Source organism: Mustelus asterias, unplaced genomic scaffold (genome assembly GCF_964213995.1).
Source record: "Mustelus asterias unplaced genomic scaffold, sMusAst1.hap1.1 HAP1_SCAFFOLD_446, whole genome shotgun sequence".
NCBI classification, from domain to species: Eukaryota; Metazoa; Chordata; class Chondrichthyes; order Carcharhiniformes; family Triakidae; genus Mustelus; species Mustelus asterias.
In genome coordinates, this window is record NW_027590399.1 from 107,562 (window position 1) to 374,069 (window position 266,508).

General features: G+C 49.8%; 1 protein-coding gene and 1 non-coding gene across 2 annotated transcripts; one reads left to right on the top strand and one right to left on the bottom strand.

Annotated features, from left to right (window-relative positions):
* Nucleotides 1-85,951: 85,951 nt before the first annotated feature.
* LOC144486748 (ubl carboxyl-terminal hydrolase 18-like) lies at nt 85,952-217,522 on the bottom strand. Its single transcript, XM_078204775.1, has 11 exons — nt 217,508-217,522; nt 217,284-217,455; nt 209,213-209,309; nt 207,026-207,168; nt 191,637-191,716; nt 159,639-159,782; nt 143,654-143,749; nt 142,878-143,054; nt 138,477-138,608; nt 93,903-93,952; nt 85,952-88,863 (listed from the first exon to the last, which is right to left on the bottom strand). The coding sequence occupies exons 1-11, from the start codon at nt 217,520-217,522 to the stop codon at nt 88,785-88,787; spliced, it is 1,185 nt and encodes a 394-aa protein (XP_078060901.1). The 3' UTR covers nt 85,952-88,784.
* LOC144486750 (U6 spliceosomal RNA) lies at nt 199,573-199,674 on the top strand. Its single transcript, XR_013496336.1, has one exon. It is a non-coding gene; the product is annotated as a U6 spliceosomal RNA (small nuclear RNA).
* Nucleotides 217,523-266,508: the final 48,986 nt, after the last annotated feature.

A 266,508-nucleotide genomic window follows, 5' to 3' on the forward strand; every position in this document is an offset into this window, starting at 1 on the left:
CCCCCCACCCCTTACCCCCCCTCTCCCCCCCACCCCCTTACCCCCCCCACCCCCTCTCCCCCCACCCCCCCCTTACCCCCCCTCTCCCCCCCACCCCTTACCCCCCCTCTCCCCCCACCCCCTTACCCCCCTCTCCCCCCCACCCCCTTACCCCCCACCCCCCTTACCCCCCCTCTCCCCCCACCCCCTTACCCCCCCTCTCCCCCCACCCCCTTACCCCCCCTCTCCCCCCACCCCCTTACCCCCCTCTCCCCCCACCCCCTTACCCCCCTCTCCCGTACCCCCCCGTCTCCCCTCCCCCCGTGTGAGAGGATGTGCTGTGTATCTGAATGGTATCCCGACTTCCAGAAATCTGGAAAATACTTTCCGGCCCAGGCTGGGAAGAACTGGAAGTCCGGCCCAGACACGGAGGCCGGGAAGTCAATCCCGATTCCCTCTCACTGTCCATCCTCCATTGTGATCACAGCTACAAATGTGACAACAATGTATTTAAATTCACAACAATGTAGCGCAAGTCGGAGAAGCTCCCACGCTCTGCGCTGACTAGAATAAGGAAGTGATCAAAAGTCGGACAAATTTCAACTTCTCTCTCTCCAAAGAGTTGCTTCAAACTTTCTTTTTACCTTAATGTGTCGCTGGCTGAAAGCTTCAGACATGTCTGGGAAGTCAGGAGATTGCAGATCCACTTCTCCCTCTCCTCCTGTCTGTCTCTCTCTCTTCTCCCTCCCACTCTCTCACTTTCCTCTCTTTGGGAAGGGAGGCAGCCCCTGTCTCTTGCTGCGGGTTCCGGGAAGGATTACTGGAGAACCAGGGGAAACAGTGATCTGGCAGCTCGCTGTGAATCACATCCCTGAGCTGCTCTCTTTCTTCCGGGAAGAGAAAGCGAAAGGCTGCTTGATCTCATTGTTGGTCAGAAATCTCCAGCCAACCTTTGACGCGAATTCCCAGCAGCAACAAGCGGGTAGGAAAAGGACAGCAGCCTCTTAAAGGGGAGCAGTAACCCGGAAACAGTGTTACAGTATCGAGTGAGCACACAGACTGCACAGCTTTAAAACAGGCACAGACACCCAGAGGAGGAAGCGTCTGAGCCACACGCAGGCCTCCCCGACACAGGAAGGCCTCGACTTCACTCGGAAAGGCTTCGTTTCCACACTCATAAAACTCACAATAGTACACAGACTAAAATATATTATTTTTATTATACACAGAGAGGCGACAAAGATGCTTATACAGAGTTAGATCAGATTAAAGTGACATCAGAGAATGGAAATGTATACAGACCCACCCGCCCCCTCCCCCCCCCCAAACACTCACCCTGAACCCCATCTCCCCAACACATTAACCTTGAACACCATCTCCCAACACACTAAACCCGAACCCCATCTCCAAACACTTTAATCCTGAACCCTATCTCCTCCACACATTAACCTGAACCCCATCTCTGAAACACATAATCTCTGAACCCCATCTCCTCAACACACTAACCCTGAATCCCATCTCCCCAACACTTCAACCCTGAACCCCATCTCCCCAATATTAATCCTGAACCCCATCTCCCCAATATTAATCCTGAACCCCATCTCCCAACACGCTTACCCTGAACACATCTCCCCAAAACATTAACCCTGAACATAATCTACACAACATTAACCCTGAACACATTAACCCCGAATCCCATTTACAAACACATTAACCTTGAACCCCATCTCCTCAACACATTAACCCTAAACCCCATCTCCCAACAATTAATCTGAACCCAATCTCTGAAACACTACAACTCTGAAACCCATCTCCCCAACAGATTCACCCTGAACCCCATCTCCCCAACACACTGAACTTGAACCCTATCTCCCATCACATTAACCCTGAACCTCATCTCCCAACACACTAACCCTGAACCCTATCCCCCCCATACTAACTTTGAACCCCATCTCCCCAACACATTAACCCTGAACCCCATCTCCGAAACACATCAACTCTGAACCCCATGTCCCAACACATTCACCCTGAACCCCATCACCAAACACACTAACCCTGACCCCATCTCCCCAACACATCAACCCTGAACCCCATCTCCCCAAGACATTGACGCTGACCCCCATCTCACCAACACACTAACCCTGAACCCCATTTCCCTAACACATTCACCCTGAACCCCATCTCCCAACACACTAACCCGAACCCCATCTCCAAACACTTTAATCCTGAACCCCATCTCCTCAACACATTAACCTGAACCCCATCTCTGAAACACATAATCTCTGAACCCCATCTCCTCAATACACTAACCCTGAATCCCATCTCCCCAACACTTCAACCCTGAACCCCATCTCCCCAATATTAATCCTGAATCCCATCTCCCAACATGTTTACCCTGAACCCATCTCCCCAAAACGTTAACCCTGAACATAATCTACACAACATTATCCCTGAACCCCATCTCAACACACTAACCCTGAACCCCATCTCCTAACACACTAACCCTGAACCCCATCTCCCAACACACTAACCCTGAACCCCATCTCCCAACACACTAACCCTGCACCCCATCTCAACACACTAACCCTGAACCCCATCTCCTAACACACTAACTCTGAACCCCATCTCCCAACACACTAACCCTGCACCCCATCTCCCAACACACTTACCATGAACCCATCTCCCCAAAACATTAACCCTAAAAATAATCTACACAACATTAACCCTGAACCCCATCACCAACACATTAACCCCGAATCCCATTTACAAAGACTTTGACCCTGAACCCCATCTCCTCAACACATTAACCCTAAATCCCATCTCCCCAACACACTAACCCTGAACCCCATCTCCCAAACAATTAACCTGAAACCGATCTCTGAAACACTACAACTCTGAAACCCATCTCCCCAACAGATTCACCCTGAACCCCATCTCCCGAAACACACTGAACTTGAACCCTATCTCCCATCACATTAACCCTGAACCCTATCTCCCATCACATTAACCCTGAACCCTATCTCCCATCACATTAACCCTGAACCTCATCTCCCAACACACTAACCCTGAACCCCATTTCCCCAACACATTATCCCTGAACCCCATCTCCTCAACATACTAACCCTGAATCCCATCATCCCAACACTTTAACCCAGAACCCCATTTCCCCAATATTAATCCTGAACCCCATCTTCCAACACATTAACCAGGGACCCCATCACCCAACACTTTTTAACACTGAACCCCATCTCCTCAACACACTAACCCTGAACCCCATCTCCTCAACAAGCTAACCTGGAACTCTATCTCCCTAACATACTAATCTTGAAACCCACTTCCGCAACACACTAACCCTGAACCCCATCTTCCGAACATTAACCCTGAACCCCATCTCCCCAACACATTAACCCTGAACCCCATCTCCCCAACACACTAACCCCGAACCCCATCTCCTCAACACGCTAACCCGGAACTCCATCTCCCCAACACACTAATCCTGAAACCCACCTCTGCAACACACTAACCCTGAACCCCATCTTCTGGACATTAACCCTGAATCCCATCCCCCTAACACATTAATGCTGAACCCCATCTCCCCAACACACTAACCCTGAACCCCATCTCCCCAACACACTAACCGTGAACCCCATCTCCCCAACACACTAACCGTGAACCCCATCTCCCCAACACATTAACCCTGAACCCTGTTTCGCCAACACACTAACCCTGAACACCATCACCCCAACATTAACCCTGAACACCATCACCCCAACATTAACCCTGAACTCGATCTCCCCAACGATAACCATGAACCCCATCTCGCCAACACACTAACGCTGAACACCATCTCCCCAAAACATTAACTCTGAACCCCATCTTCTCAACATGCTAACCTGGAACTCCATCTCCCCAACACACTAACCCTGAACCCCATCTTCTGGACATTTACCCTGAACCCTATCTCCCTAACACATTAACCCTGAACCCCATCTCCCCAACACACTAACCCTGAACCCCATCTTCTGGACATTTACCCTGAACCCTATCTCCTTAACACATTAACCCTGAACCCCATCTCCCCAACACACTAACCCTGAACACCATCTCCTCAACATGCTAACCCTGAACTCCATCTCCTCAACAGATTAATCCTGTACCCCATTTCCCCAACACACTAACCGTGAACAGCATCTCCCCAACACACTAACCCTGAACTTCATCTCCCCAACACAGTAATCCTGAACGCCATCTCCCAACACATTAGCCTTGAACCCCATCTCCCGAACACATTAACCCTGAACCCCATCTCCCCAACACACTAACCCTGAACACCATCTCCTCAACATGCTAACCCTGAACTCCATCTCCTCAACAGATTAATCCTGCACCCCATTTCCCCAACACACTAACCGTGAACAGCATCTCCCCAACACACTAACCCTGAACTTCATCTCCCCAACACAGTAATCCTGAACGCCATCTCCCAACACATTAGCCTTGAACCCCATCTCCCGAACACACTAACCGTGAACCCCATCTCCCCAACACATTAACCCTGAACCCTGTTTCGCCAACACACTAACCCTGAACACCATCACCCCAACATTAACCCTGAACACCATCACCCCAACATTAACCCTGAACTCGATCTCCCCAACGATAACCATGAACCCCATCTCGCCAACACACTAACGCTGAACACCATCTCCCCAAAACATTAACTCTGAACCCCATCTTCTCAACATGCTAACCTGGAACTCCATCTCCCCAACACACTAACCCTGAACCCCATCTTCTGGACATTTACCCTGAACCCTATCTCCCTAACACATTAACCCTGAACCCCATCTCCCCAACACACTAACCCTGAACCCCATCTTCTGGACATTTACCCTGAACCCTATCTCCTTAACACATTAACCCTGAACCCCATCTCCCCAACACACTAACCCTGAACACCATCTCCTCAACATGCTAACCCTGAACTCCATCTCCTCAACAGATTAATCCTGCACCCCATTTCCCCAACACACTAACCGTGAACAGCATCTCCCCAACACACTAACCCTGAACTTCATCTCCCCAACACAGTAATCCTGAACGCCATCTCCCAACACATTAGCCTTGAACCCCATCTCCCGAACACATTAACCCTGAACCCCATCTCCCCAACACACTAACCCTGAACACCATCTCCTCAACATGCTAACCCTGAACTCCATCTCCTCAACAGATTAATCCTGCACCCCATTTCCCCAACACACTAACCGTGAACAGCATCTCCCCAACACACTAACCCTGAACTTCATCTCCCCAACACAGTAATCCTGAACGCCATCTCCCAACACATTAGCCTTGAACCCCATCTCCCGAACACACTAACCCTGAACCCCATCTCCCGAACACATTAACCCTGAACCCCATCTCCCCAACACATTAACTCTGAACCCCATCTCCCCAACACATTAACCCTAAACCCCATCTCCCCAACACATTAACCCTGATCTCTGTCTCACCAACACACTAATGGTGAACCCCACCTTCCAAAACACACTAACCCTGACATCCATTTCCCCAACACATTAACCTTGAACCCCATCTCCCCAACACTAATGCTGAACCCCATCTCACAACACTTTAACCCTGAACCCCATCTCCTCAACACATTGTCCCTGAACCCCATCTCCCCAACACACTAAACTTGAACCCCATCTCCGAACACATTAACCTGAACCACATCTCCAAAACACATCAACTCTAAACCCCATCTCCCCAACACATTCAAATTGAACCCCATCACCAAATACACTAACCCTGACGTCATCTCCCCAACATATTAACCCTGAACCCCATCTCCCCAAACACACTAACCCTGAAACCCATCTCTCATCACACTAACCCTGAACCCCATCTCCCCAACACACTAACCCTGAACCCCATCACCCCAACACATTAACCCTTAAGTCCAGCTCCCCAACAAATTAACCCTTAACCCCAAGTCCAAAACCCATTAACCGTGAACCCCATCTCCCCAACACACTAACCCTGAACACCATCACCCCAACATTAACCCTGAACCTGATCTCCCCATCGATAACCCTGAACCCCATCTCCCCAACAGATTAACCCTTAACCGCAGCTCTCCAACACATTAAACCTTAACCCCATCTCCCCAACATATTAACCTGAACCCCATCTCCACAACACATTAACCCTGAACCCCATCTCACCAATGCACTAACGCTGAACCCCATCACCCCAACACATCAACCCGATCTCCCCAACACACTGACCCTGAACCCCAACTCCCCAACACACTAACCCTGAACCCCATCTCTCAACACATTAACACTGAACCCCAACTTCCCAACACACATACCGTGAGCCCCATCTCTCAACACATTAACCCTGAACCCCTTCTCAACACATTAACCCTGGACCCGATCTCCCCAACACATTAACCCTGAAGACCATCTCCGCAACACGTTAACCCTGAACACCATCTCAACTGATTAATCCTGCACCCCACTTCCCCAACACACTAACCCTGAACAACATCTCCCCAACACATTAACCTGAACCACATCTCCAAAACACATCAACTCTAAACCCCATCTCCCCAACACATTCAAACTGAACCCCACCACCAAATACACTAACCCTGACGTCATCTCCCCAACGTATTAACCCTGAACCCCATCTCCCCAAACACACTAACCCTGAAACCCATCCTCATCACACTAACCCTGAACCCCATCTCCCCCACACACTAACCCTGAACCCCATCTCCCCCACACACTAACCCTGAACCCCATCGCCCCAACACATTAACCCTTAAATCCAGCTCCCCAACAAATTAACCCTTAACCCCAAGTCCAAAACCCATTAACCGTGAACCCCATCTCCCCAACACACTAACCCTTAACCCCAGCTCTCCAACACATTAAACCTTAACCCCATCTCCCCAACATATTAACCTGAACCCCATCTCCACAACACATTAACCCTGAACCCCATCTCACCAACGCACTAACGCTGAACCCCATCACCCCAACACATCAACCCGATCTCCCCAACACACTGACCCTGAACCCCATCTCCCTCACACACTAACCCTGAACCCCATTGCCCCAACACATTAACCCTTAAATCCAGCTCCCCAACAAATTAACCCTTAAGCCCATCTCGCCAACACATTAACACTGAACCCCAAGTCCAAAACACATTAACAGTGAACCCCATCTCCCCAACACACTAACCCTGAACACCATCACCCCAACATTAACCCTGAACCTGATCTCCCCATCGATAACCCTGAACCCCATCTCCCCAACAGATTAACCCTTAACCGCAGCTCTCCAACACATTAAACCTTAACCCCATCTCCCCAACAAATTAACCTGAACCCCATCTCCACAACACATTAACCCTGAACCCCATCTCACCAACACACTAATCCTGAAACCCACCTCCGCAACACACTAACCCTGAACCCCATCTCCCCAACACAGTAACCCTGAACCCCATCTCCCCAACACATTAATCCTGAACCCCATCTCCCCAATACACTAACCCTGAACACCATCTCCGCAACACATTAACCCTGAACCTCATCTCTTCAACAGGTGAATTCTGCGCCCCATTTCCCCAACACACCAACCCTGAACCCCATCCCCCAGCACACTAACCCTGAACCCCATCTCCCAACACACTAACCCTGAACCCCATCCCCCAACACACTAACCTTGAACTTCAACTCCACAACACCATAACCCTGATCCCCATCTCCCCAACACATTAACCCTCTCCGCCATCTCCCAACACATTACCCTTTAACCCCATCCCCCCAACACATTAACCCTGAACCCCACCTCCCCAACACCCTAACCCTGAACCCCACCTCCCCAACGCATTAACCCTGAACCCCATCTCCTCAACACACTAACCCCGAACCCCATCTCCCCAACACAGTAACCCTGAACCCCATCCCCCAACACACTAACCTTGAACTTCAACTCCACAACACCATAACCCTGATCCCCATCTCCCCAACACATTAACCCTCTCCGCCATCTCCCAACACATTACCCTTTAACCCCATCCCCCCAACACATTAACCCTGAACCCCACCTCCCCAACACCCTAACCCTGAACCCCACCTCCCCAACGCATTAACCCTGAACCCCACCTCCCCAACGCATTAACCCTGAACCCCATCTCAACACACTAACCCCGAACCCCATCTCCCCAACACACTAACCCTGAACCCCATCTCCCCAACGCACTAATCTTGAACACCATCTCCGCAACACATTAATCCTGAACCTCATCTCCTCAACGGATTAACCCTGCACCCCATTTCCCCAACACACTAACCCTGAACCCCATCTCCCCAACACAGTAACCTTGAACTTCATCTCCCCAACACAGTAACCCTGAACCCCATGTCCGCAACACATGAACCCTGAACTCCAACTCCCCAACACACTAAACCTGAACCCCATCACCCCAACACATTAACCCTGAACCCCACCTCCCCAACGCATTAACCCTGAACCCCATCTCACCAACACACTAATCCTGAAACCCACCTCCGCAACACACTAACCCCGAACCCCATCTCCCCAACACAGTAACCCTGAACCCCATGTCCCCAACACATTAACCCTGAACCCCAACTCCCCAACGCACCACACCTGAACCCCATCACCCCAACACATTAACACTGAACCTCATCTCCCCAACATATTAACACTGAACCCCATCTCCCCAACACACTGACCCTGAACCCCATCTCCCCAACATATTAACCCTTATCCCAATCTCCCTACACATTAATCTGAACCCCATCTCCAAAACACATCAACTCTGAACCCCATTTCCCCAACACATTAACCCTGAACCCCATCTCCCGTCACACTAACCCTGAACCCCATCTCCCATCACATTAACCCTGAACCCCAACTCCCAACACACTAACCCTGAACCCCATCTCCCATCACATTAACCCTGAACCCCATCTCCCAACACACTAACCCTGAACCCCATCTCCCCCACACACTAGAGTCATAGAATCATAGGGGTTTACAGCATGGAAACAGGCCCTTCGGCCCAACTTGTCCATGCCGCCCTTTTTTTAAAACCCCTAAGCTAGTCCCCATTGCCCACATTTGGCCCATATCCCTCTATACCCATCATACCCATGTAACTATCTAAATGCTTTTTGAAAGACAAAATTGCACCCGCCTCTACTACTATCTCTGGCAGCTGGTTCCAGACACTCACCACTCTGTGTGAAAAAACTGCCCCTCTGGACACTTTTGTATCTCTCCCCTCTCACCTTAAACCTATGCCCTCTATTTTTAGACTCCCCTACCTTTGGAAAAAGATATTGACTATCTCGCTGATCTGTACCCGTCATTATTTTATAGACCTCTATAAGGTCACCCCTCAGCCTCCTACGCTCCAGAGAAAAAAGTCCCAGTCTATCCAGCCTCTCCTTATAACTCAATCCATCAAGTCCCGGTACCATCCTAGCAAATTTTTTCTGCACTCTTTCTAGTTTAATAATATCCTTTCTATAATAGGGTGACCGGAATTGCACACAGTATTCCAAGTGTGGCCTTATCAATGTCTTGTACAACTTCAACACGACGTTCCAACTCCTGTATTCAATGTCCTGACCCATGAAACCAAGCATGCTGAATGCCTTCTTCACCATTCTGTCCACCTGTGACTCCATTTTCAAGGAGCTATGAACATGTACCCCTTGATCTCTTTGTCCTGTAACTCTCCCCAATGCCCTACCATTAATTGAGTAAGTCCTGCCCTGATTCAATCTACCAAAATGCATCACCTCGCATTTGTGTAAATTAAACTCCATCTGCCATTCGACAGCCCATTGGCCCAATTGATCAAGATCCCGTTGCAATTGGAGATAACTTTCTTCACTGTCCACTATGCCACCAATCTTGGTGTCATGTGCAAACTTACTAACCATGCCTCCTATATTCTCATCCAAATCATTAGTATAAAAGACAAATAACAGTGGACCCGGCACTGATCCCTGAGGCACACCGCTGGTCACGCCCTCCAGTTTGAAAAACAACTCTACAACCATCCTCTGGCTTCTGTCAAGAAGTGGAAATGCCGGCGTTGGACTGGGGTAAACACAGTAAGAAGTTTAACAACACCAGGTTAAAGTCCAACAGGTTTATTTGGTAGCAAACGCCACTAACTTTCGGAGCGCTGCTCCTTCGTCAGATGGAGTGGAAATCTGCTCTCAAACAGGGCACAGACACAAAATCAAGTTACAGAATACTGATTAGAATGTGAATCCCTACAGCCAACCAGGTCTTAAAGATACAGACAATGTGAGTGGAGGGAGCATTAAGCACAGGTTAAAGAGATGTGTATTGTCTCCAGACAGGACAGCCAGTGAGATTCTGCAAGTCCAGGAGGCAAGTGGTGGGGGTTACTGATGGTGTGACATAAACCCAACATCCCGGTTTAGGCCGTCCTCATGTGTGCGGAACTTGGCTATCAGTTTCTGCTCAGCGACTCTGCGCTGTCGTGTGTCGTGAAGGCCGCCTTGGAGAACGCTTACCCTAAACACGTTAAAGAAGCCATTCCCTACGGACAAGCCCTCCATATACCCAGAATCTGCTCGTATGAGGAGGATCGCAACAGACACCTCCAGACGCTGAAAGATGCCCTCATAAGAACAGGATATGGCGCCCGACTCATCGAGTGACAGTTCCGACATGCCACAGCGAAAAACCGCACCAACCTCCTCAGAAGACAAACACGGTGGACAGAGTACCCTTCGTCGTCCAGTACTTCCCCAGAGCGGAGAAGCTATGGCATCTCCTCCGGAGCCTTCAACATGTCTTTGATGAAGACGAACATCTCGCCAAGGCCATCCCCACACCCCCACTTCTTGCCTTCAAACAACTGCACAATCTCAAACAGACCATTGTCCGCAGCAAACTACCCAGCCTTCAAGAGAACAGTGACCATGACACCACACAACCCTGCCACAGCAACCTCTGCAAGACATGCCGGATCATCGACACGGATGCCATCATCTCACGTGAGAACACCATCTACCAGGTACACGGTACCTACTCTTGTAACTCGGCCAACGTTGTCTACCTGATACGCTGCAGGAAAGGATGTCCCGAGGCATGGTACATTGGGGAAACCATGCAGACGCTACGACAACGGATGAATGAAAACCGCTCGACAATCACCAGGCAAGACTGTTCTCTTCCTGTGGGGGAGCACTTCAGCGGTCACGGGCATTCAGCCTCTGATCTTCGGGTAAGCGTTCTCCAAGGCGGCCTTCACTGCACATGACAGCGCAGAGTCGCTGAGCAGAAACTGATAGCCAAGTTCCGCACACATGAGGAGGGCCTAAACCGGGATGTTGGGTTTTTGTCACACCATCAGTAACCCCCACAGCTTGCCTGCTGGACTTGCAGAATCTCACTGGCTGTCCTGTCTGGAGACAATACACATTTCTTTAACCTGTGCTTAATGCTCCCTCCACTCACATTGTATCTTTAAGACCTGGTTGGCTGTAGAGATTCGCATTCTAATCAGTATTCTGTAATTTGATTTTGTGTCTCTGTGCCCTGTTTGAGAGCAGATTTCCACTCCATCTGACGAAGGAGCAGCGCTCCGAAAGCTAGTGGCGTTTGCTACCAAATAAACCTGTTGGACTTTAACCTGGTGTTGTTAGACTCCTTTCTGTCAAGAAGCCAATTTTGTATCAATATAGATATAGATACCCTGAGTCCTGTGAGATTTAACCTTATGCAACAACCTACCATGCGGTACCTTGTCAAAGGCCTTGCTAAAGTCCATGTAGACAACATCAACTGCGCTGCCCTCATCTACCTTCTTGGTTACCCCTTCAAAAACTCAATCAAATTTGTGAGACATGATTTTCCACTCACAAAGCCATGCTGACTGTCCCTAATTAGTCCTTGCGTCTATAAATGCCTGTAGATCCTGTCTCTCAAAATACCTTACCCACCACAGATGTGAGGCTCACTGGCCTGTAGTTACCAGTTTTTTCCCTGCAGCCTTTTTTAAACAAAGGCACAACATTTGCCACTCTCCAATCTTCAGGCACCTCACCCGTGACTTTCCCTGAACCCCTTCTCCCCAACACACTAACCTTGAACCCCATCTCCCCAACACATTCACCCTTAACCCCAGAGTTCCCCAACACATTAACCCAATACCCCATCTCTCCAATACATTAACCCTGAACCCCATCTCCACAACACATTAACCCTGAACCCCATCTCCACAACACACTAACCCTGAACCCCATCTCCACAACACACTAACCCTGAACACATCTCCCCAACATTAACCTTGAACCCCATCTCCCCAACGATAACCCTGAACCTCATCTCGCCAACACACTAAGGCTGAACCTCACCTTCCCAACATGTTAAACCTGACCCCCATCTCACCAACACACTAACCCTGAACCCCATTTCCCCAACACACTAACCCTGAATCCCATCTACCCAACACACTAAACCAGACCCCATCTCCCCAACACATTAATCCTGAACCCCATCTTCCCAACATTAATGCTGAACCCCATCTCCCCAACACACTAACCCTGAACACTATATCCGCAACCCATTAACCATGAAGCCCATCTCCTCAACAGATTAACCCTGCACCACATTTCGCCAACACACTCACCCTGAACCCCATCTTCCCAACACATTAACCCTGAACCCCATCTTCCCAACACATTAAACCTGAACCCCATCTTCCCAACACACTAACCCTGAACCTCATCTCCCAAAAAAACAAACTAACCCTTACCCCATCTCCCCAACACATTAAACCTGAACGCCATCTCCCAACATATTAACCTTGAACCCCATCTCCCCAACACACTAACCCTGAACCCCATCTCCCCAACACACTAACCTGAACCCCATCTCCCCAACACACTAACCTTGCACCTCATCTCCCTAACACGTTAACACTGAACCCCATCTCCCAACGCATTAACCCTGAACCCCAACTTCCCACACATTAACCCGAATCCCATCTCAACTCATTAACCCTGAACCCCATGTCCCCAACACAATAACTCTGAACCCCTTCTCCCCAACCCACTAACCCTGAACCCCATCTCCCCAACGCATTCACCCTGAACACCATCTCCACACATTAACCCTGAACCCCATCTCCCCAACACAATAACACTGAACCCCATCTCCGAATGCATTCACACTGCAACTCATCTCCCAAGACATTGGTCCTGAACCCCATCTCCCCAACACACTAACCCTGAGCCCCATCTCCCCATCACATCTGGGGAAGGTGGGACCTGTACCATCAGGACGGGGTGCACCTGAACCAGAGGGGCACCAATATCCTGGGAGGGAAATTTGCTACAGCTCTTCGGGGGGGTTTAAACTAATTTGTCAGAGGGATGGGAAAAGGAGTTGTAGTCCGGAGGTCAGTGAGTGTAGTGAGGTACTGGGAAGGGTATCGTGGTCAAAGGTGGGTACCAGCAGACAAGAAGGTGAGTTGAAGTGTGTCTACTTCAATGCAAGGAGCATCCGGAATAAGGTAGGTGAACTTGGGGCGTGGATTGGCACTTGGGACTACGATGTTGTGGCCATTACGGAGACATGGGTAGAACAAGGACAGGAATGGTTGTTGGACGTTCCGGGGTATAGATGTAGGGTATAGATGTAAGTGGAGGGTAGCTGGTAAAAGAGGTGGAGGAGTGGCACTGTTAATCAAGGAGAGTGTAACGGCTGCAGAAAGGCATTTTGAAGGGGATCTGCCTACAGAGGTAATATGGGCTGAGGTTAGGAATAGGAAAGGAGCAGTCACGTTGTTAGGAGTTTACTATAGGCCCCCAAATAGTAATAGAGATGTGGAGCAAGAAATTGCTAAGCAGATTATGGATAGGTGTGGGGGTCACAGGGTAGTTGTCATGGGGGACTTTAACTTTGCAAGTATTGATTGGAGCCTTTATAGGTCGAATAGTTCGGATGGGGCAGTTTTTGTGCAGTGTGTGCAGGAGGGGTTCCTGACACAATATGTGGATAAGCCGACAAGAGGTGGGGCCACATTGGATTTGGTACTGGGAAATGAACCGGGCCAAGTGTTGGATTTGGTTGTGGGAGAGCACTTTGGAGATAGTGACCACAATTCGGTGTCTTTTGTTATTGCAATGGAGAGGGAGAGGGCCATGCGGCAGGGCAAGGTTTACAATTGGGGGAGAGGTAATTATGATGCAATCAGGCGGGAATTAGGAAGCATAGGATGGGAACAAAAATTGTCAGGGAAAGGCACTAATGAAAAGTGGAACTTTTTCAAGGAACAAATACTGCATGTCCTTGATAGGTATGTCCCTGCCAGGCAGAGAGGAAATGGCCGAGTGAGGGAACCATGGTTCACAAAAGAGGTGAAATGTCTTGTCAAGAGGAAGAAGGAAGCGTATGTAAGGTTGAGAAAACAAGGTTCAGTTGGCTCGATGGAGGGTTACAAGTTAGCAAGAAATGAGCTGAAAAAGGTGCTTAGGAGAGCTAGGAGGGGGCATGAGAAGTCCTTGGCGGGTCGGATCAAGGAAAACCCCAAGGCTTTTTACCCTGAGGAATAAAAGAATGACCAGGGTGAGGTTGGGGCCGGTCAAGGACGGCAGTCGGAATTTGTGCATGGAGTCAGAAGAGATAGGAGAGGTGATGAATGAATACTTTTCTTTGGTGTTCACCAAGGAGAGGGGCCATGTTTTTGAGGAAGAGAGGGTGTCACAGGCTGATAGGCTGGAGGAAGTAGATGTTCGGAGGGAAGATGTACCAGCAATTTTGAATAAACTGAAAGTTGATAAGTCCCCTGGGCCTGATGAAATATATCCTAGGAGTCTTTGGGAGGCAAGGGATGAGATAGCAGGGCCTTTGGCATTGATCTTTGCGTCCTCACTGTCCACGGGGGTGGTGCCAGAGGACTGGAGAGTGGCGAATGTGGTTCCTCTGTTGAAGAAAGGGAATAGAAATGACCCTGGTAATTATAGGCCGGTTAGTCTTACTTTGGTGGTCGGTAAGTTGATGGAAAAGGTCCTCAGGGATAGGATTTACGACCATTTAGAAAGATGCAGCTTAATCCAGGATAGTCAGCACGGATTTGTGAAGGGCAAGTCTTGCCTCACAAATTTGATAGAATTTTTTGAGGAGGTAACTAAGTATGTAGATGAAGGTAGTGCAGTTGATGTCATATACATGGATTTTAGTAAGGCGTTTGATAAAGTCCCCCATGGTTGGCTTATGAAGAAAGTAAGGATGTGTGGGATAGAGGGAAGTTTGGCCGATTGGATAGGTAACTGGCTATCTAACAGAATGTGGAGATGCCGGCGTTGGACTGGGGTAAACACAGTAAGAAGTTTAACAACACCAGGTTAAAGTCCAACAGGTTTATTTGGTAGCAAAAGCCAGACTTGCCCTTCACAAATCCGTGCTGACTATCCCGGATTAAGCTGCATCTTTCTAAATGGTCGTAAATCCTATCCCTGAGGACCTTTTCCATCAACTTACCGTGTGGCTTTTGCTACCAAATAAACCTGTTGGACTTTAACCTGGTGTTGTTAAACTTCTTACTGTATCTAACAGAAGACAGAGGGTGGTGGTGGATGGAAAATTTTCGGACTGGAAACCGGTTACAGGGGTCAGTGCTTGGTCCTCTGCTATTTGTCATTTGTCATTTTTATAAATGACTTGGAGGAGGGGGCTGAAGGGTGGATCAATAAATTTGCTGATGACACCAAGATTGGTGGAGTAGTGGATGAGGTGGAGGGCTGTTGTAGGCTGCAAAGAGATATAGATAGGATACAGAGCTGGGCTGAAAAATGGCAAATGGAGTTTCACCCTGACAAATGCGAGGTGATTCATTTTGGTAGGACAAATTTAAATGTGGATTACAGGGTCAATGGTAGGGTTCTGAAGAATGTGGAGGAACAGAGAGATCTTGGGGTTCATATCCATAGATCTCTGAAGGTTGCCACTCAAGTGGATAGAGCCGTGAAGAAGGTGTTGTAGGGAAAAATCCCTTGTACCAGTGCATTCAAGAGGTCGAGTCGCAAGGCAAGGTTCAAAGCGTTTTTCTTTCATGTACAATTACTGGGAACCCAGGGAGACCCCTGTAGCCAGCTTAGAAACAGTGCTTGGCCACGTTGATCTCAATAGTTACACATTTGCTCTGGATATTTATAGGAATCCAAATTTGAGCAGGAACATTTGCTCATACATTTTTACAATACCTAAAAAGTGGCCTGTCTGGTCAGGAAGTCCCCTGAGAGACTTGTCAATTTGCATCTGTATGGTGTGTGTCCGTATTAATGGGACTGCCTGTTCTTGCCCCGGTGTTTTAATGTGTTTCCCATTATCCTCTCGATGTGTCCCCTTATCTAAATCGACCTCTGATGTTTTGTGTCTGTATTCTATGCTTGCGAGATTAGGTGTTAATGTCATTTTGTCCTGTGTGTAGGGGGATTTAATCTAATCTTTTATTCTTTTTATCCTGGTTTATTAAGTTTCTTTGCCTGCCTTGGCCATTTTATTCCCGTAATATTTTATTGACAGTCCAGTTATGCCATATATCCCACTGCCAGGTCTTGACTCGCAGATATCCCGATCTTCTGGCCAAGGGCCGGTTTAAAATGCAGCTTTGTGCTGTTGCTGGGCAGAATAAGGATCTTTTGTCGGCTTTGAAATTAAAGGTCTCTCAGCTGTGCAGAGGGGGATTTAAACGAATGTCCATTCGGGAGTTCCCCTCTGCATTGTGGGCACGTTATGAATGGTGCCAATCAGTCCAATAAATGAATATGTTTAATGAGGTGAATATTGATGAGATAATAAAAATATGGCTTTGGAAAATGGCCTACTTCAGTCCCTCCTCTCGTCCAGGGGGTCCCATTCATGGCTGACCCCCCATGGACGATCTTCAGAGGTACAGTGACTTGTACAGATGTCGTCCTTGCCGTTGTTCCTCGTCCTCTGTGGTGTGGTTAAATTCTTGCATCTGGATACTGGCAGTGGGTAGCATTCTTGATGTAATATTTGCACATATCACTTTAATACAGGTTAGGCGCAGGCAGAGTGTGAACAGGATGGCTACTACTAAAATTAATCCCTTCATAATGTATGCTCCCCAAACTGTGTTAAACAACCACCCTAACCACCCATCAGTCCCTGTAAATCCCTGTTTAAAGCTATCCAATTGCTTTTGTATCCCGGACATGGCTGCTGTTATGTTTAATGTCTCGTCGCGTACATATGTGATGCATTTTCCTTTGATGATGGTGCATACCCCTCCTTGTCTGGCTAGCTGATAGTCTACTGCATATCTCGTTTGTTGTGTGTATAGTCTGAGTTCTGCGAGTTCTTGGTCAATTGCGCCTAATGCTTGTAGGGTGTTGTTTCCTAAGATGGTCAGTCCGCATATGAAGAAATTCCTATTACTGGCACTGATCACCCCTGCGGCGCCTCCTAGGGATAGTGTCCCCAGAAATCCATATCCCAAAGAAGACCCTAATGTGACAGGGGCCTGCCAGTCGGCGCAGAATTCTGCGCTGATGGCCCTGGTCACTATGCGTTTCTGGACATGCCCTTCGCTTGGGCACGGAACCGTGAGAGGTCTGATTGTCCCTACGGAAAAGAACCTTGGAGGCCTGTCTGTGGCCGTCACGTATACATTTTTGAATAAAAACACATAACCTTCTTTAACCCGATAACATGCAAAACCCCGGGGTCGTTTGACCACATGGTCCCATGTTGTGGAACCTTCCCTCCCCCGGGACTGTCCACTTGATTGTACCCCTTGGTGAGAATCAAATGGATATGTCCCCGAGGCTGAGCTTACGTGGGTGCCGTTGCACTTGCCACACATAAGCTGCCTACCCGCGGTGACTGCAATGCATTTTTGTTGCTTGCAGTCACAAGTGAAGTGTCCTTCCCGGACCCGGCACTCCTGGAGAGCCTCAGCGCACGAATCATTTTTAGGGACAAAGGCATCCCTCTCCCTTAAAACATTGTGGGTAGTTCCCATGTGTCTCCTCCTGTTGGGGTCCCATCCCCCCTAGAATTCCCGGCTCAGTGAGCTCTACACACCTTCCTTGTATCCCTTATTTAAAGTACCCAATATGTTCCTTGCAGGGTGCCCCCGATGTGTCAATAGTGAATAACTCTTGTGGGAGCCACCCTGGTGTTGCGATGAATAGGGAGTTTACTGATCGCGCTGAAGGGTAACAAGCGGTCCTATTCCCATAGATCTGGATGTGTGTTTTCAGGAATAGGTTTTCTTCCGTGATTGGTGGTTCTGCTCCCCTAACCCCCATATGTTGGGGTGTATTTACAATGGTCAGGGTTATTATCAAATATGTCCCTGTTCCCATATCGTTTTTTTTTCAACAGTATTTTTACAGTTATAGTATATACAGAAAATAAACAGGCAATCAAATTAAAAGTAGTTTGTTCCGACGTCTTGATAGTAGATCTGGTCCTGGTTCCTGTGGAATTTGAATGAATGAAAACGGTATTCTTTAGTTCATTTGTCTTCATACAGCTTTAATTGGGTCCAATGTTTCCAGACCCCCTGTCCCCTTATATCTATACAGGCACAGGTATCTCCGCTAATAATGACCTCGTAAGGTCCGTGCCATCTTGGGGCAAATCCTGGTTTTGCTGGAAGCACTTTTGTTAATACCCGGCTCCCGGCTTTTGGGACCTCTGGTAATATTTCTGAGTCCTCCTCTGTATCGACCTGTGCCTGATTAAAAATTACGGACCGGCACATCCCCTTCAATTGGGTGCTAAGGTCTCGGATGTATTGACGGATCTTATCCTTTATCGGACCCACATCTGTCCAGCCTGTAATAATGTTTTCGGGTAAGTGCATTGCTCGCCCGGTCATCAGCTCGTATGGAGTCAAGCCGGTAGTTCGATTTGTGGTCGCCCTAAGCCTCATCAGAACTGCAGGTAGGACTTCTGTCCAATTTCTACCTGAGGATTGCATTGCTTTTGCCATGGTTATTTTTAGAGTCCGATTCATCCTCTCCACCATCCCGGAACTTTGTGGGTGAGAGGGGATGTGAAATTTCTGTTTTATTCCTAATAGTTGGCAACTGTTTTTCATAACCTTTCCTGTGAAATGTGTTCCCTGGTCCGAATCAACTTGAATTGGCATCCCCCATCGGGGAATGACTTCTGCTGCCAATATCCTGGCTACCGTTAGGGCTGTACAATTGGTTGTGGGGAAGGCTTCTACCCACCTGGTGAATTGATCTACTATTACCAGGCGGTATGTTTTCCCGTGAGAGGGGGGCAATGGTCCTATGAAGTCCATTTGTATCTGTTCCCGGGGTCCCTTTGGTCTGGGTTGGTGTCCCATCTTTACCTTTATGGGCTTCCCGGGGTTGTGCTGTGCACATATAGTGCATCTGCGGCAGTATGCGGCCACATCCCGTCCCAATCCTTTCCACCACCACTCTCTCCCCAGGCTCTGTATCATTGCATCCCTGCCAGTATGGGGAAGTCCGTGGTGTAGTTCCAGTCATGTGTTCTGGATACATCCTGGTGCCAATACCCGGTTATCTTTTCTCCACATCCCGTCAGTCCCTTTAACTGCGCCCAGCTCCTCCCATCTATCTCGTTCTTGCTGTGTAATGTCCCCATGTAATTTCTGTATGTCAATTCCTTCCGGTTCTACCACTATCGCTGCAAGGGGCAGGCTTTTAATGTCGCTGTTTTCTAGTGCTTGCTGTGCCGCTGTGTCTGCGGCTTGATTCCCTTTGAAATGAATCCACCCCGGGGTGTCCCTTCCGGGTTCCCGCTGGTGGGCTTTTATTTTAATTACTGTGGCCTCTGTAGGCTGTTCACTAGCTGCTAGCAGCGCCCTTATCTGCTGTTGGTGTTTAATGGGGGTACCACCTCCTGTAGTAATGAACCCCCTTCTCCCCCATGCGGACATGTAATCATGGATCACACCAAACGCGTATTGGCTGTCTGTATACACATTTACTGTTTTCCCTGCTGCTAATCTTAAGGCTTGGGTGAGGGCAACTAATTCTGCTACCTGAGCGGACTGACCCCCGTCGATCCTTCCTGATTCTAGGGTTTCCAGGTTCTGGTCTACTACTGCCCACCCTGTCCTTGGTGATCCGGATACATATTTGCGGGACCCATCCACATAGAAGGTCTTATTTGCTGTTGGAAGGGGTTCGTCTCTAATCTTTCCTTCCTTGCTATCTTCGTCAATTTCTCCACAGCTGTGCACTTCCCCAATATCTAAAATCCCTTCCGCGGGGTTTTCTCCCGTGTCCCTAATGATGGTGACTGACTTGTTAGGTGGTAGGAGTGTGGTCTCCCACCTTGCCCTCCTTATATTTGAGACTGTTTTGAGTTTGCCCGTGTTTAGCGTTTCTACCAATGTATGTTTTGTGTGTAGCACAATATCTCCTGTCATGACAATGGGCTCACTTATCCTCACAGCCCATGCTGCACAATCCAGGGCGGCTATGCACCTGGGCATTCCGGTGACTACTGGTCCCTCAGCCGTTGAATAATACCCTACGGGTCTCTTTCTATCTCCATGAGTCTGTGCCACTACGGCAGAATAGAAGCCGTCCTGGTTGTCACAGAAGATGTGGAACTCCTTGCTTCCATCTGGCAGTCCCAGCCCTGGGGCTGAAACTAACCTAGCTTTCAACTCTGTATATGCTGTCTCTTGCTCTTGTCCCCACTCTATACTTTCCAAGGCTGGCTTTCCTCCCTTCACTAGTCTCTGAATTGGCTCCGCGGTTCTTGCGAAGTCAGGGATAAAACTCCTACTGTAATTGAATAGTCCTAAAACTTTTCGGACCCCTCTTACTGTAACTGGTCGCGGCATTTCTTTAATCGCGGTTATGCGATCTGCGGGCATTTCTTTAATTCCCTGGGAAATTAGGTGTCCTAAGTACAGGACCTGGGGTTTTGCAATTTGTGCCTTATGTGGGCTGACTTTCAGCCCGGCTTTTGCCAATCCTTCTAGTACTGCATACAGGGCTGCCTTGTGCCCTTCTTCTGTGGGGCGGCACGGTAGCACAGTGGTTAGCACTGCTGCTTCACAGCTCCAGAGACCTGGGTTCGATTCCCGGCTTGGGTCACTGTCTGTGTGGAGTTTGCACATTCTCCTCGTGTCTGCGTGGGTTTCCTCCGGGTGCTCCGGTTTCCTCCCACAGTCCAAAGATGTGCGGGTTAAGTTGATTGGCCATGCTAAAAAAAAAAAATTGCCCTTAGTGTCCTGAGATGTGTAGGTTAGAGGGATTAGTGGATAAATCTGTCGGGATATGGGGGGAGGGCCTGGGTGGGATTGTGGTCGGTGCAGACTCGATGGGCCGAATGGCCTCTTTCTGTACTGTAGGGTTTCTATGATTTCTATGTTTTGGACGCTATTAACACATTGTCCACATACTGGAGGACCGTATTGTCCTCATGCAATTTCACCCTACTCAGGATATCGCTCATTGTTCCGTGAAATATGGCAGGACTGTAAGAAATCCCTGTGGGAGGCGAGTCCATGCATACTGTTTCTCTCCCACAGTGAAGGCGAATTTGTTTTGGGATTCTGAGTCCAGTGGGAGGGACCAGAACCCATTTGCTATATCTAGCACCGTGAAAATTTTGTGGTCTTGTGCCAATCCGTTTAAAATAGTCGAGGGGTTTGCCACAATGGGGTGTAATTTAGGTGTTACCTTGTTCAAACCTGTGTAATCGATGGTGAGCCGGTAGCTCCCGTCAGGTTTTATAACTGGCCATGTGGGGGAATTGGTGGTACTGGTGGTTTCCCTGAGGATTCCCTTTTCTATTAAACCCTTGACTATTTCTACCACTGCCCCTTGTGCTTCTCTCTTGATAGGGTATTGTCGGTGGGGCTTGTGTTCCGGTCCTGGGACTTTTATCGGTTCTGTGTCGGTTAGTCCGGTATCTAATTTCGTCCTAGCCCAGGCTTCGGGAATGGAAGCGCAGATGGCTCCGAACCCTTCTTTTTCCTGATCCCAATCTCGGGCCACGATGGTGGCTACCCCAACTGTCCCCAGGTGGCTAGCTAATGTCCCATTCCGGTCTTCCAACCGTCAGGTTGTGGCCAAATTAGTTTCCCTTTCCCACAATCTATCAGCACCTGGTATTCCCTCATTAAATCGTTCCCCATGATTGTGCCCTCATTATTCTGACAAACGTAAAATTGCATTGGAATGTACTTGTGGTTGATTTCTACTAGTGTGGTTTCACTAAGATAGGCGGGTATTCTCTCTCCCCCTACCCCGGTTATGTGTATTCTTTTGTTGGTCAGTGGCAGGGGTAGGTTTGTAATTGATATGGCTGCTCCCGTATCTACTAACATGTGGCATTCCCTACCCCCTACCAAGGCTTCTACATATATTCTCTCCCCCTCTTTCCTGTTTTGGATGGGAGCTACGGGTTGTGAGATTTCGACCAGTGTTGGTCGATAAGTGGGGTGGACGGACACCAGCTTTTGTCGGGATTCACTGTCTTCTGTGGGCGTGGCTACATTAATCCTCTCTTGTCTCCCATCTCCCTGGTTTGGGGTCTCTTCTAGTCACCCTAGTGGATTCCGGGAATGTGGTGCCCCCGGGGTTGGTCAATAGTTGTCTTGGGGTCTCCCATGTTTCCCCCAACACGTTGCCTCGGTGTGCCCTGCCCTGTGGCAGTGGTCACAGCGGGGCCCGCCATTCTCTGAATGGTGCTCCCCTGCAGAATCTAGCCATATGCCCTGGCTGGCCACATGTGTAGCAGCTGAGCCCAGTTCTCCCCTTATCTCCGTTATGGGGGGTTCCAGTTCTCTCTCGTCTGGGCTTTGCCTGGGCAACCTTCCCTTCGTTTATCCCGCTAGCCCACTCGACTAGCTCGTCATAGTCTTGGGATGCTATCACCCCCATCTTAAGGATTTCTTGGTGTACATCTGATAGCCCGTCCTTGAATGCCTGGATAAAAGAGACAGCAGTGTGTCAGATATCAGTGTGAGTGAGAGAGACAGCAGTGTGTCAGATATCAGTGTGTTTGAGAGAGGCAGCAGTGTGTCAGATATCAGTGTGAGTGAGAGAGACAGCAGTGTGTCAGATATCAGTGTGTTTGAGACAGCAGTGTGTCAGATATCAGTGTGAGTGAGAGAGACAGCAGTGTGTCAGATATCAGTGTGAGTGAGAGAGACAGCAGTGTGTCAGATATCAGTGTGAGTGAGAGAGACAGCAGTGTGTCAGATATCAGTGTGAGTGAGAGAGACAGCAGTGTGTCAGATATCAGTGTGTTTGAGAGAGGCAGCAGTGTGTCAGATATCAGTGTGTTTGAGAGAGACAGCAGTGTGTCAGATATCAGTGTGTTTGAGAGAGGCAGCAGTGTGTCAGATATCAGTGTGTTTGAGAGAGACAGCAGTGTGTCAGATATCAATTGACTGGCAGAGATAGCAGTGTGTCAGATATCAGTTTGAGAGAGACAGTAGTGAGTTCGATATCAGTGTGAGTGAAACAGGAGTGTCAGATATCAGTGCGTGTAAGCAAGACATCAGTGTGTCAGATATCAGTGTGACTGGGAGAGACAGCAGTGTGTCAGATATCAGTGTGAGTGGGAGAGACAGCAGTGTGTCAGATATCAGTGTGACTGGGAGAGACAGCAGTGTGTTAGATATTAGTGTGAGTGAGAGAGAAAGCAGTGTGTCAGATATCAGTGTGACTGGGAGAGACAGCAGTGTGTTAGATATTAGTGTGAGTGAGAGAGAAAGCAGTGTGTCAGATATCAGTGTGACTGGGAGAGACAGCAGTGTGTTAGATATTAGTGTGAGTGAGAGAGAAAGCAGTGTGTCAGATATTAGTGTGACTGGGAGAGAGAGCATCGTGTCAGATATCAGTGTGAGTGAGAGAGAAAGCAGTGTGTCAGATATTAGTGTGACTGCGAGAGGGAGCAGTGTGTCAGATATCAGTGTGAATCAGAGTGACAGCACTGTGTCAGATATCAGTGTGACTGGGAGAGAGAGCATCGTGTCGGATATCAGTGTGAGTGAGAGAGACCGCAATGTGTCAAATATCAGTGGGATTAAGAGGCAGCAGTTTGTCAGATATCAGTGTGACTGGGAGAGACGGCAGTGTGTCAGATATCTGTGATGAAGAGACAGCAGTGTGTTGAATATCAGTGTGAGTGAGAGAGAGAGCAGTGTGTCAGAGATCAGTGTGTGAGAGCAGTGTGTCAGATATCAGTGTGGCTGGGAGAAAGAGCAGTTTGTCAGAAATCAGTGTGAGTGAGAGAGAGAGCAGTGTGTCAGATATCAGTGTTATTAATGAGAGCAGTGTGTCAGATATCAGTGTGAATTAGAGACAGCATTGTGTCAGATAGCTGTGTGAGTGAGAGATGCAGCATAGTGTCATAGAACATAGAACAGTACAGCACAGAACAGGCCCTTCGGCCCACGATGTTGTGCCGAGCTTTATCTGAAACCAAGATCAAGCTATCCCACTCCCTATCATCCTGGTGTGCTCCATGTGCCTATCCAATAACCGCTTAAATGTTTCTAAAGTGTCTGACTCCACTATCACTGCAGGCAGTCCATTCCACACCCCAACCACTCTCTGCGTAAAGAACCTACCTCTGATATCCGTCCTGTATCTCCCACCACGAACCCTATAGTTATGCCCCCTTGTAATAGCTCCATCCACCCGAGGAAATAGTCTTTGAACGTTCACTCTATCTATCCCCTTCATCATTTTATACACCTCTATTAAGTCTCCCCTCAGCCTCCTCCGCTCCAGAGAGAACAGCCCTAGCTCCTTCAACCTTTCCTCATATGACCTACCCTCCAAACCAGGCAGCATCCTGGTAAATCTCCTCTGCACTCTTTCCAGCGCTTCCACATCCTTCTTATAGTGAGGTGACCAGAACTGCACACAATATTCCAAATGTGGTCTCACCAAGGTCCTGTACAGTTGCAGCATAACCCCACGGCTCTTAAACTCCAACCCCCTGCTAATAAAAGCTAACACACTATAGGCCTTCTTCACAGCTCTATCCACTTGACTGGCAACCTTTAGAGATCTGTGGATATGGACCCCAAGATCTCTCTGTTCCTCCACAGTCTTCAGAACCCTACCTTTGACCCTGTAATCCACATTTAAATTAGTCCTACCAAAATGAATCACCTCACATTTATCAGGGTTAAACTCCATTTGCCATTTTTCAGCCCAGCTTTGCATCCTATCTATGTCTCTTTGCAGCCTACAACAGCCCTCCACCTCATCCACTACTCCACCAATCTTGGTGTCATCAGCAAATTTACTGATCCACCCTTCAGCCCCCTCCTCTAAGTCATTAATAAAAATCACAAAGAGCAGAGGACCAAGCACTGATCCCTGCGGCACACCGCTAGCAACCTGCCTCCAATCCGAAAATTTTCCATCGACCACCACCCTCTGTCTTCGGTCAGACAGCCAGTTACCTATCCAATCGGCCAACTTTCCCTCTATCCCACACCTCCTCACTTTCATCATAAGCCGACCATGGGGGACCTTATCAAACGCCTTACTAAAATCCATGTATATGACATCAACTGCCCTACCTTCATCAACACACTTAGTTACCTCCTCAAAAAATTCTATCAAATTTGTGAGGCACGACTTGCCCTTCACGAATCCGTGCTGACTATCCCGGATTAATCCGCATCTTTCTAAATGGTCGTAAATCCCATCCCTAAGGACCCTTTCCATCAATTTACCAACCACCGAAGTAAGACTAACCGGTCTATAATTACCAGGGTCATTTCTATATGAGGTCAATATGAGGAAGTGAGACAGCAGTGTGTCAGATATCAGTGTGAGAGAGACAGCATTGTGTCAGAAATCAGTGTGACTGGGAGAGAGCATCGTGTCAGATACCAGTGTGAGTCAGAGACACAGCAATATGTCTGAAATCTGTGTGACTGACAGAGACAGCTGTGTCAGATATCAGTGTTAGTGAGAAAGACAGCAATGTGTTATATATCAGTGTGAGTGAAACAGCAGTGTCAGATATCAGTGCGTGTGAACCAGACAGCAGTGTGTCACATATCAGTGTGAGAGGCAGCAGTGAGTCAGATATCAATGTGACTGGGAGAGACAGCAGTGTGTCAGATATCAGTGTGAGTGGGAGAGACAGCAGTGTGTCAGATATCAGTGTGAGTGAGAGAGACATCAGTGTGTCAGATATCAGTGTGAGTGGGAGAGACAGCAGTGTGTCAGATATCAGTGTGAGTGGGAGAGACATCAGTGTGTCAGATATCAGTGTGAGTGGGAGAGACATCAGTGTGTCAGATATCAGTGTGAGTGAGAGAGACATCAGTGTGTCAGATATCAATGTGACTGGGAGAGACAGCAGTGTGTCAGATATCAGTGTGAGTGGGAGAGACAGCAGTGTGTCAGATATCAGTGTGAGTGGGAGAGACAGCAGTGTGTCAGATATCAGTGTGAGTGGGAGAGACATCAGTGTGTCAGATATCAGTGTGAGTGAGAGAGACAGCAGTGTGTCAGAAATCAGTGTGAGTGAGAGAGACAGCAGTGTGTCAGATATCAGTGTGAGTGAGAGAGACAGCAGTGTGTCAGATATCAGTGTGAGTGGGAGAGACAGCAGTGTGTCAGATATCAGTGTGAGTGGGAGAGACAGCAGTGTGTCAGATATCAGTGTGAGTGGGAGAGACATCAGTGTGTCAGATATCAGTGTGAGTGAGAGGGACATCAGTGTGTCAGATATCAGTGTGAGTGAGATCGCAGTGTGTCAGATATCAGTGTGAGTGAGAGACACAGCAGTGTGTCAGATATCAGTGTGAGTGGGAGAGACATCAGTGTGTCAGACATCAGTGTGAGTGAGAGGTGCAGCATAGTGTCAGGTCAATGTGAGGAAGTGAGACAGCAGTGTGTCAGATATTAGTGTGAGAGAACAGTATTGTGTCAGATATCTGTGTGACTGGGAGAGACAGCTGTGTGTCAGGTATCAGTTTGAGTGAGAAAGACAGCAGTGTGTCAGATATCAGTGTGAGAGGCAGCAGTGAGTCAGATATCAGTGTGACTGGGAGAGATAGCAGTGTGTCAGATATCAGTGTGACTGGCAGAGACAGAAGTGTGTCAGATATCATTGTGAGTGTGAGACAGCAGTATGTCAGGTATCAGTGTGAGTGAGATTGACAGCACCTGTCAGATATCAGTGTGACTGGGAGAGACAGCAGTGTGTCAGGTATCAGTGTGAGTGGGAGAGACAGCAGTGTGTCAGGTATCAGTGTGAGTGGGAGAGACAGCAGTGTGTGAGATATTAGTGTGACTGGGAGAGACAGCAATGTGTTAGATATTAGTGTGATTGGGAGAGACAGCAATGTGTTAGATATTAGTGTGATTGGGAGAGACAGCAGTGTGTCAGATATCAGTGTGATTGGGAGAGACAGCATTGTGTTAGATATCAGTGTGATTGGGAGAGACAGCAGTGTGTCAGATATCAGTGTGATTGGGAGAGACAGCAGTGTGTCAGATATCAGTGTGATTGGGAGAGACAGCAGTGTGTTAGATATTAGTGTGAGTGAGAGAGAAAGCAGTGTGTCAGATATTAGTGTGACTGCGAGAGGGAGCAGTGTGTCAGTACCAGTGTGAATCAGAGTGACAGCAGTGTGTCAGATATCAGTGTGACTGGGAGAGAGAGCATCGTGTCAGATATCAGTGTGAGTGAGAGAGACAGCAATGTGTCAAATATCAGTGGGATTAAGAGGCAGCAGTTTGTCAGATATCAGTGTGACTGGGAGAGACGGCAGTGTGTCAGATATCTGTGATGAAGAGACAGCAGTGTGTTGAATATCAGTGTGAGTGAGAGAGAGAGCAGTGTGTCAGAGATCAGTGTGTGAGAGCAGTGTGTCAGATATCAGTGTGGCTGGGAGAAAGAGCAGTTTGTCAGAAATCAGTGTGAGTGAGAGAGAGAGCAGTGTGTCAGATATCAGTGTTATTAATGAGAGCAGTGTGTCAGATATCAGTGTGATTTAGAGACAGCATTGTGTCAGATAGCTGTGTGAGTGAGAGATGCAGAATAGTGTCAGGTCAATATGAGGAAGTGAGACAGCAGTGTGTCAGATATCAGTGTGAGAGAGACAGCATTGTGTCAGATACCAGTGTGAGTCAGAGAGACAGCAATGTGTCTGAAATCTGTGTGACTGACAGAGACAGCTGTGTCAGATATCAGTGTTAGTGAGAAAGACAGCAATGTGTTATATATCAGTGTGAGTGAAACAGCAGTGTCAGATATCAGTGCGTGTGAACCAGACAGCAGTGTGTCACATATCAGTATGAGAGGCAGCAGTGAGTCAGATATCAATGTGACTGGGAGAGACAGCAGTGTGTCAGATATCAGTGTGACTGGGAGAGGCAGCAGTGAGTCAGATATCAATGTGACTGGGAGAGACAGCAGTGTGTCAGATATCAGTGTGACTGGGAGAGACAGCAGTGTGTCAGATATCAGTGTGAGTGGGAGAGACAGCAGTGTGTCAGATATCAGTGTGACTGGGAGAGACAGCAGTGTGTCAGATATCAGTGTGACTGGGAGAGACAGCAGTGTGTCAGATATCTGTGTGACTGGGAGAGACAGCAGTGTGTCAGATATCAGTGTGAGTGGGAGAGACAGCAATGTGTCAGATATCAGTGTGAGTGGGAGAGACAGCAGTGTGTCAGATATCTGTGTGTGTGTGAGACAGCAGTGTGTCAGATATCTGTGTGACTGGGAGAGACAGCAGTGTGTCAGATATCTGTGTGACTGGGAGAGACAGCAGTGTGTCAGATATCAGTGTGACTGGGAGAGACAGCAGTGTGTCAGATATCAGTGTGAGTGGGAGAGACAGCAATGTGTCAGATATCAGTGTGAGTGGGAGAGACAGCAGTGTGTCAGATATCTGTGTGAGTGAGAGAGACAGCAGTGTGTCAGATATCAGTGTGAGTGGGAGAGACAGCAGTGTGTCAGATATCAGTATGACTGGGAGAGACAGCAGTGTGTCAGATATCTGTGTGACTGGGAGAGACAGCAGTGTGTCAGATATCTGTGTGAGTGAGAGAGACAGCAGTGTGTCAGATATCAGTGTGAGTGGGAGAGACATCAGTGTGTCAGATATCAGTGTGAGTGAGAGGTGCAGCATAGTGTCAGGTCAATGTGAGGAAGTGAGACAGCAGTGTGTCAGATATTAGTGTGAGAGAACAGTATTGTGTCAGATATCTGTGTGACTGGGAGAGACAGCTGTGTGTCAGGTATCAGTTTGAGTGAGAAACACAGCAGTGTGTCAGATATCAGTGTGAGAGGCAGCAGTGAGTCAGATATCAATGTGACTGGGAGAGACAGAAGTGTGTCAGATATCATTGTGAGTGTGAGACAGCAGTATGTCAGGTATCAGTGTGAGTGAGATTGACAGCACCTGTCAGATATCAGTGTGACTGGGAGAGACAGCAGTGTGTCAGGTATCAGTGTGAGTGTGAGAGAGACAGCAGTGTGTCAGATATGAGAGTGAGTGAGACAGCACTGTGTCAGATATCAGTGTGTGTGTGAGAGAGACAGCAGTGTGTCAGATATGAGAGTGAGTGAGATAGCAATGTGTCAGATATCAGTGTGACTGCGAGAGACAGCAGTGTGTTAGATATTAGTGCGAGTGAGAGAGAAAGCAGTGTATCAGATATTAGTGTGAGTGAGAGAGAAAGCAGTGTATCAGATATTAGTGTGAGTGAGAGAGAAAGCAGTGTGTCAGATATTAGTGTGACTGCGAGAGGCAGCAGTGTGTCAGTACCAGTGTGAATCAGAGCGACAGCAGTGTGTCAGAATCAGTGTGACTGGGAGAGAGAGCATCGTGTCGGATATCAGTGTGAGTGAGAGAGACAGCAATGTGTCAAATATCAGTGGGATTAAGAGGCAGCAGTTTGTCAGATATCAGTGTGACTGGGAGAGACAGCAGTGTGTCAGATATCTGTGATTAAGAGACAGCAGTGTGTCGAATATCAGTGTGAGCGAGAGAGAGAGAGAGCAGTGTGTCAGATATCAGTGTTATTAATGAGAGCAGTGTGTCAGATATCAGTATGAGTGAGAGAGAGAGCAGTGTGTCAGATATCAGTATGAGTGAGAGAGAAAGCAGTGTGTCAGATATCAGTATGAGTGAGAGAGACAGCAGTGTGTCAGATATCAGTGTTATTAATGAGAGCAGTGTGTCAGATATCAGTATGAGTGAGAGAGAGAGCAGTGTGTCAGATATCAGTATGAGTGAGAGAGAAAGCAGTGTGTCAGATATCAGTATGAGTGAGAGAGACAGCAGTGTGTCACATATCAGTGTTATTAATGAGAGCAGTGTGTCAGATATCAGTATTATTAATGAGAGCAGTGTGTCAGATATCAGTGTTATTAATGAGAGCAGTGTGTCAGATATCAGTATTATTAATGAGAGCAGTGTGTCAGATATCAGTGTTATTAATGAGAGCAGTGTGTCAGATATCAGTATTATTAATGAGAGCAGTGTGTCAGATATCAGTGTTATTAATGAGAGCAGTGTGTCAGATATCAGTATTATTAATGAGAGCAGTGTGTCAGATATCAGTGTTATTAATGAGAGCAGTGTGTCAGATATCAGTGTTATTAATGGGAGCTGTGTGTCAGATATCAGTGTTATTAATGAGAGCAGTGTGTCAGATATCAGTGTTATTAATGGGAGCAGTGTGTCAGATATCAGTATTATTAATGAGAGCAGTGTGTCAGATATCAGTGTTATTAATGAGAGCAGTGTGTCAGATATCAGTATTATTAATGAGAGCAGTGTGTCAGATATCAGTGTTATTAATGAGAGCAGTGTGTCAGATATCAGTGTTATTAATGAGAGCAGTGTGTCAGATATCAGTATTATTAATGAGAGCAGTGTGTCAGATATCAGTGTTATTAATGAGAGCAGTGTGTCAGATATCAGTATTATTAATGAGAGCAGTGTGTCAGATATCAGTATTATTAATGAGAGCAGTGTGTCAGATATCAGTGTTATTAATGAGAGCAGTGTGTCAGATATCAGTATTATTAATGAGAGCAGTGTGTCAGATATCAGTGTTATTAATGAGAGCAGTGTGTCAGATATCAGTATTATTAATGAGAGCAGTGTGTCAGATATCAGTGTTATTAATGAGAGCAGTGTGTCAGATATCAGTATTATTAATGAGAGCAGTGTGTCAGATATCAGTGTTATTAATGAGAGCAGTGTGTCAGATATCAGTGTTATTAATGGGAGCAGTGTGTCAGATATCAGTATTATTAATGAGAGCAGTGTGTCAGATATCAGTGTTATTAATGAGAGCAGTGTGTCAGATATCAGTGTTATTAATGAGAGCAGTGTGTCAGATATCAGTATTATTGAGAGCAGTGTGTCAGATATCAGTATTATTAATGAGAGCAGTGTGTCAGATGTCAGTGTTATTAATGAGAGCAGTGTGTCAGATATCAGTATTATTAATGAGAGCAGTGTGTCAGATATCAGTATTATTAATGAGAGCAGTGTGTCAGATGTCAGTGTTATTAATGAGAGCAGTGTGTCAGATATCAGTATGAGTGAGAGTGACAGCTGTTTGTCAGATATCAGTGTGATTTAGAGACAGCAGTATGTCAGATATCAGTGTGAGTGAGAGATGCAGCAACATGTTAGATATCAGTGTGACCTGAAGAGACAGCATTGTGTCAGAAATCAGTGTGAGTGGGAGAGAGCATCGTGTCAGATACCAGTGTGAGTCAGAGAGACAGCAATGTGTCTGAAATCTGTGTGACTGACAGAGACAGCTGTGTGTCAGATATCAGTGTTAGTGAGAAAGACAGCAATGTGTTATCATAGAATCATAGAAACCCTACAGTGCAGAAGGAGGCCATTTGGCCCATCGAGTCTGCACCGACCACAATCCCACCCAGGCCCTACCCCCACATATTTAGCCGCTAATCCCTCTAACCTACACATCTCAGGATTCTAAGGGGCAATTTTTAACCTGGCCAATCAACCTAACCCGCACATCTTTGGACTGTTATATATCAGTGTGGTGAACCATCGTTGGTTCCCACTGGGGGGTTGTTCTAATGTTGTTGTTGGGCTAGGGTGGGATTGATACACCTGTGGTTGTTACTGTTGTGGCACATCCCAGTCGGGCTCCGCCTCCTGGGAGAGGTATAAGACCCCCTGCTCGGGCGGGACCTCGTCAGTCTGGGATGGTGTACTTACGTTCTAGTAGTTCCATTGTTAGGCAATAAAAGCCTTCAGTTACCGAAGCCTCGTGTCTTGAGTTCAATTGACGTGCATCAATTTTATTGCCTAACACTAAGCTCTCGACGGAAAGGAGAGTATGGAACAAATCTTAAAGCCAGAGCGTCTGACGCTGGATCCACGTGCGGTGGGCGCCTCTAACACCTTCGACCACTGGCTGAAGTGTTTTGAGGACTACTAGCAGCCTCCGCAGCGGTCATCACAGATGATGACAGACTCCGGGTCCTCCATGCGAGGGTAAGCGACACTGTCTACCTCGCGATCCGTGCGGCCACCACTTACCCGAGGGCCCTCGAGCTTTTAAAAAAGCGCTACACGAAACCTCCCAATGAGATCCACGCTCGTTACCTCCTCGCTACACGACGTCGGCAGTCGGGCGAAACCATGGAGGACTACGCCAATGAGCTCTTGCAGCTTGCCAGGGGCTGTGACTGCAAAGCTGTGTCGGCTGAGCAGTATATGTATGACCTCGCCCGAGATGCGTTTGTGGCAGGGGTAGGATCTTCGTACATCCGTCTCAAGCTGCTAGAAAAGGGGAATCTCAACCTGACCCAAGCTATGGAAATGGCTGAAATGCTTGAGGCGGCTTCGAAGAGCTTGGTCCTGTATCCGGAGGACCACGTGGAGACAATGTGGCAGGAGCAGTCACAAATCCCTCCTCGCCCCACGGGCTCGAAGTGCAGTGTTATGGCGTGCTCCCATGTAGACCCGACGACGGCGGCAGCCCCATGCGGCCCGCGGTGCTACTTCTGCGGAATGGCCAAGCATCCACGACAAAAGTGTCCTGCTAAAGCGGTGGTCTGTAATCAATGCGGTAAAAAGGGGCACTACGCGAAGGTGTGCAGATCAAAGCCCAAGAACGGCAGTGCAGCCTGTGACCCTTCAGAACGGGGATCATCACCATCGACGTCGAAGTACCCACGGGGTTCGTCCACGTGCGAGTCCAGGACGACGCCATTGTGGTCGACGGAGTCGGAGGAGGATGACCACCGGGAGTCGCTACGCTTGGCGCCCTCAACCATGTGCGATTCATGGGGGCGGCCATTTTGGTCGACGACGACCAGGAGCGACCAACAGGGGTCCTCAGCATCGACCTCAGCTGCCTGCAGTGACGTTCAAGGGCCAACGGTGGCGTCGATCACCCTGAACCAGGCTAAGCACCACAGGCTTGACTGTTCAATGATGGACATAGAGGTAAATGGTCGTGCAATTTATTGTCTGTTTGACAGCGGGAGCACTGAGAGCTTTATTCACCCTGACACTGTAAAGAGGTGTGGACTCCAGATTCAACCTGCCAAACAGACAATCTCTATGGCATCACAGTCCCGGTCTGTCCCTGTTCAAGGACGTTGTGTGGTAACTCTGAAAGTGCAGGGCACAATTTACGAGCGATTCAGGCTCCTTGTGTTGCCGCATCTTTGCGCACCAATTCTCCTCGGACTAAACTTTATGGTCCACATGAAGAGTGTGATCCTACAGTACGGTGGGCCACTCCCTTCGCTGACAGTAGGGGAACAGCTGCAGTCTCCAAATTGTCCAAAGCGCCCCGCATGCAATCTTTCTACATTAAAGATCACCACACCCTCTTTATTCAAGAATCTGGTACCAGGCTGCAAGCCCATCGCTACTAAAAGTAGGCGTTACAGCGCTGAAGATCGGATCTTCTGAGGTTCAGCGGCTCCTCAAAGAAGGGATCATACAGCCGAGTGTTAGTCCGTGGAGAGCACAGGTTGTGGTGGTTAAGAGCGGGAACAAACCCCGGATGGTCATTGATTACAGTCAGACCATTAATCGATATACGCAGCTGGATGCGTATCCTCTCCCGCGCATATCTGATATGGTCAATCAGATTGCGCAGTACCAGGTGTTCTCCACCATAGACCTTAAGTCCGCCTACCACCAACTCCCCATCCGCCCAGAGGACCGACACTACACGGCTTTTGAGGCGGATGGTCGTCTGTATCAGTTTCTTAGGGTTCCATTTGGTGTCACCAATGGGGTCTCGGTCTTCCAGCGTGCTATGGACCGAATGGTGGACCAGAACGGGCTGCGGGCTACCTTCCCGTACCTGGATAATGTCACCATCTGCGGCCGTGATCAGCAGGACCATGACACAAATCTCCAGAACTTTTTACGCACTGCATCTCGCCTGAATTTGACCTACAACAGGGAGAAGTGTGTATTCCGTACGCGCCGGTTAGCCATCCTGGGATACGTAGTGGAAAACGGGGTCATTGGCCCTGATCCCGACCGTATGCGCCCCCTTGCTGAACTTCCTTTGCCCGCTAGCGCAAAAGCACTGAGGAGATGCCTAGGCTTCTTCTCCTATTATGCGCAGTGGGTCCCCAACTACGCGGACAAAGCCCGTCTGCTTATTAAGTCCACGACTTTTCCACTCACGCCAGAGGCCCAATTGGCCTTCAAGGCATTGAAACACGACATTGCGAAAGCCACGATGCACGCGGTGGATGAATCCATCCCTTTTCAGGTGGAAAGTGATGCATCTGATTTCGCCCTGGCCGCCACACTAAACCAGGCAGGCAGGCCCATCGCGTTTTTTCCCCGCACCCTCCAAGGTCCCGAAATTCGGCATTCAGCGGTGGAAAAGGAGGCCCAGGCCATTGTGGAGGCCGTCAGACACTGGCGCCATTACCTGGCGGGGAAGCGGTTCACCCTGATCACGGACCAGGGGTCCGTGGCGTTCATGTTCAATAACACGCAGAGGGGCAAGATCAAGAATGACAAGATCTTGCGGTGGAGAATTGAGCTCTCCACCTATAACTACGATATTATGTATTGTCCAGGGAAACTCAATGAGCCCTCGGATGCCCTCTCGCGCGGAACATGCGCTACTATGCAGGAGGATCGCTTGAACGCCCTCCATAATGACCTGTGCCATCCTGGGGTCACTCGGCTCTACCACTTTATCAAAGCCCGCAACCTGCCTTACTCGGTGGAGGACGTCAGGTCAGTGACAAGGAGCTGTCGGATTTGCGCGGAATGCAAACCGCACTTTTACCGACCTGACCGGGCACATTTGGTCAAGGCCACTCGCCCCTTCGAGAGGCTGAGTGTGGATTTTAAGGGCCCCCTTCCCTCAACAGATCGGAACGTGTATTTTCTGAACATCATAGACGAGTACTCCCGGTTCCCGTTTGTTGTCCCCTGCGCGGACACGTCGACTGCCACGGTGATCAAGGCATTCCGTGATCTTTTTACCCTGTTCGGGTACCCCTGCTATATACATAGCGACAGGGGCTCGTCGTTCATGAGTAATGACTTGAGGCAATTCCTGCTCTCATACGGGATTGCCTCTAGTAGGACCACGAGTTACAACCCTAGGGGTAATGGACAGGTGGAAAGAGAGAATGCTACAGTCTGGAAGGCTGTCCTATTGGCGCTGAAGTCCAAAGGCCTTCCGGTCTCCCATTGGCAGGAGGTCCTCCCAAATGCGCTTCACTCCATTCGCTCCCTCCTGTGTACGGCAACCAATGCTACTCCCCACGAGAGGATGTTCTCATTCCCTCGGAAGTCGTCCTCGGGGATATCTTTACCAGCCTGGTTGACGTACCCAGGACCCGTCCTTCTGCGGTGACATGTAAGGGCCCGCAAGTCCGACCCCTTGGTCGAACAGGTCCACCTCCTCCACGCCAACCCTCAGTATGCCTATGTGGCATATCCTGACGGGCGAGAGGACACAGTCTCGATCCGAGACCTGGCGCCCGCAGGGGACGTAGCAACTCCTGTCGCTCCCATACCCCCAGTCACGAATCCCTTATCCCTTATTTCTTCCCCGGACATGGCGCGGTCAGCACCGGGACCAGTGCTTAACAGTTATACTCCACTGTACAGCTTGCCTGAGACCCGGAGATCGGCGCCATCGCAGAATGTACCGGGATCCCCTGCACTACCGCTTCATCAGGGTCAACCGGCCTGTGAGCCCGCGAGAGGACAGCCGGACGCTGTTTTGGAGAGAACGCCACCGCAAGCACCTACTCCGGTGTCACCGCCGGTATTGGGGAGGTCACAACGACGGTGCGGTCCTCCAGACCGTCTGGACTTATAATCTGTTGACTTTTTTTTTTTAGTCTGTTTTCGCACCCCGCCGGCCTTTGTTCTCAAAGGAGGGGTGAATGTGGTGAACCATCGTTGGTTCCCACTGTGGGATTGTTCTAATGTTGTTGTTGGGCTAGGGTGTTCACACTGTGGGATTGTTCTAATGTTGTTGTTGGGCTAGGGTGGGATTAATACACCTGTGGTTGTTACTGTTGTGGCACATCGCAGTCGGGCTCTGCCTCCTGGGAGAGGTATAAGACCCCCTGCTCGGGCGGGACCTCGTCAGTCTGGGATGGTGTACTTACGTTCTAGTAGTTCCATTGTTAGGCAATAAAAGCCTTCAGTTACCGAAGCCTCGTGTCTTGAGTTCAATTGACGTGCATCAATCAGTGTGAGTGAAACAGCAGTGTCAGATATCAGTGCGTGTGAACCAGACAGCAGTGTGTCACATATCAGTATGAGAGGCATCAGTGAGTCAGATATCAGTGTGACTGGGAGAGACAGCAGTGTGTCAGGTATCAGTGTGACTGGGAGAGACAGCAGTGTGTCAGGTATCAGTGTGACTGGGAGAGACAGCAGTGTGTCAGATATCAGTGTGACTGGGAGAGACAGCAGTGCAGCAATTATCAGTGTGAGTGGGAGAGATAGCAGTGTGTCAGATATCAATGTGAATGAGAGAGACTGCAGTGCAGCAGTTATCAGTGTGAGTGGGAGAGACAGCAGTGTGTCAGATATCAGTGTGGGTGAGAGAGACAGCAGTGTGTCAGATATCAGTGTGAGTGAGAGAGACAGCAGTGTGTCAGATATCAGTGTGGGTGAGAGAGACAGCAGTGTGTCAGATATCAGTGTGAGTGAGAGAGGCAGCAGTGTGTCAGCTATCAGTGTGTTTGAGAGAGACAGCAGTGTGTCAGCTATCATTGTGTTTGAAAGAATCAGCAGTGTGTCAGATATCAGTGTGTTTGAGAGAGACAGCAGTGTGTCAGCTATCAGTGTGTTTGAAAGAATCAGCAGTGTGTCAGATATCAGTGTGTTTGAGAGAGACAGCAGTGTGTCAGCTATCAGTGTGTTTGAAAGAATCAGCAGTGTGTCAGATATCAGTGTGTTTGAGAGAGACAGCAGTGTGTCAGATATCAGTGTGTTTGAGAGAGACAGCAGTGTGTCAGATATCAGTGTGTTTGAGAGAGACAGCAGTGTGTCAGCTATCAGTGTGTTTGAAAGAATCAGCAGTGTGTCAGATATCAGTGTGTTTGAGAGAGACAGCAGTGTGTCAGATATCAGTGTGAGTGAGAGAGACAGCAGTGTGTCAGATATCAGTGTGTTTGAGAGAGACAGCAGTGTGTCAGATATCAGTGTGTTTGAGAGAGACAGCAGTGTGTCAGCTATCAGTGTGTTTGAAAGAATCAGCAGTGTGTCAGATATCAGTGTGTTTGAGAGAGACAGCAGTGTGTCAGCTATCAGTGTGTTTGAAAGAATCAGCAGTGTGTCAGATATCAGAGTGAGAGAGACAGGATTGTGTCAGATATCAGAGTGAGAGAGACAGCAGTGTGTCAGATATCAGTGTGTTTGAGAGAGACAGCAATCTGTCAGGTATCAGAGTGAGAGAGACAGCATTGTGTCAGATATCAAGATGGCACGGTAGCACAGTGATTAGCACTGCTGTGTCACAGCGCCAGGGTACTGGGTTCAATTCCAGCCTCGCGTCACTGTCTGTGTGGAGTTTGCACATTCTCCCAGTGTCAAGGGGAATATCAGAGTGAAAATGTGGGGTGAGAGCGCTAGGACCTGGGTGAGATTATTGTTAGTGCAGGCTCAATCTGCTGAATGGCCTCCTTTTGCACTGTAGGGATTCTATGATTGTTTGATCTGTGTGAGTGGGAGAGACAGCAGTGTGTCAGATATTAGTGTGACTGGGAGAGACAGCAGTGTGTCAGATATCAGAGTGAGAGAGACAGCAATGTGTCAGATATCAGTGAGTGAATAAGAAAGCAGTGTGTGTCAGATATTATGACTGGCAGAGACAGAACTGTGTCAGATATCAGTGTGAGTGAGGGAGACAGCAGTGTGTCAAATATCAGTGTGAGTGAGAGAGACAGCAGTGTGTCAGATATCAGTGTGAGAGAGTCAGCAATGTGTCAGAAATCAGTCTGACCGGGGGAATGCAGCGTGTCAGATATCAGTTTGAGCGAGACAGACAGCAGTGTGTCAGATATCAGTGTGACTGGGAGAGACAGCAGTGTGTTAGATATTAGTGTGAGTGAGAGAGAAAGCAGTGTGTCAGATATTAGTGTGACTGCGAGAGGGAGCAGTGTGTCAGTACCAGTGTGAATCAGAGTGACAGCAGTGTGTCAGATATCAGTGTGACTGGGAGAGAGAGCATCATGTCAGATATCAGTGTGAGTGAGAGAGACAGCAATGTGTCAAATATCAGTGGGATTAAGAGGCAGCAGTTTGTCAGATATCAGTGTGACTGGGAGAGACGGCAGTGTGTCAGATATCTGTGTTATTAATGAGAGCAGTGTGTCAGATATCAGTGTTATTAATGAGAGCAGTGTGTCAGATATCAGTATTATTAATGAGAGCAGTGTGTCAGATATCAGTATTATTAATGAGAGCAGTGTGTCAGATATCTGTGTTATTAATGAGAGCAGTGTGTCAGATATCAGTGTTATTAATGAGAGCAGTGTGTCAGATATCAGTATTATTAATGAGAGCAGTGTGTCACATATCAGTATGAGAGGCAGCAGTGTGTCAGATATCAGTGTGACTGGGAGAGCTAGCAGTGTGTCAGATATCAGTGTGTGTGAGTGAGACAGCAGTGTGTCAGATATCAGTGTGAGTGAGAGAGACAGCAGTGTGTCAGATATCAGTGTGAGTGAGAGAGAAAGCAGTGTGTCAGATATTAGTGTGACTGCGAGAGGGAGCAGTGTGTCAGTACCAGTGTGAATCAGAGTGACAGCAGTGTGTCAGATATCAGTGTGACTGGGAGAGAGAGCATCATGTCAGATATCAGTGTGAGTGAGAGAGACAGCAATGTGTCAAATATCAGTGGGATTAAGAGGCAGCAGTTTGTCAGATATCAGTGTGACTGGGAGAGACGGCAGTGTGTCAGATATCTGTGTTATTAATGAGAGCAGTGTGTCAGATATCAGTGTTATTAATGAGAGCAGTGTGTCAGATATCAGTATTATTAATGAGAGCAGTGTGTCAGATATCAGTATTATTAATGAGAGCAGTGTGTCAGATATCTGTGTTATTAATGAGAGCAGTGTGTCAGATATCAGTGTTATTAATGAGAGCAGTGTGTCAGATATCAGTATTATTAATGAGAGCAGTGTGTCACATATCAGTATGAGAGGCAGCAGTGTGTCAGATATCAGTGTGACTGGGAGAGCTAGCAGTGTGTCAGATATCAGTGTGTGTGAGTGAGACAGCAGTGTGTCAGATATCAGTGTGAGTGAGAGAGACAGCAGTGTGTCAGATATCAGTGTGAGTGAGAGGGACAGCAGTGTGTCAGATATCAGTGTGAGTGAGAGGGACAGCAGTGTGTCAGATATCAGTGTGAGTGAGAGAGACAGCAGTGTGTCAGATATCAGTGTGTTTGAGAGAGACAGCAGTGTGTCAGATATCAGTGTGTTTGAGAGAGGCAGCAGTGTGTCAGCTATCAGTGTGTTTGAAAGAATCAGCAGTGTGTCAGATATCAGTGTGTTTGAGAGAGACAGCAGTGTGTCAGCTATCAGTGTGTTTGAAAGAATCAGCAGTGTGTCAGATATCAGTGTGTTTGAGAGAGACAGCAGTGTGTCAGCTATCAGTGTGTTTGAAAGAATCAGCAGTGTGTCAGATATCAGAGTGAGAGAGACAGCAGTGTGTCAGATATCAGTGTGAGTGAGAGAGACAGCAGTGTGTCAGATATCAGTGTGTTTGAGAGAGACAGCAATCTGTCAGGTATCAGAGTGAGAGAGACAGCATTGTGTCAGATATCAAGATGGCACGGTAGCACAGTGATTAGCACTGCTGTGTCACAGCGCCAGGGTACTGGGTTCAATTCCAGCCTCGCGTCACTGTCTGTGTGGAGTTTGCACATTCTCCCAGTGTCAAGGGGAATATCAGAGTGAAAATGTGGGGTGAGAGCGCTAGGACCTGGGTGAGATTATTGTTAGTGCAGGCTCAATCTGCTGAATGGCCTCCTTTTGCACTATAGGGATTCTATGATTGTTTGATCTGTGTGAGTGGGAGAGACAGCAGTGTGTCAGATATTAGTGTGACTGGGAGAGACAGCAGTGTGTCAGATATCAGAGTGAGAGAGACAGCAATGTGTCAGATATCAGTGAGTGAATAAGAAAGCAGTGTGTGTCAGATATTATGACTGGCAGAGACAGAACTGTGTCAGATATCAGTGTGAGTGAGGGAGACAGCAGTGTGTCAAATATCAGTGTGAGTGAGAGAGACAGCAGTGTGTCAGATATCAGTGTGAGAGAGTCAGCAATGTGTCAGATATCAGTGTGAGTGGGAGAGACAGCAATGTGTCAGATCTCAGTGTGAATGAGAGAGACAGCATTGTGTTAAATATCAGTGTGAGTGAGAGAGACAGCAATGTGTCAGATATCAGTGTGACCGGGAGAGTCAGTAGTGTGTCAGAAATCAGTGTGATTAAGAGACAGCAGTATGTCAACTATCAGTGTGAGTAAGAGAGAGAGAGAGCAGTGTGCCAGGTATCAGTGTGATTAAGAGAAAACAGTGTGTCAGATATCAGTGTGAGTCAAAGAGCAGTGTGCCAGGTATCAGTGTGATTAAGAGAAAACAGTGTGTCAGATATCAGTGTGAGTCAAAGAGCAGTGTGCCAGGTATCAGTGTGATTAAGAGAAAACAGTGTGTCAGATATCAGTGTGAGTCAAAGAGCAGTGTGCCAGGTATCAGTGTGATTAAAACAGTGTGTCAGATATCAGTGTGAGTCAAAGAGCAGTGTGCCAGGTATCAGTGTGATTAAGAGAAAACAGTGTGTCAGATATCAGTGTGAGTCAAAGAGCAGTGTGCCAGGTATCAGTGTGATTAAGAGAAAACAGTGTGTCAGATATCAGTGTGAGTCAAAGAGCAGTGTGCCAGATATCAGTCTAAGGGAGAGAGACAGCAGTGTGTCAGATATCAGTTTGACTGGCAGAGAAAGCAGTGTGTCAGAGATCAAGTTAGATAAAAAAGCATCAAGATAGATAAATCGCTGGGACCGGATGGGATGTTCCCCAGGTTACTGCGGGAGGCGAGGGAAGAAATTGCTGAGCCTCTGGTGATGATCTTTGCGTCATCAATGGAGACGGGAGAGGTTCCGGAGGATTGGAGGATTGCGGATGTGGTTCCGTTATTCAAGAAAGGGAGAAGAGATATTCAGAGGTTTGCAGTGTGAAACAAGCCCTTCGGCCCAACTTGTCCATGCCGCCCTCTTTTTTAAAACCCTAAGCTAATCCCAATTGCTCGCATTTGGCCCATATCCCGCTATACCCATCTTATGCATGTAACTATCTAAATGCTTTTTAAAAGACAAAATTGTACCCGCCTCTACTACTACTACCTCTGGCAGCTTGTTCCAGACACTCACCACCCTCTGTGAAAAAACTGCCCCCTGGACACTTGTATCTCTCCCCTCTGCCTTTATCAACATTATCAACAATCCTATGCCCTCTAGTTTTAGACTCTGCTACCTTTGGGAAAAGATATTGACTATCTTTTCCCGGGATATCTAGATAGCCCGGGAAATTATAGACCAGTGAGTCTAACCTCAGTGGTTGGTAAGTTGATGATGATCCTGAGAGGCAGGATTTATGAACATCAGGAGAGGAATAGTATGATCAGAAATAGCCAGCACGGCTTTGTCCAAGGCAGATCATGCCTTACGAGCCTAATTGAATTTTTTGAAGAGATAACTAGACACATAGACGAGGGAAGAGCGGTAGATGTAGTTTATATGGATTTCAGCAAGGCGTTTGATAAGGTGCCCCATGCAAGGCTTATTGAGAAAGTGAAGGGGCATGGGATACAAGGGAACATTGCTTTGTGGATCGAGAACTGGCTTGCCCACAGAAGGCAAAGAGTGGTTGTAGATGGGTCTTTTTCAGCATGGAGGTGGGTCACCAGTGAAGTGCCCCAGGGATCTGTTCTGGGACCCTTGCTCTTTGTGATTTTTATAAATGACCTAGATGAGGAAGTGGAAGGATGGGTTGGCAAGTTTGCTGATGACACAAAGGTTGGTGGTGTTGTGGATAGTGTAGAGGGATGTCAGCAGTTGCAACGAGACATAGATAAGATGCAAGACTGGGCGGAGAAGTGGCAGATGGACTTCAACCCAGATAAGTGTGTGGTGGTTCATTTTGGCAGGTCGAATAGGATGAAAGAATATAATATTAAGGGTAAGATGCTTGGCAGTGTGGAAGATCAGAAGGAACTTGGGGTCCGGGTTCATTGGACGTTCAAAGCAGCGTCGCAGGTAGAGGCTGTGGTTAAGAAGGCGTATGGAATGCTGGCCTTCATCAATAGAGGAATTGAGTTTAGAAATCGGGAGATAATGCTGCAGCTGTATAGGACCCTGGTCAGACCCCACCTGGAGTACTGTGCCCAGTTCTGGTCACCTCATTACAGAAAGGATGTGGAAGCCATAGAAAGGGTGCAGAGGAGATTTACAAGGATGTTGTCTGGATTAGGTGGCATGCCTTATGAGGATAGGTTGAGAGAGCTCGGTCTTTTCTCCTTGGAGAGGTGAAGGATGAGAGGTGACCTAAGAGAGGTGTATAAGATGTTGAGAGTTATTGATAGAGTGGATTCTCAGAGACTTTTACTCAGGGCTGGAAGGGTCACAGGTTTAGGGTGCTGGGGAGTAGGTACAGAGGAGATGTTAGGGGTAAGGTTTTCACTCAGAGGGTGGTGGGTGCGTGGAATCAGCTGCCGGTAGTGGTGGTGGAGGCGGATTCGCTGGGGTCTTTTAATAGACTTTTGGATAAGAACAAAGAACAATACAGCACAGGAACAGGCCCTTTGGCCCTCCAAGCCCGTGCCGCTCCCTGGTCCAAACTAGACCATTCTTTTGTATCCCTCCATTCCCACTCCGTTCATGTCTTAAACGTTCCCAGCGTGTCCGCCTCCACCGCCTTGCCTGGCAGCGCATTCCAGGCCCCCACCACCCTCTGTGTAAAATATGTCCCTCTGATATCTGTGTTAAACCTCCTCCCCTTCACCTTGAACCTATGACCCCTTGTGAACGTCACCACCGACCTGGGGAAAAGCTTCCCACCGTTCACCCTATCCATGCCTTTCATAATTTTATACACTTCTATTAAGTCTCCCCTCATCCTCCGTCTTTCCAGGGAGAACAACCCCAGTTTACCCAATCTCTCCTCATAACTAAGCCCCTCCATACCAGGCAACATCCTGGTAAACCTCCTCTGTACTCTCTCCAAAGCCTCCACGTCCTTCTGGTAGTGTGGCGACCAGAACTGGACGCAGTATTCCAAATGCGGCCGAACCAACGTTCTATACATCTGCAACATCAGACCCCAACTTTTATACTCTATGCCCCGTCCTATAAAGGCAAGCATGCCATATGCCTTCTTCACCACCTTCTCCACCTGTGACATCACCTTCAAGGATCTGTGGACTTGCACACCCAGGTCCCTCTGCGTATCTACACTCTTTATGGTTCTGCCATTTATCGTATAGCTCCTCCCTACATTAGTTCTACCAAAATGCATCACTTCGCATTTATCAGGATTGAACTCCATCTGCCATTTCTTTGCCCAAATTTCCAGCCTATCTATATCCTTCTGTAGCCTCTGACAATGCTCCTCACTATCTGCAAGTCCTGCCAATTTTGTGTCGTCCGCAAACTTACTGACCACCCCAGTTACACCTTCTTCCAGATCGTTTATATAAATCACAAACAGCAGAGGTCCCAATACAGAGCCCTGCGGAACACCACTAGTCACAGGCCTCCAGCCGGAAAAAGACCCCTCCACTACCACCCTCTGTCTTCTGTGACCAAGCCAGTTCTCCACCCATCTAGCCACCTCCCCCTTTATCCCATGAGATCCAACCTTTTGCACCAGCCTACCATGAGGGACTTTGTCAAACGCTTTACTAAAGTCCATATAGACGACATCCACGTCCCTTCCCTCGTCAACCATTCTAGTCACTTCTTCAAAATACTCCACCAGGTTAGTGAGGCATGACCTCCCTCTCACAAAACCATGCTGACTATCGTTAATGAGTTTATTCCTTTCTAAATGCGCATACATCCTATCTCTAAGAATCTTCTCCAACAACTTCCCCACCACGGACGTCAAGCTCACCGGCCTATAATTACCCGGGTTATCCTTCCTACCCTTCTTAAATAACGGGACCACATGAGCTATCCTCCAATCCTCTGGGACCTCACCTGTGTCCAGTGACGAGACAAAGATTTGCGTCAGAGGCCCAGCTATTTCATCTCTCGTCTCCCTGAGCAGCCTTGGATAGATTCCATCAGGCCCTGGGGATTTGTCAGTCTTTATATTCTCTAACAAACCTAACACTTCCTCCCTTGTCATGGAGATTTTCTCCAACGGTTCAACACTTCCCTCCGAGACACTCCCAGTCAACACATCCCTCTCCTTTGTGAATACCGACGCAAAGTATTCATTTAGGATCTCCCCTACTTCTTTGAGCTCTAAGCATAATTCCCCACTTTTGTCCCTGAGAGGTCCGATTTTTTCCCTGTTCATGGAAGTTAGTAAGATAGAGGGTTATAGGTAAGCCTAGTAGGTAGGGACATGTTCGGTGCAACGTGTGGGCCGAAGGGCCTGTTTGTGCTGTAGCTTTTCTATGTTCTATGTTTTATATCAGTGTGAATCAGAGTGACAGCCGTATGTCTGATATCAGTCTGAGTGAGAGAGACAGCAGTGTGTCAGGTATTAGTGTGACAGAGACAGCAGTTTGTCAGATATCAGTGTGAGTGAGAGAGACAGCATTGTGTTAAATATCAGTGTGACTGGGAGAGACAGCAGTGTGTCAGATATCAGTGTGAGTGAGAGAGACAGCATTGTGTTAAATATCAGTGTGACTGGGAGAGACAGCAGTGTGTCAGATATCAGTGTGACCGGGAGAGACAGCAGTGTGTCAGATATCAGTGTGAGTGAGAGAGACAGCATTGTGTTAAATATCAGTGTGACTGGGAGAGACAGCATTGTGTTAAATATCAGTGTGACCGGGAGAGACAGCAGTGTGTCAGATATCAGTTTGACTGGCAGAGAAAGCAGTGTGTCAGAAATCAGTTTGACTGGCAGAGAAAGCAGTGTGTCAGAGATCAGTTTGAGTGAGTGAGACAGCAGTGTGTCAGATAACAGTGTGAGTGAGAGATGCAGCATAGCATCAAGTCAGTGTGTGGAAGTGAGACAGCAGTGTGTCAGATATCAGCGTAAGTGGGAGAGACAGCAACATGTTAGATATCTGTGTGACTGGGAAAGATAGCAGTGTATCAGATGTCAGTGTGAGAGAGACAGCAGTGTGTCAGGTATGAGTGTGGCAGAGAGACAGCAGATGGTCAGATATCAGTGTGAATAAGAGGCAGCAGTTTGTCAGATATCAGTGTGACTGGGAGAGACAGCAATGTGTCAGATATCAGTGTGAGTGAAAGGGACAGAAATGTGTCAGATATCAGTGTGATTTGGAGACAGCAGTGTGACAGATATAGAACATAGAAAAAATACAGCACAAACAGGCCCTTCGGCCCACAAGTTGCGCCGGTCATGTCCCTACCTACCTAGGCTTATATATAGGCTTACCTAAACCCTCAATCCTATTAAGTCCCATGTACACGTCTCTTAAAAGACCCTATCGAGTTTGCCTCCACCACCATTGACGGCAGCCGATTCCACTCACCCACCACCCTCTGAGTGAAAAACGTACCCGACATCTCCTCTGTACCTACCCCCCAGCACCTTAAACCTGTGTCCTCTCGTAGCAGCCATTTCAGCCCTGGGAAAAAGCCTCTGCGAATCCACCCGATCTATACCTCTCAACATCTTGTACACCTCTATCAGGTCACCTCTCGTCCTTCGTCTCTCCAAGGAGAAAAGACCGAGCTCCCTCAACCTATCCTCATAAGGCATGCCACCCAATCTAAGCAACATCCTTGTAAATCTTCTCTGCACCCTTTCAATAATTTCTACATCCTTCCTGTAATGAGGTGACCAGAACTGAGCACAGTACTCTAAGTGGGGTCTGACGAGGGTCTTATAAAGCTGCATCATTATTCTCCCGACTCCTAAACTCAATCCCTTGATTGATGAAGGCCAGCACACCATACGCCTTCTTAACCACCTCCTCTACCTGCGAGGTCGATTTAAGAATCCTATGGACCCGGATCCCAAGGTCCTTCTGATCCTCTACCCTGCTAAGAGTCTTACCCTTGATATTATACTCCTTCATCCCATTTGACCTGCCAAAATGTACCATTACACATTAATCCGTGTTGAAGTCCATCTGCCACTTCTCCGCCCAGTCTTGCATCCTATCTATGTCATGCTGCAGCTTCTGACATCCCTCCAAACTATCCACAACACCACCAACCTTTGTGTCGTCGGCAAACTTACCAACCCATCCCTCCACTTCCTCATCCAGGTCATTTATGAAAATGACAAACAGCAAGGGTCCCATGACACATCCCTGGGGCACTCCACTGGTGACCGACCTCCATTCAGAAAAAGACCCATCTACAACCACTCTCTGCCTTCTGCAGGCAAGCCAGTTCTGGATCCACAAGGCAACAGCCCCTTGGATCCCATGCCCTCTCAATATCTCGAGAAGTCTTGCATGGGGGACCTTATCGAACGCCTTGCTGAAGTCCATGTAAACCACATCTACCGCTTTTCCTTCGTCAATGTGTTTAGTCACATTGTCAAAGAACTCCACCAGGCTCGTAAGGCACGATTTGCCTTTGACAAAGCCGTGCTGACTACTTTTGAGCATACTAAACTTGTCTAAATGTTCATAAATCCTGTCCCTCAGGATCTTCTCCATCAACTTACCAACCACTGAGGTTAGACTCACCAGTCGGTAATTTCCTGGGCTATCCCTATTCCCTTTCTTGAATATAGGAACCACATCCGCAATCCTCCGGAAGCTCTCCTGTCTCCATCGACGACGCAAAGATCATCGCCAGAGGCTCTGCAATCTCTTCCCTCGCCTCCCACAGTAACCTGCGATATGTGTGTGTGATATGTAATATGTAATATTAAGGGCGGCACGGTAGCACAGTGGTTAGCACTGCTGCTTCACAGCTCCAGGGTCCCAGGCTCGATTCCCGGCTCGGGTCACTGTCTGTGTGGAGTTTCCACATTCTCCTCGTGTCTGCGTGGGTTTCCTCCGGGTGCTCCGGTTTCCTCCCACAGTCCAAAGATGTGCGGGTTAGGTTGATTGGCCAGGTTAAAATAAAAAAATTGCCCCTTAGAGTCCTGGGATGCATAGGTTAGAGGGATTAGCGGGTAAAATATGTGGGGGTAGGGCCTGGGTGGGATTGTGGTCAGTGCAGACTCGATGGGCCGAATGGCCTCCTTCTGCATTGTAGGGTTTCTATGATTCTATGATGTGTGTGACGAGCAGAGACAGCAGTGTGTCAGATATTGGTTTAAGTGAGAGAGGCAGCAGTGTGTCAGTTATTGTGAGTGAGAGAGAGACAGCATAGTGTCAGCCAGTGTGAGGATGTGTGACAGCAGTGTGTTAGTGATCAGTGTGTTTGAGAGAGACAGCAGTGTGTCAGATATCAGTGTGACAGAGACAGCAGTTTGTCAGATATCAGTGTGAGTGAGAGAGACAGCATTGTGTTAAATATCAGTGTGACTGGGAGAGACAGCAGTGTGTCAGATATCAGTTTGACTGGCAGAGAAAGCAGTGTGTCAGAGATCAGTTTGAGTGAGTGAGACAGCAATGTGTCAGATATCAGTGTGAGTGAGAGATGCAGCATAGCATCAAGTCAGTGTGTGGAAGTGAGACAGCAGTGTGTCAGATATCAGTGTAAGTGGGAGAGACAGCAACATGTTAGATATCTGTGTGACTGGGAAAGATAGCAGTGATTCAGATGTCAGTGTGAGAGAGACAGCGGTGTGTCACATATTAGTGTGACAGAGAGACAGCAGTGTGTCAGATATCAGTGTGATTAAGAACATAGAACATTACAGCGCAGTACAGGCCCTTCGGCCCTCAATGTTGCGCCAACCTGTGAAACCAATCTAAAGCCCATCTAACCTACACTATTCCAATATCATCCATATGTTTATCCAATGAACCTTTAAATGCCCTTAATGTTGACGAGTCCACTACTGCTGCAGGCAGGGCATTCCACGCCCTTACTACTCTCTGAGTAAAGAACCTACCTCTAACATCTGTCCTATATCTATCACCCCTCAATTTAAAGCTATGTCCCCTCGTGCTAGCCATCACCATCCGAGGAAAAAGGCTCTCACTATCCACCCTATCTAATCCTCTGATCACTTTATATGCCTCTATTAAGTCACCTCTTAACATAGAAACATCGAAAAACTACAGCACAAAACAGGCCCTTCGGCCCCACAAGTTGTGCCGAACATATCCCTACATTTTAGGCCTACCGATAACCCTCCATCCTATTAAGTCCCATGTACTGATCCAGGAGTCTCTTAAAAGACCCTATAGAGTTTGCCTCCACCACCACTGACGACAGCCGATTCCACTCGCCCACCACCCTCTGTGTGAAAAACTTCCCCCTAACATTTCCCCTGTGCCTACCCCCCAGCACTTTAATAGAAACATAGAAAAACTACAGCACAAAACCTTCTTCTCTCTAACGAAAACAGCCTCAAGTCACTCAGCCTTTCCTCATAAGACCTTCCCACCATACCAGGCAACATCCTGGTAAATCTCCTCTGCACCCTTTCCAATGCTTCCACATCCTTTCTATAATGCGGCGACCAGAACTGTACGCAATACTCCAAGTGCAGCCGGAGTTTTGTACAGCTGCAACATGACATCATGGCTCCGAAACTCAATCCCTCTACCAATAAAAGCTAACACACTGTGCACCTTCTTAACAACCCTATCAACCTGGGTGCCAACTTTCAGGGATCTATGCACATGGACACCAAGATCCCTCTGTTCATCCACACTACCAAGTATCTTACCATTAGCCCAGTACTCTGTATTCCTGTTACTCCTTCCAAAGTGAATCACCTCACACTTTTCCGCATTGAACTCCATTTGCCACCTCTCAGCCCAGCTCTGCAGCTTATCTATGTCCCTCTGTAACCTGCAACATCCTTCCGCACTGTCCGCAACTCCACCGACTTTAGTATCATCCGCAAATTTACTAACCCAGCCTTCTACGCACTCATCCAGGTAATTTATAAAAATGACAAACAGCAGTGGCCCCAAAACAGATCCTTGCGGTACACCACTAGTAACTGAACTCCAGGATGAACATTTCCCATCAACCACCACCAGTCTTCTTACAGCTAGCCAATTTCTGATCCAAACCGCTAAATCACCTTCAATCCCATGCCTCCGTATTTTCTGCAATAGCCTACCATGGGGAACCTTATCAAACGCTTTACTGAAATCCATATACACCACATCAACTGCTTTACCCTCATCCACCTCTTTGGTCACCTTCTCAAAGAACTCAATAAGGTTTGTGAGGCACGACCTACCCTTCACAAAACCGTGTTGACTATCCCTAATCAAATTGTTCCTTTCTAGATGATTATAAATCCTATCTCTTATAATCCTTTCCAAAACTTTGCCCACAACAGAAGTAAGGCTCACTGGTCTATAATTACCAGGGTTGTCTCTACTCCCCTTCTTGAACAAGGGGACAACATTTGCTATCCTCCAGTCTTCTGGCAGTATTCCTGTAGACAATGACGACATAAAGATCAAAGCCAAAGGCTCTGCAATCTCATCCCTAGCTTCCCAGAGAATCCTAGGATAAATCCCATCCGGCCCAGGGGACTTATCTATTTTTACCCTTTCCAGAATTGCTAACACCTCCTTATGTACCTCAATCCCGTCTAGTCTAACAGCCTGTATCTCAGTATTCTCTTGTCTTTGTCTTTTTCCTGTGTGAATACGGACGAAAAATATTCATTTAGCGCCGCTCCTATCTCTTCGGACTCCACGCACAACTTCCCACTACTGTCCTTGACTGGTCCTAATCTTACCCCAGTCATTCTTTTATTCCTGACATACCTGTAGAAAGCTTTAGGGTTTTCCTTGATCCTACCTGCCAAAGACTTCTCATGTCCCCTCCTGGCTCTTCTTAGCTCTCTCTTCAGGTCCTTCCTGGCTAACTTGTAACTCTCAAGCGCCCTAACTGAGCCTTCATGTCTCATCTTCACATAAGTCTCCTTCTTTCTCTTCACAAGAGATTCAACTTCTTTAGTAAACCACGGTTCCCTCGCTCGACCACTTCCTCCCTGCCTGACAGGTACATACTTATCAAGGACACGCAGTAGCTGTTCCTTGAACAAGCTCCACATTTCAATTGTGCCCATCCCCTGCAGATTTCTTCCCCATCCTATGCGTCCTAAATCTCGCCTAATCGCATCATAATTTCCTTTCCCCCAGCTATAACACTTGCCCTGCGGTACATACCTATCCCTTTCCATCGCTAAAGTAAACGTAACCGAATTGTGGTCACTATCTCCAAAGTGCTCACCTACCTCCAAATCTAACACCTGGCCTGGTTCATTACCCAGTGCCAAATCCAATGTGGCCTCGCCTCTTGTTGGTCTATCTACATACTGTGTCAGGAAATCCTCCTGCACACATTGGACAAAAACTGACCCCTCTAAAGTACTCGAACTATAGCGTTTCCAGTCAATATTTGTCAAGTTAAAGTCCCCCATAACAACTACCCTGTTACTTTCGCTCCTATCCAGAATCATCTTTGCAATCCTTTCCTCTACATCTCTGGAACTTTTCGGAGACCTATAGAAAACTCCCAACAGGGTGACCTCTCCTTTCCTGTTTCCAACCTCAGCCCATACTACCTCAGTAGACGAGTCCTCATCAAATGTCCTTTCTGCCACCGTAATACTGTCCTTGACTAACAATGCCACATCTCCCCCTCTTTTACCACCTTCCCTGCACTTACTGAAACATCTAAACCCCGGAACCTGCAACAACCATTCCTGTCCCTGCTCTATCCATGTCTCCGAGATGGCCACAACATCGAAGTCCCAGGTACCAACCCATGCTTGCACGTTCACCCACCTTATTCCGGATGCTTCTGGCGTTGAAGTATACACACTTCAAACCACCTTCCTGCCTGCCGGTACACTCCTGTGACCTTGAAACCTTATTCATGACCTCACTACTCACATCCTCCTGTACACTGGAGCAACAATTCAGGTTCATATTTCCCTGCCAAATTAGTTTAAACCCTCCTGAAGAGCATTCGCAAATTTCCCCCCCAGAATATTGATACCCCTCTGGTCCAGGTGAAGACCATCCCGTTTGTAGAGGTCCCACCTACCCCAGAATGACCCCCAATTATCCAGGTATCTGAATCCCTCCCTCCTGCACCATCCCTGTAGCCACGTGTTCAACTGTTCTCCCTATTCCTCTCCTCGCTAGCACATGGCACCGGTAACAAACCAGAGATAACAACTCTATTTGTTCTCGCTCTAAGCTTCCACCCTAACTCCCTGAATTTCTGCCTTACATCCCCATCCCTTTTCCTACCTATGTCTTTGGTGCCTATGTGAACCACAACTTGGGGCTGGTCCCCCTCCCCTTTAAGGATCTCCAAAACACGATCCGAGACATCACGGACTCTGGCACCTGGGAGGCAACACACCAACCGCGAGTCTCTCTCGTTCCCACAGAATCTCCTATCTGTCCCCCTCACTATGGAGTCCCCAATGACTATTGCTCTACTCCTCTCCCCGCTTCCCTTCTGAGCAACAGGGGCAGACTCTGTGCCAGAGACCTGTACCTCATGGCTTACCCCTGGTAAGTCGTCCTCCCCAACAGTATCCAAAATGGTATACTTGTTATACAGAGGAACGGCCACAGGGGATCGCTGCACTGACTGCTTCTTACCCTTTCTAACAGTCACCCAAGCATACTCATTCCTAGGAATATGAACCTCCCTGTAGCTTTTATCTATAACTGTCTCTGCCTCCCGAATGATCCTGAGTTCATCCAGCTCCAGATCCCTCACACGGTCTTCAAGGAGCTGGAATTGGGTGCACTTCCTACAGGTGTACTCAGCTGGGACACTACTGGTGTCCCTGACCTCAAACATCCCACAGGAGGAACATTGCACTGCCTGCACTGACATCCTTGCTAACTTCCCTAAGAAACGAAAGAGAAAAGAAAATGAAAAGAAAAGCTTACCTGCTCTCACACATAGTCTTTTTATAGGTTAGAGGAGATAACAGCACTGTGTCAAATATCAGTGTAAGAGAGAGCAGTGTGTCAGATATCAGTCGGATTAAGAGGCAGCAGTTTGTCAGATATCAGTGTGATTGGGAGAGACAGCAATGTGTCAGATATGTGAGTGAGAGAGACAGCAGTGTGTCAGATAACAGTGTGAGTGAGAGAGACAGCAGTGTGTCAGATAACAGTGTGAGTGAGAGAGACAGCAGTGTGTTAGTTATCAGTGTGAGTGAGAGAGACAGCTGTGTGTCAGATAACAGTGTGAGTGAGAGAGACAGCAGTGTGTCAGATATCAGTGTGAGTGAGAGAGACAGCAGTGTGTTAGTTATCAGTGTGAGTGAGAGAGACAGTAATGTGTCAGATATCAGTGTGATTTAGAGACAGCAGTGTGTCAGATATCAGTGTGAGTGAGAGAGACAGCAGTGTGTTAGTTATCAGTGTGAGAGAGACAGTAATGTGTCAGATATCAGTGTGATGGCAGAGAGCAGTGTGTCAGGTATCAGTGTGAGTGAGACAGCAGTGTGTTAGATGTCAGTGTAAGGGAGAGAGACAGCAGTGTGTCAGATATGTGAGTGAGTGAGACAGCAGTGTGTCAGATATGTGAGTGAGTGAGACAGCAGTGTGTCAGACAACAATGTGAATGAGAGATACAGCATAGTGTCATGTCAGTGTGAGGATGTGAGACAGCACATATAAGAACATAAGAAATAGGAGCAGGAGTAGGCCATCTAGCCCCTCGAGCCTGCCCCGCCATTCAATAAGATCATGGCTGATCTGACGTGGATCAGTACCACTTACCCGCCTGATCCCCATAACCCTTAATTCCCTTACCGATCAGGAATCCATCCATCCGCGCTTTAAACATATTCAGCGAGGTAGCCTCCACCACCTCAGTGGGCAGAGAATTCCAGAGATTCACCACCCTCTGGGAGAAGAGGTTCCTCCTCAACTCTGTCTTAAACCGACCCCCCTTTATTTTGAGGCTGTGTCCTCTAGTTTTATCTTCCTTACTAAGTGGAAAGAATCTCTCCGCCTCCACCCTATCCAGCCCCCGCATTATCTTATAAGTCTCCATAAGATCCCCCCTCATCCTTCTAAACTCCAACGAGTACAAACCCAATCTCCTCAGCCTCTCCTCATAATCCAAACCCCTCATCTCCGGTATCAACCTGGTGAACCTTCTCTGCACTCCCTCCAATGCCAATATATCCTTCCTCATATAAGGGGACCAATACTGCACACAGTATTCCAGCTGCGGCCTCACCAATGCCCTGTACAGGTGCATCAAGACATCCCTGCTTTTATATTCTATCCCCCTCGCAATATAGGCCAACATCCCATTTGCCTTCTTGATCACCTGTTGTACCTGCAGACTGGGCTTTTGCGTCTCATGCACAAGGACCCCCAGGTCCCTTTGCACGGTAGCATGTTTTAATTTGTTTCCATTGAGACAGTAATCCCATTTGTTATTATTTCCTCCAAAGTGTATAACCTCGCATTTATCAACGTTATACTCCATTTGCCATATCCTCGCCCACTCACTCAGCCTGTCCAAATCTCTCTGCAGATCTTCTCCGTCCTCCACACGATTCACTTTTCCACTTATTCATGATTTGGATGAGAATATATGAGGCATGGTTAGTAAATTTGCAGATGACACCAAGATTGGTGGCATCATGAATAGTGATGAAGGTTATCTCAGATTGCAATGGGATCTCGATCAATTGGGCCAATGGGCTGACAAATGGCAGCGGGAATTTAATTTAGATAAATGCGAGGGTGATGCATTTTGGTTGATTAAACCATTAGTTAATGGTAGGGCATTGGGGAGAGTTATAGAACAAAGAGCTCTAGGGGTACAGGTTCATAACTCCTTGAAAGTGGTGTCACAGGTGGACAGAGTGGTGAAGAAGGCATTCAGCCTGCTTGGTTTCATCGGTCAGAACATTGAATACAGGAGTTGGGACGTCTTGTTGAAGTTGTACAAGACATTGGTAAGGCCACACTTGGAATACTGTGTGCAATTCTGGTCACCCTATTATAGAAAATATATTATTAAACTAGAAAGAATGCAGAAGAGATTTACTCGGATGCTACGGGAATTGATGGTTTGAGTTATAAGGAGAGGCTTTATAGACTGGGACCTTTTTTCTCTGCAGCGTAGAAGGCTGCGGGGTGATCTTACAGAGGGTCTGTAAAATAATGAGGGGCAGCGATCAGCTAGTCAATATCTTTTCCCAAAGGTAGGGGAGTCTAAAACTAGAGGTCATCGGTTTAAGGTGAGAGGGGAGAGATACAAAAGGGTCCAGAGGGGCAATTGTTTCACACAGAGGGTGGTGAGTGTCTGGAACAAGCTGCTAGAGGTAGTAGTAGAGGCGGGTAAAATTTTGTCATTTAAAACGATTAGGCAGTTACATGGATAAGATGGGTATAGAGGGCTATGGGCCAAATGCGGGCAATTGGGACTTGCTTAGGAGTTTTTTAAAAATGGGCGGCATGGACAAGTTCTGCCGAAGGGCCTGTATCCATGCTGTAAACCTCCGTGACCCTATGACTCTATGTGCTAGTTATCAGCGTGAGAGAGACAGCAGTGTGTCAGGTCAGTGTGAGGATGTGAAACAGCAATGTGTTAGTTATGAATGTGAGTGAGAGAGACAGTAATGTGTCAGCTATCCGTGTGAGTGAGAGAGACGGCAGTGTGTCAGCTATCCGTGTGAGTGAGAGAGACAGCAGTGTGTCAGATATGCATGCAAGACTTCTTGAGAAAGTGAGAGGGCATGGGATCCAAGGGGCTGTTGCCTTGTGGATCCAGAACTGGCTTGCCTGCAGAAGGCAGAGAGTGGCTGTGGAGGGGTCTTTCTCTGCATGGAGGTCAGTGACCAGTGGAGTGCCCCAGGGATCTGTTCTGGGACCCTTGCTGTTTGTCATTTTCATAAATGACCTGGATGAGGAAGTGGAGGGATGGGTTGGTAAGTTTGCTGACGACACCAAGGTAGGTGGTGTTGTGGATAGTTTGGAGGGATGTCAGAAGTTGCAGCGAGACATAGATAGAATGCAAGACTGGGCGGAGAAGTGGCAGATGGACTTCAACCCGGATAAGTGTGTGGTGATCCATTTTGGCAGATCCAATGGGATGAAGCAGCAGTATAATATGAAGGGTACCATTCTTAGCAGTGTAGAGGATCAGAAGGACCTTGGGGTCCGGGTCCATAGGACTCTTAAATCGGCCTCGCAGGTGGAGGATGCGGTCAAGAAGGCGTACGGCGTACTGGCCTTCATTAATCGAGGGATTGAGTTTAGGAGTCGGGAGATAATGCTGCAGCTTTATAGGACCCTGATTAGACCCCACTTGGAGTACTGCGCGCAGTTCTGGTCACCTCATTACAGGAAAGATGTTGAAGCCATTGAAAGGGTGCAGAGGAGATTTACAAGGATGTTGCCTGGATTGGGGGGCATGCCTTATGAGGATAGGTTGAGGGAGCTTGGTCTCTTCTCCCTGGAGAGACGAAGGATGAGAGGTGACCTGATAGAGGTTTACAAGATGTTGAGAGGTCTGGATAGGGTAGACTCTCAGAGGCTATTTCCAAGGGCTGAAATGGTTGCTACGAGAGGACACAGGTTTAAGGTGCTGGGGGGTAGGTACAGAGGAGATGTCAGGGGTAAGTTTTTCACTCAGAGGGTGGTGGGTGAGTGGAATCGGCTGACGTCGGTGGTGGTGGAGGCAAACTCGTTGGGGTCTTTTAAGAGACTTCTGGATGAGTACATGGGATTTAATGGGATTGAGGGCTATAGATAGGCCTAGAGGTGGGGATGTGATCGGCGCAACTTGTGGGCCGAAGGGCCTGTTTGTGCTGTGGCTTTCTATGTTCTATGTTCTATATCAGTGTGAGTGGGAGAGACAGCAGTGTGTCAGATATCCGTGTGAGTGAGAGAGACGGCAGTGTGTCAGCTATCCGTGTGAGTGAGAGAGACAGCATTGTGTCAGATATCAGTGTGGGTGAGAGAGACGGCATTGTGTCAGATATCAGTGTGAGTGAGAGAGACAGCAGTGTGTCAGATATCAGTGTGAGTGAGAGAGACAGCATTGTGTCAGATATCAGTGTGGGTGAGAGAGACAGCAGTGTGTCAGATATCAGTGTGGGTGAGAGAGACAGTAATGTGTCAGATATCAGTGTGGGTGAGAGAGACGGCAGTGTGTCAGATATCAGTGTGGGTGAGAGAGACAGCAGTGTGTCAGATATCAGTGTGGGTGAGAGAGACAGCAGTGTGTCAGATATCAGTGTGGGTGAGAGAGACAGTAATGTGTCAGATATCAGTGTGGGTGAGAGAGACGGCAGTGTGTCAGATATCAGTGTGGGTGAGAGAGACAGTAATGTGTCAGCTATCCGTGTGAGTGAGAGAGACAGCAGTGTGTCAGATATCAGTGTGGGTGAGAGAGATGGCAGTGTGTCAGATATCAGTGTGGGTGAGAGAGACAGCATTGTGTCAGATATCCGTGTGAGTGAGAGAGACAGCAGTGTGTCAGCTATCCGTGTGAGTGAGAGAGACGGCATTGTGTCAGCTATCCGTGTGAGTGAGAGAGACGGCATTGTGTCAGATATCAGTGTGGGTGAGAGAGACGGCAGTGTGTCAGATATCAGTGTGGGTGAGAGAGACAGCATTGTGTCAGATATCAGTGTGGGTGAGAGAGACAGCATTGTGTCAGATATCAGTGTGGGTGAGAGAGACAGCATTGTGTCAGATATCAGTGTGGGTGAGAGAGACAGCAGTGTGTCAGATATCAGTGTGGGTGAGAGAGACGGCAGTGTGTCAGATATCAGTGTGAGTGAGAGAGACAGCAGTGTGTCAGATATCAGTGTGGGTGAGAGAGACAGCATTGTGTCAGATATCAGTGTGGGTGAGAGAGACAGCATTGTGTCAGATATCAGTGTGGGTGAGAGAGATGGCATTGTGTCAGATATCAGTGTGGGTGAGAGAGACAGCATTGTGTCAGATATCAGTGTGGGTGAGAGAGACGGCATTGTGTCAGATATCAGTGTGGGTGAGAGAGACAGCATTGTGTCAGATATCAGTGTGGGTGAGAGAGACGGCGTTGTGTCAGATATCAGTGTGGGTGAGAGAGACAGCAGTGTGTCAGATATCAGGGCGGCACAGTGATTAGCACTGCTCGGTCACTGTACCTTTAAGACTTGATTACCTGTAAAGACTCGCATTCCAACCATTATTTTGTAAATTGAGTCTGTGTCTTTATATGCCCTGTTTGTGAACAGAACTCCCACTCACCTGATGAAGGGGCAGCGCTCCGAAAGCTAGTGCTACCAAATAAACCTGTTGGACTTTAACCTGGTTTTGTGAGATTTCTTACTGTGTCATAGCGCCAGGGAGCTGGGTTCAATTCCGGCCTCGGGTCACTGTCTGTGTGGAGTTTGCACATTCTCCCAGTGTCTGCGTGGATTTCCTCCGGGTGCTACGGGGTTTCCTCCCACATGTGCGGGTTAGGTGGACTGGTCAAGGCAAATTGCCCCTTAGTGTCAGGAGGATTATCAGAGTGAAAATGTGGGGTGAGAGCGCTAGGACCTGGGTGAGATTATTGTCAGTGCAGGCTCGATTAGCTGAATGGCCTCCTTCTGTACTGTAGGGATTCTATGATTGTTTGGTCTGTGTGAGTGGGAGAGACAGCAATGTGTCAGATATCAGTGTGAGTGGGAGAGACAGCAATGTGTCAGATGTCAGTGTGAGAGAGACAGCAATGTGTCACGTATTAGTGTGACAGAGAGACAGCAGTGTGTCAGATATCAGTGCGATTAAGAGGCAGCAGTTTGTCAGATATCAGTGTGAGTGAGAGAGACAGCAGTGTGTCAGATATCAGTCTGAGTGAGAGAGACAGCAGTGTGTCAGATATCAGTGTGAGTGAGAGAGACAGCAGTGTGTCAGATATCAGTCTGAGTGAGAGAGACAGCAGTGTGTCAAATATCAGTGTGAATGAGAGAGACAGAAACGTGTCAGATATCAGTGTGATTTGGAGACAGCAGTGTGTCAGATATGTGTGTGACAAGCAGACACAGCAGTGTGTCAGATATTGGTTTGAGTGAGAGAGACAGCAGTGTGTCAGTTATCAGTGTGAGTGAGAGAGAGAGCAGTGTGTCAGGTATCGGTGTGATTAAGAGACAGCTGTGTGTCAGATATCAGTGTGATTAAGAGAATGCAGTGTGTCAGATATCAGTGTGAGTGGGAGAGACAGCAGTGTGTCAGATATCAGAGTGAGTGTGATAGCAGTGTGTCAGATAACAGTGCGAGTGAGAGATGCAGCATAGTGTCAAGTCAGTGTGCAGATGTGAGACAGCAGTATGTCAGATATCAGTGTAACTGAGAGAGACCGCAATGTGTTAGATATCAGTGTGAGTGGGAGAGACAGCAGTGTGTCAGATATCAGTGTGAGAGGCAGCAGTGAGTCAGATATCAATGTGACTGGCAGAGACAGAAAAGTGTCAGATATCAGTGTGAGTGTGAGACAAGTGTGTCAGATAACAGTGTGAGTGTGAGACAGAAGTGTGTCAGATATCGGAGTGAGTGTGAGACAGAAGTGTGTCAGATATCGGAGTGAGTGTTAGACAGAAGTGTGTCAGATATCGGTGTGAGTGAGAGAGATAGCAGTGTGTCAGATATCAGTGTGACTGGGAGAGACAGCAGTGTGTCAGATATCAGTGTGAGTGAGAGAGACAGCAGTGTGTCAGATATCGGAGTGAGTGTGAGACAGAAGTGTGTCAGATATCGGTGTGAGTGAGAGAGATAGCAGTGTGTCAGATATCAGTGTGACTGGGAGAGACAGCAGTGTGTCAGATATCAGTGTGAGTGAGAGAGACAGCAGTGTGTCAGATATCAGAAGGAGTGGGAGAGACATCAGTGTGTCAGATATAAGAGTGAGTGTGAGACAGAAGTGTGTCAGATATCGGAGTGAGTGAGAGGGCAGCGTGCCAGATATCAGTGTAAGGGAGAGAGATAGCAATGTGCCAGATATCAGTGTGACTGGGAGATAGCAGTGTGTCAGATATCAGAGTGAGTGAGAGATAGCAATGTGTCAGATATCGGAGTGAATGAGATAGCAGTGTGTCAGATATCAGAGTGAGTGAGATAGCAGTGTGTCAGATATCAGTGTGAGTGAAAGATGCAGCATAGTGTCAAGTCAGTGTGTGGAAGTGAGACAGCAGTGTATCAGATATCAGTGTAAGTGGGAGAGACAGCAACATGTTAGATATCAGTTTGAGTGAGAAGGACAGCAGTGTGTCATGTATCAGTGTGAGAGGCAGCAGTGAGTCAGATATCAATGTGACTGGCAGAGACAGAAAAGTGTCATAGAACATAGAACAGTACAGCACAGAACAGGCCCTTCGGCCCACGATGTTGTGCCGAGCTTTATCTGAAACCAAGATCAAGCTATCCCACTCCCTATCATCCTGGTGTGCTCCATGTGCCTATCCAATAACCGCTTAAATGTTCCTAAAGTGTCTGACTGCACTATCACTGCAGGTAGTCCATTCCACACCCCAACCACTCTCTGCGTAAAGAACCTACCTCTGATATCCTTCCTGTATCTCCCACTACAAATCCTATAGTTATGCCCCCTTGTAATAGCTCCATCCACCCGAGGAAATAGTCTTTGAACGTTCACTCTATCTATACCCTTCATCATTTTATACACCTCTATTAAGTCTCCCCTCAGCCTCCTCCGCTCCAGAGAGAACAGCCCTAGCTCCCTCAACCTTTCCTCATAAGACCTACCCTCCAAACCAGGCAGCATCCTGGTAAATCTCCTCTGCACTCTTTCCAGCGCTTCCACATCCTTCTTATAGTGAGGTGACCAGAACTGCACACAATATTCCAAATGTGGTCTCACCAAGGTCCTGTACAGTTGCAGCATAACCCCACGGCTCTTAAACTCCAACCCCCTGTTAATAAAAGCTAACACACTGTCGGCCTTCTTCACAGCTCTATCCACTTGAATGGCAACCTTTAGAGATCTGTGGATATGGACCCCAAGATCTCTCTGTTCCTCCACAGTCTTCAGAACCCTACCTTTGACCCTGTAATCCACATTTAAATTAGTCCTACCAAAATGAATCACCTCACATTTATCAGGGTTAAACTCCATTTGCCATTTTTCAGCCCAGCTTTGCATCCTATCTATGTCTCTTTGCAGCCTACAACAGCCCTCCACCTCATCCACTACTCCACCAATCTTGGTGTCATCAGCAAATTTACTGATCCACCCTTCAGCCCCCTCCTCTAAGTCATTAATAAAAATCACAAAGAGCAGAGGACCAAGCACTGATCCCTGCGGCACTCCGCTAGCAACCTGCCTCCAATCCAAAAATTTTCCATCGACCACCACCCTCTGTCTTCGATCAGACAGCCAGTTACCTATCCAATCGGCCAACTTTCCCTCTATCCCACACCTCCTCACTTTCATCATAAGCCGACCATGGGGGACCTTATCAAACGCCTTACTAAAGTCCATGTATATGACATCAACTGCCCTACCTTCATCAACACACTTAGTTACCTACTCAAAAAATTCTATCAAATTTGTGAGGCACGACTTGCCCTTCACGAATCCGTGCTGACTATCCCGGATTAATCCGCATCTTTCTAAATGGTCGTAAATCCCATTCCTAAGGACCTTTTCCATCAATTTACCAACCACCGAAGTAAGACTAACCGGTCTATAATTACCAGGGTCATTTCTATTCCCTTTCTTAAACAGAGGAACAACATTCGCCATTCTCCAGTCCTCTGGCACCATCCCCGTGGACAGTGAGGACCCAAAGATCAAAGCCAAAGGCTCTGCAATCTCATCCCTTGCCGCCCAAAGAATCCTAGGATACATTTCATCAGGCCCAGGGGACTTATCGACCTTCAGTTTATTCAAAACTGCCAGGACATCCTCCCTCTGAACATCTATTTCTTCCAGCCTATTAGCCTGTAACACCTTCTCTTCCTCAAAAACATGGTCCCTCTCCTTGGTGAACACTGAAGAAAAGTATTCATTCATCACCTCGCCTATCTCTACTGACTCCATACACAAGTTCCCACTACTGTCCTTGACCGGCCCTAACCTCTTTTATTCCTCACATAAGAGTAAAAAGCCTTGGGGTTTTCCTTGATCCGACCCGCCAAGGACTTCTCGTGTCCCCTCCTAACTCTCCTAAGCCCCTTTTTCAGCTCATTCCTTGCTAACTTGTAACCCTCAATCGAGCCATCTGAACCTTGTTTCCTCATCCCTACATAAGCTTCCCTCTTCCTTTTCACAAGACATTCCACCTCTTTTGTGAACCATGGTTCCCTCACTCGGCCATTTCCTCCCTGCCTGACAGGGACATACCTATCAAGGACATCCAGTATTTGTTCCTTGAAAAAGTTCCACTTTTCATTAGTTCCTTTCTCTGACAGTTTCTGTTCCCAACTTATGCCCCCTAATTCTTGCCTAATCGCATCATAATTACCTCTCCCCCAATTGTAAACTATGCCCTGCCGTACGGCCCTATCCCTCTCCATTGCAATAACAAAAGACACCGAATTGTGGTCACTATCTCCAAAGTGCTCTCCCACAACCAAATCTAACACTTGGCCCGGTTCATTTCCCAGTACCAAATCCAATGTGACCTCACCTCTTGTCGGCCTATCCACATATTGTGTCAGGAAACCCTCCTGCACACACTGCACAAAAACTGCCCCATCCGAACTATTTGACCTACAAAGGTTCCAATCAATATTTGCAAAGTTAAAGTCCCCCATGACAACTACCCTGTCAGATATCATTGTGAGTGAGAGAGACAGCAGTGTGTTAGTATCAGTGTGACTGGGAGCGATAGCAGTGTATCAGATGTCACTGTTAGAGAGACAGCAGTGTGTCACTTGTTAGTGGGATTAAGAGGCAGCAGTTTGTCTGATATCAGTGACCGAGAGAAACAGCAATGTGACAGGTATCAGTGTGAGCGGGAGAGACAGCAGTGTTTCAGATATAACTGACTGGGAGAGACAGCAGTGTGTCAGATATCAGTGTGAGTGTGATAGCAGTGTGTCAGATATCAGTGTGACTGGGAGAGACAGCAGTGTGTCAGATATTAGTGTGAGTGAGAGAGACAGCAGTGTGTCAGATATCAGTGTGACTGGGAGAGACAGAAGTGTGTCAGATATAACTGACTGGGAGAGACAGCAGTGTGTCAGATATCAGTGTGAGTGTGATAGCAGTGTGTCAGATATCAGTGTGACTGGGAGAGACAGCAGTGTGTCAGATATCAGTGTGAGTGAGAGAGACAGCAGTGTGTCAGATATAACTGACTGGGAGAGACAGCAGTGTGTCAGATATCAGTGTGAGTGTGATAGCAGTGTGTCAGATATCAGTGTGACTGGGAGAGACAGCAGTGTGTCAGATATCAGTGTGAGTGAGAGAGACAGCAGTGTGTCAGATATCAGTGTGAGTGTGATAGCAGTGTGTCAGATATCAGTGTGACTGGGAGAGACAGCAGTGTGTCAGATATCAGTGTGAGTGAGAGAGACAGCAGTGTGTCAGATATCAGTGTGAGTGTGATAGCAGTGTGTCAGATATCAGTGTGACTGGGAGAGACAGCAGTGTGTCAGATATCAGTGTGAGTGTGATAGCAGTGTGTCAGATATCAGTGTGACTGGGAGAGACAGCAGTGTGTCAGATATCAGTGTGAGTGTGATAGCAGTGTGTCAGATATCAGTGTGACTGGGAGAGACAGCAGTGTGTCAGATATCAGTGTGAGTGAGAGAGACAGCAGTGTGTCAGATATCAGTGTGAGTGTGATAGCAGTGTGTCAGATATCAGTGTGACTGGGAGAGACAGCAGTGTGTCAGATATCAGTGTGAGTGAGAGAGACAGCAGTGTGTCAGATATCAGTGTGAGTGTGATAGCAGTGTGTCAGATATCAGTGTGACTGGGAGAGACAGCAGTGTGTCAGATATCAGTGTGAGTGAGAGAGACAGCAGTGTGTCAGATATCAGTGTGAGTGTGATAGCAGTGTGTCAGATATCAGTGTGAGTGGGAGAGACAGCAGTGTGTCAGATATCAGTGTGAGTGGGAGAGACAGCAGTGTGTCAGATATCAGTGTGACTGGGAGAGACAGCTGTGTGTCAGATATCAGTGTGAGTGTGATAGCAGTGTGTCAGATATCAGTGTGAGTGGGAGAGACAGCAGTGTGTCAGATATCAGTGTGAGTGGGAGAGACAGCAGTGTGTCAGATATCAGAGGGAGTGGGAGAGACAGCAGTGTGTCAGATATCAGTGTGAGTGGGAGAGACAGCAGTGTGTCAGATATCAGTGTGAGTGAGAGAGGCAGCAGTGTGTCAGGTATCAGTGTGAGTGAGAGAGGCAGCAGTGTGTTAGGTTGGGATAGGTTGAATAGGTTGGGACTTTATTCCCTGGAGCGTAGAAGATTGAGGGGAGATTTGATAGAGGTGTATAAGATTTTGATGGGTATAGATAGAGTGAATGCAAGCAGGCTTTTTCCGCTGAGGCGAGGGGAGAAAAAAACCAGAGGGCATGGGTTAAGGGTGAAAGGAGAAAAGTTTAAAGGGAATATTAGGGGGGGCTTCTTCACGCAGAGAGTGGTGGGAGTGTGGAATGAGCTGCCGGATAAAGTGGTAAATGGTGGGAGTGAGTGCAGTGTGAGTGGGAGAGATAGCAGTGTGTCAGATATCAGTGTGAGTGGGAGAGACAGCAGTGGGTCAGATATCTGTGTGACTGGGAGAGACAGCAGTGTGTCAGATATCAGAGTGAGTGAGAGAGACAGCAGTGTGTCAGATATCTGTGTGACTGGGAGAGACAGCAGTGTGTCAGATATCTGTGTGACTGGGAGAGACAGCAGTGTGTCAGATATCAGTGTGAGTGAGAGAGACAGCAGTGTGTCAGATATCTGAGTGAGTGAGAGAGACAGCAGTGTGTCAGATATCAGTGTGTGTGAGACAGCAGTGTGTCAGATATCAGTGTGAGTGGGAGAGACAGCAGTGTGCCAAAATCAGAGTGAGTGTGAGTGAGAGATGCAGCATAGTGTCAGGTCAGTGTGTGGAAGTGCGACAGCATTGTGTCAGATATCAGTGTAAGTGAGAGAGACAGCAGTGTGTCAGATATCAGTGTGAGTGAGAGAGACAGCAGTGTGTCAGATATCAGTTTGAGTGAGAAGGACAGCATTGTGTCACAAAACAGTATGAGTGGCAGCAGTGTGTCAGATATCAGTGTGAGTGAGAGGGCAGCGTGCCAGATATCAGTGTGTCTGGGAGAGACAGCAGTGTGTCAGATATCAGTGTGACTGGGAGAGACAGCAGTGTGTCAGATATCAGTGTGACTGGGAGAGACAGCAGTGTGTCAGATATCAGTGTGACTGGGAGAGACAGCAGTGTGTCAGATATCAGTGTGACTGGGAGAGACAGCAGTGTGTCAGATATCAGTGTGACTGGGAGAGACAGCAGTGTGTCAGATATCAGTGTGACTGGGAGAGACAGCAGTGTGTCAGATATCAGTGTGACTGGGAGAGACAGCAGTGTGTCAGATATCAGTGTGACTGGGAGAGACAGCAGTGTGTCAGATATCAGTGTGACTGGGAGAGATAGCAGTGTGTCAGATAATAGAGTGAGTGGGAGAGACAGCAATGTGTCAGATATCAGTGTAAGTGAGAGAGACAGCAGTGTGTCAGATATCAGTGTGACTGGGAGAGACAGCAGTGTGTCAGATATCAGAGTGAGTGAGAGAGACAGCAGTGTGTCAGATATCAGTGTGAGTGGGAGAGACAGCAGTGTGTCAGATATCAGTGTGAGTGGGAGAGACAGCAGTGTGTCAGATATCAGTGTGAGTGAGAGAGACAGCAGTGTGCCAGATATCAGAGTGAGTGAGAGAGACAGCAGTGTGCCAGATATCAGAGTGAGTGTGCTAGCAGTGTGTCACATAACAGTGTGAGTGAGAGATGCAGCATAGTGTCAGGTCAGTGTGTGGAAGTGCGACAGCATTGTGTCAGATATCAGTGTGTGTGTGAGAGACAGCGGTGTGTCAGATATCAGTGTGAGTGAGAGAGACAGCAGTGTGTCAGATATCAGTGTGAGTGGGAGAGACAGCAGTGTGTCAGATATCAGTGTGAGTGGGAGAGACAGCAGTGTGTCAGATATCAGTGTGAGTGGGAGAGACAGCAGTGTGTCAGATATCAGTGTGAGTGGGAGAGACAGCAGTGTGTCAGATATCAGAGTGAGTGAGAGAGACAGCAGTGTGTCAGATATCAGTGTGTTTGAGAGAGACAGCAGCGTGTCAGATATCAGTGTGTTTGAGAGAGACAGCAGTGTGTCAGATATCAGTGTGTTTGAGAGAGACAGCAGTGTGTCAGATATCAGTGTGAGTGGGAGAGACAGCAGTGTGTCAGATATCTGTGTGACTGGCAGAGACAGCAGTGTGTCAGATATCAGTGTGTTTGAGAGAGACAGCAGTGTGTCAGATATCAGTGTGACTGGGAGAGACAGCAGTGTGTCAGATATCAGTGTGACTGGGAGAGACAGCAATGTGTCAGATATCAGTGTGAGTGGGAGAGACAGCAGTGTGTCAGATATCAGTTTGAGTGAGAGAGACAGCAGTGTGTCAGATATCAGTGTGAGTGGGAGAGACAGCAGTGTGTCAGATATCAGTGTGTGTGTGAGAGACAGCAGTGTGTCAGATATCAGTGTGAGTGGGAGAGACAGCAGTGTGTCAGATATCAGTGTGTGTGTGAGAGACAGCAGTGTGTCAGATATCAGTGTGAGTGGGAGAGACAGCAGTGTGTCAGATATCAGTGTGAGTGGGAGAGACGGCAGTGTGTCAGATATCAGTTTGAGTGAGAGAGACAGCAGTGTGTCAGATATCAGTTTGAGTGAGAGAGACAGCAGTGTGTCAGATATCAGTTTGAGTGAGAGAGACAGCAGTGTGTCAGATATCAGTGTGTGTGTGAGAGACAGCAGTGTGTCAGATATCAGTGTGAGTGGGAGAGACAGCAGTGTGTCAGATATCAGTGTGAGTGGGAGAGACAGCAGTGTGTCAGATATCAGTTTGAGTGAGAAGGACAGCATTGTGTCACAAAACAGTATGAGAGGCAACAGTGAGTCAGATATCAGTGTGAGTGAGAGGGCAGCGTGCCAGATATCAGTGTAAGGGAGAGAGATAGCAGTGTGTCAGATATCCGTGTGACTGGGAGAGACAGCAGTGTGTCAGGTATCTGTGTGTGTGTGAGACAGCAGTGTGTCAGATATCAGAGTGAGTGGGAGAGACAGCAGTGTGTCAGAAATCAGTGTGAGTGAGACAGCAGTGTGTCAGATATCAGTGTGAGTGAGAGAGACAGCAGTGTGTCAGATATCAGTGTGTGTGTGAGACAGCAGTGTGTCAGATATCAGTGTGAGTGGGAGAGACAGCAGTGTGTCAGATATCAGAGTGAGTGGGAGAGACAGCAGTGTGTCAGATATCAGTGTGAGTGAGAGGGACAGCAGTGTGTCAGATATCAGTGTGAGTGGGAGAGACAGCAGTGTGTCAGATATCAGTGTGAGTGAGAGGGACAGCAGTGTGTCAGATATCAGAGTGAGTGGGAGAGACAGCAGTGTGTCAGATATCAGTGTGAGTGAGAGGGACAGCAGTGTGTCAGATATCAGTGTGAGTGAGAGGGACAGCAGTGTGTCAGATATCAGTGTGAGTGAGAGAGACAGCAGTGTGTCAGATATCAGTGTGTGTGTGAGACAGCAGTGTGTCAGATATCAGTGTGAGTGGGAGAGACAGCATTGTGTCAGATATCAGTGTGAGTGAGAGAGACAGCATTGTGTCAGATATCAGTGTGAGTGGGAGAGACAGCAGTGTGTCAGATATCAGTGTGAGTGAGAGGGACAGCAGTGTGTCAGATATCAGTGTGGGTGAGAGAGACGGCAGTGTGTCAGATATCAGTGTGAGTGGGAGAGACAGCAGTGTGTCAGATATCAGTGTGTGTGTGAGAGACAGCAGTGTGTCAGATATCAGTGTGAGTGGGAGAGACAGCAGTGTGTCAGATATCAGAGTGAGTGGGAGAGACAGCAGTGTGTCAGAAATCAGTGTGAGTGAGACAGCAGTGTGTCAGATATCAGTGTGAGTGAGAGAGACAGCAGTGTGTCAGATATCAGTGTGTGTGTGAGACAGCAGTGTGTCAGATATCAGAGTGAGTGGGAGAGACAGCAGTGTGTTAGATATCAGTGTGAGTGAGAGAGACAGCAGTGTGTCAGATATCAGTGTGTGTGTGAGACAGCAGTGTGTCAGATATCAGTGTGAGTGAGAGAGACAGCAGTGTGTCAGATATCAGTGTGAGTGAGAGAGACAGCAGTGTGTTAGATATCAGTGTGAGTGAGAGGGACAGCAGTGTGTCAGATATCAGTGTGAGTGAGAGAGATAGCAGTGTGTCCGATATCAGTGTGAGTGAGAGAGACAGCAGTGTGTCAGATATCAGAGTGAGTGAGAGAGACAGCAGTGTGTCAGATATCAGAGTGAGTGGGAGAGACAGCAGTGTGTCAGATATCAGTGTGAGTGAGAGAGACAGCAGTGTGTCAGATATCAGAGTGAGTGGGAGAGACAGCAGTGTGTTAGATATCAGTGTGAGTGAGAGAGACAGCAGTGTGTCAGATATCAGTGTGGGTGAGAGAGACAGCAGTGTGTTAGATATCAGTGTGAGTGAGAGGGACAGCAGTGTGTCAGATATCAGTGTGAGTGAGAGGGACAGCAGTGTGTCCGATATCAGTGTGAGTGAGAGAGACGGCATTGTGTCAGATATCAGTGTGAGTGAGAGAGACGGCATTGTGTCAGATATCAGTGTGAGTGAGAGAGACAGCAGTGTGTCAGATATCAGTGTGAGTGAGAGGGACAGCAGTGTGTCAGATATCAGTGTGAGTGAGAGAGACAGCAGTGTGTCAGATATCAGTGTGAGTGAGAGGGACAGCAGTGTGTCAGATATCAGTGTGAGTGAGAGGGACAGCAGTGTGTCAGATATCAGTGCATCTGGGAGGGACAGCAATGTGTCAGATATTTGTGGGTGAGTGAGAGTGCAGTGTGTCAGATATCAGTGTAACTGGGAGAGACAGCAGTCAGACATCAGAGTGAGCGAGACAGCAGTGTGTCTGATATCAGTGAGGGAGACAGCAGTGTGTCTGATATCAGTGTGTGAGTGAGTGAGACTGCAGTGTGTCACACTTGTTGGATTTTTATGAAGATGTGACTAGTGCGGTTGACGGAGGGGAACTGGTGGATGCGGTGTTTTTGGATTTCCAAAAGGCGTTTGATAAGGTGCCTCACAAAAGGTTGCTGAAGAAGATTGGGTCACACGGAGTTGGGGGTAGGGTGTTAGCGTGGATTGGGGATTGGGTATCCGACAGGAAGCAGAGAGTCGGGTGCTTTTCTGGTTGGCAGATGGTAACTAGTGGCGTGCCGCAGGGATCGGTACTGGGGCCTCAACTATTTACCATTTATATAGACGATCTGGAGGAGGGGACTGAGTGTAGGGTAACCAAGTTTGCAGACGACACAAAGATAAGTGGAAAAGTGAATTATGTGGAGGGCGTAGAAGGTCTGCAGGGAGATTTGGACAGGCTGAGTGAGTGGGCGAGGATCTGGCAGATGGAGTATAACATTGACAAATGCGAGGTTATTCACTTTGGAGGAAATAATAGCAAATTGGATTATTATCTAAATGGAAAAAAATTACAACATGCCACTGTGCAAAGGGACCTGGGGGCCCTTGTGCATGAGACGCAAAAACCCAGTCTGCAGGTACAACAGGTGATCAAGTAGGCATATGGGATGTTGGCCTATATCGCAAGGGGGATAGAATATAAAAGCAGAGATGTCTTGCTGCATCTGTATAGGGCATTGGTGAGGCCGCAGCTGGAATACTGTGTGCAGTATTGGTCCCCTTATTTGCGGAAGGATATATTGGCCTTGGAGGGAGTGCAGAGAAGGTTCACCAGGTTGATACTAGAGATGAGGGGTGTTGATTATGAGGAGAGACTGAGCAGATTGGGTTTGTACTTGTTGGAATGTAGAAGGCTGAGGGGGGATCTTATAGAGACCTATAAGATAATGAAGAGGCTGGATGGGATAGAGGTGGAGAGATTCTTTCCACTTAGAAAGGAAGCGAGAACTAGAGGGCACAGCCTCAAAATAAAGGGGGGTCAGTTTAGGACAGAGTTGAGGAGGAACTTCTTCTCTCAGAGGGTGGTGAATCTCTGGAATTCTCTGCCCACTGAAGTGGTGGAGGCTACCTCGTTGAATATGTTTAAATCACGGATAGATGGATTCCTGATCGGTAAGGGAATTAGGGGTTATGGGGATCAGGCGGGTAAGTGGAACTGATCCACTTCAGATCAGCCATGATCTTATTGAATGGCGGGGCAGGCTCGAGGGGCTAGATGGCCTACTCCTGCTCCTATTTCTTATGTTCTTATATCAGAATGAGTGGGAGAGACAGCAGTGTGTCGCATATCAGTATGACCGGGAGAGACAGCAGTGTGTCAGATATCAGTGTGACTGGGAGAGACAGCAGTGTGTCAGATATCAGTGTGACTGGGAGAGACAGCAGTGCAGCAATTATCAGTGTGAGTGGGAGAGATAGCAGTGTGTCAGATATCAATGTGAATGAGAGAGACTGCAGTGCAGCAGTTATCAGTGTGAGTGGGAGAGACAGCAGTGTGTCAGATATCAGTGTGAATGAGAGAGACTGCAGTGCAGCAGTTATCAGTGTGAGTGGGAGAGACAGCAGTGTGTCAGATATCAGTGTGAGTGGGAGAGACAGCAGTGTGTCAGATATCAGTGACAGAGATAGTGCATTGTGTCAAGAAGTGGAATAGGGATAGCCCAGGTAATTACCGACCGGTGAGTCTAACCTCAGTGGTTGGTAAACCGATGGAGAAGATCCTGAGGGACAGGATATATGAGCATTTAGAGAGGTTTAGTATGCTCAAGAATACTCAGCATGGCTTTGTCAAAGGCAGATCGTGCCTTACGAGCCTGGTGGAGTTCTTCGAAAATGTGACTAAACACATTGACGAAGGGAAGGCGGTAGATGTGGTTTATATGGACTTTAGCACGGCGTTCGATAAGGTCCCCCATGCAAGGCTTCTCGAAAAAGTAAGAGGGCATGGGATCCAAGGGGCTGCTGCCCGGTGGATCCAGAACTGGCTTGCCCAAAGGAGGCAGAGAGTGGGAATAGATGGGTCTTTTTCTAAATGGAGGTCGGTCACCAGTGGTGTGCCCCAGGGATCTGTTCTGGGACCCTTGCTGTTTGTCATTTTCATAAATGACCTGGATGAGGAAGCGGAGGGATGGGTTGGTAAGTTTGCCGACGACACGAAGGTTAGTGGGGTTGTGGATAGTCTGGAGGGATGTCAGAAGTTACAGAGGGACATAGATAGGATGTAAGACTGGGCGGAGAAGCGGCAGATGGACTTCAACCCAGATAAATGCGTCGTGGTCCATTTTGGTTGGACAAATGGGATGAAGGAGTACAATATAAAGGGAAAGACTCTTAGTACGGTCGAGGATCAGAAGGACCTTGGGTCTGGGTCCATAGGACTCTAAAATCGGCCCCGCAGGTGGAGGAGGTGGTTAAGAAGGCGTATGGTGTGTTGGCCTTTATCAATCGAGGGATTGAGTTTCGGAGTCCGGGGATAATGATGCAGCTATATAAGACCCTCGTCAGACCCCACTTGGAGTACTGTGCTCAGTTCTGGTCGCCTCACTATAGGAAGGATGTGGAAAAGATTGAAAGGGTGCAGAGGAGATTTACAAGGATGTTGCCTGGATTGAGTGGCATGCCTTATGAGGATAGGCTGAGGGAGCTCGGTCTTTTCTCCTTGGAGAGACGAAGAATGAGAGGAGACCTAATAGAGGTGTATAAGATGTTGAGAGGCATAGATCGGATGGACTCTCAGAGGCTTTTTCCCAGGGTGGAAATGTCTGCTACGAGAGGACACCAGTTTAAGGTGCTGGGGGGTAGGTACAGGGGAGATGTTCAGGGGAAGTTTTTCACACAGAGGGTGGTGGGCGAGTGGAATCGGCTGCCGTCAGTTGTGGTGGAGGCGAACTCAATAGGGACTTTTAAGAGACTCCTGGATGAGTACATGGAGCGTAATAGGATGGAGGGTTATAGGTAGGTCTAGAAGGTAGGGATGTGTTCGGCACAACTTGTGGGCCGAAGGGCCTGTTTGTGCTGTAGCTTTTCTATGTTTCTATATCTGTGTGATTGAGACAGCAGTGTGTCAGATATCAGTGTGAGTGAGAGAGACAGCAGTGTGTCCGATATCAGTGTGAGTGAGAGAGACAGCAGTGTGTCCGATATTAGTATGAGTGACAGAGTACCTCTGGCCCATTAGTTCTTTAGCTGACCAGCTGATTTGTGATGCAGAGTGATCCCAACAGTGTGGGCTCAATTTCTGCACTGGCTGAGGTTATTCATGGAAGCCCCACTTGCTCCACCTTTCCTGATGTGTGGTGATCCTCAGGTACAATCAGCACCAGTCAGCTTTCCTTCTCAAAGGGGAGAGCAGCGTTTTGGATGTTCTATTTCCAGTACAAGTTCACCGACCTGAAACTTTGGGCCGAATTTTCCGACCTCTCCTGTCAACTGTATCTTCCACTCCTGTTGAAGCTGATGGAGTTTTAACACTGACAACATTTACGGCTTTTCTCCTGCTCTGACAGGACTGTACTATTCCGCTCGTTAACTCTCACACTCTAATTTTGTCTGAGCTTCTCCTGCTCTGACAGGACTGTACTGTTCCACCCGTTAACTTTCTCTCTCTCTATTTCTGCCTGAGCTGCTGAACATCTCTCGGTTTTGCATTCAGATTTCCAGCAGCTGCATATTTTACATAGAAACATAGAAAACTACAGCACAAAACAGGCCCTTCGCCCCACAAGTTGTGCCGAACATATCCCTACCTTTTAGGCCTACCTATAACCCTCCATCCTATTAAGTGCCATGTACTCATCCAGGAGTCTCTTAAAAGACCCTATTGAGTTTGCCTCCACCACCACTGACGGCAGCCGATTCCACTCGCCCACCACCCTCTGTGTGAAAAACTTCCCCCTAACATTTCCCCTGTACCTACCCCCCAGCACCTTAAACCTGTGTCCTCTCATAGCAGCCATTTCCACTCTGGGAAAAAGCCTCTGAGAGTCCACCCGATCTATGCCTCTCAACATCTTATATACCTCTATTAGGTCTCCTCTCATCCTACGTCTCTCCAAGGAGAAAAGACCGAGCTCCCTCAGCCTATCCTCATAAGGCATGCCACTCAATCCAGGCAACATCCGTGTAAATCTCCTCTGCACCCTGCTTTTTGATTGGGAATTCTGGGATGTTTCTGTATGAGATTCTTTTTAAATACATGACAATCAGTGCAGGGACTGTGTTTAAAACTAGTGTTCAGCCCTTTAGGGCAAAACCTGCCAAAAAATGGCAGTGTTGGTTCTGGTGAGAAAATCGGCGTTTTTCTCTCCTGATCTCACCACATTCAGAAAAACAGCTGGGTGAGTTTCACACCTTCATGTAGATGGCCGGGGCCTCAACATGTCAGCAGAGCTCAGTTGCACTGATTTTCTCCCCACCCCACCACAGAGGTCTCAGAGGCTACTCCCATCCCCCCCCCCATTGGAGTCGGCACCTCTGCCCCCCCCCCGCTACATATAGTAAATGACGGCACCCCTGTCTCATCAGACCCTTCCCTCCCCCACTCACACACAGTCAGTGCTGGCAATCCCCCCACTTTGCCCCCGAACATCGGCCTCTTTTCACCCTAACCTCCCACCCACAGCCATTGCTGGCATCCCCAGCTCCCAAGTCCGCTCCTGCCCATCACCTCATATAAATGAATCCGCCCTCCCCCATGGGGCTCTCACTGGGATCCACCCTGGGACTGTCCCCAGACACGATTTGGCATTGCCATGTTGGCATGGGCATGGTGTCAACCTGTGTCAAGGGAGAGTACCGGGGCATTGCCTGGCTATGTCCCTCTCCCCCGAGGGCTATACACAGCTTTACCGCCCGGGGTTCTCCACTGCAGGATCTGGGTGAATCTATTGTAAACTATGCTGACGTGAAGTTTCGGGTGTGATATCCAGCGAGGAGGTGGGTAATATGTTAATCTATGGAAATGTATTTAAATCAGGTTCACGCCTATTGTGGGGTGAACCTGATTTCGTCACTGGTGAAGGGCGGCAGAATTCAGTCGTGCGATCTCTCTGCCGAGATTCGTGACTTCCAGTTTTGTCGCATCTTGAGAACCCTGCTGCCATTCCTGCGAACAGAGAGCATGGTCTCAAGATTGCCCCATTTGTGTTTGTTCAATAAGGGCTCTAACATTTTACTCTTATGTGAGAAATAAAAGAATGACCAGGGCCGGTCAAGGATAGTAGTGGGAACTTGTGCATGGAGTCAGAAGAGATAGGAGAGGCGATGAATGAATACTTTTCTTCAGTGTTCACCAAGGAGAGGGACCATGTTTTTGAGGATGAGAGTGGGATACAGGCTGATAGGCTGGAGGAGGTAGATGTTCTGAGGGAAGGTGTATTAGCAATTTTGAAAAACCTGAGGGTCGATAAGTCCCCTGGGCCAGATGGGATATATCCATGGATTCTTTGGGAGGCAAGGGATGAGATTGCAGAGCCTTTGGCTTTGATCTTTGTGTCCTCACTGTCCACGGGGATAGTGCCAGAGGACTGGAGAGTGGCGAATGTTGTTCCTCTGTTCAAGAAAGGTAATAGGAATGACCCTGGTAATTATTGGCCGGTTAGTCTTACTTCGGTGGTCGGTAAGTTAATGGAAAAGGTCCTGAGGGATAGGATTTATGACCATTTGGAAAGATGCAGCTTAATCCGGGATAGTCAACACGGATTCGTGAAGGATAAGTCTTGCCTCACAAATTTGATTGAATTCTTTGAGAAGGTAACTAAGTGTGTAGATGAAGGTAGAGCAGTTGATGAGGTATACAAGGATTTTACTAAGGCGTTTGATAAGGTCCCCCATGGTCGGCTCATGAAGAAAGTAAAGAGGTGTGGGATCGAGGGAAATTTGGCCGATTGGATAAGTAACTGGCTATCTCATAGAAGTGATGTGGAGATGCCGGCGTTGGACTGGGGTAAACACAGTAAGAAGTTTAACAACACCAGGTTAAAGTCCAACAGGTTTATTTGGTAGCAAAAGCCACACAAGCTTCAGAGCTTCGAAAGCTTGTGTGGCTTTTGCTACCAAATAAACCTGTTGGACTTTAACCTGGTGTTGTTAAACTTCTTACTGTATCTCATAGAAGACAGAGGGTGGTGGTGGATGGAAAGTTTTCAGACTGGAGACCAGTTACCAGCGATGTACCACAAGGATCAGTGTTGGGTCCTCTGCTATTTGTGATTTTTATCAATGACTTGGAGGAGAGGGTCGAAGGGTGGGTCAGTAAATTTGCTGATGACACCAAGATTGGTGGAGTAGTGGATGAGGTGGAGGGCTGTTGTAGGCTGCAAAGAGACATTGATTGGATGCAGAGCTGGCCGAAAAATTGCAGATGGAGTTTAACCCTGATAAGTGCGCGGTGATTCATTTTGGTAGGACAAATATGAATGTGGATTACAGGGTCAAGGGCAGGGTTCTGAGGAATGTGGAGGAACAGAGAGATCTTGGGGTTTGTATCCACAGATCTCTGAAGGTTGCCACTCAAGTGGATAGAGCCGTGAAGAAGGCCTATAGTGTGTTAGCGTTTATTAACATGGGGTTTGATTTTAAGAGCCGTCGGGTTATGCTGCAACTATACAGGACCTTGGTGAGACCACATTTGGAATATTGTGTGCAGTTCTGGTCACCTCACTATAAGAAGGACGTGGAAGCGCTGGAAAGAGTGCAAAGGAGATTTACCAGGATGCTGCCTGGTTTGGAGGGTAGGTCTTATGAGGAAAGGTTGAGGGAGCGAGGGCTAGGGCTTTTCTCTTTAGAGCGGAGGAGGATGAGAGGTGACTTAATAGAGGTTTATAAGATGATGAGGGGGATAGATAGAGTGTTACTAGGGGACATAAATAAAAGGTTCAAGGTGGGAGATATAGGAAGGCTGTCCGAGGTAGGTTCTTTACTCAGAGAGTGGTTGGGGTGTGGAATGGACTGCCTGCTGTGATAGTGGAGTCGGATACTTTAGGAACTTTCAAGCAGTTATTGGATAGGCACATGGAGCACACCAGGATGATAGGGAGTGGGATAGCTTGATCTTGGTTTCGGACAAAGCTCGGCACAACATCGAGGGCCGAAGTGAGAATGTGCAAAAGGTAGATTGAGAAAAGGAAAGGGTTAAAATTGGGATGCGTAACTAGGAATCATAGAACATAGAACAGTACAGCACAGAACAGGCCCTTCGGCCCACGATGTTGTGCCGAGCTTTGTCTGAAACCCAAATCAAGCTATTTCCTCCCTATCATCCCGAAGTACTCCATGTGCCTATCCAATAGCTTCTTAAATGTTCCTAAAGGTTCTGACTCCACTATCCCTGCAGGCAGTCCATTCCACACCCCAACCACTCTCTGAGTAAAAAACCTACCTCGGACATCCTTCCTATATCTCCCACCATGAACCCTATAGTTATGCCCCCGAGTTACCACTCCATTCACCCGAGGAAATAGTCTTTGAACGTTCACTCTATCTATCCCCTTCATCATCTTATAAACCTCTATCAAGTCTCCTCTCAACCTCCTCCGCTCCAAAGAGAAAAGCCCAAGTTCCCTCAACCTTTCCTCATAAGACCTACCCTCCAAACCAGGCAGCATCCTGGTAAATCTCCTTTGCACTCTTTCCAGTGTCTCCACATCCTTCTTATAGTGAGGTGACCAGAACTGCACATGATATTCCAAATGTGGTCTCACCAAGGTCCTGTACAGTTGCAGCATAACCCCACGGCTCTTAAACTCAAACCCCCTGTTAATGAACGCCAACACACTATAGGCCTTCTTCACGGCTCTATCCACTTGAGTGGCAACCTTCAGAGATCTATGGATATGAACCCCAAGATCTCTCTGTTCCTCCACATTCTTCAGAACCCTACCTTTGACCCTGTAATCCACATTTAAATTTGTCCTACCAAAATGAATCACCTTGCATTTGTCAGGGTTAAACTCCATTTGCCATTTTTCAGCCCAGCTCTGCGTCCTATGTATATCTCTTTGCAGCCTACAACAGCCCTCCACCTCATCCACTACTCCACCAATCTTGGTGTCTTCAGCCCCCTCCTCCAAGTCAGTTATAAAAATGACAAATAGCAGAGGACCAAGCACTGATCCCTGTGGCACTCCGCTGGTAACCGGTTTCCAGTCCGAAAATTTTCCATCCACCACCACCCTCTGTCTTCTGTTAGATAGCCAGTTACCTATCCAATCGGCCAAACTTCCCTCTATCCCACACATCCTTACTTTCTTCATAAGCCGACCATGGGGGACTTTATCAAACGCCTTACTAAAATCCATGTATATGACATCAACTGCACTACCTTCATCTACATACTTAGTTACCTCCTCAAAAAATTCTATCAAATTTGTGAGGCAAGACTTGCCCTTCACAAATCCGTGCTGACTATCCCAGATTAAGCTGCATCTTTCTAAATGGTCGTAAATCCTATCCCCGAGGACCTTTTCCATCAACTTACCGACCACCGAAGTAAGACTAACCGGCCTATAATTACCAGGGTCATTTCTATTCCCTTTCTTCAACAGAGGAACCACATTCGCCACTCTCCAGTCCTCTGGCACCACGCCCGTGGACGGTGAGGATGCAAAGATCAATGCCAAAGGCTCTGCAACCTCATCCCTTGCCTCCCAAAGACTCCTAGGATATATTTCATCAGGCCCAGGGGACTTATCAACTTTCAGTTTATTCAAAATTGCTAGTACATCTTCCCTCCGAACATCTACTTCCTCCAGACTATCAGCCTGTGACACCCTCTCTTCCTCAAAAACATGGCCCCTCTCCTTGGTGAACACCGAAGAAAAGTATTCATTCATCACCTCTCCTATCTCTTCTGACTGATGCACAAATTCCGACTGCCGTCCTTGACCGGCCCCAACCTGACCCTGGTCATTCTTTTATTCCTCACATAAGAGTAAAAAGCCTTGGGGTTTTCCTTGATCCGACCCGCCAAGGACTTCTCATGCCCCCTCCTCGCTCTCCTAAGCCCCTTTTTCAGCTCATTTCTTGCTAACTTGTAACCCTCCATCGAGCCAACTGAACCTTGTTTTCTCAACCTTACATACGCTTCCTTCTTCCTCTTGACAAGACATTCCACCTCTTTTGTGAACCATGGTTCCCTCACTCGGCCATTTCCTCTCTGCCTGGCAGGGACATACCTATCAAGGACATGCAGTATTTGTTCCTTGAAAAAGTTCCAATTTTCATTAGTGCCTTTCCCTGACAATGTTTGTTCCCATCCTCTGCTTCCTAATTCCCGCCTGATTGCATCATAATTACCTCTCCTCCAATTGTAAACCTTGCCCTGCCGTACGGCCCTATCCCTCTCCATTGCAATAACAAAAGACACCGAATTGTGGTCACTATCTCCAAAGTGCTCTCCCACAACCAAATCCAACACTTGGCCCGGTTCATTTCCCATTACCAAATCCAATGTGGCCCCACCTCTTGTCGGCTTATCTACATATTGTGTCAGGAACCCCTCCTGCACACACTGCACAAAAACTGCCCCATCCGAACTATTCGACCTATAAAGGCTCCAATCAATATTTGGAAAGTTAAAGTCCCCCATGACAACTACCCTGTGACCTCCACACCTATCCATAATCTGCTGAGCAATTTCTTGCTCCACATCTCTATTACTATTTAGGGGCCTATAGTAAACTCCTAACAACGTGACCGCTCCTTTCCTATTCCTAACCTCAGCCCATATTACCTCTGTAGGCAGATCCCCTTCAAAATGCCTTTCTGCAGCCGTTACACTCTCCTTGATTAACAGTGCCACTCCTCCACCTCTTTTACCAGCTGCCCTACACTTACTGAAACATCTATACCCCGGAACTTCCAACAACCATTCCTGTCCTTGTTCTACCCATGTCTCCGTAATGGCCACAACATCGTAGTCCCAAGTGCCAATCCACGCCCCAAGTTCACCTACCTTATTTCGGATGCTCCTTGCATTGAAGTAGACACACTTCAACCCACCTTCTTGTCTGCTGGTACCCACCTTTGACCATGATACCCTTCCCAGTACCTCACTACACTCACTGACCTCCGGACTACAACTCCTTTTCCCATCCCCCTGACAAATTAGTTTAAACCCCCCTGAAGAGCTGTAGCAAATTTCCCTCCCAGGATATTGGTGCCCCTCTGGTTCAGGTGCACCCCGTCCTGTTGGTACAGGTCCCACCTTCCCCAGAAAGTGTTCCAATTATCCACATAGCTGAAACCCTCCCTCCTACACCATCCCTGCATCCATGTGTTTAACTGCACTCTCTCCCTGTTCCTCAACTCGCTATCCCGTGGCACCGGCAACATACCAGAGATGACAACCTGTTTTGTCCTGGCTCTCAGCTTCCACCCTAGCTCCCTGAATTCCTGTTTTAAATCCCCGTCCCCTCTCTTACCTATGTCTTTGGTGCCGACGTGCACCACGACTTGTGACTGTTCCCCCTCCCCTTTTAGAATCCTGAAGACACGGTCAGAGATGTCACGGACCCTGGCATCCGGGAGGCAACATACCATCCGTGAGTCTCTCTTGTTGCCACAGAGCCTCCTATCTATCCCTCTCACAAACGAGTCCCCAATAACTATAGCTCTACCGCCCTCCCCCTTTCCCTTCTGAGCCACAGGGACGGACTCAGCGCTGGCGATCTGGTCACTGCGGCTTACCACTGGTAGGTCGCCCCCCCTCACGTGTATCCAAAGTGGAATACTTGTTGCTAAGGGGAACGACCACAGGGGATCCCCGCACCGACTGCTTCCTCCCAGCCCCTCTCACTGTCACCCATCTATTTTCATTCCCTGGAGCAACTATATCCCTGAAGCTTGTGTCTATGGCCCTCTCTGCCTCCCTGATGACCCTAAGCTCATCCAACTCCAACTCCAGCTCCCTAACGCGGTCTTGGAGGAGCTGCAGATGGGTGCACCTCCCACAGGTGTAATCAGCAGGGACACTGACGGTGTCCCTCACCTCAAACATTCTGCAGGAGGTACATTGCACTGCCTTCACTTCCATCCCCTCCATATAACTTACTGCTACAAAGAAAAAGAATTGCTCCAATGGAACACTGAACCCTTTTTCCCCTTCCTCAGAGTGCACTGGGAAAGAAGTTTAAAAAGCAGGAACACAGAGCAGTGAGAGTTTAAAGAGTGGGACCACAGAGCGGTGACAGTTTAAAGAGCAGGAACACAGAGCGGTGACAGTTTAAAGAGCGGGAACACAGAGCGGTGACAGTTTAAAGAGTGGGAACACAGAGCGGTGACAGTTTAAAAAGCAGGAACACAGAGCGGTGACAGTTTAAAAAGCAGGAACACAGAGCGGTGACAGTTTAAAAAGCAGGAACACAGAGCGGTGACAGTTTAAAAAGCAGGAACACAGAGCGGTGACAGTTTAAAAAGCAGGAACACAGAGCGGTGACAGTTTAAAGAGCGGGAACACAGAGCGGTAACAGTTTAAAAAGCAGGAACACAGAGCGGCGACAGTTTAAAAAGCAGGAACACAGAGCGGTGACAGTTTAAAGAGTGGGAACACAGAGCGGTGAGAGTTTAAAGAGTGGGACCACAGAGCGGTGACAGTTTAAAGAGCGGGAACACAGAGCGGCGACAGTTTAAAGAGCGGGAACACAGAGCGGCGACAGTTTAAAGAGCGGGAACACAGAGCGGTGACAGTTTAAAGAGCGGGAACACAGCGGTGACAGTTTAAAGAGCGGGAACACAGAGCGGCGACAGTTTAAAGAGCGGGAACACAGAGCGGCGACAGTTTAAAAAGCAGGAACACAGAGCGGTGACAGTTTAAAAAGCAGGAACACAGAGCGGTGACAGTTTAAAAAGCAGGAACACAGAGCGGTGACAGTTTAAAGAGCAGGAACACAGAGCGGTGACAGTTTAAAAAGCAGGAACACAGAGCGGTGACAGTTTAAAAAGCAGGAACACAGAGCGGTGACAGTTTAAAGAGTGGGAACACAGAGCGGTGACAGTTTTGACAGAATCAGTTGAGGGATAAACTGGTTATGGAAAGGGCCTGAGGCGAGGGCGACAAGGCTGACCGAAACTAATGATCACGTTAAAGAAACTGCTAATAGGTAATTGTGGTTCTGGCTTCGGAGGGCAGGGCCTTATCGATTGGCCTTTTGCTCTTGAAAGTAATCTAATCAGAAACTTTAATAGCCATGTCCTTACGTGGCTATCGCCTTTTGTTCTTGAAAGTAATCTAATCATAATACAGCTATGCCCTTATTGGCTAACAGAAGTATGTGGATGTATCTCCGTCGTGTATAACTGAAACTGTTTTGTAAGCCAGAGACTCACGAACCCATGCTTGATGCGCATGGTCTTGCGATCTCTCCTCCGATGCAATAAAGAAGGTTTGCGGAGAATTCTGTGTCTCATCAGTTTTTGATCCGACTTCCGAAAGCGAATTCCACAATTGGCGAGCCAGCCAGGAGCCCAAACGCATAGTACTGGTCGACCGGCGTCAGCGATTGAGACGGGGCGAGGAAGGACAGAGACGGACGGCGCCACAAGGTAAGATTAACCTTGGTCCCTCTCTACCATCCTGTGCTTCTATCTTAATCCCTTCGGCGAACTAGTAACTATCCTCCAGGCTCCTCGAACCTGGACATAAGACAGTCGGAGAGACACAGGTAACAAGAAAGTGGAGGGTTCGAGTCCCCCACATGTGCCTGGAGGTTAGAGTCCACAGGTTTATTCAGTACAATTGGCAAGCCAATACCAAAGGGTTCGAGTCCCTAGTAAGAAATAAGTGGGTTAACAAGAAAGAGGTTCGAGTCCTCAGAGAATTAGGCAGTTAACTTCGCGATCGTGGAGGTTTGAGTCCCTGTAACAATTAAAATCTAATAGAACTGCACGTACGAAACTACGTCCTGCCTTAGACTGGTTGTTAAGTGGAGAAATCTTGTGGGTCAAACTTTAGATAAGGCGGGTCCATCCACTCCGCTGGGGAAATTATGCAAGGAAAATCCACAGGATGATCAGAAGTATCGGAGATTAAGTGCGCGCTGAAATAAGAAATTGGGTAACGAATTATGGCCATTGGGAGGTACTTGGGATTTAGAGAAATGTAAAAAGGCAGAGGAAGAGGTATGGAAATCAAATGCCTCTCAAAAGTGGGAAAACCTTATGTCTGGATGGACTAAGGTAGCTACTGGATTATATGAGAAATCAAAACAAAATTCATGGCAGGTTAATGTGAAAACGAGAAACATACCCTCGACGGATGATACCGGCAATGTTAGACATTGGCAAGTGTTAAAAGCTTCATGTGAAATCCATGATCACAATATAAAGGTTAATGCGAGGCCTCTTGTCGCGACTGATTTTGAAAAACAAATGGGGCCCATGGATATGTCTGGGTTGCAGGCCCTCTTTAATAACAGGGCCTGAGGACTACATCATGTCCCAGCTGCATCCTACCGTGCCCCAAGTCCACCATCCTCAGACCTCCACCCAAAATTTATATCCCTCATCTCCTTCCATGGAGGTATCACTCCCTTCCCCTTACCCTCCAATCAATAATCCCACAACCCCCCCCTCCTCTGGAGGGCCTGGACCCGGTACATCGGGAGTACTCACCGATCCGATAGCCGGACGTACCATCAGCCAGACTAAAGTTAATGCTGATAAGACACCCGGCCCTGCCCCAAAGACTTAAAACACCTCGCGCTCGACCAGAAAGAAACAGAAAGGCCATAGAAGAAGATTACATAATATGTGGGAGACTCAAACCAGACTGGGCGGCACGGTAGCACAGTGGTTAGCACTGCTGCTTCACAGCTCCAGGGTCCCGGGTTCGATTCCCGGCTTGGGTCACTGTCTGTGTGGAGTTTGCACATTCTCCTCGTGTCTGCGTGGGTTTCCTCTGGGTGCTCCGGTTTCCTCCCACAGTCCAAAAATGTGCGGGTTAGATTGATTGGCCAAGTTAAAAATTGCCCCTTAGTGTCCTGGGATGCGTAGGTTCGAGGGATTAGCGGGTAAAATATGTGGGGATAGGGCCTGGGTGGGATTGTGGTCGGTGCAGACTCGATGGGCCGAATGGCCTCCTTCTGCACTGTCGGGTTTCTATGATTTCTATGACTAATTCCTCCTCCGTCTCGCCTGCCGGTGACCGCCTCTCCGGTTATGCAGTAGTTTCTGACTCCTCCACTCTCGTAGCGGCGGCATTAGTGCCCGCTGTTTCAGCTCAGAAAGTGGAACGTTTTGCGCTCACACGTGCCTGTATACTGTCCACTAATAGAGTGGTCAACATATATACGGACTCCCGATATGCATTTGGGTCGCACACGATTTTGGAGCCTTATGGGCTACCCGGGGCTTCCAAACTTCATCTGGCTCCCCCCTCTCTAACTCTGTGTATATCGACAACCTCCTCCAGGCCATTCTTCTGCCCAAACAACTGTCTATTATCAAATGCGCTGCCCATCGCACTGACAACTCCCCTGTCTCCCGCGGGAACTCCGCGGCTGATGCAGCGACTCGACAGACCTCGGTTTCACAGCTACTTATTGTTTCCACGGGCACACGAGTCTTAACTGTGCAAACTGGCAAAGGTAATCCAGACATGTCCATCCTTCTTATTCTACAGGGGGACGCCCCTGCCTCAGAACGGGACACCTGGCGGCAGCACCACTGCCGTCTGGATCCTGATACCGCCCTTTGGTGTACACCTATTGGTCAAGTCTGCATTCCGGATACCCTCCTGCCTTTGCTAATTGATCAGTTACATACGGACACTCACCTTGGAAAGGAGGGAATGTGTAGACTCCTTCTAAGGACATGGTGGAGTCCGCAACTCAATGAGGCAGCAGAGTAACGAGCAAAGAACTGTCTCATGTGCCAGAAAGTCAACCCCGGCAAATCTATTGGCTGCAACAAAGGGAGTGCACCGATTCCAGCCAGTCCCTTTGATACTTTGCAGATGGACTTTATCGAACTACCCAGAGTGCATTGTTATAAGTATTGCCTGGTAATTGTTGATGTGTTTAGCAAATGGATCGAAGCATTCCCAACATCGAACAACAAGGCTTCCACAGTAGTGCAGATCCCACTAAAGGAAATAATCCCTAGGTTTGGGATACCACGAAGAGTTTCTTCCAATAATGGGCCACACTTTATTGGAAAGATCAACCAAGAACTATGCTTAAAATTAACCAACAATTCCACTGCTCCCATTACCCAATGGTAGAACGCGCAAATGGATTCCTTAAGGATAAGCTAACCAAACTCACCCTTGAGACAGGACTGAATTGGCTAAAGGTCCTCCCATTGGCACGCTATCATATGCGCATTACCCCCCGTACCGGTACTGGTTTAGATGCCGCTGATGTAATTTATGGGCGCCCACTTAGAACCCCATGGGATGGCGCTACACCTCCTCCTCCCCAGATAGATCTACACGTCATGTCTGACCAACTCCAGCAATATTTTAAACAATTGACTATGTCTCTTAAGTTTTTACACACTCAGGTGAAGGAATCTACCAGGCCTCCACCCGACAAGGACGGAGATTGGGAAGGAGTCGAAACCGGGGACTGGGTGCTGATTCGTGACTGGGAACGACCCAAACTAGGACCTCGCTGGAGAGGACCCTTCCAAGTTCTGCTACAGACCCCAACCACGGTGAGGGTGAAAGGGCAGGAAAGATGGATACATCTGAGTGACTGTAAGCGTTGGACAGCTTGATCACATCTAATCCAGAACGACTAATGAAGAAAGACCTGTCAACTTCAAAAACCAGGATCTCAGACTTTTTCTGGACTTTCTAACTGTTCCTCCCCAACGCTTTTTGATTGTTATAAAGTGGGATCTTATCATTGCTCTCACCCTCGCTGCAGGATCTGTTACCTGGAAAACAGGCCTTGTTCATCAACATAACCGAATGCGATCCCCTAACCCCTGCCCTTGACCCATTCATGGACACTGAGGACTGTCATGAAATGACAAAAGGAGGGAATGAGAATGTGTATAAGGTAGATTGAGAAGAGGAAAGGGTTAAAATTGGGATGCGTAACTAGGAATCAGTTGAGGGATAAACTGGTTATGGAAAGGGCCTGAGGCGAGGGCGACAAGGCTGACCGAAACTAATGATCACATTAAAGAAACTGCTAATAGGTAATTGTGGTTCTGGCTTCGGAGGGCAGGGCCCTTATTGATTGGCCTTTTGTTCTTGAAAGTAATCTAATCAGAAACTTTAATAGCCATGTCCTTACGTGGCTATCACCTTTTGTTCTTGAAAGTAATCTAATCAAAATGTAACAATACAGCTATGCCCTTATTGGCCAACAGAAGTATGTGGATGTATCTCCGTTGTGTATAACTGAAACTGTTTTGTAAGCCAGACAGAGATTCACGAACCCATGCTTGATGCGCATGGTCTAGCGATCTCTCCTCCGATGCAATAAAGAAGGTTTGCGGAGAATTCTGTGTCTCATCAGTTTTTGATCCGACTTCCGAAAGCAAATTCCACAGAAGGGCCTGTACTGTGCTGTACTGTTCTATGTTCTATGTTAACATCTGTGTGAGGCATGGTGTGAACAATTGGGCAAACCCTGAACAGCTGGAGTCAGGTACACTGTGCATGAGGATCCAACCAGCCTTCCCAAAAAGAGGGACATCACCAAAACGTGTTTTTGAAAAAATACTTGTCTGAACATAAAAGTGTCACTCCCAACACACACTAAGAGCTCATCTGGTCATCTCTTACCCTCGCTAAAATCTCAGCTGTAAGCTGCTACTGGGATTTGAAGTTGCAGAGGGAATGGACAGGATACTCAAAAAACCAATGAGGATTAGAGTGTTCATCATTTCAATGAAATATTGTGAGTTTTGCATGTTGAATGGTAGAAACGTTATAATAGGATTTCGCATCTACTGTGTGTTTTATATGGAAAAATGTACATTTATTTGAAATATTTACTTCTATTCAACACATGGAATATGATGGCAATGATATAGAAGATAGGGAGAATAAACAAAATTTGCTCTCAGAAATCACCTCTCGTTCCCAGAAAGTTCCAAAGTGCTTCACAGCCAATGAATTGTTTCAAAGTGGTAACACTTTCTACAGAGCAAGATCCCAAAAAGGACAGACAACAGGTGTATTCTTTTTGATGATGGAATGTTTTTCAGGACAAAGGGAGAACAAATAACAGCATGGGCTGCTGCACATCCTGTCAGTGAATGCATGGTTCCAGTTTATTGTCTCATTCAAAAGATAGTCCCTTCCACAGTGCAACACTGTTCAGTACCTCACCAGAAAGTCATTGCTCTGGACTTTAGGGTGTGGCGGAAACCCATAACCTTCTGACTGAGACAAAAGAGTAAAGATACAGAGTAAATCTCAGTCTACACTGTCCCCGTCAAAATTCCCAGCACAGGTCGGCATAGTAGCACAGTGGTTAGCACTGCTGCTTCACAGCTCCAGGGACCTGGGTTGGAATCCCGGCTCGGGTCGCTGTCTGTGTGGAGTTTGCACATTCTCCCTGTGTCTGCGTGGGTTTCCTCCGGGTGCTCCGGTTTCCTCCCACAGTCCAAAGATGTGCGGGCTAGGTTGATTGGCCATTCTAAATTGCCCCTTAGTGTCCCGGGATGCATAGGTTTGAGGGGTTAGTGGGTAAATACGTAGGGATATGTGGATAGGGCCTGGGTGGGATTGTGGTTGGTGCAGACTCGATGGGCCGAATGGCCTCTTTCTGCACTGTAGGATCTATGATTCAAATAACAAGGTATAGCATGGTTAGATACAGAGTAAAGCCCCCTCTACACTGTTCACATCAAACACTCCCAGGACAGGTTTGGCATGGGGTTCGATACAGAGTAAATCTCCCTTTAAACTGTCCCTATCAAACACTCCCAGGACAGGTACAGCAGCGGTTAGATACAGAGTCAAACTCACTCTACACTGACGCCATCAATAACACTCCCAAAACAGGTACAGCACAGTGTTTGATTACAGAGTAAATCTCCATATTCCACAGCAGTGGAGCAAGTTTTGTTTTACTAATCAGCTGCGTGTTGTGGTTAAAGTGGGTCCATCTGTCCTGTCGAGAGTTCTGGAACCCATACCAACTGAAAATTTGTTTCAGACAGTCCGAAATGGCTAATATAGAGATCCTAGACATCAATGTTAACTTCGCTTAAATCTGGATCCCATGCCCAGCAAACTGCACCATCCAATTTATTAATGTCACAACTAAAATGTGAAAATGTTTGGTTTCCTCCCTCACTGCAGCTCTGACCGAGTCCTGGCCAGCTCCTGATCACAGACAAAAAGAAACTCTAAATTCTTTCTTTTCAACAGATAATCTGAAATGGCAGAACCACAAAATCTGAAACCAGAAACAGCTACAAAGAACAATACAGCACAGGAACAGGCCCTTCGGCCCTCCAAGCCTGCGCCGCTCATGTGCCCAACTAGACCATTCTTTTGTATCCCTCTATTCCCAGTCTGTTCATGTGGCTATCTAGATAAGTCTTAAACGATCCCAGCGTGTCCGCTACATCCCAGCAAAGTGAGATTCAGTAATATCGAGTAGGCCTCACCCAGAACCTTGTTACCTCTAGATTCTGAGAGTTTACTGCTCTCCTGATCTTTATTCTACTTTCCACCGCATTCAATTCATCCAAACTCCTCTACACACATTCTAGCTCACTCCAAGTCCATTCACCCCTGGAGTTGCTGGGTTCAACAATGCCTTAATTTGAACAAATCTCCCCCAGCCCTCCAAACCTGTGAGATATCTGCACACTCCCATCGGAGTAAACCTCATTTTAATCCATGCGCCATTGGAGGCCTTACCTTCAGCTGCTAAGGTGAATTCATTCTCTAAGCTCCACTGCCTCTCTAGTTAGGGACCAGATCAGAAATCCAAAGTATATTAAAAAGTTAGATTAGACTCAAACAATTTTTTATTTTGGCATTAGTGTGCAGAGGATGAGATGGTTCACTCCAGGTATGATTCTATTGGCACACTAGGAAGCTTTTATCAAAACAAACATGAAAAGTAACAATTCTTAACTGTTGCCTATCTCCATTAGTTCCAATTTAAGCAATATTCATCATAGATTAAAACTCCTCTTCAAAATCAGTTAGCAAACAACACAGGCTTACAAGTGATTTTACTTTTTAGCAGTTCCAGAGCCTGTGAACACCCCTGAAGAGAGATAGAGAGAGAGACACCTGTCCTCTGACACATAAACAACAGCTTCCAGAGAGTGAGAGAGAGCTTAGCTCCATCCATTCACATGACCGTCTCTTGTCAATAAACCTAATTCAACCCTATACTGAAACCCCAGTGGAAAACCAGTAATAAACAAAAATGCATTAGCTCAGATTAAAACAAGCACCCCATTATCTAGGATCAATTATTCTCCTGCATTCTTAACATGGAGCTGCCTAGTTTGCAGACAGATCAGCACCAGGCAAACCGGAGCTGAATTTTAAACATACCCCTTACAAGAAACATGATATAAATATATTTTTTAAGAGTACAGTATCATCACACTCCTTCCATCTTTAAGACACTCCTTCATGTCTCTTTGACTTTTTAGTCACTTTTCCTCGCATCATCTCATAACACGATGACAAATTTTGTTTGAGAATGTTCCTGGGACTATATTAAATGTATTGTGTTGTTGACAGCTGTTGACAGAAATGCCAGATCTTGGTACAAATTTTGTTCGTTGCAATCTTTCAGCTGGAGAGAGGCACTGCCTTTTACTGTCTGCTCGCAGAGGAGACTTTTCTCCCCTCCTGCTTCACTCTCTTGTACAACAGCATGTAGGCAGTCTCACCCCTGCGGGAAGAAAACATTCATAACCATTATAGTGGAGCAGTTTTTAAAAACTCACACAGTAGCTACCCCATGGGCAGGAGCAGCACATGGACCAATACTGCAAAGTGAAGAATGACAGCTGGCTCACTTAGTACACTCCCTATAACTTTGAAACTGGATCTAAAATATATGAGAGAGTGTAAAGGGGTTGGGAGGAGAGTGGGCAGAGTGACATTTTCATAGTTAGGAACAAGACCTGGCCATTCAGCCCCTTAATTCTGTTCTATCATTCAATAACAAAAGCTGTTTGAGATACTGAGAAGCTCAAATCCAGTAAAATAGGAGGGAGTGAGCTTAGTCTATGAGGGTTGTATCTGAGTGAGGATAATGATTGGAGGAGGGTACTTTCGCTTCCTGTTTCAGGGAGCCGCTTCCCACAGAACAGCTCAATGGAAGACCAGAAAGGAGCAGCGAGAGAGATTGACAAGTCACAGCTCACTTGTGCTACCGTGCCGCCCTGACTCTTCAGGACAGCACGGTAGCACAGTGGTTAGCACTGCTGCTTCACAGCTCCAGGGACCTGGGTTCGATTCCCTGCTTGGGTCACTGTCTGTGTAGAGTTTGCACATTCTCCTCGTGTCTGCGTGGGTTTCCTCTGGGTGCTCTGGTTTCCTCCCACATTCCAAAGATGTGCGGGTTAGGTTGATTGGCCATGCTAAAATTGCCCCTTAGTGTCCTGAGATGCTTAGGTTAGAGGGATTAGTGGGTAAAATATGTCGGGATATGGGGGTAGGACCTGGGTGGGATTGTGGTCGGTGCAGACTCGATGGGCTGAATGGCCTCTTTCTGTACTGTCGGGTTTCTATGATGATTTCTGACCATTACTGCCAGAGCCAGCATGGTGGTGGCTGCCATCTGCTGACGTCCTTGCAGTTTGTGGCAGAGCTTGGTCCCTGGCTCTTTGGATCCTGAACCTTGGGGAGTCAATTATGCAGTCAGTCAGGTGGATACAATCTTCCACTGTGTGTCAGTCAGGCGGGTACAGTCTTCCACTGTGCATTAGTCAGGTGGGTACAGTCTGCCACTGTGTCAGGCAGCTTGGTAGAATGTACCATAGAATGTCAGACAGTCTGCTACTGTACATCAGTCAGGTTGGTACAGTCGGCACACTGATTGTCAGTCAGGTGCATATAGTCTGCCACTGTGCTTTATTTAGGTGGGTACAGTATCCCAATGTGTGTCAGTAAAGTGTTGTAATATCTGCCATTGTGTGCCATCTGCTGCATACTCCTGCAGTGTGTGTCAGTCAGGTGGGTATAGTCTGCCACTGTCAGTCAGATGGGTACAGTATGCCACTCTGTCTGTCAGGTTGGTGCAGCCTGCCATTGTGCCTCAGTCAGGTGGGTACAATATGCCACTGTGTCAAGTCAGATGGGTACAGTCTGCTACTGTGTGTCAATCAGGTTGGTACAATATGCCACTGTGTGTCAAGTCAGATGGGTACAGTCTGCTACTGTGTGTCAATCAGGTTGGTACAATATGCCACTGTGTGTCAAGTCAGATGGGTACAGTCTGCTACTGTGTGTCAATCAGGTTGGTACAATATGCCATTGTGTCAATCGGGTGGGTACATTTTGCCACTGTGCATCAGTCAGGTTGGTACAATATGCCATTGTGTCAATCAGGTGGGTTCAGTCTGCCACTGTGCATCAGTCAGGTGGGTACAGTCTGCCACTGTGTGTCAGTCAGGTTGATACAGTCTGCCACTGTGTGTCAGTCAGGTGGGTACAGTCTGCCACTGTGTGTCAGTCAGGTGGGTACAGTCTGCCACTGTGTGTCAGTCAGGTTGGTACAGTCTGCCACTGTGTGTCAGTCAGGTGGGTACAGTCTGCCACTGTGTGTCAGTCAGGTGGGTACAGTCTGCCACTGTGTGTCAGTCAGGTTGGTACAATATGCCATTGTGTCAATCAGGTGGATACATTTTGCCACTGTGCGTCAGTCAGGTGGGTTCAGCAAGTGATTAGGAAGGCAAATAGAATGTTGGTGTTTGTTGCCAGGGGAATGGAATCTCAATGTAGATTGAAGATGGAGATGAGGAGAGTTTGTTTCTCTCAGAGTGTTGTAAATCTTTGGAATTCTCTTCCTCAGAGAGTGGTGGAGGCTGCGGCAGTTAATATTTTTCAGACAGAGATAGATCAATTCTTGACTAACAAGGGAATCAAAGGTTATTGGGGGTTCAGTAGAATGTGGAGTTGAGGCTACAATGAGTTCAGCCGTGATCTTGTCAAATGGTTTGAGGGGCCAACTGGCCTACTGCTGCTCCTAATTCCTATGCTCATTATTATGTATTGACCCAGGAGCTTGTATCAACCGAAACAGTCAGAATGCTGGACTCACTCTCCTGATCAGCTCGACTTGTGAATGGTCTCATGGCCTAGATTGGTTGGAAATCTGTCTGGAGGCTTTGGCGATGCACTTTCTATGGGTTGCAAGACAACTGGTGACTACACCAGTTACACCAGCACTGCTAACTGTAAATGGAAACTGCTGAACTTTGCACGAGTCTGTGCAAAGCCATTCAGTAAAATTGCTGGAACACTGAGTGAAAACGTGGAAGGCCTCTGCCACACATTCATCTGATCAACTACATTCAGAAAATGGATGACAGGAGCATGGTGAATAAATTGGGAAAAAAATTCTGATTAACATCAAAGCTTTGTGGGAGAGCACTTTGGAGATAGTGACCATAATTCAGTGTCTTTCATTATTGCAATGGAGAGGGATAGGGCCGTACGGCAGGGCAAGGTTTACAATTAGGGGTAATTATGATGCAATTAGGCAAGAATTAGGGAGCATAAGATGGGAACAGAAACTATCAGGGAAAGGCACAAATGAAAAGTGGAGCTTGTTCAAGGAACAAATACTGCGTGTCCTTGATAGGCATGTCCCTGTCAGGCAGGGAGGAAATGGCCGAGTGAGGGAACCATGGTTCACAAAAGAGGTTGAATGTCTTGTCAAGAGGAAAAAGGAAGCGTATCTAAGGATGAGAAAACAAGGTTCAGTTGGGTCGCTTGAGGGTTACAAGGTAGCAAGGAATGAGCTAAAAATAGGGCTTAGGAGAGCTAGGAGGGGGCATGAGAAGTCCTTGGCGGGTCGGATCAAGGAAAACCCCAAGGCTTTTTACTCCTATGTGAGAAATAAAAGAATGACCAGGGTGAGGTTAGGTTCGGTCAAAGATAGTGGTGGGAGCTTGTGCATGGAGTCAGAAGAGATAGGAGAGGCGATGAATGAATACTTTTCTTCAGTGTTCACCAAGGAGAGGGACCATGTTTTTGAGGATGAGAATGGGATACAGACTGATAGGCTGGAGGAGGTAGATGTTCTGAGGGAAGGTGTATTAGCAATTTTGAAAAGCCTGAGGGTCGATAAGTCCCCTGGGCCAGATGGGATATATCCTAGGATTCTTTGGGAGGCAAGGGATGAGATTGCAGAGCCTTTGGCTTTGATCTTTGGGTCCTCACTGTCCACGGGGATTGTGCCAGAGGACTGGAGAGTGGCGAATGTTGTTCCTCTGTTCGAGAAAGGAAATAGGAATGACCCTGGTAAATATAGGCCGGTTAGTCTTACTTCGGTGGTCGGTAAGTTAATGGAAAAGGTCCTGAGGGATAGGATTTATGACCATTTGGAAAGATGCAGCTTAATCCATGATAGTCAGCACGGATTCATGAAGGGTAAGTCTTGCCTCACAAATTTGATTGAATTCTTTGAGGAGGTAACTAAGTGTGTAGATGAAGGTAGAGCAGTTGATGTCGTATACATGGATTTTAGTAAGGCGTTTGATAAGGTTCCCCATGGTAGGCTCATGAAGAAAGTAAGGAGGTGTGGGATAGAGGGAAATTTGGCCGATTGGATAAGTAACTGGCTATCTCATAGAAGACAGAGGGTGGTGGTGGATGGAAAATTTTCAGACTGGAGACCAGTTACCAACGGTGCACCACAGGGATCAGTGCTGGGTCCTCTGCTCTTTGTGATTTGTATCAATGATTTGGAGGAGGGGGCTGAAGGGTGGGTCAGTAAATTTGCTGATGACACCAAGATTGGCGGAGTAGTGGATGAGGTGGAGGGCTGTTGTAGGCTGCAAAGAGACATTGATAGGATGCAGAGCTGGGCCGAAAAATGGCAGATGGAGTTTTACACTGATAAATGCAAGGTGATTCATTTTGGTAGGACAAATTTGAATGCGGATTACAGGGTCAACGGTAGGGTTCTGAGGAATGTGGAGGAACAGAGAGATCTTGGGTTCATATCCACAGATCTCTGAAGGTTGCCACTCAAATGGATAGAGCCGTGAAGAAGGCCTATAGTGTGTTCGCCTTTATTAACAGGGGGTTTGAGTTTAAGAGCCGTTGGGTTATGCTGCAACTGTACAGTACCTTGGTGAGGCCACATTTGGAATATTGTGTGCAGTTCTGGTCACCTCACTATAAGAAGGATGTGGAAGCATTGGAGAGAGTGCAGAGGACATTTACCAGGATGCTGCCTGGTTTGGAGGGTAGGTCTTATGAGGAAAGGTTGAGGGAGCGGAGGAGGATGAGAGGTGACTTAATAGAGGTTTATAACATGATGAGGGGGATAGATAGAGTGCACTTTCAGAGACTATTTCCTCGGGGGCATAACTATAAGGTTCATGGTGGGAGATATAGGAGGGATGTCCGAGGTAGGTTCTTTACTCAGAGAGTGGTTGGGGTGTGGGATGGACTGCCTGCTGTGATCGTGGAGTCGGACACTTTAAGAACTTTCAAGCGGTTATTGGATAGGCACATGGAGCACATTAGAATGATAGGGAGTGGGATAGCTTGATCTTGGTTTCGGACAAAGCTCGGCACAACATTGAGGGCGAAGGGCCTGTACTGTGCTGTACTGTTCTATGTTCTATGTTCTGTACCTGGGCCAATACTGAGCACCCAGCTTATTCCCATGTGGAATCCACTCTGATTACTGTTCAGCATCAGCAGAAACCATGAATTGAGGCTTTCAGTTCAGTTCAATAAAATACTCACCATGACGAGTCTCGACACCCAAAGGTCTGCTTGACATCATCCCAATTCACCTGTCAATGAAACATAGACACATAGAAACTAGAAGAAGGAGTAGGCCATTTGGCCCTTCGAGCCTGCCCAACCATTCATTTTGATCATGGCTGATCATCAAATTCAATATCCTGATCCCCCCTTCCTCCCACATCCCTTTAGCCCCAAGAGCTATATCTAATTTCTTCTTGAAATCAGACAACGTTTTGGCCTCAACTGCTTTCTGTGGTAGAGAATTCCACACACTCACCACCCTCTGGGTGAAGAAATTTCTCCTCACCTCAGTTCTAAAAGGTTTACCGCTTATCCTCAAACTATGACTCCTCGTTCTGGACACCCCCACTATTGGGAACATTCTTTCTGAATCTACCCTGTCTAACCCTGTTAGAATTTTGTAAGTTTCTATGAGATCCCCTCTCACTCTTCTAAACTCAAATGAATATAATGCTAATCGACTTAGTCTCTCCTCACATGACAGACCTGCCATCCCAGGATTCAGCCTAGTAAACCTTCGCTGTACTCCTGTAGAAAGACAGAAAAGAAAAGGGCTTCTATAAGATTGTAAGAGTTTTAACAGGTGTATTTGGTAGCAAATGCCATTACTCTTACTGTGTTTACCCCAGTCCAACGCCGGCATCTCCACATCATTCTATAAGATTGGCAGACTCTGCTCGGGTTTTTGTTTAATCAACTTAGATGCAGAATTCACTTTATCAATGGGCAGCAAGATTGATAGTAATTATAATGAAGTGTTTTAAATACTTTGTAGCTTTAAAGTTACGTGTAATACCTTTAATTAGTCCATATATATAAAGATATATATAAAGATATCTTCTATACGTTTTTAGAAGTTTAACAAAAAAACTTAGATGCAGTTACAGAGTGCCCTTTGATACCAAACACGTTAGATACATTCCTTTAAAGCACCCAACTGTTGGAATCACAAGGCCATAAAGGAGACTTAATTGCCTCACCAGACACCTTATCAGAAACACTGATACAAGAGTGAGTTTTAATGAAGCTGCCTTCACAGTTTCTAATCAAAACAGTCAGAAAGATATTAATGTCTTAGCCAACGCAAAAGTTATGGTAGGGAACTTAGTGGGAACTGACAAGAATTAATGGTAACATAATGATACCCCGTCACACTGTAGGTAGTGATGAAAAGCTCAGTCACTGAATTGATAAGCAATGTATACATGCGTTTCATAATGTTGGCAATAAATAAAATTTATCAGGGCTATAATCGGAGATTATCCTGAAGGCAAGTTGAGTTGACCACATCCCTTAGAGATTCAGTAACTTCACTGACAAGGCCATAAAATACTAATAGAACCATAGAACCATAGAAAATTACAGCTCAGAAACAGGCCTTTTGGCCCTTCTTGTCTGTGCCGAACCATTTTTTGCCTAGTCCCACTGACCTGCACTTGGACCATATCCCTCCACACCCCTCTCATCCATGAACCCGTCCAAGTTTTTCTTAAATGTTAAAAGTGACCCCGCATTTACCACTTTATCCACACTCCCACCGCTCTCTGCGTGAAGAAGCCCCCCATAATATTCCCTTTAAACTTTTCTCCTTTCACCCTTAACCCATGCCCTCTGGTTTTTTTCTCCCCTAGCCTCAGCGGAAAAAGCCTGCTTGCATTCACTCTATCTATACCCATCAAAATCTTATACACCTCTATCAAATCTCCCCTCAATCTTCTACGCTCCAGGGAATAAAGTCCCAACCTATTCAATCTCTCTCTGTAACTCAGCTTCTCAAGTCCCGGCAACATCCTTGTGAACCTTCTCTGCACTCTTTTAACCTTATTTACATCCTTCCTGTAACTAGGTGACCAAAACTGTACACAATACTCCAAATTCGGCCTCACCAATGCCTTATATAACCTTACCATAACACTCCAACTTTTATACTCGATACTCCAATTTATAAAGGCCAATGTACCAAAGGCACTCTTTACGACCCTATCCACCTGTGACGTCACTTTTAGGGAATTCTGTACCTGTATTCCCAGATCCCTCTGTTCAACTGCACTCTTCAGAGTCCTACCATTTACCCTGTACATTCTACTTGGGTTTGTCCTTCTAATGTGCAATATCTCACACTTGTCTGCGTTAAATTCCATTTGCCATTTTTCAGCCCATTTTTCTAGTAGGTCCAAATCCCTCTGCAAGCTTTGAAAACCTTCCTCACTGTCCACTACACCTCCAATCTTTGTATCATCAGCAAACTTGCTGATCCAATTTACCACATTATCATCCAGATCATTGATATAGATGACAAACAACAATGGACCCAACACCGATCCCTGCGGCACACCACTAGTCACAGGCCTCCACTCAGAGAAGCAATCCTCCACAACCACTCTCTGGCTTCTTCCATTGAGCCAGTGTCTTATCCAATTTACTACCTCCCCATGTATACCTAGCGACTGAACCTTCCTAACTAACCTCCCATGAGGGACCTTGTCAAAGGCCTTGCTGAAATCCAGGTAGACAACATCCACCGCCTTCCCTTCATCCACTTTCCTGGTAACCTCCTCGAAAAACTCTAATAGATTGGTCAAACATGACCTACCACGCACAAAGCCATGTTGACTCTCCCTAATAAGTCCCTGTCTATCCAAATATTTGTAGATCCTATCCCTTATCACACCTTCCAACAACTTGCCCACCACCGACGTCAAACTTACTGGCCTATAATTTTCCGGATTTCTTTTGAAACCTTTTTTAAACAACGGAACAACATGAGCCACCCTCCAATCATCCGGCACCTCCCCCGTGAATGCTGACATTTTAAATATGTCTGCCAGGGCCCCTGCAAGTTCAACACTAGCTTCCCTCAAGGTCATAGGCTTTTGGAGGCCACTTTGTATCCTTTATCAATTAAAGGATGCCCATGTGAGACTGTTTTAGTGAAGATGTTTTGTGAGGCTGCTATCAAAAATAGAGACATGATGTCTGACAAAGAGACTAGAGGACAGGCTTAGTGATGATATATTGGGGTATCCCACGAGGTATCATGATCTCATAGATCAGGGTAGTTCAGTATTTTTTCTATTGGATCAATACGTAAAGTATGTCATTTGTAATACTTTTGATTGAATTGTGTCCAACTGACTGTGAGCTGCAGAATTGTATAAACCAGGATGATTTTCTTTGTCCGTTGGAGTGATATCTCTGATCCATTGTGTCGAGAGACGACCCCCCTTGCTAGCAAGTAAAATAAAGACAATCTGTCAGTTAAGTATCTTGTGTTAATGTGTGTTTGTGTTAAAGTCAAACTGGGAAGTCGAGATTTCAACACTCCCTTGATAGCAAGGACATTCTTCCTCAGATAAGGACACCAAAACTGCACACAATACTCCAGGTGTGGCTTCACCAACAATTGCAATAAAACATCCCCATCACTATACTCAAATCCTCTCACTATGAAATCCGACATACCATTTGCCTTCTTTACAGCCTGCTATACTGGCACGCTTACTTTCAGTGACTGATGCATGAGAACTCCAAGGTCTCATTGAGGGTCCGTCTCTCTCAATTTACACATAGTCATTATTATGGCATGTACAGCACAGAGCACGCACCCCTGTCTAGGGAACATGTATCACGGAGTACGCAACTGTGAGTGTGCAAGGGGTGGGTGTGAGTGTGCAAGGGGAGGGTGTGAGTGTGCAAGGGGAGGGTGTGAGTGTGCAAGGGGAGGGTGTGAGTGTGCAAGGGGAGGGGTGAGTGTGCAAGGGGAGGGTGTGAGTGTGCAAGGGGAGGGAATGATTGGGAGAGGGTGATTGGGGGAGGGGAGAGGGTGATTGGGGGAGGGGAGGGGGTGAGTTCTCCTTCTACACTGTCCCAATCAAACACCCCCAGGAGAGGTGCAGTACAGAGTTAGATACAGAATGAAGGTCCCTTTTCACTGTCCCCATCAAATACTCCCACAACGGATACAGCATGGGGTTAGATGCAGAGGAAAACTCCTGCTAAATTGTTCCCATTAGCACTCCCAGGACAGGTACAGCATGGGGTTAGATACAGATAATGCTCCCTCTCCACTGTTTCCATTAAACCCTCCCAGGACACGTACAACACGGGGTTAGATACAGAGCAAAGCTCCCTCTACACTGTCCATATCACATACCCCCAGTAGAAGTACAGCACGTGGTTAGATAAAGAGTAAATTTCCCTCAACACTGTCCCCATCAAATCTTCTTACTGTGTTTACCCCAGTCCAACGCCGGCATCTCCACATCATGACTTCCATCAAACACTCCCAGGACAGGTACAGCATGGGGTTAGATACAGAGTAAAGCTCCCTCGAGACTGTCGCCATCAAATACTCCTAGCACAGGTACAGTATGGGGTTCAATACAGAGCAAAGCTCTCACTACATTGTCCCCATCAAACACTCCCAGGACAGGTACAGCATGGGGTTCGATACAGAGCCAAGCTCCCTCTACATTGTCCCCATCAAGCGCTGTCAGGATAGATACAGCAGGAGATTTGATAAAGATTAAAACTGCCTCGACACAGTCACCATCAAACACTCCCAGGACAGGTACAGCACGGAGTGAGATACAGAGTAAAGCTCCTGCTAAATTGTCCCCATTACACTCCCAGCACAGGTATCATAGAAACCCTACAGTACAGAAAGAGGCCATTCGACCCATCGAGTCTGCACCAACCACAATCCCACCCAGGCCCTATCCCCATATCCCTACATATTTACCCACTAATCCTTCTAACCTACACTAGGGGTTAGATAAAGATAAAGCTCCCTATACACTGTTCCCATCAAACACTCCCAGGATAAGTACAACACGTGGTTAGATAAAGAGTAAATCTCCCTGTACACTGTTCATATCAAACATTCCGAGGACAGGTGCAGCACTGGGTTAGATACAGATAAAGCGCCCTCTACACTGACCCTATCAAACAATCCTGTAAAGACTCGCATTCCAACCATTATTTTGTAAATTGAGTTTGTGTCTTTATATGCCCTGTTTGTGAACAGAACTCCCACTTACCTGACGAAGGAGCAGCGCTCCGAAAGCTAGTGGCTTGTGCTACCAAATAAACCTGTTGGACTTTAACCTGATGTTGTGAGACTTCTTACTGTGTTTACCCCAGTCCAACACCAGCATCTCCACATCATGACTATCAAACACTCCCAGGACAGGTGTAGTATGGGGTTAGATACAGAATAAAGCTCCCTCTAAACATCCCCAACAAACATTCCCAGGGTAGGTACAGCACATTCTTAGATGCAGAGTAAAGTTCCCTCTATACTGTTCCCATCAAACGATCCCAGGACGGTACAGCACGGAGTTCAATAACGAGTAAATCTCCCTCTTCACCGTCCCCATCAAACACTCGCAGGACAAGAGCAGCATGGGGTTTGATACAAAGCAAAGCTCCCTCTACGTTGTCCCCATCTGGCACTACCAGGACAGATACAGCACGGGCTTTGAAAAAGAGTAAAGATCCTCGAAACGGTCACCGTCAAACACTCCCAGGGCAGGTACAGCATGTGGTTAGTTACAGAGTAAATCTCCTTCTATACTGTTCCCATCAAACATACCCAGGGCAAGTACAACAGGTGGTTAGATACAGATAAAGCTCTCTCTACCATGTCCCCATCAAACACTCCTAGGACAGGTGCAATTCGGGGTTAGATATTGAATAAAGCTCCCTCTACACTGTCCCAATCAAACATTCACAAGGCAGGTTCAGATAGAGAATAAAGCTCCCTCTATACATTCCCATCTAACATTTCCAGATAGGTACAGCATGAGGTTAGATACAGAGTAAAATTGCCTCTGCACTGTCCCTATCAAACTCTCCCAGGGCAGGTATGGTACGGGGTTAGATAATGAGTAATGCTCCCTCTACCCTTCCCCATCAAACAATCCCAGCACAGGTACAGTATAGGGTTAGATGCAGAATAAAGCTCCCTCTACACCATCCCCATCTAACACTCCCAGGACAGATAAGCACAGAGTTAGATAAAGAGCAAAGCTCCCTCTTCACTGTCCCCATCAAACACTCCCAGAACAGGTACAGCATGGGATTAGATTGAGGTTTGAGCTCCCACTAAACTTTCCCCCTAAACACTCCAAGGACAGGTACAGCACGGGGTTAGATATAGAGTAATGCTCCCTCTACACTGTCCATATCAAACACTCCGAGGACAGATGCAGTATGTGGTTAGATATTGAATAAAGCTCCCTCTACACTGTCCCAATCAAACATTCACAGGGCAAGTTCAGATAGGGAATGAAGCTCTCTCTATACATTCCCATCAAACATTCCCAGGTAGGTACAGCATGAGGTTAGATACAGAGTAAAACTCCCTCTGCCCTGCCCCCATGAAACTCTCCCAGGCCAGGTACAGTACGGGATTAGATACTGAGTAATACTGAGTTTCTACCAATACACAAAGGCCAAAACAGTAACTAGGGAGAGAGGAGGGCCTCTTAAGGATCAACAAGGTCATCTATGTGCGGATCCACAAGAGATGGGTGAAATCCTAAATGAATATATCTCATCAGTATTTACTGTTGAGAAAAGCATGGATGTTAGGGAACTTGGGGAAATAAATAGTGATGTCTTGAGGAGTGTACATATTACAGAGAAGGAGATGCTGGAAGTCTTAAAGCGCATCAAGGTAGATAAATCCCCGGGACCTGATGAAGTGTATCCCAGGACACTGTGGATGGCCAGGGAGGAAATTGCGGGTCCCCTAGCATAGATATTTGAATCATCGATAGTCACGGGTGAGGTGCCTGAAGATTGGAGGGTGGCAAATGTTGTGCCTTTGTTTAAAAAGGGCTGTGGGGAAAAGCCTGGGAAGTACAGGCTGGTGAGTCTCACATCTGTAGTGGGTAAGTTAGAACATAGAACATAGAACAGTACAGCACAGAACAGGCCCTTCGGCCCACGATGTTGTGCCGAGCTTTATCTGAAACCAAGATCAAGCTATCCCACTCCCTATCATCCTGGTGTGCTCCATGTGCCTATCCAATAACCGCTTAAATGTTCCTAAAGTGTCTGACTCCACTATCACTGCAGGCAGTCAATTCCACACCCCAACCACTCTCTGCGTAAAGAACCTACTTCTGATATCCTTCCTATATCTCCCACCACGAACCCTATAGTTATGCCCCCTTGTAATAGCTCCATCCACCCGAGGAAATAGTCTTTGAACGTTCACTCTATCTATCCCCTTCATCATTTTATAAACCTAGAAATCATAGAAATCATAGAAACCCTACAGTGCAGAAGGAGGCCATTTGGCCCATCGAGTCTGCACCGACCACAATCCCACCCAGGCCCTACCCCCACATATTTTACCCGCTAATCCCTCTAACCGACGCATCCCAGGACTCTAAGGGGCAATTTTTTTTAACCTGGCCAATCAACCTAACCCGCACATCTTTGGACTGTGGGAGGAAACCGGAGCACCCGGAGGAAACCCACGCACACACGAGGAGAATGTGCAAACTCCACACAGACAGTGACCCGAGCCGGGAATCGAACCCGGGACCCTGGAGCTGTGAAGCAGCAGTGCTAACCACTGTGCTACCGTGCCGCCCTCTATTAAGTCTCCCCTCAGCCTCCTCCGCTCCAGAGAGAACAGCCCTAGCTCCCTCAACCTTTGCTCATAAGACCTACAAGACCTACATACAGTAAATGACAGAATGCTTAAGAGTATTGATAGGCAGAGGGATTTGGGTGTACAGGTACACAGGTCACTGAAAGTGGCAACGCAGGTGGAGAAGATAGTCACGAAGGCATACGGCATGCTTGCCTTCAACGGCCGGAGCATTGAGTTTAAAAATTGGCAAGTCATGTTGCAGCTTTATAGAACCTTAGTTAGAACCTCAACCTCCTCCGCTCCAGAGAGAACAGCCCTAGCTCCCTCAACCTTTCCTCATAAGACCTACCCTCCAAACCAGGCAGCATCCTGGTAAATCTCCTCTGCACTCTTTCCAGCGCTTCCACATCCTTCTTATAGTGAGGTGACCAGAACTGCACACAATATTGGATGTGAATATAGGAGGCATGGTTGGTAAGTTTGCAGATGACATCAAGATTGGTGGCATAGTGGATAGTGACGCAGATTATCTAGGATTGCAATGGGATCTTGGTCAATTGGGCCAGTGGACTGAAGAATGGCAGATGAAGTTTACTTTAGATAAATACAGGGTGATTCATTTTGGTAGATTGAATCAGGGCAGGACTTACTCAGTTAATGGTTGGGCATTGGGGAGAGTTACAGAACAAAGAGATCTAGGGGTACATGTTATAGCCCCTTGAAAGTGCAGTCACACGTGGACAGAGTGGTGAAGAAGGCATTCGGCATGCTTGGTTTCATTGGTCAGAACATTGAATACAGGAGTTGGGACGTCTTGTTGAAGTTCTACAAGACATTGGTAAGGCCACACTTGGGATACTGTTTACAATTCTGGTCACCCTATTATAGAAAGGATATTATTAAACTAGAAAGAGTGCAGAAACGATTTACTAGGATGCTACCAGGACTTGATGGTTTGAATTATAAGGAGAGGCTGGATAGACAGGGACTTTTTTCTCTGGAGTGTAGAAGGCTGAGGGGTGATCTTATGGAGGTCTCTAAAATAATGAGGGGCACAGATCAACTAGATTGTCAATATCTTTTCCCAAAGGTAGGGGAATCTAAAACTAGAGGGCATAGGTTTAAGGTGAGAGGGGAGAGATACAAAATGGTCCAGAGGGGCAATATTTTCACACATAGGGTGGTGTCTGGAACAAGCTGCCAGAGGTTGTAGTAGAGGCGAGTACAAGTTTGTCTTTTAAAAAACATTTAGACAGGTACATTGGTACGATGGGTATAGAGGGATATGGGCCTAATGTGGGCAATTGGGACTAGCTTCGGGGTTTAAAAAAAAAAGGCGGCATGGACAAGTTGGGCCAAAGAGCCTGTTTCCATGCTGTAAACTTCTATGACTCCCTCTACACTTCCCCAGCAAACACTCTCAGCACAGGTAAAGATTGGGATTAGATACAAAATAAAGCTCCCACTACATCGTCCCCATCTAACACTCCCAGGACAGATGCAGCATGGGGTTAGATATTGAATAAAGCTTCCTCTACACAGTCCCAACCAAACATTCATAGGGCAGGTTCAGATAGAGAATAAAGCTCCCTCTGTACATTCCCATCAAACATTCCCAGGTAGGTACAGTATGAGGTTAGATACAGAGTAAAACTCCCTCTGCACTGTCCCCATCAAACTTTCCCAGGCCAGGTACGGTACAGGGTTCGATACTGAGTAATGTTCCCTTTACACGGGGCGGCATGGTAGCACAGTGGTTAGCACTGCTGCTTCACAGCTCCAGGGGCCTGGGTTCGATTCCCGGCTTGGGTGGAGCTTGCACATTCTCCTCGTGCCTGCGTGGGTTTCCTCCGGGTGCTCCGGTTTCCTCCCACAGTCCAAAGATATGCGGGTTAGGTTGATTGGCCATGCTAAAAGATTGCCCCTTAGTGTCTTAAGATGCGCAGGTTAGAGGGATTAGTGGGTAAATATGTAGGGATATGTGGGTAGGGCCTGGCTGGGGTTGTGGTCAGTGCAGACTCGATGGGCTGAATGGCCTCTTTCTGTACTATGATTTCTGTGATTGACTTCCCCATCAAACACTCCCAGCACAGGTACAGTATGGGGTTAGATGCAGAATAAAGCTCCCTCTACACCGTCCCCATCTAATACTCCCAAGACAGAAGCTACAGAAGGATATAGATAGGCTGGAAATATGGGCAAAAGTCAGTTAGTTGGGGGGATAGTTGCTTTGGAGAAAGGCAGAGGTGTGACTGGTGACAGGATTTTGGGGGTAAGATTTAATTTAAAGTACTTTTTCGCGGGTGTTATTTATTTAATTAATTAATTTTAAATTTTGGCGCGAAACCGGCAGTGGCCGCGGGGTTTACTGGAAAGGGTCTTTTGAGTTTTTTTTAGTGCACGGGAGGTTTAAAAGGCAGGCCCCACTATCTAACGGGCAGCGTTGGGAGCGGGCAGCGGAGTGAGAGGGAGCTGAGTGAGAACTGAGGGGCTTTGGCTCATCGGGCTTAGGCAGAAAGGGCGAGCAGGGGTGAGTTTCTTATTTTTTTTAATTTGTAATTTACTTTTCTCTGTGTACCTTGGAAGAAAGGGTGAAATATGAGTGTTAAGCCAGTGTGTTGCTCGCAGTGCAGTATGTGGGAGGTCCTGGAGGCACCTGGCCTCCCGGACATCCACATCTGTGAGGGGTGTGTCGAGCTGCGGTTCCTGAGGGCCCGTGTTAGGGAGCTGGAACTGCAGCTTGACGATCTTAGGCGGGTGAGGGAGAATGAGGAGGTGATAGACAAGAGCTATCATCAGGTGGTCACACCAGGGCCACGGGAGGAGGCCAAGTGGGTGACAGCCAGGAAGGGTAAAACACGGGTGATTGAGAGCACCCCGGTGGAAGTGCCCCTACATAACAAGTACTCCTGTCTGAGTACTGTTGGGGGGGACAGCCCATCTGGGGTTGGCAGCAGTGGCCGTGTCTCCGGGGTGGAGTCCGGCCCTGTAACTCAGAGGGCTAAGGAAAGGAGGAGGAAGGCGGTATTAATCGGGGACTCGACAGTCAGGGGGACGGACAGGCCATTTTGCGGAGGCAGGCGGGAGTCTCGCATGGTGGTCTGCCTCCCTGGGGCTGGGATCCAGGATGTCGCTCGGCAAGTCCCAGAAATCCTGAGGTGGGAGGGAGAGGAGCCGGAGGTAGCGGTACATATTGGTACCGCTGATGTGGGTAAGAAGGGGGAAGGGAACATGAAAAAAGAGTATAGGGAATTAGGGAGACAGCTGAGAAGGAGGAAAGCAAAGGTAGTAATCTCGGGATTGCTGCCTGTGCCACGGGAAGGTGAGGAAAGGAATGGAGTGAGGTGGAGGATGAATGTGTGGCTGAGGGAATGGTACAGGCGGCAGGGATTCAGGTTCCTGGACCATTGGGTCCTCTTTAGGGGCAGGTGTGACCTGTATACTAAAAACGGGTGGCACTTGAATCCCAGGGGGACCAATATCCTGGCAGGAAGGTTGGCTAAGGCTACTGGGGAGAGTTTAAACTAGATAGGTTGGGGGGAGGGGATCAAAGTGACGTGACTGAGAGTGAGGAAGGTAGCTCGCAAACAGAGAAGGGTGCAAGAGGGCAGGTGGACTGGGAACAGAGAAGGGGAGAGGTCAGACCATAGGATTGAGATGTGTCTACTCTAATGCCAGGAGTATAGTGAATAAACAACTAGCTAAAGGAGGAGAGGGCTTGGGAGATGTTAGTAGCGCTTCAACAAACCGGGTCCAGATAAAGGCTGGTATAAAGACACTTTGCCTGAATGCACAAAGCATTCGAAACAAAGTAAATGAGTTGATGGCACAAATCCATACAAATGAATATGATCTAGTGTCCATCACAGAAACGTGGTTGCAGGGTGACCGGGACTGGGAACTGAATATACAGGGTTATCAGGCATTTAGGAAGAATAGACAGGTAGAAAAAGGAGGTGGGGTAGCTTTGTTAATAAAGGATAATATCAGGACAGTAGTGAGAGACGACATAGGCTCTAAGGAGCAAAACGTGGAATCGTTGTGGGTGGAGATAAGGAATAGTAGGGGGAGAAAGACACTGGTAGGCGTGGTCTATAGGCCCCCAAATAATAACTTAGAGGTGGGGAGGGCTATAAACAAGCAAATAATGGATGCGTGCAAAAGTGGAACGACAATAATCATGGGGGATTTTAACCTACATATTGATTGGTCGACTCAAATTGGACGTGGAGGGCTTGAGGAAGAGTTCTTGGAATGCTGTCGGGATTGTTTCATTGAACAGTATGTTACAGAACCTACGAGAGAGCGAGCTATCTTGGATCTGGTTCTGTGCAATGAGACAGGTAGGATTAAGGATCTTCTTGTGAAGGATCCTCTTGGGATGAGTGATCATAATATGGTGGAATTTCTGATACAGATGGAGGGTGAGAAAGTAGGGTCCCAAACCAGTGTCCTCTGCTTGAACAGAGGGGAGTACGATAGGATGAGGGTGGAATTGGCTAATGTAGACTGGGCGAGCAGACTGGTAGGTAGGTAGGTAGGAACAGTGGAGGATTTTTAAGGAGATTTTTTTAAGTACTCAGCAAAAATATATTCCGGTGATAAGGAAGGACTGTAAGAAAAAGGATAACCGGACGTGGATAACAAAGGAAATAAAGGAGAGTATTAAAATAAAATCAGATGTGTACAGAGTGGCCAAAAATAGTGGAGAATTAGTGGATTGGGAAAGCTTTAAAGAAAAACAAAGAACGACTAAGAAAGCGATTAAGAAAAGAAGGATAGATTATGAAACTAAACTAGCTCAAAATATAAAAAATGATAGTAAAAGTTTTTACAAGTATATAAAAAGGAATAAAAAGGGGACACGTCGATTGGTCAAGCATTTGGAGGAAGTACGCAATTGTTTCCATACTTTCTCTCATTGGCTTAGGACTCCTTTTCCCCAAGAAGCTGATATAGTGGCAACGTGCGTAGTTTGATAACTGAAGCCTTTCAAACAAATCCACTCCTGTTTCTAAACTAGCTCAAAATATAAAAAATAATAGTAAAAGTTTTTACAAGTATATAAAAAGGAATAGATTGGCTAGAGTGAATGTTGGACCCTTGGAAGATGAGAGGGGGGATTTAATAGTGGAAAACGAGGAAATGGCTGAGACTTTAAATAAGTTCTTTGTGTCGGTCTTCACGGTGGAAGACACAAATAGTTTGCCGAATATTAGAGATCGAGAGTTGGTGGGAGGGGAGGTCCTTAATACAATTACTGTTACTAAGGAGGTGGTGCTTGGTAGACTAATAGGACTGAAGGTAGACAAGTCCCCGGGCCCGGATGGAATGCATCCCAGGGTACTGAAAGAAATGGCTGAGGTAATAGCAGATGCGTTAGTAGTAATTTATCAAAATTCGCTGGACTCTGGGGTAGTGCCGGCTGACTGGAAAACAGCTACTGTTACGCCGCTGTTTAAAAAAGGAAGTAGACAAAAGGCGGGTAACTACAGGCCGGTTAGCTTAACGTCCGTAGTTGGGAAGATGCTAGAGTCCATTATTAAAGAGGAAATAACAGAGCACCTGAATAAGCATGGTTCGATCAAGCAGACGCAGCATGGATTCATGAAGGGAAAGTCGTGTTTGACGAATCTACTGGACTTTTATGAAGATGTCACTAGTGCGGTTGACAGAGGGGAACCGGTGGATGTGGTGTTTTTAGATTTCCAGAAGGCGTTCGATAAGGTGCCTCACAAAAGGTTGCTGCAGAAGATTGGGGTACACGGAGTTAGGGGTAAGGTGTTGGCGTGGATTGGGGATTGGCTATCTAACAGGAAGCAGACAGTTGGGATAAATGGGTGCTTTTCTGGTTGGCAGTTGGTGACCAGTGGCATGCCGCAGGGATCGGTGCTGGGGCCTCAATTGTTTACCATTTACATATCTATCTGGAGGAGGGGACTGAATGTAGGGTATTCAAGTTTGCTGATGACACGAAGGTGAGTGGGAAAGCGAATTGCGTGGAGGACGCGGAAAGTCTGCAGAGAGATTTGGATAGGCTGAGTGAGTGGGCGAGGATCTGGCAGATGGAATATAACGTTAGCAAATGTGAGGTTATCCACTTTGGAAGAAATAATAGTAAATTGGAATATTATTTAAATGGAGAAAAATTACATCGTGCGACTGTGCAGAGGGACCTGGGGGTCCTTGTGCACGAATCGCAAAAACTCAGTCTGCAGGTGCAGCAGGTGATCAAGAAGGCAAATGGAATGTTGGCCTTTATCGCGAGGGGGATAGAATATAAAAGCAGGGAGGTCTTGCTGCAACTGTACAAGGCACTGGTGAGGCCGCAACTGGAGTACTGTGTGCAGTTTTGGTCCCCTTATTTGCGAAAGGATATATTGGCCTTGGAGGGAGTGCAGAGAGGGTTCACCAGGTTGATACCGGAGATGAGGGGTGTAGCTTATGAGGAGAGATTAAACAGATTGGGTCTGTACTCGTTGGAGTTTAGAGGGATGAGGGGTGATCTTATAGAGACATATAGGATAATGAAGGGGCTGGATAGGGTAGAGGTGGAGAGATTCTTTCCACTTAGAAGGGAAACCAGAACTAGAGGGCACAGCCTCAAAATAAGGGGGGGGCCGGTTCAGAACAGAGTTGAGGGGGAACTTCTTCTCTCAGAGGGTGGTGAATCTCTGGAATTCTCTGCCCATTGAAGTGGTGGAGGCTTCCTCGTTGAATATGTCTAAATCACGGGTAGATAGTTTTCTGATCGATAAGGGAATTAGGGGATATGGGGAGCAGGCGAGTAAGTGGAACTGATTCGCTTCAGATCAGCCATGATCTTGTTGAATGGCGGGGCAGGCTCGAAGGGCCAGATGGCCTACTCCTGCTCCTATTTCTTATGTTCTTATGTTTAAAGAAATGGCAGATGGAGTTCAATCCAGATAAATGCGAAGTGATGCATTTTGGTAGAAATAATGTAGGGAGGAGCTATACGATAAATGGCAGAACCATAAAGGGTGTAGATACGCAGAGGGACCTGGGTGTGCAAGTCCACAGATCCTTGAAGGTGACGTCACAGGTGGAGAAGGTGGTGAAGAAGGCATATGGCATGCTTGCCTTTATAGGACGGGGCATAGAGTATAAAAGTTGGGGTCTGATGTTGCAGATGTATAGAACGTTGGTTCGGCCGCATTTGGAATACTGTGTCCAGTTCTGGTCGCCACACTACCAGAAGGACGTGGAGGCTTTGGAGAGAGTACAGAGGAGGTTTACCAGGATGTTGCCTGGTATGGAGGAGCTTAGTTATGAGGAGAGATTGGGTCAACTGGGGTTGTTCTCCCTGGAAAGACGGAGGATGAGGGGAGACTTAATAGAGGCGTATAAAATTATGAAAGGCATTGATAGGGTGAACGGTGGGAAGCTTTTCCCCAGGTCGGTGGTGACATTCACGAGGGGTCATAGGTTCAAGGGGGGGGGGGGGGTTTAACACAGATATCAGAAGGACATATTTTACACAGAGGGTGGTGGGGGCCTGGAATGCGCTGCCAGGCAAGGTGGTGGAGGCGGACACACTGGGAACGTTTAAAACTTATCTAGATAGCCACATGAACGGAGTGGGAATGGAGGGATACAAAAGAATGGTCTCGTTTGGACCAGGGAGCGGCACGGGCTTGGAGGGCCGAAGGGCCTGTTCCTGTGCTGTTTTGGTCTTTGTTCTTTAGGTACAGCATGGGGTTAGATATTGAATAAAGCTCCCTCTACACTGTCCCAACCAAACATTCACAGGGCATTAAATACTCCCAGGCCAAGTTCAGCACGCGGCTGGATAAAGAGTAAACTTCCGTCTACACTGTCCATGACAAACACTCTGAGGACAATACATTACAAAGTTAGATGCAGAATAAAGTTCCCTCTACAGTGTTTCCATCAAACCCTCCCAGGACAGGTACAACACGGGATTAAGTAAAGAACAAAGCTCCTTCTGCACTATCCCCATCAAAGACTCCCAGGATAGGTGCAGCACAGTGTTAGAAACAGAGTTACGCTCCCTCAACACTGTCACCATCAAACACTCCCAGACAGGGGAGGAATTTGTAAAATGCGTACTGGAAGGTTCTTTGGAACAGTATGTAGATAGCCCAACTAGAGAGGGGGCTATACTGGATCTAGATCTGGGAAATGAGCCCGGTCAGGTCGTCAATGTTTCGGTAGGGGAACATGTGGCAAATAGTGACCACAACTCTGTTAACTTTAGGATAGTTATGGACAAGGACGAGTGTTGTCCTAAGGGTAGGGTGCTAAATTGGGGGAAGGCTAACTATAGCCGGATTAGGCAGGAATTGGTGGCCGTTGATTGGGAGAGGTTGTTTGGGGGTAAGTCCACGTCTGGCATGTGGGAGTCTTTTAAGGAACTATTGATAAGGCTGCAGGACAGGCATGTGCCTGTAAAAAGGAAAGATAGGAAAGGTAGGATTCGAGAGCCGTGGATAACCAGGGAAATTGAGGATCTGATTAAAAAGAAAAGGGAGGCGTACGTTAAGTCCAGGCAACTGAAAACAGATGGAGCTCTGGAGGAATACAGAGAGAGTAGGAAAGAACTCAAACGGGGAGTTAGAAAGGCAAAAAGAGGTCACGAAATGTTCTTGGCAGGCAGGATCAAGGAGAATCCTAAGTCATTTTATTCATATGTTAGGAACAAAAGAGTTGCCAGGGAAAAAGTCGGACCTCTCAGGGACAAAGGAGGGGAATTATGCTCAGAACCCAAGAGAATAGGGGAGATCCTAAATGAATACTTTGCATCGGTATTCACGAAGGAGAGGGACTTGTTGACTGGGAGTGACTCAGAGGGAGGTGTTGACCCGTTAGAGAGAATCTCCATTACAAGGGAGGAAGTGTTAGGTTTTTTAGGTAACATTAAAACTGACAAATCCCCAGGGCCTGATGGCATCTATCCTAGACTGCTCAGGGAGACGAGAGATGAAATTGCTGGGCCTCTGATGGAAATCTTTGCCTCTTCATTGGACACAGGTGAGGTCCCTGAGGATTGGAGGATAGCGAATGTGGTACCGTTGTTTAAGAAGGGTAGCAGGGATACTCGGGTAATTATAGGTCAGTGAGCTTGACGTCCGTGGTAGGGAAGTTGTTGGAGAGGATTCTTAGAGACAGGATGTATGCGCATTTAGAACGGAACAATCTCATTCGTGACAGACAGCATGGTTTTGTAAGAAGGAGGTCGTGCCTTACAAATTTGGTGGAGTTTTTTGAGGAAGTGACAAAAACGGTTGACGAAGGAAGGGCCATGGATGTCGTCTATATGGATTTCAGTAAGGCATTTGACAAAGTCCCTCATGGCAGGTTGGTTAAGAAGGTTAAGGCTCATGGGATACAAGGAGAGGTGGCTAGATGGGTAGAAAACTGGCTTGGCCATAGGAGACAGAGGGTAGCAGTCGAAGGGTCTTTTTCCGGCTGGAGGTCTGTGAGCAGTGGTGTTCCGCAGGGCTCTGTACTGGGACCTCTGCTATTTGTGATATATATAAATGATTTGGAAGAAGGTGTAACGGGTCTTATCAGCAAGTTTGCGGATGACACGAAGATGGCTGGACTTGCGGACAGCTATGAACATTGTCGGACAATACAGCAGGATATAGATTGGCTGGAAAATTGGGTGGAGAAATGGCAGATGGAATTTAATCCAGATAAATGCTAAGTGATGCATTTTGGAAGAACTAATGTAGCGGGGAGTTATACAATAAATGGCAGAGCCATCAAGAGTGTAGAAACACAGAGGGACCTAGGTGTGCAAGTCCTCAAATCCTTGAAGGTGGCAGCACAGGTGGAGAAGGTGGTGAAGAAGGCATATGGTATGCTTGCCTTTATAGGACGGGGTATAGAGTCTAAAAGCTGGAGTCTGATGTTGCAGCTGTTTAGAACGCTGGTTAGGCCACATTTGGAGTACTGCGTCCAGTTCTGGTCGCCACACTACCAGAAGGACGTGGAGGCTTTAGAGAGAATGCAGAGAAGGTTTATCAGGATGTTGCCTGGTATGGAGGGTCTTAGCTATGAAGAGAGATTGGGTAAACTGGGCTTGTTCTCCCTGGAAAGACGGAGAATGAGGGGAGACCTAATAGAGGTGTATAAAATTATGAACGGCATAGATAGGGTGAACAGTGGAAAGCTTTTTCCCAGGTCGGAGGTGACGATCACGAGGGGTCACGGGCTCAAGGTGAGAGGGGCGAGGTATAACTCAGATATCAGAGGGACGTTTTTTACACAGAGAGTGGTGGGGGCCTGGAATGCGCTGCCAAGTAGGGTGGTGGAGGCAGACACGCTGGCATCGTTTAAGACTTACCTGGATAGTCACATGAGCAGTCTGGGAATGGAGGGATACAAATGAATGGTCTAGTTGGACCAATGAGCGGCACAGGCTTGGAGGGCCGAAGGGCCTGTTTCCTGTGCTGTACTGTTCTTTGTTCTTTGACAGGTCGATCATGGGGTTCGATACAAAGCAAAGCTCCGTCTATTTTGTCCCAATCATGCAGTACCAGAACAGATACAGCACGGGCTTTGAAAAAGAGTAAAGATCCTCGAGAAGGTCACCATCAAATACTCCCAGGACAGGTACAGGACGGAGTTAGATACAGAGTAAATCTCCTTCCACACTGTCCATATCAAACACTCCTGGGACAGGTACAGCACCGGGTTAGATAAAGGTAAAGCCTCCTCTACACTGTTCCCATCAAATAATGTAAGAAGTCTCACAACACCAGGTTAAAGTCCAACAGGTTTATTTGGTAGCACAAGCCACTAGCTTTCGGAGCACTGCTCCTTCGTCAGGTAAGTGGGAGTTCTGTTCACAAACAGAGCATATAAAGACACAAACTCAATTTACAAAATAATGGTTGGAATGCGAGTCTTTACAGGTAATCAAGTCTGAAAGGTACAGACAATGTGAGTGGAGAGGGGGTTAAGCACAGGTTAAAGAGATGTGTATTGTCTCCAGCCAGGACAGGTAGTGAGATTTTGCAAGCCCAGTCAAGTTGTGGGGGTTACAGATAGGTTGACATGAACCTAAGATCCTGGTTGAGGCCGTCCTCATGTGTGCGGAACTTGGCTATCAGTCTCTACTCAGCAACCCTGCGTTGTCGTGTGTCGTGAAGGCCGCCTTGGAGAACGCTTACCCGAAGATCAGAGGCCGAATGCCCGTGACCGCTGAAGTGTTCCCCAACAGGAAGGGAATACTCTTGCCTGGTGATTGTTGAGTGGTGTTCATTCATCCGTTGTCGTAGCGTCTGCATGGTCTCCTGCATGTACCATGCCTCGGGACATCCTTTCCTGCAGCGTATCAGGTAGACAACGTTGGCCGAGTTGCAAGAGTATGTACCGTGTACCTGGTGGATGGTGTTCTCACGTGAGATGATGGCATCCGTGTCGATGATCCGGCATGTCTTGCAGAGGTTGCTGTGGCAGGGTTGTGTGGTGTCGTGGTCACTGTTCTCCTGAAGGCTGGGTAGTTTGCTGCGGACAATGGTCTGTTTGAGGTTGTGTGGTTGTTTGAAGGCAAGAAGTGGGGGTGTGGGGATAGCCTTGACGAGATGTTCGTCTTCATCAATGACATGTTGAAGGCTCTGGAGAAGATGTCGTAGCTTCTCCGCTCCGGGGAAGTACTGGACGACAAAGGGTACTCTGTCCGCCGTGTCCCGTGTTTGTCTTCTGAGGAGATCGGTGCGGTTTTTCGCTGTGGCGCTTCGGAACTGTCGATCAATGAGTCGAGCGCCATATCCTGTTCTTATGGTTCGATACAGATAAGGCTCCCTCTATACAGTCCCCATCAAACACTCCTAGGACAGGTGCAGTATGGGGTGAGATACAGAATGAAGTTCCCTCTACATTGTCCCAATCAAACATTCTCAGGACTGGTACAGTATGCGATTAGATACAGGATAAAGTTCCCTCTATACATCCCCATCAAACATTCCCAGAGTAGATACAGCAAGAGGTTAGATTCAGACTAAAACCCCCTCTGCACTGTCCACATCAAACTCTCCCAGGGCAGGTACAGTACGGGGTTAGATGCAGAGTAAAGCTCCCTCTACATTGTCCCCACCAAACCCTCACAGGACAGGTACAGCAGGGGTTAGATACAGAGTTAGGCTCCCCCAATACTGTCCCCATCAAACATTCCCAGGGTAGGTACAGCATGATGTTAGATAGAGACTAAAACTTCCTCTGCACTGTCCCCATCAAACTCTCCCAGGACAGATACAGTACGGGGTTAGATGCAAAGTAAAGCTCCCTCTGTACTGTCCCCATCAAACACTCCCAGGATAGGTACAGCATGGGGTCAGATACAGAGTTATGCTCCGTCAACACTGTCACTGTTGTGGGAAATTCTTCCAAGGTGGCCTGATTCATTTAAAAATAATCTTTTCATTAACATTTTACTTTCACAAAGGCAATAAAAAATATACTCAATTCAAGGAAAATCTTCAATTAAACTATCTTTATTAATACTTTGAAATGTCTGAATAACAACTTAATATTAAGAAATGAATACAAACATACAATTAGAACAAGAGAAATCTAATTTTGGTCCAAAATGGGAGATCTATGGTCCCACTAACACAGCTAATGTGTTGGCAGATGTTTTTAGAATAGTTATACTTTGTTTAAAATCAGATTAATCTGGCCAGTGTTTAATTAACAGCAATTTCATTCATTTCCTGATCTGTCAATCTAAAGAAGGCATGTCCTTCAATCAATAAATTTTTTGACACCTTCAAATATAAATATGTCATAAGTCTGTCTGTTTTACGGAAGTTCTCTCCCAAAAAATGACTTCTTATGATTCAGCATTTCTCCAACCAATTTAAACCGGTTCTATTGAAGGCACCTTTATCTATTGGACTTATTTCCCCGGCTTAGATATGCATTGGTAATTTACTTTGTTGCATTATTTGTGCCTGACTTGTGCTGATATCTTTCATGAATACATCTTTCATTTTACTGACATAGAACATAGAACAGTACAGCACAGAACAGGCCCTTCGGCCCATGATGTTGTGCCGAGCTTTGTCCGAAACCAAGATCAAGCTATCCCACTCCCTATCATTCTGGTGTGCTCCATGTGTCTATCCAATAACCGCTTGAATGTTCCTAAAGTGTCCGACTCCACTATCACAGCAGGCAGTCCATTCCACACCCCAACCACTCTCTGCGTAAAGAATCTACCTCGGACATGCTTCCTATATCTCCCGCCATGAACCCTATAATGATGCCCCCTAGTAACAGCTACATCCACCCGAGGAAATAGTCTCTGAACGTCCACTCTATCTATCCCCCTCATCATCTTATAAACCTCTATTAAGTCACCTCTCAACCTCCTCTGCTCTAAAGAGAAAAGCCCTCGCTCCCTCAACCTTATGTTACAACTCCATTTCTTAACAAGACAAATCTCATTTCATAGAGAACATTATTAATATGCTACTTAAATATTTTGTATTATTCTCAAATCACATATTAAAACATTAGCTACTAATTATCCTCAAGTTGGGTATATAGAGTTAATCAGAATTCTTAACTACTAATTCAGTTTTCCTAACTGGTTTTCTAATCTCTGATATTGACCTGCTGTCTGGTTTTTGGCCCAGAATATTTCATACTTTGTTTCCGTTTCTTAATCAAAAAGTCCATTGTGTTTCTACATCTTTCATTTCAGTTCGAATTAATCTTGCACATTGGCCTTGAATGACAATGACATTAATTTTTCATATAAAGTTTGCAACATACAAAACATGTTAATACAATTCAATTATTTATTTAAAGCAGCTGTTTATCTGATGTTGGGTTGATTCCAATAACTAATTCCTAATCTACCTAGTCCCTTCTACTGTTAATTCCCTTCTACAGTCACCATCAAAATCTCCCAGGGCAAGTACAGCATGGGGCTAGATACAGAGTAAAGCTCCACTTCCACTGTCCACATCAATCACTCCCAGGACAGGTAGAGCATGGAGTTCGATACAAAGCAAAGCTCCCTCTACATTGTCCCTATCAAGCACTACCAGGACAGATACAGCAAGGTCACCATCAAACACTCCCAGGACATGAACAGCACGGGATCAGATACAGAGTAATGCTCCCTCTACATTGTCCCCATTAAGCACTACCAGGATAGAGCAGCACACGGTTAGATAAAGCATAAAGCTCCCACTACCCTATCCCTATCAAACACTCCCAGTACAGATAGAGCACATGGTTAGATACAGAATATAGCTCCCTCTACATTGTCCCCATCAAACCCTCACAGGACAGGTACAGCAGGGGTTAGATACAGAGTTAGGCTCCCCCAATACTGTCCCCATCAAACATTCCCAGGGTAGGTACAGCATGATGTTAGATAGAGACGAAAACTTACTCTGCACTGTCCCCATCAAACTCTCCAAGGCCAGATACACTACAGGGTTACATACAGAGTAAAGTTCCCTCTATACTGTCCCCATCAAACACTCCAAGGACAGATACAGCACAGAGTTCGATAAAGAGTAAAGCTCCATCTTCACTGTCCCCATCAAACACTCCCAGGAAAAATAGAGCATGAGGTTCGATATAAAGCAAGCTTCCTCTACATTATCCCCACCATGCACTACCAGGACAGATACAAAGAACAAAGAACGATACAGCGCAGGAACAGGCCCTTCGGCCCTCCAAGCCTGTGCCGCTCATGTGCCCACTAGACCATTCTTTTGTATCCCTCTATTCCCAGTCTGTTCATGTGGTTATCTAGATAAGTCTTAAACGATCCCAGCGTGTCCGCCTCAATCACCTTGCTTGGCAGTGCATTCCAGGCCTCCACCACCCTCTGTGCAAAATACGTCCCCCTGACATCTGTGTTGAACCTTGCCCCCCTCATCTTGAACCCGTGACCCTTTGTGTTCGTCACCTCCGACCTGGGAAAAAGCTTCCCACTGTTCACCCTATCTATGCCCTTCATAATTTTATACACCTCTATTAGGTCGCCCCTCATCCTCCGTCTTTCCAGGGAGAACAACCCCAGTTTACCTAATCTCTCCTCATAGCTAAGACCCTCCATACCAGGCAACATCCTGGTAAACCTTCTCTGTACTCTCTCCAAAGCCTCCACGTCCTTCTGGTAGTGTCTTAGAACTGGATGCAGTATTCCAAATGTGGCCTAACCATCGTTCTATACAGCTGCAACATCATATGCCAACTTTTATATTCTATGTCCCGTCCAATAAAGGCAAGCATGCCATATGCCTTCTTCACCACCCTCTCCACCTGTGCTGCCAGCTTTAAGCATCTGTGGACTTGTACACCCAGGTCCCTCTGTGTGTCTATACTCCTGATGGTTCTGCCATTTATTGTATAGCTCCCCCTTACATTAGGTCTACCGAAATGCATCACTTCGCATTTATCTGGATCAAATTCCATTTGCCATTTCTCCGCCCAATGTTCCAGCCTATCTATATCTTGCTGTATTCTCTGACAATGTTCATCACTATCCGCAACTCCAGCAATCTTCGTGTCGTCCGCAAACTTACTGATCACACCAGTTACATCTTCCTCCAATCATTTATATATATCACAAACAGCAGAGGTCCCAGTACAGAGCCCTGCAGAACACCACTAGTCTCAGACCTCCAACCGGAAAAAGACCCCTCCACTGCTACCCTCTGTCTTCTATGGCTAAGCCAGTTCTCCACCCATCTAGCTAGCTCACCTATTATCCCGTGAGATTTAACCTTTTGCACCAGCCTGCCATGAGGGACCTTGTCAAACGCTTTACTAAAGTCCATAGAGACGACATCCACGGCCCTTCCCTCGTCAATCATTTTTGTCACCTCCTCAAAAAACTCAACCAAATTTGTGAGGCATGGCCTCCCTCGTACAAAACCATGCTGTCTATCGCTAATGAGATTATTCAGTTCTAAATGCGCATATATCCTATCTCTAAGAATCTTCTCCAACAACTTCTCTACCACGGACGTCAAGCTCACCGGCCTATAATTACCCGGGTTATTCTTGCTACCCTTCTTAAATAACGGGACCACATTTGCTATCCTCCAATCCTCTGGGACCTCACCTGTGTCCAGTGAAGAGACAAAGATTTCTGTTAGAGGCCCAGCAATTGCATCTCTCGCCTCCCTGCGGAGTCTAGGATAGATGCCATCTGGCCCTGGGGATTTGTCTGTCTTAATGTTTCCTAAAAAACCTAACACTTCCTCCCTTGTAATTGAGATTTTTTCTAACGGGTCAACACATCTAAGACACTAACAGTCAACATGTCCCTCTCCTTTGTTAATACTGATGCAAAGTATTCGTTTAGGATCTCTCCTGCTTCCTTTGGTTCTAAGCATAATTCCCCTCCTTTGTCCCTGAGAGGTCCGATTCTTTCCCTAACAACCCTCTTGTTCCTAACGTATGTATAAAATGCCTTAGGATTCTCCTTAATCCTGTCTGCCAAGGACATTTCGTGACCCCTTTTTGCCCTTCTAACTCCCTGTTTGAGTTATTTTCTACTTTCTCTGTATTCCTCCAGTGCTCCATCTGTTTTTAGCTGCCTGGACCTCATGTATGCCTCTTTTTTCTTTTTGATTAGACCCACAATTTCACTGGTTATCCATGGCTCTCGAATCCTACCTTCCCTATCCTTCCTCTTTACAGGCACATGCCTGTCCTGCAGTCCTATCAACTGCTCCTTAAAAGACTCCCACATGCCAGATGTGGATTTACCCTCGAACAGCCTCTCCCAATCAACAGCCACCAAATCCTGCCTAATCCGGCTGTAGTTAGCCTTCCCCCAATTCAGTACCTTACCCATAGGACAACACTCATCTTTTTCCATTACTATCCTAAAGTTTATAGAATTGTGGTCACTATTTGCCACATGTTCCCCTACTGCAACTTTGATGACCTGACCAGGCTCATTCCCCAGTACTAGGTCCAGTATAGCCCCCTCTCGAGTTGGACTATCAACATATTGTTCCAAAGAATCTTCCTGTACACATTTTATAAATTCTTCCCCGTCCAGGCCCCCAGCCCTAAGCGATTTCCCTCAATGTGAGGGAAATTAATACAGCATAGGGTTCGAAAAAGAGTAAAGATTCTCGACATGGTCACCATCAAACACTCCCAGGACAGGTAAAGCGTGTGGTTACATACAAAGTAAATCTCCTTCTACACTGTTCCCAAACATTTCCAGGACAAGTATAACACGTCATAGAGGTTTACAACATGGAAACAGGCTCTCCACCCAACTTGTCCATGCCGCCCTTTTTTTTAAAACCCTGAAGCTAGAGCCAATTGCCCGCATTTGGTCCACATCCCTCTACACCCATGTAACAGTCTAAATGCTTTTTAAAAGACAAAATTGTACCCACCTCTACTCCTACCTCTGGCATTTTGTTCCAGACACCACCCTCTGTGTGAAAAAATTGCCCCTCTGGACCCTTTGGTATCTCTCCCCTCTCACCTTAAACCTATGCCCTCTAGTTTTAGACTCCCCTTCCTTTGGGAAAATATATTGACTATCTAGCTGATCTGTGCCCCTCATTATTTTAGAGACCTCTATAAGATCACCCCTCAGCCTTCAACGCTCCAGAGAAAAACGTCCCAGTGTATCCAGCCTCTCCTTATAACTCAAACCATCAAGCCCCGGTAGCATCCTAGTAAGTCTTTTCTGCACTCTTTCCAGTTTAATAATATGCTTTCTATAATAGGGTGACTAGAACTGTACACAATATTCCAAGTGTGGCCTTACCAATGTATTGTACAACTTCACCAAGACAGCCCAACTCCTGCATTCAACATTCTGACCAATGAAACCAAGCATGCTGAATGTCTTCTTCACCACTCTGTCCACCTGTGACTCCACTTTCAAGGAGCTATGAACCTGTACCCCTAGATCTCTTTGTTCTGTAACTCTCTCCAACACCCTAACATTAACTGAGTAAGTCCTGCCCTGGTTCAATCTACCAAAATGCATCACCTCGAATTTATCTAAATTAAACTTCTGCCTGCCATTCGTCAGCCCACGAGCCCAATTGATGAAGGTCCCGTTGCAATCCTAGGTAACCTTCTTCACTGTCCGCTATGCCACTAATCTTGGTGTCATCTGCAAACTTACTAACCATGCCCCCTATATTCTCATCCAAATCATTAATATAAATGACAAATAACAGTGGACCCAGCACTGATCCCTGAGGCACACCGCTGGTCACAGGCCTCCAGTTTGAAAAACAACTCTCTACAACCACCCTCTGGCTTCTGCTATCAAGCCAATTCTGTATCCATTTAGCTACCTCAGCCTGGTTCCCTTGAGATTTAACCTTATGTAACAACCTATCAAAGAACAAAGAACAATACAGCACAGGAACAGGCCCTTCGGCCCTCCGAGCCTGCGCCGCTCATGTCCCACTAGACCATTCTTTTGTATCCCTCTATTCCCAGTCTGTTCATGTGGTTATCTAGATAAGTCTTAAACGATCCCAGCGTGTCCGCCTCAATCACCTTGCTTGGCAGTGCATTCCAGGCCCCCACCACCCTCTGTGTAAAATACCCCCCTGACATCTGTGTTGAACTTGCCCCCCTCACCTTGAACCCGTGACCCTTTGTGTTCGTCACCTCCGACCTGGGAAAAAGCTTCCCACTATTCACTCTATCTATGCCCTTCATAATTTTATACACCTCTATTAGGTAGCCCCTCATCCTCCATCTTTCCAGGGAGAACAACCCCAGTTTACCCAATCTCTCCTCATAGCTAAGACCCTCCATACCAGGCAACATCCTAGTAAACCTTCTCTGTACTCTCTCCAAGGCCTCCGCGTCCTTCTGGTCGTGGGGCGACCAGAACTGGACGCAGTATTCCAAATGTGGCCTAACCATCGTTCTATACAGCTGCAACATCATATGCCAACTTTTATATTCTATGCCCCGTCCAATAAAGGCAAGCATGCCATATGCCTTCTTCACCACCCTCTCCACCTGTGCTGCCACCTTTAAGGATCTGTGGACTTGTACACCCAGGTCCCTCTGTGTGTCCATACTCCTGATGGTTCTGCCATTTATTGTATAGCTCCCCCTTACATTAGATCTACCGAAATGCATCACTTCGCATTTATCTGGATTAAATTCCATCTGCCATTTCTCCGCCCAATGTTCCAGCCTGTCTATATCCTGCTGTATTCTCTGACAATGTTCATCACTATCCGCAACTCCAGCAATCTTCGCGTCGTCCGCAAACTTACTGATCACACCAGTTACATCTTCCTCCAAATCATTTATATTGAAACATAGAAAAACTACAGCACAAAACAGGCCCTTCGGCCCCACAAGTTGTGCCGAACATATCCCTACCTTTTAGGCCTACCTATCACAAACAGCAGAGGTTCCAGTACAGAGCCCTGCGGAACACCACGAGTAAGAGTTTTAACAACACCAGGTTAACACCACTACACCACTAGTCACAGACCTCCATCCGGAAAAAGACCCCTCCACTGCTACCCTCTGTCTTCTATGGCTAAGCCAGTTCTCCACCCATCTAGCGAGCTCTCCTTTTATCCCGTGAGATTTAACCTTTTGCACCAGCCTACCATAAGGGACCTTGTCAAACACTTTACTAAAATCCAGAGAGACGACATCCACAGCCCTTCCTTCGTCAATTGTTTTTGTCACCTCCTCAAAAAACTCAACCAAATTTGTGAGGCATGGCCTCCCTCGTACAAAACTATGCTGTCTATCGCTAATGAGATTTTAAGATATCATGCCATACCTTGTCAAAGGCCTTGCTAATGTCCATGTAGGCAACATCAACTGCACTGCCCTCATCTACCTTCTTGGTTGCCCCCTCAAAAAACTCAATTAAATTTGTGAGATGTGATTTTCCACTCACAAAGCCATGCTGACTGTTCCTAATCAGTTCTTGCGTCTATAAATGCCTGCAGATCCTGTCTCTCAAAATACCTTCCAATAACGTACCCACCACAGATGTGAGGCTCATCGGCCTGTAGTTCCCAGGCTTTTCCCCACAGCCCTTTTTAAACAAAGGCATAACATTTGCCACCCTCCAATCTTCAGGCACCTCACTGTGACAATCGACGATTCAAATATCTCTGCCAGGGGACCCGCAATTTTTTCCCTAACCTCCCACAATATCCTGGGATACACTTCATCAGGTCCCGCGGATTTATCTACCTTGATGCGCTTTAAGACTTCCAGCACCTCCTCTGTAATACGTACACTCCTCAAGATATCATTATTTATTTCCCCAAGTTCTCTAACATCCATGCTTTTCTCAACAGTAAATACTGATGAGATATATTCATTTAGGATTTCACCCATCTCTTGTGGATCTGCACATAGATGACCTTGTTGATCCTTAAGAGGCCCTACTCTCTCTCTCATTATTCTTTTGGCCTCTATGTATTTGTATAAGCTCTTTGGATTCTCCTTTGCCTTATCTGCCAAAACAATCTCGCGTCCCCTTTTTGCCTCCTGATTTCCCTCTCAACTCTACTCCTACACCCCCTACTCCTACACCCTCCAAAGATGTGCGGGTTAGGTTGATTGGCCAGGTCAAAAATTGCCCTTAGAGTCCTGGGATGCATAGGTTAGAGGGATTAGTGGGTAAATATGTGGGGGTAGGGCCTGGGTGGGATTGTGGTCGGTGCAGACTCGATGGGCCGAATGGCCTCCTTCTGCACTGTAGGGTTTCTATGATTCTATACTCGTCAAGGGATTCACTTGATCCTAACGGCATATGCATATCATGTGCCTCTTTCTTCTTCTTGACCAGGGCCTCAATATCCCGAGTCATCTCGGGTTCCCTACTTCTACCAGCCTTGTCCTTCACTCTAAGAGGAATGTGCTTACTCTGAATGCTGGTTAACATACTTTTGAAAGCCTCCCCCTTTGCCTTCCCACAGACTCCCCCAATTAACTTTTGAAAGTTCCTGCCTGATACCATTAAAATTGACCTTGCCCCAATGGTTAGATAAAGAGTAAATCTCCCTCAACACTGTCTATATCAAACATTCCGAGGTCAGGTACAGCACCGGGTTACATACAGATAAAGCTCCCTCTACAGTCCCCATCAAACACTCCCAAACACAAGTGCAGTACGGGGTTAGATATGGAATAAAGCTCCCTCTACACTTTCCACATCAAACAATCCAAGACAGGTGTAGCACGTGGTTAAGATAAAGCTATCTCAACACCGTTCCCATTAAACACTGGACGTTGGACTTTAACCTGGTGTTGTTAGACTTCTTACCCCATTAAACACTTCCAGGACAATTACAGCACATGGTTGGATAAAGAGTAAATTTCCCTCTACACTGTCCACAACAAACATTATGATGTGGAGATGCCAGCGTTGGACTGGGGTAAACACAGTAAGAAGTCTCACAACACCAGGTTAAAGTCCAACAGGTTTATTTGGTCGCACAAGCCACTAGCTTTCGGAGCGCTGCTCCTTCGTCAGGTGAGTGGGAGTTCTGTTCACAAACAGGGCATATAAAGACACAAACTCAATTTACAAAATAATGGTTGGAATGCGAGTCTTTACAGGTAATCAAGTCTTAAAGGTACAGACAATGTGAGTGGAGAAAGGGTTAAGCACAGGCTAAAGAGATGCGTATTGTCTCCAGCCGGGACAGTTAGTGAGATTTTGCAAGCCCAGGCAAGTCGTGGGGGGTTACAGATAGTGTGACATGAACCCAAGACCCCGGTTGAGGCCATCCTCATGTGTGCGGAACTTGGCTATCAGTCTCTGCTCAGCAACTCTGCGTTGTCGTGTGTCGTGCAGGCCGCCTTGGAGAACGCTAACCCGAAGATCAGAGGCCGAATGCCCATGACCGCTGAAGTGTTCCCCAACAGGAAGAGAGCACTCTTGCCTGGTGATTGTTGAGCGGTGTTCATTCATCCGCTGTCGTAGCGTCTGCATGGTCTCCCCAATGTACCATGCAACAAACATGTACAACAAACATTCCCAGGACAGATATATCACGGGGTTAGATGCAGGCTAAAGCTCCCTCTACACTGTTTCCATCAAACCCTTCTGGGACAGGTGCAGCATGGGGTGAGGTAAAGAACAAAGCTCCCTCTTCACTGTCCCCATCAAACACTCCCAGAACAGGTACAGCACCGGGTTAGATAGAGATAAAGCTCCCTCTCCACTGTCCCCATCAAACACTCCCAGGACAGCTGCAGTACGGGATTAAATGTGGAACAAAGCTCCCTCTATACTCTCCCAATCAAATGCTCACAGGACAAGTTCAGATAGAGAATAATGCTCCCTCTATACATTCCCATCAAACATTCCCAGAGGAGGTACAGCATGAGGTTAGATACAGAGTAAAACTCCCTCTGCACTGTCCCCATCAAACCCTCCCAGGGCAGGTACACAATGAGGTAGATACTGAGTAATGCTCCCTCTGTACTTCCCCATCAAACACTCCCAGCACAGGCACAGTATGGGGTTAGATACAGAATAAAGTTCCCTCTACACCGTCCCCATCCAACACTCCCAGGCCAGGTACAGCACGGAGTTAGGTAAAGACTTATGTTCCCAATAAACTTTCCCCATAAACACTCCCAGGACAGGTGCAGTACGGGGTTAGATATGGAATAAAGCTCCCTCTACACTGTCCCAATCAAGCACTCACAGGGCAGGTTCAGATAGAGAATAAATACAGGAGTTGGAATGTCTTGTTAAAATTGTACAAGACATTGATAAGGCCACACTTGGAATACTGTGTACTGTTCTGGTCACCCTATTATAGAAAGGATATTATGAAACTAGAAAGAGTGCAGAAAAGATTTACTAGGATGCTACTGGGACTTGATGGTTTGAGTTATAAGGAGAAGCTGGATAGACTGGGAATTTTTTTCTCTGGAGTGTAGAAGGCTGAGGGGTGATCTTATAGAGGTCCTTAAGTAATGAAGGGCATAGATCAGCTAGACAGTCAATATCTTTTGCCAAAGGGAGAGGAGTCTAAAACTAGAGGGCATAGGTTTAAGGTGAGAGGGGAGAGATACGAAAGGATCCAGAGGGGCAATTTTCTTACACAGAGGGTGGTGAGTGTCTGGAACAAGCTGCCAGAGGTAGTAGTAGAGGCGGGTATAATTTTGTCTTTTAAAAAGCATTTAGACAATTACATGGGTAAGATGGGTATAGAGGAATATGGGCCAAATGCGGGCAATTGGGTGTAGCTTACTAGTAAAAAAAAAGGGCGGCATGGACAAGTTGGGCCGGAGGGCCTATTTCCATACTGTAAACTCCATGACTCTATAAAGCTCCCTCTATACATTCACATCAAACATTCCCAGGGTGGGTACAGCACGGGATTAGATAGAGAGTTAAGCTCCCACTAAACTTTCCCCATAAACATCCCAGGACAAGTACAGCATGGGGTTTGATATAACAAGTACAGCATGGGGTTTGATATAACAAGTACAGCATGGGGTTTGATATAGAGTAATGCTCCCTCTACACTGCCCACATCAAGCAGTCCCAGGACAGGTACATTACGGGGTGAGATGCAGAGTAAAGCTCCCTCGACACTGCTTCCATCAAACCCTCCCATGACAGGTACAACACGGGGTTAGGTAAAGAACAAAGCTCCCTCTACACTATCCCCATCAAACACTCACAGGCTCGGTGCAGCACAGTGTTAGATACAAAGTTACGCTCCCTCAACACTGTCCCCATAAAACACTCCCAGACAGGTAGATCATTGCTTTTGATGCAAAGCAAAGCTCCCTCTACATCATCTGAATCATGCACTCCCAGAACAGATAAAGCATGGGGTTTGAAAAAGAGTAAAGATTCTTGACACGGTCACCATTAAACACTCCCAAGGACAGGTACAGCGTGAGGTTAGATACAGAGTAAATCTCCTTCTACACTGTTCCCATCAAACACTCACAGGACAGGTACAGCACCGGGTTAGATAAAAATAAAGTTCCCTCTACACCGTCCCCATCTAACACTCCCAGGACAAGGACAACATGTGGTTAGATGAAGAGTAAATCTCCCTCTACACTGACTATATCAAACATTCCAAGGACAGGTACAGCACAAGGTTAGATACAGATAAGCTCCCTCTACACAGTCCCCATCAAACACTCCCAGGACAGATGCAGTATGGGGTGTGATAGAGGATAAAACTCCCTCTACATTGTCCCAATCAAACACTCATAAGACAGGTACAGTATGCGGTTAGATGCAAAATAAGGTTCCCTCAATACATCCCCCCCAAAAAACCCAGAGTAAGTACAGCATGAGATTAGATACAGGCTAAAGCTCCATCTCCACACTATCCCCATCAACTCTCCCAGGGCAGGTACAGTATGAGGTTAGATACAGAGTAAAACTTCTTCTGCACTGTCCCCATAAAACTCTCCCAGGCCAGGTACGGTACGGGGTTCGATACTGAGTAATGTTCCCCCTACACTTCCCCATCAAACACTCCCAGCACAGGAGCAGTATGGGGTTAGATGCAGAATAAATCTCCCTCCACACCATCCCCACAAAACACTCCCAAGACAGGTACAGCATGGAGTTAGATAAAGAGTAAAACTCCCTCGTCACAGTCCCCATCAAACAATTCCACAACAGGGTTAGATATAGAGTAAAGTTCCTGCTAAATTGTCCCCATCAAACATTCCCAGGATAGGTACAGCATGGGGTTAGATACAGAGTTATGCTCCCTCAACACTGTTACCATCAAAATCTCCCAGGTCAGATACAGCACAGGTTTAGATAAAGAGTAAAGCTCAATCGACACGGTCACCATCAAACACTCCGAGGACAGGTACAGCAAGGGGTTAGACACAGAGTAATGCTTCCTCTCCATTGTCCCCATTAAGCACTACCAGGACAGAGACAGCACAATGTTAGATAAAGAATAAAGCTCCCCCTACATTATCCCCATCAAATACTCCCGGGACAGGGAGAGCACGTGGTTAGATACAGAATAAAGCTCCCTCTACACCATCCCCATCAAACACTCCCAGGACAGGTACAGCACGGAGTTCGATAAAGGGTAAAGCTCTGTCTTCACCGTCCCCATCAAACACTCCCAGGATAAGTAGAGCATGGGGTTCGATACAAAGCAAAGCTCCCTCTGCATTGTCCCAATCAAACGCTCACAGGACAGGTTCAGATAGAGAATAAAGCTCCCTCTATACGTTCCCATCAAACATTCCAGGGTAGGTACAGCATTAGGTTAGATACAGAGTAAAACTTCCTCATCAAACTCTCCCAAGACAGGCACACAATGAAGTAGATGCTGAGTAATGCTCCCTCTACACTTCCCCATCAAAAACTCCCAGCACAGATACAGTATGGGGTTATATACAGAATAAAGCTACCTCTACACCGTCCCCATCAAACACACCCAGGACAGGTACAGCACATGGTTAGATAGATAAAGCTACCTCAACACTGTTCCCATTAAACATTCCCAGGACAAGTACAGCACATGGTTGGATAAAGAGTAAATTTCCTTCTACACCGTCCAACAACAAACATTCCCAGGTCAGGTACATTACAGGGTTAGATGTAGAATAAAGTTCCCTCTACGCTGTTTCCATCAAAACCTCCCAGGACAGGTACAGCACAGGGTTAAGTAAAGAACAAAGCTCCCTCTGCACTATCCCCATCAAACACTCCCAGGATAAGTGCTGCACAGTGTTAGATACAGAGTTACGCTCCCTCAATACTGTCCCCATCAATCACTCCCAGACAGGTAGAGCATGGGGTTCAATGCAAAGCAAAGCTCCCTCTACATTTGATTTGATTTGATATATTATCACATGTTCTTGAGTCAGTTGGTATGTGACCTCAGATTTTTGATTCTTTTTCCCGAAGGAAGAAGATGGAAGAGAGAATGTCCGGGGTGCATGGGGTCATTAATTATGCTGACTGCTTTGCCGAGGCAGCGGGGAGTGTAGACAAAGTCAATGGATGGGAGGCTGGTTTGTGTGATGGATTGAGCTACATTCATGACCTTTTGAGGTTCCTTGCGGTCTTGGGCAGAGCAGGAGCCATACCAAGCTGTGATATAATCAGAAAGAATGCTTTCTATGGTGCATCTATAAAAGTTGGTGAGAGTCATAGCGGACATGCCAAATTTCCTTAGTCTTCTGAGTAAGTAGAGGTGTTGGTGGGCTTTCTTAACTATAGTGTTGGCATGGAGGGACCAGGACAGGTTGTTGACCTGGACACCTAAAAACCTGAAGCTCTCGACCCTTTCTACTTCATCCCCATTGATGTAGACAGGGGTATGTTCTCCTTTACGCTTCCTGAAGTCGATGACAATTTCCCTCATTTTGTTGACATTGAGGGAGAGATTATTGTTGCCGCACCAGTTCACCAGATTCTCTATCTCATTCCTGTACTGTCTCGTCATTGTTTGAGATCCGACCCACTATGGTGGTGTCGTCAACAAACGTGAAAATTGCATTGGAGGAGAATTTGGCCACACAGTCATAGGTGAATAAAGAGTATGGTAGGGGGCTGAGAACACAGCCTTGTGGGGCATCGATGTTGAGGATGATCGTGGAGGAGGTGTTGTTGCCCCCATCAAGCACTACCAGGACAGATAAAGCACGGGCTTTGAAAAAGAGTAAAGATCCTCGACACAGTCACCATCAAACGCTCCCAGGACAGGTACAGCATGTGGTTCGATACAGAGTAAATCTCCTTCTACACTGTCCACATCAAACACTCCCAGAACAGGTACAGGACGAAGTTAGATACAGAGCCAAGCTCCCTCTACGTTGTCCCCATCAAGCACTGCCAGGACAGATATGGCATGGGATTTGATAAAGAGTAAAACTGCCTCAACACGGTCACCATCAAACACTCCCAGGACAGGTACAGCATGTGGTTAGATACAGAGTAAATCTCCTTCTACACTGTCCCCATCAAACACTCCCAGGACAGGTACAGCACGGAGTGAGATACAGAGTAAATCTCCTTCTACACTGTCCCCATCAAACACTCCCAGGACAGGTACAGCACGGAGTGAGATACAGAGTAAAGCTCCCGCTAAATTGTCCCCATTAGCACTTCATGCACAGGTACAGTACGGGTTAGATAAAGAAAAAGCTCCCTATACACTGTTTCTATCAAACCCTCCCAGGGCAAGTACAACATAGAAACATAGAAAACTACAGCACAAAAACATAGAAACATAGAAACCCTACAGTGCAGAAGGAGGCCATTCGGCCCATCGAGTCTGCACCGACCACAACCCCACCCAGACCCTACCCCCACATATTTACCCGCTAACTACACATCTCAGGGACAATTTTTTTTACCCTGGCCAATCAACCTAACCCGCACATCTTTGGACTGTGGGAGAAAACCGGAGTACCCGGAGGAAACCCACGCAGACACGAGGAGAATGTGCAAACTCCACACAGACAGTGACCCGAGCCGGGAATCGAACCCAGGACCCTGGAGCTGTGAAGCAGCAGTGCTAACCACTGTGCTACCGTGCCGCCCTTCGGCACGGTAGCACAGGCCCTTCGGCCCCACAAGTTGTGCCTAACATATCCCTACCTTTTAGGCCTACCTATAACCCTCCATCCTATTAAGTCCCATGTACTCATCCAGGAGTCTCTTAAAAGACCCTATTGAGTTTGCCTCCACCACCACTGACAGCAGCCGATTCCACTCGCCCACCACCCTCTGTGTGAAAAACTTCCCTCTAACATTTCCCCTGTACCTAACCACCAGCACCTTAAACCTGTGTCCTCGCGTAGCAGCCATTTCCACCCTGGGAAAAAACCTCTGAGAGTCCACCCGATCTATGCCTCTCAACATCTTATATACCTCTATTAGGTCTCCTCTCATCCTACGTCTCTCCAAGGAGAAAAGACCGCGCTCCCTCAGCCTATCCTCATAAGGCATGCCACTCAATCCAGGCAACATCCTTGTAAATCTCCTCTGCACCCTTTCAATCTTTTCCACATCCTTCCTGTAATGAGGCAACCAGAACTGAGCACAGTACTCCAAGTGGGGTCTGACGAGGGTCTTATATAGCTGCATCATTATCCCCGGACTCCTAAACTCAATCCCTCGATTGATAAAGGCCAGCACACCATACGCCTTCATAACCACCTCCTCCACCTGTGGGGCCGATTTTAGAGTCCTATGGACCCGGACCCCAAGGTCCTTCCGATCCTCTACCGTACTGAGAGTCTTTCCCTTTATATTGTACTCCTTCATCCCATTCGACCTGCCAAAATGGACCACGACGCATTTATCTGGGTTGAAGTCCATCTGCCACTTGTCCGCCCAGTCTTGCATCCTATCTATGTCCCTCTGTAACTTCTGACATCCCTCCAGACTATCCACAACCCCACCAACCTTTGTGTCGTCGGCAAACTTACCAACTCATCCCTCCACTTCCTCATCCAGGTCATTTATGAAAATGACAAACAGCAAGGGTCCCAGAACAGATCCCTGGGGCACACCACTGGTGACCGACCTCCAATTAGAAAAAGACCCATCTATACACACTCTCTGCCTCCTTTGGGCAAGCCAGTTCTGGATCCACAGGCAGCAGCCCCTTGGATCCCATGCCCTCTCACTTTTTCGAGAAGCCTTGCATGGGGGACCTTATTGAACGCCTTGCTAAAATCCATATAAACCACATCTACCACTTTTCCTTCGTCAATGTGTTTAGTCACATTTTCAAAGAATTCCACCAGGCTCGTAAGGCACGATCTGCCTGTGACAAAGCCATGCTGAGTATTCTTGAGCATACTAAACCTCTCTAAATGCTCATAAATCTTGTCCCTCAGGATCTTCTCCATCAGCTTACCAACCACTGAGGTTAGACTCACCGGTCGGTAATTTCCTGGGCTATCCCTATTCCCCTTCTTGAAAATAGGAACCACATCCGCAATCCTCCAATCCTCCGGCACTCTCCCATCTCCATCGACGATGCAAAGATCATCGCCAGAGGTTCTACAATCTCTTCCCTCGCCTCCCACAGTAACCTGGGGTACATCCCATCCGGACCCGGCGACTTATCTATCTTGATGCCATTCAAAGATTCCAGCACAACCTCTTTGTTAAAGTCCACATACTCAATCTTTTCATTCCACCGCAAGCCCGCAGTACATCCACCCAAGTCCTTCGCCTCTGTGAAAACCGAGGCAAAATACTCATTAAGCACCTCTGCCATTTCTACTGGTTCTGTACTGATTTTCCAACCTTCACGTCTCATCCTTTTACTCTTCACATATTTATAGGGGTTTTAGGGTTTTCCTTAATTCTACTTGCCAAGGCCTTCTCGTGACCCCTTCTGGCTCTCCCAATTTCCTTCTTTAGTCCCTTCCTACAAGCCGTATACTCATCTAGATCTCTATCTTCGCCAAGCTCTCTGAACCTTTTGTACGCTTTCCTTTTCTTCTTGACTAGGTCCCGCACGGCTTTCGTGCACCACGGTTCCTTTAACCTACCAACTCCTCCCTGTCTGCTCGGAACATTGTCCTGTAGAACCCTAGACAGACATTCCCTGAAAAACTGCCACCTCTCTTCAGTAGATTTCCCTGAGAATACCTCCTTCCAATTTACTCCTCTAATTTGCTGTCTTATGTCTTCATATTTCCCCTTACTCCATATAAACACTTTCCTAGCTTGCCTGATCCTCTCTTTTTCCAATGCAAGCATAAAGGAGATAGAGTTATGATCGCTATCCCCAAGATGCTCTCCCTTTGAGAGATCTGACACCTGTCCAGGTTCATTGGTCAGTATCAGATCAAGTACAGCCTCTCCTCTTGTAGGCTTGTCCACATGCTGTGTCAGGAAACCCTCCTGAACACACCTAACGAACTCCTCCCCATCCAATCCTCTTACCCTTGGGATATTCCAATCTATGTTTGGGAAATTAAAGTCTCCCATCACAACAACTCTGCTATTATTGCAACTCTCCAGGATCTGTTTCCCTATCCGCTCCTCCACCTCCCTGTCACTATTGGGCAGCCTATAGAAAACTCCCAGCAAAGTGATCGACCCCTTCCCACTCCGAACTTCCACCCACAGAGACTCTGTAGAGAATCCCTCCACAGCATACACCTTCTCTACAGCTGTGACACTATCCCTGATCAGCAGTGCCACCCCACCCCCTCTCTTGCCTCCCTCCCTGTTCTTCCTGAAACATCTGAATCCCGGCACCTGTAGTATCCAGTCCTGTCCCTGAGACATCCAAGTCTCCGTAATGGCCACCACATCCAGGCATCGATCCACGCTCTGAGCTCATCCCCTTTATTCACTATACTCCTGGCATTAAAGTAAACACATCTCAATCCTTTGGTCTGAGCTCTCCCCTTTTCAATCCCCCGTCCATCCTCCCTCTTGCACCGTCTATAACCCTTCTCTGTTTGCGAGCTAACTTCCTCGCTCCCAGTCACCTCGTCTCGATCCCTTCCCCCCAACCTATCTAGTTTAAACTCTCCCCAGTAGCCTTAGCCAACCTTCCCGCCAGGATATTGGTCCCCCTGGGATTCAAGTGCCACCCGTTTATTGTGTACAGGTCACACCTGCCCCTAAAGAGGTCCCAATGGTCCAGGAACCTGAATCCCTGCCCCCTGCACCAGTCCCTCAGCCACACATTCATCCTCCACCTCACTCCATTCCTGCCCTCACCCTCCCGTGGCACAGGCAGCAATCCTGAGATTACTACCTTTGCTTTCCTCCTTCTCAGCTGTCTCCCTAATTTCCTATACTCTCTTTTCATGACCCCTTCCCCCTTCCTTCCCACATCAGCGGTACCAATATGTACCGCTACCTCTGGCTCCTCTCCCTCCCCCCTCAGGATTTCCGGGAGTCGACCAGCGACATCCTGGATCCCGGCCCCAGGGAGGCAGACCACCATCCGAGACTCCCGCCTGCCTCCGCAAAAACGCCTGTCCGACCCCCTTACTGTCGAGTCCCCGATTAACACTGCCTTCCTCCCCTTTTCCTTAGCCCTCTGAGTGACAGGGCCGGACTCCACTCCGGAGACACGGCCACTGCTGCTTCCCCCAATCGTCCTGGGAGTGTTTGATGGTGACAGTGTAGAGGGAGCTTTACTCTGCACCTAACCCGGAATGCACCTGCCCTGGGTGTGTTTGATAGGGACAGTATAGAGGGAAATTTACTCTTTATCTAACCACGTGCTGTACTTTTGCTGGGAGTGTTCGATATGAACAGTGTAGAGGGAGCTTTAGCTTTATCTAACCCGGTGCTGAACCTGTCCAGCAAAAGTACAGCACGGGAGAGTGAGAACAGGAATCGGTGGAGAATGAATGCGTGGCTGAGGGACTGGAGCAAGGGACAAGGATTTGGGTACTTGGATCACTGGGACCTCTTTAGGGGCAGGTGTGACCTGTTTAAAAAAGACGGGTGGCACTTGAATCCCAGGGGGACCAATATCCTGGCGGGAAGGTTGGCTAAGGCTACTGGAGAGACTTTAAACTAGAAAGGTTGGGGGGAGGGAATCGAAATGAGGGGACTGAGAGCGAGGAGGTTAGCTCGCAAATAGATAAGGAATGTAGACAGGGTAAGAGGGAGGTTAGACGAGTGATGGAGAAGGGAAGTGCTCAGGCTGAAGGTCTGAGATGTGTCTATTTTAATGCCAGGAGTGTAGTGAATAAAGTGGATGAGCTTAGAGCGTGGATTGCTGCTTCGAATTGTGATGTGGTGGCCATTACGGAGACTTGGATGTCTCAGGGACAGGACTGGGTGCTTCAGGTGCCGGGTTTTAGATGTTTCAGGAAGGACAGGGAGGGAGGCAAGAGAGGGGGGGGAGTGGCACTGTTGATCAGGGATAGTGTCACGGCTGTAGAGAAGGTGGACGCCGTGGAGGGATTGACTATGGAGTCTCTGTGGGTGGAGGTTAGGAACAGGAAGGGGTCGGTAACTTTGCTGGGTGTTTTCTATAGGCCGCCCAATAGTAACAGAGATGTTGAGGAGCAGATGGGGAAACAGATCCTGGAGAGATGTAGGAATAACAGAGTTGTCGTGATGGGAGATTTTAATTTCCCAAACATAGATTGGAATATCCCTAGGGCTCGGGGTTTGGATGGAGAGGAGTTTGTTAGGTGTGTCAGGAGAGTTTCCTGACACAGTATGTGGATAAGCCTACTAGAGGAGAGGCTGTACTTGATCTGGTGCTGGCTAATGAACCTGGACAGGTGGAGGATCTCTCGGTGGGTGAGCATCTTGGGGATAGCGATCATAATTCTATCTCCTTCACGATAGCATTGGAAAGAGATAGGATCAGGCAGGCTAGGAAAGTGTTTCTCTGGAGTAAAGGGAAATACAGTGTCATCAGGGAGGAAATTAGACGGGTAAATTGGAAGGAGGCATTCTTGGGGAAAAGTACTGAAGGAAAGTGGAGGATTTTCAAGGAATGTTTGTCTGGAGCTCTGCATGACAACGTTCCGATGAGACAGGGGGGTGTTGGTAGGGTACGGGAACCGTGGTGCACGAAGGTTGTGATGAACCTGGTGAATAAGAAAAGAGAGGCGTACAGAAGGTTCAGAGAGCTAGGAGGTGTTAAGGATTTAGAGGAGTATACGGGATGTAGGAAGGAGCTTAAGAAGGAAATTAGGAGAGCGAGAAGGGGTCATGAGAAGACCTTGGCGGGTAAGATTAAGGAGAATCCCAAGGCTTTCTACAAATATGTCAAGAGTAAAAGGATGAGATGTGAAGGCATAGGACCCTTAAAAGGTGAAGGGAGAAAAGTTTGTGCGGAACCGTTAGAAATGGCGGAGGTGCTTAATGAATACTTTACCTCGGTATTCACGGTGGAAAGGGATCTGGGTGGTTGTACTGCTGGTTTGCGGTGGACAGAAAGGATCGAGCATGTGGACATAAAGAAAGAGGATGTGTTGGAACTATTGAATGGCATCAAGGTTGGTAAGTCGCCGGGACCGGATGGGATGTACCCCAGGTTACTGTGGGAGGCGAGGGAGGAGATTGCGGAGCCTTTGGCGATGATCTTTGCATCGTCGATGGAGACGGGAGAGGTTCCGGAGGATTGGAGATGTGGTCCCTATATTCAAGAAAGGGAACAGGGACAGCCCGGGAAATTACCGACCGGTGAGTCTAACCTCAGTGGTTGGTAAGTTGATGGAGAGGATCCTGAGAGACAGGATTTATGATCATCTAGAGAAGTTTAGTATGATCAAAAGTAGTCAGCACGGCTTTGTCAAGGGCAGGTCGTGCCTTACGAGCCTGGTTGAGTTCTTTGAAAATGAGACCAAACACATTGACGAAGGAAGAGCGGTGGATGTGGTCTATATGGACTTCAGCAAGGCGTTCGATAAGGTCCCCCATGCAAGACTTCTTGAGAAAGTGAGAGGGCATGGGATCCAAGGGGCTGTTGCCTTGTGGATCCAGAACTGGCTTGCCTGCAGAAGGCAGAGAGTGGCTGTGGAGGGGTCTTTCTCTGCATGGAGGTCAGTGACCAGTGGAGTGCCCCAGGGATCTGTTCTGGGACCCTTGCTGTTTGTCATTTTCATAAATGACCTGGATGAGGAAGTGGAGGGATGGGTTGGTAAGTTTGCTGACGACACCAAGGTAGGTGGTGTTGTGGATAGTTTGGAGGGATGTCAGAAGTTGCAGCGAGACATAGATAGAATGCAAGACTGGGCAGAGAAGTGGCAGATGGACTTCAACCCGGATAAGTGTGTAGTGATCCATTTTGGCAGATCCAATAGGATGAAGCAGCAGTATAATATGAAGGGTACCATTCTTAGCAGTGTAGAGGATCAGAAGGACCTTGGGGTCCGGGTCCATAGGACTCTTAAATCGGCCTCGCAGGTGGAGGATGCGGTCAAGAAGGCGTACGGCGTACTAGCCTTCATTAATCGAGGGATTGAGTTTAGGAGTCGGGAGATAATGCTGCAGCTTTATAGGACCCTGGTTAGACCCCACTTGGAGTACTGCGCGCAGTTCTGGTCACCTCATTACAGGAAAGATGTTGAAGCCATTGAAAGGGCGCAGAGGAGATTTACAAGGATGTTGCCTGGATTGGGGGGCATGCCTTATGAGGATAGGTTGAGGGAGCTTGGTCTCTTCTCCCTGGAGAGACGAAGGATGAGAGGTGACCTGATAGAGGTTTACAAGATGTTGAAAGGTCTGGATAGGGTAGACTCTCAGAGGCTATTTCCAAGGGCTGAAATGGTTGCTACGAGAGGACACAGGTTTAAGGTGCTGGGGGGTAGGTACAGAGGAGATGTCAGGGGTAAGTTTTTCACTCAGAGGGTGGTGGGTGAGTGGAATTGGCTGACGTCGGTGGTAGTGGAGGCAAACTCGTTGGGGTCTTTTAAGAGACTTCTGGATGAGTACATGGGATTTAATGGGATTGAGGGCTATAGATAGGCCTAGAGGTAGGGATATGATCAGCGCAACTTGTGGGCCGAAGGGCCTGTTTGTGCTGTGGCTTTCTATGTTCTATGTGGTTACTGTCCCCATCAAACACACCCAGGGCAGGTGCATTCCGGGTTAGGTGCAGAGTAAAGCTCCCTCTACACTGTCACCATCAAACACTCCCAGGACAATTTGAGCATGGGGTTCGATACAAAGCAAAGTTCCCTCTATATTGTCCCCTTCAAGCACTACCAGGACAGATACAACACGGGCTTAGATAAAGTGTAAAGTTCCTCGACACGGTCACCATCAAACACTCCTGGGACAGGTACAGCACGGGGTTAGATACAGAGGAATGCTCCCACTGCATTGTCCACATCAAACACTCTTAGTACAGATACAGCACCAGGTTAGATGAAGGTAAAGCTCCCTCTACACTGTCCCATCAAACAATCCAAGGACAAGTATAGGACAGAGTTTGATAAAGAGTAAAGCTCCCTCTTCACTGTCCCCATCAAACACTCCCAGACAGATAGATCACAGGGTTCAAAACAAAGCCAAGCTCCTGCTACATTGCCCCCATCATGCACTACCAGACAGATAAAGCACGGGATTTGAAAAAGAGTAAAGATCCCCGACAAGGTCACAATCAAACACTCCCAGGACATGTACAGCATGTGGTTAGATGCAGAGTAAATCTTCTTCTACACTATTCACATCAAACAACACCTAGTACAGGTACAGCACCCGGTTAGATAAAGGTAAAGCTCCCTCTACACTGTTTCCTTCAAACACTCCCAGGACAAGGACAACATGTGGGTAGATAAAGAGTAAATCTCCCTCTACACTGTCTATATCAAACATTCTGAGGACAGGTACAGCACAGAGTTAGATACAGATTCAGTTCCCTTTACACAGTCCCTATCAAACACTCCCAGGACAGGTGCAGTACAGGGTTAGATACAGAATAAAGTTCCCTCTATACATCCCCATCAAACATTTCCAGAGTAGGTACAGCATGAGGTTAGATACAGAGTAAAACTCCCTCTGCACTGTCCCCATAAAACTCTCCCAAGGCAGGTACAGTATGGGATTAGATGCAGAATAAAGTTCCCTCTACGCTGTCCCCATCAAACACTCCCAGCACAGGCGCTGTATGAGGTTAGATACAGAATAAAGCTCCCTTTACACCGTCCCATCAAACACTCCCACAACAGGTACAGTACAGGATTAGATACAGAGTAAAGCTCCCGCTAAATTGTCCCCATCAAACACTCCCAGGATAGGTACAGCACGGTGTTATAAACAGAGTTACGCTCCCTCCACACTGTCACCATCAAAATCTCTCAGGACAAGTACAGCATGGGGCTAGATACAGAGTAAGGCTCCATCTACACTGTCCACATCAATCACTCTCAGGACAGGTAGAGCATAGGGTTCCGATATAAAGCAAAGCTCCCTCTACATTGTCCCCATCAAGCACTACCAGGACAGAAACAGCATGGGGTTAGATAAAGAATAGAACTCCCTCGACACGGTCACCATCCATCAAACACTCCCAAGACAGGTACATCATGGGGTTAGATACAGAGTAACGCTCCCTCTACATTGTCCCCATTAAGCACTACCAGGACAGAAACAGCATGGGGTTAGATAAAGAGTAAAACTCCCTCGACACGGTCACCATCAAACATTCCCAGGACAGGTACAGCAAGGGGTTAGATAGATACTAAATCTCACTCTACACTGTTCTCATCAAACACTCCCAGGACAGGTACAGCATGGGGTAAGATACTGGTACCTGGTTACTATCTCCGATGTTTCAGTGTGGGGCTGGATTGAGGTTCCGTTGCCATTCTGCCCTCACAGTGAACAGAGGCGACGAGCTTTCACAAACTTTGTCTGCCAGTTGATAAAGTCCCATGTCCCAGAGAAAATGGACTCAGTCCACAGTCAGGATTCTTGGTGAAGGATAAAAGCCTCTACATCTCCACAAATATTAATTTCACTATTCTTTTTGTGTTATGTATTTTTGGGATTGAGAATAAAGTTTTTCCTTATACAAAGTGGGCGGCACGGTAGCACAGTGGTTAGCACTGCTGCTTCACAGCTCCACGGGCTTGGGTTCGATTCCCGGCTTGGGTCAAAGTCTGTGTGGAGTTTGCACATTCTCCTCGTGTCTGCGTGGGTTTCCTCCGGGTGCTCCGGTTTCCTCCCACAGTCCAAAGATGTGTGGGTTAGGTTGATTGGCCATGCTAAAATTGCCCCTTAGTGTCCTGAGATGTGTAAATTCGAGGGATTAGCGGGTAAATATGTAGGGATATGGGGGTAGGGCCTGGGTGGGATTGTGGTCGGTGCAGACTCGATGGGCCAAATGGCCTCTTTCAGCATTGTAGGGTTTCTATGATTTCTATGAAAATGGCAAACCATCCACAAAAGAGCATGTAAACATTTCTTTAAAAAGTATTAGGAACTACATGGTAGCAGACACTGTAACCAACTGAAAGCTTTCAGAGTGGTCCCTCCTACACTTGCCCAAGTTCTGTTTTGACATAACTCTTACCTGATGCACGCTGGAATCATTCATGTGGTACCACTTAGAGTCAATGAAAGACTTTACATACACAGTGTAATGCCCAAAGGATGCGAATCCTTTGTGGGCCAGAACTGCATAAAGCTGATACAGCCAGCATTCCTGTGGAAATCAAGATATCAGAGCATAAGGGGTAGGCCATTCAGCCTCTCATTCGATTCAATCACAGATGAATTTCTATATCAACTGCACCTTCCCACTCTATCCCCATAACCCTTAGAATCATAGAATCACTACACTGCAGAAGGAGGCCATTCGGTCCACCAAGCCTGCACCGACAACAATTCCACCCAGGCCCTATCCCCATGTATTTACCCTGCTAGTTCCCCGACACTAAAGGGCAATTTACCATGGCCAGTCAACCTAACTGGCACATCTTTGGACTGTGGGAGGAAACCGGAGCACCTGGAGGAAACCCACCCAGACATGGGGAGAGTCATCCGAGGCCAGAATTTAACTCACGTCCCTGGCGCTGTGAGACAGCAGTGCTAACCACTGTGCCGCCCGATTGCTGCCAAACTATTGATTCAATAGTACACAAAAATCTACTAACTTCACTCTTCAGTAGACTCACTAGCTTGCTCCTTTCTCTAACCTTGTATCATCAGCTAACATGGATAGATTACATAACCTCATCAAAGTTAAAAATATATATTGCAAATAACTGAGGCCACAGTTTTGTGGTAGCCAGGACTAGAGGTATTATTGAAAATGCAATTAAGAAAATAATTATTTAGTTCACTAAAACACAATCAGGCTGGCAGGGCAGGTCAAATGTTGCAGCTGTAGTATGTGGGAAATGGTGGACATCTTTGTGATCTTCAGTAATCACATTTGCAATTAGTGTCTGCAGCTCAAGAAACTTTGGCAAAGAATTAATGAGCTGGAGTCCGAGCTTCAGAGACTGCAATGCATCCGAGAGGGGGAAAGCTCCCTAGACATTTGGTTCCAGGAGGTGGCCTCACCCTCCGGTTTCCTCCCACAGTTCAAAAGATGTGCGGGTTAGGTTGATTGGCCAGGTTAAAAAAAAAATTGCCCCTTAGAGTCCTGAGATGCGTCGGTTAGAGGGATTAGCGGGTAAAATATGTGGGGGTAGGGCCTGGGTGGGATTGTGGTCGGTGCAGACTCAATGGGCCGAATGGCCTCCTTCTGCACTGTAGGGTTTCTATCTATGAGAATCTGGTGAATTTGTGAAGTCAGACACTGAAAAGCTGTGAAAAAAGCAGGGTAGTTGTGATGGGTGACTCTGACTTCCCCCATATTGATTGGGACTCCCTTACAGCCAGGGGCTTGGATGGAGTGCAATTTGTTAGATGTGGCCAGGAGGGCGTTTTGATACAGTATGTTGACAATCCAACCATGGAGGGGGCCATACTAAACTTGGCATCAGGGAGTGAGATGGGCCAGGTGATCTATGTTTCAATGGGGGAGTATTTATGGGCTTAGCAATCATAATGCCATAATATTTCGGGTAGTCATGGATAAGGGCAAGAGTGGCCCTCGGGTGAGGGTGCTTAATTGGGCGAGGGCCAATTACATCCAAGTTAGACAGGAACTGGGAGTGGCTATTTAAGAGCAAATCCACATCTGGCATGTGGGAGGCTTTTAAAGGCCAGTTGATTGAAGTGCAAGTCAGACATGTCCCTGCAAAAATGAAGGATAGAAATGGCAGGATTCGGGAACCATGGATGACGATGGAAATTGTAAGCTTAATCAAAAGGAAAAAGGTCTATGATAGGTCTAGGCATCTAAAAACTGACGAAGCCCCTGAAGAATATAGTGAAAGTAGGAAAGAACTTAAACATGCAATTAGGAGAGCTAAACGGGGCCATGAAGTGTCTTTAGCAAATACGGTCAAGGAGAATCCCAAGGCTTTTTATGCACATATTAGGAGAAAGACAGTAGCAAGAAAAAGAGCAGGCCCACTCAAGGACAATGGAGGGAAGTTATGTGTGGAGCCACAGGAAGTGGGTGAGATCTTTAATGAGTACTTTGTATCGGTATTCACCAAGGAGGAGGACATGATGGATGCTGATGTCAGGTATAGGTCTGTGAACACTCTAGAGAATGTCAATATATCGAAGGAGGAAATGCTGAGTATCCTAAATTGCATTAAGGTAGACAAGTCCACAGGGCCGGATGGGATCTATCCCAGGTTACTGTGGGAGGTAAGGGGAGAAATAGCTGGGGCTTTAGCAGATATCCTCACATTCTTATTGACCACAAGCAAGGTGCCAGAGGACTGGAGAATAGCCAATGTTGTCCCTTGTTTAAGAAAGGAAGCAGGGATAATCCAGGAAATTATAAGCCGATGGGCCTGATGTCAGTGGTGGGGAAACTTTTGGAGAAGATACTGAGGGACAGAATATATGCACATTTAGAAGAAAGTGGACAAATTAGAGACAGGCAGCATGGTTTTGTGCAGGGAAGGTCATGTCCCACCAACTTGATTAAGTTTTTTGAAGAGGTGACAAAGATAACTGATGAGAGAAGGGCTGTGGATGTAGTTTATATGGACTTTAGTAAGGCATCTGACAAGGTCCCACATGGCAGACTGTTACAGAATCTAAAATCACATGCGATTCGGGGTGGGCTAGCTAGATGGACACAGAACTGGCTTGGTTATAGAAGACAGAGAGTAGCGATGGAATGGCGCTTTTCAGAATGGGGATCCGTTGGTAGTGGTGTTCCGCAGGGATCAGTGCTGGGACCTCTGTTGTTTGAGGTATATATAAATGATCTGGAGGAAAATGTAATAAGTTTGCGGATGACATGAGATTCATGGAGTTGCTGATAGTGCCAGGGATTGTCAGAGGATACAACAAAATATAGATAGATTGGAGACTTGAGCACAGAAATGGCAGATGGAGTTTAATCTGGTCAAATGCGAGGTGATGCATTTTGGAGGATCAAATTTAGGTATGAATTATACTGTAAATGGCAGAACCCTTTGGAACATTAACTTACAGAGGGATCTGGGTGTGAAGATCCACCGTTCCCTATAAGTGGCAACACAGGTGGCCAAAGTGATTAAGAAGGCATATGGCATGCTTGCCTTCATCGGCCAACCAGGGCATTGAGTACAAGAGTTGGGAAATCATGTTGCAGCTATATAAAAACTTAGTTAGGCCGCATTTGGTGTATTGCATGCAGTTCTGGTCACCACACTACCAGAAGGATGTGAAAGCTTTGGAGGCAATGCAAAGAAGGTTCGCCAGGATGTTTCCTGGTCTCAAGGGTGTTGGTTGTATGGAGAGGTTGAATAGACTAGGATTATTTTCACTCGAAAGACAGGGAGACTGAGGGGAGACCTGATACAGGTCTACAAAATTATGAGAGGTATAGATAGGGTGGATAGTCAGGGGCTTTTTCCAAGGATAGAAGTGTCAATTACAAGGGGGCAGAGGTTTAACGTGAGAGGGGGAAAGTTTAAGGGAGATGTGCGGGGAAGGTTTTTATGCAGAGAGTGGTGGGTGTCTGGGATGCGCTGCCAGAGAATGTGGTAGAAGCAGGTACATTAGCAACATTTAAGAGGCATCTGGATGGGGTACATGAATAGGGAGGAAATAGAGAGATATGGATCCAGTAAGGGCAAAAGGTTTTTTTAGTTAGGGTATCATGATTGGCACTGGCTTGGAGGGCCGAAGGGCCTGTTCATGTGCTATACATTTCTTTGTTCTTTTAATCTTCCTCTACACTGTCCAGATCAAACATTCCGAGAACAGGTACAGCACCAGGTTAGATACAGATAAAGCTCCCTCTACACTGTCCCCATCAAACACTGCCTGGAACGCACTGTCAGAGGATGTGGTGGTAGCAGGCACATTAGCAATATTTAAGAGGCATTTGGACAGGTACATGAATAGGGAGGGAATAGAGGGATATGGACCAAATAAGAGCAGAAGGTTTAGTTTAGTTTAGTTAGGGCATCACAATCGGCACAGGCTTGGAGGGCTGAAGGGCCTGTTCCTGTGCTTACTTGTCTTTGTTTTTTGTTCTCTTTACAGTTTCTCACCTGGCCAGGCGTTTCAGACAGATTCTGGTGTGGTATACTGGCCATGGGGAGTGGGTTATAGGCGGGTGTTGATTCTGGGTGGGGAATGGTTACACCCTGAATAAATACCACCCGTAACCATTCCCCACCCAGAATAAACACCGCCTATAACCCACTCCCCACCCAGAATAAATACCTCCTATAACCCACTCCCCACCCAGAATAAACACCGCCTATAACCCACTCCCCACCCAGAATAAATACCGCCTCTAACCCACTCACCTGGCCAGGTGCTGAATGCATATTCTGCTGAAGTAGTCTGTCATACCTGGTCAGGTGTTTCAGACTGATTATAGTCCAGTAAACTGTCAGCTTACCTGGCCATTTCCACACTTCTGTGTCTTTTCTGAAATTGGAAGATGGTCGAGATTCAGTTTTTCAGGAAATCTCAACGAGGCACAGATTTTTTTGGTGTAACCATAAGGTGAGGATGAAGTACAAAATCGATTCAGATGCAGGTTCAGAATCTCAGGAACTGAGACAAGCCTGAAACCCTAGAAAGATCAAAGGCAAAGATTTAAGATTGTGCACAGGAGAAGGGTTCAGCTCCTGTAAGTAGCAGTTGAACAGGGATTACTGTAAGGAAGCATGCAGCTTGCTACCATTAACCCTTTTCAAACATTCCTCTCTGGGGTGGCGGAGTGAGTGAGCGCGATTGATGGTGCCCGCTGTGCATTCGCGGATGGGATTGGTGGCCATCTTGCACTGACAGGAGACATTTCAATTTCCCCCAGGGCCTCACCACTCCTTATCTCTGTAATCACCTCCAGCCCCTCATCACTCTGTGATAGCTGCACTCCTTAACTCTGCCTTCTTAAGCAGCTTTGATTTTAATCACTCCACCACTGGTGGCTGTGCCTTCAGCTGCCTGATTCCCATTCTCTGGAATTCTCTCCCTAAACATCTTAATCCCTCTACCTCACGTCCCTCCTTCCAGATACACCTTGAAATCTAGTTGTGACCAATCGCCTGCTCATGAGACCAGACATTCTCTATTTGGCTGTGTCATGTGTTGTTTTCTCATGCTCCAGAGCACTACATTGGAATGCTTACAATATTAAAGGTGCTATATAAACACAAGTTGTTGATGTACCTGCTGTGCAGGCATTCTCCTTGCACAAAAAGGGCACAACCACTGGTTGTTCCTTGAAAGTTCCTGGGGTTTGAAAAAGTCCTGCAAGGTATCTTCCTGTGAAAAGGCAAAGAGCAGAAACCATCAAAACTCACACGGCTGCAACGGGTCCATTCTCCAGAATCAACAATATCCTTACTACCAAACCCCCTCCGCTCCCACCCAGAATCAACAATATCCTTATTATCAAACCCCCTCCCCTCCCACCCAGAATAAACAATACCCTTACTACCAAACCCCCTCCCACCCAGAATCAACAATATCCTTACTACCAAACCCCCTCCCCTCCCACCCAGAATCAACAATATCCTTACTACCAAACCCCCTCCCCTCCCACCCAGAATAAACACCAGCTTATAACCCCCTCCCCTCCCACCCAGAATCAACAATATCCTTACTACCAAACCCCCTCCCCTCCCACCCAGAATAAACACCAGTCTATAACCCACTCCCACCAGGAATAAACACCAGCCTATAACCCACTCCCACCAGGAATAAACAACCGCATATAACCCACTCCCACCAGGAATAAACACCAGCCTATAACCCACTCCTCACCCAGAATAAACACCAGCTTATAACCCACTCCCACCAGGAATAAACAACCGCATATAACCCACTCCTCACACAGCATAAACACCAGCCTACAACCCACTCCCACCAGGAATAAACACCAGCCTACAACCCACTCCCACCCAGAATAAACACCAGCTTATAACCCACTCCCACCCAGAATAAACACCAGCTTATAACCCACTCCCACCAGGAATAAACACCACCTTATAACACACTCCCACCCAGAATAAACACCAGCTTATAACCCACTCCCACCAGGAATAAACACCAGCTTATAACCCACTCCCACCAGGAATAAACACCAGCCTACAACCCACTCCCACCCAGAATAAACACCAGCCTACAACCCACTCCCACCAGGAATAAACACCAGCCTACAACCCACTCCCACCAGGAATAAACACCAGCTTATAACCCACTCCCACCAGGAATAAACACCAGCCTATAACCCACTCCCACCAGGAATAAACACCAGCCTATAACCCACTCCCACCAGGAATAAACACCAGCCTATAACCCACTCCCACCCAGAATAAACAACCACATATAACCCCTCCTACCCAGAATAAACACCAGCCTATAACCCACTCCCACCCAGAATAAACACCAGCCTATAACCCCTCCCACCCAGAATAAACACCAGTTTATAACCCACTCCCACCAGGAATAAACACCAGCCTATAACCCACTCCCACCAGGAATAAACACCAGCCTATAACCCACTCCCACCAGGAATAAACACCAGCCTATAACCCACTCCCACCAGGAATAAACACCAGCCTACAACCCACTCCCACCAGGAATAAACACCAGCTTATAACCCACTCCCACCCAGAATAAACACCAGCCTATAACCCACTCCCACCAGGAATAAACACCAGCCTATAACCCACTCCCACCAGGAATAAACACCAGCCTATAACCCACTCCCACCCAGAATAAACACCAGCCTATAACCCACTCCCACCCAGAATAAACACCAGCCTATAACCCACTCCCACCCAGAATAAACACCAGCCTATAACCCCTCCCACCCAGAATAAACACCAGTTTATAACCCACTCCCACCAGGAATAAACACCAGCCTATAACCCACTCCCACCAGGAATAAACACCAGCCTACAACCCACTCCCACCAGGAATAAACACCAGCTTATAACCCACTCCCACCCAGAATAAACACCAGCCTATAACCCACTCCCACCAGGAATAAACACCAGCCTACAACCCACTCCCACCAGGAATAAACACCAGCCTATAACCCACTCCCACCAGGAATAAACACCAGCTTATAACACACTCCCACCCAGAATAAACACCAGCCTATAACCCACTCCCACCCAGAACAAGCACCAGCTTATAACCCACTCCCACCAGGAATAAACACCAGCCTATAACCCACTCCCACCAGGAATAAACACCAGCCTACAACCCACTCCCACCAGGAATAAACACCAGCTTATAACACACTCCCACCCAGAATAAACACCAGCCTATAACCCACTCCCACCCAGAATAAACACCAGCCTACAACCCACTCCTACCAGGAATAAACAGCAGCTTATAACCTACTCCCACCAGGAATAAACACCGGCTTATAACCCACTCCCACCAGGAATAAACACCGGCTTATAACCTACTCCCACCAGGAATAAACACCAGCCTATAACCCACTCCCACCCAGAATAAACACCAGCCTATAACCCACTCCCACCAGGAATAAACACCGGCCTATAACCCACTCCCACCAGGAATAAACACCAGCTTATAACCCACTCCCACCCAGAATAAACACCAGCTTATAACCCACTCCCACCAGGAATAAACACCAGCCTATAACCCACTCCCACCAGGAATAAACACCAGCTTATAACCCACTCCCACCCAGAATAAACACCAGCTTATAACCCACTCCCACCAGGAATAAACACCAGCTTATAACCCACTCCCACCCAGAATAAACACCAGCTTATAACCCACTCCCACCAGGAATAAACACCAGCCTACAACCCACTCCCACCAGGAATAAACACCAGCCTACAACTCACTCCCACCCAGAATAAACACCAGCCTACAACCCACTCCCACCAGGAATAAACAGCAGCCTACAACCCACTCCCACCCAGAATAAACAGCAGCCTATAACCCACTCCCACCCAGAATAAACAACCGCATATAACCCCTCCCACCCAGAATAAACACCAGCCTATAACCCACTCCCACCCAGAATAAACAACCGCATATAACCCCTCCCACCCAGAATAAACACCAGCCTATAACCCACTCCCACCCAGAATAAACAACCGCATATAACCCCTCCCACCCAGAATAAACACCAGCCTATAACCCACTCCCACCCAGAATAAACAACCGCATATAACCCCTCCCACCCAGAATAAACACCAGCCTATAACCCCTCCCACCCAGAATAAACACCAGCCTATAACCCACTCCCACCCAGAATAAACACCAGCCTATAACCCCTCCCACCCAGAATAAACACCAGCCTATAACCCCTCCCACCCAGAATAAACACCAGCTTATAACCCACTCCCACCCAGAACAAGCACCAGCCTATAACCCACTCCTCACCCAGAACAAGCACCAGCCTATAACCCCTCCCACCCAGAATAAGCACCAGCCTATAACCCCTCCCACCCAGAATAAACACCAGCTTATAACCCACTCCCACCCAGAACAAGCACCAGCCTATAACCCACTCCTCACCCAGAACAAGCACCAGCCTATAACCCACTCCCACCCAGAATAAACACCAGCCTATAACCCACTCCTCACCCAGAACAAGCACCAGCCTATAACCCCTCCCACCCAGAATAAACACCAGCCTATAACCCACTCCCACCCAGAATAAACACCAGCCTATAACCCACTCCTCACCCAGAATAAACACCAGCCTATAACCCACTCCTCACCCAGAATAAACACCAGCCTATAACCCACTCCCACCCAGAATAAACACCAGCCTATAACCCACTCCTCACCCAGAATAAACACCAGCCTATAACCCACTCCCACCCAGAATAAACACCAGCCTATAACCCACTCCCACCCAGAATAAACACCAGCCTATAACCCACTCCCACCAGAATAAACACCAGCCTATAACCCACTCCCACCCAGAATAAACACCAGCCTATAACCCACTCCCACCCAGAATAAACACCAGCCTATAACCCACTCCCACCCAGAACAAGCACCAGCCTATAACCCACTCCCACCCAGAATAAACACCAGCCTATAACCCCTCCCACCCAGAATAAACACCAGCCTATAACCCCTCCCACCCAGAATAAACACCAGCCTATAACCCCTCCCACCCAGAATAAGCACCAGCCTATAACCCCTCCCACCCAGAATAAACACCAGCCTATAACCCACTCCCACCCAGAATAAACACCAGCCTACAACCCACTCCCACCAGGAATAAACACCAGCCTACAACCCACTCCCACCAGGAATAAACACCAGCCTACAACCCACTCCCACCAGGAATAAACACCAGCCTATAACCCACTCCCACCAGGAATAAACACCAGCCTATAACCCCTCCCACCCAGAATAAACACCAGCCTACAACCCACTCCCACCAGGAATAAACACCAGCCTATAACCCACTCCCACCCAGAACAAGCACCAGCCTATAACCCACTCCCACCCAGAATAAACACCAGCCTATAACCCACTCCCACCCAGAATAAACACCAGCCTATAACCCACTCCTCACCCAGAACAAGCACCAGCCTATAACCCCTCCCACCCAGAATAAACACCAGCCTATAACCCACTCCCACCCAGAACAAGCACCAGCCTACAACCCACTCCTCACCCAGAACAAGCACCAGCCTATAACCCCTCCCACCCAGAATAAACACCAGCCTATAACCCACTCCCACCCAGAATAAACACCAGCCTATAACCCACTCCCACCCAGAATAAACACCAGCCTATAACCCACTCCCACCCAGAATAAACACCAGCCTATAACCCACTCCCACCCAGAATAAACACCAGCCTATAACCCACTCCCACCCAGAATAAACACCAGCCTATAACCCACTCCCACCCAGAATAAACACCAGCCTATAACCCACTCCTCACCCAGAATAAACACCAGCCTATAACCCACTCCCACCCAGAATAAACACCAGCCTATAACCCACTCCTCACCCAGAATAAACACCAGCCTATAACCCACTCCCACCCAGAATAAACACCAGCCTATAACCCACTCCCACCCAGAATAAACACCAGCCTATAACCCCTCCCACCCAGAATAAACACCAGCCTATAACCCACTCCCACCCAGAATAAACACCAGCCTATAACCCCTCCCACCCAGAATAAACACCAGCCTATAACCCACTCCTCACCCAGAATAAACACCAGCCTACAACCCACTCCTCACCCAGAATAAACACCAGCCTATAACCCCTCCCACCCAGAATAAGCACCAGCCTATAACCCCTCCCACCCAGAATAAACACCAGCCTATAACCCACTCCCACCCAGAATAAACACCAGCCTACAACCCACTCCCACCAGGAATAAACACCAGCCTACAACCCACTCCCACCAGGAATAAACACCAGCCTATAACCCACTCCCACCAGGAATAAACACCAGCCTATAACCCCTCCCACCCAGAATAAACACCAGCCTATAACCCACTCCCACCAGGAATAAACACCAGCCTATAACCCCTCCCACCCAGAATAAACACCAGCCTATAACCCACTCCCACCCAGAACAAGCACCAGCCTATAACCCACTCCTCACCCAGAATAAACACCAGCCTATAACCCACTCCTCACCCAGAATAAACACCAGCCTATAACCCACTCCCACCCAGAATAAACACCAGCCTATAACCCACTCCCACCCAGAACAAGCACCAGCCTATAACCCACTCCTCACCCAGAATAAACACCAGCCTATAACCCTTCCCACCCTGAATAACACCAGCCAATAACCCATTCCCACCCAGAATAAATACCGCCTATAACCCACTCCCCACTCTGAATAAACACCACCCATAACCATTCCCCACCCAGAATAAACATCGCCTATATATCACTCCCCACCCTGAATAAATACCACCTAGAACCATTCCCCACCCAGAATAAACACCAGCCTATAACCCACTCCTCACCCAGAATAAACACCAGCCTATAACCCACTCCCACCCAGAATAAACACCAGCCTATAACCCACTCCCACCCAGAATAAACACCAGCCTATAACCCCTCCCACCCAGAATAAACACCAGCCTATAACCCACTCCCACCCAGAATAAACACCAGCCTATAACCCCTCCCACCCAGAATAAACACCAGCCTATAACCCACTCCTCACCCAGAATAAACACCAGCCTACAACCCACTCCTCACCCAGAATAAACACCAGCCTATAACCCCTCCCACCCAGAATAAGCACCAGCCTATAACCCCTCCCACCCAGAATAAACACCAGCCTATAACCCACTCCCACCCAGAATAAACACCAGCCTACAACCCACTCCCACCAGGAATAAACACCAGCCTACAACCCACTCCCACCAGGAATAAACACCAGCCTATAACCCACTCCCACCAGGAATAAACACCAGCCTATAACCCCTCCCACCCAGAATAAACACCAGCCTATAACCCACTCCCACCAGGAATAAACACCAGCCTATAACCCCTCCCACCCAGAATAAACACCAGCCTATAACCCACTCCCACCCAGAACAAGCACCAGCCTATAACCCACTCCTCACCCAGAATAAACACCAGCCTATAACCCACTCCTCACCCAGAATAAACACCAGCCTATAACCCACTCCCACCCAGAATAAACACCAGCCTATAACCCACTCCCACCCAGAACAAGCACCAGCCTATAACCCACTCCTCACCCAGAATAAACACCAGCCTATAACCCTTCCCACCCTGAATAACACCAGCCAATAACCCATTCCCACCCAGAATAAATACCGCCTATAACCCACTCCCCACTCTGAATAAACACCACCCATAACCATTCCCCACCCAGAATAAACATCGCCTATATATCACTCCCCACCCTGAATAAATACCACCTAGAACCATTCCCCACCCAGAATAAACACCAGTCTATAACCCACTCCTCACCCAGAATAAAAACTGCCTGTAATCCATTCCCCACCATGAATAAATACCGCTTGTAACCACTCCTCACCCAGAATAAACACCAGCCTATGACCACTCCCCACCCAGAATTAATGCCGCTTGTAACCACTCGTCACCCAGAATAAGCACCGCCTGTAACCCTCACCCCCAATATAAATACCACCTGTAACCACCCCAGAATAAACACCACCCGTAACCATTCCCCACCCAATACAAACACCGCCTGTAACCCCCCACCCCCAATACAAACACCGCCTGTAACCCCCCACCCCCAATATAAACACCGCCTGTAACCCCCTCAGAATAAATATCGCTTATAACCCACTCCCACTCAGAATAAACACCACCCATAACCATTCCCCACCCAGAATAAACATCGCCTATATATCACTCCCCACCCTGAATAAATACCACCTAGAACCATTCCCCACCCAGAATAAACACCAGCCTATAACCCACTCCTCACCCAGAATAAACACCAGCCTATAACCCACTCCCACCCAGAATAAACACCAGCCTATAACCCACTCCCACCCAGAATAAACACCAGCCTATAACCCCTCCCACCCAGAATAAACACCAGCCTATAACCCACTCCCACCCAGAATAAACACCAGCCTATAACCCCTCCCACCCAGAATAAACACCAGCCTATAACCCACTCCTCACCCAGAATAAACACCAGCCTACAACCCACTCCTCACCCAGAATAAACACCAGCCTATAACCCCTCCCACCCAGAATAAGCACCAGCCTATAACCCCTCCCACCCAGAATAAACACCAGCCTATAACCCACTCCCACCCAGAATAAACACCAGCCTACAACCCACTCCCACCAGGAATAAACACCAGCCTACAACCCACTCCCACCAGGAATAAACACCAGCCTATAACCCACTCCCACCAGGAATAAACACCAGCCTATAACCCCTCCCACCCAGAATAAACACCAGCCTATAACCCACTCCCACCAGGAATAAACACCAGCCTATAACCCCTCCCACCCAGAATAAACACCAGCCTATAACCCACTCCCACCCAGAACAAGCACCAGCCTATAACCCACTCCTCACCCAGAATAAACACCAGCCTATAACCCACTCCTCACCCAGAATAAACACCAGCCTATAACCCACTCCCACCCAGAATAAACACCAGCCTATAACCCACTCCCACCCAGAACAAGCACCAGCCTATAACCCACTCCTCACCCAGAATAAACACCAGCCTATAACCCTTCCCACCCTGAATAACACCAGCCAATAACCCATTCCCACCCAGAATAAATACCGCCTATAACCCACTCCCCACTCTGAATAAACACCACCCATAACCATTCCCCACCCAGAATAAACATCGCCTATATATCACTCCCCACCCTGAATAAATACCACCTAGAACCATTCCCCACCCAGAATAAACACCAGTCTATAACCCACTCCTCACCCAGAATAAAAACTGCCTGTAATCCATTCCCCACCATGAATAAATACCGCTTGTAACCACTCCTCACCCAGAATAAACACCAGCCTATGACCACTCCCCACCCAGAATTAATGCCGCTTGTAACCACTCGTCACCCAGAATAAGCACCGCCTGTAACCCTCACCCCCAATATAAATACCACCTGTAACCACCCCAGAATAAACACCACCCGTAACCATTCCCCACCCAATACAAACACCGCCTGTAACCCCCCACCCCCAATACAAACACCGCCTGTAACCCCCCACCCCCAATATAAACACCGCCTGTAACCCCCTCAGAATAAATATCGCTTATAACCCACTCCCACTCAGAATAAACACTGCCTGTAATCCCCTCCTCCAATATAGCAGCTTCCCCAGGAATAAACACCGGCCTGAAACGCCCTCTCCAACTAAAATAAACATAGGCTGTAACCGACTTCCCCAGAATAAACACCAGCCGGTAAAACCCACCCCAATCTGAAATAAACACCGGCCTGCAACCCCCTCCCACAGAAGAAACACCGGCCTGTAACCTCTTACCCCAGAATAAACACCGGCCTGTAACCTTCCCTTCCCCGGAATAAACACCGGCCTGTAACCAGCCCCCCATCCAGAATAAACACCCACTGGCCTATAACCCCCTCTCCCGGATTAAACACCAGCCTGTATGAATAGAATAGAATAGAATCCTACAGTGCAGAAAGAGGCCACCCGGCCCATCGAGTCTGCACCGACCACAATCCCTACCCCCACAGGCCCTACCCCCACATCCCCACACACCCTATCCACTAATCCCTCTAACCTACACATCTCAGGAAACTAAGGGGCAATTTTATCATGGCCAATCAACCTAACCCGCACATCTTTGGACTGTGGGAGGAAACCGGAGCACCCGGAGAAAACCCACGCAGACACGAGGAGAACGTGCAAACTCCACACAGACAGTGACCCAAGCCAGGAATCGAACCCAGGTCCCTGGAGCTGTGAAGCAGCAGTGCTAACCACTGTGCTACCGTGCCGCCACTGTAACTACCTCCCGTATAATAAATACCTGCTTCTAACCCCCTCCCCCATCCAGAATAAACACAGGCCTGTAACGCCCTTCTGCGGAATTAACCCGGCCTGTAAACCCTCCCCCGGAATAAAAACCAGCCTGTAATCCCTCTTGTGGAATAAACACCAGCCTGTAACCCCCTCCCCTGGAATAAACACCGATCTGTAACACCCTCTCCTGCCCAGAATAAACACAGGCCTGTAACCACCTCCTGCAGAATTAACACCGGCCTGTAATCTCATCCTCCGGAATAAACACCGGCTTGTAACGCCCTTCCGAGGAATAAATATCGGCCTGCAACCCCCTTCCCCAGAATAAACATCGGCCTGTGACCCCCTCCCCACCCAGAATAAACACCGGCCTGCAACCTCTCCCTCAGAATAAATACCAGCCTGTAACCCCGTGCCCCAGAATGAAGACTGGCATGTGACCCTCTCCCCACCCAGAATAAACACCGCCTGTAACCCCCTCCTCCGGAATAAACACTGGCCTGTAACCCCCTCCTCCGGAATAAACACTGGCCTGTAACCCCCTCCTCTGGAATAAACACCGGCCTGTAATTCCCTCTCCAGGAATAAACACCGGCCTGTAACCCCCTCTCCAGGAATAAACACCGGCCTGTAACCCCCTCTCCAGGAATAAACACCGGCCTGTAACCCCCTCTCCAGGAATAAACACCAGCCTGTAACCCCCTCTCCAGGAATAAACACCAGCCTGTAACCCCCTCTCCAGGAATAAACACTAGCCTGTAACCCCCTCTCCAGGAATAAACACCAGCCTGTAACCCCCTCTCCAGGAATAAACACTAGCCTGTAATCCCCTCTCCAGGAATAAACACTAGCCTGTAACCCCCTCTCCAGGAATAAACACTAGCCTGTAATCCCCTCTCCAGGAATAAACACTAGCCTGTAATCCCCTCTCCAGGAATAAACACTAGCCTGTAACCCCCTCTCCAGGAATAAACACTAGCCTGTAATCCCCTCTCCAGGAATAAACACTAGCCTGTAACCCCCTCTCCAGGAATAAACACTAGCCTGTAACCCCCTCTCCAGGAATAAACACTAGCCTGTAACCCCCTCTCCAGGAATAAACACCAGCCTGTAACCCCCTCTCCAGGAATAAACACTAGCCTGTAACCCCCTCTCCAGGAATAAACACCAGCCTGTAACCCCCTCTCCAGGAATAAACACCAGCCTGTAACCTCCTCCCCACCCAGAATAAACACCGCCTGTAACTCTCTCCCCACTCAGAATAAACACCGGCCTGTAACCCCCTCCTCCGGATTAAACACCGGCCTGTAACCCCCTCTCCAGGAATAAACACCGGCCTGTAACCCCCTCTCCAGGAATAAACACCGGCCTGTAACCCCCTCTCCAGGAATAAACACCGGCCTGTAACGCCCTCCTACACCCGGAATAAATACCGGCCTGTAACCCCCTCCTCCGGATTAAACACCGGCCTGTAACCCCCTCTCCAGGATTAAACACCGGCCTGTAACCCCCTCTCCAGGATTAAACACCGGCCTGTAACCCCCTCTCCAGGATTAAACACCGGCCTGTAACCCCCTCTCCAGGATTAAACACCGGCCTGTAACCCCCTCTCCAGGATTAAACACCGGCCTGTAACCCCCTCTCCAGGATTAAACACCGGCCTGTAACCCCCTCTCCAGGAATAAACACCGGCCTGTAACGCCCTCCTACACCCGGATTAAACACCGGCCTGTAACCCCCTCTCCAGGATTAAACACCGGCCTGTAACCCCCTCTCCAGGATTAAACACCGGCCTGTAACCCCCTCTCCAGGAATAAACACCGGCCTGTAACGCCCTCCTACACCCGGATTAAACACCGGCCTGTAACCCCCTCTCCAGGAATAAACACCAGCCTGTAACCTCCTCCCCACCCAGAATAAACACCGCCTGTAACTCCCTCTCCAGGAATAAACACCAGCCTGTAACCTCCTCCCCACCCAGAATAAACACCGCCTGTAACCCCCTCTCCAGGAATAAACACCAGCCTGTAACCTCCTCCCCACCCAGAATAAACACCGCCTGTAACTCTCTCCCCACTCAGAATAAACACCGGCCTGTAACCCCTTCCTCCGGATTAAACACCGGCCTGTAACCCCCTCTCCAGGAATAAACACCGGCCTGTAACCCCCTCTCCAGGAATAAACACCGGCCTGTAACCCCCTCTCCAGGAATAAACACCGGCCTGTAACGCCCTCCTACACCCGGAATAAATACCGGCCTGTAACCCCCTCCTCCGGATTAAACACCGGCCTGTAACCCCCTCCTCCGGATTAAATACCGGCCTGTAACCCCCTCCTCCGGATTAAACACCGGCCTGTAACCCCCTCCTCCGGATTAAACACCGGCCTGTAACCCCCTCTCCAGGATTAAACACCGGCCTGTAACCCCCTCTCCAGGATTAAACACCGGCCTGTAACCCCCTCTCCAGGATTAAACACCGGCCTGTAACCCCCTCTCCAGGATTAAACACCGGCCTGTAACCCCCTCTCCAGGAATAAACACCGGCCTGTAACGCCCTCCTACACCCGGATTAAACACCAGCCTGTAACCCCCTCTCCAGGATTAAACACCGGCCTGTAACCCCCTCTCCAGGAATAAACACCGGCCTGTAACGCCCTCCTACACCCGGATTAAACACCAGCCTGTAACCCTCTCCCCCACCCGGAATAAACACCGGAATGTAACCCCCTCCCACCTGGTATAAACACCGGTCTGTAACCCCACCCATCCTGGGATTAACATCTTGTAACTCTGTGATTCTCACGCCACACCAGGAATATATATCAGGGGGTTGGGGAGTGGCAGAAAATGGACCTTGCTTAATTACTGATCTGTCTTCCAGAAAGCTATAGGCTGACAGGGTGGCTGGGACAGCTATAATCTGTCAGGGTGACGGGGAGAGCTACAGGGTGTCATGATGACTAGGAGAGCTATAGGGTAATGGGGACAGTTTTAGGGTGACAGGAGAGCTATAGGGTGATGGGGAGAGCTATAGGGTGACAGGGAGAGCAAGAGGGTGACGGGGAGAGCTATATGGTGACGGGGAGAGCTATAGGGTGACAGGGAGAGCTATAGGGTGATGGGGAGAGCTATAGGGTGACAGGGAGAGCTATAGGGTGACGGGGAGAGCTATAGGGTGACGGGGAGAGCTATAGGGTGACGGGGAGAGCTATAGGGTGACGGGGAGAGAGAGAGGCTGTCAGGGTGACTGAGAGAGCTCACAGAGAAATCAGTCCGCAATAGAAAGGTAATTTTTGAGGAGAAGAAAATCACTCCCAGGAAATTGTCAGTTTTGGCTGTGTCAGAAAAGCAAACAGGAGTTCTTGGAGGTATGCGCGAGCTGGCTAAAAGGATTTAGAACCTGAAAGGCTTGGATATGCTAAAGAGCTGCAGAAATGTCCAAATCATGAACTGGGGTGTTCTCGGTTGGAAGGTTGAAAAGGAACTTTTCAAAGCTACACCACTGGGACTGGTGTGAGCTGAGGGAGGGAGAAGAGTTTGTAGACATTTGTGTAACTGGTAATAATCATACCTGCGACACAGAGGTGCCAGTTGTTGTTGGATAGGACTCCTAACTGACCCAGCATCAATAAAGAATATGTTGTAGAACTGTATAACTATGCAGTGCCACATCTATGCAAGGAATGATGCAATTGCTTGTGGTTGCATAAGGCACATCTCTGTATCAAGTATTTAAAAAGTTATTTTTATTTGAATAATCAGTTGCCTGTTAATTCATGTGTAATTTTCAAGTTAAAGTAAATACTACAAAAAGTGGAATCCTGTTGGTAATTTCTTCATTTGGCTGTAATTCAGTAAATTTGATTATGTTAGTTTATGGTTACCCCACGGGATCCCCAACAGAAACAACATTTTCAAAGTAATTTGTTGACTTTAGGACAATAAAGCAAAATACTGCAGAGACAGTGTTAACGTTTTCTCCCACAGTCCAAAGATGTGCAGGTCAGGTGAATTGGCCATGCTAAATTGCCCCTTAGTGTCCCAAGATGTGCAGGTTATGGGAATTAGTGGGGTACATGCGTGGGGTTATGGGAATTAGTGGGGTACATGCGTGGGGTTATGGGAATTAGTGGGGTACATGCGTGGGGTTATGGGAATTAGTGGGGTACATGCGTGGGGTTATGGGAATTAGTGGGGTACATGCGTGGGGTTATGGGAATTAGTGGGGTACATGCGTGGGGTTATGGGAATTAGTGGGGTACATGCGTGGGGTTATGGGAATTAGTGGGGTACATGCGTGGGGTTATGGGAATTAGTGGGGTACATGCGTGGGGTTATGGGAATAAAACAGGGTGGAATGCTCTGAGATAGTCAGTGCCGAGTCAATGGGCCGAGTGGCCTTCTTCTGCAGGGATTCTACGATGACTCAAGAGTTTTTTCAGCACTTTCTGTTTTTGTTGTTGACTTTAGGGTTCAGTTCTAACCTTTTAAGTATTTTGTATATCTAAAGTTTTTTTTGCAAGTTTTGTTTTTGAGGTTTTGGAACCAGATTTTAATGAACCGAGCTCACTTACTAAGGACCTTTTATAGGAACATAGGAACAGGTGGAGCCTGCTCCACCATTCAATATGATCATGGCTGATCAGACATTTTACACCCACTATCCCCATACTCCGTTAATCAGAAACCTATCAATCTCTATCTTAAATGTACTCAATGACTGAGCTTCTGGGGTGAATTCCAAAGATTCACCACACTCTGAGTAAAGAAATTTCTCCTCATCTCGGTCCCTTGTTTTAGAAACATAGAAAACCTACAGCGCAAAACAGGCCCTTCGGCCCCACAAGCTGTGCCGAACATATCCCTACCTTTTAGGCCTACCTATAACCCTCCATCCTATTAAGTCCCATGTACTCATCCAGGAGTCTCTTAAAAGACCCTATTGAGTTTGCCTCCACCACCACCGACGGCAGCCGATTCCACTCGCCCACCACCCTCTGTGTGAAAAACTTCCCCCTAACATTTCCCCTGTACCTACCCCCTAGCACCTTAAACCTACGTCCTCTCGTAGCAGCCATTTCCACCCTGGGAAAAAACCCCTGAGAGTCCACCCGATCTATGTCTCTCAACATCTTATACACCTCTATTAGGTCTCCTCTCATCCTACGTGAAAGACCGAGCTCCCTCAGCCTATCCTCATAAGGCATGCCACTCAATCCAGGCAACATCCTTGTAAATCTCCTCTGCACCCTTTCAATCTTTTCCACATCCTTCCTGTAATGAGGCAACCAGAACTGAGCACAGTACTCCAAGTGGGGTCTGACGAGGGTCTTATATAGCTGCATCATTATCCCCAGACTCCTAAACTCAATCCTTCGATTGATAAAGGCCAGCACACCATACGCCTTCTTAACCACCTCCTCCACCTGTGGGGCCGATTTTAGAGTCCTATGGACCCGGACCCCAAGGACCTTCTGATCCTCTACAGTACTAAGAGTCTTTCCCTTTATATTGTACTTCTTCATCCCATTTGACCTGCCAAAATGGACCACTACGCATTTATCTGGGTTGAAGTCCATCTGCCACTTCTCCGCCCAGTCTTGCATCCTATCTATGTCCCTCTGTAACTTCTGACATCCCTCCAGACTATCCACAACCCCACCAACCTTCGTGTCGTCGGCAAACTTACCAACCCATCCCTCCACTTCCTCATCCAGGTCATTTATGAAAATGACAAACAGCAAGGGTCCCAGAACAGATCCCTGGGGCACACCACTGGTGACCGACCTCCATTTAGAAAAAGACCCATCTATTCCCACTCTCTGCCTCCTTTGGGCAAGCCAGTTCTGGATCCACAGGGCAGCAGCCCCTTGGATCCCATGCCCTCTCTTCATAGAATTACAGAAACACTACGGTGCAGATGGAGGCAATTCAGCCCATCATGTCTGCACCGATAATCCCAGCCAGGCCCTATCCCAATAACCCAATGCATTTAGCTTAGCTAGTCCCCCTGACACTAAGGGTCAGTTTAGCATGGTCAATCCACCTAACCTGCACATCTTTGGACTGTGGGAGGAAACTGGAGCACCCGTAGGAAACCCACGCAGACACTGGGAGAACGTGCAAACTCCACACAGACAGTGACACAAGCCAGGAATTGAACCTGGTTCCCTGGAGCTGTGAGGCAACAGTGCTAACCACTGGGTCACCATGCCGCCCCAATTATGCCTCCTGGTTCCAGACTCCCCAACCAAGGGAAAGATCTTACCAGCATCTACCTTTCCATTTCTTGTATTTTTGTAGGTTTCAATGGGATCACCTCTCATTCTTCAAGACTCTACAGAATACAGGCCCAGTTTACCCAATCTCTCTTCTTAAGACAGTCCCGACATCCCAAAACAAGTCTGGTGAACGTTCCATTACTCGAGATAAGGCCTATACAGCCTAAATGTGGCTTCTGGGTTTGCAAACTGACAAAATATAATGCAGCTTTCTGTGCTCCGATTTAATGCTGCCTCACAATGCTTCTACACGACTGACCCTTCAGTGGATTTCATCCCTCCTTATCTATTTTACTTTAGGCGAGAAGTCTGATGCATAGACCAAACAGACTATTTACCACAGATTGTTCTGGGTCTCTATACTTATTTCAATCACAAAAGGAATATGATACGTTCCACCTACCAGCTTAAAATGTCCACCATGCCTGGGCTCTTGCATTGGCAGAGGGAGGATCAATAAACTAGTGTCTTTCACAGTCACTTCACCACAATCACAACTCACAAACTGTTCCATTTTGATCTCGTATAATCCTTTCAGCTCCTTGGCCTGTCCAGAAGGTAAGATTAAAACAAATTAATTTTCTGCAAAAAATGGATGAAAAATTAATGAACTGATGAAGACAACAAGGTGAAGAGTGAAGATTACACACGTCAAGAGTAACAAGTTGAAGAATGAAGAGTACACACTGTCAGGAATAACAAGGTGAAGAGTGAAGAGAACAAAGAACAAAGAACAATACAGCACAGGAACAGGCCCTTCGGCCCTCCAAGCCCGTGCCGCTCCCTGGTCCAAACTAGACCATTCTTTTGTTCCCGTTCATGTGGCTATCTAGATAAGTCTTAAATGTTCCCAGTGTGTCCGCCTCCACCACCTTGCCCGGCAGCACATTCCAGGCCCTCACCACCTTCTGTGCAAAATACGTCCTTCTGATATCCGTGTTAAACCTCCCCCACCTCACCTTGAACTATGACCCCTCGTGAACGTCACCACCGACCTGGGAAAAAGCTTCCCACCGTTCACCCTATCTATGCCTTTCATAATTTTATACACTTCTATTAGGTCACTCCTCATCCTCTGTCTTTCTAGTGAGAACAACCCCAGTTTACCCAATCTCTCCTCATAACTAAGCCTTTCCATACCAGGCAACATTCTCGTAAACTTCCTCTGGACTCTCTCTAAAGCCTCCACGTCCTTCTGGTAGTGTGGTGACCAGAACTGGACGCAGTATTCCAAATGTGGCCGAACCAACGTTCTATACAACTGCAACATCAGACCCCAACTTTTATACTCTATGCCCCGTCCTATAAAGGCAAGCATACCATATGCCTTATTCACTACCTTCTCCACCAGTGACGTCACCTTCAAGGATCTGTGGACTTGCACACCCAGGTCCCTCTGCGTATCTACACCTTTTATGGTTCTGCCATTTGTCGTATAGCTCCCCCCTACGTTAGTTCTACCAAAATGCATCACTTCGCATTTATCTGGATCGAACTCCATCTGCCATTTCTTTGCCCAAATTTCCAGCCTATCTATATCCTTCTGTAGCCTCTGACAATGTTCCTCACTATCTGCAAGTTCAGCCATTTTTGTGTCGTCCGCAAGCTTACTGATCACCCCAGTTACACCTTCTTCCAGATCGTTTATATAAATCACAAACAGCAGAGGTCCAATACAGAACCCTGCGGAACACCACTAGTCACAAGCATCCAGCCGGAAAAAGACCCTTCCACTACCACCCTCTGTCTTCTGCGACCAAGCCAGTTCTCCACCCATCTAGCCACCTCCCCCTTTATCCCATGAGATCCAACTTTTTGCACCAATCTACCATGAGGGACTTTGTCAAACGCTTTACTAAAGTCCATATAGACCCTTCCCTCATCAACCATTCTAGTCACTTCTTCAAAAAAACTCCACCAGGTGAGTGAGGCATGACCTCCCTCTCACAAAACCATGCTGACTATCGTTAATGAGTTTATTCCTTTCTAAATGCGCATACATCATATCTCTAAGAATCCTCTCCAACAACTTCCCTACCACTGACGTCAAGCTCACTGGCCTATAATTTCCCGGGTTATCCTTCCTACCCTTCTTAAATAACGGGACTACATTAGCTATCCTCCAATCCTCTGGGACCTCACTTGTGTCCAGTGACGAGACAAAGATTTGCGTCAGAGGCCCAGCGATTTCATCTCTTGTCTCCCTGAGCAGCCTTGGATAGATTCCATCAGGCCCTAGGGATTTGTCAGTCTTTATATTCCCTAAAAAACCTAACACTTCCTCCCTTGTAATGGAGATTTTCGCGAACGGGTCAACACTCCCCTCAGAGACACTCCCAGTCAACACATCCCTCTCCTTTGTGAATGCCAACGCAAAGTATTCATTTAGGATCTCCCCTACTTCTTTGGCTCGAAGCATAATTGCCCACTTTTGTCCCTGAGAGGTCCAATTTTTTCCTTGACAATCCTTTTGTTCCGAACGTATGAATAAAATGCCTTGGGATTCTCCTTAATCCTGTCTGCCAAGGACATTTCGTGACCCCTTTTTGCCCTTCTAATTCCTCGTTTGAGTTCTTTCCTACTTTCTCGAATCCTACCCTTCCTATCCTTTTTTACAGGCACATGCCTGTCCTGTAGCCCTAACAACTGTTCCTTAAAAGACTCCCACATGCCAGATGTGGATTTCCCCTCAAACAGCCTCTCCCAGCTGCTAACTTCTGCCTAATCCCACTAAAGTTAGCCTTCCCCCAATCCAACACCTTACCCTTGGGACACCACTCATCCTTTCCCATCACTATCCTAAAGCTAACAGAATTGTGGTCACTATTTGCCACATGGTCCCCTACCGAAACTTTGAAGACCTGACCGGGCTCATTCCCCAGTACTAGGTCCAGTATAGCCCCCTCTCTAGTCGGGCTATCTACATATTGTTCCAAAGAACCTTCCTGTATGCATTTTACAAATTCCTCCCCATTCAGACTCCCAGCCCTACGCGATTCCCAGTCTATACCAGGGAAATTGAAGTCTCCCACTACAACAACCCTATTTTTCCTGCACCTATCCATTATCTCCTGACATATCCGTTCTTCCACTTCCTTTGGGCAGTTGGGGGGCCTGTAGTATACCCCCAAGATAGTGACTGCGCCCTTCCTGTTTCTGAGCTCCACCCACAGTGACTCGTTACACGACCCCTCTGAATTGTCCTCCCTCTGCACCGCTGTAATATGCTCTCTAACTAATACTGCTACTCCCCCACCTCTTTTGGCCCCTCCTCTGTCTCGCCTAAAACACTTGTACCCCGGAATATTCAGTTGCCAGTCCTGTCCCTCTTTCAACCAAGTCTCTGTCACCGCAACCACATCCAAATTCTTCGTAAGCATTAAGGCCCTAAGTTCGTCTGTCTTACCTGCTACGCTCCTTGCATTGAAGTAGACACACTCCAGACCTCCAGGCCCAGTGAGGTCATCCTCCCCCAGAGTGCTCTTCTTCTTTGCCAGCCTTGTCCCAGCCCCAAGCTCGTCCCCAGCCTCTACACTTGTAGACATAATTTTTTGATCCCCACCCCCCTGCCATATTAGTTTAAACCCACCCGAACTGCACTAGCAAAACTCCCAGCCAGGATATTCGTGCCCTTCCAATTTAGATGTGACCCATCCTTCTTGTACAGGTGCCATCCTCTCTTGAAACCTTCCCAGTGATCCAGGAAAATGAAGCCCTCCCTCCTGGACCAGTCCTTTAGCCAAGCATTCAATTGTACTAACTCCCTATTCTTAGCCTCACTGGCACGAGGCATTGGGAGCAGCCCAGAGATGGCCACCCTGGAGGCCCTACTTTTTAGCCTATTTCCCAACTCCCTGAATTGCTCTCGTAGGATCCCCCTGCTCTTCCTATCTACGTCATTTGCACCAATGTGTACAATGACATCCCTTTCTTTATCCTCCCCTTTTAATATGCCTCCTATCCGCTCGGAGACATCCAGTATCCCAGCACCAGGTAAGCAGACTACCATCCTGGAGTCCCGTTCGCACCCACAGAATCGCCTGTCCGTGCCTCTAACCGACGCATCCCCCACCACTATTGCTCTCCTAACCCCTCTCTTTCCTTTCCGGGCCACAGAGCCTGACTCTGTGCCAGTGACCTGGTCACTGTGGCTTACCCCTGGAGAGTCATCCTCCTCCACACTATCCAAAACAATATACTTGTTTTGGAGTGGGACAACCACAGGTGACCCCTCCACTAATTGCTCACTCCCCTCCCCTCTCACACCTGACGCCGAGCCCTTCCTATTGTGAGACACAGCCACTGGAGTACTCTCTGGTACATTACCCTTCTGACCTTTACTCCCCCTAACTGTGACCCACGTGTCTTCCCCCTGAGGCCCCGGTGTAACTACTTGCCTCTAACTATTTGTCTCTCACAGTGCACACTGTCAGGAATGTGTGACAAAAACGGTTGATGAAGGAAGGGCCGTGGATGTCGTCTATATGGATTTCAGTAAGGCATTTGACAAAGTCCCACATGGCAGGTTGGTTAAGAAGGTTAAGGCTCATGGGATACAAGGAGAAGTGGCTAGATGGGTGGAGAACTGGCTTGGCCATAGGAGACAGAGGGTAGTGGTCGAAGGGTCTTTTTCCGGCTGGAGGTCTGTGACCAGTGGTGTTCCACAGGGCTCTGTACTAGGACCTCTGCTATTTGTGATATATATAAATGATTTGGAAGAAGGTGTAACTGGTGTAATCAGCAAGTTTGCGGATGACACGAAGATGGCTGGAATTGCGGATAGCGAAGAGCATTGTCGGGCAATACAGCAGGATATAGATAGGCTGGAAAATTGGGCGGAGAGGTGGCAGATGGAATTTAATCCGGATAAATGCGAAGTGATGCATTTTGGAAGAAATAATGTAGGGAGGAGTTATACAATAAATGGCAGAGTCATCAGGAGTATAGAAACACAGAGGGACCTAGGTGTGCAAGTCCACAAATCCTTGAAGGTGGCAACACAGGTGGAGAAGGTGGTGAAGAAGGCATATGGTATGCTTGCCTTTATAGGACGGGGTATAGAGTATAAAAGCTGGAGTCTGATGATGCAGCTGTATAGAACGCTGGTTAGGCCACATTGGAGTACTGCGTCCAGTTCTGGACGCCGCACTACCAGAAGGACATGGAGGCATTGGAGAGAGTGCAGAGAAGGTTTACCAGGATGTTGCCTGGTATGGAGGGTCTTAGCTATGAGGAGAGATTGGGTAGACTGGGGTTGTTCTCCTTGGAAAGACGGAGAATGAGGGGAGATCTAATAGAGGCATACAAGATTATGAAGGGTATAGATAGGGTGAACAGTGGGAAGCTTTTTCCCAGGTCGGAGGTGACGATCACGAGGGGTCACGGGCTCAAGCTGAGAGGGGCGAAGTATAACTCAGACATCAGAGGGACGTTTTTTACACAGAGGGTGGTGGGGGCCTGGAATGCGCTGCCAAGTAGGGTGGTGGAGGCAGGCACGCTGACATAGTTTAAGACTTACCTGGATAGTCACATGAGCAGCCTGGGAATGGAGGGATACAAACGATTGGTCTAGTTGGACCAAGGAGCGGCACAGGCTTGGAGGGCCGAAGGGCCTGTGCTGTACTGTTCTTTGTTCTTTGAATAACAAGGTGAAGAGTTAAGAGTACACACGACAGGGTACCAAGGTGAAAAGGAAAGAATGCACATGTCAGGAATAACAAGAGTACATACGCACTGTCCAAAGTAAAAAAAAATGTAAAAGTACAAAATCAAAAGTAATTAGGAGTGCACTTCCTAACGTAGTGTGAACATGTGTGCTGACAGACTAAGAATGTGAAATCAAGTTTAACAATGTGAAGAATAAATATCACAATAGTGCAGCATGAATATAAGGAATGCACCTATACAATGCAAGCACCAATCTGATGACGACACATCCACACTAACATCAAATGTGTTCAATGAGAACAAATAGTGTGAAGAATACACAATGATTGTATCATAACATTAAATATCTCTTCAACAGATGCAACAATATGAAGTGTATCAAGAATAAACAAGGACAGAATTATCAGTGCTGGGGAGGGACCGGGGAGTAGAGAGGGACAAGGTGAAGACTAAGTATTGACAGAAAAACAACGTGAAATGCTGTCTTCTGGCACCGCCTTCATTTAGCAAGCCCTCTGTCACCGCAACCACATCCAAATTCCTCGTAAGCATCAAGGCCCTAAGTTTGTCTGTCTTACCTGCTACGCTCCTTGCATTGAAGTAGATGCATTCCAGGCCCAGTGAGGTCATCATCCCCCAGTGCTCTTCTTCTTTGCCAGCCTTGTCCTGGCTGGCAAAGTAGTGTCGTGTGGATGAACAGAGGGATCTGGGTGTCCATGTGCATAGATCCCTGAAAGTTGGCACCCAGGTTGATAGGGTTGTTAAGAAGGCGTACGGTGTGTTAGCTTTTATTGGTAGAGGGATTGAGTTTCGGAGCCAGGAGGTCATGCTGCAACTGTACAAAACTCTGGTGCGGCCGCATCTGGAGTATTGCGTATAGTTCTGGTCGCCGTATTATAGGAAAGATGTGGAAGTGTTGGAAAGGGTGCAGAGGAGATTTACCAGGATGTTACCTGGTATGGTGGGAAAATCGTATGAGGAAAGGCTGAGGGGCTTGAGGTTGTTTTCGTTAGAGAGAAGAAGGTTAAGAGGTGACTTAATAGAGGCATACAAGATGATCAGAGGATTAGATAGGGTGGATAGTGAGAGCCTTTTTCCTCGGATGGTGATGGCTAGCATGAGGGGACATAGCTTTAAATTGAGAGGTGATAGATATAGGACAGATGTTAGAGGTAGGTTCTTTACTCAGAGAGTAGTAAGGGCGTGGAATGCCCTGCTTGCCTGTAGCAGTAGTGGACTCGTCAACATTAAGAGCATTCAAATGGTTATTGGATAAACATATGGATGATATTGGAATAGTGTAGGTTAGATGGGCTTTAGATTGGTTCCACTGGTCGGCGCAACATCGAGGGCCGAAGGGCCTGTACTGCACTGTAATGTTCTATGTTCTTACGTAGAAACATCGAAAATAGGAGCAGAAGTAGCCCATTTGGTCCTTCGAGCCTGCTTCACCATTCAATCTGATCACAGCTGGTCCCCTATCGCTCCTGTGCTCTCTCCATACATCTTGACACCTTTGGAGTCTCAAAATCTATTTATTTCCTTCGTGACTATATTCAGTGATTTGGCATCTATAGCCTTCTGTGATAGAGAATTCCACAGGTTCACCACCCACCCTCTGAATGAAACGTTTCATAGAGTTTTACAGAACAGAAGTAGGGCCCTTTGACCCATCATGCCTGTGCCAGTCATCAAGCACCTATCTATTCTAATCCCATTTTCCAGCACTTGCTCCATAGAGTCATAGAGGTTTACAGCATGGAAACAGGCCCTTCGGCCCAACTTGTCCATGCTGCCCTTTTTTTCAAAAACCCCTAAGCTAATTCCAATGGCTCGCATTTGGCCCATATCCCTCTGTACACATCGTACCCATGTAACTATCTAAATGCCTTTTAAAAGATAAAATTGTACCCGCCTCTACTACTACCTCTGCCAGCTTGTTTCAGACACTCACCACCCTCTGTGTGAAAAAATTGCCCCTTTGGACACTTTTGTATCTCTCCCCTTAAACCTATGCCCTCTAGTTTTAGACTCCCCTACCTTTGGGAAAAGATATTAACTATCTACCTTGTTTATGCCCCTCATTATTTTATAGACCTCTATAAGGTCACCCCTCAGCTTCCTACGCTCCAGAGAAAAAAGTCCCAGTCTATTCAGCCTCTCCTTATAGCTCAATCCATCAAGTCCCGATAGCATCCTCGTAAATCTTTTTGCACTCTTTCTAGTTTAATAATATCCTTTCTATAATAGGATGACCAGAATTGCACACAGTATTCCAAGTGTGGCCTTACCAATGTCTTGTACAACTTTAACTAGATGTCCCAACTCCTGTATTCAATGTTCTGACCGATGAAACCAAGTATGCCGAATGCCTTCTTCACCACTCTGTCCACCTGTGACTCCAATTTCAAGGAGCTATGAACATGTACCCCTAGATCTCTTTGTTCTGTAACTCTCCCCAACGCCCTACCATTAACTGAGTAAGTCCTGCCCTGGTTCAATCTGGCAAAATGCATCACCTTGCATTTGTCTAAATTAAACTCCATCTGCCATTCGTCAGCCCACTGGCCCAATTGATCAAGATCCCGTTGCAATCGGAGATAACTTTCTTCACTGTCCACTATGCCACCAATTTGGTGTCATCTGCACACTTACTAACCATATATTCTCATCCAAATCATTAATACAAATGAAAAATAACAGTGGGCCCAGCACTGATCCCTGAGGCACACCGCTGGTCACAGGCCTCCAGTTTGAAAAACAACTCTCTACAACCACCCTCTGGCTTCTGTCAAGAAGCCAATTTTGTATCCATTTAGATACCTCATCCTGGATCCTGTGAGATTTAACTTTGTGCAACAACCTACCATGCGGTACCTTGTCAAAGGCCTTGCAAAAGTCCATGTAGACAACATCAACTGCACTGCCCTCATCTACCTTCTTGGTTACCCCTTAAAAAAACTCAATTAAATTTGTGAGACATGATTTTCCACTCACGAAGCCAAGCTGACTGTCCCTAATCAGTCCTTGCATCTCTAAATGCCTGTAGATCCTGTCTCTCAAAATACCTTCCAACAATTTACCCACCACAGATGTGAGGCTCACTGGCCTGTAGTTCTCAGACTTTTCCTGCAGCCCTTCTTAAACAAAGGCACAACATTTGCCACTCTCTAATCTTCAGGCACCTCATCCGTGACCATCGATGATTCAAATATCTCGGCTAGGGGACCTGCAATTTCCTCCCTAGCCTCCCACAACGTCCTGGGATACACTTCATCAGGTCCCGGGGATTTATCTACCTTGATGCGCTTTAAGACTTCCAGCACCTCCTTCTCTGTAATATGTACATTTCTCAAGACATCACTATTTATTTCCCAAGTTCCCTAACATCCATGCTTTTCTCAACAGTAAATACTGATGAGAAATATTCATTTAGGATCTCACCCATCTCTTATGGATCCGCACATAGATTACCTTGTTGATCCTTCAGAGGCCCTACTCTCTCCCTAGTTACTGTTTTGCCCTTTATGTATTTGTAGAAGCTCTTTGGATTCTCATAGTATGTGGTGGCAGTTCAATTTAAATGCTTATGGGAGAGAGAGGGGAGAAAATGCCCCTAGATGTCCCTCATAATTTTGTACATCTCAATCAGGTCCTCTCTCAGTCTTCTCTGCACCAAGTAAAACAACTTCAACCTAACCAGTCTCTCTTCATAGCTGAAATGCTCCAGCCCATGCAACATCCTGGTGAATATCCTCTGCACCCTTTCTAGTGCAATCACATTTATGGGCAATACGGTGGCACAATAGTCAGCACTGCTGCCTCACAGCGCCAGGGAGTCGGGTTCAATTCCAGCCTTGGGTGACTGTGTGGAGTTTGTAAGTTCTCTTCATGTCTGCTTGGGTTTCCTCCAGATGCTCCAGTTTCCTCCCACACTCCAAAGATGTGCTGGTTAAGTGGATTCGTCATGGTAAATTGCCCCTTAGTGTCAGGGGGATTATCAGCGGGGTTACATAGATAGGGACTGGGTGGGATTGTTGTTGGTGGAGGCTCTATGGACCAAATGGCCTCCTTCTGCACTGTAGGCATTCTATGATAGTGTGGCGACCAGAACTGCACACAGTAATCTAGCTGTGGCATAACAAACATTTGATACAGCTGCATCATAACCTCCCTGTTCTTATATTCACTGCCTCAGCTCATAAAGTGAAGTATCCCATATGCTTTCTTAAGCATCCTAATCTACCTGTCCTGCTGTCTTCAGAGATCTATGGACATGCACCCCAAGGTCCCTCTGGTCCCCTGTACTTCCTAGTGTCTTACCATTCCCTTGCCTTGTCAGTCCTCCCAAAATACATCACCTCTCGCTTTTCAGAGTTAAATTCTATCCAACCGGTCTGCATTGTCCAGTGATCTAAGGCTTTCCTCCTCACAGGAGACCACACCACCAATTTTCTTGTCACCTGTGAACTTGCTGGTCATACCCCCCATTCCTGTCCAGATCATTAATGTATACTACAAACAGCAAGGGACCCAGTACCAATCGCTGCGGCACACCACTGGACACAGGTTTCCAGTCACAAAAACAACCTTCAAACATCACCCTCTGGTTCTGTACACTAAAGTAGTCATGATGTGGAGATGCCGGCGTTGGACTGGGGTAAACACAGTAAGAAGTTTAACAACACCAGGTTAAAGTCCAACAGGTTTATTTGGTAGCAAAAGCCACACAAGCTTTCGGAGCCCCAAGCCCCTTCTTCAGGTGAGTGGGAATTCTGTTCACAAACAGGGCATATAAAGACACAAACTTAATTTACATGAATATAAACAATGATATAAACAATGTGAGTGGAGACAGCATCAAGACAGGCTAAAGAGATGTCTTCCTGTTGGGGAGCACTTCAGCGGTCACGGGCATTCGGCGTCTGATATTCGGGTAAGCGTTCTCCAAGGCGGCCTTCACGACACACGACGGTGCAGAGTCGCTGAGCAGAAACTGATAGCCAAGTTCTGCACACATGAGGACGGCCTCAACCGGGATATTGGGTTCATGTCATACTATTTGTAATCCCCACAGGTTGCCTGGACCTGCAGAGTCCCACTGTCTGGAGACAATACACATCTCTTTAGCCTGTCTTGATGCTCTCTCCACTCACATTGTTTATATCTTAAAGACTTGATTAGCTGTAAGTATTCGCATTCCAACCAATATTCATGTAAATTGAGTTTGTGTCTTTATATGCCCTGTTTGTGAACAGAATTCCCACTCACCTGAAGAAGGGGCTTGGGGCTCCGAAAGCTTGTGTGGCTTTTGCTACCAAATAAACCTGTTGGACTTTAACCTGGTGTTGTTAAACTTCTTACTCTGAAAATAGGTGCAGGAATAGGTCATTCGGCCCTTCGAGCCGAATATATATTCAATATGATCATGGTTGATCATGCACGAGGCCCTGGGGATTTATCCACTTTCACTATCTCCACTCCCATGTCCTTTAGCAACCTGAAATACATGCCTTCTGGACCACGTTACTCATCCACTCCAAGCACAGCTAGCCTTTCTAGTAAATCCTGCCTTTTAATTTTAACCCTGACAATCACCGCTGCTATCTCTACTTCTATCGACAAATTGTCACCATGCTCGGGCTGCAGTGGAGAGTGACAGTTGGTGTCTCAGTGAGGGAGTGCTGCTCGGGCTGCAGTAGAGTGTGACAGTTGGTGTCTCAGTGAGGGAGTGCTGCTCGGGCTGCAGTAGAGTGTGACAGTTGGTGTCTCAGTGAGGGAGTGCTGCTCGGGCTGCAGTGGAGAGTGACAGTTGGTGTCTCAGTGAGGGAGTGCTGCTCGGGCTGCAGTAGAGTGTGACAGTTGGTGTCTCAGTGAGGGAGTGCTGCTCGGGCTGCAGTAGAGTGTGACAGTTGGTGTCTCAGTGTGGGAGTGCTGCTCGGGCTGCAGTAGAGTGTGACAGTTGGTGTCTCAGTGAGGGAGTGCTGCTCGGGCTGCAGTAGAGTGTGACAGTTGGTGTCTCAGTGAGGGAGTGCTGCTCGGGCTGCAGTAGAGTGTGACAGTTGGTGTCTCAGTGAGGGAGTGCTGCTCGGGCTGCAGTAGAGTGTGACAGTTGGTGTCTCAGTGTGGGAGTGCTGCTCGGGCTGCAGTGGAGAGTGACAGTTGGTGTCTCACTGTGGGAGTGCTGCTCGGGCTGCAGTAGAGTGTGACAGTTGGTGTCTCAGTGAGGGAGTGCTGCTCGGGCTGCAGTAGAGTGTGACAGTTGGTGTCTCAGTGAGGGAGTGCTGCTCGGGCTGCAGTAGAGTGTGACAGTTGGTGTCTCAGTGTGGGAGTGCTGCTCGGGCTGCAGTGGAGAGTGACAGTTGGTGTCTCACTGTGGGAGTGCTGCTCGGGCTGCAGTAGAGTGTGACAGTTGGTGTCTCAGTGAGGGAGTGCTGCTCGGGCTGCAGTAGAGTGTGACAGTTGGTGTCTCAGTGAGGGAGTGCTGCTCGGGCTGCAGTAGAGTGTGACAGTTGGTGTCTCAGTGTGGGAGTGCTGCTCGGGCTGCAGTAGAGTGTGACAGTTGGTGTCTCAGTGAGGGAGTGCTGCTCGGGCTGCAGTAGAGTGTGACAGTTGGTGTCTCAGTGTGGGAGTGCTGCTCGGGCTGCAGTAGAGTGTGACAGTTGGTGTCTCAGTGAGGGAGTGCTGCTCGGGCTGCAGTAGAGTGTGACAGTTGGTGTCTCAGTGTGGGAGTGCTGCTCGGGCTGCAGTGGAGAGTGACAGTTGGTGTCTCAGTGAGGGAGTGCTGCTCGGGCTGCAGTAGAGTGTGACAGTTGGTGTCTCAGTGAGGGAGTGCTGCTCGGGCTGCAGTGGAGAGTGACAGTTGGTGTCTCACTGTGGGAGTGCTGCTCGGGCTGCAGTAGAGTGTGACAGTTGGTGTCTCAGTGAGGGAGTGCTGCTCGGGCTGCAGTGGAGAGTGACAGTTGGTGTCTCAGTGTGGGAGTGCTGCTCGGGCTGCAGTAGAGTGTGACAGTTGGTGTCTCAGTGTGGGAGTGCTGCTCGGGCTGCAGTGGAGAGTGACAGTTGGTGTCTCAGTGAGGGAGTGCTGCTCGGGCTGCAGTGGAGAGTGACAGTTGGTGTCTCAGTGAGGGAGTGCTGCTCGGGCTGCAGTGGAGAGTGACAGTTGGTGTCTCAGTGAGGGAGTGCTGCTCGGGCTGCAGTGGAGAGTGACAGTTGGTGTCTCAGTGAGGGAGTGCTGCTCGGGCTGCAGTGGAGTGTGACAGTTGGTGTCTCAGTGAGGGAGTGCTGCTCGGGCTGCAGTGGAGAGTGACAGTTGGTGTCTCAGTGAGGGAGTGCTGCTCGGGCTGCAGTAGAGTGTGACAGTTGGTGTCTCAGTGAGGGAGTGCTGCTCGGGCTGCAGTAGAGTGTGACAGTTGGTGTCTCAGTGTGGGAGTGCTGCTCGGGCTGCAGGAGAGTGTGACAGTTGGTGTCTCAGTGAGGGAGTGCTGCTCGGGCTGCAGTAGAGTGTGACAGTTGGTGTCTCAGTGAGGGAGTGCTGCTCGGGCTGCAGTAGAGTGTGACAGTTGGTGTCTCAGTGAGGGAGTGCTGCTCGGGCTGCAGTAGAGTGTGACAGTTGGTGTCTCAGTGTGGGAGTGCTGCTCGGGCTGCAGTGGAGTGTGACAGTTGGTGTCTCAGTGAGGGAGTGCTGCTCGGGCTGCAGTGGAGAGTGACAGTTGGTGTCTCAGTGAGGGAGTGTTGCTCGGGCTGCAGTGGAGAGTGACAGTTGGTGTCTCAGTGAGGGAGTGCTGCTCGGGCTGCAGTGGAGAGTGACAGTTGGTGTCTCAGTGAGGGAGTGCTGCTCGGGCTGCAGTGGAGTGTGACAGTTGGTGTCTCACTGTGGGAGTGCTGCTCGGGCTGCAGTGGAGAGTGACAGTTGGTGTCTCAGTGAGGGAGTGCTGCTCGGGCTGCAGTAGAGTGTGACAGTTGGTGTCTCACTGTGGGAGTGCTGCTCGGGCTGCAGTAGAGTGTGACAGTTGGTGTCTCAGTGAGGGAGTGTTGCTCGGGCTGCAGTGGAGAGTGACAGTTGATGTCTCAGTGTGGGAGTGTTGCTCGGGCTGCAGTGGAGAGTGACAGTTGATGTCTCAGTGTGGGAGTGTTGCTCGGGCTGCAGTAGAGTGTGACAGTTGGTGTCTCACTGTGGGAGTGCTGCTCGGGCTGCAGTGGAGAGTGACAGTTGGTGTCTCAGTGAGGGAGTGTTGCTCGGGCTGCAGTGGAGAGTGACAGTTGGTGTCTCAGTGAGGGAGTGCTGCTCGGGCTGCAGTGGAGAGTGACAGTTGGGGAAGTGTGGGGAAGTTGTTTTTTTTTTTCTTGCTGGTAATGGCTTCAGGGATGGCAGTTCAGGCAGTATGCTGCATCTCCTGTGGGATGTATGTGGTGAGGAAATCCAGTAGTGTTTCAGGAGATTTTAGTTGTAAGAAGTGCATTAGATTGCAGCTTCTGGAGGAGCGTGTAAAGGAGCTGGAGGGGGAGGTAGAGGAACTCCGCATAATTCGGGAGGCGGAGGTGGAAGTTGATAGGAGTTATAGAGAAATAGTAACTCCTAGAAATGAGGCTTGGGTCAATGCCAGGAGGAGGGGTAAGAAGCAATCGGGAAGACAATCCCCTGGGGCGGTTCCCCTCCATAATAGGTTTTCGGTGCTGGAGGCTACAGTTGAGGAGGAATCAACTGAGCATAGAGAGCAGATCTCTGGGGGTGAGCCGAGTGAGAAAGCTCAGGTGGTTAGGGGCTGTAAAAGACTGGGCCTTGTGATTGGGGACTCCACAATTAAGGGGACAGATAGGAGGGTCGGAACTAAAGGTAGGGACTCAGGGTTGGTGTGTTGCCTACCAGGGGCTGGGGTCCGGGATGTGTCTGACAGGGTATTCAGGATTCTTAGGGGGGAGGGAGATAAACCACAAGTTATTGTACATGTGGGGACACACGACATAGGGAGGATAGGGGAAGGGGATATTAGGCAGGGATTTATGGAGTTGGGGTGGAAACTAAAGGCCAAGACTGACAGAGTGGTTATCTCTGGACTCTTGCCTGTACCACGGGATAGTTTAGAGAGGAATAGGGAGAGGGAAGGTTTGAATTCATGGCTGAGGGGATGGTGCAGGAGGGAGGGGTTCAGGTACTTAAGCAATTGGGGCTCGTACTGGGGAAGGTGTGACCTCTATGAGAAGGATGGTCTACACCTTAATCAGAAGGGGACCAATATCCTGGGGGGTAAATTTGCTAAGGCCATGCAAGGAGGTTTAAACTGATTCGGGGGGGGGGAGGGATCCTGAGTAGTGGGGCTAAAAGTGAGGGATGCATGGATGGGGACTGCAATGCACGGCATTGCAGAGGTGGGGTGGAGCAGGGTTTGAAATGTGTATACTTCAATGCCAGGAGTATTCGCAATAAAGTGGGTGAACTTGCAGCGTGGATCAGTACCTGGGACTTCGATGTTGTGGCTATTTCAGAGACATGGATAGAGCAGGGGCAGGAATGGATGCTGCAGGTCCCGGGGTTCAAATGTTTTAGTCGAAGTAGGGAAGGAGGTAGAAGAGGGGGAGGGGTAGCATTATTGGTCAGAGATTGTATCACAGTGTCAGAGAGGAGGTTTGATGAGGACTTATCTGTTGAGGTAGTATGGGCGGAGATTAGAAATAGGAGAGGAGAGGTCACCCTGTTGGGAGTCTTTTATAGACCTCCTAAAAGTTCTAGAGAGGTTGAGGAAAGGATTGCGGAGTCAATCCTGCTTAGGAGTGAAAGTAATAGGGCAATTGTTATGGGGGATTTTAACTTGACTAATATTGACTGGAATTGTTATAGCTCTAGCTCGTTAGAGGGGTCAGTTTTTGTTCAAAGCGTGCAGGAAGGTTTTTTGACTCAGTATGTAGACAGGCCAACTAGAGGTGAGGCTATATTGGATCTGGTGCTGGGAAATGAGCCAGACCAGGTGCTAGACTTGGAAGTTGGTGTGCATTTTGGTGATAGTGACCACAATTCGGTTACGTTCACCTTAGTGATGGAAAGGGATAGGCATGAACCTCGGGCCAGTGGTTTTAGCTGGGGGAAGGGTAATTATGAGGCTATTAGGAGAGAATTAGGAAACATAGGTTGGACTAGGAGATTACAGGGACTGGGAACGTCCGACATGTGGAGTTTTTTCAAGGAGCAGCTACTGCGAGTCTGTGATAGGTATGTCCCTGTCAGGCAAGGAGGAATTGGTAGGGCTAGGGAACCGTGGTGCACCAAAAAAGTTTCTTTGTTGGTTAAAAAGAAAAAGGAGGCTTATGTTCGGATGAGACGTGAGCACTCGGGTAGTGCACTAGAAAGCTTTAGATTGGCTAAGAGGGAGTTGAAGAGCGAGCTTAGAAGGGCTAAAAGGGGACATGAGAAGACTTTGGCGGATAGGGTTAAAGAGAATCCTAAGGCGTTCTATAGGTATGTCAAGAACAGAAGGTTGGTTAGGGCAAGTTTAGGGCCAGTTATAGATGGCAGAGGGAAGTTATGTGTGGAACCGGAGGAGATTGGTGAAGCATTGAACCAATATTTCTCTTCGGTGTTCACGCAAGGGGACATGAATATAGCTGAGGAGGACACTGGGTTGCAAGGGAGTAGAATAGACAGTATTACAGTTGATAAGGAGGATGTGCAGGATATTCTGGAGGGTCTGAAAATAGATAAATCCCCTGGTCCGGATGGGATTTATCCAAGGATTCTCTGGGAGGCAAGAGAAGTGATTGCAGAGCCTCTGGCTCTGATCTTCAGGTCGTCGTTGGCCTCTGGTATAGTACCAGAAGATTGGAGGTTAGCGAATGTTGTCCCATTGTTTAAGAAGGGGAACAGAGACTTCCCCGGGAATTATAGACCGGTGAGTCTCACTTCTGTTGTCGGCAAGATGTTGGAAAAAATTATAAGGGATAGGATTTATAGTTATTTGGAGAGTAATGAATTGATAGGTGATAGTCAGCATGGTTTTGTGGCAGGTAGGTCGTGCCTTACTAACCTTATTGAGTTTTTTGAGAAAGTGACCAAGGAGGTGGATGGGGGCAAGGCAGTGGACGTGGTATATATGGATTTTAGTAAGGCGTTTGATAAGGTTCACCATGGTAGGCTTCTGCAGAAAATGCAGATGTATGGGATTGGGGGTGATCTAGGAAATTGGATCAGGAATTGGCTAGCGGATAGGAAACAGAGGGTGGTGGTTGATAGTAAATATTCATCATGGAGTGCGGTTACAAGTGGTGTACCTCAGGGATCTGTTTTGGGGCCACTGCTGTTTGTAATATTTATTAATGATCTGGATGAGGGTATAGTTGGGTGGATTAGCAAATTTGCTGATGACACCAAAGTCGGTGGTGTGGTAGACAGTGAGGAAGGGTGTCGTAGTTTGCAGGAAGACTTAGACAGGTTGCAAAGTTGGGCCGAGAGGTGGCGGATGGAGTTTAATGCGGAGAAGTGTGAGGTAATTCACTTTGGTAGGAATAACAGATGTGTTGAGTATAGGGCTAACGGGAGGACTTTGAATAGTGTGGAGGAGCAGAGGGATCTAGGTGTATGTGTGCATAGATCCCTGAAAGTTGGGAATCAAGTAGATAAGGTTGTTAAGAAGGCATATGGTGTCTTGGCGTTTATTGGTAGGGGGATTGAATTTAGGAGTCGTAGCGTTATGTTGCAACTGTACACAACTCTGGTGCGGCCGCACTTGGAGTACTGTGTGCAGTTCTGGTCCCCACATTACAGGAAGGATGTGGAGGCTTTGGAGAGGGTGCAGAGGAGGTTTACCAGGATGTTGCCTGGTATGGAGGGGAGATCCTATGAGGAGAGGCTGAGGGATTTGGGATTGTTTTCGCTGGAAAGGCGGCGGCTAAGAGGGGATCTTATTGAAACATATAAGATGATTAGAGGTTTAGATAGGGTGGATAGTGATAGCCTTTTTCCTCTGATGGAGAAATCCAGCACGAGGGGGCATGGCTTTAAATTGAGGGGGGGTAGTTATAGAACCGATGTCAGGGGTAGGTTCTTTACCCAGAGGGTGGTGAGGGATTGGAATGCCCTGCCAGCATCAGTAGTAAATGCGCCTAGTTTGGGGGCGTTTAAGAGATCCGTAGATAGGTTCATGGACGAAAAGAAATTGGTTTAGGTTGGAGGGTCACAGTTTTTTTTTTTAACTGGTCGGTGCAACATCGTGGGCCGAAGGGCCTGTTCTGCGCTGTAATGTTCTATGTTCTATGTTCTATGTTCTCCTTCCGAGTAAACACTGAAAGTATTTATTAATTAGGCATGTCCTGCATCTCAAAGCATATATCATCCTTTTGCTCTGAAGAGGCCATTCTGCCTTTTCCCATCCACTTGCCTGTAGAGGATTTGGGGGTTCTAGTTGATGCTAACTCCATATTCTCTCTTTACCAATAATATTTTCCTTTTCACATTCCTCCTGATTGACGAGGGAAGGGCTGTGGATGTCGTCTACATTGATTTTAGTAAAGCATTTGACAAGGTCCCTCATGGCAGGCTGGTGCAAAAGGTTAAATCTCACGGGATCAAAGGTGAACTAGCTAGATGGGTACAGAACTGGCTTGGCCATAGAAGACAGAGGGTAGCAGTGGAGGGGTCTTTTTCTGATTGGAGGTCTGGGACTAGCGGCGTTCCGCAGGGCTCTGTACTGGAACCTCTGTTGTTTGTGATATATATAAATGATTTGGAAGAAGATGTAGCTGGTCTGATTAGTAAGTTTGCAGACAACAAAGATTGCTGGAGTTGTGGATAGTGATGAACATTGTCAGAGAATACAGCAGGATATAGATAGGCTGGAAAATTGGGTGGAGAAATGGCAGATGGAATTTAATCCAGATAAATGCGAAGTGATGCATTTTGGTAGATCTAATGCAGGGGGGAGCTATACAATAAATGGCAGAACCATCAGGAGTATAGACACACAGAGGGATTTGGGTGTGCAAGTCCACAGATCCTTAAAGGTGGCAGCACAGGTGGAAAAGGTGGTGAAGAAGGCATATGGCATGTTTGCCTTTATTGGACGGGGCATAGAGTATAAAAGTTGGCATATGATATTGCAGTTATATAGAACGTTGGTGTGGTGAACCATCGTTGGTTCCCACCAGGTAGTACTGAGCCAGGGTCTGGCCAGTGCTATGAGTCTGTATATATGTTGCTGTTGGGGTTAGGGTTGGGTCGTTCTACTTGTTACTGTTGGGGTTAGGGTTGGGCTGTTCTACCTGTATTATAGTTATTATGGTACATCCCAGTCAGGCTCCGCCTCCTGGGAGAGGTATAAAGGTCACGGCTCTGTCTGGGACCCCTCAGTCTGGGATCGTGTACTATATATGGTAGCTTCATTGTAATAGTAAATAAAAGCCTTTATTTCCTTGAGCATCTCTAGCCTCGTGAGTTATATCACGCATCAATTGGTTCGGCCACATTTGGAATACTGCGTCCAGTTCTGGTCGCCACACTACCAGAAGGACGTTGAGGCTTTGGAGAGAGTGCAGAAAAGGTTTACCAGGATGTTGCCTGGTATGGAGGGTATTAGCTATGAGGAGAGATTGAGTAAACGAGGGTTGTTCTCCCCGGAAAGACGGAGGTTGAGGGGCGACCTAATAGAAGTTTATAAAATTATGAAGGGCATAGATAGTGTGAACAGTTGGAAGCTTTTTCCCAGGTCAGAAATGACAAACACAAGGGGTCACAAGTTCAAGGTAAGGGGGGGCAAGGTTCAATATGGATATGCGGGGGACATATTTTACACAGAGGGTGGTGGGGGCCTGGAATGCACTACCAAACAAGGTGGTTGAGGCAGACACGCTAGGATCATTTAAGACTTATCCAGATAGCCACATGAACAAACTGGGAATAGAGGGATACAAACGGATGGTCTAGTTAGGAACACATGATCAGTGCAGGCTTGGAGGGCCGAAGGGCCTGTTCCTGTGCTGTATTGTTCTTTGTTGTTTTTGTTCTCCTCACCTCATTGGATCTGGCCTGCTTCACCGAAATAATTCTGCTAACAGACATTATATACTCTCCTTCGTCTGAATCTTGGTCTCCCTCATCATCCAAGGGGCGAGGGCTTTGTTTCTCTTGCCTTTAAGCCTCACTGGAATACAATTAGCCTGTATTTGAAATAGTTCCTCCTTAAGGATCACTCATCACTCCCTCACAGTTTTTTCTGTTAGTCTTTGGTTCTGTTTCACCCTGGTTAGATCCCATCTCATCCTATTGTCTCAATTAGATGAGAGCTAATACCATTTTCTGTAATGCTTTTCTCTATTACTAATCTAAAGCTTATGATGATATAATGATCACTCTTACCAAATTTTCCCCCACAGACACTTGGCAAACTTCATTTCCGACCACCAGACTCAGGAATACCTCTTTCCTACAACATTCTAGACAGGGATGTTCTCATGAATATATTTCAGAAATACATCCTCCTCCTTATTCTTTACTCTAACATTGTTCCATCAATCCCACTCTGAGGAAGGTCCATCCTGACTCGAAACATTAGCTCTTATTCCATTATCCATTCACAGATGCTGTCAGATCTGCTGAGATTTTCCAGCAATTTTTGTTTTTGTTTCAGATTCCAATATCCGCAGTATTTTGCTATTATATTATTCCAGTCAATATTTTCGTAATTGAAATCCCGAACGTCATGATTCTATAGTTATAGCACACCTCCGTGATTTCCCTGTGGATTTGCACCCTTCCCTCCCTCTTTCTCTCCGCTCACTCTTTTGTCTCTCTTTCATCTCTCCCCTCTGTTCTCCCCTCTCTTTCCTCTCTCTCGTAGTCTCCCGCTCTCCTCTCTCCCTCTCCCAGTTTCGTTCTCTCCCAGTCACTCTCCCTCTCCCAGTTCCCCTCTCTCCCAGTCTCTCTCTTTCTCCTAGTTTCTCTCTCCGTCTCCCAGTCTCTCTCTCTCTCTGTCTCGAACATTCACTCTCTCTCTGTCTGAAAGAACAAAGAAAAGAACAAAGAAAATTATAGCACAGGAACAGGCCCTTCGGCCCTCCAAGCCTGCACCGACCACGCTCCCTGACTTAACTAAAACCCCCTACCCTTCCGGGGACCGTATCCCTCTATTCCCATCTCATTCATGTACTTGTCAAGACACCCCTTAAAAGTCACTAGCGTATCCACTTCCACTACCTCCCCCGGCAACGGGTTCCAGGCACCCACCACTCTCTGCGTAAAAAATCTGCCTCGTACATCTCTTTTAAAACTTGCCCCTCGCACCTTAAACCTATGCCCCCTAGTAATTGACTCTTCCACCCTGGGAAAAAGCTTCTGACTATCCACTCTGTCCATGCCTCTCATAATCTTGTAGACTTCTATCAGGTCTCCCCTCAACCTCCGTCGCTCCAGTGAGAACAAACCAAGTTTCTCTAACCTCTCCTCATAGCTAATGCCCTCCATACCAGGCAACATCCTGGTAAAGCTTCTCTGTACCCTCTCCAAAGCCTCCACATCCTTCTGGTAGTGTGGCGACCAGAATTGAACACTAAGTGCGGCTTCACTAAGGTTCTATAAAGCGTCAACATGACTTACCAATTTTTAAACTCAATACCCCAGCCGATGGAGGCAAGCATGCCGTATGCCTTCTTGACTACCTTCTCCACCTGCATTGCCACTTTCAGTGACCTGTGTACCTGTACACCCAGATCCCTTTGCCTATCAATACTCCTCAGGGTTCTGCCATTTAGTGTATATTTCCTATCTGTATTAGACCTTCCAAAATGCATTACCTCACATTTGTCCAGATTAAACTCCATCTGCCATCTCTCTGCCCAAATCTCCAACTGATCTATATCCTGCTGTATCCTCTGATGGTCCTCATCGATATCCGCAAATCCACCAACCTTTGTGTCGTCCGCAAACTTACTAATCAATCCAGTTACATTTTCCTCCAAATCATTTATATATATTACAAACAGCAAACAGTTGTGGTGGGAGATTTTAATTTCCCCTATATTGACTGGGACTCACTCAGTGCTAGGGGCGTGGATGGGGCAGAGTTTGTAAGGAGCATCCAGGAGGACTTCCTGAAACAGTATGTAGATAGTCCAACCGGGTATTGGGGAATGAACCCGGCCAGGTGGTCGATGTTTCAGTAGGGGAGCAGTTCGGGAACAGTGACCACAATTCAGTAAGCTTTAAGATACTGATGGATAAAGATAAGTGTAGTCCTCAAGTGAAGGTGCTAAATTGGGGGAAGGCTAATTACAACAATATTAGGCAGGAACTGAAGAATGAGGGCAGATGTTTGAGGCAAATCAACATCTGGCATGTGGGAGACTTTCAAGTGTAAGTTGATAGGGATTCAGGACTGGCACATTCCTGTAAGGATGAAGGATAAGTATGGCAAGTTTTGGGAACCTTGGATAACGAGAGATATTGTGAGCCTAGTCAAAGAGAGAAAGGAAGCAATTGTCAAAGCTAGGAGGCTGGGAACATACGAAGCAAGTGTGGAATACAAGGAAAGTAGAAAGAAACTTAATCAAGGAGTCTCACTCTGTCTCCCACTCTCTCTCTCTCTTTCTGTCTCCCACTCTCTCTCTCTCTTTCTGTCTCCCACTCTCTCTCTTTCTGTCTCCCACTCTCTCTCTCTCTTTCTGTCTCCCACTCTCTCTCTCTCTTTCTGTCTCCCACTCTCTCTCTCTCTTTCTGTCTCCCACTCTCTCTCTCTCTTTCTGTCTCCCACTCTCTCTCTCTCTTTCTGTCTCCCACTCTCTCGCTCTCTTTCTGTCTCCCACTCTCTCCCTGTCTCTGTCTCCCACTCTCTCCCTGTCTCTGTCTCCCACTCTCTCCCTGTCTCTGTCTCCCACTCTCTCCCTGTCTCTGTCTCCCACTCTCTCCCTGTCTCTGTCTCCCACTCTCTCCCTGTCTCTGTCTCCCACTCTCTCCCTGTCTCTGTCTCCCACTCTCTCCCTGTCTCTGTCTCCCACTCTCTCCCTGTCTCTGTCTCCCACTCTCTCTCTGTCTCTGTCTCCCACTCTCTCTCTGTCTCTGTCTCCCACTCTCTCTCTGTCTCCCACTCTCTCTCTGTCTCTGTCTCCCACTCTCTCTCTGTCTCCCACTCTCTCTCTGTCTCTGTCTCCCACTCTCTCTCTGTCTCTGTCTCCCACTCTCTCTCTGTCTCTGTCTCCCACTCTCTCTCTGTCTCTGTCTCCCACTCTCTCTCTGTCTCTGTCTCCCACTCTCTCTCTGTCTCTGTCTCCCACTCTCTCTCTGTCTCTGTCTCCCACTCTCTCTCTGTCTCTGTCTCCCACTCTCTCTCTGTCTCTGTCTCCCACTCTCTCTCTGTCTCTGTCTCCCACTCGCTCTCTCTCTCTCTGTCTCTGTCTCCCACTCGCTCTCTCTCTCTGTCTCTGTCTCCCACTCGCTCTCTCTCTCTGTCTCCCACTCGCTCTCTCTCTCTGTCTCTGTCTCCCACTCGCTCTCTCTCTCTGTCTCCCACTCGCTCTCTCTCTCTGTCTCTGTCTCCCACTCGCTCTCTCTGTCTCCCACTCGCTCTCTCTCTGTGTCTCTGTCTCCCACTCTCTCTCTGTCTCTGTCTCCCACTCTCTCTCTGTCTCTGTCTCCCACTCTCTCTCTGTCTCTGTCTCCCACTCTCTCTCTGTCTCTGTCTCTGTCTCCCACTCTCTCTCTGTCTCTGTCTCCCACTCTCTCTCTGTCTCTGTCTCCCACTCTCTCTCTGTCTCTGTCTCCCACTCTCTCTCTGTCTCTGTCTCCCACTCTCTCTCTGTCTCTGTCTCCCACTCTCTCTGTGTCTCTGTCTCCCACTCTCTCTCTGTCTCTGTCTCTGTCTCCCACTCTCTCTCTGTCTCTGTCTCCCACTCGCTCTCTGTCTCTGTCTCCCACTCGCTCTCTGTCTCTGTCTCCCACTCTCTCTCTGTCTCTGTCTCCCACTCTCTCTCTGTCTCTGTCTCCCACTCGCTCTCTCTCTCTGTCTCTGTCTCCCACTCGCTCTCTCTCTCTGTCTCTGTCTCCCACTCGCTCTCTCTCTCTGTCTCTGTCTCCCACTCGCTCTCTCTCTCTGTCTCCCACTCGCTCTCTCTCTCTGTCTCTGTCTCCCACTCGCTCTCTCTGTCTCACACTCGCTCTCTCTCTGTGTCTCTGTCTCCCACTCTCTCTCTGTCTCTGTCTCCCACTCTCTCTCTGTCTCTGTCTCCCACTCTCTCTCTGTCTCTGTCTCCCACTCTTTCTCTGTCTCTGTCTCCCACTCTCTCTCTGTCTCTGTCTCCCACTCTCTCTCTGTCTCTGTCTCTGTCTCCCACTCTCTCTCTGTCTCTGTCTCCCACTCTCTCTGTGTCTCTGTCTCCCACTCTCTCTCTGTCTCTGTCTCTGTCTCCCACTCTCTCTCTGTCTCTGTCTCCCACTCGCTCTCTGTCTCTGTCTCCCACTCTCTCTCTGTCTCTGTCTCTGTCTCCCACTCTCTCTCTGTCTCTGTCTCCCACTCTCTCTCTGTCTCTGTCTCCCACTCGCTCTCTGTCTCTGTCTCCCACTCGCTCTCTGTCTCTGTCTCCCACTCGCTCTCTGTCTCTGTCTCCCACTCGCTCTCTGTCTCTGTCTCCCACTCGCTCTCTGTCTCTGTCTCCCACTCGCTCTCTGTCTCTGTCTCCCACTCGTTCTCTGTCTCTGTCTCTGTCTCCCACTCGCTCTCTGTCTCTGTCTCCCACTCGCTCTCTCTCTGTCTCTGTCTCCCACTCGCTCTCTCTCTCTCTGTCTCCCACTCGCTCTCTCTCTCTGTCTCTGTCTCCCACTCGCTCTCTCTCTCTGTCTCTGTCTCCCACTCGCTCTCTCTCTCTGTCTCTGTCTCCCACTCGCTCTCTGTCTCTGTCTCCCACTCGCTCTCTGTCTCTGTCTCCCACTCGCTCTCTGTCTCTGTCTCCCACTCGCTCTCTGTCTCTGTCTCCCACTCGCTCTCTGTCTCTGTCTCCCACTCGCTCTCTGTCTCTGTCTCCCACTCGCTCTCTGTCTCTGTCTCCCACTCGCTCTCTGTCTCTGTCTCCCACTCGCTCTCTGTCTCTGTCTCCCACTCGCTCTCTGTCTCTGTCTCCCACTCGCTCTCTGTCTCTGTCTCCCACTCGCTCTCTGTCTCTGTCTCCCACTCGCTCTCTGTCTCTGTCTCCCACTCGCTCTCTGTCTCTGTCTCTGTCTCCCACTCGCTCTCTGTCTCTGTCTCTGTCTCCCACTCGCTCTCTGTCTCTGTCTCTGTCTCCCACTCGCTCTCTGTCTCTGTCTCTGTCTCCCACTCGCTCTCTGTCTCTGTCTCCCACTCGCTCTCTGTCTCTGTCTCCCACTCGCTCTCTGTCTCTGTCTCTGTCTCCCACTCGCTCTCTGTCTCTGTCTCCCACTCGCTCTCTGTCTCTGTCTCTGTCTCCCACTCGCTCTCTGTCTCTGTCTCTGTCTCCCACTCGCTCTCTGTCTCTGTCTCTGTCTCCCACTCGCTCTCTGTCTCTGTCTCTGTCTCCCACTCGCTCTCTGTCTCTGTCTCTGTCTCCCACTCGCTCTCTGTCTCTGTCTCTGTCTCCCACTCGCTCTCTGTCTCTGTCTCTGTCTCCCACTCGCTCTCTGTCTCTGTCTCCCACTCGCTCTCTGTCTCTGTCTCCCACTCGCTCTCTGTCTCTGTCTCCCACTCGCTCTCTGTCTCTGTCTCCCACTCGCTCTCTGTCTCTGTCTCCCACTCGCTCTCTGTCTCTGTCTCCCACTCGCTCTCTGTCTCTGTCTCCCACTCGCTCTCTGTCTCTGTCTCCCACTCGCTCTCTGTCTCTGTCTCCCACTCGCTCTCTGTCTCTGTCTCCCACTCGCTCTCTGTCTCTGTCTCCCACTCGCTCTCTGTCTCTGTCTCCCACTCGCTCTCTGTCTCTGTCTCCCACTCGCTCTCTGTCTCTGTCTCCCACTCGCTCTCTGTCTCTGTCTCCCACTCGCTCTCTGTCTCTGTCTCCCACTCTCGCTCTGTCTCTGTCTCCCACTCTCGCTCTGTCTCTGTCTCCCACTCTCGCTCTGTCTCTGTCTCCCACTCTCGCTCTGTCTCTGTCTCCCACTTTCGCTCTGTCTCTGTCTCCCACTCTCGCTCTGTCTCTGTCTCCCACTCTCGCTCTGTCTCTGTCTCCCACTCTCGCTCTGTCTCTGTCTCCCACTCTCGCTCTGTCTCTGTCTCCCACTCTCGCTCTGTCTCTGTCTCCCACTCTCGCTCTGTCTCTGTCTCCCACTCTCGCTCTGTCTCTGTCTCCCACTCTCGCTCTGTCTCCCACTAACTCTCTCTCTCTCTCTCTATCTCCCACTAGCTCTCTCTCTCTCCCACTCTCTCTGTCTCCCACAAACTCTCTCTCTCTCTCACTCCCTGTGGTAAACCACTGTTACCATCCAACTCAATAATCTAATCCTGCTTTTTCCCCATAACCTTTGATCCCATTGCCCCAAGTGCTATATCCAGCCGCCTCTTGAATACATTCAATGTTTTGGCATCAACTACTTCCTATGATAATGAATTCACTCTTTGAGTGAAAAAATGTCTCCTCACCTCTGTCCTGATGGTCTACCCTGAATTCTCAGACTGTGACCCCTGGTTTTGGACTCCCACACCATCGGGAATATCCTCCCTGTATCTACCCTGCCTCGTCCTGTTAGAATTTTGTAAGTGTCTATGAGATCCCCCCTCATTTGTCTGAACTCCAGAGAAAACAATCCTAACCTAGTCAATCTCTTCTCATACATCAGCCATCTCCCTCCCAGTCTCTCTCTCTCTCCCCTCTCTCCCTCCCAGTCTCCCCCTCTCTCCCTTCCAGTCTCCCCCTCTCTCCCTCCCAGTCTCCCCCTCTCTCCCTTCCAGTCTCCCCCTCTCTCCCTCCCAGTCTCCCCCTCTCTCCCTCCCAGTCTCCCCCTCTCTCCCTCCCAGTCTCCCCCTCTCTCCCTCCCAGTCTCCTGCTCGCTCGCTCTCTCTCTCCCTTCTAGTCTCTCTCTTTCCCATCTCTCGCAGTTTCCTTCTCACTCCCCTCTCTTTCTCCCAGTCTCTCTCCTCTCCCTCCCAGTCTCTCTCCTCTCCCTCCATCTCTCTCCTCTCTCTCACTTAAGTTCTCACTTAAAATTGTGGTTACCTTCCTGAAGATTATGAATTTAAATGAAACATTGCTTCCCACAGAAACCAATGTTAAAGCTGGAGTTCAGTTCTATCGGACCTTCCCTATCAGAATAAAAACAAATATTCAAACTTTATAGCCGACAAGTAGAATATTATTTTGCTAAATTTCTACTTTGGGAAATGAAATCACTTTTAGGCCTTGCAGGAAACAACATTAAAATTAATCTCGCGATGCTCAGCAAGTTTACAGCCCCATTAACTTACCAATGTTAAAGGGAAACAATACTAAACAAGACAACATGAAAAGAGGACTTATTATACTTGGAACCTACTGAATACCCCCAGTGGTGTAATCATCCCTTAAGGGCTTCTGAACACTAACCAAATGGATTCTGTCCTTGCCCCTCAGGAACTTCCTTTATTTCCAACACTACACTATCTTCCTAATCAGTACATCTAGCCCACCTCACTTTTCCCCTTCTCCATCTTTTCTGAACACTTTATATTCCTGAATATTAAGCATGCACATCCTCACCAATCTTATGGCACGTTTCGATTATCACCTCAATATACTCACACACTGGTGTTAGTGCTTGTAGCACCTTATTCACCACACTGTGCGTTTACATACTGTAAGAAGTTTAACAACACCAGGTTAAAGTCCAACAGGTTTATTTGGTAGCAAAAGCCACACAAGCTTTCGGAGCTGCAAGCCCCTTCTTCAGGTGAGTGGGAATTCTGTTCACAAACAGAGCATATAAAGACACAGACTCAATTTACATGAATAATGGTTGGAATGCGAATACTTACAACTAATCAAGTCTTTAAGAAACAAAACAATGTGAGTGGAGAGAGCATCAAGACAGGCTAAAAATATGTGTATTGTCTCCAGACAAGACAGCCAGTGAAACTCTGTGGGGGTTACAAATAGTGTGCCATGAACCCAATATCCCAGTTGAGGCCGTCCTCGTGTGTGCGGAACTTGGCTATCAGTTTCTGCTCAGCGACTCTGCGCCGTCGTGTGTCGTGAAGGCCGCCTTGGAGAACGCTTACCCGAATATCAGAGGCCGAATGCCCGTGACCGCTGAAGTGCTCCCCAACAGGAAGAGAACAGTCTTGCCTGGTGATTGTCGAGCGGTGTTCATTCATCCGTTGTCGCAGCGTCTGCATAGTTTCCCCGATGCATGGTACATTGGGGAAACTATGCAGACGCTGCGACAACGGATGAATGAACACCGCTCGACAATCACCAGGCAAGACTGTTCTCTTCCTGTTGGGGAACACTTCAGCGGTCACGGGCATTCGGCCTCTGATATTCGGGTAAGCGTTCTCCAAGGCGGCCTTCGCGACACACGACGGCGCAGAGTCGCTGAGCAGAAACTGATAGCCAAGTTCCGCACACACGAGGACGGCCTCAACCGGGATATTGGGTTCATGTCACACTATTTGTAACCCCCACAGAGTTTCACTGGCTGTCTTGTCTGGAGACAATACACATCTTTTTAGCCTGTCTTGATGCTCTCTCCACTCCCATTGTTTTGTTTCTTAAAGACTTGATTAGTTGTAAGTATTCGCATTCCAACCATTATTCATGTAAATTGAGTCTGTGTCTTTATAAGCTCTGTTTGTGAACAGAATTCCCACTCACCTGAAGAAGGGGCTTGCAGCTCCGAAAGCTTGTGTGGCTTTTGCTACCAAATAAACCTGTTGGACTTTAACCTGGTGTTGTTAAACTTCTTACTGTGTTTACCCCAGTCCAACGCCGGCATCTCCACATCACGCTTACACACATACATTGGAAAGCTGTCTCTCGTTTCTCATTGTCTTTCTGGGTTTGTTCCTCTCTAATACGATACTGCTCCCTCTAATGCTTGCTAACACTTCCAACTCCTCAATACACAGGAGAGAACAGCAGCGAGTGGAAATGCGGTTGATGAGAGATCATCAAGTTCCAAATGCTGGTGCCCATTTACCACCCACAAACCACACTAGTCAACCTCTCCTCGAGGACTTTGGTTCCAGTCCAATTAAGGTGCAGCCTGTCCCATTGGGGCAGGTTTCTTCTGGCCCAGAACTAGTCCCAGTGCCCAAAGAATCTGAAGCCCTCGTCCCTGCCCCTTTCCTCACACCACATATCTATGCATCTGATCTTCCAGTTTCTCCTCTGGCTAACACCTGGCACTGGGTCAATCGAGAGATTTCTACCTTCAGGTCCTTTTCTTAACTTCCTCCCTTGCTCCTGAAAACCTTACCTTCTCAATGTTGTTGGTACCAATGTGTACCATAATATCTAGTGTATTCCCTTTCCCCTGCAGAATATTCTGCACCATCTTTGGGATATCCATCACCTGATCACCAGGGAGGCAATACATCATATGGCATTCCCAATGATGAACTGGTGCGACAACAATAATCTCTCCCTCAATGTCAGTAAAACAAAGGAGATGGTCATTGACTTCACAAAGCATAGTAGAGAACATGTCTCTGTCTACGTCAACAAGGATGAAGAGCAAATGGTTGAGAGCTTCAAGTTTCTAGGTGCCCAGATCACCAACAACCTGTCCTGGCTATTCGGCATGCTTGGTTTCATCGGTCAGAACATTGAATACAGGAGTTGGAATTTGTATCAGACATTGGTAAGGCCACACTTGGAATACTATGTGCAATTCTGGTCACCCTATTATAGAAAGGATATTATTAAATTAGAAAGAGTACAGAAAAGATTTCCTAGGATGCTACCGGGACTTGATGGATTGAGTTATAAGGAGAGGCCGAATAGACTGGGACTTTTTTCTCTGGAGCGTAGGAGGCTGAGGGGTGACCTTATAGAGGTCTATAAAATAATGAGAGGCATAGATCAGCTAGATAGTCAATATCTTTTCCCAAAGGTAGGGGAGTCTAAAACTAGAAGGCATAGGTTTAAGGTGAGAGGGGAGACATAAAAAGTGTCCAGAGGGGCAATTTTTTCACTCACAGGGTGGTGAGTGTCTGGAACAAGCTGCCAGAGGTGGTAGTAGAGACGGGTCCAATTTTGTCTTTTAAAAAGCATTTAGATAGTTACATGGGTAAGATGTGTTTTGAGGGATATGAGCCAAATGTGGGCAATTGGGATTAGCTTAGGGGTTTTAAAAAAAAAGGGCGGCATGGACAAGTTGGGCCGAAGGGCCTGTTTCCATGCTGTAAACCTCTATGACTCTATGGTCCCTCCATGCTGATGCTATAGTTAAGAAAGCCCACCAACGCTTTTACTTTCTAAAGAGGCTAAGAAAATTCGGCATGTCCACTACAACTCTCAAATGCACTGTAGAAAGCATCCACTTTCTGACCAAGACCGCAAGAAAAACCACAAAGAGTTGTTATTGTAGCGCAGTCCATCGCACAAACCAGCCTCCCATTCATTGACTCCATCGACACTTCCCGCTGCCTCGGAAAAGCAGCCAGCATAATCAAGGACCCCGAGCACCCCGGACGCACTCTGTTCCACCTTCTTCCGTTAGGACTGATTAACTGACTCAAGAACAGCTTCTTGCCTGCTGCCATCAGACTTTTGAATGGACCTACCTTATATTAAGCTGATCTTTCTCTCCACCCTTGATATGACTGTAACATTAAGAACATAAGAACATAAGAAATAGGAGCAGGAGTAGGCCATCTAGCCCCTCGAGCCTGCCCCGCCATTCAATAAGATCATGGCTGATCTGACGTGGATCAGTACCACTTACCCGCCTGATCCCCATAACCCTTAATTCCCTTACCGCTCAGGAATCCATCCATCCGCGCTTTAAACATATTCAGCGAGGTAGCCTCCACCACCTCAGTGGGCAGAGAATTCCAGAGATTCACCACCCTCTGGGAGAAGAAGTTCCTCCTCAACTCTGTCTTAAACCGACCCCCCTTTATTTTGAGGCTGTGTCATTCTGCACCCATTACATTCTGCACTCTCTCCTTTTCTTCTCCCCTATGTACTCTATGAACGGTATGCTTTGTTTGGCGTGCAAGAAACAATACTTTTCACTGTATACCAATACATGTGACAATAATAAATCAAATCAATGAGTTACAGAAATACCTGTCCAGCTCCTTGTCTCTGGTATCTTTTACAATGACTGCATTTTTATAAAAGCAAAATACTGCAGATACTGAAAATCTGAAATCTAAACAGGACGCACTTCAAAGTCAGATAGCATCTACAGAGAGAAACATAGTTCTGCTTTCGATTAATGACCTCTCATCAACTGACTGTTACAGTCCCATGCCCATTGGCACCATTGCCCATTGCATTCCTTCGAAGTATCATCATTCCCAGCAGCCTCCAATGTTGAGTAGCAGGTTGAGAGTTTGCTCACACCCCAATGATTCTTAAACTTTTGTCTGTTTCTATACAACTGGATTATCAGCCATTTATTGCCCTGATCTCTTACTGCCTGTGGGGTGACCACCTCCTGGACCCTACCATCCAGGGAACTCTCATCCTCCCTGATGTTCTCCACTGATTCCAGTTACCCTCAGCCTTAGAAACCCTGAGCTTAAACTGACGCAGCCGGAGACGCTACCGAGACATATTGTCCCCTAAGATACATGTAGTGTTCTAAAGTTCCCAATGGCCCAGGAATTACAAACAACAGGGCTTGCCTGCCCATTCATGATCAAAATAATCTCCAATCCCTCATTAAGAATCAAGTCAGTATATCAAGCTACTAATCTTAATTAACACTTCTTGCCTTCATGACTACACAAAGGTTAACATCGGAAGAGTAAACATTGCTACTCATCATGTTGTTATTCTGTCAATGAACAGTAACATCAACTGAGGGGAAATGTGAAAAGTACAAATTGATAGAGTCACAAGGTGAAGACTAAACAAGCCACAAAGAGAAAGTGTGAACAAGGGTAACAATGAGAAGAGTAACAATGAAATCAACCCCCTAAAGCCTGTCCACCATCTACAGGCACAAGTCAGGCATGTAATGGAATACTCTCCACTTACCTGGATGAGTACAGCTCCAACAACACTCAAGAAGCTCAAAACCATCTAGGAGAAAGCAGCCCATTCTACAAAGATTCAATCCCTCCCCGCTGATGCAGAGTGGCAGCCATGTGCAGCATCCATGTGATGCACTGCAGGAACTCACCAGGTTCCTTAGGCAGCACCTTCCAAACCCACAACCACTACCATCTAGAAGGACAAGGGCATCAGTTCAAGAAGGCAGCTGACCACCACCTTCTCAAAGGCAATTCAGGGTGGGCAATAAGTGCTGGTTTGGCCAGCAATACCCACATTCCATAAATGAATTTTTTAAAATAACAATAAAAGAATGAACATGGAAGGGTGACACTGAGAACACTCATGGGAAAATGCTGCCCTCCTTCTCAACAGGTATTCCTCATAAAGCTGTATCATGCACGATACAACAAATGTAATGGAATGAATATAATTGGGGAGTGACTGTCATCAGAGACTCACACAGTGAGAAGCGACTGTAATTAAAGACGTTACTCTTTGGAAATTATAAATGCTAAACTCTACTTACTCAGATTAGCTCTCGACATTTTTGAGCAATGAATTGTTGAGCTTGTTTCTCTAACAAAGGTCATAGTTAATCAAGCAGAGTAGTACTCACCATTTCTTGAGATTGGAACTGATCCATTAGGAAGTTAAAGATGCTGAGAAATAGCTCTGCTGCATCATGCTGCCTGTAAGCTTCAAAACAGGAAAGCCTCAGAAGATGACTGACGAGATTTGAATTTAACCACACCTTACTTTGATTCCATTGGATATCCCACCCAGTCCTAACCCAAAAACACTCCACACTGAGGTTGGTGCTGCACTGAGAATGCTTCTTGGGGAGATCCTCATTTAATAATTAGCATATCTTTCTATTCACGTTTCTTTCATGTTTATCTAATTCCCCTTAAATACATCTAGACCGCTACATACATCTATACCATTAAACACCTTAAGTACATCTATACTGTGAAACACCTTAAGTATATCCATACCATTAAAGACCTTAAATATATCTATACCAATAAACACCTTAAATACATCTATACCATTAAACATGTTAAATACGCCTATAACATTAAATACCTTTAATACATCGATTCCATTGAACACCTTAAATGCACTAGAATTATACAGTGTAGAAGAGACCCTTTGGCCCATGTTTCTTTGGCCCATAAGAACATAAGAAATAGGAGCAGGAGTAGGCCATCTAGCCCCTCGAGCCTGCCCCGCCATTCAATAAGATCATGGCTGATCTGACGTGGATCAGTACCACTTACCCGCCTAATCCCCATAACCCTTAATTCCCTTACCGATCAGGAATCCATCCATCCGCGCTTTAAACATATTCAGCGAGGTAGCCTCCACCACCTCAGTGGGCAGAGAATTCCAGAGATTCACCACCCTCTGGGAGAAGAAGTTCCTCCTCAACTCTGTCTTAAACCGACCCCCCTTTATTTTGAGGCTGTGTCCTCTAGTTTTATCTTCCTTACTAAGTGGAAAGAATCTCTCCGCCTCCACCCTATCCAGCCCCCGCATTATCTTATAAGTCTCCATAAGATCCCCCCTCATCCTTCTAAACTCCAACGAGTACAAACCCAATCTCCTCAGCCTCTCCTCATAATCCAAACCCCTCATCTCCGGTATCAACCTGGTGAACCTTCTCTGCACTCCCTCCAATGCCAATATATCCCTCCTCATATAAGGGGACCAATACTGCACACAGTATTCCAGCTGCGGCCTCACCAATGCCCTGTACAGGTGCATCAAGACATCCCTGCTTTTATATTCTAATGTTTCTTTGATTGTCCTTGAATCTTCCCGCCACACTTGCCATCCTCTCTCGCCGCACCAGTGTGGCGCGCCGCACCCTTTGGGAACCACTGCATTAGAAAGACCTGAATTCCAACCTAATCCAATCTGCCAGCACTTGGCCCATAGACCTGAATGTTATGATGTGCCAAATACTCATCCAGATACTTTTTAAAGGATGTGAGGCAACCCACCTCCACCAGCGCCCCAGACAGCGCATTCCAAACCATCACCACCCTCTGGGTAAAAAAGCTTTTCCTCACATCCCCGTAAACCTTCTGCCCCTCACCTTGAACCTATGTCCCCTCGTGACTGACCCTTCAACTAAGGGAAACAGCTGCTCCTTATCCATTCTGTCCATGTCTCTCATAATCTTGTACACCTCAATCAGGTCTCCCCTCAGTCTTCTCTGCTCCAACAAAAACAACCCTAGCCAACCTCTCTTCATAGCTTAAATGTTCCATCCCCAGACAGCATCCTAGTCAATCTCCTCTGCACGCCCTCCAGTGCAATCACATCATTCCGACAATGTGGTGACCAGAACTGCACACAGTACTCTAGCTGTGGCCTCACAAAAGTTCTATACAATTCCAATATGACTTCCCTGCTTTTGTAAACTATGCCTCGATTGATAAGGACAAGTGTCCCATATGCCTTTTTTACCACCCTAATAACACACCCATCTGCTTTCAGAGATCTGTGGACAAACATACCAAGGGCCCTTTGTTCCACAGAACTTCCTAGTGTCCTACTATTCATTGAGCACTTCTTTGTCAAATAAATCCTTCCAAAGTATATCACCTCACACTTTTCAGAGTTAAATTCCATCTGCCACTTATCTGCCCACTTGATCATTCCATCTATATCTTCTTGTAGTCCAAGACACTCTGCCTCACTGTTAACCACCCGTCCAATCATTGTGTCATCTGCAAACTTATTAATCCTACCCCCCATATAGTCGTCTATGTCATTTATATAAATGACAAACAATAAGGGGCCCAACACAGATCCCTGTGGTGCGCCACTGGACACTGACTTCCAGTCACTAAAGTAGCCTTCTGTCATCACCCTCTGTCTCCTACAACTGAGCCAATTTTGAATTCACTTTATGAAATTACCCTGTATCCTATGTGCATTTACCTTTTTTACAAGTCTCCCATGTGGGACCTTGTCAAAGGCTTTGCTGAAATCCATATAAACTACATCGACTGCACTACCCTCATCTACACACCTGGTTACCTCCTCAAAAAATTCAATCAAGTTTGTTAGGCATGATCTCCCTCTGACGAAGCCATGCTGACTATTCCTGATCAAGCTTTGCCTCTCTAAATGGAGACAGATGTTCTCTTTCAGGAGTTTCTCTAATAGTTCCCCTACCATTGATGTGAGACTCTCTGGTCTGTAGTTCCCTGGTTTAACTCGACAGAGTACAGAAAAGGTTTACTAGAATGCTACTGGGACTTGGTGGTTTGAGTTATAAGGGGAGGCTGGATAGATTGGGACTCTTTTCCCAGGAGCGTAGGAGACTTCGGGATGATCTTATAGAGGTCCATAAAGTAATGAGGGGCATAGATCGGTTAGATAGTCAACATCCTTTCCCAAAGGTAGGGGAATCTAAAACTAGAAGGCGTAGATTTAAGGCGAGAGGGGAGAGATACAAAAGGACAAGTTTTCACACAGAGGGTGGTGAATATCTGGAACAAACTGCCAGAGATAGTAGTAGAGGCGGACACAATTTTGTCTTTTTAAAACCATTTAGACAGTTACATGGGTAAGATGGGTAGAGAGGGATACGAGACAAATGCAGGCAATTGAGACTCGCTTAATGGTTTAAAAAAAAGGTGGCATGGACAAGTTGGGCTGAAGGGCCTGTTTCCATGCTGTAAACCTCTATGACTCTATGACATCTATACCATTAAACACCTTAAATACATCTATACCATCAAACACCTTAAATACATCTATACCATTAAACACCTTAAATACATCTATACCATTAAACACCTTAAATACACCTATACCATCAAACACCTTAAATACATCTATACCATTAAACACCTTAAATACATCTATACCATGAAGCACTTTAAATACACCTATACCATTAAATACCTTAAATACATCTATACCATTAAACACCTTAAATACATCTTTACCATTAAACACGGTTCATAGATAGAAACCCTACAGTGCAGAAAGAGGCCATTGGGCCCATCGAGTCTGCACCGACCACAATCCCACCCAGGCCCTACCCCCATATCCCTACACATTTACCCACTAATCCCTCTAACCTACGCATCTCAGGACACTAAGGGGCAATTTTAGCATGGTCAATCAACCTAACCTGCACATCTTTGGACTGTGGGAGGAAACCGGAGCACCCGGAGGAAACCCACGCAGACACGAGGAGAATGTGCAAACTCCACACAGACAGTGATCCAAGCCGGGAATCGAACCCAGGTCCCTGGAGCTGTGAAGCAGCAGTGCTAACCACTGTGCTACCGTGCCGCCCCAAATACACCTTAAATACATCTATACCATGAAGCACTTTAAATACATCTATATCGTTAAACACCTTAAATACATTTATATCGTTAAACACTTTAAATACATCTATACCATTAAACACCTTAAATACATCTATACCAGGATGTTGCCTGGTATGGTGGGAAAATCGTATGAGGAAAGGCTGAGGGGCTTGAGGTTGTTTTCGTTAGAGAGAAGGAGGTTAAGAGGTGGCTTAATAGAGGCATACAAGATGATCAGAGGATTAGATAGGGTGGATAGTGAGAGCCTTTTTCCTCGGATGGTGTTGGCTAGCACGAGGGGACATAGCTTTAAATTGAGGGGTGAGAGATATAGGACAGATGTTAGGGGTAGGTTCTTTACTCAGAGAGTGGTGAGGGCGTGGAATGCCCTGCCTGCAGCAGTAGTGGATTCGTCAACATTAAGAGCATTCAAATGGTTTTTACCAATAAACACCTTAAGTACATCGATACCGCTAAATACATCTACCATACATTTGGTGTGGGAAATTTCTAGTGAATCAGCAAGGTTTTCAGACAGTAGACATTAACACTATTAGAATTACTAGTAAAGAGTTAAATGATTCTTAAAACCAGGATGTAAGCTAACAAGAGAATAGGTTACACATGTGAATGCAGTAAGAGAATTAGACAAGTAACTATGATTTAAAACATATATGCTGATACTTTAAATGTATTTTATGTATTGTATGAATTATTATTCGCTTCAGCTGAAGGCAAGTTACCGCAAGGTATGATGGTGAAGGCAAATAGTTCAGAACCAAAGTCCTGGGAACGCGTAGTTAGCAAAATTCATATCAGAAAGTTTCTTATGCGGGAACACATATTGCAATATTTATGAATAGGTTTATTCATTGTCTAGACTTAGGGTGGAAATGTGCCCGGATGCGGGATCACGTGTTTATCCAGTTTGGCAATGATCTGGTGGAAACATCCACTTTGACCCCCCAGTAGTGAACGTCTACGGTTACCTGGCAACAGGGAAGTGACTGCAGCCAAGATGGGAGTTAGCGTCCGGATTTAATAGACGAATGAGATATCATTATGCTGGATGGTAAAATGCAATTGAGCAAGGTGCATGACAGGGATTATTATTGATATGTGTATATTAAAGATGATTGATTTTAAATTAATGCAAGGTGGGAATGATTGATAAGAAAACTTACAATTGTTCTGTTTAGAATTGTACAGGTCAGATCTACTTGGAGAGGTCTGGCTGCTCTACCTGAGAGCTGACTCTACCCTCTGGTGATCTCCTAGCAGCTGCTGGTCAAATAAAGTTATGTCTTTGATTCAGAAACACTAGCTTTGTGTTGTACTGTCTTTGAGTTATCGTGACAGTACTGGTTACCTAGGGAACCCCACAACACCATTAAAAGCCTTAAACACATCGATACCACTAAACAACTTGAATACATCGATACCATAAACACCTTAAATACATCTGTACGACTAAATACTTTTAAAAAATCTATACCACTAAATACCTTAAATATATCTGAACCACTAAGTATATCTTTTTCATTTGATTTATTATTGTCTCATGTATTAGTATACAGTGAAAACTATTATTTCTTGCGTGCTTTACAAAGCATACCGTTCATAGAGAAGGAAAGAGAGTGCAGAATGTAGTGTTACAGTCATAGCTAGGGTAGAAAAAGATCAACTTAATGCAAGGTAGGTCCATTCAAAAGTCTGATGGCAGCAGGGAAGAAGCTGTTCTTGAGTTGGTTGGTACATGTCCTCAGACTTTTGTATCTATTTCCCGACGGAAGGAGGTGGAAGAGAGTGTGTCCAGGGGTGTGGGGTCTTTAATTATGCTGGCTGCTTTTCCGAGGCAGGAGGAAGTGTAGTCAATGGATGGGAGGCTGATTTGGGTGATGGACTGGGCTTCATTAACGACCCTTTGTTTCTTGTGGTGTTGGACTGAACAGGAGCCATACCAAGCTGTGATACAACTGGAAAGAATGCTTTCTGTGGTGCATCTGTAAAAGTTGGAGAGAGTCAGAGCGGAGATGCCAAATTTCCTTAGTCTTCTGAGAAAGTAGAGGCATTGGTGGGCTTGTTAACCATAGTGTCAGCATGGGGAGACCAGGACAGGTTGTTGGTGATCTGGACACCTAAAAACTTGAAGCTCTCGACCATTTACTTCGTCCCCTTTGATGTAGACAGGGACATGTCCTCCACTACGTTTCCTGAAGTTGATGACTATCTCCTTTGTTTTGTTGACATTCAGGGAGAGATTATTGTCATCGCACCAGTTCACCAGATTCTCTATCTCTTTCCTATACCATTAGACACGCTAAATACATCAATACTGTTTATTAACCACCTTAAATACATCTATACCACTAAATACATATATACCATTAAACACGTTACATACATCTAAATCATTAAATACCTTAAATACATCAATACTACTAAGTACCTTAATACTTTGATACCGCTAAATGGAGAGCTGATACCGCTATGCCATCAAATACATTAAATATATCTGTGGCCAAATGGGCCATCTAAAATGGCGATTTGTAAAGCACTCTGGGACAATTGGGCAAGAACTAAAACGACAGGCTGCAGCCTAAAAGACAGATAAACAGGCTGCAACCCAGACGGGTGAATACACAGGATATGGGTCATCTCCAGGACAAAAGAGACTTTCTGGTCAAACTGGATTGTTTACCAGACATAGGGGCTCCGTAACCCCTTATTTGGGAGGGAGGTGTGAACCCTACGTGCCCCCAGCACCTACAGACATGGCCGTTGGGGACACACCCAGAGATTGGTGTGGCAGCACCCGATTGGACTTTATCGATCAGGGTGATCAAGTCCTGATCGATTGATTGGCAATGGCCAAAAGGAGCGCGAAACACAACGGAGTATAAAGGGTGCTGCACAACCAAGAATCTCTCTCTCACTCTGACCCCAACTACAACACCGGTGACCATCGCCAGCGACAACCAGCACGAGGAGAGCCGCCACACCCGAGAAGGAAGGAAGACCAGAGCCAGAGTGCCAGACCAGACCAAAGGACCAGACTGCGCAGAGGACGACCGAGATCAGCGCACAGATAAAGGCCAATATCTGCTTGGGTACTTGCCAGTCACACAAAGTTAAGTCAAGGTCTTGTATTGGACTTGAACTCTAGTATTTTCTGTAAGATAATTTATTGTTGGTTGGGTGGGTGATTATTGATTGTGTGTCTTAAATAAATATTGGTTGTACTAACCAGACATCTACTCGCAGTTATTTGTCCACCGTATAAGGTTTAAAACAGACTGTGCGGCAGGCACAACACATCTATACCACTGAATACCTTAAATATGTCTATACAATTAAACACCTTAACTACATCTATTGCATCAAATACTTTGCTTACATCTATATCATTAAATATCTTATATATGTCTACACTATTAAATTCCTTACTTACATTTATACAATTAAATACCATTATGCATATCTATACCATTAAATATCTATGTTCATCGATGCCATTAAACACCTTAAATTCATATATATAATTAAATACATCTATGCCATTCCCTGTAGGAATGTACCCCACATTCTCCCCACTCACTGGGTAAAGACGTTTCTTCAGAATTCCTTATTGGATTACTTGATGACGATCTCATATTGAAAGCCTCTCGTTATTCTCTTCCCCACAAGAGGAAACATTCTCTCTGTATCTATGATATCAAAACCTTCCATAAGTTTGGAAAGTTCCAAATGATTGCCGGCAAGTTAGGTTAAATTTGCCGCAGCTGATGTGTTCAGTTCAGGGCCCCCACTTTAGGAAGAATGTGAAGGTATCAGAGAGGGTACAGAAAAGATCAACGAGAATGGTTCCAGGGATGAGGAACGCGTTACATTGATAGATTGGAGGTTGAGATTGTTTTCCTTGGGGGAAAGATGGTTGAGAGGAGATTTGAGGGAGCTGTTCAGAATCATGAGTAGACGGAGAGAAACTGTTCCCATTGGTGGAGGATTGAGAACCAGAGGATGCAGATTTAAGATAATTGGTAAAAGAAGCAATGGTGACACGAGGAGAAACTTTCTCACTAAGTGAGTGGTTCAAATCTGGAAGGTGCCTATGTGTACGTTTCACTTTAGTTTTTATGCATTGTGTAGTGGTTATCACATTTGCTTTGCAGGTAGAAGGTCCACAGTTCGAAACCGGGTAGGAACATCGTGCTTGCTTCGGCAACACATACTAAAATTGGAACGAGACAGAGAAGATTAGCATGGCCCCTGCGCAAGGATGACACGCAAATTCGTAAAGCATTCGTTATTGTTGGCGGCTTAGCTCAGATGGTCAGCCCTTCTACCTGCCCTTCTACCACAGCTGTATTCATGGCTGGTGTCCTTGGAGAGGGAGCATGTGGGCACCGTCAAGGCCTTCCATGCTTGTTGGGCACCGAAGCGACAGGGGTGTATCATCAACCCCGTTAATCATATTTTGATTTAAAGTTTTAAGTTTCCTTTCTGCTTTGTTTTTTGTTTCATGCGGTCCCCTTCTTTTTGGGCTGTCCTTCTTGTTTTGTCCCTTGGTTTATTTAATTTAGTTCAATTGAATTACCCAAAATAATTAGAAGATGCTGCCTAACGGTGTAGTGGGAGCAGATTCAATTGAAGATTTCCAAAGAGAGTTGAATTATTATCTGAAAAGGAAGAGTGAGCAGGGTTACGCGAAGAAGGTGAGGGAGTGACTGTAGATGAATTGTTCATAGAATCATAGAAACCCTACAGTGCAGAAAGAGGCCGTTCGGCCCATCGAGTCTGCACCGACCACAATCCCACCCAGGCCCTATCCCCATATCCCCACATATTTAGCTGCTAATCCCTCTAACCTACGCATCCCGGGACACTAAGGGGCAATTTAGCATGGCCAATTAACCTAACCCGCACATCTTTGGACTGTGGGAGGAAACCGGAGCATCCGGAGGAAACCCACGCAGACACAGGAAGAATGTGCAAACTCCACACAGACAGTGACCCAAGCTGGGAATCCTTGAGAGAGCCAGCACATCAAGTGGGCTGAATGACCTCCTGCTGTGTTGCAATCTTTCTGTGATTCTGTCCAGACGGTGCATTTTTGCCTGAAAAGGTATATGCTTGCAGTTCTGATGACATCCTTGGAGATCTTTTTTGCTGCCATTTGCATACCTCTATCCTTTAAAATTCATTTATAGGATGCGGGTGTCACTGGTTGCCAACACTTATTGCCCATCCCCAATTGTCCTTGGTACTGATTGGTTTGCTCAACCATTTCAGAGTCAATTACATTGCTGTGTCTCTGGAGTCATATGTAGGCCAGGCCAGGTGAGGTTGGCAGATTTCCTTCCCTAAAGAACAGTAGTGAACCAGTTGGGCTTTTACACCAATTCATGATAGTTTCCCAGTCACCATTACTGAGACTAGCTTTATATTCCAGATTTATAATTGAATTTAAATTCCACCAGCTGTCTTGTCCTTCAGTGCCATTCCCCTATGCCGCCATCTCCCCTATATAACACGGCAACCAGAACTATACAGGGTACTCCAAGTAGCTACAACTTTAGTAGAACGCCTCTACTTTATTCAAAGTCTATCCTGTACCTCACCCAAGCAGCGATCCATTATGTGAACTCAGACTTCTTTTAAACTGTAGGTAGGGTGTGATCACAAAGTCATGAAACAGCTGGAATTGAGATTGACTCATAGAGAGTCATAGAGGTTTACAGCATGGAAACAGGCCCTTCGGCCCAACTTGTCCATGCCGCCCTTTTGTTTTTTAAAACCCCTAAACTAATCCCAATTGCCCGCATTTGGCCCATATCCATAGAACCATAGAAAATTACAGCTCAGAAACAGGCCTTTTGGCCCTTCTTGTCTGTGCCAAACCATTTTATGCCTAGTCCCACTGACCTGCACTTGGACCATATCCCTCCACACCCCTCTCATCCATGAACCCGTCCAAGTTTTTCTTAAATGTTAAAAGTGACCCCGCATTTACCACTTTATCCGGCAGCTCATTCCACACTCCCACCACTCTCTGCGTGAAGAAGCCCCCCCTAATATTCCCTTTAAACTTTTCTCCTTTCACCCTTAACCCATGCCCTCTGGTTTTTTTCTCCCCTAGCCTCAGCGGAAAAAGCCTGCTTGCATTCACTCTATCTATACCCATCAAAATCTTATACACCTCTGTCAAATCTCCCCTCAATCTTCTACGCTCCAGGGAATAAAGTCCCAACCTATTCAATCTCTCTCTGTAACTCAGCTTCTCAAGTCCCGGCAACATCCTTGTGAACCTTCTCTGCACTCTTTCAATCTTATTTACATCCTTCCTGTAACTAGGTGACCAAAACTGTACACAATACTCCAAATTCGGCCTCACCAATGCCTTATATAACATTACCATAACACTCCAACTTTTATACTCGATACTCCGATTTATAAAGGCCAATGTACCAAAGCCACTCTTTACGACCCTTTCCACCTGTGACGTCACTTTTAGGGAATTCTGTACCTGTATTCCCAGATCCCTCTGTTCAACTGCACTCTTCAGAGTCCTACCATTTACCCTGTACGTTCTTCTTTGGTTTGTCCTTCCAAAGTGCAATATCTCACACTTGTCTGCGTTAAATTCCATTTGCCATTTTTCAGCCCATTTTTCTAGTTGGTCCAAATCCCTCTGCAAGCTTTGAAAACCTTCCTCACTGTCCACTACACCTCCAATCTTTGTATCATCAGCAAACTTGCTGATCCAATTTACCACATTATCATCCAGATCATTGATATAGATGACAAACAACAATGGACCCAACACCGATCCCTGCGGCACACCACGAGTCACAGGCCTCCACTCAGAGAAGCAATCCTCCACAACCACTCTCTGGCTTCTTCCATTGAGCCAGTGTCTTATCCAATTTACTACCTCCCCATGTATACCTAGCGACTGAACCTTCCTAACTAACCTCCCATGAGGGACCTTGTCAAAGGCCTTGCTGAAATCCAGGTAGACAACATCCACCGCCTTCCCTTCATCCACTTTCCTGGTAACCTCCTCGAAAAACTCTAATAGATTGGTCAAACATGACCTACCACGCACAAAGCCATGTTGACTCTCCCGAATAAGTCCCTGTCTATCCAAATATTTGTAGATCCTATCCCTTATCACACCTTCCAATAACTTGCCCACCACCGGCGTCAAACTTACTGGCCGATAATTTCCCGGATTTCTTTTGGAACTTTTTTTAAACAACGGAACAACATGAGCCACCCTCCAATCATCCGGCACCTCCCCCGTGAATACTGACATTTTAAATATGTCTGCCAGGGCCCCTGCAAGTTCAACACTAGCTTCCCTCAAGGTCCGTGGGAATACCCTGTCCGGTCCTGGGGATTTATCCACTCTGATTTGCCTCAAGACAGCGAGCACCTCCTCCCCTTTAATCTGTAAAGGTTCCATGGCCTCCCTACCAGTTTGCCCTATTTCCGTAGACTCCATGCCCGTTTCCTCAGTAAATACGGATGCAAAAAAACCATTTAGTATCTCCCCCATCTCTTTTGGTTCCATACACAGTCTACCACTCTGGTCTTCAAGAGGACCAATTTTATCCCTCACTATCCTTTTGCTCCTAACATACCTATAGAAGCTCTTTGGATTTTCCTTCACTCTGTCTGCCAAAGCAACCTCATGTCTTCTTTTAGCCCTCCTGATTTCCCTCTTAAGTAGCTTCTTGTACTTTTTATACTCCTCGAGCATCTGATGTGTTCCTTGCTGCCTGTACATTTCATACAACTCTCTCTTCCTCTTAATCAGTGTTACAATCTCCCTCGAGAACCAAGGTTCCTTATTCCTATTTACTTTGCCTTTAATCCTGACAGGAACATACAAACTCTGCACTCTCAAAATTTCTCCTTTGAAGACCTCCCACTTTCCATTTACATCCTTACCAGAGGACAGCCTGTGCCAATCCACACTTCCCAGATCCCTTCTCATTTCATCAAATTTGGCCTTTTTCCAGTTTAGAACTTCAACCCGAGGACCAGATCTATCCTTATCCACGATCAGGTTGAAACTAATGGCATTATGATCACTGGATCCAAAGTGTTCCCTCACACTCACATCCATCACCTGCCCTAACTCATTTCCCAATAGGAGATCCAATATCGCATCCTCTCTAGTTGGCACCTCTATATACTGATGTAGAAAATTCTCCTGAACACATTTTACAAACTCTACCCCGTCTAAACCTTTAACCTTTAATCCCTCTATACCCATCGTACCCATGTAACTATCTAAATGCTTTTTAAAAGATAAAATTGTACCCGCCTCCACCACTATCTCTGGCAGCTTGTTCCAGGCACTCACCACCCTGTATGTGAAAATATTGCCCCTCTGGACACTTTTGTATCTCTCCCCTCTCACCTTAAACCTATGCCCTCTAGTTTTAGACTCCCCTACCTTTGGGAAAAGATATTGACTATCTACCTTGCCTATGCCCCTCATTATTTTATAGACCTCTATAAGATCACCCCTCAGCCTCCTACGCTCCAGAGAGAAAAGTCCCAGTCTATTCAGCCTCTCCTGAGAACTCAATCCATCAAGTCCCGGTAGCATCCTAGTAAATCTTTTCTACACTTTTTCTAGTTTAATAATATCCTTTCTATAATAAGGTGACCAGAATTGCAAGTGTGGCCTTACCAATGTCTTGTACAACTTCAACAAGACGTCCCAACTCCTGTATTCAATGTTCTGACCGATGAAACCAAGCATGCCGAATGCCTTCTTCACCACTCTGTCCACATGACTCCACTTTCAAGGAGCTATGAACATGTACCCCAAGATCTCTTTGTTCTGTAACTTAACATCCGCAGTTGGGAAAATGCTGGAATCTATCATTAACGGAGAAATAGCAGGACGTCTGGAAAAGAATGGTTCAATCAAGCAGACGCAACATGGATTCATGAAGGGAAAGTCATGTTTGACTAATTTACTGGAATTGTTTGAGGATATAACGAGTGCGGTTGACAGAGGGGAACTGGTGGATGTGGTGTATTTAGATTTCCAGAAGGCATTCGATAAGGTGCCTCACAAAAGGTTGCTGCATAAGATAAAGGTACACAGAGTTGGGGGTAAAGTGTTAGCGTGGATTGAGGATTGGCTATCTAACAGAAAGCAGAGAGTCGGAATAAATGGGTGCTTTTCCGGTTGGCAATCAGTGACTAGTGGCGTGCTGCAGGGATCGGTGCTGGGGCCTCAACTGTTTACCATATACATAGACGATCTGGAGGAGGGGACCGAGTGTAGGGTAATAAAGTTTGCGGATGACACAAAGATGAGTGGGAAAGCAAATTGCGTGGAGGACACAGAGAGTCTGCAGAGAGATTTGGATAGGCTAAGTGAGTGGGCAAGGATCTGGCAGATGGAGTATAACGTTGGTAAGTGTGAGGTTATCCACTTTGGAAGAAATAATAGTAAAATGGACTATTATTTAAACGGTGAAAAATTACAACATGCTACTGTGCAGAGGGACCTGGGGGTCCTTGTGCATGAATCACAAAAACTCAGTTTGCAGGTGCAGCAGGTAATCAAGAAGGCAAATGGAATGTTGGCCTTTATCACGAGAGGGATGGAGTATAAAAGCAGGGAGATCATGCTGCAACTGTACAGGGTACTGGTGAGGCCGCACCTAGAGTACTGTGTACAAACTTGGTCCCCTTATTTAAGAAAGGATATATTAGCTTTGGAGGGGGTACAGAGAAGGTTCACCAGGTTGATTCCCGAGATGAGGGGATTAGCTTGTGAGGAGAGATTGAGTAGACTGGGCCTGTACTCATTGGAGTTTAGAAGGTTGAGGGGAGATCTTATAGAGACATATAAAATAATGAAGGGGCTAGACAGGGTAGAAGCAGCGAGGTTATTTCCACTTACAATGGAAACAAGAACTAGGGGGCATAGCCTCAAAATACGGGGGAGTCAATTTAGAACAGAGTTGAGGAGGAACTTCTTCTCCCAGAGGGTAGTGAATCTTTGGAATTCTCTGCCCAATGAAGCAGTAGAGGCTACCTCGTTAAATGTGTTTAAGTCACAGATAGATAGATTTTTAACCATTAAGGGAATTAAGGGTTATGGGGAGCGGGTGGGTAAGTGGAACTGAACCCACTATCAGATCAGCCATGATCTTAATGAATGGCGGAGCAGGCTTGAGGGGCAAGATGGCCTACTCCTGCTCCTATTTCTTATGTTCTTATGTTCTAACTCTCCCCAACACCCTACCATTAACTGAGTAAGTCCTGCCCTGGTTCAATCTACCAAAATGCATCACCTCACATTTGTCTAATGCAAGGTCTAATAACCACCTGTGATTTGTTGTTCATTTGGTCAATATAACAGCCATCAAAATTACTGAGCTAACCAGACCTCTCACATGTAGGCCAAGCTATGTCAGGATGACAAATTTCCTTCCTTATAGGACATTAATGAACCAGCTGGGATTTTACGACAACTGTTTCATGGTCATCATTCAACCTTTTAATTCCAGAGCTTATTGAATTCACCAACCGCAGTGGTGGGATTCAAACCCGGGTCCTCAGATCCTTGCCCAGGATTTCTGTGGTATCTGTAGTCCAGTGACATAACCCCTGCACTGTCCCCCTCCCCCAAGCTATAGATCAGTGTTTCAATAAATCTCTTCACCTTCAAACCTGACCTCAGTCACGTGAATACACTGAGTAAATTTAGCACAGGGGCAGACCGACTCCAGCACTTCTAGTACAACCAGTCCAGACTGAGGATGGACTTGGGCCCTTCTGTGATGAACAGACTGAACTTCACTGTTTCCACTTCAGAAGGATGGTTGTTACTCACTAACTGCTGATCTAGCACATTCTCCCAGTGAAGTCAGTGTGTATATGCTACCAGCCCATATCTCCAGCAATTTAGGTTCCCTCCCCCAAAAAGCATGGCAGTCCAGTGGTTCTGGTAGTAACCCTGTGCCAGGAGTTCAAATCCCATCACCACAAGTGCTGGAAGTGAATACAATCGTTTTAGAATCAGAACAGTCAACATGTTAGTTTGTTGAGAAAATCCAAATCGTCCACAAATGTCCCCGAGGAAAGGGTTCCCGCCACCCTCGCCCAGTCCCGCCACCCTCGCCCAGTCCCGCCACCCTCGCCCAGTCCCGCCACCCTCGCCCAGTCCCGCCACCCTCGCCCAGTCCCGCCACCCTCGCCCAGTCCTGCCACCCTCGCCCAGTCCCGCCACCCTCGCCCAGTCCCGCCACCCTCGCCCAGTCCCGCCACCCTCGCCCAGTCCCGCCACCCTCGCCCAGTCCTGCCACCCTCGCATGTGTGGAACTCCAGTTCTAGACTCTGATACATCAATGGCCTCAGGACAACTATAGAACAATGAACTATGACTAATATTGCCCGTAATGCTGTTAGTGAGATCATACTATGTACAAACAGCAGTTATATTTCTTAACTTTAAACTATAATTCCTGCAAGTCCATGAATAATTGTAAAGCACATTGGGGCATCCTGAGATTATGGCCAGAGGCACAGATATGCTAAGGGTGACTGTTCTGGCTGAGGCTCACCTGACCGTCATTTCTCAGATTACCAGAACTCTCTGAATGACCCTACGAAACTCAGAACACACCTTTCACATGGTTCAGGAAGAGACATTTCAGGAAACTCTCCACACTCTGCACACACGACACTGAGTACTGCATCTGATCAAACAATTGACGCATCACGTACGGGATGTTCCTTCGATCAATCACCGCTTCCTTCTGATCCAACCTGGAATGTTCCAGAACAGAAAACATTAAGTGCCATTGCAACCAGCTTTGACCTGACAGGACTGCAGTGTTTCTGGGGGTCCATTTAACTGTGAGATTATCTTTCCCCTAACCCCTGCCACCCACCCCACCCCCAATTCTCCTGTGGGACCAACTCCCCCCTCCCCCCCCTCCCGGCAATTCTACTGGGACAAACTCTCTTCCTTTCATTCTCTTTTAACATTCTGCCCTCTTGTTCTGGACTCCCTGCACCCCACACCCACTCTTTCCAACAGAAGCAATAGTTTCTCTGTATCCATCAAAATCAAATCCATTCAGCATCTCAAGCACCTTAATCAGATCATGCTGCTGCTCAAAGAAATAGAAACTTAGTCAGTGTAACCTGTCCTCATGATTTTACTCTTGTAGCCTTGGTATTACACTGGTGAATCAACACTGCACACTCTCCAAAGCTAGATTAATTCTTCCTCAGATGCAGTGTCCAGACCCGAACTCATTCCTCCAGCAAGGCTCTAACCAGAGCTCTGGAACACAGCACCATCATTTTCACCTCATTGGATTCCAGTAGCCAAGAATAAAATCAGCATCATAAAAACAGATGCATGAGTTATCACATTGCTTTAGGTGGCAGATTGCTGTCTGTAAATTGGTTATCATATTTCATACACCACAGCAGTGGCTACACGTCAAAAAGGATTTAAACTGCGGTAAAATGATTGGGGTGATCTGGAGTTGTAAAACAATGGATTGGAATGGGAGACGTTCTTTCTGCTTTCTTTCAAAGCCAGAATATCCTGAGATCAACATTTCTGGGTCTATCTGAGTCTGTATGACAATTCTGCTAACACAAAAGCTCCCTGTGAATCTGTTCAAACACACTTCAAAGGAGGACCACTTACACATCATATAACTGAGGGTTTGGAAATCCAAAATGAACTCTTCCACAGGGTCCAAACAAACACTCCCAGGATAGGTACAGCACTGGTTTAAGTACAGGGTAAAGCTCCCTCTATGCTGTCCCCATCAAACATTCCCAGGGCAGGTACAACACGGGGTTATATACAGAGTAAACCTCCCTCTTGGCTGTTCATCCACACTACTTGGTAGTGTGGATGAACAGAGGGATCTGGGTGTCCATGTGCATAGATCCCTGAAAGTTGGCACCCAGGTTGATAGGGTTGTTAAGAAGGCGTACGGTGTGTTAGCTTTTATTGGTAGAGGGATTGGGTTTCGGAGCCAGGAGGTCATGCTGCAACTGTACAAAACTTTGGTGCGGCCGCATCTGGAGTATTGCGTACAGTTCTGGTTGCCGTATTATAGGAAAGATGTGGAAGTGTTGGAAAGGGTGCAGAGGAGATTTACCAGGATGTTGCCTGGTATGGTGGGAAATTCGTATGAGGAAAGGCTGAGGGGCTTGAGGTTGTTTTCGTTAGAGAGAAGAAGGTTAAGAGGTGACTTAATAGAGGCATACAAGATGATCAGAGGATTAGATCGGGTGGATAGTGAGAGCCTTTTTCCTTGGATGGTGATGGCTAGCACGAGGGGACATAGCTTTAAATTGAGGGGTGATAGATATAGGACAGATGTTAGAGGTAGGTTCTTTACTCAGAGAGTAGTAAGGGCGTGGAATGCCCTGCCTGCAGCAGTAGTGGACTCATCAACATTAAGAGCATTCAAATGGTTATTGGATAAACATATGGATGATATTGGAATAGTGTAGATTAGAGGGGCTTTAGATTGGTTCCACTGGTCGGCACAACATCAAGGGCCGAAGGGCCTGTACTGCGCTGTAATGTTCTATGTTCTATGCTGTCCCCATCAAACACTCCCAGGACAGGTACAGCACAGAGTTAGATACTGAATAAAGCTCCCGGTGCACTGTCCCCATCAAACATTCCCAAGACAGGTGCAACACGGGGTTAGATACAGAATAAAGCTCCCGCTACACTCCCAGTTAGAAGACTAGAATGTGCGCTGGATGCAACCCCCAGGCTCCAGAGGTGAACGTTCCACAGCCGCAATTTCTCACCTGCCCATGTAATTACCTCTGTAATATGGATGTAAACTGAGGTGTCAGGTAGAAGCTCTGGAGTACTGCATTGACACAGCAGGTGAGGCCCTTATTCTCCAGCCCCACTATACCTGTGGGAGAATACACAAAGTGAGACAGACACACAGTGCAGAATGCAACCTGACATGTGACTGTCCTGAAACTCAGCGGTCTTCAGCTGCTTCATCAATGTCCTTCCTTCCATCATAAGATCAGAAGTGGGGATAATCGCACAATGTTCAGCACCATTCGCAACTCCTCAGAGACTGAAGCAGTTCATGTCCAAATGCAGCAAGACCTGAACAACATCCAGACTTGGGCTGACAAGTGGAAGATAACATTTGTGCCACACAAGTGCTGGGCAATGACCATCTCCAACAAGAGAGGATCAAACCACCACCTCTTAACAGTCAATGGCATTACCATTGTTGAATCCCCCACTATCAGCATCCGGGGGATGACCGTTGACCAGCTGGGAGGTTTGTTAGTGTGGTTTGGGTGGGTTTAAACTAATGTGGCAGGGGGGTGGGGATCAGAACAATAGGTCAGCAAGCATAGAGACTGGGGACGAGCATGGGGCCAGGACAAGGCTACCTAAGAGGAAGAGCAATCTGGGGAAGGATGAACTCAGTGGACCTGGAGGTCTGGAGTGCATCTGCTTCAATGCAAGGGGCATAACGGGCAAGACAGATGAACGTAGAGCCTTAATGCATGCGCGAAACTTGGATGTGGTTACAATGACAGAGACTTGGTTAAAAGGACAGGACAGGAAGCTGAATATTCCGGGGTATAAGTGTTTTAGGTGAGACAGAGGAGGGGCTAGAAGAGATGGGGGTGTAGCAATACTGGTTAGGGAGCATATTACAGTGGTACAGGGGGTGGACAATTTGGAAGGATCATGTAACGAGACACTGTGGGTAGAGCTCAGAGACAGGAAGGGCGCAGTCACTATGCTGGGGGTATACTACAGGCCTCCCAACAGCCCACGGGAAGTTGAGGAACGGATATGCAAGGAGATTCTGGACAGATGTAGAAAAAATAGGGTTTTGTAGTGGGAGACTTTAATTTCTCTCATATAGACAATCCGGAACAAGGTAGATGAACAATCCGGAACAAGGTAGATGAACTTGGGGCGTGGATTGGTATTTGGGACTACGATGTTGTGGCCATTACGGAGATGTGGGTAGAACAAGGACAGGAATGGTTGTTGGACGTTCCGGGGTATAGATGTTTCAGTAAGTGTAGGGAAGCTGGTAAAAGAGGTGGAGGTGTGGCATTGTTAATCAAGGATAGTTTAACGGCTGCGGAAAGGCACTTCGAGGGGGATCTGCACACTGAGGTAATATGGGCTGAGGTTAGAAATAGGAAAAGAGCGGTCACGTTGTTAGGAGTTTACTATAGGCCCCCAAATAGTAATAGAGATGTGGAGGAAGAAATTGCTAAGCAGATTATAGATATGTGTGGGGGTCACAGGGTAGTTGTCATGGGGAACTTTCACTTTCCAAATATTGACTGGAACCTTTGTCGGTCAAATAGTTCGGATGGGGCAGTTTTTGTGCAGTGTGTGCAGGAGGGTTTCCTGACACAATATGTGGATAGGCCGACAAGAGGTGAGGCCACATTGGATTTGGTACTGGGAAATGAACCGGGCCAAGTGTTAGATTTGGTTGTGGGAGAGCACTTTGGAGACAGTGACTACAATTCGGTGTCTTTTGTTATTGCAATGGAGAGGGATAGGGCCATACGGCAGGGCAAGGTTTACAATTGGGGGAGAGGTAATTCTGATGCGATTAGGCAAGAATTAGGGGGCACAAGTTGGGAACAGAAACTGTCAGGGAAAGGCACTAATGAAAAGTGGAACTTTTTCAAGGAACAAATACTGGGTGTCCTTGATAGGTATGTCCCTGTCAGGCAGGGAGGAAATGGCCGAGTGAGGGAACCATGGTTCACGAAAGAGGTGGAATGTCTTGTGAAAAGGAAGAGGGAAGCTTATGTAGGGATGAGGAAACAAGGTTCAGATGGCTCGATTGAGGGTTACAAGTTAGCAAGGAATGAGCTGAAAAAGGGGCTTAGGAGAGCTAGGAGGGGACACGAGAAGTCCTTGGCGGGTCGGATCAAGGAAAACCCCAAGGCTTTTTACTCTTATGTGAGGAATAAAAGAATGACCAGGGTGAGGTTAGGGCCGGTCAAGGACAGTAGTGGGAACTTGTGTATGGAGTCAGTAGAGATAGGTGAGGTGATGAATGAATATTTTTCTTCAGTGTTCACCAAGGAGAGGGGCCATGTTTTTGAGGAAGAGAAGGTGTTACAGGCTAATAGGCTGGAGGAAATAGATGTTCGGAGGGAGGATGTCCTGGCAGTTTTGAATAAACTGAAGGTCGAAACGTCCCCTGGGCCTGATGAAATATATCCTAGGATTCTTTGGGAGGCAAGGGATGAGATTGCAGAGCCTTTGGCTTTGATCTTTGGGTCCTCGCTGTCCACGGGGATGGTGCCAGAGGACTGGAGAATGGCGAATGTTGTTCCTCTGTTTAAGAAAGGGAATAGAAATGATCCTGGTAATTATAGACCGGTTAGTCTTACTTCGGTGGTTGGTAAATTGATGGAAAAGGTCCTTAGAGATGGGATTTACGACCATTTAGAAAGATGCGGATTAATCCGGGATAGTCAGCACGGATTCGTGAAGGGCAAGTCGTGCCTCACAAATTTGATTGAATTTTATGAGGAGGAACTAAGTGTGTTGATGAAGGTAGGGCAGTTGATGTCATATACATGGATCTTAGTAAGGCGTTTGATAAGGTCCCCCTTGGTCGGCTTTTGATGAAAGTGAGGAGGTGTGGGATAGAGGGAAAGTTGGCCGATTGGATAGGTAACTGGCTATCTGATCGAAGACAGAGGGTGGTGGTGGATGGAAAATTTTTGGATTGGAGGCAGGTTGCTAGCGGAGTGCCACAGGGATCAGTGCTTGGTCCTCTGCTCTTTGTGATTTTTATTAATGACTTAGAGGAGGGGGCTGAAGGGTGGATCAGTAAATTTGCTGATGACACCAAGATTGGTGGAGTAGTGGATGAGGTGGAGCGCTGTTGTAGGCTGCAAAGAGACAAAGATAAGATGCAAAGCTGGGCTGAAAAATGGCAAATGGAGTTTAACCCTGATAAATGTGAGGTGATTCATTTTGGTAGGACTAATTTAAATGTGGATTACAGGGTCAAAGGTAGGGTTCTGAAGACTGTGGAGGAACAGAGCGATCTTGGGGTCCATATCCACAGATCTCTAAAGGTTGCCACTCAAGTGGAAAGAGCTGTGAAGAAGGCCGATAGTGTGTTAGCTTTTATTAACAGGGAGTTGGAGTTTAAGAGCTGTGGGGTTATGCTGCAACTGTACAGGACCTTGGTGAGACCACATTTGGAATATTGTGTGCAGTTCTGGTCACCTCACTCTAAGAAGGATGTGGAAGCGCTGGAAAGAGTGCAGAGGAGATTTACCAGGATGCTGCCTGGTTTGGAGGGTAGGTCTTATGAGAAAAGGTTGAGGGAGCTAGGGCTGTTCTCTCTGGAGCGGAGGAGGCTGAGGGGAGACTTAATAGAGGTTTTTAAAATGATGAAGGGGATAGATAGAGTGAACGTTCAAAGACTATTTCCTCGGGTGGATGGAGCTATTACAAGGGGGCATAACTATAGGGTTCGTGGTGGGAGATCTCGGAAGGATGTCAGAGGTGGGTTCTTTACGCAGAGAGTGGTTGGGGTGTGGAATGGACTGCCTGCAGTGATAGTGGGGTCAGACACTTTAGGAACATTTAAGCGGTTATTGAATAGGCACATGGAGCACACCAGGATGATAGGGAGTGGGATAGCTTGATCTTGGTTTCAGATAAAGCTCGGCACAACATCGTGGGCCGAAGGGCCTGTTCTGTGCTGTACTGTTCTATGTCCTAGACTGGAAATCCCTTAGGGCTGGGTGTCCGGATGGGGAGGAATTTGTAAAATGTGTCCAGGAAGGTTCTTTGGAACAATATGTTGATAGTCCAACTAGAGAGGGGGCTATACTGGACCTAGTACTGGGGAATGAGCCTGGTCAGGTCTTCAAAGTTTCAGTGGGGGAACATGTGGCGAACAGTGACCACAATTCTATAAACTTTCGGATAGTCATGAAAAAGTCTGAGTGTTGTCCTATGGGTAAGGTACTGAATTGGGGGAAGGCTAACTACAGCCGGATTAGGCAGGATTTGGTGGCTGTTGATTGGGAGAGGCTCTTCGAGGGTAAAACCACATCTGGCATGTGGGAGTCTTTTAAGGAGCAGTTGATAGGAGTGCAGGACAGGCATGTGCCTGTGAAGAGGAAGGACAGAAAAGGTAGGATTCGAGAGCCGTGGATAACCAGGGAAATTGTGGGTCTAATCAAAAAGAGAAAAGAGGCATACATCAGGTCCAGGCAGCTAAAAACAGATGAAGCACTGGAGGAATACAGAGAAAGTAGAAAATAACTCAAACAGGGAGTTAGAAGGGCAAAAAGGGGTCACGAAATGTCCTTGGCAGACAGGATTAAGGAGAATCCCAAGGCATTTTATACCTATGTTAGGAACAAGAGGGTTGTCAGAGAAAGAGTCGGACCTCTCGAGAACAAAGGAGGAGAATTATGCTGAGAACCCAAGGAAGTAGGTGAGATCCTAAATGAATACTTTACATCAGTATTCACAAAGGAGAGGGACGCGTTGATTGGTAGTGTCTCAGAGGGATGTGTAGACCCGTTAGAACAAATCGCAATTAGAAGGGAGGAAGTGTTAGGTGTTTTAGGAAGCATTAAGGTAGACAAATTAAGGTAGACAAATACCCAGGGCCAGATGGCATCTGTCCCAGAGAGTGACAAGAGATGAAATTGCTGGGCCTCTAACAGAAATCTTTGTTTCTTCATTGGACACAGGTGAGGTCCCAGAGGATTGGAGGAGAGCAAATGTGGTCCCGTTATTTAAGAAGGGTAATTATAGGCCAGTGAGCTTGACGCCCATGGTGTAGGGAAATTGTTGGAGAAGATTCTTATAGAGATAGGATCTACACACATTTAGAACTGAATAACCTCATTAGCGATAGACAACATGGTTTTGTACGAGGGAGGTCATGCTTCACAAATTTGGTTGAGTTTTTTGAGGAGGTGACAAAAATGATTGACGAGGGAAGGGCCGTGGATGTCATCGACATGGATTTTAGTAAAGCATTTGACAAGGTCCCTCATGGCAGGCTGGTGCAAAAGGTTAAATCTCACAGGATCAAAGGTGAACTAGCTAGATGGGTACAGAACTGGCTTAGCCATAGAAGACAGGGTAGTAGTGGAGGGGTCTTTTTCTGATTGGAGGTCTGTGACTAGTGATGTTCATGATGTGGAGATGCCGGCGTTGGACTGGGGTAAACACAGTAAGAAGTTTAACAACACCAGGTTAAAGTCCAACAGGTTTATTTGGTAGCAAAAGCCACCTTTTGCTACCAAATAAACCTGTTGGATTTTAACCTGGTGTTGTTAAACTTCTTACTAGTGATGTTCCGCAGGGCTCTGTACTGGGACCTCTGCTGTTTGTGATATATATAAATGATTTGGAAGAAGATGTAGCTGGTCTGATTAGTAAGTTTGCGGACGACACGAAGATTGCGGGAGTTGCAGATAGTGATGAACATTGTCAGAGAATACAGCAGGATATAGATAGGCTGGAACATTGTGCGGAGAAATGGCAGATGGAATTTAATCCAGATAAATGTGAAGTGATGCATTTTGGTAGATCTAATGCAGGGGGGAGCTATACAATAAATGGCAGGATCATCAGGAGTATAGACACACAGAGGGATCTGGGTTTGCAAGTCCACTGATCCTTAAAGGTGGCAGCACAAGTGGAAAAGGTGGTGAAGAAGGCATATGGCATGCTTGCCTTTATTGGACGGGGCATAAAGTATAAAAGTTGGCATATGATGTTGCAGTTACATAGAACGTTGGTTAGGCCATGTGCTGCGTCCAGTTCTAGTCACCACACTACCAGAAGGACGTTGAGGCTTTGGAGAGGGTGCAGAAAAGGTTTACCAGGATGTTGCCTGGTATGGAGGGTATTAGCTATGAGGTGAGATTCAGTAAACTAGGGTTGTTCTCCCCGGAAAGACGGAGGTTGAGGGGCGACCTAATAGAAGTTTATAAAATTATGAAGGGCATAGATAGTGTGAACAGTTGGAAGCTTTTTCCCAGGTCAGAAATGACAAATACAAAGGGTCACAAGTTCAAGGTAAGGGGGGCAAGGTTCAATACGGGTATGCGGGGGACGTATTTTACCCAGAGGGTGGTGGGGGCCTGGAATGCACTACCAAACAAGGTGGTTGAGGCAGACACACTAGGATCATTTAAGACTTATCTAGATAGCCACATGAACAGACTGGGAATAGAGGGATACAAACGGATGGTCTAGTTAGGAACACATGGTCGGTGCAGGCTTGGAGGGCCGAAGGGCCTGTTCCTGTGCTGTTTTGTTCTTTGAAACTGAACTGAACCAGCCATATAAATACCATGGCTACCAAAACAAGTCAGAGGCTAGGAATCCTGCGGTGAGTAACTCACCTCGTGGGTCCCCAAAGCCTCTCCATAATCTACAAGGTGCAAGTCAGGAGTGTGATGGAATACTCCCCACTCCTGGATGGGTGCAACTCCAACAACATTCAAGAAGCTCGACACCATCCAGGACAAAGCAGCCTGCTTGATTACTACCCCTTCCACAAGCATTAAATCCCTCCATCAGTGTTGAATAGTGGCAGCCATGTGCACCATCTACACGATGTACTGCATCACCAAGGTTCCACAGACAGCAATTTCCAAACCCACAACCACTACCATTTAGAAGGACAAGGCAGCAGATATCTGGGAACACCATCACCTGGAAGTTCCCCTCCAAGTCACTCACCATCCTAACTTGGAAATATTATAGAATCATAGAATCCCTACAATGCAGGAGGCGGCCATTCGGCCCATCAAGTCTGCACCAACCACAATCCCACCCAGGCCCTAACCCTGAAACCCCACATATTTACCCTCGCTAGTCCCCCTGACACTAAGGAGCAATTTAGCAAGGCCAATCAACCTAACCTGCACATCTTTGGAATGTGGAAACTCACGTAGGCACGGGGAGAATCTGCAAACTCCACACAGACAGTCACCCAAGGCCAGAATTGAACCCAGGTCTCTGGCACCTTGCTAACCACTGTGCCACCACTGTGCCACCGTGCTGCCCCTTCATTGTTTCTTCACTGTCACCGGTTCAAGTTCTGGAACTCCCTTCCGAATAACACTGGGTGTGCCTACACGTTAGGGAATGCAATTCAAGAAGGCAGCTCACCACCACCTTTTGAAGGCCACCAAGGGATGGGCTATAAATGTAGGCCAAGCCAGTGATGCCCATGTCCCAGAAATGAATTTAAAAAACGCTATTTGTCTTGTCTCTACTGGACCAAACATACATACTCTTATTTAGCATTTCCATTGCTGATTGGTGAGAGTGAAGGGGGCTTGATGGAGAAGGGGGAACAAGATCAATGGCAGGGAAAGGATAGGTGGTTACTGGGAGGGGAGACAGGGGAAGTATGGAATTTGCAAAGTCGAGACGATGAGGATTATTGTGAGGGGATTCATTGGGAGGTAACTTTATAAATCAGCACAGCCTCTAAAAATGTTCTAACACTGCATGTCATTCCCTTTACACAACAGTATTCCAGCAACTCTGTCTTCCAGCATTCACCAACAAGGACAGTGAGCTCTAACCTGATGAAAGCTGGGACTGGGACAAGCATTCCCTTCGGAGTTATTCCCCACTCGTAACCACATCCTGAAATCAGTCATCATCAAATACACACACACACAGAGACACAGACACACACACTCAGTGGTATCACACATCACAAAACAGATCCCAGAACCAGGAAACCATCTGAATGGATCCTGCAGTTAGGAGAAGAAATGCACAAGGACAGGACAGATCTTGGCGCTGGGAGAGGATGTGAGAGAAGTTGAGCCAAGCAGCAGAGCAGGAAGGCAGAGTGAATTACCGTTCTTAAACCTGCCGCTTGTATAGGGCCAAGGAGACTGCGGCTGCATCTGCCCTTCATCTTTATCCACTGGTCCAGCACCAAGGTCATCACAAGAGTCCAAATTATCCAATGACCTGATTGTCACCTGTTTCTTTTCATCAGGAGTTGATTTTCCAATAATAGTCTTCTCCTGAAAGGAAACAATGCAATGAAAAGTAAAAGCAGTGAGATTAACCTCGTACCCAGTCCTCAGCCATTTCCGCCAACTCCAGCACAATGTCACCAATAAACACACCTTCCCCACACCCCCTGCCCTGTCAGCATTCCACTGGGACCACTCCCTCCCTGACACTCTGGTCCATTCCTCCATCAAACCCAATCCCCTTATCCTGCAATCAGAAAAGGTGCAAGATCTGCCCCTTTGTCTCCTCCCTCACCGATCAGTGCCCCAAACACTGCTTTCAAGTTAAGCAGTGTTCCATTTGCTGTTCCATTAATGTGGTTTATTGTATTTGCTGCTCCGAATGTGGCTTCCTTGACATTGGGGAGACTGAATGCAGACTGGAAGACCACTTTGCAGACACCTTTGCTCAGTCTGCAAACATGATCCTAGCCTTCCTGTTGCTTGCAATGTTAAGTCAGCACCTTGAACTCACACTCACGTGTCTGTCCTTGTTCGGCTGTTCTGGTGAAGCCCAGAACAAGCGGGGAAGCAGCAACTCATCTTCCAATTAGCCTCCTTACCGCCCTCAGGACTCAACAACTTGAGACATTGATCTTCTCATTCCCGACCCATTTTCTGTTCAATCCAAAAATTTTTTCGTCTCAAAATAACATTCCAGCCCGCGCCCCCACAAAATAGGCCCATCCGCCACTTGTTGTTAAGCTTTGCTTGTTGCATACACTGCGACACGGCACGCGCTGCATGCAGAAACAATGACAATACGTTCACAGCGACACTGAGCACATCGACGCTGCTCACACTGCGCACAGTGACACTGCTCACACTGCGCACAGCGACGCTGCTCACACTGAGCACAGCGACGCTGCTCACACTGCGCACAGCGACGCTGCTCACAATGCGCACAGCGACACTGCTCACACTGCGCACAGCGACACTGCTCACACTGAGCACAGCGACGCTGCTCACACTGAGCACAGCGACGCTGCTCACACTGCGCACAGCGACGCTGCTCACACTGCGCACAGCGACGCTGCTCACACTGAGCACAGCAACACTGCTCACACAGCGCACAGCGAAACTGCTCACACTGAGCACAGCGACACTGCTCACACTGAGCACAGCGACGCTGCTCACACTGAGCACAGCGACGCTGCTCACACTGAGCACAGCGACACTGCCCACACTGAGCACAGCGACACTGCTCACACTGAGCACAGCGACACTGCTCACACTGAGCACAGCGACACTGCTCACACTGAGCACAGCGACACTGCTCACACTGAGCACAGCGACACTGCTCACACTGAGCACAGCGACACTGCTCACACTGAGCACAGCGACACTGCTCACACTGAGCACAGCGACACTGCTCACACTGAGCACAGCGACACTGCTCACTGCGCACAGCGACACTGCTCACTGCGCACAGCGACACTGCTCACACTGAGCACAGCGACACTGCTCACACTGAGCACAGCGACACTGCTCACACTGAGCACAGCGACACTGCTCACACTGAGCACAGCGACGCTGCTCACACTGAGCACAGTGACACTGCTCACACTGCGCACAGCGACGCTGCTCACACTGAGCACAGCGACGCTGCTCACACTGCGCACAGCGACGCTGCTCACAATGCGCACAGCGACACTGCTCACACTGCGCACAGCGACACTGAACACAGCGACGCTGCTCACACTGAGCACAGCGACGCTGCTCACACTGCGCACAGCGACGCTGCTCACACTGCGCACAGCGACGCTGCTCACACTGAGCACAGCAACACTGCTCACACAGCGCACAGCGACACTGCTCACACTGAGCACAGCGACACTGCTCACACTGAGCAGAGTGACGCTGCTCACACTGAGCAGAGTGAAGCTGCTCACACTGAGCACAGCGACACTGCTCACACTGAGCACAGCGACACTGCTCACACTGCGCACAGCGACGCTGCACACACTGAGCACAGTGACGCTGCTCACACTGAGCAGTGACGCTGCTCACACCCAGCACAGCGACGCTGCTCACACTGCGCACAGCGACGCTGCTCACATTGCGCACAGCGACACTGCTCACACTGAGCACAGCGACACTGCTCACACTGAGCACAGCGACACTGCTCACACTGAGCACAGTGACGCTGCTCACACTGAGCACAGCGACACTGCTCACACTGAGCACAGCGACACTGCTCACACTGAGCACAGCGACACTGCTCACACTGAGCACAGCGACACTGCTCACACTGAGCACAGCGACACTGCTCACACTGAGCACAGCGACGCTGCTCACATTGCGCACAGCGACACTGCTCACACTGAGCACAGCGACGCTGCTCACACTGAGCACAGCGACACTGCTCACACTGAGCACAGTGACGCTGCTCACACTGAGCAGTGACGCTGCTCACACTGAGCAGTGACGCTGCTCACACTCAGCACAGCGACGCTGCTCACACTGCGCACAGCGACGCTGCTCACATTGCGCACAGCGACGCTGCGCACACTGAGCACAGCGACACTGCTCACACTGAGCACAGCGACACTGCTCACACTGAGCACAGCGACACTGCTCACACTGAGCACAGCGACGCTGCTCACACTGAGCACAGCGACACTGCTCACACTGAGCACAGCGACACTGCTCACACTGAGCACAGCGACACTGCTCACACTGAGCACAGCGACGCTGCTCACACTGAGCACAGCGACACTGCTCACACTGAGCACAGTGACGCTGCTCACACTGAGCACAGTGACGCTGCTCACACTGACAACAGCGACACTGCTCACGCTGAGCACAGCGACACTGCTCACGCTGAGCACAGCGACACTGCTCACACTGAGCACAGCGACGCTGCTCACACTGCGCACAGCGACACTGCTCACACTGAGCACAGCGACACTGCTCACACTGAGCACAGCGACACTGCCCACACTGAGCACAGCGACACTGCTCACACTGAGCACAGCGACGCTGCTCACACTGCGCACAGCGACGCTGCTCACACTGAGCACAGCGACGCTGCTCACACTGCACACAGCGACACTGCTCACAATGCGCACAGCGACGCTGCTCACACGGAGCACAGCGACACTGCTCACACTGCGCAGAGCGACACTGCTCACACTGAGCACAGCGACACTGCTCGCACTGAGCACAGAGACACTGCTCACACTGAGCACAGTGACGCTGCTCACAATGCGCACAGCGACGCTGCTCACACTGCGCACAGCGACACTGCTCACACTGAGCACAGCGACAATGCTCACACTGAGCACAGCGACACTGCTCACACGGAGCACAGCGACGCTGCTCACACTGAGCACAGCGACACTGCTCACACTGAGCACAGCGATGCTGCTCACACTGAGCACAGTGACACTGCTCACACTGAGCACAGCGATGCTGCTCACACTGAGCACAGCGACGCTGCTCACACTGAGCACAGCGACACTGCTCACACTGAGCACAGCGACACTGCTCACACTGCGCACAGCGACACTGCTCACACTGCGCACAGCGACACTGCTCACACGGAGCACAGCGACGCTGCTCACACTGAGCACAGCGACACTGCTCACACTGAGCACAGCGACACTGCTCACACTGAGCACAGCGACACTGCTCACACTGAGCACAGCGACGCTGCTCACACTGAGCACAGCGACGCTGCTCACACTGAGCACAGCGACGCTGCTCACACTGAGCACAGCGACGCTGCTCACACTGCGCACAGCGACACTGCTCACACTGAGCACAGCGACGCTGCTCACACTGAGCACAGCGACGCTGCTCACACTGAGCACAGCCACGCTGCTCACACTGAGCACAGCGACGCTGCTCACACTGAGCACAGCGACGCTGCTCACACTGAGCACAGCGACGCTGCTCACACTGAGCACAGCGACGCTGCTCACACTGAGCACAGCGACACTGCTCACACTGAGCACAGCGACACTGCTCACACTGAGCACAGCGACACTGCTCACACTGAGCACAGCGACGCTGCTCACACTGCGCACAGCGACACTGCTCACACTGAGCACAGCGACACTGCTCACACTGAGCACAGCGACGCTGCTCACACTGAGCACAGTGACGCTGCTCACACTGAGCACAGCGACACTGCTCACACTGCGCACAGCGACACTGCTCACACTGCGCACAGCGACACTGCTCACACTGAGCACAGCGACACTGCTCACACTGAGCACAGCGACGCTGCTCACACTGCGCACAGCAACACTGCTCACACAGAGCACAGCGACACTGCTCACACTGAGCACAGCGACGCTGCTCACACTGAGCACAGCGACGCTGCTCACACTGAGCACAGCAACACTGCTCACACAGAGCACAGCAACACTGCTCACACAGAGCACAGCGACGCTGCTCACACAGAGCACAGCAACACTGCTCACACAGAGCACAGCGACGCTGCTCACACAGAGCACAGCAACACTGCTCACACAGAGCACAGCAACACTGCTCACACAGAGCACAGCGACGCTGCTCACACTGAGCACAGCGACGCTGCTCACACTGCGCACAGCAACACTGCTCACACAGAGCACAGCGACGCTGCTCACACTGAGCACAGCGACGCTGCTCACACTGAGCACAGCAACACTGCTCACACAGAGCACAGCAACACTGCTCACACAGAGCACAGCAACACTGCTCACACGGAGCACAGCGACGCTGCTCACACTGCGCACAGCGACACTGCTCACACTGCGCACAGTGACGCTGCTCACACTGCGCACAGCCACACTGCTCACACTGAGCACAGCGACACTGCTCACACTGCGCACAGCAACACTACTCACACTGCGCACAGCAACACTGCTCACACTGAGCACAGCGACGCTGCTCACACTGCGCACAGCAACACTGCTCACACAGAGCACAGCGATACTGCTCACACTGAGCACAGCGACGCTGCTCACACTGAGCACAGCGACGCTGCTCACACTGAGCACAGCGACGCTGCTCACACTGAGCACAGCGACACTGCTCACACTGCGCACAGCGACACTGCTCACACTGAGCACAGCGACACTGCTCACACTGCGCATAGCGACGCTGCTCACACTGAGCACAGCGACGCTGCTCACACTGAGCACAGCGACGCTGCTCACACTGAGCACAGCGACACTGCTCACACTGAGCACAGCGACACTGCTCACACTGAGCACAGCGCCACTGCTCACACTGAGCACAGCGACGCTGCTCACACTGAGCACAGCGACGCTGCTCACACTGAGCACAGCGACACTGCTCACACTGCGCACAGCGACGCTGCTCACACTGAGCACAGCGACGCTGCTCACACTGCGCACAGCGACACTGCTCACACTGCGCACAGCAACACTGCTCACACGGAGCACAGCGACGCTGCTCACACTGCGCACAGCGACACTGCTCACACTGCGCACAGCGACGCTGCTCACACTGCGCACAGCGACACTGCTCACACTGCGCACAGCCACACTGCTCACACTGAGCACAGCGACACTGCTCACACTGAGCACAGCGGCGCTGCTCACACTGAGCACAGCGACACTGCTCACACAGAGCACAGCGACACTGCTCACACTGAGCACAGCGACGCTGCTCACACTGAGCACAGCGACACTGCTCACACAGAGCACAGCGACACTGCTCACACTGAGCACAGCGACGCTGCTCACACTGAGCACAGCGACGCTGCTCACACTGAGCACAGCGACACTGCTCACACTGAGCACAGCGACACTGCTCACACTGAGCACAGCGACGCTGCTCACACTGAGCACAGCGACACTGCTCACACTGAGCACAGCGACACTGCTCACACTGAGCACAGCGACACTGCTCACACTGAGCACAGCGACGCTGCTCACACTGAGCACAGCGACGCTGCTCACACTGAGCACAGCGACACTGCTCACACTGAGCACAGCGACACTGCTCACACTGAGCACAGCGACACTGCTCACACTGAGCACAGCGACGCTGCTCACACTGCGCACAGCGACACTGCTCACACTGAGCACAGCAACACTGCTCACACTGAGCACAGCAACACTGCTCACACGGAGCACAGCGACGCTGCTCACACTGCGCACAGCGACACTGCTCACACTGCGCACAGCGACGCTGCTCACACTGCGCACAGCGACACTGCTCACACTGCGCACAGCGACACTGCTCACACAGAGCACAGCGACGCTGCTCACACTGCGCACAGCCACACTGCTCACACTGAGCACAGCGACACTGCTCACACTGAGCACAGCGACGCTGCTCACACTGCGCACAGCAACACTGCTCACACAGAGCACAGCGACGCTGCTCACACTGCGCACAGCGTCACTGCTCACACTGCGCACAGCGACGCTGCTCACACTGCGCACAGCCACACTGCTCACACTGAGGACAGCGACACTGCTCACACTGAGCACAGCGACACTGCTCACACTGCGCACAGCAACACTACTCACACAGAGCACAGCGACGCTGCTCACACTGAGCACAGCAACACTGCTCACACAGAGCACAGCAACACTGCTCACACAGAGCACAGCAACACTGCTCACACGGAGCACAGCGACGCTGCTCACACTGCGCACAGCGACACTGCTCACACTGCGCACAGTGACGCTGCTCACACTGCGCACAGCCACACTGCTCACACTGAGCACAGCGACACTGCTCACACTGCGCACAGCAACACTACTCACACTGCGCACAGCGACACTGCTCACACTGCGCACAGCGACACTGCTCACACTGAGCACAGCGACACTGCTCACACTGAGCACAGCGACACTGCTCACACTGAGCACAGCGACACTGCTCACTCTGCGCACAGCAACACTACTCACACAGAGCACAGTGACACTGCTCACACAGAGCACAGCGACACTGCTCACACTGCGCACAGCGACGCTGCTCACACTGAGCACAGCGACGCTGCTCACACTGAGCACAGCGACGCTGCTCACACTGAGCACAGCGACGCTGCTCACACTGAGCACAGCGACACTGCTCACACTGAGCACAGCGACGCTGCTCACACTGAGCACAGCGACGCTGCTCACACTGCGCACAGCGACACTGCTCACACTGAGCACAGCGACACTGCTCACACTGCTCACAGCGACACTGCTCACACGGAGCACAGCGACGCTGCTCACACTGAGCACAGCGACGCTGCTCACACTGAGCACAGCGACGCTGCTCACACTGAGCTAAGCGACACTGCTCACACTGAGCACAGCGACACTGCTCACACTGAGCACAGCGACACTGCTCACACTGAGCACAGCGACGCTGCTCACACTGAGCACAGCGACGCTGCTCACACTGAGCACAGCGACACTGCTCACACTGAGCACAGCGACACTGCTCACACTGAGCACAGCGACGCTGCTCACACTGAGCATAGCGACACTGCTCACACTGAGCACAGCGACGCTGCTCACACTGCGCACAGCAACACTACTCACACTGCGCACAGCGACACTGCTCACACTGAGCACAGCGACACTGCTCACACTGAGCACAGCGACGCTGCTCACACTGCGCACAGCGACGCTGCTCACACTGAGCACAGCGACACAGCTCACACTGCGCACAGCGACGCTGCTCACACTGAGCACAGCGACGCTGCTCACACTGAGCACAGCGACGCTGCTCACACTGAGCACAGCGACGCTGCTCACACTGAGCACAGCGACGCTGCTCACACTGAGCACAGCGACGCTGCTCACACTGAGCACAGCGACGCTGCTCACACTGAGCACAGCGACGCTGCTCACACTGAGCACAGCCACACTGCTCACACTGCGCACAGCGACACTGCTCACACTGAGCACAGCGACACTGCTCACACTGAGCACAGCGACACTGCTCACACTGAGCACAGCGACACTGCTCACACTGAGCACAGCGACACTGCTCACACTGAGCACAGCGACACTGCTCACACTGAGCACAGCGACGCTGCTCACACTGCGCACAGCGACGCTGCTCACACTGAGCACAGCGACACAGCTCACACTGCGCACAGCGACGCTGCTCACACTGAGCACAGCGACACTGCTCACACTGAGCACAGCGACACTGCTCACACAGAGCACAGCGACACTGCTCACACTGAGCACAGCGACGCTGCTCACACTGAGCACAGCAACACTGCTCACACAGAGCACAGCAACACTGGTCACACGGAGCACAGCGACGCTGCTCACACTGCGCACAGCGACACTGCTCACACTGCGCACAGCGACGCTGCTCACACTGCGCACAGCGACACTGCTCACACTGCGCACAGCCACACTGCTCACACTGAGCACAGCGACACTGCTCACACTGAGCACAGCGACGCTGCTCACACTGAGCACAGCGACGCTGCTCACACTGAGCACAGCGACGCTGCTCACACGGCGCACAGCGACACTGCTCACACAGAGCACAGCAACACTGCTCACACTGCGCACAGCGACACTGCTCACACTGAGCACAGCGACGCTGCTCACACTGCGCACAGCGACACTGCTCACACTGCGCACAGCGACACTGCTCACACTGAGCACAGCGACACTGCTCACACTGAGCACAGCGACACTGCTCACACGGCGCACAGCGACACTGCTCACACAGAGCACAGCAACACTGCTCACACTGCGCACAGCGACACTGCTCACACTGAGCACAGCGACGCTGCTCACACTGAGCACAGCGACGCTGCTCACACTGCGCACAGCGACACTGCTCACACTGAGCACAGCGACACTGCTCACACTGAGCACAGCGACGCTGCTCACACTGCGCACAGCAACACTGCTCACACAGAGCACAGCAACACTGCTCACACTGCGCACAGCGACACTGCTCACACTGAGCACAGCGACGCTGCTCACACTGAGCACAGCGACGCTGCTCACACTGAGCACAGCGACGCTGCTCACACTGCGCACAGCGACACTGCTCACACTGAGCACAGCGACACTGCTCACACTGAGCACAGCGACGCTGCTCACACTGCGCACAGCAACACTGCTCACACAGAGCACAGCAACACTGCTCACACTGCGCACAGCGACGCTGCTCACACTGCGCACAGCGACACTGCTCACACTGCGCACAGCGACGCTGCTCACACTGCGCACAGCGACACTGCGCACAGCCACACTGCTCACACTGAGCACAGCGACACTGCTCACACTGAGCACAGCGACGCTGCTCACACTGCGCACAGCAACACTGCTCACACAGAGCACAGCGACGCTGCTCACACTGCGCACAGCGTCACTGCTCACACTGCGCACAGCGACGCTGCTCACACTGCGCACAGCCACACTGCTCACACTGAGCACAGCGACACTGCTCACACTGAGCACAGCGACACTGCTCACACTGCGCACAGCGACGCTGCTCACACTGAGCACAGCGACGCTGCTCACACTGAGCACAGCGACGCTGCTCACACTGAGCACAGCGACACTGCTCACACTGAGCACAGCGACACTGCTCACACTGAGCACAGCGACACTGCTCACACTGAGCACAGCGACGCTGCTCACACTGCGCACAGCGCCGCTGCTCACACTGAGCGCAGCGCTGCTGCTCACACTGAGCACAGTGACGCTGCTCACACTGAGCACAGCGACGCTGCTCACACTGAGCACAGCGACGCTGCTCACACTGAGCACAGCGACGCTGCTCACACTGAGCACAGCGACGCTGCTCACACTGAGCACAGCGACGCTGCTCACACTGAGCACAGCGACGCTGCTCACACTGAGCACAGCGACACTGCTCACACTGAGCACAGCGACACTGCTCACACTGAGCACAGCGACACTGCTCACACTGAGCACAGCGACGCTGCTCACACTGAGCACAGCGACGCTGCTCACACTGAGCACAGCGACGCTGCTCACACTGAGCACAGCGACGCTGCTCACACTGAGCACAGCGACGCTGCTCACACTGAGCACAGCGACGCTGCTCACACTGAGCACAGCGACGCTGCTCACACTGAGCACAGCGACGCTGCTCACACTGAGCACAGCGACGCTGCTCACACTGAGCACAGCGACGCTGCTCACACTGAGCACAGCGACGCTGCTCACACCGAGCACAGCGACGCTGCTCACACTGCGCACAGCGACGCTGCTCACACTGAGCACAGCGACGCTGCTCACACTGAGCACAGTGACGCTGCTCACACTGAGCACAGCGACACTGCTCACACAGAGCACAACGACGCTGCTCACACTGAGCACAGCGACGCTGCTCACACTGCGCACAGCGACGCTGCTCACACTGAGCACAGCGACGCTGCTCACACTGAGCACAGCGACTCTGCTCACACTGAGCACAGCGACGCTGCTCACACTGCGCACAGCAACACTGCTCACACAGAGCACAGCAACACTGCTCACACGGAGCACAGCAACACTGCTCACACTGAGCACAGCGACACTGCTCACACGGAGCACAGCGACACTGCTCACACTGAGCACAGCGACACTGCTCACACTGCGCACAGCGACACTGCTCACACTGCGCACAGCGACACTGCTCACACTGAGCACAGCGACACTGCTCACACTGAGCACAGCAACACTGCTCACACGGAGCACAGCAACACTGCTCACACTGAGCACAGCGACACTGCTCACACTGAGCACAGCGACGCTGCTCACACTGCGCACAGCGACACTGCTCACACTGAGCACAGCGACACTGCTCACACTGCGCACAGCGACACTGCTCACACTGCGCACAGCGACGCTGCTCACACTGCGCACAGCGACACTGCTCACACTGAGCACAGCGACACTGCTCACACTGAGCACAGCGACGCTGCTCACACTGCGCACAGCGACACTGCTCACACTGAGCACAGCGACACTGCTCACACTGAGCACAGCGACGCTGCTCACACGGCGCACAGCAACACTGCTCACACAGAGCACAGCGACGCTGCTCACACTGCGCACAGCGACACTGCTCACACTGAGCACAGCGACGCTGCTCACACTGAGCACAGCGACGCTGCTCACACTGAGCACAGCGACACTGCTCACACTGAGCACAGCAACACTGCTCACACAGAGCACAGCAACACTGCTCACACGGAGCACAGCGACGCTGCTCACACTGCGCACAGCGACACTGCTCACACTGCGCACAGCGACGCTGCTCACACTGCGCACAGCGACACTGCTCACACTGCGCACAGCCACACTGCTCACACTGAGCACAGCGACACTGCTCACACTGAGCACAGCGACGCTGCTCACACTGCGCACAGCAACACTGCTCACACAGAGCACAGCGACGCTGCTCACACTGCGCACAGCGTCACTGCTCACACTGCGCACAGCGACGCTGCTCACACTGAGCACAGCGACGCTGCTCACACTGAGCACAGCGACGCTGCTCACACTGAGCACAGCGACACTGCTCACACAGAGCACAGCGACACTGCTCACACTGAGCACAGCGACACTGCTCACACTGAGCACAGCGACACTGCTCACACTGAGCACAGCGACGCTGCTCACACTGAGCACAGCGACACTGCTCACACTGAGCACAGCGACGCTGCTCACACTGCGCACAGCCACACTGCTCACACTGAGCACAGCGACACTGCTCACACTGAGCACAGCGACACTGCTCACACTGCGCACAGCAACACTACTCACACAGAGCACAGTGACACTGCTCACACAGAGCACAGCGACACTGCTCACACTGCGCACAGCGACGCTGCTCACACTGAGCACAGCGACGCTGCTCACACTGAGCACAGCGACGCTGCTCACACTGAGCACAGCGACGCTGCTCACACTGAGCACAGCGACGCTGCTCACACTGAGCACAGCGACGCTGCTCACACTGAGCACAGCGACGCTGCTCACACTGAGCACAGCGACACTGCTCACACTGAGCACAGCGACGCTGCTCACACTGAGCACAGCGACGCTGCTCACACTGAGCACAGCGACGCTGCTCACACTGAGCACAGCGACACTGCTCACACTGAGCACAGCGACACTGCTCACACTGAGCACAGCGACACTGCTCACACTGAGCACAGCGACACTGCTCACACTGAGCACAGCGACACTGCTCACACTGAGCACAGCGACACTGCTCACACAGAGCACAGCGACGCTGCTCACACTGAGCACAGCGACGCTGCTCACACTGAGCACAGCGACACTGCTCACACTGAGCACAGCGACGCTGCTCACACTGAGCACAGCGACGCTGCTCACACTGAGCACAGCGACACTGCTCACACTGAGCACAGCGACACTGCTCACACTGAGCACAGCGACACTGCTCACACTGAGCACAGCGACACTGCTCACACTGAGCACAGCGACACTGCTCACACTGAGCACAGCGACGCTGCTCACACTGAGCACAGCGACGCTGCTCACGCTGAGCACAGCGACACTGCTCACGCTGAGCACAGCGACGCTGCTCACACGGAGCACAGCGACGCTGCTCACGCTGAGCACAGCGACGCTGCTCACACTGAGCACAGCGACACTGCTCACACTGAGCACAGCGACGCTGCTCACACTGCGCACAGCGCCGCTGCTCACACTGAGCGCAGCGCCGCTGCTCACACTGAGCGCAGCGACACTGCTCACACTGAGCACAGCGACGCTGCTCACACTGAGCACAGTGAGACTGCTCACACTGAGCACAGTGACACTGCTCACACTGAGCACAGCGACGCTGCTCACACTGAGCACAGCGACGCTGCTCACACTGAGCACAGCGACGCTGCTCACACTGAGCACAGCGACGCTGCTCACACTGAGCACAGCGACACTGCTCACACTGAGCACAGCGACACTGCTCACACTGAGCACAGCGACACTGCTCACACTGAGCACAGCGACGCTGCTCACACTGAGCACAGCGACGCTGCTCACACTGAGCACAGCGACGCTGCTCACACTGAGCACAGCGACGCTGCTCACACTGAGCACAGCGACGCTGCTCACACTGAGCACAGCGACGCTGCTCACACTGAGCACAGCGACGCTGCTCACACTGAGCACAGCGACGCTGCTCACACTGAGCACAGCGACGCTGCTCACACTGAGCACAGCGACGCTGCTCACACTGAGCACAGCGACGCTGCTCACACTGAGCACAGCGACACTGCTCACACCGAGCACAGCGACGCTGCTCACACCGCGCACAGCGACGCTGCTCACACTGAGCACAGCGACGCTGCTCACACTGAGCACAGCGACGCTGCTCACACTGAGCACAGCGACGCTGCTCACACTGAGCACAGCGACGCTGCTCACACTGAGCAGAGCGACACTGCTCACACTGAGCACAGCGACACTGCTCACACTGCGCACAGCGACACTGCTCACACTGAGCACAGCGACACTGCTCACACTGAGCACAGCGACGCTGCTCACACTGAGCACTGCGACGCTGCTCACACTGAGCACTGCGACACTGCTCACACTGAGCACAGCGACGCTGCTCACACTGAGCACAGCGACGCTGCTCACACTGCGCACAGCGACGCTGCTCACACTGAGCACAGCGACGCTGCTCACACTGAGCACAGCGACGCTGCTCACACTGAGCACAGCGACGCTGCTCACACTGAGCACAGCGACGCTGCTCACACTGAGCACAGCGACACTGCTCACACTGAGCACAGCGACACTGCTCACACTGAGCACAGCGACACTGCTCACACTGAGCACAGCGACACTGCTCACACTGAGCACAGCGACGCTGCTCACACTGAGCACAGCGACGCTGCTCACACTGAGCACAGCGACGCTGCTCACACTGAGCACAGCGACGCTGCTCACACTGCGCACAGCGACGCTGCTTACACTGAGCACAGCGACGCTGCTCACACTGAGCACAGCGACGCTGCTCACACTGAGCACAGCGACGCTGCTCACACTGAGCACAGCGACGCTGCTGACACTGAGCACAGCGACGCTGCTCACACTGCGCACAGCGACACTGCTCACACTGAGCACAGCGACGCTGCTCACACTGAGCACAGCGACGCTGCTCACACTGAGCACAGCGACACTGCTCACACTGAGCACAGCGACACTGCTCACACTGAGCACAGTGACGCTGCTCACACTGAGCACAGCGACGCTGCTCACACTGAGCACAGCGACACTGCTCACACTGAGCACAGCGACGCTGCTCACACTGAGCACAGCGACGCTGCTCACACTGAGCACAGCGACGCTGCTCACACTGAGCACAGCGAAGCTGCTCACACTGAGCACAGCGACGCTGCTCACACTGAGCACAGCGACGCTGCTCACACTGAGCACAGCGACGCTGCTCACACTGCGCACAGCGACGCTGCTTACACTGAGCACAGCGACGCTGCTCACACTGAGCACAGTGACGCTGCTCACACTGAGCACAGCGACGCTGCTCACACTGCGCACAGCGACGCTGCTCACACTGAGCACAGTGACGCTGCTCACACTGAGCACAGTGACGCTGCTCACACTGAGCACAGCGACGCTGCTCACACTGCGCACAGCGACGCTGCTCACACTGAGCACAGTGACGCTGCTCACACTGCGCACAGCGACGCTGCTCACACTGAGCACAGCGACGCTGCTTACACTGCGCACAGCGACGCTGCTTACACTGAGCACAGCGACGCTGCTCACACTGAGCACAGTGACGCTGCTCACACTGCGCACAGCGACGCTGCTCACACTGAGCACAGCGACGCTGCTCACACTGAGCACAGCGACACTGCTCACACTGAGCACAGCGGCGCTGCTCACACTGAGCACAGCGACACTGCTCACACTGAGCACAGCGACGCTGCTCACACTGAGCACAGCGACGCTGCTCACACTGAGCACAGCGACGCTGCTCACACTGAGCACAGCGACACTGCTCACACTGAGCACAGCGACGCTGCTCACACTGAGCACAGCGACACTGCTCACACTGAGCACAGCGACGCTGCTCACACTGAGCACAGCGACGCTGCTCACACTGAGCACAGCGACGCTGCTCACACTGAGCACAGCGACGCTGCTCACACTGAGCACAGCGACACTGCTCACACTGAGCACAGCGACACTGCTCACACTGAGCACAGCGACACTGCTCACACTGAGCACAGCGACACTGCTCACACAGAGCACAGCGACACTGCTCACACTGAGCACAACGACGCTGCTCACACTGAGCACAGCGACGCTGCTCACACTGAGCACAGCCACACTGCTCACACTGAGCACAGCGACACTGCTCACACCGCGCACAGCAACACTGCTCACACAGAGCACAGCGACACTGCTCACACTGCGCACAGCGACGCTGCTCACACTGAGCACAGCGACGCTGCTCACACTGAGCACATCGACGCTGCTCACACTGAGCACAGCGACGCTGCTCACACTGAGCACAGCGACACTGCTCACACTGAGCACAGCGACACTGCTCACACTGCGCACAGCGACACTGCTCACACTGAGCACAGCGACACTGCTCACACTGAGCACAGCGACGCTGCTCACACTGAGCACAGCGACGCTGCTCACACTGAGCACAGCGACACTGCTCACACTGAGCACAGCGACGCTGCTCACACTGAGCACAGCGACGCTGCTCACACTGAGCACAGCGACACTGCTCACACTGAGCACAGCGACATTGCTCACACTGAGCACAGCGACGCTGCTCACACTGAGCACAGCGACACTGCTCACACTGAGCACAGCGACGCTGCTCACACTGAGCACAGCGACGCTGCTCACACTGAGCACAGCGACACTGCTCACACTGAGCACAGCGACACTGCTCACACTGAGCACAGCGACACTGCTCACACTGAGCACAGCGACACTGCTCACACTGAGCACAGCGACACTGCTCACACTGCGCACAGCGACACTGCTCACACTGCGCACAGCGACACTGCTCACACTGAGCACAGCGACACTGCTCACACTGAGCACAGCGACACTGCTCACACTGAGCACAGCGACACTGCTCACACTGAGCACAGCGACGCTGCTCACACTGAGCACAGCGACACTGCTCACACTGAGGACAGCGACGCTGCTCACACTGAGCACAGCGACACTGCTCACACTGAGCACAGCGACAGTGCTCACACTGAGCGCAGCGACGCTGCTCACACTGAGCGCAGCGATACTGCTCACACTGAGCACAGCGACGCTGCTCACACTGAGCACAGCGACGCTGCTCACACTGAGCACAGGGACGCTGCTCACACTGAGCAGAGCGACACTGCTCACACTGAGCACAGCGACACTGCTCACACTGAGCACAGCGACGCTGCTCACACTGAGCACAGCGACACTGCTCACACTGAGCACAGCGACGCTGCTCACACTGAGCACAGCAACACTGCTCACACTGAGCACAGCGACGCTGCTCACACTGAGCACAGCGACGCTGCTCACACTGAGCACAGCGACACTGCTCACACTGAGCACAGCGACACTGCTCACACTGAGCACAGCGACACTGCTCACACTGAGCACAGCGACACTGCTCACACTGAGCACAGCGACCCTGCTCACACTGAGCACAGCGACACTGCTCACACTGAGCACAGCGACACTGCTCACACTGAGCACAGCGACGCTGCTCACACTGAGCACAGCGACGCTGCTCACACTGAGCACAGCGACGCTGCTCACACTGAGCACAGCGACGCTGCTCACACTGAGCACAGCGACACTGCTCACACTGAGCACAGCGACACTGCTCACACTGAGCACAGCGACACTGCTCACACTGAGCACAGCGACACTGCTCACACAGAGCACAGCGACACTGCTCACACTGAGCACAACGACGCTGCTCACACTGAGCACAGCGACGCTGCTCACACTGAGCACAGCCACACTGCTCACACTGAGCACAGCGACACTGCTCACACCGCGCACAGCAACACTGCTCACACAGAGCACAGCGACACTGCTCACACTGCGCACAGCGACGCTGCTCACACTGAGCACAGCGACGCTGCTCACACTGAGCACATCGACGCTGCTCACACTGAGCACCGCGACGCTGCTCACACTGAGCACAGCGACACTGCTCACACTGAGCACAGCGACACTGCTCACACTGCGCACAGCGACACTGCTCACACTGAGCACAGCGACACTGCTCACACTGAGCACAGCGACGCTGCTCACACTGAGCACAGCGACGCTGCTCACACTGAGCACAGCGACACTGCTCACACTGAGCACAGCGACGCTGCTCACACTGAGCACAGCGACGCTGCTCACACTGAGCACAGCGACACTGCTCACACTGAGCACAGCGACATTGCTCACACTGAGCACAGCGACGCTGCTCACACTGAGCACAGCGACACTGCTCACACTGAGCACAGCGACGCTGCTCACACTGAGCACAGCGACGCTGCTCACACTGAGCACAGCGACACTGCTCACACTGAGCACAGCGACACTGCTCACACTGAGCACAGCGACACTGCTCACACTGAGCACAGCGACACTGCTCACACTGAGCACAGCGACACTGCTCACACTGCGCACAGCGACACTGCTCACACTGCGCACAGCGACACTGCTCACACTGAGCACAGCGACACTGCTCACACTGAGCACAGCGACACTGCTCACACTGAGCACAGCGACACTGCTCACACTGAGCACAGCGACGCTGCTCACACTGAGCACAGCGACACTGCTCACACTGAGGACAGCGACGCTGCTCACACTGAGCACAGCGACACTGCTCACACTGAGCACAGCGACAGTGCTCACACTGAGCGCAGCGACGCTGCTCACACTGAGCGCAGCGACACTGCTCACACTGAGCACAGCGACGCTGCTCACACTGAGCACAGCGACGCTGCTCACACTGAGCACAGGGACGCTGCTCACACTGAGCAGAGCGACACTGCTCACACTGAGCACAGCGACACTGCTCACACTGAGCACAGCGACGCTGCTCACACTGAGCACAGCGACACTGCTCACACTGAGCACAGCGACGCTGCTCACACTGAGCACAGCAACACTGCTCACACTGAGCACAGCGACGCTGCTCACACTGAGCACAGCGACGCTGCTCACACTGAGCACAGCGACACTGCTCACACTGAGCACAGCGACACTGCTCACACTGAGCACAGCGACACTGCTCACACTGAGCACAGCGACACTGCTCACACTGAGCACAGCGACCCTGCTCACACTGAGCACAGCGACACTGCTCACACTGAGCACAGCGACACTGCTCACACTGAGCACAGCGACGCTGCTCACACTGAGCACAGCGACGCTGCTCACACTGAGCACAGCGACGCTGCTCACACTGAGCACAGCGACACTGCTCACACTGAGCACAGCGACACTGCTCACACTGCGCACAGCGACACTGCTCACACTGAGCACAGCGACACTGCTCACACTGAGCACAGCGACACTGCTCACACTGAGCACAGCGACACTGCTCACACTGAGCACAGCGACACTGCTCACACTGAGCACAGCGACGCTGCTCACACTGAGCACAGCGACGCTGCTCACACTGAGCACAACGACGCTGCTCACACTGAACACAGCGACGCTGCTCACACTGAGCACAGCGACACTGCTCACACTGCGCACAGCGACACTGCTCACACTGAGCACAGAGACACTGCTCACACTGCGCACAGCGACGCTGCTCACACTGAGCACAGCGACGCTGCTCACACTGAGCACAGCGACACTGCTCACACTGCGCACAGCGACACTGCTCACACTGAGCACAGCGACACTGCTCACACTGAGCACAGCGACGCTGCTCACACGGCGCACAGCAACACTGCTCACACAGAGCACAGCAACACTGCTCACACAGAGCACAGCAACACTGCTCACACAGAGCACAGCAACACTGCTCACACAGAGCACAGCAACACTGCTCACACTGCGCACAGCGACGCTGCTCACACTGAGCACAGCGACGCTGCTCACATTGAGCACAGCGACGCTGCTCACACTGAGCACAGCGACGCTGCTCACACTGAGCACAGCGACGCTGCTCACACTGAGCACATCGACGCTGCTCACACTGAGCACAGCGACGCTGCTCACACTGAGCACAGCGACACTGCTCACACTGAGCACAGCGACATTGCTCACACTGAGCACAGCGACGCTGCTCACACTGAGCACAGCGACACTGCTCACACTGAGCACAGCGACGCTGCTCACACTGAGCACAGCGACGCTGCTCACACTGAGCACAGCGACACTGCTCACACTGAGCACAGCGACACTGCTCACACTGAGCACAGCGACACTGCTCACACTGAGCACAGCGACACTGCTCACACTGAGCACAGCGACACTGCTCACACTGCGCACAGCGACACTGCTCACACTGCGCACAGCGACACTGCTCACACTGAGCACAGCGACACTGCTCACACTGAGCACAGCGACACTGCTCACACTGAGCACAGCGACACTGCTCACACTGAGCACAGCGACGCTGCTCACACTGAGCACAGCGACACTGCTCACACTGAGGACAGCGACGCTGCTCACACTGAGCACAGCGACACTGCTCACACTGAGCACAGCGACAGTGCTCACACTGAGCGCAGCGACGCTGCTCACACTGAGCGCAGCGACACTGCTCACACTGAGCACAGCGACGCTGCTCACACTGAGCACAGCGACGCTGCTCACACTGAGCACAGGGACGCTGCTCACACTGAGCAGAGCGACACTGCTCACACTGAGCACAGCGACACTGCTCACACTGAGCACAGCGACGCTGCTCACACTGAGCACAGCGACACTGCTCACACTGAGCACAGCGACGCTGCTCACACTGAGCACAGCAACACTGCTCACACTGAGCACAGCGACGCTGCTCACACTGAGCACAGCGACGCTGCTCACACTGAGCACAGCGACACTGCTCACACTGAGCACAGCGACACTGCTCACACTGAGCACAGCGACACTGCTCACACTGAGCACAGCGACACTGCTCACACTGAGCACAGCGACCCTGCTCACACTGAGCACAGCGACACTGCTCACACTGAGCACAGCGACACTGCTCACACTGAGCACAGCGACGCTGCTCACACTGAGCACAGCGACGCTGCTCACACTGAGCACAGCGACGCTGCTCACACTGAGCACAGCGACACTGCTCACACTGAGCACAGCGACACTGCTCACACTGCGCACAGCGACACTGCTCACACTGAGCACAGCGACACTGCTCACACTGAGCACAGCGACACTGCTCACACTGAGCACAGCGACACTGCTCACACTGAGCACAGCGACACTGCTCACACTGAGCACAGCGACGCTGCTCACACTGAGCACAGCGACGCTGCTCACACTGAGCACAACGACGCTGCTCACACTGAACACAGCGACGCTGCTCACACTGAGCACAGCGACACTGCTCACACTGCGCACAGCGACACTGCTCACACTGAGCACAGAGACACTGCTCACACTGCGCACAGCGACGCTGCTCACACTGAGCACAGCGACGCTGCTCACACTGAGCACAGCGACACTGCTCACACTGCGCACAGCGACACTGCTCACACTGAGCACAGCGACACTGCTCACACTGAGCACAGCGACGCTGCTCACACGGCGCACAGCAACACTGCTCACACAGAGCACAGCAACACTGCTCACACAGAGCACAGCAACACTGCTCACACAGAGCACAGCAACACTGCTCACACAGAGCACAGCAACACTGCTCACACTGCGCACAGCGACGCTGCTCACACTGAGCACAGCGACGCTGCTCACATTGAGCACAGCGACGCTGCTCACACTGAGCACAGCGACGCTGCTCACACTGAGCACAGCGACGCTGCTCACACTGAGCACAGCGACCCTGCTCACACTGAGCACAGCGACGCTGCTCACACTGAGCACAGCGACACTGCTCACACTGAGCACAGCGACACTGCTCACACTGAGCACAGCGACACTGCTCACACTGAGCACAGCGACACTGCTCACACTGAGCACAGCGACGCTGCTCACACTGAGCACAGCGACACTGCTCACACTGAGCACAGCGACGCTGCTCACACTGAGCACAGCGACACTGCTCACACTGAGCACAGCGACGCTGCTCACACTGAGCACAGCGACGCTGCTCACACTGAGCACAGCGACACTGCTCACACTGAGCACAGCGACACTGCTCACACTGAGCACAGCGACGCTGCTCACACTGAGCACAGCGACACTGCTCACACTGAGCACAGCGACGCTGCTCACACTGAGCACAGCGACGCTGCTCACACTGAGCACAGCGACGCTGCTCACACTGAGCACAGCGACACTGCTCACACTGAGCACAGCGACACTGCTCACACTGAGCACAGCGACACTGCTCACACTGAGCACAGCGACACTGCTCACACTGAGCACAGCGACACTGCTCACACTGAGCACAGCGACACTGCTCACACAGAGCACAGCGACACTGCTCACACTGAGCACAACGACGCTGCTCACACTGAGCACAGCGACGCTGCTCACACTGAGCACAGCCACACTGCTCACACTGAGCACAGCGACACTGCTCACACCGCGCACAGCAACACTGCTCACACAGAGCACAGCGACACTGCTCACACTGCGCACAGCGACGCTGCTCACACCGAGCACAGCGACACTGCTCACACTGAGCACAGCGACGCTGCTCACACTGAGCACAGCGACGCTGCTCACACGGCGCACAGCAACACTGCTCACACAGAGCACAGCAACACTGCTCACACAGAGCACAGCAACACTGCTCACACAGAGCACAGCAACACTGCTCACACAGAGCACAGCAACACTGCTCACACTGCGCACAGCGACGCTGCTCACACTGAGCACAGCGACGCTGCTCACATTGAGCACAGCGACGCTGCTCACACTGAGCACAGCGACGCTGCTCACACTGAGCACAGCGACGCTGCTCACACTGAGCACAGCGACACTGCTCACACTGAGCACAGCGACGCTGCTCACACTGAGCACAGCGACACTGCTCACACTGAGCACAGCGACACTGCTCACACTGAGCACAGCGACACTGCTCACACTGAGCACAGCGACACTGCTCACACTGAGCACAGCGACGCTGCTCACACTGAGCACAGCGACACTGCTCACACTGAGCACAGCGACGCTGCTCACACTGAGCACAGCGACGCTGCTCACACTGAGCACAGCGACGCTGCTCACACTGAGCACAGCGACGCTGCTCACACTGAGCACAGCGACACTGCTCACACTGAGCACAGCGACGCTGCTCACACTGAGCACAGCGACGCTGCTCACACTGAGCACAGCGACGCTGCTCACACTGAGCACAGCGACGCTGCTCACACTGAGCACAGCGACGCTGCTCACACTGAGCACAGCGACGCTGCTCACACTGAGCACAGCGACACTGCTCACACTGAGCACAGCGACACTGCTCACACTGAGCACAGCGACACTGCTCACACTGAGCACAGCGACACTGCTCACACTGAGCACAGCGACACTGCTCACACTGAGCACAGCGACACTGCTCACACAGAGCACAGCGACACTGCTCACACTGAGCACAACGACGCTGCTCACACTGAGCACAGCGACGCTGCTCACACTGAGCACAGCCACACTGCTCACACTGAGCACAGCGACACTGCTCACACCGCGCACAGCAACACTGCTCACACAGAGCACAGCGACACTGCTCACACTGCGCACAGCGACGCTGCTCACACCGAGCACAGCGACGCTGCTCACACTGAGCACATCGACGCTGCTCACACTGAGCACAGCGACACTGCTCACACTGAGCACAGCGACACTGCTCACACTGAGCACAGCGACGCTGCTCACACTGAGCACAGCGACGCTGCTCACACTGAGCACAGCGACGCTGCTCACACTGAGCACAGCGACACTGCTCACACTGAGCACAGCGACACTGCTCACACTGCGCACAGCGACACTGCTCACACTGAGCACAGCGACACTGCTCACACTGAGCACAGCGACACTGCTCACACTGAGCACAGCGACACTGCTCACACTGAGCACAGCGACACTGCTCACACTGAGCACAGCGACACTGCTCACACTGAGCACAGCGACACTGCTCACACTGCGCACAGCGACACTGCTCACACTGAGCACAGCGACACTGCTCACACAGAGCACAGCGACGCTGCTCACACTGAGCACAGCGACGCTGCTCACACTGAGCACAGCGACGCTGCTCACACTGAGCACAGCGACGCTGCTCACACTGAGCACAGCGACACTGCTCACACAGAGCACAGCGACACTGCTCACACTGAGCACAGCGACGCTGCTCACACTGAGCACAGCGACGCTGCTCACACTGAGCACAGCGACGCTGCTCACACTGAGCACAGCGACGCTGCTCACACTGAGCACAGCGACGCTGCTCACACTGAGCACAGCGACGCTGCTCACACTGCGCACAGCGACGCTGCTTACACTGAGCACAGCGACGCTGCTCACACTGAGCACAGCGACGCTGCTCACACTGAGCACAGCGACGCTGCTCACACTGAGCACAGCGACGCTGCTGACACTGAGCACAGCGACGCTGCTCACACTGCGCACAGCGACACTGCTCACACTGAGCACAGCGACGCTGCTCACACTGAGCACAGCGACGCTGCTCACACTGAGCACAGCGACACTGCTCACACTGAGCACAGCGACACTGCTCACACTGAGCACAGTGACGCTGCTCACACTGAGCACAGCGACGCTGCTCACACTGAGCACAGCGACACTGCTCACACTGAGCACAGCGACGCTGCTCACACTGAGCACAGCGACGCTGCTCACACTGAGCACAGCGACGCTGCTCACACTGAGCACAGCGAAGCTGCTCACACTGAGCACAGCGACGCTGCTCACACTGAGCACAGCGACACTGCTCACACTGAGCACAGCGACACTGCTCACACTGAGCACAGCGACCCTGCTCACACTGAGCACAGCGACACTGCTCACACTGAGCACAGCGACACTGCTCACACTGAGCACAGCGACGCTGCTCACACTGAGCACAGCGACGCTGCTCACACTGAGCACAGCGACGCTGCTCACACTGAGCACAGCGACACTGCTCACACTGAGCACAGCGACACTGCTCACACTGCGCACAGCGACACTGCTCACACTGAGCACAGCGACACTGCTCACACTGAGCACAGCGACACTGCTCACACTGAGCACAGCGACACTGCTCACACTGAGCACAGCGACACTGCTCACACTGAGCACAGCGACGCTGCTCACACTGAGCACAGCGACGCTGCTCACACTGAGCACAACGACGCTGCTCACACTGAACACAGCGACGCTGCTCACACTGAGCACAGCGACACTGCTCACACTGCGCACAGCGACACTGCTCACACTGAGCACAGAGACACTGCTCACACTGCGCACAGCGACGCTGCTCACACTGAGCACAGCGACGCTGCTCACACTGAGCACAGCGACACTGCTCACACTGCGCACAGCGACACTGCTCACACTGAGCACAGCGACACTGCTCACACTGAGCACAGCGACGCTGCTCACACGGCGCACAGCAACACTGCTCACACAGAGCACAGCAACACTGCTCACACAGAGCACAGCAACACTGCTCACACAGAGCACAGCAACACTGCTCACACAGAGCACAGCAACACTGCTCACACTGCGCACAGCGACGCTGCTCACACTGAGCACAGCGACGCTGCTCACATTGAGCACAGCGACGCTGCTCACACTGAGCACAGCGACGCTGCTCACACTGAGCACAGCGACGCTGCTCACACTGAGCACATCGACGCTGCTCACACTGAGCACAGCGACGCTGCTCACACTGAGCACAGCGACACTGCTCACACTGAGCACAGCGACATTGCTCACACTGAGCACAGCGACGCTGCTCACACTGAGCACAGCGACACTGCTCACACTGAGCACAGCGACGCTGCTCACACTGAGCACAGCGACGCTGCTCACACTGAGCACAGCGACACTGCTCACACTGAGCACAGCGACACTGCTCACACTGAGCACAGCGACACTGCTCACACTGAGCACAGCGACACTGCTCACACTGAGCACAGCGACACTGCTCACACTGCGCACAGCGACACTGCTCACACTGCGCACAGCGACACTGCTCACACTGAGCACAGCGACACTGCTCACACTGAGCACAGCGACACTGCTCACACTGAGCACAGCGACACTGCTCACACTGAGCACAGCGACGCTGCTCACACTGAGCACAGCGACACTGCTCACACTGAGGACAGCGACGCTGCTCACACTGAGCACAGCGACACTGCTCACACTGAGCACAGCGACAGTGCTCACACTGAGCGCAGCGACGCTGCTCACACTGAGCGCAGCGACACTGCTCACACTGAGCACAGCGACGCTGCTCACACTGAGCACAGCGACGCTGCTCACACTGAGCACAGGGACGCTGCTCACACTGAGCAGAGCGACACTGCTCACACTGAGCACAGCGACACTGCTCACACTGAGCACAGCGACGCTGCTCACACTGAGCACAGCGACACTGCTCACACTGAGCACAGCGACGCTGCTCACACTGAGCACAGCAACACTGCTCACACTGAGCACAGCGACGCTGCTCACACTGAGCACAGCGACGCTGCTCACACTGAGCACAGCGACACTGCTCACACTGAGCACAGCGACACTGCTCACACTGAGCACAGCGACACTGCTCACACTGAGCACAGCGACACTGCTCACACTGAGCACAGCGACCCTGCTCACACTGAGCACAGCGACACTGCTCACACTGAGCACAGCGACACTGCTCACACTGAGCACAGCGACGCTGCTCACACTGAGCACAGCGACGCTGCTCACACTGAGCACAGCGACGCTGCTCACACTGAGCACAGCGACACTGCTCACACTGAGCACAGCGACACTGCTCACACTGCGCACAGCGACACTGCTCACACTGAGCACAGCGACACTGCTCACACTGAGCACAGCGACACTGCTCACACTGAGCACAGCGACACTGCTCACACTGAGCACAGCGACACTGCTCACACTGAGCACAGCGACGCTGCTCACACTGAGCACAGCGACGCTGCTCACACTGAGCACAACGACGCTGCTCACACTGAACACAGCGACGCTGCTCACACTGAGCACAGCGACACTGCTCACACTGCGCACAGCGACACTGCTCACACTGAGCACAGAGACACTGCTCACACTGCGCACAGCGACGCTGCTCACACTGAGCACAGCGACGCTGCTCACACTGAGCACAGCGACACTGCTCACACTGCGCACAGCGACACTGCTCACACTGAGCACAGCGACACTGCTCACACTGAGCACAGCGACGCTGCTCACACGGCGCACAGCAACACTGCTCACACAGAGCACAGCAACACTGCTCACACAGAGCACAGCAACACTGCTCACACAGAGCACAGCAACACTGCTCACACAGAGCACAGCAACACTGCTCACACTGCGCACAGCGACGCTGCTCACACTGAGCACAGCGACGCTGCTCACACTGAGCACAGCGACACTGCTCACACTGAGCACAGCGACACTGCTCACACTGAGCACAGCGACGCTGCTCACACTGAGCACAGCGACGCTGCTCACACTGAGCACAGCGACGCTGCTCACACTGAGCACAGCGACACTGCTCACACTGAGCACAGCGACACTGCTCACACTGCGCACAGCGACACTGCTCACACTGAGCACAGCGACACTGCTCACACTGAGCACAGCGACACTGCTCACACTGAGCACAGCGACACTGCTCACACTGAGCACAGCGACACTGCTCACACTGAGCACAGCGACGCTGCTCACACTGAGCACAGCGACGCTGCTCACACTGAGCACAACGACGCTGCTCACACTGAACACAGCGACGCTGCTCACACTGAGCACAGCGACACTGCTCACACTGCGCACAGCGACACTGCTCACACTGAGCACAGAGACACTGCTCACACTGCGCACAGCGACGCTGCTCACACTGAGCACAGCGACGCTGCTCACACTGAGCACAGCGACACTGCTCACACTGCGCACAGCGACACTGCTCACACTGAGCACAGCGACACTGCTCACACTGAGCACAGCGACGCTGCTCACACGGCGCACAGCAACACTGCTCACACAGAGCACAGCAACACTGCTCACACAGAGCACAGCAACACTGCTCACACAGAGCACAGCAACACTGCTCACACAGAGCACAGCAACACTGCTCACACTGCGCACAGCGACGCTGCTCACACTGAGCACAGCGACGCTGCTCACATTGAGCACAGCGACGCTGCTCACACTGAGCACAGCGACGCTGCTCACACTGAGCACAGCGACGCTGCTCACACTGAGCACATCGACGCTGCTCACACTGAGCACAGCGACGCTGCTCACACTGAGCACAGCGACACTGCTCACACTGAGCACAGCGACATTGCTCACACTGAGCACAGCGACGCTGCTCACACTGAGCACAGCGACACTGCTCACACTGAGCACAGCGACGCTGCTCACACTGAGCACAGCGACGCTGCTCACACTGAGCACAGCGACACTGCTCACACTGAGCACAGCGACACTGCTCACACTGAGCACAGCGACACTGCTCACACTGAGCACAGCGACACTGCTCACACTGAGCACAGCGACACTGCTCACACTGCGCACAGCGACACTGCTCACACTGCGCACAGCGACACTGCTCACACTGAGCACAGCGACACTGCTCACACTGAGCACAGCGACACTGCTCACACTGAGCACAGCGACACTGCTCACACTGAGCACAGCGACGCTGCTCACACTGAGCACAGCGACACTGCTCACACTGAGGACAGCGACGCTGCTCACACTGAGCACAGCGACACTGCTCACACTGAGCACAGCGACAGTGCTCACACTGAGCGCAGCGACGCTGCTCACACTGAGCGCAGCGACACTGCTCACACTGAGCACAGCGACGCTGCTCACACTGAGCACAGCGACGCTGCTCACACTGAGCACAGGGACGCTGCTCACACTGAGCAGAGCGACACTGCTCACACTGAGCACAGCGACACTGCTCACACTGAGCACAGCGACGCTGCTCACACTGAGCACAGCGACACTGCTCACACTGAGCACAGCGACGCTGCTCACACTGAGCACAGCAACACTGCTCACACTGAGCACAGCGACGCTGCTCACACTGAGCACAGCGACGCTGCTCACACTGAGCACAGCGACACTGCTCACACTGAGCACAGCGACACTGCTCACACTGAGCACAGCGACACTGCTCACACTGAGCACAGCGACACTGCTCACACTGAGCACAGCGACCCTGCTCACACTGAGCACAGCGACACTGCTCACACTGAGCACAGCGACACTGCTCACACTGAGCACAGCGACGCTGCTCACACTGAGCACAGCGACGCTGCTCACACTGAGCACAGCGACGCTGCTCACACTGAGCACAGCGACACTGCTCACACTGAGCACAGCGACACTGCTCACACTGCGCACAGCGACACTGCTCACACTGAGCACAGCGACACTGCTCACACTGAGCACAGCGACACTGCTCACACTGAGCACAGCGACACTGCTCACACTGAGCACAGCGACACTGCTCACACTGAGCACAGCGACGCTGCTCACACTGAGCACAGCGACGCTGCTCACACTGAGCACAACGACGCTGCTCACACTGAACACAGCGACGCTGCTCACACTGAGCACAGCGACACTGCTCACACTGCGCACAGCGACACTGCTCACACTGAGCACAGAGACACTGCTCACACTGCGCACAGCGACGCTGCTCACACTGAGCACAGCGACGCTGCTCACACTGAGCACAGCGACACTGCTCACACTGCGCACAGCGACACTGCTCACACTGAGCACAGCGACACTGCTCACACTGAGCACAGCGACGCTGCTCACACGGCGCACAGCAACACTGCTCACACAGAGCACAGCAACACTGCTCACACAGAGCACAGCAACACTGCTCACACAGAGCACAGCAACACTGCTCACACAGAGCACAGCAACACTGCTCACACTGCGCACAGCGACGCTGCTCACACTGAGCACAGCGACGCTGCTCACATTGAGCACAGCGACGCTGCTCACACTGAGCACAGCGACGCTGCTCACACTGAGCACAGCGACGCTGCTCACACTGAGCACAGCGACCCTGCTCACACTGAGCACAGCGACGCTGCTCACACTGAGCACAGCGACACTGCTCACACTGAGCACAGCGACACTGCTCACACTGAGCACAGCGACACTGCTCACACTGAGCACAGCGACACTGCTCACACTGAGCACAGCGACGCTGCTCACACTGAGCACAGCGACACTGCTCACACTGAGCACAGCGACGCTGCTCACACTGAGCACAGCGACACTGCTCACACTGAGCACAGCGACGCTGCTCACACTGAGCACAGCGACGCTGCTCACACTGAGCACAGCGACACTGCTCACACTGAGCACAGCGACACTGCTCACACTGAGCACAGCGACGCTGCTCACACTGAGCACAGCGACACTGCTCACACTGAGCACAGCGACGCTGCTCACACTGAGCACAGCGACGCTGCTCACACTGAGCACAGCGACGCTGCTCACACTGAGCACAGCGACACTGCTCACACTGAGCACAGCGACACTGCTCACACTGAGCACAGCGACACTGCTCACACTGAGCACAGCGACACTGCTCACACTGAGCACAGCGACACTGCTCACACTGAGCACAGCGACACTGCTCACACTGAGCACAGCGACACTGCTCACACAGAGCACAGCGACACTGCTCACACTGAGCACAACGACGCTGCTCACACTGAGCACAGCGACGCTGCTCACACTGAGCACAGCCACACTGCTCACACTGAGCACAGCGACACTGCTCACACCGCGCACAGCAACACTGCTCACACAGAGCACAGCGACACTGCTCACACTGCGCACAGCGACGCTGCTCACACCGAGCACAGCGACACTGCTCACACTGAGCACAGCGACGCTGCTCACACTGAGCACAGCGACGCTGCTCACACGGCGCACAGCAACACTGCTCACACAGAGCACAGCAACACTGCTCACACAGAGCACAGCAACACTGCTCACACAGAGCACAGCAACACTGCTCACACAGAGCACAGCAACACTGCTCACACTGCGCACAGCGACGCTGCTCACACTGAGCACAGCGACGCTGCTCACATTGAGCACAGCGACGCTGCTCACACTGAGCACAGCGACGCTGCTCACACTGAGCACAGCGACGCTGCTCACACTGAGCACAGCGACACTGCTCACACTGAGCACAGCGACGCTGCTCACACTGAGCACAGCGACACTGCTCACACTGAGCACAGCGACACTGCTCACACTGAGCACAGCGACACTGCTCACACTGAGCACAGCGACACTGCTCACACTGAGCACAGCGACGCTGCTCACACTGAGCACAGCGACACTGCTCACACTGAGCACAGCGACGCTGCTCACACTGAGCACAGCGACGCTGCTCACACTGAGCACAGCGACGCTGCTCACACTGAGCACAGCGACGCTGCTCACACTGAGCACAGCGACGCTGCTCACACTGAGCACAGCGACGCTGCTCACACTGAGCACAGCGACGCTGCTCACACTGAGCACAGCGACGCTGCTCACACTGAGCACAGCGACGCTGCTCACACTGAGCACAGCGACGCTGCTCACACTGAGCACAGCGACGCTGCTCACACTGAGCACAGCGACACTGCTCACACTGAGCACAGCGACACTGCTCACACTGAGCACAGCGACACTGCTCACACTGAGCACAGCGACACTGCTCACACTGAGCACAGCGACACTGCTCACACTGAGCACAGCGACACTGCTCACACAGAGCACAGCGACACTGCTCACACTGAGCACAACGACGCTGCTCACACTGAGCACAGCGACGCTGCTCACACTGAGCACAGCCACACTGCTCACACTGAGCACAGCGACACTGCTCACACCGCGCACAGCAACACTGCTCACACAGAGCACAGCGACACTGCTCACACTGCGCACAGCGACGCTGCTCACACCGAGCACAGCGACGCTGCTCACACTGAGCACATCGACGCTGCTCACACTGAGCACAGCGACACTGCTCACACTGAGCACAGCGACACTGCTCACACTGAGCACAGCGACGCTGCTCACACTGAGCACAGCGACGCTGCTCACACTGAGCACAGCGACGCTGCTCACACTGAGCACAGCGACACTGCTCACACTGAGCACAGCGACACTGCTCACACTGCGCACAGCGACACTGCTCACACTGAGCACAGCGACACTGCTCACACTGAGCACAGCGACACTGCTCACACTGAGCACAGCGACACTGCTCACACTGAGCACAGCGACACTGCTCACACTGAGCACAGCGACACTGCTCACACTGAGCACAGCGACACTGCTCACACTGCGCACAGCGACACTGCTCACACTGAGCACAGCGACACTGCTCACACAGAGCACAGCGACGCTGCTCACACTGAGCACAGCGACGCTGCTCACACTGAGCACAGCGACGCTGCTCACACTGAGCACAGCGACGCTGCTCACACTGAGCACAGCGACACTGCTCACACAGAGCACAGCGACACTGCTCACACTGAGCACAGCGACGCTGCTCACACTGAGCACAGCGACGCTGCTCACACTGAGCACAGCGACGCTGCTCACACTGAGCACAGCGACGCTGCTCACACTGAGCACAGCGACGCTGCTCACACTGAGCACAGCGACGCTGCTCACACTGCGCACAGCGACGCTGCTTACACTGAGCACAGCGACGCTGCTCACACTGAGCACAGCGACGCTGCTCACACTGAGCACAGCGACGCTGCTCACACTGAGCACAGCGACGCTGCTGACACTGAGCACAGCGACGCTGCTCACACTGCGCACAGCGACACTGCTCACACTGAGCACAGCGACGCTGCTCACACTGAGCACAGCGACGCTGCTCACACTGAGCACAGCGACACTGCTCACACTGAGCACAGCGACACTGCTCACACTGAGCACAGTGACGCTGCTCACACTGAGCACAGCGACGCTGCTCACACTGAGCACAGCGACACTGCTCACACTGAGCACAGCGACGCTGCTCACACTGAGCACAGCGACGCTGCTCACACTGAGCACAGCGACGCTGCTCACACTGAGCACAGCGAAGCTGCTCACACTGAGCACAGCGACGCTGCTCACACTGAGCACAGCGACGCTGCTCACACTGAGCACAGCGACGCTGCTCACACTGAGCACAGCGACACTGCTCACACTGAGCACAGCGACACTGCTCACACTGAGCACAGCGACACTGCTCACACTGAGCACAGCGACACTGCTCACACTGAGCACAGCGACACTGCTCACACTGAGCACAGCGACACTGCTCACACAGAGCACAGCGACACTGCTCACACTGAGCACAACGACGCTGCTCACACTGAGCACAGCGACGCTGCTCACACTGAGCACAGCCACACTGCTCACACTGAGCACAGCGACACTGCTCACACCGCGCACAGCGACACTGCTCACACAGAGCACAGCGACACTGCTCACACTGCGCACAGCGACGCTGCTCACACCGAGCACAGCGACGCTGCTCACACTGAGCACATCGACGCTGCTCACACTGAGCACAGCGACACTGCTCACACTGAGCACAGCGACACTGCTCACACTGAGCACAGCGACGCTGCTCACACTGAGCACAGCGACGCTGCTCACACTGAGCACAGCGACGCTGCTCACACTGAGCACAGCGACACTGCTCACACTGAGCACAGCGACACTGCTCACACTGCGCACAGCGACACTGCTCACACTGAGCACAGCGACACTGCTCACACTGAGCACAGCGACACTGCTCACACTGAGCACAGCGACACTGCTCACACTGAGCACAGCGACACTGCTCACACTGAGCACAGCGACACTGCTCACACTGAGCACAGCGACACTGCTCACACTGCGCACAGCGACACTGCTCACACTGAGCACAGCGACACTGCTCACACAGAGCACAGCGACGCTGCTCACACTGAGCACAGCGACGCTGCTCACACTGAGCACAGCGACGCTGCTCACACTGAGCACAGCGACGCTGCTCACACTGAGCACAGCGACACTGCTCACACAGAGCACAGCGACACTGCTCACACTGAGCACAGCGACACTGCTCACACTGAGCACAGCGACGCTGCTCACACTGAGCACAGCGACGCTGCTCACACTGAGCACAGCGACGCTGCTCACACTGAGCACAGCGACGCTGCTCACACTGAGCACAGCGACGCTGCTCACACTGCGCACAGCGACGCTGCTTACACTGAGCACAGCGACGCTGCTCACACTGAGCACAGCGACGCTGCTCACACTGAGCACAGCGACGCTGCTCACACTGAGCACAGCGACGCTGCTGACACTGAGCACAGCGACGCTGCTCACACTGCGCACAGCGACACTGCTCACACTGAGCACAGCGACGCTGCTCACACTGAGCACAGCGACGCTGCTCACACTGAGCACAGCGACACTGCTCACACTGAGCACAGCGACGCTGCTCACACTGAGCACAGTGACGCTGCTCACACTGAGCACAGCGACGCTGCTCACACTGAGCACAGCGACACTGCTCACACTGAGCACAGCGACGCTGCTCACACTGAGCACAGCGACGCTGCTCACACTGAGCACAGCGACGCTGCTCACACTGAGCACAGCGAAGCTGCTCACACTGAGCACAGCGACGCTGCTCACACTGAGCACAGCGACGCTGCTCACACTGAGCACAGCGACGCTGCTCACACTGCGCACAGCGACGCTGCTTACACTGAGCACAGCGACGCTGCTCACACTGAGCACAGTGACGCTGCTCACACTGAGCACAGCGACGCTGCTCACACTGCGCACAGCGACGCTGCTCACACTGAGCACAGTGACGCTGCTCACACTGAGCACAGTGACGCTGCTCACACTGAGCACAGCGACGCTGCTCACACTGCGCACAGCGACGCTGCTTACACTGAGCACAGCGACGCTGCTCACACTGAGCACAGTGACGCTGCTCACACTGAGCACAGTGACGCTGCTCACACTGCGCACAGCGACGCTGCTCACACTGAGCACAGCGACGCTGCTTACACTGCGCACAGCGACGCTGCTTACACTGAGCACAGCGACGCTGCTCACACTGAGCACAGTGACGCTGCTCACACTGCGCACAGCGACGCTGCTCACACTGAGCACAGCGACGCTGCTCACACTGAGCACAGCGACGCTGCTCACACTGAGCACAGCGACGCTGCTCACACTGAGCACAGCGACGCTGCTCACACTGAGCACAGCGACGCTGCTCACACTGAGCACAGCGACGCTGCTCACACTGAGCACAGCGACGCTGCTCACACTGAGCACAGCGACACTGCTCACACTGAGCACAGCGACGCTGCTCACACTGAGCACAGCGACACTGCTCACACTGAGCACAGCGACACTGCCCACACTGAGCACAGCGACACTGCTCACACTGAGCACAGCGACACTGCTCACACTGAGCACAGCGACACTGCTCACACTGAGCACAGCGACACTGCTCACACTGAGCACAGTGACACTGCTCACACCGCGCACAGCGACGCTGCTCACACGGAGCACAGCGACGCTGCTCACACTGCTCACACTGAGCACAGCGACGCTGCTCACACTGCTCACACTGAGCACAGCGACGCTGCTCACACTGCCCACAGCGACGCTGCTCACACTGCTCACACTGAGCACAGCGACGCTGCTCACACTGAGCACAGCGACACTGCTCACACTGAGCACAGCGACGCTGCTCACACAGAGCACAGCAACACTGCTCACACAGAGCACAGCAACACTGCTCACACAGAGCACAGCAACACTGCTCACACAGAGCACAGCAACACTGCTCACACTGCGCACAGCGACGCTGCTCACACTGAGCACAGCGACGCTGCTCACACTGAGCACAGCGACGCTGCTCACACTGAGCACAGCGACGCTGCTCACACTGAGCACAGCGACGCTGCTCACACTGAGCACAGCGACGCTGCTCACACTGAGCACAGCGACACTGCTCACACTGAGCACAGCGACGCTGCTCACACTGAGCACAGCGACACTGCTCACACTGAGCACAGCGACACTGCTCACACTGAGCACAGCGACACTGCTCACACTGAGCACAGCGACGCTGCTCACACTGAGCACAGCGACACTGCTCACACTGAGCACAGCGACGCTGCTCACACTGAGCACAGCGACACTGCTCACACTGAGCACAGCGACGCTGCTCACACTGAGCACAGCGACGCTGCTCACACTGAGCACAGCGACGCTGCTCACACTGAGCACAGCGACACTGCTCACACTGAGCACAGCGACACTGCTCACACTGAGCACAGCGACGCTGCTCACACTGAGCACAGCGACACTGCTCACACTGAGCACAGCGACGTTGCTCACACTGAGCACAGCGACGCTGCTCACACTGAGCACAGCGACGCTGCTCACACTGAGCACAGCGACACTGCTCACACTGAGCACAGCGACACTGCTCACACTGAGCACAGCGACACTGCTCACACTGAGCACAGCGACACTGCTCACACTGAGCACAGCGACACTGCTCACACAGAGCACAGCGACACTGCTCACACTGAGCACAACGACGCTGCTCACACTGAGCACAGCGATGCTGCTCACACTGAGCACAGCCACACTGCTCACACTGAGCACAGCGACACTGCTCACACCGCGCACAGCGACACTGCTCACACAGAGCACAGCGACACTGCTCACACTGCGCACAGCGACCCTGCTCACACTGAGCACAGCGACACTGCTCACACTGAGCACAGCGACACTGCTCACACTGAGCACAGCGACGCTGCTCACACTGAGCACAGCGACGCTGCTCACACTGAGCACAGCGACGCTGCTCACACTGAGCACAGCGACACTGCTCACACTGAGCACAGCGACACTGCTCACACTGCGCACAGCGACACTGCTCACACTGAGCACAGCGACACTGCTCACACTGAGCACAGCGACACTGCTCACACTGAGCACAGCGACACTGCTCACACTGAGCACAGCGACGCTGCTCACACTGAGCACAGCGACGCTGCTCACACTGCGCACAGCGACGCTGCTCACACTGAGCACAGCGACGCTGCTCACACTGAGCACAGCGACGCTGCTCACACTGAGCACAGCGACGCTGCTCACACTGAGCACAGCGACGCTGCTCACACTGAGCACAGCGACGCTGCTCACACTGAGCACAGCGACGCTGCTCACACTGAGCACAGCGACGCTGCTCACACTGAGCACAGCGACACTGCTCACACTGAGCACAGCGACGCTGCTCACACTGAGCACAGCGACGCTGCTCACACTGAGCACAGCGACGCTGCTCACACTGAGCACAGCGACGCTGCTCACACTGAGCACAGCGACGCTGCTCACACTGCGCACAGCGACGCTGCTCACACTGAGCACAGCGACGCTGCTCACACTGAGCACAGTGACGCTGCTCACACTGAGCACAGCGACGCTGCTCACACTGAGCACAGCGACGCTGCTGACACTGAGCACAGCGACGCTGCTCACACTGCGCACAGCGACACTGCTCACACTGAGCACAGCGACGCTGCTCACACTGAGCACAGCGACGCTGCTCACACTGAGCACAGCGACACTGCTCACACTGAGCACAGCGACACTGCTCACACTGAGCACAGTGACGCTGCTCACACTGAGCACAGCGACGCTGCTCACACTGAGCACAGCGACACTGCTCACACTGAGCACAGCGACGCTGCTCACACTGAGCACAGCGACGCTGCTCACACTGAGCACAGCGACGCTGCTCACACTGAGCACAGCGAAGCTGCTCACACTGAGCACAGCGACGCTGCTCACACTGAGCACAGCGACGCTGCTCACACTGAGCACAGCGACGCTGCTCACACTGCGCACAGCGACGCTGCTTACACTGAGCACAGCGACGCTGCTCACACTGAGCACAGTGACGCTGCTGACACTGAGCACAGCGACGCTGCTCACACTGCGCACAGCGACGCTGCTCACACTGAGCACAGTGACGCTGCTCACACTGAGCACAGTGACGCTGCTCACACTGAGCACAGCGACGCTGCTCACACTGAGCACAGCGACGCTGCTTACACTGAGCACAGCGACGCTGCTCACACTGAGCACAGTGACGCTGCTCACACTGAGCACAGTGACGCTGCTCACACTGCGCACAGCGACGCTGCTCACACTGAGCACAGCGACGCTGCTTACACTGCGCACAGCGACGCTGCTTACACTGAGCACAGCGACGCTGCTCACACTGAGCACAGTGACGCTGCTCACACTGCGCACAGCGACGCTGCTCACACTGAGCACAGCGACGCTGCTCACACTGAGCACAGCGACGCTGCTCACACTGAGCACAGCGACGCTGCTCACACTGAGCACAGCGACGCTGCTCACACTGAGCACAGCGACGCTGCTCACACTGAGCACAGCGACGCTGCTCACACTGAGCACAGCGACGCTGCTCACACTGAGCACAGCGACACTGCTCACACTGAGCACAGCGACGCTGCTCACACTGAGCACAGCGACACTGCTCACACTGAGCACAGCGACACTGCCCACACTGAGCACAGCGACACTGCTCACACTGAGCACAGCGACACTGCTCACACTGAGCACAGCGACACTGCTCACACTGAGCACAGCGACACTGCTCACACTGAGCACAGTGACACTGCTCACACCGCGCACAGCGACGCTGCTCACACGGAGCACAGCGACGCTGCTCACACTGCTCACACTGAGCACAGCGACGCTGCTCACACTGCTCACACTGAGCACAGCGACGCTGCTGACACTGAGCACAGCGACGCTGCTCACACTGCGCACAGCGACACTGCTCACACTGAGCACAGCGACGCTGCTCACACTGAGCACAGCGACACTGCTCACACTGAGCACAGCGACACTGCTCACACTGCGCACAGCGACACTGCTCACACTGAGCACAGCGACACTGCTCACACTGAGCACGGCGACACTGCTCACACTGAGCACAGCGACACTGCTCACACTGAGCACAGCGACACTGCTCACACTGAGCACAGCGACACTGCTCACACTGAGCACAGCGACACTGCTCACACTGCGCACAGCGACACTGCTCACACTGAGCACAGCGACACTGCTCACACAGAGCACAGCGACGCTGCTCACACTGAGCACAGCGACGCTGCTCACACTGAGCACAGCGACGCTGCTCACACTGAGCACAGCGACGCTGCTCACACTGAGCACAGCGACACTGCTCACACAGAGCACAGCGACACTGCTCACACTGAGCACAGCGACACTGCTCACACTGAGCACAGCGACACTGCTCACACTGAGCACAGCGACGCTGCTCACACTGAGCACAGCGACGCTGCTCACACTGAGCACAGCGACGCTGCTCACACTGAGCACAGCGACGCTGCTCACACTGCGCACAGCGACGCTGCTTACACTGAGCACAGCGACGCTGCTCACACTGAGCACAGTGACGCTGCTCACACTGAGCACAGCGACGCTGCTCACACTGAGCACAGCGACGCTGCTGACACTGAGCACAGCGACGCTGCTCACACTGCGCACAGCGACACTGCTCACACTGAGCACAGCGACGCTGCTCACACTGAGCACAGCGACGCTGCTCACACTGAGCACAGCGACACTGCTCACACTGAGCACAGCGACACTGCTCACACTGAGCACAGTGACGCTGCTCACACTGAGCACAGCGACGCTGCTCACACTGAGCACAGCGACACTGCTCACACTGACCACAGCGACGCTGCTCACACTGAGCACAGCGACGCTGCTCACACTGAGCACAGCGACGCTGCTCACACTGAGCACAGCGAAGCTGCTCACACTGAGCACAGCGACGCTGCTCACACTGAGCACAGCGACGCTGCTCACACTGAGCACAGCGACACTGCTCACACTGAGCACAGCGACGTTGCTCACACTGAGCACAGCGACGCTGCTCACACTGAGCACAGCGACGCTGCTCACACTGAGCACAGCGACACTGCTCACACTGAGCACAGCGACACTGCTCACACTGAGCACAGCGACACTGCTCACACTGAGCACAGCGACACTGCTCACACTGAGCACAGCGACACTGCTCACACAGAGCACAGCGACACTGCTCACACTGAGCACAACGACGCTGCTCACACTGAGCACAGCGATGCTGCTCACACTGAGCACAGCCACACTGCTCACACTGAGCACAGCGACACTGCTCACACCGCGCACAGCGACACTGCTCACACAGAGCACAGCGACACTGCTCACACTGCGCACAGCGACCCTGCTCACACTGAGCACAGCGACACTGCTCACACTGAGCACAGCGACACTGCTCACACTGAGCACAGCGACGCTGCTCACACTGAGCACAGCGACGCTGCTCACACTGAGCACAGCGACGCTGCTCACACTGAGCACAGCGACACTGCTCACACTGAGCACAGCGACACTGCTCACACTGCGCACAGCGAGACTGCTCACACTGAGCACAGCGACACTGCTCACACTGAGCACAGCGACACTGCTCACACTGAGCACAGCGACACTGCTCACACTGAGCACAGCGACGCTGCTCACACTGAGCACAGCGACGCTGCTCACACTGCGCACAGCGACGCTGCTCACACTGAGCACAGCGACGCTGCTCACACTGAGCACAGCGACGCTGCTCACACTGAGCACAGCGACGCTGCTCACACTGAGCACAGCGACGCTGCTCACACTGAGCACAGCGACGCTGCTCACACTGAGCACAGCGACGCTGCTCACACTGAGCACAGCGACACTGCTCACACTGAGCACAGCGACACTGCTCACACTGAGCACAGCGACGCTGCTCACACTGAGCACAGCGACGCTGCTCACACTGAGCACAGCGACGCTGCTCACACTGAGCACAGCGACGCTGCTCACACTGAGCACAGCGACGCTGCTCACACTGCGCACAGCGACGCTGCTTACACTGAGCACAGCGACGCTGCTCACACTGAGCACAGTGACGCTGCTCACACTGAGCACAGCGACGCTGCTCACACTGAGCACAGCGACGCTGCTGACACTGAGCACAGCGACGCTGCTCACACTGCGCACAGCGACACTGCTCACACTGAGCACAGCGACACTGCTCACACTGAGCACAGCGACGCTGCTCACACTGAGCACAGCGACACTGCTCACACTGAGCACAGCGACACTGCTCACACTGAGCACAGTGACGCTGCTCACACTGAGCACAGCGACGCTGCTCACACTGAGCACAGCGACACTGCTCACACTGAGCACAGCGACGCTGCTCACACTGAGCACAGCGACGCTGCTCACACTGAGCACAGCGACGCTGCTCACACTGAGCACAGCGAAGCTGCTCACACTGAGCACAGCGACGCTGCTCACACTGAGCACAGCGACACTGCTCACACTGAGCACAGCGACGCTGCTCACACTGCGCACAGCGACGCTGCTTACAGTGAGCACAGCGACGCTGCTCACACTGAGCACAGTGACGCTGCTCACACTGAGCACAGCGACGCTGCTCACACTGCGCACAGCGACGCTGCTCACACTGAGCACAGCGACGCTGCTCACACTGAGCACAGTGACGCTGCTCACACTGAGCACAGTGACGCTGCTCACACTGAGCACAGCGACGCTGCTCACACTGAGCACAGCGACGCTGCTTACACTGAGCACAGCGACGCTGCTCACACTGAGCACAGTGACGCTGCTCACACTGAGCACAGCGACGCTGCTCACACTGCGCACAGCGACGCTGCTCACACTGAGCACAGCGACGCTGCTTACACTGCGCACAGCGACGCTGCTTACACTGAGCACAGCGACGCTGCTCACACTGCGCACAGCGACGCTGCTCACACTGAGCACAGCGACGCTGCTCACACTGAGCACAGCGACGCTGCTCACACTGAGCACAGCGACGCTGCTCACACTGAGCACAGCGACGCTGCTCACACTGAGCACAGCGACGCTGCTCACACTGAGCACAGCGACGCTGCTCACACTGAGCACAGCGACGCTGCTCACACTGAGCACAGCGACACTGCTCACACTGAGCACAGCGACGCTGCTCACACTGAGCACAGCGACACTGCTCACACTGAGCACAGCGACACTGCCCACACTGAGCACAGCGACACTGCTCACACTGAGCACAGCGACACTGCTCACACTGAGCACAGCGACACTGCTCACACTGAGCACAGCGACACTGCTCACACTGAGCACAGTGACACTGCTCACACCGCGCACAGCGACGCTGCTCACACGGAGCACAGCGACGCTGCTCACACTGCTCACACTGAGCACAGCGACGCTGCTCACACTGCTCACACTGAGCACAGCGACGCTGCTGACACTGAGCACAGCGACGCTGCTCACACTGCGCACAGCGACACTGCTCACACTGAGCACAGCGACGCTGCTCACACTGAGCACAGCGACGCTGCTCACACTGAGCACAGCGACACTGCTCACACTGAGCACAGCGACACTGCTCACACTGAGCACAGTGACGCTGCTCACACTGAGCACAGCGACGCTGCTCACACTGAGCACAGCGACACTGCTCACACTGAGCACAGCGACGCTGCTCACACTGAGCACAGCGACACTGCTCACACTGAGCACAGCGACGCTGCTCACACTGAGCACAGCGACGCTGCTCACACTGAGCACAGCGACGCTGCTCACACTGAGCACAGCGACACTGCTCACACTGAGCACAGCGACACTGCTCACACTGAGCACAGCGACACTGCTCACACTGAGCACAGCGACACTGCTCACACTGAGCACAGCGACACTGCTCACACAGAGCACAGCGACACTGCTCACACTGAGCACAACGACGCTGCTCACACTGAGCACAGCGACGCTGCTCACACTGAGCACAGCCACACTGCTCACACTGAGCACAGCGACACTGCTCACACCGCGCACAGCAACACTGCTCACACAGAGCACAGCGACACTGCTCACACTGCGCACAGCGACGCTGCTCACACTGAGCACAGCGACGCTGCTCACACTGAGCACATCGACGCTGCTCACACTGAGCACAGCGACGCTGCTCACACTGAGCACAGCGACACTGCTCACACTGAGCACAGCGACACTGCTCACACTGCGCACAGCGACACTGCTCACACTGAGCACAGCGACACTGCTCACACTGAGCACAGCGACGCTGCTCACACTGAGCACAGCGACGCTGCTCACACTGAGCACAGCGACACTGCTCACACTGAGCACAGCGACGCTGCTCACACTGAGCACAGCGACGCTGCTCACACTGAGCACAGCGACACTGCTCACACTGAGCACAGCGACATTGCTCACACTGAGCACAGCGACGCTGCTCACACTGAGCACAGCGACACTGCTCACACTGAGCACAGCGACGCTGCTCACACTGAGCACAGCGACGCTGCTCACACTGAGCACAGCGACACTGCTCACACTGAGCACAGCGACACTGCTCACACTGAGCACAGCGACACTGCTCACACTGAGCACAGCGACACTGCTCACACTGAGCACAGCGACACTGCTCACACTGAGCACAGCGACACTGCTCACACTGCGCACAGCGACACTGCTCACACTGCGCACAGCGACACTGCTCACACTGCGCACAGCGACACTGCTCACACTGAGCACAGCGACACTGCTCACACTGAGCACAGCGACGCTGCTCACACTGAGCACAGCGACGCTGCTCACACTGAGCACAGCGACACTGCTCACACTGAGCACAGCGACGCTGCTCACACTGAGCACAGCGACGCTGCTCACACTGAGCACAGCGACGCTGCTCACACTGAGCACAGCGAAGCTGCTCACACTGAGCACAGCGACGCTGCTCACACTGAGCACAGCGACACTGCTCACACTGAGCACAGCGACACTGCTCACACTGAGCACAGCGACGCTGCTCACACTGCGCACAGCGACGCTGCTTACACTGAGCACAGCGACGCTGCTCACACTGAGCACAGTGACGCTGCTCACACTGAGCACAGCGACGCTGCTCACACTGCGCACAGCGGCGCTGCTCACACTGAGCACAGCGACGCTGCTCACACTGAGCACAGTGACGCTGCTCACACTGAGCACAGTGACGCTGCTCACACTGAGCACAGCGACGCTGCTCACACTGAGCACAGCGACGCTGCTTACACTGAGCACAGCGACGCTGCTCACACTGAGCAGTGACGCTGCTCACACTGAGCACAGCGACGCTGCTCACACTGCGCACAGCGACGCTGCTCACACTGAGCACAGCGACGCTGCTTACACTGCGCACAGCGACGCTGCTTACACTGAGCACAGCGACGCTGCTCACACTGCGCACAGCGACGCTGCTCACACTGAGCACAGCGACGCTGCTCACACTGAGCACAGCGACGCTGCTCACACTGAGCACAGCGACGCTGCTCACACTGAGCACAGCGACGCTGCTCACACTGAGCACAGCGACGCTGCTCACACTGAGCACAGCGACGCTGCTCACACTGAGCACAGCGACGCTGCTCACACTGAGCACAGCGACACTGCTCACACTGAGCACAGCGACGCTGCTCACACTGAGCACAGCGACACTGCTCACACTGAGCACAGCGACACTGCCCACACTGAGCACAGCGACACTGCTCACACTGAGCACAGCGACACTGCTCACACTGAGCACAGCGACACTGCTCACACTGAGCACAGCGACACTGCTCACACTGAGCACAGTGACACTGCTCACACCGCGCACAGCGATGCTGCTCACACGGAGCACAGCGACGCTGCTCACACTGCTCACACTGAGCACAGCGACGCTGCTCACACTGCTCACACTGAGCACAGCGACGCTGCTGACACTGAGCACAGCGACGCTGCTCACACTGCGCACAGCGACACTGCTCACACTGAGCACAGCGACGCTGCTCACACTGAGCACAGCGACGCTGCTCACACTGAGCACAGCGACACTGCTCACACTGAGCACAGCGACACTGCTCACACTGAGCACAGTGACGCTGCTCACACTGAGCACAGCGACGCTGCTCACACTGAGCACAGCGACACTGCTCACACTGAGCACAGCGACGCTGCTCACACTGAGCACAGCGACACTGCTCACACTGAGCACAGCGACGCTGCTCACACTGAGCACAGCGACGCTGCTCACACTGAGCACAGCGACGCTGCTCACACTGAGCACAGCGACACTGCTCACACTGAGCACAGCGACACTGCTCACACTGAGCACAGCGACACTGCTCACACTGAGCACAGCGACACTGCTCACACTGAGCACAGCGACACTGCTCACACAGAGCACAGCGACACTGCTCACACTGAGCACAACGACGCTGCTCACACTGAGCACAGCGACGCTGCTCACACTGAGCACAGCCACACTGCTCACACTGAGCACAGCGACACTGCTCACACCGCGCACAGCAACACTGCTCACACAGAGCACAGCGACACTGCTCACACTGCGCACAGCGACGCTGCTCACACTGAGCACAGCGACGCTGCTCACACTGAGCACATCGACGCTGCTCACACTGAGCACAGCGACGCTGCTCACACTGAGCACAGCGACACTGCTCACACTGAGCACAGCGACACTGCTCACACTGCGCACAGCGACACTGCTCACACTGAGCACAGCGACACTGCTCACACTGAGCACAGCGACGCTGCTCACACTGAGCACAGCGACGCTGCTCACACTGAGCACAGCGACACTGCTCACACTGAGCACAGCGACGCTGCTCACACTGAGCACAGCGACGCTGCTCACACTGAGCACAGCGACACTGCTCACACTGAGCACAGCGACATTGCTCACACTGAGCACAGCGACGCTGCTCACACTGAGCACAGCGACACTGCTCACACTGAGCACAGCGACGCTGCTCACACTGAGCACAGCGACGCTGCTCACACTGAGCACAGCGACACTGCTCACACTGAGCACAGCGACACTGCTCACACTGAGCACAGCGACACTGCTCACACTGAGCACAGCGACACTGCTCACACTGAGCACAGCGACACTGCTCACACTGCGCACAGCGACACTGCTCACACTGCGCACAGCGACACTGCTCACACTGAGCACAGCGACACTGCTCACACTGAGCACAGCGACACTGCTCACACTGAGCACAGCGACACTGCTCACACTGAGCACAGCGACGCTGCTCACACTGAGCACAGCGACACTGCTCACACTGAGGACAGCGACGCTGCTCACACTGAGCACAGCGACACTGCTCACACTGAGCACAGCGACAGTGCTCACACTGAGCGCAGCGACGCTGCTCACACTGAGCGCAGCGACACTGCTCACACTGAGCACAGCGACGCTGCTCACACTGAGCACAGCGACGCTGCTCACACTGAGCACAGGGACGCTGCTCACACTGAGCAGAGCGACACTGCTCACACTGAGCACAGCGACACTGCTCACACTGAGCACAGCGACGCTGCTCACACTGAGCACAGCGACACTGCTCACACTGAGCACAGCGACGCTGCTCACACTGAGCACAGCAACACTGCTCACACTGAGCACAGCGACGCTGCTCACACTGAGCACAGCGACGCTGCTCACACTGAGCACAGCGACACTGCTCACACTGAGCACAGCGACACTGCTCACACTGAGCACAGCGACACTGCTCACACTGAGCACAGCGACACTGCTCACACTGAGCACAGCGACCCTGCTCACACTGAGCACAGCGACACTGCTCACACTGAGCACAGCGACACTGCTCACACTGAGCACAGCGACGCTGCTCACACTGAGCACAGCGACGCTGCTCACACTGAGCACAGCGACGCTGCTCACACTGAGCACAGCGACACTGCTCACACTGAGCACAGCGACACTGCTCACACTGCGCACAGCGACACTGCTCACACTGAGCACAGCGACACTGCTCACACTGAGCACAGCAACACTGCTCACACAGAGCACAGCAACACTGCTCACACAGAGCACAGCAACACTGCTCACACAGAGCACAGCAACACTGCTCACACAGAGCACAGCAACACTGCTCACACTGCGCACAGCGACGCTGCTCACACTGAGCACAGCGACGCTGCTCACATTGAGCACAGCGCCGCTGCTCACACTGAGCACAGCGACGCTGCTCACACTGAGCACAGCGACGCTGCTCACACTGAGCACATCGACGCTGCTCACACTGAGCACAGCGACGCTGCTCACACTGAGCACAGCGACACTGCTCACACTGAGCACAGCGACATTGCTCACACTGAGCACAGCGACGCTGCTCACACTGAGCACAGCGACACTGCTCACACTGAGCACAGCGACGCTGCTCACACTGAGCACAGCGACGCTGCTCACACTGAGCACAGCGACACTGCTCACACTGAGCACAGCGACACTGCTCACACTGAGCACAGCGACACTGCTCACACTGAGCACAGCGACACTGCTCACACTGAGCACAGCGACACTGCTCACACTGCGCACAGCGACACTGCTCACACTGCGCACAGCGACACTGCTCACACTGAGCACAGCGACACTGCTCACACTGAGCACAGCGACACTGCTCACACTGAGCACAGCGACACTGCTCACACTGAGCACAGCGACGCTGCTCACACTGAGCACAGCGACACTGCTCACACTGAGGACAGCGACGCTGCTCACACTGAGCACAGCGACACTGCTCACACTGAGCACAGCGACAGTGCTCACACTGAGCGCAGCGACGCTGCTCACACTGAGCGCAGCGACACTGCTCACACTGAGCACAGCGACGCTGCTCACACTGAGCACAGCGACGCTGCTCACACTGAGCACAGGGACGCTGCTCACACTGAGCAGAGCGACACTGCTCACACTGAGCACAGCGACACTGCTCACACTGAGCACAGCGACGCTGCTCACACTGAGCACAGCGACACTGCTCACACTGAGCACAGCGACGCTGCTCACACTGAGCACAGCAACACTGCTCACACTGAGCACAGCGACGCTGCTCACACTGAGCACAGCGACGCTGCTCACACTGAGCACAGCGACGCTGCTCACACTGAGCACAGCGACACTGCTCACACTGAGCACAGCGACACTGCTCACACTGAGCACAGCGACACTGCTCACACTGAGCACAGCGACCCTGCTCACACTGAGCACAGCGACACTGCTCACACTGAGCACAGCGACACTGCTCACACTGAGCACAGCGACGCTGCTCACACTGAGCACAGCGACGCTGCTCACACTGAGCACAGCGACGCTGCTCACACTGAGCACAGCGACACTGCTCACACTGAGCACAGCGACACTGCTCACACTGCGCACAGCGACACTGCTCACACTGAGCACAGCGACACTGCTCACACTGAGCACAGCGACACTGCTCACACTGAGCACAGCGACACTGCTCACACTGAGCACAGTGACACTGCTCACACCGCGCACAGCGACGCTGCTCACACGGAGCACAGCGACGCTGCTCACACTGCTCACACTGAGCACAGCGACGCTGCTCACACTGCTCACACTGAGCACAGCGACGCTGCTGACACTGAGCACAGCGACGCTGCTCACACTGCGCACAGCGACACTGCTCACACTGAGCACAGCGACGCTGCTCACACTGAGCACAGCGACACTGCTCACACTGAGCACAGCGACACTGCTCACACTGCGCACAGCGACACTGCTCACACTGAGCACAGCGACACTGCTCACACTGAGCACGGCGACACTGCTCACACTGAGCACAGCGACACTGCTCACACTGAGCACAGCGACACTGCTCACACTGAGCACAGCGACACTGCTCACACTGAGCACAGCGACACTGCTCACACTGCGCACAGCGACACTGCTCACACTGAGCACAGCGACACTGCTCACACAGAGCACAGCGACGCTGCTCACACTGAGCACAGCGACGCTGCTCACACTGAGCACAGCGACGCTGCTCACACTGAGCACAGCGACGCTGCTCACACTGAGCACAGCGACACTGCTCACACAGAGCACAGCGACACTGCTCACACTGAGCACAGCGACACTGCTCACACTGAGCACAGCGACACTGCTCACACTGAGCACAGCGACGCTGCTCACACTGAGCACAGCGACGCTGCTCACACTGAGCACAGCGACGCTGCTCACACTGAGCACAGCGACGCTGCTCACACTGCGCACAGCGACGCTGCTTACACTGAGCACAGCGACGCTGCTCACACTGAGCACAGTGACGCTGCTCACACTGAGCACAGCGACGCTGCTCACACTGAGCACAGCGACGCTGCTGACACTGAGCACAGCGACGCTGCTCACACTGCGCACAGCGACTCTGCTCACACTGAGCACAGCGACGCTGCTCACACTGCGCACAGCGACGCTGCTCACACTGAGCACAGCGACACTGCTCACACTGAGCACAGCGACACTGCTCACACTGAGCACAGTGACGCTGCTCACACTGAGCACAGCGACGCTGCTCACACTGAGCACAGCGACACTGCTCACACTGACCACAGCGACGCTGCTCACACTGAGCACAGCGACGCTGCTCACACTGAGCACAGCGACGCTGCTCACACTGAGCACAGCGAAGCTGCTCACACTGAGCACAGCGACGCTGCTCAC

Excerpts from the sequence above, each read along its gene's own strand:
- LOC144486748 (XM_078204775.1), bottom strand. Across the intron at positions 138,609-142,877 it reads AGAAGTGTGGAAATGGCCAG|GAATGCTGGCTGTATCAGCT; the intron begins GTAAGCTGACAG and ends TGATTTCCACAG. Across the intron at positions 88,864-93,902 it reads GGGTGTCGAGACTCGTCATG|GGGTGAGACTGCCTACATGC; the intron begins GTGAGTATTTTA and ends TTCTTCCCGCAG.